The sequence below is a fragment of the Erinaceus europaeus genome, chromosome 17, assembly GCF_950295315.1.
Source record: "Erinaceus europaeus chromosome 17, mEriEur2.1, whole genome shotgun sequence".
NCBI classification, from domain to species: Eukaryota; Metazoa; Chordata; class Mammalia; order Eulipotyphla; family Erinaceidae; genus Erinaceus; species Erinaceus europaeus.
Genome location: NC_080178.1, coordinates 47,751,055 through 48,039,412, shown reverse-complemented (window position 1 = coordinate 48,039,412; position 288,358 = coordinate 47,751,055). Strand labels below are relative to the sequence as shown.

Genomic DNA, 288,358 nt, shown 5'->3' with positions numbered 1-288,358 from the left:
TTCTGTTTCATGCCCCCACGCCAAACAAAAAATAGGGAGCAACAAGGCACTAGGGGGCTTGTCTGGTAGAGTGCACATGTTACGTGGCCAGAGGACCCTGGTTTGAATCCCAGGCCACTGTGTGTGAGCACCTGCAGGGGAGACACTTCCTGTGCAGAGGAGCAGTGCTGTGGAGGTGTCTCCCCTTCACTAGCTCTCTATCCCTTTCAGTATCTCACCCTTTCAACTCATTGCTGGGGTTCAGTGCCTGCACAGCTCCACAGCTCACAGAAGCTTTTTATTTTCTTTCCTCTAGATAAAGGGTGAGTGACAGAGAGATAGAGAGGAGAGACACAGAGAGAAGAGAAACCACAGTGCTGGTCCACTACTTGTGAAGTCCCTCCCCATCCACATTTGCCCACATGTTGTGGCTGAGGTTCAAACCCAGGACCTCTTGCATAGTAGCATATACTCTCACTGACTTCTCCACTCAGATACGGAATCCACTGCCTCATCCAGTTTGAGGACTTGGCCAGTGCCAATGCTTTCCGTCTGCTAAACAAGACTGAGAAAAGTACTGCATGTTCAGTGATGACATCCAAGGTAGGTTCTGCCTTGGGACTGAGTATCTGGGACTGGGTCCCTCACACAGGACCACCTGCTGCCAGCGTGCCACTGTGGCTCCACTGCCTAATGACTCAGGCTTCCCTGTGACCTGGGAGAGAGTGCTGGGGCTTTGCTAAACCACTGCTCCTTGGAGACCATAGCTGCATCCAGGGAGATGAATATTACATGACTGCATATATCTGTGACTGTACAAGGACGCAGGGTCGAGCCTCTGGACACCATATGGGAGCACCTACAAGAGGGAAGCTTCATGCAATGGAGCAGTGCCATGGTGTCTCTCCTCTTTCTATCTCTCTCACTCTTAATCTATCTCTGTCTCTTGACGTCTATCATACCATATATATATATATATATATATATATATATATATATATATATAATTTAGGCATTGAGCCCTATGAAGAACACTGGTGACCAAAAAAAGGAATGAAACATGTAAAGGGCATTCTAAATAATGCAACCAGCTAGTACAAGCTGGTAGTGAGCTACAGTTTCAGCCTCTCTCCACAGAAGAAGCTAACAAAGACCTGGGGCAGATACAGTAAATGTTTAAAGCACTTAATATATAGGGGTCCTATGGTGGCATGGCTAGTAGATCATACAGGTTATCATGCTCAAGGACCCAAGTTCAAGCCCCCAGTCCTCACCTGCAGCAGGAAGCTTCATGAGTACTGAAGCAGTATGGCAGATGTCCCTCCTCTCTCTCTCTCTCAACCATATGTCTGTCATGTCTGCATTTACAGGGAATGACGAACTATGAGTAGTGTGTCCCCTTTCTGGTGGCCTTGAAGACCCCAGGGGTTGGGAGGGGCTTCTAGTAGACACTGATAAGCACGACCTGGATTGGAAGTGCCAAGGAGGATCCAGAGAGGGGTCCTCAACAGTGGGGACTAGAAAGATGTCCCTAGGGCCTGTGACTGCAGATAGAGGACACTCCACAGGGACAGGACTCTCTGGGGAGCATCCATGCTCACTGCCAGTCCAGTGTCTGGGCATGCTGCACCAGATGTTCCTGCCTTTCTCTCTGGTCCCGGCAGAGCTGCCAGCATGCTGAGTCAGAACAGGCCAAGTAAAGCAGTCCGGGGGTTGAGGTTGGGAAGTAGGGGTGGGGGCCTGTGTCCTTCATCCTTGGGTAGACTCACTGCAGAATTTGGGAGGAAATACGTAGCTCTGACTCTGGGGACTACTGCTGGTCTGTCTGGGACCAGGAATGTCCCAGAAGACACCAAAAAGGGGGTGGTGATAGGAGAGTCCTTGCTGGAGTCCAGTAACTCTGCACTAGGCTGGGGAGAGGGAAGCCCACCTGGTCTTCCCTGGTTTCTCCCTGGTCCCTGTATCTATAGGGGTAGATGGGGGAGGGCACATCAGGTCCCATCACCTTTATGCCTCCCAGTGGCCACTTGTGGCTTCCATTAAGTGACCCAACTCAGCCTCACTGTGACACGGGGCTGACAATGGGCCCACAGGGACAGCTGGCCAGTCACTATGGCTAGCTTCCAACAAGCCCACCTTCTACAATAAATGGTTCAACTGGAGGCCACATTGGCTCCCTATTCAGCCCTCATTCCCTAGTTGATCTGAAGGGTTTGTCAGGTGACCAAGAATCTGGGGATTAGCATCCTGAAAGGACATTGCAGTGGTTTTGCAAAAGGGTTTTCACTCCTGAGCCTCTGAAGTACAGGTACAATCCCAGCAGAACCATAAGTTTGAACTGAGCAGTGCTTTGTTTAAAAAATAAATGGATAAATAATGAAATCCCTCTTGAATATACATATTTGAAATACACACATACAGATATATGAAGTATTGGGGCCTGGGTGGTGGTGCACCTGGTTAAGGGCTTTATTATCATGCGCAAGGACCCAAGTTCAAGTCCTCAATCTGTCGCTACCTGCAAGGGGAAAGCTTCGTAGGTGGTGAAGCAGTGCTGGAGGTTCTCTCTACCTCCCCCCTCTCAGTTTCTCTCTGCTCTATCAGATAAAATAAATAATGTAAATAAATAAATAAATGTTAGCAAGAAAGATAAACTACATATATATGAAATACATATACATATTTGAAAGAAACATGGTTAAGGTGGGAGGCTTTGAAGGAGACAGGCACAACAGCTCATTCAGATAGTGCACTCCTTTCTCCTGTGCACAACTCAGGTTTGAGCCCAGCCCCCACACACTGGAGGTGCTATGGTCTCTCTCTCTCTCTCTCTCTCTCTCTCTCTCTCTCTCTCTCTCTTTGTCACCAGGGTTATCACTGGGGTTCAGTGTCTGCCTGACTCCACTACTCCCAATGACCATTTTTTTCCTTGAGATGGAGAATGAAAGACTTCAAGGGAAGGAGAGATACCACAGTACTGTTCCACCACTTGAGAAGCCCCCACCCCTCTGCAGAAGCTCCCTTAGGGTGGCTGGGGGACTTGAACCCAGGACCTTATATATGGTAATGTGTACACTCTACAGGGTGAGCCGACTTCTGATCCCCCCTTTCTAAGTCCTTAATATGTCACCCAAGAGCCACCCCCAACCCCCATGAAAGTCAATGTTGGAGAAAAAAACAAACCTTCTGTTGTAGAGCTCAAGACTTGTTGTTCAGCCTTTGAGGTTCTGGGCTGAACTGTGTGTTGTGGGGGGAGTAACTTTTTCCTCCAAAGGCACCCCAGGGAGAACACCCAAAGCCAGCTAGGCAGCCAAGGGGTTGGGGGGCTCAGGAAGCCACATACACTGCTGGATATAGAGAGTACCAATGGTCAAAGGTCAAGGTGCTGCTCAGAAGTCTAGGAAAATTATATTTGGTGACCTGGGGGAGCAAATTGCCTGTCAGTAGAGCAGAGAGCACCTTGGCAGTGGATACTGTCAGGGTTATTCAGATTCCAGCCACCAGAGAGAACATTCCACTCCCAGCACCAAGGCCCTGCCTTGGGGCTGTTCTGATGATGGTCTTTGAGCCATCTGCTGGTCAGAGCACAATCCCTCCTCCAAGAGGCAGAAGGCTGTGCTGAAATAGGTTCCCAGGCTGAGGAAACCCTGGAATTCTTCTAGGGAAGATTTACAGGCGCTCAAAAAATCATCAAGTTGGCAGAAACACATCTTTAGACTCCAAGAGATCAACATTAAAGAGGGCTCTGGGGAAATACCTATCCAAAAAAGGGGACCAGAGACTTCTTTGCTGGATTTCGAGGGCCTATTGTCATTCGGGGAAAGATATCTCTCTTTTGTGTCATAAGATCTGTGAGTTCAGATTTGTGACTCCCTGACTTGGCTTTGGAAGTTTCTTTGAGTTGAGTATGATTTCATCAGCCCAAGAGACCTACTCCTACTAGGTCCCCAGACAATCTAAATGCTCTGCAAACCAAGCTGTAAATTCATGTTCGAATCTTTTCTCCCCTGTCTGCAGTAGTGTAAGGCCCTGGTGATCCACTGGGATAAAAATGTAGGCCAAAGACTGTGCTTGAGTCCCCACACAGCAAATCAATATAAAGGGCTGGTGTGTGTGTTTGGGGGGCGGGGTTTATTGGGAGAAAGAAAATCAGCATCCCCTGATCCTGATTTCCTACCTCTCCCTAAAGAGCCCCTCTTCTCTTCTGGTTCCCATTCACTGGTTTTAATATCCACAAGATTATCATTATTTGATCTGGTCCATTACTATGTTTGCTTCTGAGTGGGAGGGCTACACAGCAGCTTCTGTCTTTACATAACAGACTGTTAATTAGGTCTTCCTCAGTCTCTCTAGGAGCCAGCTGGACACACGGGGCACCCCCCACCCCCACCAAGTAGCTGAGCTCACTCTGCTCTGTCACAGGCACAGCCTCCATGGCAGTGGCTGGGATACTTGCGGCTCTGTGGGTCACCAGAAGCCGGCTCTCTAGCCATGTGTTCGTCTTCCAAGGAAGCGGGGAGGAGTCGGGGTTGTAGGTGCTGCCAGGAAATGGAGAAGCCTAGAGGCAGCCTGGCACGATGCCTCATCTGGACACTGCGCTCCTTTGACATGTGCACGGGCACTGCATTGGAGGAACATCCAGACCTATGGGCTTTTAGCACCCTCTCTCATTTGAGGATCCTTGCGTCTCCCAGGTGTGGAGGGAGGAGGGCTGGCTGCTGCCTCCCTGGGTCTGAGCCTGTCCTGTATGGCACCCCCAGGCTGCCCTGGGCATCACTCACCTCCTGGTCATGGCCCTGGAGCAGGAAGGCATCCCTGCGGCTGAGGCCACCAAAAAGATCTGGATGGTGGACTCCAGGGGACTCATTGTCAAGGTGGGTTGGCCTGGGGGCAAGACATGGGGTATCTTACAGTAGCTGGAGATGGGGTGCTCACCTGTGAGGAGGCAAGTCTGGCAGGCAGGAGAGAGAGGAGGAGGATGAGGGCAGGGCCTGCTCTTTATTTGGATTGATGGATTGATTGATTTTGCCACCAGGGTTACCACTGGGGCTCGGTGCCTACACTGCTTCATTAGTCCTGGCTGCCTTTTTTATGTAGAGAGGAAGAGATAGAGAGAAATAGAAAGGGGAAAAGGAGAGAGAAAGATAATTACCCTGCAGCACAGAGTGACCCCACTCAGATGTCACTTAGAGCCTGAACTCAAGTCCCAGATTCCACTAGCTTAGAAAACTGGGGAGAGGGACCCACAAGACTGTTCAAAGGTCAGAGATGAAAATGTAAAAACTGGGGCTAGGAGGTGGCACACCTGGTAGAGCACAAAGGTTCCCATTTGTGAGAACCTGAGTTCAAGGTTTCAAGTGCCTGGTCCTGACCTTCAAAGGAAAAGTTTCCCAAATTATAGAACAGGCTGAAGATGTCTCTCCTTACTCCCTTTCTGTCACTCTCTGTCTCCATGAAAGAAAGGGAGAAAAAAGAAAAGAAAAGGAGGAGGGAGGAGGAAGGTAAGAAAGGAACAAGGAAATAGTGACCACCAAGAGTAGTGGAGTTATGTAAGCACTGAGCCTGGGCAATAACACTACTGGCAATAATAATAATACTAAAGTATAAGTACCATGGACACCTGCATCTGAGAGCCATATATTTCAGTGGGCAGGGTGTATGCCTTGCCATGCACTTGAATCACATTCAAACCCTAGCACCACATGGGAGGGTGTCATTACTGGGAGAAGCTCTGATGCTGTGATGGCTACCCTTGTGTGTGTGTGTGTGTGTGTCTCTCTCTCTCTCTCTCTCTCTCTCTCTCTCTCTCTATTTCTCTCTCTCAGAAAGAAGTACAGAGTGCTCTCTGTGGCTCAAATGCAGCAACTCTCCCCAGGTTCCTCACAGCTACACCCTTTCTTTCTGTCTTTGCAGGGGAGGAGCCATCTGAGCCCTGAAAAAGAGACTTTTGCCCAGGACCATGCTGAGATGGGCTCCTTGGAGGAGGTGGTGCAGCAAGTGAAGCCCACAACCATCATAGGTAGGAGGGTCGGCCAGGCTCGGAGGTATTGAGACTCCATGCTGGCAAAGCTCTTTGCTCAGCCCACGTTTTTTGTTGAGCAGCTACTGGGTAAAAGTCTTGGGACTATGGGGACAGCAGGGGCCCTCCTGGCAGAGTGCACACGTGACCAGACTTAAAGGCCTGAGTTCAAGTCCCATGTCACCAAAGGGAGCAGCAGCAGGAGGGGAGATTCCCAAAGTTGGAGTTATTCTGCAATGTCCCCCTTATCTCTGTGTTTCTCTTTGGAGGAAATAGGGGAAAGGGGCCACTGGTGGAGGTGTGCAGACACAGAGTCCCAACAAGAACCCTGATGGCAAAAAATAGAATAAAATAAAATAAAATATTGTAGTATTGTAGGATTGGACTGAGAAGAGAGAGTTTGTGTCAATCACCTGATTATGCTTAGTGAAATAAGTAAGATAAAAGATATCTATCAGATGCTTTCCCTCAGGGACATGACCTCCTTCCATGAGCGCTCCATAATTTTCGCACTGAGCAACCCCACCAGCAGGGCCGAGTGCACAGCTGAGCAGTGCTACTGCAACATCCAGGTCAGAAGGCCCTTACCAGGCGGGCAGATGAGCCCTCCAGGGGAAGATGACCTGGGGCCTGGGAGCCTGGAGGAGGCATGGACATGACCCAAGAGCTGTGGGGCTGGCAGGCAAGTGGGTGGGTATCCAAGTGGACAGGTGAATGGTCAGGCAGGTGGGCAGCTGGAGGGCAGGTAGGTGGGCAGGCTGAAATAGGCAGGCTCTGGGACCTAGAGCCTGCATAATCACTTCCAGTTCCATCCATGTTGCCCCAAAGATCACAATGTCAAGTTTTTTTGGACGCAGAGTAGTATTCCATGGAATATATATCCTGGTACTTACTCAGCTTATCATTACATTTAGGCTGCTTCCACTCTTAGAAGACTCTGATGTGCTTCATGGATTCTTTCTGGACAACTCTGGGCATTCATAAGAACAGCTATATTTGACTAAATATTTATTTTGATGAGGGGAGAGAGAGAGAGGGAGAGAGAGACTGCTGAGCTCTGGCACATGCAAGGCATACCCTCGGGCTTGGGGGACCTGTACTCAACTGCTGGTGTCCCCCTGTTGTAGTGAGTGAAGCTGAGTGTTTCTGAGAGTTTAGTCAGTGCCAACCTCCCCCCACCCCCCACCAAGCCAAGGCTCAGACTTTGGCTTTGTTCTGGAAATGGCCAAACTCAACTTCTTTCTCTCTTCCCATTCCCTACTCCCCTCCCCAAGAGCACCCCACCCCACCCCCCCAGCAAAATGTCCAGGAGGTGTCAGAGCAGCACCTGTCACAGGGGAGACAGTACCCGCCCCTCAGCTCCATCAGAGATGTGTCTCTGAGAATCGCCATCAAGATGAGGACATCTGCCCTGTGACACTGGCAGGGAGGCAAGTGGCCTTCTCTGTGGCTTGCGGAGAGGAGGGGAGAATGGTGCAGAGGAAGCTGGAACTGTGCTACCTGGGCTGTCCCCTCCTTGCTTCCTGTCAGCCATGCTCTCACCCAGTGCTCCCACATATGTTTGTGCACACACAGGTATGGAAAGACATAGCTGCACATGTGTGTACATGTGCATCTTATGCATGCACATATGTGTTAATGTACATGTGTATACACAGAAGACTGTATGGAACCAGAAATGGAACCTGAGAGCCCAGGCCATAAGCGTAAATCAGAGTGGCCAGGTGGTAGCTCACCTCGTAGAGAGCACAGGTTACCTAGGTTCAAGCCACGATCCCCATCTGCAAGGGCATCTTCATAAGCAGTGGAGCAGTGCTGCAGGTGGCTCCAATTCTGTCTCTCCCTCTAATTCTGTCTCTCACTTCTATCTATCACTATCTCTGTCTCATTAAAAAATAATAACCACAGGGCAGAGTGGATCCATGCAGGCACTGAACCCCAGAAATGCCCCTGGTGGAAAAAACAAATGTGGAGCAGTGAAGTTATCTTTGATGATTCCAGGAATGCTGAGGACATTATTATATTGTTATTTATATTAATATACATATACATATATACCTTACATCTTTTTGTTGATTAAACCAATTTTTTACTGTTATGTTGGCTGGATAGTGGTTTACAGGACAGTTGTTGACACACGGGTGCAATCTCTCACCTGCAGAACACTCTCAATCTTAACTTAGGTCCTTCTGTTCCATCATGCAACAGAAATCCTCCCTTCAAGCTCCCCCACGGCCCTTTTCCCACAACCTTCCCCAGAGTCCTTTGCTGTTTTTGTGCAATACATGAAACTCAGTTCAATTTTACTTGTTTTCCCTTGCTGTCCTTGACTGTTAAGATCTGCCTGTGAGTGAGATCGTCCAGTATTCATCCTTCTCTTTGGGGCTGATCTTATTTCACATGATTCTTTCAAGTTCCATCCACAATGAGGAAAAGGAGATGACCTTGTCATTTTTCACAGCTGATCAGTGTTCCACCAGTGCTCCACTTTCTTAGCGACTCATCTGTCATTGGGCATCTGGTTGCTTCGAAACTTGGGTTGATACAAATAGTGCTTCTATGAATATACCTGAAGTATTTATTTCCCCAATCATTTTTAATATTTGCAATATTTGTTGGATAGAATCAGAAATTGAAAGGGAAGAGGGAGATAGAGACAGAGAGATGCCTGCAGTACTGCTCAATCACTTGTGCAGCGTCCCTCCTGCAGATGGGGACTGGGAGCCTGAGCCCTTGTCACTGGGCATTGTATCAAATGTGCTCAATCAGATGTGTGATTACCTGGCCCCAATTATTATTTGTGTTTTTTCATTTCCTAGAATTGAGGAGCTTCATAGTATATAGTCCTCCTAACTGTCCCTGCTCCCCTAGCTGGTGCCCTCCTTAGGGGCACACTAACGGCCGTTCATCCCCCACCCTGACCATCTCACAGGTCCTCACATATGCCTACAAGCACAACCTGGCCACTTACTGCCCGGAACCCTTGGACAAGGAGGTGTTTGTTTTCTCCCTGGTCTACACTCCTGACTACGACTCCTTCTCACTGGACAGCTACACCTGGCCTAGGGAAGCCATGAGTGTGCAGATGGTCTGATGCCATTTCTGCAGGGCTGGGGGCAGGGACAAGGGAGGGACACCCACAATACAGATGACCTCTGATGGCTGTCCTTGTCACTGTCTATCCCTAAACTCTCTGCTCAAGAGCAGATGCCCAGGGACATCTTGTCCCACAGGCCCTAAGTGCCCATCTTTTTAGAACCTCCCTCAACATCTGGCTTAAGGATTTCTCCAGACTTTCTGTTGCCAGCTCTGAACCTAAGCTTGTGAGAAATCTAAAAGCCCCACCTGGAGCTCAGCCCTGACAGTGCCCATAGCTGCTGGTGGGGACAGAAGTGTGCCATGTGGGGAGTCACTTGGACGGGAGGAGAGTGGTTCAGGACATGCAGCTGAGAAGTGAGAGAGCAGAGTGGTGGAGCAGTAACTAAAATACACGAGTCACAAGCATGAGATCCTGACTTCAATCCTTGACATCGAGTGTGCCAGTGATGATACTGCATGACACAGGAAGCAGACACTCAGGAAACCCCTGCTGCCTGCTCTGCCTAGAGCCACACTGCCATCTTTCAGCCACAACAGGCCCCTTTCGTGCAGGTCTTAGTCTCTCCATATCTCCCAGTGTGCTGACACTCAGTGTAGTGTCCCCAAAGCATAGCTCTGTCCCATGACTCCTGGATTCGGGCTAAAGATTCATGGGGGTTGGGGGTTGTTCCAGAACATTCATTCCTTCAGAAAAGTCCAGGCTTAGGGAGGCATGATCAGATTCACAAGCAACTTTTCTGGAGGAGAGAGGCAGAAAATAGCTCTTCATACTAAGGCCCTGGGTTCGAGCCCCTGTACCACATGAGAGTACCATGAATGGTAAAAGGGGTGGGGAGCTTCATGGTCAGGGGACCGGTGCTAGGGTAACTTTAGTCTCTCTCCCCCTCTGGACACAGTGGAACATTTAAAGCCAGGAGGCCTCTGAGCAATGGAATTACACAAGCACAGGGCCTTGGGTTCCTTACCATTAGCTACAGAAAGTTGTTACATGCAGGGACCCAGGAGGGAGCTGTGATAAAGCCTTGATGCAGGAGGCCCTGAGTTGGAGACCTACCATTACATGGGAGCACCCTGGATAAAGGCCAGTGGAAGGCTGGCAGAAAAGCTTCCCTGAACAGACCCTGCTTGGCCCTACACTCAACCCTGCTAGAGCCCAACCCCCACCACACTGGAGGAAGCTGCCCTACTGGGGTCTTTCCTGCTCTCCCTCTGTCTGAAAGAATTCCCTGGAGGGCTGAAGCCTTGGATTGGGCTCCATGGATGGTGGGACAGTAGTTTGATCTTGTCTTCTCTCTAAAACATACAGACTTACAGGTTGTCCGAGGAAGGTAGCTCAGTCACAATGAGCAGGCATGAGGCCCCTGGATTCCACCTCGAACAAGGCACCACATTAGACAAAGAACTATGGACTGGAAAAATAGCTCACTAAAACAGTGTGCTGCTTTGTCATGTGCATGACCCTGGTTCAAACCTGGCACCCACAGAATTGAGGGAAATTCAGTGCTGCTTCTGTCTCTCAAAAAGTCAGCCCATAGTGGTTAAGTCTTGATGAGAAAAAAAAAAAAAAGATTAAGAGCAAGCAGGCACATAGAAATGCTTTATTATTTTAACATAAATTCCAAGAGGAGGTTGTGCTTTTTTAGAAAAGGACGGGGGTGACACACAAGGAGGGTACATGCACAAGCAGGAATACACCCCAGGCGAGGTGAGGCTGGGTGCCTCTTCCCCAGCTTCTTTGGCAGATGCTCTGGGGAGCATGGACTGGGTGCCAAGGGCATGAGAATAAAGACAGCACTGCATAGCTAGGGGGTAAAGCTGGGGTCCCCCTCCCCAGCTGCCCTGGAATTGAGTGATATGGGGTCAAGGGTGAGCCTAGAGGACAGGAGGCTGCACTGGTGGACAAGAAGGGTTGGCTTGGACTGAAGGGAACTGGTGGAGTGGGGGGAAGGAGGTTGGTGGAGTGAGGTGGAATGGAGAAGGTTGGAGTGGGAGGAGAGAGGTGGTTGGGAAGGGAGTGGGTTTGGGGAGTGGTAGACTGGGGGAGAGTGAGGGGAATGGGGGGTGAAGTGGGGAGGGGTGGGTTGGGGGAGGGGTAAAGTGGGGGAGAGGGAATGGAATGGGAGAGGTTTGGAGTGGAGAGGGAGGGGTAATGGGGAGGGGGTAGGTTCAGGGAGGAGTAGAGTGGGAGGTGTGGGATTTGAGGGGGGGAGGGGTGGGATGGGGATGGGCTGGAATAGAGGAATGGGGAGGGTTGGGCAAGGGGTTTAGACTAGGAGATAGGGAAGTTTAGTGGGAGGGATGAGAGTGGTCTGGTGCAGGCTGGAGGTTGAGGTCAGATGCATAGTCCAGAGTTAGGCTGGGAGCACTCTCACCAGCTGTCCTGAAATCAGGGCTGTGAGGGAAAGGGATGTGGGGGCGGGCGGGTGTGAGGGCAGCGCACCACAGCTCAGGTGAGGCTGGGTGCCTTCACCCCTGCCACCTTGGCAGCAGGTGCTGTGAGGTTGAAGCTAGATTGATGTTGGTGGTGTGGGTGGAGGACAGCACTACACCCTAGGTTGAGGCTACATAACTCCTCCCCACAGCTGTCACATTATGCTCTGGGGTGCAGGTGGACTAGGGGGAGGCTGGGGGTGATCAGGCACACATGGATTCACAAAAGGTGGGAGGACAGACACAATCTCCTCCGCAAGCTCCCAGATCGCATCCTGCTGGAGTCCCAAGACAACTGAGAGGCGAGGATCGGACTCTGGCATCACAGGAGCATGCGATACCCTGGCAAGTGTTTGTTATAAGGCCAGAAGTGGGTCTTGCCCTTGTTGGACGGGTCTCGCTGACACTGTCTGCAGTGTTTGTAGTCATTACACTGATCCAAAATAAATAGTTTGTCTGGGGCCCTGCAGGGGAGGAAGCACAAGTAATAGTGAGAGGCCTTCCTCAAAGCTGTGAAAAGGAGACAAGGACAGTGACCCCCCCCCAACTACCTGTTCCCCTTGCCCCCAGCCTGCCCTTCTCCTCTCACTCACTGCCACAAATGACGGCCCTACATGGGAGAGGGGGAGGAAACACCTTCCACTAAAATCAAAGCATCTTCTCTAGAACAGATTGTATCCCAGTGGGAAAGCTAGCATGGCAGTTGTGCAAAAGACTTGCATGTCTGAGGCTCTGAGGTCCCAGGTTCAATCCTCTGTATCATCATTAGCCAGAGTGAAGGAGGAGTAGAGAGAGGAAGAAGAGTAGGAGGAGAGGAAGGAGGAGGAGGAGTTATCCATGGGTCACCTAGGATAACAAGTCGCTAATTGGTCATTTAGAATACTTGGGGCTAGGGAGATAACATAGTGGTCTGCAAGTGACTTTCACTTCCTTTTAAGTTTCAGTTTAATTCCCAGCTCCACTATAAGCCTGACCAAAGGTCCAGGAAAAAAAAGTTTGGCATATTGAGGCTTTGCTAATATCTGAAGGGATAGGCTCCATCTGATTCTGCAGGTTTTTCACATTCTCAGTCAGGCACATGTTAACTTTCCCCATTGGCAGATGAAAATAAGACAAAAGATCATCAGACTTTCCCAGGCTAGCTGTCAACCTCCATGGCCCTAGGCTCTGCTCCTGGGTGGTGAGTAGAGAGAGACAGGGCTGAGGAGAGGGGACAGGCACCCTCTGGGAGGATGGTCTTGTTTCCTGTTTCCTGCTGGGTGTCCCACTTAGTATAGCACCCATTACCCATGACTCCATTCCTAACTGACTGCCCATTTACCCATGATTCTTCAGCTCTGCTCTTAACACTCCATAAGCCTGGGTTGGAAAATAACTCACTGCTTGAAACTTGTTATTTCCAAAGAGAAATGCCCCACACTCTGTTCCCCACCGTCCACAAAAGGAAAACAAAGGTCCCTTGAGTAGAGGCAGAGGAAAACACAGTTGGTAGACATTTAGCAGGCAGCACAGCTGTCCCCACACTAAACCCAGACTTCTGTCCTCCATGGAGTTCCCTTGGCAATCCCCACTCATTTGCATGAAGCTCTATAGACCCACAGATCAGAGGGGAGGAAATGGGGAGAGAAGGCAACTTGCAACCCCAGAAGGCAATTACTTGTCAAAGGCCTTGGCATCTTCATCTCGCTGATGCTTCAGCACAACATCTTTATCCCATTCTTTTCTCAGGTGTTGATTGATGGTGTTCCTTCGATCCTCTTCTGCACATCTTTCTGTTAAATGCCTGGAGGGAAGGCAAGAGTCTGACTCCATCCACTGCCACCATCTCCCGCCTAGTCCTCTCTCCTTTGGATTCAGTGGGAAATCTGGTTTTGCTCTCACTCTTTGGAATAAGAGGTAAAGGTGGAGTCCAGATGGTGGGGCACCTAGCTGAAGGCACACATTGTAGTGTGCAAGGACCCACGTTCAAGCCTCAGGTCCCCAACTTCAGGAGGAAAGTGCAACAGGTTTCTCTCTACTTTTCTACCAATCTCAACTCAAAATAAATAAATTTTTTTTCAACAAAAAAAAAAAAAAAGAAAAAGAGTCAATAACATGAGCAGATAGAGTGAACCCTAGTTAAGGGGTCCAGAACCGCTTGCTTTCAGCCAAAACCTTGTTTCTGTCAATGAATCCCCACTCAAAAGCTGTTTGTTTCCTTTAACTCATCTAAAAACATATCTCTTGGATCTACCCTATGATCCTGCAATTCCTCTCCATGGGATATATCCTAAGGAACCCAACATACACATCCAAAAAGATCTGTATACACATATGTTCATAGCAGCACAATTTGTAATAGCTACCAGCAACCCAGGTGTCCAACAGATGAGTGGCTGAGCAAGTTGTGGTCTATATACACTATGGAATACTACTCAGTGATAAAAATGGTGACTTCACCATTTTCAGCCCATCTTGGATGGAGTGTGAAGAAATTAGGTTAAATGAAATAAGTCAGAAACAGGATGAGTATGGGATGATCTCACTCCTAGGCAGAAGTTGAAAAACAAGATCAGAAGAGAAAACACAAGTAGAACCAGAACTGCAGTTGCTGTATTGCACCAAAGTAAAAGACTCTGTGGTGCAGTGGGGGGAGAGTCCATGTCCAAAAATGATTACAGAGCATCTAGTGCAGTTTGTATTGTTATGTGGAAAACTGAGAAATGTTATGCATGTACAAACTATTGTATTTACTGTTGAATGTAAAACATTAATCCCTGGATATATACTCATCCCATAAGGTGGCTTGTGACATGCAACAGCCTCAGAAGTTGACAGGGGCGTAGAGATGAGAAGCAGGCTGGGGCGAGCTAGGGTCATTCATGACTCTCCACCTGTCCACACATGTTTCTACTAAGGTCGGTGTCAAGGGGTGGGGGAGGAGAGGGAGAGAAAGGAGGAGAGGATTATGGTGGGGAAGGAAGGGCCAGGCCCCTTACTTTTCTTGGTTTTTCTGGAGCATTTCTTTTTCTTGCTGCAGATTTTTTATGTGGCTGAGGATAAGCTGTCTTTTGTGGCCTGCAGCGGCTTCCACCTGCTGCTTCATGTATTCAATATTTCTCTGCCGCTTCTCGGCCTCCAGGGTCTTCTCATTCTGCCCAAAGTTGGTGAAGGTGCCCATGGGCTCATAGATGGGCAGTCTGGAAGGCCTGTGTTTCAGCTGGAACAGAGAGAGCCAGTGTGAAGTCTGCAGCATTGGGGTATACTGACAGACCCACTGTTTATAGGAAGGAGCCAGGGCACCCAAACTCACATGAGGAAACCTGCTAGGTGGGTGGGGGCCCAGTATTCTACCCTCCACACACCTATGTTCAGAGTGCTAGGAAGCAGTGTACAGTTCTCAAAATAGCAACCCGTCCACTTACCTGGTATTCCAGTGCTTTCTTATACATTTCTCTCTGCTCAAATTGATGTTTCTTCAGTTCAGCTTTTTGTTCATCAATCCTGATAATTGGAAGAGGAGGAGGTGAGACCACAGTTTATTCTAATGGAGACCAACATCATCAAAACACACCCAACAAGTTACAGTGGGAATAAGTTCCAAGGAATTAACAGCTGGCACTTCCTTCTGGAAGCCTCCATTACACCTGATTGAGACGGGCCTTGGAGCCTGGTGGTGTCTTATCTGGGAGAGCACACATGCTGCCATGTGTAAAGACCTGAGCTCAAGGTCCTCACCTGGAAAGAAGATGCTTCACAAACAGTGAAACAGTGCTGCAGGTGTCTCTCCTGTTCTCTCTCTCTCTCTCTCTCTCTCTCTCTCTCTCTCTCTCTCAGTCTATCAAAGAAAGGACTGTCAGGTTTATGGCCATACCACCCTGAACACACCCGATGTCATCTGATCTCAGAATCTAAGCAGGGTCAGACCTGGTTAGTACTTGGATGGGAGAAAGGACTGTCAAAAATAGTGAAGTGTCAGGGCACCAGGCCCCAAATAACCATAGTGGCAAATAAGGAAGGAATGGAGGGAAGGAGGGAGGAAGGGGGAGAGAGAGAGAGAGAGAGAGAGAGAGAGAGAGAGAGAGAGAGTTTAGCTTTATGGAGGCAGGAATTACCTCCATTTGGGGGAGTATTTCCCACAGCAGTTTCCTTCACTTCTCTCCTAACCTCCTCCCTGACTCAAATGTTCAGCCTCAAGCCATGTGCAACAAAACACTCTCTTTCCTCAGAAGTGGGAAATGAGAGAAATGTTCATCCCTGTCTGAGCTACAGAAGAATGGCAGGTATGAGTATGTTGAATGCTTTCCATGATGGCCTGAACCCTGCTTCCAGTCTGGGCCCCCACACTCCTGACCTTGGCTCCAGGGCCCCCAAGAGACTGATGATAAACCTACACTGGGAAGGGTCCCTGCCTCAGACTGGCCCCTTCTTCCTCTACTAACACCACTGACCACAAAGCCAAAGGCCATGGTGCTGACTGACAACTGTGCCTGGCCACTAAGGCTGTCCTGACACTAAGCATGGTGGCGATGACGGGCTGCATGGGGATCCTGGTTGGCTGCCTGAGATGTGCTGAAGCACTAGCTGTGCTGCCCAACCCTTCCCCACCGGAGTCTCCCTGCAAGTCCACCAAAACTCACTTTTGTTTGAGTTGCAGCCGTTCTAGCTGCTCCAAGACTTCCTGGCTTTCTTTTTTTTTCTTGGCCAGTTTACTATTGGCATCTATTTGTTTAAGAAGGTTCTTAGTATACTCATTTTTCTTTTCAGTGACAATAGCAGCACTTTCTGGTCGGTTCTCAAAGATGTATGGATTCTAGGATGAAAGAGGAGCAGTTCATTTCTTTGAGCTGAGCAAGAAAGCAACTGATGGTCTAGGAAAATAGCTGGCTTATACAGTGACTGCTTTGTCGTTGGTAAGACCTGGGTTTCAGCCCTGCGCTACCACACTGAAGGAGCCTCAGTGCTGTGGTTGCTTTCTACATCTATCTAAAAGAAAGAAAAGTCATTTTTCAAAGTGCTGATGAAGCAGCTACATGTTGAACTCACCTGCTCCAAGGTGACTCTGAGCAGAACTGACCAGAGGTCACAGGTCTTTTTTTTCTTCCCCATGGTATGTGTATGTATGTATGTATATGTGTGTGATGTGAATATGTGTGTGTGTGTGTATGTGTGTGTGTGTGTGTGTGTGTATGTGAACAATCTAACCCCAGGGCCAAAGGTGTGCAATCATAGGTTCTTCTACTAAGCTCTACCCTAGGCCCAAAGCCCTGCATGGTGAACAAAGGCAATACAGTGGACTATCTATCATGTCCAAGAGTTCTCAGGTTAACTAGATAATGGTGTGAAAAAAGGATGATTTAGGTAGATAAAAAAAGAAGCCAAAGTGACTAAAAACATGAAAATGGTGGTGAAGCATATTCACTACCATCTGTAATGAGGTTTCTCGAAACTTCTGCACCTAAAGCTCACCTGAGGGTCTTACACCTGTGGAGACCTCAGTTCTGGGGGTGTGGGGAGGGGCCCAAGATTCTATGGATTCTATGAGCTCCCACTCAGAAAGTAAGTGTCACTCTTGTAAAGCCCACTGGAATACCTTTAATCTGCCCTCCAGAGGGTGGGTTCAAACATTCCCAGACAGGGTTATATGCAAGTGAGAGGCAGAAACAATTCTTACAGAAAAGTGGCATTTCTGATTCCTCTGTGATTTTATAGCATCTGCGACACCAAGGTTATATGCAGCATTCTTCATGCATTCTTCTTTTTCTGATTTTAGTCTCAACTTTGCAAGGAAAAAGAAAATAAATAAATAAAACCAACAGACACTGAAAATGTCATTCTGTTTCTGTGGCTACTAACCTTTCTCTCTACAAAGACTGTGTTTCAAATGAGTCCAAACTGATTGGGCTTTTCTATGTTTGTTTTGCTCCCTGACAAAATGTTTCCCAGTCAAGACCTTTCTTTTTCAAACCCAAGGCCTGATGGGTCAAGCAAGCCAAGCAGAATGGCAGCTGAAAATGGTGGCTATCTATGTTCTTCCCTGCACTCATGCAGCAGAGAAGAGTAAAGGCATTAATCCTCCAAACCCCTCCCCAGGGCATTTATATAAGCTGTGAAGAGATCAAAAATTAGCTTCAGCTCCTAAACATAGTGCACCAAACAAGACTTTAGTCTGTTCCTGGAAACCTGGCCATGACCCAAACTTTATTCTCACATGAAATGCCTGATTTGGCACACTGCCAGGGAGACATGCGCAGGACATCTGCAGTGGCCTTGTCTTGTCTGCTGCCCCTACTGCACCACCTCTCAATCAATGCATAACACTACCTGGTCTTTGAATGCAGTGTCCTTGTTGTTCATTATCTGGTATTGATGTAGAAATTGCTCGTCCTGTTCTTCTTTGTTCTCGACTTTAGAATACAGTGCACTGTTGGCCTTAGTGCGCTGCATACACACGTAACAAAGTTCCTACAATGACACCAAGGGTCTGTTCCTATCTTTTGCTTTCTTATCTTCACACTTCTTCCTGTGCCTCCCCCATGACTGGATTTCTCCAGTCTCAGGAGTGTGTTTGATAAAAGGACATTTAACAGCGATTGGCATGATGGGTTTGATAGGCTGAGTCCTCGGGTTGCAGGAGTGGCCACAATCCCACTTGATGTGCAGGGTCTATGTTCACTCAGAACCCTTGTTCTCCCAGCCCTGTTTGTGTTCAGTGGCACCCACCCCCATCATTTGCTTGTCTGAGGAGACTGGTACCTGTCCTGCTCTCTCATGATCCCTACAAGTTGTAGTCTCAGAGGTCTTAGGTTCTGTTTTGGTGTTCTTTGATGGACTGGGTGGATGTGGCACACTATAAGAAAACAACAACAGGGAGTCGGGCAGTAGCACAGCGGGTTAAGTGCACATGGCGCAAACAAAAGGAGCGGCCTAATAATCCCAGTTTGAGTTCCTGGCTCCCCACTTGCAGGGTAGTCGCTTCACAAGAAGTGAAGCAGAACTGCAAGTATCTATCTTTCTCTCCCCTCTCTCTGTCTTCCCCTTCTCTCTCCATCTCTCTATGACCTATCCAACAATAAAGACAACAATAACTACAACAATAAAACAACAATGTCAGAAAAAAGGAATAAATAAATAAATAATTAAAAAACAACAACACAATTTCACATCTAGAGTGAAATTAGAGGCAAATATAGCCAATGGAAGACAGCTGAGTGGTTCTCTTCTGAGCTCTGCATTGTATAGGTTAGTGACCTATGTGTCTGATAACCCTGGATTTCAATCTCAGCATGCTTGTTTACACTTGACTTTTGAGCATTACTGACTGCACTTTCTCAGGCATGGGAGGTACAGTGAACACGCACACACACACACACACACACACACACACACACACACACACACACACACACCTTCTGCCTGTGGAATTAACATTCTAAAGCAAAGTTAAACAAGGTAAGTGAGGTCTCCAGTGTGTTTGGCACTGCTGACGACCATGCACACCTAGCTTCCCTCTGATAGACTGTGAGCCCTGGACATCCCTGCAGTCCTCACCATGGAGCACAAATGCAGGGACACCATGTGAAGGCATGGATGGAAACATCTAATATCCCTGAATCAAGATAAGACTCAAACTACACTTAGTACAGTGTAATCCCCACACTCCACAAAAGACCAGCATGTTACCTTTTGGTCCCTGTTTTTGTAAAGACAGTCTTATTAGGCTCCACTGAGATAGGCAATATTATGGGAACAATATTTCCAGTTGCTGGAATGGGTTTTTGACCTGGAGGTCTAGGTAGAAAGTTGTCTGCGGAATAAGAGATAGAGTTAAGTTTCCTTTCAGTCGTTTCCTTTGAGGCTTTAATGGTCATAGATACAATGAAGAGAGAAAATTACAATAGGAACATATAACACATTCTTACTCTACACCAACTGTGCTAAGTGCTTAATATAATGCATAATGGGCCAGGGAGATCGCATAGTGGTTATGCCAAAGACTTTTTTGTGTCTGATGCTCTGAAATCACAGGTTCAATCCCTGGTAGAGAGACACAGAGACAGATACAGAGAGAGAGAGAGAAAGGAAGAAAATGAAAGGAAAAGATTGCATAAATAACAACTTAAGATAACAAATAGTATCTCTTTATGAAAGGAACAGTCCTCAAAACATTGTCTGGCAACTTCTAGCTATCTCTAGTAACTTAGAAAAAATAAATAAAACCTTTGTTATTTCTACATATGTTTCAACCAAAGTCACATCAGCTACAGACATGAGAATCCTACTATTTTCTATTAAGCCATATAAGACAGTTGTAAAACTCATACTCAGAATATATATATGGAACATGTTACATGCAGCTCACTTGATGTATTTCTGTTACCTACCTAGGCCACTCCACTCCCCCGGTAGCCATATGAACTTGAGTCTTTTAAGTAGTAGAGAGACAGCAAAGAGTCTTAGTTGAGAATCTCATGGATTTTAGTTAAGGTGTGATAGAAAATTCTAGAAGAGCTCTTCTTTTTTTGTTTTTATTGTTGTAGTTGTTGTTGATCCCATTGTTGTTGGACAGGACAGAGAGAAATGGAGAGAGGAGGGGAAGACCAAGAAGGGGAGAGAAAGATAGACACCTGCAGTCCAGTTTCACCGTTTGTGAAGCAATTCCCCTGCAGGTGGGGAGCCGGGGGCTCGAACCGGGATCCTTACACTAGTCCTTGTGCTTAGCCACCTGCGCTTAACCCGCTGTGCTACCGCCTGACTCCCTAGAAGAGCTGTTTCTTAGAAGAGCATATTTCTTGGGAGTCGGGCAATAGCGCAGCCGGTTAAATGCAGATTGCACAAAACACAAGGACGGGTATAAGTATCCTGGTTCAAGCCCCTGGCTCCCCACTTGCAGAGGAGTCCCTTCACAAGCAGTGAAGTAGGTTTGCAGGTGTCTGCCTTTCTCTCCCCCTCTCTGTCTTCCCCTCCTTTCTCCATTTCTCTGTCCTATCCAAGAAGGACATCAATGACAATAACAACTACAACAACAATAAAAAACAGGCAACAAAAGGGAAAATAAATAATTATAAAATTAAAAAAAAAAAGAAAATTCTAGAAGACCAGTTTCTTAGAAGAACACATTTCTTATAACTCTAATGGTACTGATTTTCGGCACAGGAGTTGCTCAGCAACAATGCCCTGCTGCTTAGCAGAAAAGAGAAGACAGCTAAAATCTTTGGCTTACCTTGCACATCATCTTTGTCTGACTTCATTCTTAACACGGATTTCCTCAGTTTAGGTTGTTCAATTTTTTCCAGTGTTTCATTATTTCCTTTTAATTCAAATTCAATTCTAGGAATGGACCAAAATGTTTGCCTGCTCACTGGATCTGAATAAGATACTAGGAGAATTCTCAGTTCTGAGCAGCACCCCAGCCAGCATGATAATACTGAAATAAACCTACTTCTCTTCCATGAGTGAGTGCCTGGACTTTGTTATGCAGAAGTCACAGACTGAAGACTCTTTTCTTTTTTAGCCTGAGTCTGACTGTGACCTGCCTCTTCTAAACTGAGGTCTCAAAAGTACTCCGGGGGGGGGGGGGGTGGAGGAGGGGATGCCTCTGGGTTTTGGTTTCAGTTTGAATGTGTCTTTTCTAGTTCTGTCACCAGATTCAGTACAGGGCTGTCAGAGTGGTATGTGGTTGGCAGAGAGTTTGGGAGGCCAGAGTTGATAGGTCCATGGAACCTATGGGGCAAGGCACTCACCTGGGGAAGGAAAGAACACAGTTTGGATTTCTCTTCGAAGTTTTGATGTTTGCTATAGTTGAATTGACATTTTGAGTTTTCTGGAAAATAGGGAGAGAGGAGATTTATACCTGGTCTACATTCCAGGACATAGATGACTCAAAGGCTCCCTGGAAGCAATGCTACTGGAAGGCTGGCTTGTTGGGTGCTCAGTGACTAAAGCCTCAAGCTTACCGTCCATTTAATAACGATCTCCCTACTCTTCTCCCAGATCCAGCTTTCTAGTCCCTTTTCCAACTATTACACCATTTCCCCAGACAATAACCTGTGTCCACCTGCATATTACCTGTTAGGTTCAGGCAAAAATGAACCCCTTGGATAAACCTAAAATAGACCTGCTTTTTCCAAAATAGAGACCCCAAATCTTCATCTGCAATATCCTTGCCTTTAGGTTCATGATTAGTCAAGAATATGTTCAGCTTTCTATATTAACTCTTTTTCAGCCACCAGGTTCCAGATGATACCATGATGCCAACCGACTTCCCTGGACAGACGACTCTACCTGGAGCCACACCTATCTCAGATCTCTGCCCCACTAGGGAAAGAGAGAGACAGGCTGGGAATATGGATTGACCAGCCAATGCCAATGTTCAGTGGGGAAGCAATTACAGAAGCCAGACCTTCCACACTCTGTACCTCATAATGATCCTGAGTCCATACTCTCAGAGGGATAAAGAATAGGGAAGTTCGTTCCCTATTTCCTATTATACTTACTGCCAAGATATCCTTATCAAAGCAAGGACTGCAAAAGCTCAATAAGGGCAAGAGACTAGCATACTTTAACAATGACTCTTTGTCACTATCAGGCCACCCCAGCATGCTTCACTTCAGACTGTGTCCAGAGACTTCAGGTGTGGGACAACAACCCTTCAGCTTCATCACTCAGGTAAGACCTTTCCTTTCATAGTATTCTCTAATTCCATTCCAGGTGGTCCACTCCCCAACAAAGTCCCCAATCCTAGATATAGACCAGATCCCCTGAGATAAAGCACATGTTCACATGTGTCCATAAACCAGGGAAAAATATACACCTGAAAGCAGAAGTACACAAGAGTCTGCAGTGAGTACCCCCCCAACACCTCATCTGCACTATTCCAGCCTTTAAGTCCATGATTGTTCAACAATTTGTTCGGCTTTGTATGTTAACTCTCTTTTTAGTTACCAGGTTCCAGATGCCAGAATGATGCCGACCAGACTTCCCTGGACTGAAGTCTCCACCAATGTGACCTGAATCCCACTTCCCCAGAGACCAACCCTACTAGGGAAAGAGAGAGGCAGACTGGGAGTATGGATCGACCAGTCAGCACCCATGGTCAGCAGGGAAGCAATTACAGAAGCCAGACCTTCCACCTTCTGCAACCCACAATGACCCTGGGTCCATACTCCCAGAGGGATAGAGAATAGGAAAGCTATCAGGGGAGGAGATGGGTTATGGAGATCGGGTGGTGGGAATTGTGCGCAGTTGTACCTCTATTATCCTACAGTTCTGTTAATGTCTCCTTTCATAAATAAAAAAATAAAGCTAGAAAAATGAATATAACTAAAATATGCCCATTAGATATCCACAGAATGGAGACCAACCCCAACTCTTCATCTGTACCACTCAAGCCTTTAGGTTCATAATCAGTCAACAACATGTTTGTCTTTATATGTTAACTCTCTTTTCAGCCACCAGGATGCAGATGCTAGCATGATGCCACCAGACTTCCCTGGACAGATAACCCCACCAATGTGTCCTGGAGCTCTGATCCCTCAGAATCCCACAGCCAAAATCATAGTCAATGGTGAAAAACTGTAAGCATTTCCACACATATCAGGTATTAGACAGGGCTGCCTACTATCACCATTACTATTCAACATAGTGTTGGAAGTTTTTGCCCTAGCATTCAAGCAGGAGCAAGGAATTAAAGGCATACAGATTGGAAGAGAAGACATCAAACTCTCCCTATTTGCAGATGACATGATAGTATACATAGATAAGCCTAGGAAATCCAGCAAGAAGCTTTAGGAAATCATCAAGCAATACAGTAAGGTGTCAGGCTGCAAAATTAACATTCAAATTCAGTGGCATTCTTCTATGCAAACACTACGTTAGAAGAAGAAAAATTGAGAAATCAGTTCTTTTTACTACAACAACAACAAACAATAAAATGTCTAGGAATAAACCTAACCAAAGAAGTGAAAGGCTTGTATACTAAAAAGTATGAGTCACTAATCAAGGAAATTGAAAAAAGGCACAAAGAAGTGGAAAGATAATTCCATGTTTATGGGTTGGAAGAATTATCATTATTAAAGTGAATATACTACCCAAGGCCATATACAAATTTAATGCTATCCCCATCAAGAATTCAAACACATTTTGTAGGAGAATAGAACAAATTCTACAAATGTTTATCTGGAACCAGAAAAGACCTAGAATTGTCAACAATAATCTTAAGATAGAACAGAACTGGAGGGATCATACTCCCTGATCTCAAATTCTTTTATGGTGCCATTGTAATCAAACATGCTTGGTAATGGAACATGAATAGACACACTACCCAGTGGAATAGAACCAAGAACCCAGAAGAAAGCCCCTACACATTGGACATCTAATTTTTGACAAAGGTGCCCAGACTATTAAAGGGGAAAGCAGAGTCTCTTCAACAAATGGTGTTGGAAAAATGGGTTGAAACATGCAGAGGAATGAATGTGAATCACAAAACACAAAAGTAAATTCTAAATGGATCAGGGACTTAGATGTTAGAGCAGAACCTATCAGATACTCAGAGGAAAATATTGGCAGAACTCTTTTCCATATAAATATTAAAGACATCTTTGTAACTGGAAATGAATCCAGTTACAAAGTAGACTAAGGCAAATATACACCTATCGGACTTCATCAAATTAAAAAGCTTCTGCACAGCAAAAGAAACCAATACCCAAACCAAGAGATCCCTCACAGAATGGGAGAAGATCGTCACATGCCATGCATCAAACAAGAGGCTAATAACCAAAATATATAAAGAGCTTACCAGCCTCAACCACAAGAAAACAAATGACGCCATCCAAAAATGGGGAGAAGACATAGACAGAATATTCACCACAGAAGAGATCCAAAAGACCAAGAAACAAATTAAAAAATGCTCCAAGTTTTTGACTGTCAGAGAAATGCAAATAAAGACAACCGTTAGATACCACTTCGCTCCTATGAAAATGTCATACATCAGAAAAGGTAGCAGCAACAAATGCTACAAGGTTGTGGGGTCAAAAGAACCCCCCTGCGCTGCTGTTCCTTGGTGCAACCTCTATGGAGAACAGTCTGGAGAACTTCCAGAAGGCTAGAAATGGACCTACCCTATGATCCTGCAATTCCTCTCCTGGAGATATATCCTAAGGAACCCAACATGCCCATCCAAAAAAGATGTGTGTATACCTATGTTCTTGGCAGCACAATTTGTAATAGCCAAAACCTGGAAGCAACAAAGGTGTCCAATAACAGTTGAGTGGCTGAGCAAGTTGTGGTCTATAAACACAATGGAGTACTACTCAGGTTTTAAAAATGGTGATTTTACCGTTTTCAGCCCATATTGGATGGATCTTGAAGAAACCATGTTAAGTGAAATAAGTCAAAAACAGAAGGATGAATATGGATGATCCCACTCTCAGGCAGAAGCTTAAAAACAAGATCAGAAAACACAAGTAGAAATTGAACTGGAGTTGGTATATTGCATTGGATCAACCTTCTCATGGTGCATCCCGTGAGTACCCATTTATTGGGGAAACTGACGATCCTTCCTAGCCGACTGAATCCACATTGGATCCCAGTCACTTTCAAAGCCAGCAACAAGCAGACATCAGGCTCAACCTGACGCTGTTGACTGGCTACGGAAGAAGGGCAAACGCTAGAAGAAGAATGTAAAAGATTCCGTGGTGCAGTGGTGGTTGAGTACAGGTCCAAAAAGGATGACAGAGAACCAGGTGGGGATTTTATTGTTATGTGGAAAACTGAGAAATGTTATGCATATACAAACTATTGTATTTACTGTTGAATGTAAAACATTAATTCCCCAAGAAAAATAATCAAAAAGAAATTATGTGTGTGAGATACTTTTATCTATTTTTATATTTATTTATTCTCTTTTTTATTGCCCCTGTTGTTTTATTGTTGTAGTTATTGTAGTTATTGAAGTCTTTGTTTTTGGGTAGGACAGAGAAAAATGGAGAGAGGAGGGGAAGATGGAGAGGGGGAGAGAATCATAGACACCTGCAGACCTGCTTCACTGCTTGTGAATCGACTCTCCTACAGGTGGGGAGCCAGGGGCTGAAACCAGGATCCTTATGCCAGTTCTTGTGCTTTGGGTCAACTGTACTCAGCCTGCTGCACAACTTCCCAACTCCCAATAAGATACTTTTAAACCATATTTTTCCCCTGGCCTTGGCTCAGACCTTCAGATTGTTTTGTCCTTCTGACTATTTTATCTGAGTAAGACACTTAGAATCAAGCATTTCTTTGCCCATGGGGCACTTGTCATCTAAGACAGACCAACAACTGAAGGATGACACCTCTGTAGACAACAGAGAACTGTAAGAAAGAGAAACAATTAGAAGGTCAATATTACCTTTGCAATATCTTTCTCCAGATTGCCACTTGTATTCACTGCAGACAAGAAGTCCTGAAAAAATTTCATTTTTACTTTGTCATTTTCAATTGTAAGGATACCGATTCCTTGGAAAGTAAATTCAACTTTCTTTCGTGTGCAGATTGATCGTGATAAGAGCTGCAGAGTTTCTTTAATGCATCCTTCGACTGTGTCCCTGCTATAATGCCCCGCTATGGCAACCATGATAAAATTCAGTGGTACAACGGGGATATCCCCTGGAAGAGAAAAGGACAGTTGTGTGCGGGAAAGACAGTGAGCAGATGGCAGATACTCAGAAGTAACTGTCTCTCTTTTAATGGGAAGGCTTAGCCAGTAAAGGGACTTACCAGGTGTGTGGATTTTAGTTTGTCGTAGTCCGTGTAGCTGCAATAGCTTCTCTGACATGATAAAGATCGGTATCTGGATAGAGCTAAACCTGTTCCCAGCATCTAGTTTTTGCCACATAAAAGTAAATGTCCCAAAAGCAGGTATGTAGATCCCATAGAAATGCAGCAAAAAGGTGGGAAGAAAAGATGCTGACTTCTCTGAAGGGATAATAAAGAAGAATCCTGAGAGAATTTTAGACTCAAAGTTTTCACATGATTTTTGCATAAAATATAACCAATTAGAAGGCTATGATATATTTTTTCTTTTTAAAAAAATTATTGGGGAATTAATGTTTCACATTCAACAGTAAATATAATAGTTTGTACATGCATAACATTTCCCATTTTTCCATATAATAATACAACCCCCATTAAGTCCTCTGTCATCCTTCTTGGATCTGTATTCTCCCCATCCACCCACTCTAGAGTCTTTTACTTTTGTGCAATGCACCCATTCCAGTTCAGGTTCTACTTGTGTTTTCCTTTCTAATCTTGATTTTTAACTTCTTCCTGAGAGTGCAATCAACCCACATTCATCCTTCTGTTTCTGACTTACTTCACTTAACATGAATTTTTCAAGGTCCATCCAAGATCAGCTGAAAAAGGTGAAGTCACCATTTTTATAGCTAAGTAGTATTATATATACATATATATATACATATATATATATATATATATATATATATATATATATATATATATATATGCCACAGCTTGCTCAGCCACTAATCTATTGTTGGACACCTGGGTTGCTTCCAGGTTTTGGCTATTACAAATTGTTCTGCCAAGAACATATGTGTACACAGATATTTTAGATGGGTATGTTGGGTTCCTTAGAATATATCCCCAGGAGAGGAATTGCAAGATCATAGAGTAGGTCCATTTCTAGCTCAAAGGCTATAATATTAAGAGAAGCTATAGGGATGCCATAGTTGCATATATATATATATATATATATATGGAGAGAGAGAGAGACAGAGACAGAGAGAGGTGAGAGAGCATGATACCAGAGCACCACACCAGCACAGTCAGTGCCAGGCTTCACACTCAAGATCTCAGGCATGTGTGCAGGGTCTGTGCTCTACTGCCTTGTCACCTTCCTAAGTCCTACCTTTTGCAGCCTCAGCTGTCGTAGAATAAAGTCACAAACATAGCTCCATATCATAGAGACTTCTGAAATTCAAAGAAAACAAAAACATAATTTTATTTATGTAAGTGCCCCTGTCACTATCCAAATTCAAATGGAAAACACTCTGTCAAATAGCAAGTCATTCTCAGCTAGGAACAGACAGAAAATAAGGTCCTTCCTGAAAGTCTGTTTCCCTGATTGTTTAACTTTACCCCTGCTAAGCTCTGTAAATATGTAAGAAATAGCACATCATGATGTGTGCTCGAAGAAAGTCTTTCTGGAATAAAGCAAACTCTCACTCAATTCATTGGAATATTTCCTCCACCCCCAAACCACTACCCGAGACAGAGATACCATAGTCTTTCACTTCCAGTATGTGGAGGTTATACACAGTCTTTCTGATGTCCGAGGAAGGAAGCACAGGTTGTTCAAGGAGAACTAGTAATTGCTCTTATGGACATTGGAGACAAACTTGGTGGTGGAAACCTACCCCAAAACATATGCTATGATAAGCCAAGTACTAAAGGTAAGTAAGTCAAATACTAAGATTTTTGCCCTATCCTCTAAAACATGGTCTAAATCATAGCTAATCAATGTATTAAAACTAATCAGGGCATGTGAGGGCAATCTGGCTGTGACATCTGTCACCCCATTGATTGTCAGGTTGATTTGGCTGATCTGGCTGGCTAGGCGGGTGTCACCTTCCTCCCTCACCACTCCATGTGTGATCCTCCCAATGTCCTGCACTCGGTCGAGGAGGATGGCCTTCCCTAAGTAGAAGTGACTGGTCTTTGGTTGAGGGCATAAGAGTAGCTGTGCTCCCCTGCTAGAACCTCCAAACAAGCTCTGAATCTGATCATTTATTTCCTCTATCCTGTCATATTTTCATCACCAAAGAATTCTCCTCCTGGAAGCTAAGCACAAAAGAGATCCTCCAACCTAGTCCAACTTATACCCACCAAGTTAAAATTTTCATCATGATCAAATATACATAGGAATAAAACAGAATCTCACTATTTGGATCTAAGGGAGCCCTTTCCAAGTTAGTGCGTCAAAATCACTGTCTTTCACATAGATTTGTGGCAGGCAGCTCAGATTTCAGGAAACACATCTATTCAAAAAGAAAATGACCTAGTTGGGACCCAGAGAAACAGTATTTCTTGCAATCAAATGCGAGTAGAAAGGCTTGTGAGAGCTAAATTGGAAATGTAAGAGTCATGTTTCTTCATCTGGATACTATACAAATCCACTGTGTGGTTTTGCTTTTAAGAATCTAGTAGATGTTCTAATAAGAGCAACATTAAATTCCTTTGACCTGATATTTCCCCTTTGACCTGATATTTCCTACTTCTCATTGAAGACAGAGAACACATGCACAGTATTCACTCTCAGAAGTTTTTCTTTTTCTTTTTTTTTCCTCCAGGGCTGTTGGAGCTTAGTACCTACACTATGAACCCATTGCCCCTGGACACCTTTTTTTTTTTCTTTTCTTGGATAGGACAGAGAGAAACTGAGAGGAGAAAATACTGCAGAGAGGAGAAAGGTAGGCACCTGCAGACCTGCTTCACCACTTGTGAATAGACTCCCCTGCTCATGGGGAACCAAGGGGTTGAAATGGTATGATTGTGCAGCTCCTTGCAGTTTGCACTATGTGCACATAAGCCGGTGAGCTACCGCTTGCCCCCCTCTAGAATAGTTTCAGGCCTCTGCAATTCAGTTGGTATAGATTTAGAAACCTTACAGACTTGATTTCGAACTAGTTTTTCTGATGACCCAATATGTCAGTGTGTCAGAGAATTGGAATATGACTTTTATATTTAAAAATACTTCTCTACCCTTCAACCAATGAGGCTTTTGCAGCAGTCACTGACACTGTTACCTTGCCAACAAGCTCACTGAGCCTGCATCCACTGTGCCCTGGAGATGAGGGCTTGTGGCATCAAAGGCTGGCTTTGTGGCATCATTCTCTCTTGGGATTCCCTATGTCTCTCTGCCATTTCTTTTCAGTTCCCTCAGCAGGTTCACTTGCTCAGTTTTGACATCAGTGCTGGAGCTTGTTGAGGTCTAGCCCCACATTCTCTTTTTTCCCTCCATGCCCTCTGCTTACATCATGCCCAGGACCTTGCCAACCATCACTATGCAGATCTCTGCCAAAGGCAAATTCAGAAGCCTAGGTTCCCTCCTGTCAACCCCCTACCACCAACATACACACAATCACCTTTTGACTTCCTACCTGAATATCCCACAATCGATATGCTTCGATTGGAGAAATAAATAGCACAATGGTTATACAAAAAGACTCAAGCCTGAAGCTCTGAGGTGCAAGGGTCAATTCCCAGCACAACCATAAGCCTGCAAAGGTCAGTGCTCTGGGAAAAACCACACACAACTCACTCAAAACTAGAATCGGGCTTCCATTAAATCTTGTTTTCGATTCAGGTTTTTGCTCTCGACGAATAGCATCATCACTTGATTCACTTGCATAGACCCGAGCTCAAAAGCTGCTTGGAAAGTTCCTCTCTGCTTTATCCTGTCGTGTACTCCATCAACGTAACCAATAGATTTTCATGTCCCACTGGACTTTGAGTCTGTCCACGTTCTACACTTCATTCTACCAATTCATGCCAAGTTGCCATCCTTTCTCTCTTAGATAACTCTGAAAGGAAACAATTGTTCCACGTTAGGTCATCCATTGTTGCCTAAGTGGCGCACATGCTTCACTAGTGCGTGACCTTTTCATTTTCCTGATTAAAGTTTAAAACACGAGGAGGGGTGGGGAGGGGGAACCCTATGAGGAAAAGAATAAGTAGAGAGAAAGAGACAGAACCAGAGAACCATTCTGGCACATAGGATGCCATGGAATTATTCTCAAGACCTCAAGCTTGAAAATCCAACAAATTGAGTTAGCAAAATGCTTCCTTGGACAATGAAGTACTTTGCATGTGTGCTATCCAGGTCCAAGCCCAGCCTCCAACTCCTTAAATGAAATTTTGTTCTTGTGAGCTTTTGCACTCTCTATGCAAAAGTATAACAAATACACGAGAGTCCAACATCTTATCCACTGTGCCACCACCTGAGCTGTCACTTAGATCACTCTTAAAGGCACTCCCGACCTCCACTTAATTCTCCACACTACCACCTGAGCCAGTGTTTCCCAGCACAGATCTTGGGGGTTCATTCCTCTTCTACCCCCTCATTAGGATTATCTTCAATGCCAACCTATGTGATGTGACTGACAGTGCCCCAAATAACATGACTTTTCCCTCTCATTAAACAGACACTTTGGCTGCGTGTCATGCACCCAGTTAAGTGCACATAGTTTTTTGTGCAAGGACCTGTGCAAGGACCTGAGTTTGAGTCCTGGCTCTCCACCAGCAGTGCGGATGTTTTACAAACAATGAAACAGGACTACAGGTGACTATCTTTCTCTCTCCCTACTCTCTAAATTCTGCTGTCTTAAAAGGAAAATATGGCTGCCAAGAGTGCTGACTTTGTATTACCAACACGACACCCCAACTATAACCTTGGTGGGAAAAAAATCACATACTTCCATGCCCAGTCAGACAGCAGCCATAGTGTTGTCATTCACCTCCTTTCACACACTGTCCACCCACCCTCAGTCAAGTGTGTTTGTTCTCCTTGTTCCCTCTACCAAAGAAAATCCTCCCCTCCTGCTCCACTGATCCTGATTCTCACTTCACATCTCCCCCTTCTCTAGTCAACATTGAAACATACCCCACCCTCGCCCTCTGTAAAAGTCTTCCTTGTAGTTCAGATCCTGGAACATGATGGCAGAGTACCTAGTGGGGGTTGTATTGTTATGTGGAAAAATTGAGAAATGTTATTCATCTACAAACTATTGTATTTACTGTTAACTGGAAAACATTAATCCCCCAATAAGGAAATTTTAAAAAATAGCATTCCTAGTAACCATACAAATTACAACTCACACTCACTGTACATGTGTGTTTATATCTGTGCTTACTGGGTTTTGTGTATCTCCCCCTACTAGGTTATAAATTAAAAAAAAAAAGTTTGACTTTGATCAGTTCCCCAGTACCCAGCACACAGCCATACACTTGGAGGTGCTGGGAAATGTCCACCTTTATGACCTGGGACCTGGCATCCAGGCTGACCTTTGTCACATACTGGTCTCCCCAACAGTGCCCACGTTTTTTTTTTTTTTCACAGTTTACAAATGTCATTTTTTTCTTTATTGGGGAATTAGTGTTTTACATTCAACAGTAAATACAATCGTTTTTACATGCATAACATTGCCCAGCTTCCCATATAACAATACAAGCCTTTATGACCTGGGGACTGGCAGTCAGGGTGGCCTTTGTGACATAATCATCTCCCAGGCAACCTGTCCTCTAGCCAAATGGCTTGGTGGAAGGAATACTAGCAGAAATCAGAAAGAAATCAAGAAAAAAAATGAGAAATTTGCCCAGGCATAGATTTCTTAAGACACATAACATCGGGAGTCGGACTGTAGCGCAGTGGCTTAAAGGGGTGAAGCAGGTCAGCTGCAGCTATCTATCTTTCTCCTCTCTCAATTTCTCTGTGTCCTATCCAACAACTATGACATTAATAGCAACAACAATAACAATAAAACAAGAACAACAAAAGGAAATAAGTAAATAAATATTTTTAAAATAATTTTTAAAAAGAAGACCCATAAAACCATTACCTGTTATGTTTCATTTCAGAATTTGTTTGGGGGAAAAAAAATAACCGATGTTTAGTAAGAAATGTTTTAACTATAATTTAATGGAAATATGAAAACTGGGAAAGTAATTAAATGTCCAACAGAGGAAGATGACTTCCAGTGAACCAAAACACCATAGCTCTCCTGTTCCTGACAGCAGAATAAAGTTCTTATAAAAATATGGAAGTCGAATAGATGCCAAGGAAGGGAAAGAAGAGATGCCTCTTCCTGGTTTATCTCACATCATTTAGTGAGAGTCTGGGCAAGAGCCCAGTGACTTAATGGTAATGGTGGTGCCATTCATGAGGCACCTGTTTTGCCAAGAGCTCAGCACCCCCTTGGGGTTCACTTTCAAACAAGCCTAGAAAGTCTTCTAGGAGATGCTGCTCTGGTCCTCTCCCAAACATTAAGCAGCTCTTTTTACGTTCACCCCCACTTACTTTCCAACAGAGGGGGAAAACAGAGAGAAAGTGCAAGAGAAACTGAAGAGATACCTGCAGCACTGCTCCACTGCTCCTAAAAATCTCCACCCTCTGAAGGTGGGAACTGGGGCCTTGAACCTGGGCCCTCCTCACCCCAGTTTCTTAACAAAACACAAGCCCAGGATTCAGGGATGCCACCGGCCGTCTTTTCCTGGCCAGGAAGCTTGGAGGTGGCTGTGGTGAGTGGCATTTATTGGGCACAGACTTGTTGCCAGTATACAGATCATATCAGATTTTGGGGCACCCCAGGCTGTCAGAGTGTGGGTTCCCCCTACCCGCCCCCCAGCCCCACCAGCCTGCCCACGGAGAGGGACACAGAGGGGTGGGTGGTGTCCTTACCATCCCGGCTCAGCCGAGCTAGGGTGTGCAGCTTGTTCTTATTCATGTGCTGTCGCCAGATGGTCAACTCTTCTGCAGTGGCACCCATGGCGGCAGAAGGGCCGAGGCCTGTCTTGTCCGCAGGGCGCATGGTTTCCACCCTCCCCACGGAGGTGGGCGGTGGGGCTCGCCCACCAAGGCAGGCACTGGGGTTGTCTGACTTCTGGCTGTGCCTCCAAATTACACTAAAACTGAATGGGCAATTTGATTTTTTTTTTTTTAATATAGGGCAAAGGCTCTTCCTAGACTCCCCTCCACACCCTCTGGGCTCAGTATTTAGGGCAAGAGTGCCAGAAGGGCAGTGCTACAATGGAGCTGGGTTCCTGCCCTCCTACACTCTCAGGATTCAGAGAGAAAATGTGGGCAACCTGCCGAAGGGGCGTGGCCAGGCAAGCAAGCAACAAAGAACAAAGGCTCAGAGGTCATCACCTGGGCCCCCAGCCCCCACCCCGTTGCTAGAATGCTGCTGTCAGATCTGCTCCACAGGTTGTCATTCTGGCTTTCTCTGTTGAAGGTTTTTCCCCCTTTCATACTTTTTTATTTCATTTTAATTTTTATGTTTTCACTTATTGGGGGATTAATGTTTTACATTCCATAGTAAATACAATAGCTTGTACATGCATAACATTTCTCAGTTACATTTCTCAGTTTTACACATTACAATACAACCCCCACTAGGTCCTCTGTCATCCTTTTCCAGGACCTGTACTCTACCACTCACCCACCCCATAATCTTTTACTTTGGTGCAATACACAAACTCCAGTTTAGGTTGACTTTTTTTTTAATGTTCTGTTCTTAACCTAAAAAATGAGTTTATAGCTGGGATGAACCTTTTTCAGTATTATCATCATCAGTGATCTGATAGTGGCTGACAAGATGATAAGATTACAAGGGTATAGTTGCACATTACACCCACCACCAGAGTTATGTGACACCCTACCCCCACCACAAAATAACCATAGTTCTCACAAAGTTTTTTTTGTTTTGTTTTGTTTCTGGTGTTATTGCTGGGGCTTGGTGCCTCCACCAGTCCTAGAGGTTTTTGTGCCCCCCCCCTTTTTGTTGCCCTTGTTGTTTTATCATCCTTGTGGTTATTATTGTTGTTATTGACATCGTTGTTGCTGGATAGGAAAGAGAGAAATGGAGAGAGGAGGGGAAGACAGAGAGGAACAGAGAAAGGTAGACACCTGCAGACCTGCTTCACCACTTGTCAAGCAGCCCCCTGTAGGTGAATACCCTGGGGTTAAAACCAGGATGCTTACACTGGTCCTTGTGCTTCAGGTCATGTGTGCTGCCACCTGACCCACCTCACAAAGTCTTAGAGACAATTTGGCTCCTCTTACCACCCACCCCCTTCACCTGTCTTCTCCTTTCTTCATTCTCCTTCATTATTTATCATTTCTCCTCCTCTTTTCCCCCTCCCTTCCATCCCTTACCCCCTCCTTTCCTAAGTTTGTGTTTCAACCCTCTATATTCCACACATGAGCAAAACCAAATGGTAGCTGCCTTTCACTCCCTTATTTCACTCAGCATCATCACCTCCAATGGTCTTTTTTTAAATTACAAAGCAGTATTTGTCTCATCGCACTTGACACTTCTTTATCCAGTTGCCCCTCCATTCCCTTACCTGCCCCACCATCCTGCACTGTTGTTTTTCACACTCTTCACTGCTAGCTATGACTTCTCACACCTTAAACACAGTCATGTATACCTTGTTGTTGGTATGCATGAGACCCCTTATGTTTCATTTGGTTTAAATCCCCCCTGCTTAACACTATTCTATTTACATAACCACTTCATTCTATTTACATAACCACTGTTAACAAGTACCACCCTCCCTCCAGGGCATTTGTGGTTCAGTGATAGGATTCTCGCCTGCTCCACCCCCTCCTTGTCACACTCTGATTTTCGCCAGTCACTTTTCTCTCCACCCTCTCTATGTCACATCCTGTTTCCACACTACTTGGCAAGTATATATAAAGACAGCATTGTGAGTTGTACTGTACTGTACTTTGAGTTTAACTTAGCTCGTCTTAGTGCTGCGTCCTGCATGAATAAAGAGATACTGCCTACAGCTCAACCATGAGTCCCTGGTCGTCTGTTACCCGCCCATGAAGCCAGCCTGGCGAAAACAACATAACCCGTCGAAAACAACACCTTGCCGAAGGCAAGAACTAGAACTTCATCAGTAATAGAAACAGCTGCTCCGGGGAGCTGGGCAGTAGTGCAGCAGTTTAAATGCACATGGCACAAAACCCAAGGGCCAGAGTAAGGATCCTGATTCAAGCCTTAGCTCCCCACCTGCTGGAGGTAATTTCCTAAGTGTTGAAGCAGGTCTCCAGGTGTCTATCTTTCTCTCCCACTCTCTGTATTCCCCTCCTCCCTCCATTTCTCTCTATCCTATGCAACAACATCAACAACAACAGCTATGCCAACAAAAACAACTACAACAAGCACAACAATAAGGGAAACAAAATGGGGAAAATAGCCTCCCGTGGATTTGTAATGCAGGCAGTAACTCTGGAGGAAAAAAAAAAGAAAGAAACAACTGTTCCATCCTGCTCCCCAGTCTGTCCCAACAGAGACTAGAGACTAGTTGGGCTCTACTCGGGGTGCAGAACACACAGGCTTCAGTCCACAGCAAAGCTAGGGCACCCAGGCTATTTCCCTGCCAACAATCTGCTCTGCAAAAAACAGGAGAAAAGTTCAGTGGGAACAATGCCAAACTTATATGCCAGGTGGTACAAAGTTAACTATGAAGTTTGTTCCCTGGCATAAGTATACTGTGCAAGCCTGTATAAGTCTTTGAGGAAAGATACACTAAAGTGTTGGCTGTGATTGTTTGGGAACCATGTGACATCGTATGTGAAGGGGGAGGAAGAGTTCAGGGAATTATTTTGCTTATTTTTCTCTCTTATTTATGTTAGCGAGCATAAATCAAACCACCATCCACTGTAAGGAAGCAAAGATGTTTATTGACGAATTGCAATCCGGGCCGAGATGGTGACTGGTGTTAGTCTACCAAGCTCGACCCCGAACAGGGCTCAAACCATACAATTTATAGGAATTCAGACTACACTCAGGGAGGGGGAGCACATCACCTTATCAACCTACATCCAATAACAGGCTATAGCAAACACAAGATCCAATCATTTCAAACTTAGCAAAAGCATGATCCATTCAAAGCAAAGCGCGGGCTATTTTCAAATATAGTAAGATCACACAACCAATAGAATTCAACCAGGCAGGGTTGCCACATCCTCCTGCCATCGGCTATGACCACCCATCCGGTAGACAGCACACCACAAAGTCTGTGCAAAGGTCCTGATAAGGCTTGTCCCCATGCAGGGTCCTTCGAACAACTTACAAGACAATGGGTGGCCTTCACTGATTAGGTCCTGATAAGGCTTGTCCCCAGGCAGGGTCCTTCGAACAACTTACAAGACAATGGGTGGCCTTCACTGATTAGGTCCTGCTTATTCAAGGGGGAAGGGGCAAGGGATTTTCCACCTCATACTACAAGCAACTCATACTAAAAGCACTTAACAAACAACTGCATAAAAAGGGAATTTCAAGGCTACTGCCTTTTACAATTTACTGATCACCAAGAGTATGGGTTACTTTTCAAGTAGTCCAAGAGTTGGTCAAGGTAAGAAACACACAGAGTAAAGTGCAGGGAGAGTATAGGGATTTAAGCAAACAGACAGAAATGAACTGGGTCAGAGTTTTCTAAGCTGCCTCAATGCACATATGCTTTTCTGCAAGCTCTGACTTGCATTGCAAAACCCACATGACAGTCACTTTTTCATTCAGATCCCTCAGCAGCCACACAACCCAAAGACTCACACTCTGAATAAGGACAGTCTGGGGATGTATCTGAAAGAGAAGACATTTACAATGCCCTCACTTTTGTAATATTCAAAACCTGCCAGAAAGTTAACCCATGTCTACTGAGCATATATTAGCTTTTACCAGGCACTTGGCTGGTTGCTAAGATACAAGAGGCAAGATGGTGAGGCAGAGACAAAACCCTCCATGCAAGAGGTAGACAATTCATTTATTCCCCACTTGACACATATTTATTGAAGAAAAAATAATATAGTGAAGGAAAAAACGGGAGCACTTAATATCTCAAGGAGTGGTGGGTAAAGCAGGGGAGCACAGGGCCTGCAAACATGAGGTCCTGAGGTCAATTACTCAGAACAGTGATCTTTCTCTCTCATTAATAAATAAATCTTTAAAAAAAAGTTGAGGAATGTGGGAGAAAGGCATTGGCACATACAGTAGAATGCACACATTAATATGCACAAGAACCCAAGTTCAAGCCCCAGTCCTTACCTGCAGGAGAATGTAAAACTTTTTAAAAAAAAACTCTTGGGTGGGGCAAATAGCATAATTGTTATGCAAACAGACTCTCAAGAGAGAGGCTCCAAAGTCCCAGGTTCATTCTCCACACCACCATAAACCAGAGCTGAGCAGTGCTCTGGTGAAATATATATATATAAATTCTCTTCAATATTAGCTATTTTAACTTAAATTTCTTGTCATTCTTTCCTGTTAAAATATTTCCAGGATCAATAAATATATTTTCTGTAGCATGTATTTATTAATGAACATCAAATAATATAACTTTATGAACTTCTGCATTATATTAATCCTTGCATATTAAATCAGTGTATATAGTACACAGAAAATACATTTAATTATCATATATGGCATAGAACTTGCTTTCAAACCACTCATTAGGAAGTAACTCTTATAACTACCCTTTAGTTTGGTTTTCTTCATGGTCTGGTCTTCTTCTTCTTCTAGAGTTTGCCCTTCTTTCGAAGCCAGTCAACAGCGTCAGGTTGCGCCTGATGTAAAGTTTCGAGACCTCCTTTGAATATGGAGAGGTGGCAGTTGTTGACTATGTGGGTCATAGTCTGTCTGGAGCCGCAGGGGCAGTTTGGGTCTCTGGCTCCCCAGCGATGGAACATAGCAGCGCACCGGCCATGGCCTGTTCAATAGCAATTAAGGAGGGCCCAATCATAACGTGCTAGGTCAAAGCCGGGTTGACGCTTGCAGGGGTCTGTGATGAGGTGTTTGGTCTTTACCTCAACTGACTGCCAACTCTGTTTCCAAGAGTCTGGAACAGAGAAGTTCAGTGTAGGTGGAGGGGACCAGATTGGGTGACCAGACTTCAAGCTTTGGACAGAGTGGGTGAAGATATTCACGTATATTGGCAGGTCTGGTCCAGTGAAGACGTGGGAAATGAACTTAGATGATGGCACATCCCGACGAATATCTGTTGGGGCAATGTTGCTAAGAACTGGCAGCCATGGAACTGGGGTGGAACGGATGGTTCCAGAAATTAACCTCATGGAGGAATATAATTTGGAATCAACCAAGTGGACATGGGGGCTACAGAAGCATACTGGGGCACAGTATTCTGCAGTGGAATTGCATAATGCCAGAGATGATGATCGTAGTGTGAAAGCGCTCGTGCCCCATGAGGAGCTGGCCAGTCTTGCAATGATGTTATTCCTCGCGCCCACCTTTGCTGCAGTTTTTATGAGATGTTCGTGAAATGACAGAGTGCGATCGAGAGTAATGCCAAGATAGACTGGCTGGGCTTCATGACGGATTCTCGTATCGGCAAGCTGCACATTAAGCTCATGCGAGGCCGAGGCATGGTGTAGATGGAAAACAGATGATACCGTTTTTGCAGTGCTAGGATTAGTCGCCATTTTTTACAGTAATCAGATATCAGAGACATGTCTTTCATGAGTGTTTCCTCCAGGATGTCAAACTTGGATTCCTGAGTTGCACAGCAGATGTCATCGGCGTAGATGAACTTCCTTGAAGAAGTTTCTGGGAGGTCATTGATGTAAATATTAAATAGCGTAGGAGCCAGAACAGAGCCCTGGGGGAGGCCACTTGAGACAAGTCTCCATCTGCTAGACTTGTCACCCAGATGCACCCGGAATCTTCTGTTTTGGAGAAGAAACGATATAGTGTTGGCCACCCATGGAGGCAGGCATCTTGAGATCTTGACTAGGAGACCACGGTGCCAGACCGTGTCATAGGCTGCTGTGAGATCAACAAAGACAGCCCCCGTCTTTAACTTCTTCTAGAATCCAATTTCAATGTAAGTTGAGAGGGCCAGGGCTTGTTGGCAGGTAGATCTTCTGGGCGGAAACCAGCTTGGGCGGGTGATAGGAATTTCTCTGTAAGAGGAGAAATACGTGACAGAAGCAGCCTCTCAAGGAGTTTGTAACACACGGAGAGGAGAGAAATTGGTCTATAGCTGGCAGTCAGTGTTGGGTCTTTCTTTGGTTTCAAAACTGCTATTATCTTGGTACGACACCAAATTTTGGGCATAGATTCGGATTCCAAGATGTGGGACAGGAATGTAGTGAGCCACTTCTTTGCCGCGGGGCCCAAGTTAAGAATGAGTTCTGGGGTTATGTTATCATAGCCAGCAGCTGTTCCCGGTTTAACCCTCTTCAAAGCATCTTCCAGTTCAGACAGTGTAAAGGGAGAGAGTTTTGGACATAGACAAGACAACCGGAAGTGGGATGACCACTCATGGGAAATTTCTCTTTTCCAGACTGGGTCGATCTTAGCACGTCCAACTTGAGTTAGGTGACTGGCCACTGAGTTTGGAGATACGGGAGGATGGGAGACTGGAGGGGGTTGGCTACCGGCACCCAGTCTGTGAAGAAGCTTCCAGGCCTTCCATGAGTTGTTGCCAGCGGGCTTGGCGTGCTGCATCCAGGGAGGCAATGAGATGGTCAGCCACATCTGGGTCACCCGACTCATCATACTGCTTTAGTAGTTGCTCGCATTCAGCATCAAGACAAGGTGTATAGTTAGCACGTCTCCCACGAGGAATAGCTTGGGAAGCTGCTTTGAAGATGGCTTGGTGGAAGCGCCTGTAGGAATCTTCAGAGGGGATAGAGTTAATTGGAATTGCAGGAATAGATTTGTTGGTAAGATCACTGAACAGACGCCAGTTTGCTTTCCGAAAGTTCCATCTTAGTTTCTCCGAGCACAGTGGGAGCTGGAGACCAATGTGGATGATAGCTGGATAGTGATGACTGTGAAGGAAGATGTTGAGAACGAACGTGTCTCGTAGAGGGAAAGGCTTGGCCGTTGACTGTGCTAATCCAGCACAGGTCGGGTGACGCATCTTTATTCCATCTAGCACTGTGTAAAGAGTCTTTATTCCATCTAGCACTGGCTGTTTGGGATCGTATAATAGGGAGAGGTCATTTACTGAAGACCAGTCGGCTAAGATAGAGCCGTCAGCACGAGTGGAGGAATATCCCCAGTCTTGGTGATGACTATTAAAGTCTCCAACGTAAATGGCTGGGTGATTCGGGCTAGGCAGGACCTCATTATCCCATGAGGCACTGGGAGGCTTATATACATTGACGAGCTGAATAGTTCCAATAGTAATGGAGTCATAGAAGGTCGAAGAGGCCTTATGGTAAATGTCCGCAAGACACGATTTGGCGTAGATGGCTCGGCCGTGTTTACGATGGAGATTATAGCATATTAAATCAAATCCACTGATGGTGAATCAAGCAGCTTCATCATCTGCTATATGTGTTTCTTGTAGGCAAATAACATCTGCCTGATGCTGTATCACCAATTGACCAATAAGAACGCGTTCGGCAAAGGACAGCCCCTCAACATTAAGTTGGAGGACTCGAAGAGCAGGACCAACAGCTTGAAAGTTGTCAAGAGCTACTTGTTGCTGGCTTTGAAAGTGACTGGGATCCATGTGGATTCAGTCGGCTAGGAAGGATCGTCAGTTTCCCCAATGAATGGGTACTCACGGGATGCACCATGGGAAGGTCGATCCAATGCATCCCATCTGGTCTTCTAGTAAAGATCTATTCTAAGCATAATGCTTATGCAAAGAGACTCTCATGCCTGATGCTTTGAAGTCCCAGGTTCAGTCCCCCATACCACCATAAACTAGAGCTGAGCAGGGCTCGGTTAAATGAATATGTGAAGAAAACAACAACAACAAAAAAAAAAGCAAAAAGATCTCTTCTAAATTTGTTTCAACTGCATTTGTTTCAGCTGATCAGGTGATAAGAATATATATGTTGAGAAACATCTTTGGTGCATTGGTATTCCTTTCTCACTCTCTCAAGTCATTGAATATTTTAAATAGATAACATCTTAGAGATGAGTTATCAAGACTAAATCAATGGTAGTATATTTATAGGACTTCAGAATGAGACATACCTTTCAAAACCCAGAAATTTCTTGCTTTGTTTTACCTAGTAAATAAAGTACAACATTGTCAATAAAAACAGTATGTTCTGAATCACTTTGTAAAACAATAACAGTAAGAACAAAAACGCCACCACCAACAAGCAATGGATTTAAGCAACCTGTATTTTGAGTTTCCAAAAATGTTATGACTTTCTATATTAAAATACAATGATATATATTCTTTATTCTAAACTACTAACTCTATTAGGGATGAAATCTCTTCTGTCTTCATTAAGAGTAAATGCAAATTATAAGAACATGATTTACATTTAATGACAGCAGAAATTGAGAGGGGAGACTGAGTTAGAAAGGAGAGACAGAGAGACAACTGCTGCCATGCTTCGCCACTCGTGAAGCATTCCCCCTGCAGGGGGGAACAGGGGCTTGAACCCAGGTCCTTTTGCACTATACTGTGTGTTGTTATCTAGGTGCACCACCTAGCCCTAAGATTCACACTTGTTGCTTAATTGGTAGGACACTAGTCACCAATCAAGAGGAGATAAGTGGCTATGTGTATGTGCTCAAATAAAATCCCGTGTGTGTGTGTGTGTGTGTGTGTGTGCGTTTTTTTTAAATAGAGGCATAGAGAGAGAGAGAGACAAATAGACAGACACACCACAGCACCAAATCTTAATTCAAATCATTGAGGGCCAGGCTTGAATATGGGTGCACACTTGGCAAAGCAGCACATTACCCATTAGCTATTTTTGAAAAATCAATAACTAAATAAAAATGACTTGTTTTATTGGGTAGAGCTAGAGAGGTTTACAGACAGAGACACCCACAGCCCTGCATCACCACCCATGGAAGTTTTCCTCCTGCAGTTGGGAACTGGAGGCCATGGCTCGATTCCCCACAACATACAGCAGAAGGCCAGCTCCTTTGGGCTGGCGTCGGGGGGCTCCTGCAGGATGGTGTCAGGGGGCTCCTGCAGGTGGTCATCGGGGGCTCCTGTGGGCCGGCCTTTGGGGGCTCCTGCGGGCTGGCGTCAGGGGGCTCCTGCAGGCGGGCGTGGGGGGCTCCTGTGGGCTGGGGTCAGCCTCATGCGGGCTGCGGGGCTGCGGGCGTGGTGTGGGGGGGGGCTGGGATGCATGCAGATCTCAAAGCACGAGGGTGGGCGGGCCAGCTGTGCAGAAGGCATGGGCCGAGGTGCCCAGGGGTGGCTGCCAAGATAGGCCGCCATGGCCGTGCCCCATGGCCCTGTCATATCTGCTGTCCTGCCCCATGGCCCTGCCATGTCTGCTGCCCTGCTCTCAGTGGCTGAGCAGCATGGAGGGAGCCGTCACCCAGTGCCCCACAACATGCAGGGGAAGGCTAGCACCTTTGGGCTGGCGTCGGGGGGCTCCTGCAGGATGGCGTCATGGGGCTCCTGCAGGTGGTCATCGGGGGCTCCTGTGGGCCGGTCTTGGGGGGCTCCTGCGGGCTGGCGTCGGGGGGCTCCTGCAGGCGGGTGGGGGGGGCTCCTGTGGGTTGGCGTCAGCCTCCTGCGGGCTGTGGGGCTGCGGGCGTGGTATGTGGGGTTGTCTGGGTGCGGCCAGCTGGCTGGCTGGCTGCTCCACCAAGTGGAAATGGCAGCTCCACGCCTCGCCCCCCGCCTGCTGGCTTCTCCCGACTCTGCTGGCTGTTCTGAGTGCGCCTGAGGAAGTGGAAACCACAGAGTGGTCCAGAGATAAATGTTCCAGAAACAGCAAAACAGCCTTGTGAAGAAAGGGCAGAGGCGTTTGGAGATCTCTTGACAAGCAGAAGAGAAGGCCATAGTACATAGGTAGTCAAAATCTTCACTTATCTGGGAGTTGCGCAGGTCTGGTCCCATGGTGTAGGCGCCATATGTTGTTTTCGACAGGCTGGCTTCAGCAGGCTGGGCTAGCTTCACGGGCGGGTAACAGAGACGACCAGAGACACACGGCTGGGCCTGGAAGCTGTATTTCTTTATTTAAGATCAGCGATTTATAAACTAAACCAAACTAATCACCAAACAGAACTCTCCTGCCTCCTTCTCATGCGGTGGCGCCAATTACCACTCAACTCTGGAACTCTGTTGGGGTTTCTTCCTAGGGCGGGGACAAGCGGCCCCACCAAAACTAGCAAGACTAAACCACAATCAACTAGAGATGGGGGGAGGGGGACCGAAGCAATACCAACACTGGAGTGCTTGAATTCTTGTACATTTTAATGCACATACTTGGGCAGGTGCATCACCACTTGGACCCTCAACTTTACTACTTCACCACCCACCTTCCTACTTTTAAAAAAACAATTACTGGGGTAGGGATGGGTGGTAGCACAGCGGGTTAGGCACACATGGTGTGAAGCACAAGGACCAGCATTAAGGATCCCAGTTCAAGTCCCTGGTTCCCCACCTGAAGGATGGGGTTGTTTCACATGTGGTGAAGCAGGTATGCAGGTGTCTCTCTCTCCCTTTCTTCCCCTCATCTCTGATTTCTCTTATCCTATCCAACAATAATAACAGCAATAACAATAAGGGCAACAAAATGGGAAAATTGGAAAAATGGCTCCCAGGAGCAGTGGATTCACAGTGCAGGCACCGAGCCTCAGTGATAACCATGGAGGCAAAAAAAAAAAAAAAAACTTACTTATTAACATGAGAGAGAAGGGGAAATAATCAGAAGGTCACTCTGGCACAAGTGATGCTGGACACTGAACCCAGAATCTCATGCTTTGGAGTCGAGTATTCTAGCCATTGCCCAACTTCAGGGCCATAAAAATTTATTTTCAGAAAAGGAAGAAAGAGACAGAACTAGAGTTCTGGCACTTTAAAGTTAGGAATCAAACTTCTTTATTTTTTACTTTATATTTTATTTGTTATTGATTGTATAAAGACAGAGAATATAGAGAGGGAAGGGAGGGGGGAGAGAGAGAAAGAAGAGAGACCTGAGATACTGCTTTACTACCCCTCAAGCTTCCCTGCTGCATGTGTGGACGGGGGGCTTGAACTGGAGTCCTAGCACATGGTAACATGCATACTGAACCAGGTGCTCCACCGCCCAGCCCCCCAGGAAGCAGACTTCTTAAGTCCAGAGTTAGAGCACAGTGCCACATTGTGAGCTGTGAAGCCCCCTTAAATGATTCTTGTTCGGCTCTCCTGAGACTTGAATTGATACACATATTCAGTGTATCAGCTGCAAGCTAAGTGAAGGAGCTTCTGAAAGGTGGGAAGATGGTGTGCCAGGAAGATGTGAAGGGAAATTACATCTAGCTGAGATGACCCACCGGAATGCTAAGTCAGTCACTTCAGACTTCATTTAAAAGGTGTAGTGATTCCTGATAGTCCTGGGATAAGAGGATGGCCTTAACACTCACAGACAATTTCTTCAATTGTTTAGCATAGCACTAAAATAGACTTTGCATTTCATGGCATGGCACAAATATATGACAGGGACAGCCAGAGGAATTTCTGAGATAAAGTGGCATGAAACACCTGAAAGATTAAGTATTCTTTTTTTTTCATTCTTTTTTTTTATTTCAGAAAGGATTAATTAACAAAACCATAGGATAGGAGGGGTACAACTCCACACAATTCCCACCACCCAATCTCCATATCCCTCTCCCTCCTCTGATAGCTTTCCCATTGTCTATCCCTCTGGGAGCATGGACCATTGTGTGTTGCAGAAGGTAGAAAATCTGGCTTCTGTAATTGCTTCCCCATTGAACATGGGCGTTGACTGGTTGGTTCATACTCCCAGTCTGCCTCTCTCTTTCCCTAGTATGGTGTGACTCCGGGGAAGCTGAGCTCCGGGACACATTGGTGGGGTCTTCAATCCAGGGAAGCCTGGTCAACATCCTGATGGCATCTGGAACCTGGTGACTGAAAAGAGAGTTAACAAATGAAGCCAAACAAATTGTTGAGCAATCATGGACCCAAAGCTTGGATTAGTGGAGAGGAAGTGTTAGGGAGGTACTCACTGCAAACTCTAATGTACTTCTGCTTTCAGTTATATATTTTGCAGTAGTTTATGTATATGTGTGAACATATGGTCTCCCTCACAGAAACTGGTGCAATATTATTTGATATGGATTGGGAGAGGCATACGGGAAAGTGGGCCCTATCCAAGGGTTCCAGGACTGGGGGAAGTAGGGGCTCTATAGTGGAGATGTGAGGTTCCTGCTGTCTCAGGGTTCACAAAGACTATCGATAGTTAATGTTATCATCACATTATTTGGTAATTGGGTTAACTTTGAAAAGTCCTTTTGTTATGGTTTGCTGTAGAGTACCCAGTATCTTGTATATAGCTGTGCTATTAGATGCTTCTGATCTACTTGGTCTCGGCTTTTGAGAGAGTTCGCATATCAAATACACAGCCTATGTATTAAAAGGATTCAGGTTGTGTTTTGAAAAACTTTGAGACATACAATTGATTTCCCCCTCTCATATTAATTAACTAGTGATTTATATGTCTACATTTTGCTAGGAGTGTACATAAACACCATTCCCACCACCAAAAGACTGTGACCCATCCCTCCCACCCACTGGCCTGGGAAGCTGCATGTCTACCCCTCAGCACAAGGTTTTTACTTTGGTGCCCTACTTACAATTTGATCAGGTCCTGCTTTTAGTTTCCCTTTCAGATCTTCTTACTCAACTTCTGTTGATGAATGGGATCATCCCATACTCATCTTTATCTTTCTGACTTAGCTCACTTAACATAATTCCTTCTAGCTCTGTCCAAGATGGGTCAGAGAAGGTGGGTTCATTGTTCTTGATAGCTGCATAGTATTCCATTGTGTATATATACCACAGCTTTCTCAGCCACTCATCTGGTGTTGGGCACCTGGGTTGCTTCCAGGTTTTAGCTATTATGAATTGTGCTGCTATGAGCATAGGAGTACACACCTCTTTTTGGTTGGGTGTTATGGAGTCCTTGGGGTATAACCCCAGCAGAGGAATTACTGGATCATATGGAAGATCCATGTCTAGCCTTCTGAGAGTTTTCCAGACTGCTCTCCACAGAGGCTGTACCAATATACATTCCCACCAGCAATGTAAAAGGGTTTCTCTGTCCCCACAACCTCTCCAGCATTTGTTGCTGCTGTCCTTTTTGATGTATGCCATTCTTACAGGAGTGAGGTGGTATCTTAGTGTTTTCTTAATTTGCATTTCTCTGACAATCAATGACCTAGAGCAGTTTTTCATATGTTTGTTAGCCTTTTGGATCTCCTCTGTAGTGAATGTTTTGTTCATATCATCTACCCATTTTTGGATGGGGTCATTTGATTTTTTGGTGCTAAGTTTGCTGAGCTCTTTGTATATTTTGGTGATTAGTTTCTTGTCTGATGTATGGCATGTGAAGATCTTCTCCAATTCTGTGAGGGGTCTCTTTGTTTGTGTGATAGTTTCTTTGGATGTGCAGAAGCTTTTCAATTTGATGTAGTCCCATTGGTTTGTTTCTGCTTTAGTCTTCCTTGCAATTGGGTTTGATTCATCAAAGATGTCCTTGAGGTGTAGGTGGGAAACTGTTTTACCAATGTTTTCCTCTAAGTATTTGATTGTTTCTGGTCTGACATCTAGGTCTTTGATCCATTTGGAGTTGATTTTTGTTTCTGGTGAGATAAAGTGGTTCAATTTCATTCTTCTGCATGTTACAACCCAGTTTTCCCAGCACCATTAACTGAAGAGAGCCTCCTTTTTCCATTTAATCCTTTGGGCCCTCTTATCAAAGATTAGATGTCCATAGGTGTGGGGATTTATTTCTGGGCTTTCAATTCTGTTCCACTGGTTTGTGTGCCTATTTTTGTTCCAGTACCATGCTTTTTTGATGATGATGGCTTTATAATATAATTTAAGGTTTGGGAGTGTGATGCCTCCATTTCTGTTTATTTTCCTCAAGATGGTTTTGGAAATTCTAGGTGTTTTTAGGTTCCAGATAAATGAGTGTAGTGTTTGTTCTATTCTCTTCAAGATGCCTTTGTGGAAATTTGATGGGTATTGCAAGGATTAAGTATTCTAAGTATTGCTATGGTGACAACTGATTGTGGCTTTTTGTTTTTCCTTTTTGTCATCAGGGTTAGCACCAAGGCTCAGTGCCTGCAAGTCTCCACCATTTGCAGAGTCCATTCTTTTTATTATTATTATTTTAATTTTTTCTTTATTTATTTTATAGAGACAGTCAGAAATCACAAGCGAAGGGGGAAATAGAGAAGAAATGAGAAAAAAATACCTGCAGCACTATTTCACTACTTGCAAAGCTTTCTCTGTGCAGATGGGGACAAAGGGCTCCAACCTGGGTCCTTGTAGGTTGTAACATGTGCACTCAACCAGGTGAATCACCCCCTGGCCCCAGAGACCTATATTTTGTTTCTTTGGTTAGATAAAGTCTGGGGGTGGGGGGAGAAACAGAAAAGGGAAGACACTACAGCACTGTCCACCACTGATGAAGCTTCCCTGGGTCCTCTAGATGCTCCCATGTGGGACCTAGGACTTGAATGTGAGTCCTCCTGCATGGTAATGTGTGCACTCAGAGGAACCCACCTGCCAGCCCCTTATTAGCTTTTGGTGGATAAAACACAAGGATGTGATTCAAGTAAAGAAGGGTCAGTTATATAATGTGACCAATGAGGGTGCTGTGAGATGAAGATTTGGTTAGGGTTTGGGCTCTGGAGCTGTGGCATCCATAGACACTAATTAGTGTTTGAAAATTTAGATGTCATCAGCCTTACAGGGTAGTTAGGCCATGGGTTGTGAAAACCTGAGGCAGCTACAAACCTGGCATGCTAAGATGCTGTACTTCTTGTGGGGAGGCCTCTTCTTGGGCACAGACTCCCGGCTTACCTGCCCTGCTGTACACCAGATGCTGGGGCCTAGGAGAATGTTCGGTGGCAGCAGGAGTGAGCCTACAGGACTAACTCAGTGTCCGGTGCTAGTGCAGTGACAAGAGATGACCCAGGGACTTGTGTCTGATAACAATCCATTTATTGAACAGCACATCAGGGATTATAAGGGGTCATAGGAGGAAGTAAGTTATCCATTCCATATATGGTTTGGGAGAACAGGGGCAAAGAGAGGTAATGGGTTGGGAAAAGAGCAGAGCATTTCTATCAAATGTTGAGCAAGGGGTTTAATTGATCAAAGGAACGAGGAAAGTAAGGTTATCAATAACTAACATACAGAAAGGGTCTGAAGGGCAGAGAGAAGATAGATCATGTAAAATTAAAGGGACTGGAAGGGGTGGATGAGTAAGGAAAATGCTCCTAGTTATTGTTTGACGGAGCCGAACAATAATATATGGGTCATATGTGATCAAGGAAGATGAACTTCCATTTACTTCTGAGTAAGTAAACCATCTGGTTTGGGAACAAGGAAATTGACTGCATTCAGAGTCTTTGTGAGGCAGAGAGACTGACAGAGGGGACATTTCCTGGTGGTTGTTTTCCTCCATGCTCAATCTCAGGTAGAGAGAGACTAATAGGAAGGTCGTGCCATGCAGGCCCCCGTTTTTCAATGGGAGGTCCCACACCATGCTCAGCCATATCCTTACAATTTGCCTACACTAAGATATATACATTTACTCCTACACTGGATCATCAGGTAATTTCATTTTTATTAAAGGATCCTCCAGTCTTCCAAAGGAACTGCAGAGTTTACATTCCCACAAGCAATATAATAAAGTCCCGTTGTCTCCACAACTTTACCCACATTTGTCATCTCCTGTTTTGTTGATGTAGGTCATTCTCCAGGTTTAATGTGGAATCTCGGTGTAGATTTTAGTTTGTGTGTGATCAATACTGGGTCACAAGAAATTATAGGACATAGTTCTACACCACACCTACCACCAAAGTTCTGTGTTTCAATCTCAACTCTGCTCACACAGTATGGGTTTTTACCTTTTCTTTTCTTTTCTTTTCTTTTCTTTTCTTTTCTTTTCTTTTCTTTTCTTTTCTTTTCTCTTATTCATGAGTATCAGTTCTCTGGATTCCACAGGAGTGAAACTATCTGGTAGTTTTCTTTCATCTCTTTATTTATTGCTGAATTATAAGGTAATGGAATTTCAGTGGTAAGGTAAGTGGAATCTCAGTGTAGTTTCAATTTGCACTTCTCTAATGTTAAGTATTTCTTCAGGTGTCTGTGCGCCATGTGAACCTCTTCTTTCAACAACTGTTCAGTTATTTGGCCACATTTTTGTGTTTGTTTTTTTCCTCCAGAGTTATTGCTGTGGCTCAGTGCCTGCACCATGAATCCACTGATCCTGTAGGTTATTTTTTCCCCTTTTGTTGCCCTTGTTGTTTTATCATTGTTGGGGTTATTGTTGTTGTTATTGATGTTTTTGTTGTTGGATAGAACAAGGAGAAATGGCTAAAGGAGGGGAATCCAGAGATGGGGAGGGAAAGATAGACACCTGCATACCTGCATCACCTCCTGTGAAGCGACTCCCCTGCAGGTGAGGAGCTAGGGGCTCGAACTGGGATCTGTGAGCCCTGCCAAGTGCGCTTAACCCACTGTGCCATCGCCCGGTCCCCTTGGCCACAATTAAAAAAAAAGTCTTATTAGAGATTTAATCACGATTAACAAAACTACCAAATAATAGGGCAACAACACCATACTTGCCACCACCAGAGTTCCAAATCCCATACCCTCTGTTTGAAGATTGCCTATTCTTTATCCCTCTGGGAGTATGGACCAAAATTCTTTACAAGCTACAAAAAAGGGAAGGTCTGGCTTCTGCAATTGCTTCTCCTCTGAAAATGGTCATAAGCAGGTCGATCTATAACCCCAGGCTGTTCCTATCTTTACCTAATGGGGTAAGGCTCTGGGGAGGTGAGGTTCCAGGACACATTAGTGATTCTGTCTGCCCATGGAAATCAGGATGGCATCATGGTAGCATCTGCAACGTGGGGGGGAAAGGCAGTAAGATATAAAACGGGACAAATTGTTTAATGAACAGGGACGTAAAAGTAAGAAGAGAACAGATAGCAGTCCGGGAGATGAAGCAGAGATAAAACTTTGCACACTCAAGCATGGGATCCCGAGTTCTATCCCCAGCAGCACATGTGCCAGAATGATGTCTGGTTCTTTCTCTCTCTTCCTTTCTCATAAATAAATAAAATCCTTTCAAAAAAAAAAAAAACAATAGAACTGATAAAACTAGGTGTCCTCATATGGAAAGAAACTAGGAAAGTCTATTTTAGGTTGTATCCAAGGGTTGGGACATATTTTTATTGCTGTTTTGTTCCCCTTGTAATTTGTACCAGTTCCCTATAGATATTTAGTATCAGTCACTTCTACAAGTAGGAAGTGCAAATATCTTCTCCTAGTTACTGTGTCACCTGGTTGTCCTTGGATAGCTTTTTCTTTTTCTTTTCTTTTTTTTTTTTTTTTTTTTACAATGGGAGGTACATACTTCAGGGGGAGATGTCATAATCAGTGGCTGTGGTAGTCATCCAGGTAAGAGTTGAGATGAACCAGAATAAGGCAATAGCAGTGATGGTACAGAAGAGACTGAGGTATTTTGAGGCATAATCTAAACAGACTAGCCCCTGTCACAGGTGAGGAGGAATTAGGAGACAACTTGGAGGCATTTCTATTTTAGAGAATGGTGATAGTTGGTGGTAAAAAAAGACTGACCAATTTATTTTGGAGGAAAGGTGTAGGGGGGTTCAATGCTTAACTTAATAGAGACAAAAAGCCTAGTTGGCTGAGATTTTGAACTGGCCACCCTAATGATATGTAAGGATCTGTCTGTCTTGTCTTTATTTTTTTAATTTATTTCTTTATTGGGGAATTAATGTTTTACATTCAACAGTAAATACAATAGTTTGTACATGCCCAGTTTCCCATTTAACAATACAACCCACACTATATCATTTATCATCCTTCATGGACCTATATTCTCCCCACCTACCCACTCCAGAGTCTTTTACTTTGGTGCGTTATACCAATTAGATTTCAGGTTCTACTTGTGTTTTCATTTCTGATCTTGTTTTTCAACTACTGCCTGAGAGTGAGATCATCCCATATTCATCCTTCTGTTTCTGACTTATTTCACATAAGATGAATTTTTCAAGGTCCATCCAAGATCGGCTGAAAATGGTGAAGTCACCATTTTTTTTACATCTGAGAAGTATTCCATTGTGTATATAGATCACAACTTACTCAGCCACTCATCTGTTGTTGGACACCTGGGTTGCTTCCAGGTTTTGGCTATTACAATTGTGCTGCCAAGAACATATGTGTACACAGATCTTTTTGGATGGATGTGTTGGGTTCCTTAGGATATACCCCAGGAGAGGAATTGCAGGGTCATAGGGTAGGTCCATTTTTAGCCTTCTGAGAGTTCCCATAGAGGTTGGACCAATTGACATTCTCACCAGCAGTGTAGGATGGTTCCTTTGACCCCACACCCTCTCCAGCATTTGCTGCTGTTACCTTTTCTGATGTATGTCATTCTCACAGGAGGGAAGTGGTATCTTGTTGTTATCTTTATTTGCATTTCTCTGACAATCAGAGACTTGGAGCATTTTTTCATGTGCTTCTTGGCCTTTTGTATCTCTTCTGTGGTGAATATTCTGTCCAAGTTCTCCCCCCATTTTTGGATGGGTTTATTTGTTGTCTTGTTGTTGAGTTGGGCAAGCTCTTTATATATGTTGGTTATTAAGCTCTTATCTGATGTATGTTGTGTAAAGATCTTCCCCATTCTGTGAGGGGTCTCTTGGTTTGTGTAGTGGTTTCTTTTGCTATGAAGAAGCTTTTTAATTTGATGTAGTTCCATAGGTTTATAATTGCCTTAGTCTTCTTTGTAATTGGATTCCTTTCATTGAAACTGCCTTTAAAATTTCTGCGGAAAAGAGCTCTGCCAATATTTTCCTCTAAGTATCTGATAGTTTGTGGTCTAACATCCAAGTCCTTGATCTACTTGGAATTTACTTTTGTATTTGGTGAAATACAGTGATTCAGTTTCATTCTTCTCCATGTTTCAAACCATTGTCTCCAACATCATTTGTTGAAGAGACTCTGCTTTCCGCATTTAATAGTCTGGGCACCTTTGTCAAAGATTAGATATCCTAGGTGTGGGGCCTCATTTATGGGCTCTCAATTCTATTAAACTGTTCAGTGTGTCTATTCATGTTCCAGTACCAACCAGTTTTTATGACAATGGCCCTAAAATACAGTTTGAAATCTGGGAGTGTGATGCCTCCAGTTCTGTTCTTTTTTCTCAAGATTGTTTTGGCAATTCTATATCTTTTCTGGTCCCAGATAAACATTTGTAGCATTTGTTCTGTTCTCCTAAAAAATGTGCTTAGGATCTTGATGGGATAGCATTAAATTTGTAGATGGCTCTGGATAATATATTCATTTTGATAATGTTAATTTTTCCAACCCATGAACATGGAATATCATTCCACTTCTTTGTGTCTTTTTCAATTTCCTTAAGTAGTGGCTCATAATTTTCAGTATGCAAGTCTTTCACTTCTTTGGTTAGATTTACTCCTAGATATTTTATTGTTTTTGTTGCTATAGTAAAAGGAATTGATTTCTGGATTTCAATTTCTTCGAACTTAGTGTTTGCATAGAGGAATGCCACAGAATTTTGAATGTTAATTTTATAGCCTGACACCGTTTCTGTATTGCCTTATGATTTCCAAGCGCTTCTCGCTGGATTCCTTGGGTTTTTCTATGTATACTATCACGTCATCTGCAAATAAAGAAAGTTTGACTTCTTCTACTACAATCTGTATGCCTTTAATTCCTTGCTCCTGCCTGATTGCTATAGCAAAAACTTCCAACACTATGTGGAATAGTAATGGTGATAGTGGGCATCCTTGTCTAGTACCTGATCTGAGTGGTAATGCTTCCCTTCCAGTTTTTCACCACTGAGTAAGATGTTGGCTGTAGGTTTGCTATATATAGACTCCACATATATCTTTTTGATATACAGCTGTATCCGGTTGGCTAGAATTTTGTTCAATATTTTCACATCTATGTTCATCAGAGATATTGGTCTGTAGTTTTCGTTTTTGTTGTTTCCCTGTCTGATTTTGGTATCAGAGTGATGTTGGTTTCATAGAAGCTGACAGGGAGTATTCCAGTGTCTTCAATCTTCTGGAAGACTTTTACAAGTAGAGGTATTAGCTCTTCTCTGAAGGTTTTGTAGAATTCATTTGTAAAACCATCTGGTCCAGGACTTTTATTTTTGGGAAGATTTTGATAACTGTTTCAATTTCATTAGCTGTGATGGGCCTGTTCATGTTATCCACTTTCTCTTTACTTATTTTTGGAAGTTGGTAGGTATCTAGGAAATCGTCCATTTCCTCCAGGTTCTCTATCTTGGTGGCATTTAGTTGTTCATAGAAACCTCACCTGATATGCTGAATTTCTGCAGTGTTTGTTGTGGTATCTCCTCTTTCATTTACTATCTGATTTCTTTGGGTCTTCTCCCTTTTTTGTTTTGTGAGTCTGGCTAAAGGTTTGTCGATTTTGTTTACTGTTTCAAAGAACCAACATTTACTTTCGCTGATCTTTTGTAAGGTTTTCTTATTCTCAATGTTATTTATTTCTGCCCTGACTTTAGTGATTTCTGTCCATCTGGTTTCTTTTGGGTTCCTTTACTGTTCTTCTTCTAGGTCATTAAGATGTGCAATCAGGCTGTTTATTTGTGCTTTTTCTTGTTTCCTAATGTGTGCTTGTATAGCTATGAACTTCCCTCTTAGTACTGCTTTAGCTGTGTCCCAAATATTTGGATAGCTTGTGTCTTCATTTTCATTGAAGTCTTGAAACATTTTGATTTCTTCCTTTATTTCCTCTTTGACCCAGAAGTTGTTAAGAAGTATACTGTTGAGCTTCCATATTTTGGGAATGTTACTAGTCTTTTGATGATTGTTAAGTATTAGTTTAATTCCACTGTGGTCTGAGAAGATGTTTGGGATGATTGCAATGCTCTTGAATTGGCAGATGGTGTCTTTGTGGTCTTGAGAATGACCCAATGGATTTGAGTAAAATGTGTATTCCAGTTTCTTGGGATGAATGACTCTGAAAATGTCCAATAGTTCTAGTTTATCTATCTCTTCATTTAGCTTCCTTATGTCTTTATTGATCTTCTGCCTGGATGATCTTTCAAGTTGAGAGACTGGGGTGTTGAAGTCCTCTACTATGGTTGTGTTGCTGTTTTAATATTGCTGTAGCTCTTTCAGGTTTATGTATTTAGATGGCTTCTCATTGGGTGCATAGATGTTAATAATTGTTAAGTCCTCTTGATTGACTGATCCTCTAAGCATTAAGTAGTGTCCATTCCTATCTTTTTTAATCTTATCTATTTTAAAGTCTATCGTGTCAGATATGAGAATAGCTCTTCCTGCCCTTTTTGTGGGCCATTGGCTTATATGATAGTTTTCCATCCTTTCGCTTTAAGTCTGTATTTGTCTTGTTGAGTTAGGTGGGTTTCCTGTAGACAGCATACTGTTGGGTTGTGTTTTCTGATCCATCTTCCTACTCTGTGTCTTTTAATAGGTGAATTCAGGCCATTGACATTTATTGATATCAAAGATTGAAGATATTTTAACGCCATTGTTGTAGAGTTTTAGAGTGTTTTGATATATGTCCTATTTGTGGTCGTCTGATTGTTTAAAGGAGACCTTTCAGAACTTCTTTCAGGGCAGACTTGTTGATAGTTGATTCCTTCAACTGTTGCATGTCTGAGAAGGTTTTGATGCCTCCATCTAGTCTGAATGACAGTGTATCAGGATATAGTATTCTTGGTTGAAAGCCTTTCTCATTGAGCACTCGATAGATATCTTACCATTCTCTTCTGGCCTGTAGTGTTTGTATGGAGAAGACTGCTGCTAATCTTATGGGTTTTCCTTTGTAGGTGTCTCTTTGTTTTTCTCTTGCAGCCTTCATGATCCTTTCTTTATCCTTATTCCTTTCCATTCTAAGTATGATATGTCTTGGTGTGTTTGGGTGTGGGTTAATTCTGTTTGGGACCCTCTGGGCTTCTTGAATATTTATGTCTTTGATGTTGTCTAGACTAGAGAAGTTTTCAGCTATTATGGCTTGGAAAACACTTTCTTCCTCTCCTTCTTTCTTCCTCTGGTATGCCAATAATGCATATATTCTTTATTTTGAAGTCATCCCATAGGACTCTGTTGTTGTTTTCAGAATCTATTAATCTCTTTTTGAGATCTCTTACTTCTTTTTTTAGTTATCTCTAATTCATCATCAATATTGCTAATTCTGTCTTCAGCCTCATTGATTCTATTCTCTCTGCCCTCTACTGTTTTCTGGAGTTCATCTATTTTGTTGCCCTGTTCTGACACTGTTTTAGCTTGTTAAGCTAGTTGTGCTCTTAGCTCAGTGATTTCAGCTTTCAGCTCTCTAATAACATGAGTTAATTAGTAATTTCTTCCATAGTCTCATTTGTTGTTCCTGTATTTCTGATTACAATTTTTTTCAAATTCTTTACTCACTCCTGTTATTATTTCCTTAGCTAATGTTAGGAGGTTGAATGCATTATGTTATGCTTCACCCTTTGGTGGGCTTTTAGCTGGACTCTTGTCCTAGTTCAATTCTCCAATATTTCTTCTTGTTATTTTAACCATTTTATATATTATTTTATGAGTTCCCATTATCAGTACTTTTCAAATTACTGATCACTATTTCCTGGATTGACTTGTGTCTAAGTAAGTCAATTAAAGGGTTCACAGTGGTGGAAGTTAACAGTTGTTTCAACAGTATTTTAATGCCTGAGTTGGGTCTCAGAGATTTAAAAGCCTCTTTTTTTTCTTCCTTGTAGGCTATGGGAGTGTGAGTGCCTTTAAACTAACATTAGGCTTCAGCTTAATCACTGACTCCTGACCAATAGATAAAGCAGGGTGTGGCAGAGATTATCCAGTGGTTATGAAAAGAGACTTTCACAGCCCCTCAGCTATGCCACCGAGGTATGGGTCTTCTACTGAGTTTCCTGGTTAGATCTCTCTCCCCTGGTGTCCCTCCCTGTCGCTGCTCCAGATTCTGAGGGCAGTAGCAATGGAGACTCAGAGTTTCACTTGGTGAGTCTCTGGGGAGTCGTCTCCTCCCTTGTTGGTGGAGCAGACTAGAGGTGGTGTCTCAACTGAAAAACTGCTGGACTGTTAGCAGTCACTTAATATCTCCTTATGCTCCTCTCTCCTCTCTGTCACCAGCCACACGTGTTTGTACTCACCAGTGAGTAAGTGGGTTATTCTAGTATCCTGTGGTTATTCTAGTATCCTGTGGTTATTCTAGTCCTGTCTTGTTTCAGTCCCGGGTGGTCTCCTTTGGTATTCCTAGTTGATCCGGTAGAGGAGAGATGAGGAGAGGAGAGGAGAGGGGAGGAGAGAAGAGGAGAAGAGAGGAGAGGAGAGAAAGTGATTTGCTGCTGCTTATAGCTCTGCCTCCCCTTGGATAGCTTTTTCAATGTGTAGAAGACTTTTAGCTTGATGCAGTACAGTTTATTTACTCGTTTTCATTCATGTCCATAGAGCTGAGTCTCCAAATACATCTTGATCTGAAGATCCTACAAAATGTTACCAATAAAGGTGACTGTGACAGAACCTTCAGCTCACAACTCTGGCTACTTGCCTTTGTTTATAGAATACATTCTTGACATTAAAGAAAAAAATATTCAGTTGGAGAAGAAAGAACTTGAGAGTAGATAGAGATGCAGAGAGAAAGAGACATCTGCAGCACTGCTTCACCTTTTGTGATACTTTCCCCCTGCAGGTAGGAGCAGAAGGCAAGCACTTAGGGCTTGAAGTGAGTCTTTGTGTATTGTCATTTCTGCCCCACCAACTGCGCCACTGCATGGTCCCCATTCTTGACATCTGTAGATCAACACATCTCTCTTTTCTTTTCCTTTTTCTGGTTTCTTCTTTTTCATAATGGCATATATAGCCTACTGGGAACAATAATGACTATGAAAAAAAGGAAAAATCTTGAAAATGTTGGCACCTATATGGGAGGCTTGCAGGGGGTTTGTTTAAAAGATACACTATATATTTATGATTTTCATTCAAAGTTTATATTAGGGTTGATTGGTAGTGAAGTAGGTTGAGCATACATATTTCTAGGACCTTTTTTCTTTTCCTTTAATTTTTATTAATGGATAGAGAGAGACACCTGCAGTCCTGCTTCACCACTCATGAAGCTTTGCTCCTACAGGTGGGGACACACAGGGTTTGAACCTGGGTCCTTGTATACGGTGATGTGTGTGTTTAACCATGCGAGCCACTACCTGGCCCCTTGTACCTTTTTTCTTTTTTTGTATCCATCAGGGGTATCGCTGGAGATCAGTGCTATGAATCCATCATGCTCGATGGCTATTTTGTCTTTTTTTCTTTTCTTTCTATTTTCCCTGTTTTATTTGATATGAAAGAGTAAAATTGAGAGAGAGTGGGAAGATTCAGAGAGAGAGAGAAAGAGGCACAGGGACCTGGTTCAAGTCCCTGGTACTCAACTGCAGGAGGAGCTTCACAAGTTGTGGCACAGTGCTGCAGGTATCTCTCTTCCTCTCTCCTTCTCTATCTCTCCCTCTCCTCTCAATTTCTCTCTGGCCATTTTTCAGGGAGGCCTTATCAAGACTGGCATAGAATGAGTATCTACTGGTCTGTTGTCCTTTTCTTTTCCATTAGAGGATGTTCACTAGGTAGAAACCACAGGCTTGCATTAACTGGAGCAAGGGAGCACCAGTCCAAAGACAGTCTGCACTAGATGTACCCGTGAAGGGTTTTCAGATCTAGTCTCTGGATTCCAGTCCAGAGGTCTGGGATTTGGCAGCTCTGTTATCATTTTCAAGACTACTGCATGCTAAATATGCAGTGCATGCTAAATATGCAGTGAACAAGGGTGTACGAAGACAGCTTCAGGGGCCTAGACATGAGTGTCTATTTGGAAGTAGTTCTATTTCTCCTTTTGTGAGCAACATATAGTCTGTTTCCACAGGGGCTTCTCCACTTTATCTACCCACAAACAGTACACCCAGGGCTCTGATTTCTTCTCCTCCCTGTCAGAACTCGTTTCTGTTTGAATAATATCCACCCTAGCAGGTATCGAGGTTTTGGCTTGCATTTCTCTGGTGAGTACTCAACTTTTCCCACAATCCTGTCGTAGATCTTCTTTGGAGGAATATCTGGTCAGTGGTTTTGCCTATTTATAAACTTGAGTTGTTTGGTGTTTGATGCTTTGAGTTCCAGGAGTTCCTTTAAGTTATCATTTTGAATATTAAACCCACATTAGATATTTGATTTGCACAGATTTTATCCTATTACATGCGTAGCCTCTGAAGGAGTCATAGATTCTAACTCAACTTAAAAATTTAAGAAGAGTAAACATTTCCTTCCTTTCTCTGCTACTCATTTGCCACCTTTCACTTTTTTAATTTCCATTTAACCAGAGTACTGCTCAGCTCCGGCTTGTAGTAGTGTAAGGTACTGAAGCTGGATGAGAGTCTCTGCATAACTATCAAGCTATCTCTCCATCACTCAATTACCATATCTGTAAATCATAAGTCTTTTTTTTTAACCAGAGCACTGCTCAGCTCTGGCTTGTGGTAGTGTGAGAGTTGAACCTGGAACTCTGGATCCTCAGGCATGAGAGTCTCTCTGCATAACCATTATGCTATTTACCCCACCCTATACCTCATATTGTAAAATACTTTAATTATCATTATTGAATAGAGACTAAAAGAAGTGGAGAGGGAAGAGGGAGAGAAGAGGAGACACCTGCAGAACAACTTCACCACTTGTGAAATTTACCACTGCAGGTGGGGAGCAGGGGCTTGAATATAGGTCCTTGTACATTGTAACATGTGGACTCAACCAGGTGCATCACAGCCAAGACCCTGTAGTTATAATTCTAACTAATTAATTACCTTGTTAGTAGTCATAACTTGTTATTAGTCAAAATGTTCTGTGTCAGTTCTGGGATGTGGTGTAATGGATAAAGTGTTGGACTCTCAAGCATTAGGCCTTGAGAGTGATCCCTGGCAGCACATGCACCAGAGTGACAGCTGGTTCTCTCTCCTTCCTATCCCTCTCACCAAAAAAAAAAAAAAAAAAAAAAGTTTTGTACCATATACTTAAATTGCCGATGTACTGCATACCATAATCACAGTTGTACTTGTCTGGCTGAGAGTTTAGCTTTCTCCTGAAATAAGATGATGGAGAAAAGTTTTTGTAAGGTTAGGTAATTGGGGAATGTTCATAATATCACTTCTTTTAAAAATATCATGACCACAGAATGTGAGCTCAGATCTACAGGGACGCTGAGGTCACACAGGATCCTAATCCAAATATGGGCCCCACATCAGGTCAAATTAATGGGGTTTACAGACAACAATATTTATACTGTTTCTCATATTTGGGAGTACTTTCCTCCCTGATCCAGCTTTCTGGTTCTTTTTACAGCCAGGACAACATCTCCCCACACAGTAACATGGGCCCACCTGCATGTCAGATGTCAGGCTCAGAAAAACAATAAATAAGTAAGTAAATAAATAAATAAAAATAAAAAAACAGGAATATAGTCACAGACCTTTTGGATATAACTAAAATAGGGCTATAATCTACAAAACTAAGACCCTCATATCTTCATCTTCACTATTCCAGACTAGGTTCATGATTAGTCAACAATTTATTTGGCTTATATGTTAGCTCTTCTTTCAGCCACAAGGTTCCAGATGCTACCATGGTGCCAACTTGACTTCCCTGGACAGATGACCCCACCAATACACTCTGGAGCCCTGCTTCACAAGAATCCCGCCCCACTAGGGAAAAAGAAAGACGGTATGGGAGTATAGACTGACCTGTCAATGCCCATGTTTGGGGGGGAAGCAATTACAGAAGCCAGACCTTCAACCTTCTGCATGACATAATGATGCAGCAGCCAGATTCCCAGAGGGATAAAGAATAGGGGAGCCACAGCAGATATCTTTCTCTCCTCCTCTCCTCTCCTCTCTCCTCCTCTCCTCTCTTCTCCTCTCCCGGATCAACTAAGAATATCAAAGGAGACAACCTGGGACCGAAACAAGACAGGACTAGAATGACTACAGAAACCCATAAAAATCACTGGGGAGTACAAACACTTGTGGCTGGTTACAGAGAGGAGCCTAGGGAGAGACTAAGTCGCTGGTAACAGTCTGACAGTTTATCAGTTGAGACACCACCTAGAGACTGTCCCACCAACAAGGGGACAGCTGAAGGGAGAAGACTTCCCAGAGACTCACCAAGTGCAACTCTGAGTCTTCATTGCTACTGCCCTCAGAATCTGGAGCAGTGGCAGGGAGGGACACCAGGGAACAGAGATCTAACCAGGAAACTCAGGAGAAGAGCTATACCTCGGTGGCATAGATGTCCGGTGGTGAAAGTCTTTTTGCATAATCATTGGAGTATCTCTGCCACACCCTGCTTTATCTCTTGGTCAAGAGTCAATGAATAAGCTAAGAAGCCTACTTATAGTTTAAAAGCCCTCAGGCTCCCATAGTCTACAGGGAAGAAAAAGAAATAGAGGCTTTTAAATCACTGAGCTCCAACTGAGAGATTAAAAACTACTGAAACAACTGTTAACTTCCACCACTGTGAACCCTTTAATTGACTTACTTAGACACAAGTCAATCCAGGAAATAGTGATCAACAATTTGAAAAGTATTGAGAGAGGGAACTCATAACATAATATATAAAATGGTTAAACCAACAAGAAGAAATAATGGAGAAACAAACCAGGAAAATGGTCCAGCTAAAAACCCCCAAAGGGTGAAGTACAAAATAATGAGTTCAACACCCAAAGATTAGCTAAGGAAATATTCACAGGAGTGAGTAAAGAGTTTGAAAGAATTGTAATCAGAAATACAGGAACAACAAATGAGACTATGGAATAAAACACTAATTATGTCAAGGTTATTAGAGAACTGAAAGTTGAAGTAGCTGAGCTAAGAACACAACTAGCTGAACAAGCTCAAACAGTATCAGAACAGGGCAACAAAATAGATGAACTCCAGAAAACAGAGAATAGAATCAATGAGGCTGAAGACAGAATTAGAAAGATCAAGGACGAATTAGAGACAATTAAAAAAGAAGTAAGAGATCTCAAAAAGAGATTAACAGATGCTGAAATAAACAGAGACCTATGGGATGACGTCAAAAGAAACAATATACACATTATTGGCTAACCAGAAGAAGAAAGAGAGGGAGAGGAAGAAAGCATTTTTCAGGCCATAATAGCAGAAAACTTCCCTAGTCTAGACAACATCAAAAACATAAAGATTCAAGAAGCCCAGAGGGTCCCAAACAGAATTAACCCAGACCTAAAGACACCAAGAGACACCTTATTTAGAATGGAAAGAAATAAGGATAAAGAAAAGATCCTGAAGGCTGCAAGTGAAAAACAAAATGTCACCTACAGAGGAAAACCCATAAGATTAGCAGCAGACTACTCCACACAAACACTACAGGCCAGAAGAGAATGGCAAGATATCTATCAAGTACTCAATGAAAAAGGCTTTCAACCAAGAATACTATATCCTGCTACAGTGTCATTCAGACTAGATGGAGGCACCAAAAACTTCTCAGAAAAGGAACAGTTGAAGGAATCAACTATCAACAAGCCTGCCCTGAAAGAAGTTATGAAAGGTCTTCTAGAAACAGTCAGACCACCATAAATAGGTCATATATCAGAACACTCTAAAACTCTATAAGAATGGCATTAAAATATCATCAAACTTTGAGAAATGTCAATGGCCTGAATTCACCTATTAAAGAACACAGAATAGGAAGATGGATCAGAAAACACAACCCAGCAATATGCTGTCTACAGGAAAACCACCTAACTCAACAAGACACAGACTCAACGTGAAAGGATGGAAAACTATCATACAAGCCAATGGCCCACAAAAAAGGGCAGGAAGAGCTATTCTCATATCTGACATGATAGACTTCAAAATAGATATGATTAAAAAAGATAGGAATGGACACTACTTAATGCTCAGAGGATCAGTCAATCAAGAGGACTTAACAATTATTAACATCTATGCACCCAATGAGAAGCCATCTAAGTACATCAAACATCTACTGAAAGAGCTACAGCAATATATGAACAGCAACACATTCATAGTAGGGGACTTCAACACCCCACTCTCTCAACTTGACAGATCATCCAGGCAGAAAATCAATAAAGACATATGGAAGCTAAATGAAGAGATAGATAAACTAGAACTATTGGACATTGTCAGAGTCATTCAACCCAAGAAACTAGAATACAAATTTTACTCAAATCCACATGGGTCATTCTCAAGGATAGACCATATGTTAGAACACAAAGCAGCATCAGAAATTTCAAGAGCATTGAAGTCATCCCCAGAAATATCTCAGAGCGAAGTGGAATTAAACTAACACCTAACAATCAACAAAAGATTAGTAATAGTCCCAAAATGTGGAAGGTAAAAGTACACTTCTTAACAACTTTAGGGTCAAAGAGGTAATAAATCAAAGAGGAAGAAATCAAAGAGGAAGAAATCAAAATGTTTCAAGACTTCAATGAAAATGAAGACACAAGCTATCCAAATATCTGGGACACAACTAAGGCAGTACTGAGAGGGAAGTTCATAGCTATACAAGCATTAGGAAACAAGAAAAAGCATAAATAAACATCCTGATTGTACATCTTAAAGATCTAAAAGAAGAAGAACAAAGGAACCCTAAAGCAACTTGAAGGACAGAAGTCACTAAAATTAGGCAGAAATAAATAACACTGAGAATGAGAAAACCATACAAAAGATCAATGAAAATCAATAAAAGTAAATGGTGGTTCTTCGAAAGAGTAAAGAAAATCGACAAACCTTTAGCCAGACTCACAAAACAAAAAAGGGAGAAGACCCAAATAAATTGGATAGTAAATGAAAGGGGATATATCACAGCAGACACCACAGAAATTCAACATATCAGGCTAGGCTTTTATGAACAACTATATGCCAATAAGCTAGAGAACCTAGAAGAAATGGATGATTTCCTAGATATCTACCAACTTCCAAAACTAAGTAAAGAGGAAGTGGATAACATGAACAGGCCCATCACAGCTAATGAAATTGAAACAGTTATCAAAAATCTTCCCAAAAATAAAAGTCCTGGACCAGATCGTTTTACAAATGAATTCTATAAAACCTTCAGGGAAAAACTAATACCTCTACTTTTAAAAGTCTTCCAGGAGATTGAAGAAACTGGAATTCTCCCTGCCAGCTTCTGTGAAGACAACATCACACAATAACAAAAGCAGACAGGAACACACACAAAAAAGAAAACCTCAGATCAATATCTCTGATGAAAGTAGATGCTAAAATATTGAACAAAATTCTAGCCAACCGGATACAGTAGTACATCAAAAAGATTGTTCATCATGACCAAGTGGGGTTTATCCCAGGCATGCAAGGTTGGTTTAATATACATAAGTTAAACAATGTGATCCAGTAGATCAACAAAAGCAAGACCAAAAACCACATGATCATATCAATAGATGCAGTGAAAGCCTTTGACAAAATACAACATCCCTTTATGATCAAAACACTACAAAAATGGGAATAGATGGAAAATTCTTCAAGATACTATACAGCCAACATGATACTCGGTGGTGAAAAACTGGAAGCATTTCCACTCAGATCAAGTACTCGACAGGGCTGCTGACTATCACCATTATATTTCAACATAGGGTTGGAAGTTCTTGCCATAGCAATCAGGCAGGATCAAGGAATTGAAGGGAGACAGATTGGAAGAGAAGAAGTCTAACTCTCCCTATTTGCAGATGACATGACAATATAAGCAAAAAACCTAAGTAATCTAGCAATAAGCTTTAGGAAATAATCAGGCAATGCACTAAGGCTTAGGGTACAATATTAAAATTCAGTGGCATTTCTCTATGCAAACACTAAGTTAGAAGAAGATGAAATCCAGAAATCAATTCCTATTACTATAGCAATAACAACAACAAAACAATAAAAGACCTAGGAATAAACCAAACCAAAGAAGTGAAAGACTTGTATAATGGAAATTATGGGTCATTACTCAAGGAAATAGTAAAAGACACAAAGAAATGGAAAATTATTCCATTTTCATTGGTTGAAAGAATTAACATCATCAAAATGAATATACTACCCCCAGAGCCATAGAAAAATGTAATGCTATCCCCATCAAGATCTCAACCACATTTTTTAAGAGAATAGAACAAATGCTACAAATGCTTATTTGGAACCAGAAAATATTTAGAATTGTCAAAACAGACGTGAGAATACAGGTCCATGAAGGATGATAGAGGACCTAGTGGGGATTGTATTGTTATATGGGAAACTGGAGAATGTTATGCATGTGAAAACTATTGTATTTACTGTTTAATGTAAAACGTTAATTCCACAATAAAGAATTAAAAACAAAAAAGAAAGAACAGATCTGTAGGCATCACACTCCTAGATCTCAATTTTTATTATAGAGCCATTGTCATAAAAACTGCTTGGTACTGGAACATGAATAGACACACAGACCAGTGGAATAGTATACTGAGAGTCCATAAGTAAGGCCCCACATCATGGACATCTAATATTTGACAAAGGTGCCCAGACTACTAAGTGGGGAAAAAATGAGTCCTTTCAATAAATGGAGTTGAAATAATGGGTTGAAACATGCAGAAGAATGAAACTGAACCTCTATATTTCACTAAATACAAAAGGAAATTCCAAGTGGACCAAGGACTTAGATTTTAGACAAGAAACTAGCACAACTTAGAGGAAAATATTGGCAGAACTCTTTTCTGCATAAATTTAAAGACATCTTCAATGAAACTAATCCAATTACAAAGAAGACTAAGCCAAGTAAAAACCTATCAGACTTCATCAGATTAAAAAGCTTCTGCACAGAAAAAGGAACCAATAGCCAAAGAAAGACAGCCCTCTTTACATGTCAAACATCAGAGAAGAGTTTAATAACCAAAATATATAAAGAGCTTGCCAAACTCAATCACAAGAAAACATATAACCCCATTCAAAAATGGGGAGAGAACAGGGACAGAATATTCACCACAGAATAGGTCCAAAAGGCCAAGAAACACATTAGAAAGTGCTCCAAGTCTTTGATTGTCAGAGAAATTCAAATGAATACAACAATGAGATACCACTTATCTCCTATAAGAATGTCATACATCAGCAAAGATAGCAGCAATAAATGCTACAGAGGTTGTGGGGTCAAAGGAACCCTCCTCCACTTTTTGTGGGAAAGTGAATGGTCCAATCTCTGTGGAGAACAGTCTGCAGAACTATCAGAAGGCTAGAAATGGACCTACCCTATGATCCTGCAATTCCTCTCCTGGGAATATATCCAAAGGAACCCAACGCACCCATCCAAAAAAGATCTGTGTACACATATGTTCTTGGCAGCACAATTTTTAATAGCCAAAACCTGGAAGCAATCCAGGTGTCCAACAACAGATGAGTGGCTGAGTAAATTGTGGCCTATATACAAAATAGAATACTACTCAGCTATTAAAAATGGTGACTTCACCATTTTCAGCCCATTTTGGATGGACCTTGAAGAAATCGTGTTCAGTGAAATAAGTCAGAAACAGAAGGGATGAATAGGGTATGATTCTACTCTCAGGCCGAATTTGAAAAACAAGATCAGAAGATAACACACAAGCAGAAACTGGAATGGAGTTGGTGTATTGCACCAAAGTAAAAGACTCTGGGGAGGTTGAAGAGTACAGGCTCAAAGAGTATGACAGAGGACCTAGTGGGGGTTGTATTGTTATATGGAAAAGTGGGAAATGTTATGCATGTACAAACTATTGTATTTACTGTTGTATGTAAAACATTAATTCCCCAATAAATAAATTAAAAAAATATTTAGAACAGAAACATTACATGTGACCATGCTTGAAAATTGGGGTTTAAGCCCTTAGTCACCAACTGTAGGGGGGAGCTTCACAAGTGGTGGATTAGTGTTGGAGGGTGTCTTTCCTCCTTCTCTATTTGTCTCATCTTTTATCAAAAAATGAAAATATGGTGGGTAGGAGTGATGGTTTTGCTGTGGAGGCAGCAAGCACCAGCAATAACCTTAATGGGAAGAGAGGGAAAGAAGAAGAAGGAGAAGTAAAGGAAAGAAAAAGGAAAAAAAGGTGTTTCAGGTTTCAAAAACACAATTACAAATCAGAGTATATTATTTTAAGGCCTTCCATTCTAATGCTCCATGACTTACTCCATTACTCTACTTGGTGAGCATATGCTCAGTTGTGTTTTGTGTAGTGTCAAGCACACTGTCCCATCTTCATAAATCACTGCACACTGCATGAAAAGAATGATCAATTATGCACAGTCAGTAAGTAAATTTTCTTTCTTTTTTTTGCCACCATGGTTATTTACTTTTTTAAAAATTTCTTTATTGGGGACATACATTCATTTATACTGATTCAGTATCCACACTTGAGGATAAGAAGTCTGATTAGCAACAGAATTTGATAACACAAAAGCATTACATTGTATGGGGTATTTATTTTGGAAATCACAATTTCTCTGCCAGACAAAATCACCTACAGTTCTAGGCCCTTTGGGGTCCAGAGACTATAAATGTTTTATAGGAGAAAGAAAATTACAAATTCTGTCTGAAAATGCATGGTTCTTCAATATGGGCCCTGCTACTTCACTATTTCATCTTTCCCCACCCAAAAGCTCATTGCATTTGTAATTTGAGGAAATTCATTTCACTGGACAACTGGTTAGTCATCTTAAGATTATTATGAATACTTACAATTTCATTTAAAGTTTCAGCAAAGAAAAAAGATTAAGAGACTTGTAGTCATCTCTGAAAGTAGTGGTCATCTCACTGCTATAATCAGGAAGGACGTAGGCAGATAGTGAGGTGACTGCCAGTACCATACCCAAGAATGAAAGCAAAGAGGCAAAGAAGTAAGAGAGAGAACTGATGTTTGCAGAGGACAGTCAACAGTGTGCATAGGAAATTGCTTGTTAAGAAGTATATGATTAGAAGCAATGAATTTTGATGGTGTAAAGAAATGTCACATCAGAGGATCTGGAGAAACACCTCATATGTTACACCTGTTGGTGTTTGAGACCACTAAAGTAGTAAAGCTGATGTCATGTGCATAGTGGAGATGAAGCTGCAAGCCTAAGAATATATGGTGAACATCCAGAAAAGGGTAATGTCAGTGAAAGCTCCCTGGTCGTGGAAATGAGGATGATGAATATAATGTGGTAGATAAACTGAACTCAAGAGTTTGTGAAGACAGCTCTACTATTTGTATTCTGAACATAATCTGCTGAGACACTGAAATGTCACTCAGAAACAATAGGATGCTCTGGATCTCCCCACCCCACCACTACCTTGCATTAAGAAATCAATTAAATATTTTTATATATCATTTCAACCTTTTATTTATTTATTATTGAATGAAGAGAAGTTGAAAGGGGAGGTGGGGCTCAAAAGGGAAAGGGGGGTCGTGCAGTAGTGCAGTGGGTTAAGTGCACATGGCACAAAGCACATAAAGATTATGGTACACAGCCCTCAACCCCCACCTGCAGGGTAGTTGCTTCTTAAGTGGTGAAGCAGGTATGCAGGTGTATATCTTTCTCTCCCCTTTTCTGTCTTCCCCTCCTTGCTGGGCTATCTTCACCAGAGAAAGAGACGAGGAACTTGTGGCAGTGTGGTAATACAATACTTTATTGATGTGGACACCTCAGAATCAGGAGTGAGCACAGTGGGTTTGGGCCACATGGAGCTAGCAAAAGCCACCTCCTACTATGCATGTCAGCCCTTCTCCAGGTCAGATCGTGGAAGAGAAGGAGAGTGAAACCAGAAGAGTAGCGGGCTTTATAGGGTAAGAAACAGAGTGGGAAGCCTGAAATGGAAATTGCCAGGAAAGGGGGTGGAGAGAATAAAACGCATGCTGGGAATATGGAAGCATCCTTAGCAACTGCTGCAATGGTTTTAACTGAATTAGCAATACCCTGAGGGTATAACTTGGTGGGGATCTTTCAGACAAAACAATGATTATGTAAATAGACCATAGTTTCAGCAATGGAGGATGGAGTATTGCAGGGAGGACTGGCTTTAGGCCTGACACTGCCTCTCTCGATTTATCTCTGTCTTATCCAACAACAATGACAACAATAATAACAACAACATTAAACAATAAGGGAAACAAAAGGGAAAATAAATATGTTTTAAAAAGCTTGGACATTAGCTGTGTAAAGAACAAAAATAGGATTATACTGCAACTTTAAATATTTATATCTCCTGTAAATTTACAGGTATGAGCTCAAACTTTCAAGAACAGAAAAAATATAACTCTAGGTCTTAAAAACATTTCAGGACAGGCAGAAATAACTTACATTCATAGTATGCTTACTTGGCCATGCACTTGGCCCCAGTTTGAGCCTGGCCCCCATAGTACTTCAGTGCTATAATGGCTTTCCCTAATGAGGAGAAATACTTCTGAGATGGTACTCATGGGTTTAAGTTTATACTGATATTATGCCAGCGGATCCTAACCACAGGCCTGATAACAAACTAAAGGGGGTAGCTAAGTTCATTAGATCACTAGTCATTAGATCATTAGATCATTCAGTTGATCACCTGAAATCCAAGAGGCTGATGGTTCAATTCCTGGTACTACTTTATGTCACAGATGGAGAATGCTCTGGTATATCATAACAAATAAAATAGATAAATGAAACTTTTAAAGATTGTTGAAAAATTTAATTTGATAGCACAAAGAAATCAAGAAAGGGGAAGGCATAATGGTTATGCAAAAAGACTTTCATTCCTGAGGTACCAAAATCTGAGGTTCAATTCACTGCACCACAAGCTTGAATTGAATACTGCTCGGGAGGGGGGGTGGTTCAAGGGGGAACTTCCTAGTGTGGGTGGAAACCATGGGTGTGAACCTGGTTCTGCTCATAATAATGTGTACACTTGACAGAACAGTAAAATCTTGGGGGGAAGGTTGAAAGGAAGGGGATCATGTAGATGTATAAGATTCCTATATTAAACCCAAAATACCAGGTGCCTGCATGACACCCTAGACTCAATTCCTGGCATCATACATGACAAATCTCTGCTCTGCTCTTATGTATTCTTTATCATGAGAAAATACAGGAAGTATTTTAATTTCTTACCACAACTTTTATGGTCCGGGTTCTCTACAACTTTCAGATAACACAGCTCCCAGAGAATTATTATGTTTTTCTTTAGAGAGTGGGAGATGGAGGTGAGGAGTAAATAGCATAATGGTTATGCAATGAAACTCTCATTCCTGATGCTTCCAGTTCCCAGGTTCATTCCCCCACACCACCATAAACAAGAGCTGAGCAGTTTTCTGTTAAAGAGAGACAGACAGAGATAGATAGATAGATAGATAGATAGATAGATAGATAGATAGATAGACAGACAGATAGGTAGATAGATAGATAAGAGGATGGGTTAGGGAGGAGAAGGGAAGTGACACATAGCAATTCTTGACCCTTGTGAAGTCTCCCCAAACAGATGTTCCCATGTGCTGGTGAGGGTCTTAAACACTGATCATCAAGCATGGTAATGTACACTGCTGTCTACGAGGTAAGGTATCTACCAGTCCCACAAAAATAAACAAATTAATTAAATTAGATAGTTTTTAAGGAAAAGTCATGGACCAGAAGGTGGCACAGTGCCAAAAGTGTTGGGTTCAAGACCATCAGGTTATGTGCCAGAATGATGCTCTAGTTCTCTCTTCTAAACTACCCATGTGTAAATAACTACATCTTAAAAAATAAAGAAAAGAAAAAGGTGGTGTACATTGTCATTGAGAACGACCAACAGCAGTCTTGATGACAAAAAAAGAAAGAAAAAAAAAAGGAAGTCACAGGGTCAAAGAGTCAATGGAAAAACACATGCCAACCATATGTGAGGCCCTGCATATAAACAAAGAAAAATAGAACAGAAAAAAAATTTTTTTTCAGGCCCAGTTAGTGGCACACCTACTTAGGCACACACACTATAGTGAGAAAGGACTCAGGTTCAAGGCCCTGGTCCCTACCTGCAAAAGGAGAGCTTTACAAGTAATAAAGCAGGGCTGCAGGTGACTCCCTGCCTCTACCCAATAAAAAATATTTTTAAACATTGTTTCTTCTTTATTTAAAAGAGGTATTTATTTATTTATGATAGGAGGGAAAAGAGAGAGAGAGCGGGAGTTGGTCGGTAGTGCCGCAGGTTAAGCACGTGGTGCAAAGCCCAAGGACTGACAAGAGGATCCATGTTTGAGCTCCTGTCTCTCCACCTGCAGGGGAGTTGCTTCACATGAGGCTCTGAAGTCCCAGGTTCAAGCCCTCACACCACCATAAGCCAGAGCTGAGCAGCGCTCTGGTGTAAAAATAAAAAAATAAAAGATAAAAAATGGGAAAATAGCTTCATTTGAATAATAGTTCTTAGTCTGATTATGAATTGAAATTACCCCCCATTCTTGGATGGAAAAAACTCAGAAGAGCCACCTATAGCCACTCCTGTACCATTTAAATTAGCCAAGCACAAACAAAGATTGAAAATATAATCCAATGTGACCCCAGATGAAAAATTTAAGATTGGCAAAAGTTATTTATTTATTTATTTATTTATTTTTTATTTAAGAAAGGATTAATTAACAAAACCAGTATTTGATTGTTTCTGGTCTGATATCTAGGTCTTTGATCCATTTGGAGTTGATTTTTGTTTCTGGTGAGATAAAGTGGTTCAATTTCATTCTTCTGCATGTTACAAACCAGTTTTCCCAGCACCATTTACTGAAGATAGCCTCCTTTTTCCATTTAATCCTTTGGGCCCCCTTGTCAAAGATTAGATGTCCATAGGTGTGGGGATTTATTTCTGGGCTTTCAATTCTGTTCCACTGGTTTGTGTGCCTATTTTTGTTCCAGTACCATGCTGTTTTGATGATGATGGCTTTATAATATAGTTTAAGGTCTGGGAGTGTGATGCCTCCATTTCTGTTTTTTTTCCCTCAAGATGGTCTTGGCAATTCTAGATGTTTTCAGGTTCCAGATAAATTATTGTAGTGTTCTATTCTCTTAAAAAAGCTTGGTGGAACTTTGATGGGTATTGAATTAAATTTGTATATGGCTCTGGGGAGAATATTCATTTTGATGATATTTATTCTTCCAATCCATGAGCATGGGATATTTTTCCATTTCTTGGTATCAGTTTCTATTTCCATGAGTAGCGACTCATAGTTTTCAGCCTACAAGTCTTTCACTTCTTTGGTCAACTTTATTCCTAGGTATTTGATTGATTTTGCTGAAACAGTAAGTGGGAGTGATTTTGGGATGTCTTATTCTTCAGATTTAGTGTTTGCATAAAGAAATGCCACTGATTTTTGTACATTGATTTTGCAGCCTGATACCTTGATATATTGCCTAATAACTTCCAGTAATTTTCTGCTGGATTCTTTAGGTTTTTCTATGTATACTATCATATCATCTGCAAATAGTGAGAGCTTGACTTCTTCCCTTCCAGTCTGTATTTATTTGATTTCTTTCTCTTGCCTGATTGCTATGGCAAGAACTTCCAATACTATGTTGAAGAGTAACGGTGACAGTGGACAGCCCTCTCTAGTCCCCGATCTGAGGGGGGATGCTTTCAGCTTCTGTCCATGGAGTATGATGTTGGCTGTTGGTTTGCTATATATAGACTCCACTATCTTGAGGAATTTCCCATCTATTCCCATTTTTGTAGAGTTTTGAGCATGAATGGGTGTTGGATTTTGTCAAAGGCTCTCTCTGCATCTATTGAGATAATCATGTGGTTTCTGGCTTTGCTTTTATTGATGTGGTGAATGACATTGATTGACTTATGGATGTTGAACCAGCCTTGCATTCCTGGGATGAATCCCACTTGGTGATGTTGAACAATCTTTTTGATATGTTGTTGTATCCGGTTGACCAAGATCTTGTTTAATATTTTGGCATCTGTGTTCATCACAGATATTGGTCTGTAGTTTTCCTTTTTTGTTCTGTCTCTATCAGCTTTTGGTATCATGGTGATGTTGGCTTCATAGAAGGTGGAAGGCAGTATTCCTGTTTCTTCAGTCTTATGGAAAAGCTTAAGAAGTATGGATACTAACTGTTTCCTGAAAGTTTTGTAGAATTCATTTGTGAAGCCATCTGGTCCAGGACTTTTGTTGTTGGGAAGCTTCTTAATAACGGTTTCAATTTCTTGTCTGTGATTGGTGTATTTAGATTTTGTAGTTCTTCTTGGTTCAGTTTTTGAAGGGCATATGCTTCTAGGAATTGTTCCATTTCTTCCAGATACTCTAGTTTGGTGGTGTATAGTTCTTTATAGAAGTTTCACAGGATTCTCTGGATTTCTCTGGTGTCAGTTGTGATATATCCTCCATCGTTTACAATTCTATTAATTTGAGTCTTCTCAAATTATCTTTTATGTTTGGTGAGTCTGGCTATGGGTTTGTCAATTTTGTTCGAGAGTAACGCCAAGATAGACTGGCTGGGCTTCATGCCGGATTCTCATATCGCCAAGCTGCACATTAAGCTCACGCGAGGCCGAGGCATGGTGTAGATGGAAAACAGATGATACCGTTTTTGCAGTGCTAGGGATTAGTCGACCGGACTTGCCAATATACGCAGATATCTTCGCCCACCCTGTCCAATGCTTGACGTCTTGTCACCCAATCTGGTCCCCTATGCCTACACTGAACTTCTCTGTTCCAGTCTCTTGGAAACAGAGTTGGCAGTCAGCTGAGGTAAAGACCAAACACCTCATCACAGACCCCTGCAAGCGTCAACCCGGCTTTGACCTAGCACGATATGATTGGGCCCTCCTTAATCGCTATCGAACAGGCCATGGCTGGTGCGCCGCTATGTTCCATCGCTGGGGAGCCAGAGACGACCCGAACTGCCCCTGCGGCTACAGACAATGACCCACATAGTCAACAACTGTCACCTCTCCAGATTCAAAGGAGGTCTCGAAACTTTACATCAGGCTCAACCTGACGCTGTTGACTGGATACAGAAGAAGGGCAAACGCTAGAAGAAGAAAAGCTGTATGAACAAAGTCAAATGAGAAATTTTACAGATATTATTCCACTAGCTTTAAATTCAGCACAATAAGTTTTCTTTCACCGAGATGCATTGCAAGGGTGAGTGGGAGGAGGGATGAGAGGAGAGACGGAGGGAGTAAAAGTGCACTACAACTGAACCAGAAACCTACTTTATGCACTCATTGCAATGGTGTAGGGAAATTGTGAGGATGCGGTTGAGCTTGGTGTGGGACCTCCCATTGAAAGATGGGTGCCTGGATGGCACGGCCATCCTGTTAGCCTCTCTCTCTCCACTAGAAACTGAGCAAGGAGGGAAACAACCAACAGGATCTGCCCCCCTGTCAGTATCCCTGCTTCACAAAGATCCTGCAGCCCCTGACACACAGCCCACTTCCTCGTTTCCAAACCAGATGGTTAGCTTACTCAGGGGTTACTAGAAGTTCATCTCTTTGATCGTATATGACCCATACATCATTGTTCTGCTCTCTGTCAAACAGTAACTTCAGGCCCTCTCCCAACCCACTCCGTTCCTTTGATCATACCTGATCCATCTTCTCTCTACCCTCAGGACTCCTCTCTGTCTTCTGGTCATTGATAACCCCATTTCCTCTTTCCTCCAACCAATTAAACCCTTTCTCAATAGTCATTAAACAAACCTTGAACTTTTCTCAATCTCTAACATTTCCCTCATTCCTTAGATCACTCACTAGAGAAGTCCTGACCCCCTGCAGACCCCTTGCCTTCCTACCATATATGGAATATACATGTTACTTCCTCCTACGATCCCTTAAAAATCCTGCTTTCCTGTTAAATAAACGGATCATTCCTAAACATGGTCTCCAGGTCATTTTATGTCATGTCACTAGCAATGGACACTGAGAATCCCATAAGGCCCTACTCAGGCTGCCTCGATTCACATTTTCCTATGCACCTGCTCCTGGTGCACAACAGGGTGGACACGCCAGGGAATCTGTGCCCAAGAGAGGCCTCTCCTCAAAAGCCCGGAATTATGGGACAATAATTCTAATTATGCCTCTAGATCCAGCCACAGCCAGCAGAGGATGGCTGATTGCTATCATATGTCCCACCCTTCTCTCTCTCTCTCTCTGTCTCTCTCAATTTCACATATATTACTTTTTATTTATTTAGTAATGAACAAGTACAAATTGAGATGGGATTAGAGACACACCTGTAGCTCTGCTCCACCACTCATGAAGCTTCCCACTTTAGGCAGGGACCAGGGACTTGAACTCTTTGCACACTGTAATGTGTATACTTGACTCTTTGCACACTGTAATGTGTATACTCAAACAAGTGTGCCTGGCTCCCTGAGGCCTTCTACATGTAGTTACAAGTCACTTCATTCCATAATGACTAAGGAAGACTAAATGGACATCCTTGTCTTTTCTTATTTTGCAAACAGATATGGAAGAAATATCTTATCAAGCATTATGTGGTATGTCTAACCTTTTTTAAAGAATATTTTACCCCCTTTAAAATATCAGTGCAGTAGTGTATGCAAATGAGCACACAAAGACCCAGGTGCAAGCCCCATCTCGAAGGTGTGAGGTGGAAGCTTCCCTAGAAGTGAACCAGTGGTGCACTTGTGAGTCAATGTGTGTCTCACTCTGTCTCCCCCTTCTCTCAATTTCCATATCTATACAGTAAGTTTAGAAATACAAAATACAATCTATCCATTCAACCCTATTCTGTAGTATTTTGTTTCCTAAATGAATTTTCTTTCTCTTAAGCCTTTGGAATTAAATATTTTTAAAGCAGTCAGTTGTCATGCATGAAGCCAGCCCTCCTGCTCCATCCTGCATTGCTGATAGTACGGCCTATTTACATAATGATTGTTTTGCCTAAAAGATCCCCACCCATCCCATTGATGTATCTTATATTACCTCGAGACCCGCCCTGCATGCAGGGTAACATCAATCCCAAAAATGTAGTTGAGATCTTGATGGGGATAGCATTAAATTTGTGTATGGCTCTGGGTAGTATATTCATTTTAATGACGCTGATTCTTCCAACCCATGAACATGAGATATCTTTCCACATCTTTGTGTCTTTTTCAATATCCTTGAGTAGTGACTCCTAATTTTCAGTATACAAGTCTTTTACTTCTTTGGTTAAGTGTATTCCTAGATATTTTTTGTTTTTATTGCTATAGTAAAAGGAGTTGACTTCTGGATTTCAACTTCTTCTAACTTAGTGTTTGCATAGAGGAATGCCACTGACTTTTGAATGTTAATTTGGTAGCCTGACACCTTACTGTATTGCCTGATGACTTCTGAAAGCTTCTTGTTGGATTCCTTAGGTGTTTCTTTTTTTTAATATTTATTTATTCCCCTCTGTTGTCCTTGTTTTATTGTTGTAGTTATTATAGTTGTTGTTATTGATGATGTTGTTGTAGGATAGGACAGATAGAAATGGAGAGAGGAGAGGAGAGGAAGACAAAAGGGGGGAGAAAGATAGACATCTGCAGACCTGCTTCACCACCTGTGAAGAGTCTCCCCTGCAAGTGTGGAGCCACGGGCTTGAATCGGGATCTGTATGCTGGTCCTTGTGCTTTGTGCCACGTGAGCTTAGTCCACTGAACTACTTCCCAGCTCCCTGATTAGGTTTTTGTATTTATACTCTCATGTCTTCTGCAAATAGGGAGAGTTTGACTGCTTCTCTTCCAATATGCATGCCTTTAATTCCTTGTTCATGCCTGATTGCCATGACAAGAAATTCCAACACTATGCTGAATAGTACTGGTGATAGTGGGCAGCTTCCATTGCACTTGATGATGACAGGACTTGGGGCCTGGTGGTGTCTCATCTAGAAGAGTACACATTCTGCCATTTGCAAAGACCTGAGTTCAAGGTCCACACCCGCAATGGAGATGATTGACAAATATTAGAACAGTTTTGTAGGTGTCTCTCCTGCTCTCTGTTTCCCTCTAGCTCTCACATTCTATCAAAGAAAGGACTGCCAGAAATAGTGGAGAATCAGGACACCAGGTTCCACATAATATAGTAGTAAATATGGAAGGAATGAAGGGAGGGAGGGAAAGAGGGAGCACGGGAGGAAGAGAGACAGAGACTAGCTTCATAGAGGAAGGAACTACCTCCATTTGGGGGAGTCTTTCCCACAGAAATTTCTTTCATTGCTCTCCTAACCTGCTCCCTGACACAAATGCTCAGTGTCAGGCCAAGAGCAATTAAACATTTTCTTTCCTCGGGAAATGGAAATGAGAGATATGTTCATCCCAGGCTGAGCTGCAGGAGAATGACTGGTATGAGTATAGGGAAGGCTTTCCGTGATAGTCTGCCCTATGCTTCCAGTTTGAGACCACACATTCCTGACCCTGGGTCCTGGGCTCCCAACAGACTGATGATAAACCTACACTGGGAGGGGTTCCTGCTTCAGACTGGCCCCTTCTTCCTCTACTAACACCACTGATCACAAAGCCAAAGCACATGGTGCTGATTGACAACTGGCCACTAAGGCTGTCCTGACGCTAAGCATGGTGGTGATGAAGGGCTGCATGGAGACCCCAGTTGGCTAGCTGAGATGTGCTGCCCAACCTCTCCCCACTAGAGTGTCCCTGCAAGTCCACCAAAACTTACTCTTGTTTGAGTTGTAGCAGTTCTACTTGCTCCAAGACTTCCTGGCTTTGTTGCTCTTTCTTAGCCAGTTGACGATTGGCATCTATTTGTTTTAGCAGACTCTGAGAATAGTCCTCTTGTTTTTGCAGAGATGACAGCAGCATTGGTGATAGGTCTTCAAAGATGTATGAATTCTAGGATGAAAGAGGGGCCGTTCCTTTCTTTGAGCTGAGCAAGGAAACAATTGATGGGCTAGTAAAATAGCTGGCTTAAACAGTCATTGGTGAGACTTGGGTTTCAGGCCTGCCCCCTCCACACTGAAGGAAACCTCAGTGCTCTGGTTGCCATCGCTATCTATCTAAAAGAAAAAATAATAATGTTTAAATGTGTCAATGAAGCAGCTACATGTTAAGCTCACCTGATCAAATGTGACTCTGAGAAAAACTGACCGGAGGTCATAGTTCTTTTATTCTTCCCTATGATGTGTGTGTGTGTGTCTGTGTGTGTGTGTGTGTGTGTTTGAGATCAAACACCAGGGCCACAGGTGTGCATCCACAAAGTCTTCCACTAAGCTCTACCACTGGCCCAATGCCCTGCATGTTGAACTAAGGCAATACTCTGGACTATCTATTATGTACAGAATTGTCAGTTTAACTAGATAATAGTTTGAAAATAGGATGATTTAGGCAAATAAAAAAGGAACCATAGTGACTAAAAACATGAAAATGATGGTCAGACATGTTCACTACCATCTGAAATGAGGTTTCTTGAACCTTCTGCACCTACAGCTCACCTGAGGGTCTTACTCAGGAAAAGACCTCAGTTCTGGGGGTGTTGGGAGGGGCCCAATATTCTATGGAATGAGCTCCCACCCAGAGAGAAAGTGTCACTCTTGTAAAGCCCACTGGCATCTCTTCAATCTGTCCTCCAGAGGGTGGGTTCAAACATTCCCAGACAGGGTTATATGCAAGAGAGAGGCAGAAACAACTCTTACAGAAAAAGTGTCATTTCTGGTTCCTGTGTGCTTTCATAGCTTCTACGACTCCAAGGTTATTAGCTGTATTCTTTGTGAACTGTTTTTTTTTTTTTTTCTGATTGTAGTCCAACTTTACGGGGAAAAATTTTTTTAAAAATTAATAAATAAATAAAACACATGCTGGAAATGTATTTCTTTTTCTGGACTACTAATCTTTCTCTCTGCAAAGGCTACGTTTCACAGGAGTTCAAATTATGGGCTTTTATATGTGTGTGTGTGTGTGTGTGTGTGTGTGTGTGTGTGTGTGTGTGTGTGTGTGTGTTTTCCTAGCTGAGAGAAGGTTTTTAAGTCAAGGCCTTTCTTTTTCAAGCCTAAGGACTGGCTCAAGCAAGCAAGCAGAATGGCACCTGATAATGTGTGGCTGTCTATGTTCTTCCCTGCACTCATGCAACAGAGTAGAGCACACCCTCCATTCATCCTCCAAAACCCTCGCCAAAGCATTTATATAAGCTGTGAAGAGATCCGAAAGTAGCATCAGCTCCAAAATGTAGTGTACCAAACAAGACTTTAGTCTGCTCAGGGAAACCTGGTTCTTGAACACAGTGTCCTTGTCTTTCGTTATCAGCTATCTCCATAGAATCTGCTTGGTCTCTGGATCCTTTTTTTATGTTTCCTCCCGGCAGTACAGCAGGCTGTTGGCCTTGACACGATGCATGCACCCATAGCACAGCTCCTACAATGACACCAAGGGTCTGCTTGTACCTTTTTCTTTCTTACCTTCAGAATTCTTCCTGTGCTCTCCCAAGACTGGATTTCTCCAGAACTGTGTTTGATAAAAAGATGTATGAACAATGATCAGCACAATGTGTTTGATAGGCTGAGACCTCTGGTTGCAGGAGTGGCCACAATTCTGCTTGAAGTGCAGGGTCTACATGAACTCAGAACCCTTACTCTCCCAGCCCTATTTGTGTTCAGTGGCAGACACCCCATCATTTGCTTGTCTGGGGAGACCAGTACCTGCCCTGCTTTCTCATGATCCCTGCAAGATGTAGTCTCAGAGGTCTTAGGTTCTGTTTTGGTGTTCTTTGATGGACTATGGATGCGGTATTCTATAAGAAAACAACAACCACACAATTTCACATCTAGAGTAACTATCATCTTAGAGGCAAATATAGCCAATGGAAGATGTCTCAGTGGTTCTTTTCAGGGATCTGCATTGCAGAAGTTAGGGATCTATGTGTCTGATAAGCCTGGACTTCAATCTCAGCATGCTTGCTTACAACTTTACTTTTGAACATTACGGACAGCACAGTCTCAGGCATAGAAAATGCGGTCAGCACACACACACACACACACACACACACACACACACACACACACACACACACACACTGCCTGTGGAATTAACATTCTAAAGCAAAGTTACTAAACAAGGTAAGTGAAATCTCTAGTGTATTTGGAAACACTGATGACCATACAGTCCTACCTTCTTCCTGAGAGACTGTGAGCCCTGGACATCCCTGCTGTCCTCACTACGGAGCACAAATGGTGGGACACTCTGTGAAGGCATGAATGGAAATATCTAATATTTCTGAATCAAGATACAACTCAAATTACATTTAGTAAAGTGTGCACTTCCACCCCCCCCCCAAAAAAAAAACAGCTTGTTACCTTTTGGTTCTTGTTTTTGTAAAGACAGACTTATTAAGTTCCAAGGTGATAAGCAATGTTACAGGTGCAATATTTCCGGAGGCTGGAATGGGTTTTTAACCTGGAGGTTTAGGTAGAAAGTTGACTGCAGAATTAAGAGAGAGAGGGAGAGAGCTGGTTTCCTTTCAAACTTTTCATTTTAGGCTTTAGAGGTCATATAGATACACTGAAGAGAGAATAATACAATAGGAACCTATAATACATTCTTACTCTACACCAACAGTGCTAAGTGCTTAATATAATGCATAATGGGCAAGGGATATAGGAAAGTTTTTATGCAAAATTATTTTTTGTGTCTGACGCTTTGAGGTGACAGGTTCAGTTCCTGGCAGAGGGGGGGAGAGATAGAGAGGGAGAGAGAGAATTAGGGGGGATAGGAGAGAATGAAAGAAGATTGCATAAATAGCAACTTAAGATAACAAAGAAAATCTCTAAATCGAAGGACCAGTCCTCGGAAGGTTGTCTGACAACTTCTAGGTATCTCGAGCACCTAAAAACAAACAAACAAACAAACAAAAAACTTTGGATTTCTCCATATGCTTCAAGCAAAGTCATGAGCCACCGACATGAGGACCCTACTAATTTCTATTAAGCCACATAGCTCAGTTTAGAACTACAACTCAGGATATATATAATGGAACACAGTACATTCAGCTCACTTGATGCATTTCTTTCACCTACCTAGGCCATCCTTACCCAGCAGACATATTCAATTGCTTCCTATTGCTTTTTCACCAAGCTTCTTTATGGGGAGTGACAATTTTGAAGGTAGAACAGAAATATATCAAACTCTGCCAACCGTTTTTTCAGAAGAGATCAGAATTGATGGCCAATATGCCAAAGTTTGGGGTAGCATTTGTCAACCACCCACAAGTGTCTACACTGCTTGGGGAAGAGGATGAAGAAGCGCTGCATTACCTGACAATAATTGAAGTGACAGAATTTGAAGATAGTGAATCAGGTAACAGAATAGACTTTTATTTTGTTTAAAACCCTTACTTTGAAAATAAAGTTCTCCCCAAAGAATTTCATCTGAATGAGAGTGGTGATCCTTCTTTTTGAAGGATCCACTGAAATCAAATGGAAATCTGGAAAGGATTTGATCAAATGTTCAATTCAAACACAAAATAAAACCAACAGGAAGAGACAGCATGAGGAACCAGAGACCTTCTTCACCTGGTTTATTGACCATTCTGGTGCAGATGCAGGTGAGTTAAGAGAGGTCATTAAAGATGATATCTGGCCAAATCCACTACAATACTACTTGATTCCTGATATGGATGATGAATAAGGTGAGGGGGAAGATGATGATGATGATGATGATGATGATGATGATGAAGGAGAAGAGGAAGAAGGATTAGAAGATATGAAGAAGTGGGGGCCTGGTGGTGGTGCACATGGTTGAGCTCACGTGTTACAATGTGCAAGGACCTGGGTTCAAGCCCCCAATCCCCACCTGCAGGGGGTAGAGCTTCACAAGTGGTGAAGTAGTACTGCTGGTGTCCCTCTGTCTCTCACCCTCTCTATCCTTCCCTTCCCTCGTGATTTCTGACAGTCTCTATCCAATCAATAAATAGATAATATTTTTTTTTAAAAAGAAGATATGAAGGAGATGAGGATGAAGGAGAAGAAGATGGTGATTAGGGGGAGGAAAGAGAGGAAGATAAAGGATATGACTAATGAAACACTGATGAATTTCAGCATTTTAAAATTTTCTCCTGTCCCTGGGAGCAAGTTGTATTGTTTATTTTTTTCCATTTTTTCCCTCCCTTGTACACAGTCACCCTGTCTTTGAGGTCTTCTCTCTCCTTTATACGATAGTTATCAACTTATTGGGGGGGGATACTTTGATAAGAATAGTTGAAAAGAATCTCTATCCTTTTCTGTTCCAAACTAATATATTTTTTCATTTAAAACATTTTTAAGAAAACCTGTATCTTTCTGCAGTTAGCAGAAAGACAGACAGCTTTGTGTTGTTGTTGTTTTTCATTATTTTTATTTATAAAAGGAAACACTGATAAAACCATAGGATAACAGGGGTAAAACACCCTCATCCTTTTTCAACAAAAACTTTTGGAATCAATATCACCAAGCTCTGTGGGAACAAAAAACAACTTTCTGCTCCTTCAGCTCTGCTAGAAGCTGGGCGCTTCTGTGTAGTAGTGCATAGAATTCTCGCTTTTTTCCTCCTTTCTCTCAGATCTTGAATCTGAGGGGATCATATGGCAAAGCAGGCACCTTCCCAGTTTTTGTTTGTTTGCTTGTTTTTGTTTTTGCCTCCAGGGTTATAGCTGGGGCCCAGTGCTGGCACTACAAATTGACTGCTCCTGGTGGCCATCTTTTGTCCATTGTTGCTGCTGTTATTCTTGTTACGACTGCTGTTAGACAGGACAGAGAAAAATTGAGAGGAGGGGAAGTTGGAGTGGAGGAGAGAAAAACAGACATCTGCAGACCTGGTTCACGGCTTGCAAAATGACTCCTCCCTCCCCCGCAGGGAACTGAACTGGGATCATTGTGCACATCCTTGTGCTTCACACTATGTGTGCTTAACCCGGTGTACTAGCTAGTTTTGAATCCTCATTCCCAGACTATTCCAGTCTGACTACTCCAGTCTATTTTCAGTCTGAAAATGTAATTCAGGAGCTAGGTGGTGACACACCAGTACAGTGCATATGACACTGCAGAAGGACCTGGGTTCAAGCCTCTGGTCCCTAGCTGCTGCAGGGAGGGAAGCATCATGAGTGATGATGCAGTGCTGCTGATGCTACTGCTGCATATGTTAGTGCTGCAGATGTTCCTTCCCTTTCTTCTCTAATTCTCCCTTCCCTCTCAATTTCTGTCTCTATCCAACAAATGAATAAAGAAATGAAATAGTAAAGAAGTGAGTGCAGATGTAAAAATAAAAATGCAATTTCATCAAACTTTGAGCTGTGGGAGTATCATAGCCAATGAGCTTTATCAGAGTTGAACTACCGTTAACTGGAGAAGAAAACCATCATAAAATTCCTTTTAAGAATCCCAATTGCCAGGAGCCATTTCTCTGCTTGATAGATGATAAGCTTTGAGATAATGGAACCCCTCAAGACAAGTGTTAATTCCCCCCTGGGCAGGCCATTTCTCCTCAGGTAAACCATTTATCAGTAATCAAGTGAGTCAACACAAGTGAGTCAACACACAGTTTGGTTTCCGCCATTTGTTGCAAGGAACATTCCGCTTTGAAGTTTGCTCCCCCTCCCCCCTCCTCCAGCATTCCCTCTCCTTCCCCAAAGCCTTATAATGCCTGGGAACACAATAAAATTTTGCAGCTTGATCAGAAACCTGTCCTGCTGTCATTCTTTCGTGTCTCGTGTCCCTTTCATTCCAGGTCTTTTTGGGTTCCTAGCCCCTGCTCACCACCCTGCTGGTTGGGGCACCAAATGTTACAAATAATCTTCTCAGTCACACTGAAAGTCACAGTAGATTATTTCGGAACCTGATACCAACTGCATTTCTATCAACAGAGCTTCTTGACCCATGACAACTAACACGATCAGGGCAGGTTAAGAAATGTACACATTGGGAGTCCGGGGATAGCGCAGCAGGTTAAGCGTACATGGCGTAAAGCACAAGGACCGGTATAAGGATCCTGGTTCAAGCCCCTGGCTCCCCACCTGCAGGGGAGTCGCTTCACAAGCAGTGAAGCAGGTCTGCAGGTGTCTATCTTCTCTCCCTCTCTCTGTCTCCCACTCCTCTCTCCATTTCTCTCTGTTCTATACAAACGATAACATCAATAACAACAACAATAATAACTACAACAATAAAAACAACAAGGGCAACAAAAAGGGAAAATGAATAAATATTTTTAAAACTCTTAAAAAAAGAGAAATGTACACATCAAGGGTGGGTTGGTGGCACAGTTGGATTACACATGACTATGCACAAGGACCCAGGTTCAAGATCTCAGCCCCCAACTGCAGGGGGTGGAGGGGGGGAAGCTTCAGGAGTAGTAAGGCAGTGATGCAGGTGTCTTTCTTCCCCCCTCAGAATTTCTCTATGTCCTATATAAGAAAACTAAAATAAAACAAAATAAAAAAAAAGAAAGCAGACACTGTATTACTGAGTCTCCTTGCATAAAAGTTCCTAAAATACTGGTATCTTCCCTTATGTATAAATGGTTCAACAGATGCTGACAGTATACCAGACATTATACCAGAGGCTATGAATACACATGCTCACATATAACATATACCTATGATTTCATATCAATACTTTAAAAGAAGCATTATTCTTGGAGGATGTTAAACGGAAATGAACTCAATTTCTGTACTTTTTCTGAAAACCTAAATTATTTATTTATTAGTAAGACACAGGTTATGGAGGAGGAGAGGGAGGCAGAGTGAGAACCAGAGCATCACTCTGGCATGAGATGCCAAAGCTTGAACTCAAAACTTCTTGCATGAGAGTCCAACATCACCTCTCAGGTACACAATCACCTTTAAAAAAAAAATGACATACAGGGCAGGGGTAGATAGTCTAATGGTTATGCAAAGAGACTCATGCTAGAGGCTCTGAAGTCCCAGGTGATCTAAAATAAGTATTTAAGATATCACCGAATGAATGAAATCTTTAAATAAAGAACAGATTTATAAGTATCCAAGGAGTCTCTAAAACAGCTGACTCAAGTACAGAGTTTTGTCATGTTCAAGAGCCAGGTTCCAGGCCCGGCCCAGCGCACTGGAGGAAGCCGCGCTGCTGTGGTCCTTAACACCATTCAACAAAGAGTCTGCAACACTGAACAGCAGCAAGAAAGCAGAGCTCTGGGACATTTCCAGGCGGCTTCCAAGGTGGCGAGCCAGGCTGCCTCCAGAGTATTCCTGACCATTTCAGGGGGTGACCTCGCCCCTGTCACACAATCTAGCCAAGTGGGCATCCTCTCTGGGGACCTTACAAGGAGTCCTGCTACCGACCAACACAGGGCGACTGGGGAGAACCTGCTTGCCCTGGACTCCTCCAGGCTACACCCGGCCGGGTAGGTCTACACTGTCCGAGCACAGGGGTCGTTAAAAAAACAGGGTCCTCAAACCAGATGAGAACTCCCGACTGCCGGCGGGTGACAGGACCTCCGGCAGAGGTCTACACTGCCAGCCACACAGCTTGACCTGGGTGGGAACTGGAGCTCCTGGAGAGGGTGGTGAGCAAAGAAAGGCCCAGCCAGGATGCGCCTGCAGAGGCCAGGTTTGGGGCCAGACATCACTGCTCCCCGCCCAGCCTGGCCTCAACACCACCCCCACCCCGCCCTTCCTCACCAGTCTCCCAGCCACTAAGCAGTGAACATGGCGGAGACCCTGCGCCAGCTGGCGGGTGGCCAAAACCTTTGATGAGTCACGGATATGCCAGGCCATGTGGGGAGGAATTCTGTCCAGCAGATGCAGGAGGCTCAAGGGCCCATACTACAGGGCCACCCAGTGCATGACCTCTGTCCTCCCTCACAACTAGCGACCCACCCTGGGGACCAGTACTTCCGGGCAATGTGCCAAGCTCTGCCACTACAAGTGAGTGACAATCATCTATAGTGTGATTTTCTTTGGGCGGTGGGAGGGTGCATTCAATTTTGTAAACCGCTACTAATCACAATTTTCAAAAAGGAAAAATTAATGTGCATTATGGTGTATTATCATGATCGTTGTTATATAAATAAGGGCCATAAACCTAAAAAAAAAAAAAAAACTTGTCAAAAAAAAAATCAGTCTTTGTGTTTTGTGATCACCTGACTTTTCTTTCCAGATCTTGAGAGAGAGAATCAGACATCTCTTTCTCTCTTAGGTACATGTGCTATAAAGGATGAAACTCACAGGACTTCATCCTTGGGATTCCAACACCCTGTCCACTGTACCACCTCCCAGATGGCATTTTACTTTCTACCTGCTTTACAGGCCTTCTGTATTGCCTCTGCTTTAGATACACTCATTTCATCTGCTGTCTCCGGATATTCTGGGATTTTATGGTCTTTTACCTTCTGATTTCATTTTTGTTTCTTAAACATAAATATATGAAAAATCATGTTGCCTTTGGGATAAAACAGCGATTGTCAGCTCTATGATATCCTCAACCAATTATTCTTAACCAATTTACAGGTGAAATAATTCACTTTAGGCATACTTGACATCATTGTTAGCCTTCTGCATTTGTTTCTACTTCTAAGTTCATTCCTTCTTTAATATTCCCACTAAAAGTCCTATGGCAATATTTTACATATTACTAAATATTTTGTATTCAACTGTAGTCAGGAAATAGCTCATGAAATAGATGAGCTTATTGAATGTGAGGTCCTGCGTTCAAACCAGGTATGAAACAGGAGTACCAGAGATCACATGGAGAGTGGGAGGAGTGGCAGGAGAGCTCCATGAATGGTGGCATGGTGCTAGGTGTCTCTCTAGATAAATGGAAAGAAAAAAATGTGCTTGGGTACACTCACAGTCCAGAGTTTATTCCTCAGGGAACACTAATAAAATTATATATATATATTAGAATTTGCAGGCCATCAAAATAACTCACTTTAATAGTGTGGTGTGGGTGGGGGGAGATAGCATAATGGTTATGCAAAGGTCATAATGGTTATGCCTCAGGCTCCAAAGACCCAGGTTCAGTCACCCACACTACCAAAAGCCAGAGCTGATCAGTTCTCTGGTTAAAATAAATAAATAAATAAATAAATAAATAAATAAAATAGATTAATACTGGGATGCTCTGACATGCCTAGAACCTAGGTTCAAGCCCAGCTCCCTCTGCATTGGAGGAAAGCATTGGTGATGAGTCTATTTGAAAGTCAGGTCAGAGTAGTGCAGCCATGCTGACAAAATTTTAAAACTAAAATTTTTAATAAAATTAAAAATGTATTTACGGTTTAGTGTAGGCTACATTCCAGTTGCTTTACATGTGTTAACTGACTGTATGGATACAATAACCCTATGAAGCTTATTATTCCATACATAAGGAAACTGGAACAAATTCTAAGATACTTATCCAAGGTTAGCACATGGTGGCAGCAAAATCTTATGTGTTTTTTTGTTTTGTTTTGTTTTGTTTAGAAGTAAATGATCCAAACTTTATTTGGACTGGCAGAACCACAATTTATGTCCTATCAGGAAAAAGAACTACAAAAATAAAGATCATCACAAAAAGGTAAGTCATATATTTATTACTTTCAACCATTCTTTTCATCACAATGAAGCAACACAATTTTACAAAAATAAAATTTTATTAAAAGCAGTAGAATCTGAGCAAGAGACAGTATAAAGAATGTGAACAGTGTAAACATCACTACATTCAGCTCACCTTGGTTGAATGCTGATAGACAACAATGGCTCTAAGTGCCCTTAATAGCCAGATATATTAGTTCTCCTGTACACAGAAAACACACGCTAATTCGCTAATTTTGATTAGGAAAAGGTATTTTATCGAAGTCGGTCCCATCATCAAATGCTGCCATTGTCACAAATAGCTATGAGCATGCCACTGTCTCTGCTAAGCTGGTTTGACAAATAGCAACCCCACATTTATGATGAGACAATGTTGTACATCTAGGGAGAAAACATGACAACAGGTTATACTATTCATGCAGAATGCTGTCGTGTTTCATTCATTTACATCTAACTCACTTAAAACTGTGAATGAGACAGTGAACAATGTTCCACCTCATGTAGAAGGCATTCAAAACAAAACAGACTTCACACAAAGACTTCTGTCCAAAATGAGCATATTTTAAATTTAAGATGTACTGTGTAACTTACATAGAAAACTAATATTCCTTCACTATACTCCTGAAAAGCAATAAAATAAAAAAAACAAAAAAGTAGGGCTGGGGAGACACCATAGTGGTTGTGTGAAAGATTTTCATGCCTGAGGCTGCAGGCCCCAGTGTTCAAACCATAGCACCACCATAAGCCAGAGCTGCGCAGTGCTTTGGTAAAAACTAAATAGGTGCATCAAAATAACTCTGGAATGATATAAGAATCTCTAAAGTGATAAAACATTTTAGAGAAAAGGATAGAAAATATGAATTTCTAAATACTTTCTTAGCTTTGTGAGGATCTTCAGCTTCTAAATCCCAAACATAGAGTTTGCCAACCCAATTGCCCAGTGCAAGCATCTGTATAAACCTATTTTTAAAACCATCTAATTATCAAAGTAAGGCCACTGAGTAGTCAAATTGTCCTAAGAAACCTTTCTACCTTTAGAAAAGTCACCTCTTGAAAATGAGTGTATTATCATTCTATTGCGTTTTTTACTTCTGATTTGTAAATGGGTGCAAGAAACATTGTAAATGGACTATGAAATCTCATCTGAAATTACCCTTTCCAGTAATTTGTTATGCCATGGCCAATTCTGATAAGAAATTACATGCTATTTGGTGGCAGAGAAACACAGCTTTTATTACAGTAATATTGCAACTGTCCCTTTGTTATTGCTATTAATCTCTTACTGTGCTTAATTTATAAACCAAACTTCACCATAGGTGTGTATGCATCTTAGGAAAAAGCAGGATATACACAGGTGCTACCTGAACTTTGAAAATTAAGGTATTATGCAAATCATTTGACAATGACTTTACAACTTGCACCAGCCAGTAGTTTCTTCTGTTGTAACAGTATAGCCAAAGCTATAGAAAACTCTTTCAATACTTTCATCCTAATATCAAATGTCCTAAGAATTTCAGATAGCTGCTATTTTTGTCTTTACCTTATGTACTGATTTTTTTCAAATTTTTCTGGTAATGTTACACAGATGGATTAATAATCTAGCCTCCAATATTAAAACTTAGTAACAGGGGGAAGAGCCAACATGGTGACTGGAATGTAGCAGCACCTGTGGGCGCTGACATCAACTGCTAGAAAGCCTTGAAATCCTGGCCTTCAGCGGGACAAGCAAGGAGGCATCCTAAAGGTAGACCATGGAGGTGATTATAATTCAATTTGGGTAAAAAATAAGAAAGTATATTTCTTGATTAACTCTCTTAGACGCCTCTCCCCATAACCAGACCCCAGGGGTAGGGAGCTGCTGCTAGAAGGCTCCCCGTGGAGCTCTTTCTTTACCAAGATTCCTGGCCCTCAGGGGTGCCATTAACCCTGCTTCCAAATTTCTAGGCTATTTCTTTTGTTCCTCTGATTAAGGGACTTAGACAAATTCAAATGATAATTAGCTGATCAAGCAAGCCTCACCCAGCCTGCTTGAAAGTTTTAATTTTCATATTTGTTTTGTATTGTGTTTTCTTTCTCAATCAGGTGTCTAGACTAAATGTACATAGGCTAACAGGGAGCTATCCAAGCTGAAGACACATTGCTTGGGCTTTTTATTCTGTTTTATTTTACAAATACTATTATATATACATGCATATCCCTTCCTCTCCTCAGGTGACCAAAATTAACTCTTAGTATACTTTCCATTGCTAGATGACAAGAATTACCACCCACTGTGAGAGAAACTTGTCTCACTTTTCATACCTCCTCTTAACACTATCACCCTTCTCCCACATTCAAGCCAATTAAAAAATATATATACACAACTCTCCTTTCACTACTTTTTTTCTTTTTCCTACTTTTCTTTTCTCTCTTTTTTTTCCACTGTCTTCCTTTCTCCCTTGCTCCTCCCTCTACCTTGTGAATTCACTGATACTTCTTTGTGAACACTTTCAGGGAAGAAGACTGACTCAGAGCGGACTCTCTTTGTGTGTGTCTCTGCTCTACTTCCCCTTCCCCTCTTGCTACTCCTAGAATCTATAGTGGACAGTAGATTTGCATAACTGTCTATTCCTGCTATCCCTTTTTTCCTTTCTCTTTCTTTTTCATTTAGATTTGGTTGCTATTTTTTTCTTGAACTGGAGACATTGTAGGACTAACTGGTATTGGTTATACTGCTTCAGTCATTGCTTTAGTTTCTACTGTAATTTCTGAGGGTGGTGATTGCATTTGTCATAAAGGTATTTAGTATAGTGTGGCTTGTACATAAAACAAAGCAACTGAGGAGCAATAGAACATAAAAATAAAAAACACATTAAAATGGGTAGATCAAGAGCAAATAGAACTGCTAATACAATAAATGAAGACAAGAGCCAAGAAGAAACTACAAATCAGACAGAAGTAACAATAGATAAAAAAAAGCATGCAAGCAATAATAAATTTAGTAATCACAGAAATGAAAACAGCTTTGGATGAAAGGAATAGCACTTTAGGGAAACAAGAGATGAGACCCTCAAGGAAAATACTAACTACCTTGAGGCAATTAGAGAACTGAAAGCTGAAATAGCTATAATGAAGAAAGCAGCCGAGGGAAGGGAAAGCAGACTAGCAGAAGCAGAAAACAGAATTAGTCAGACAGAGGATGAGTTAGAGAAAAATAATAAATAGTTGAAAGAGCTCAAAAAGAGATTGAGAGACACTGAAAACAGCAACAGAGACATATGGGATGATCTCAAAAGAAGTATCATTTGCATAGTTTGCCTGCCAGAGGAAGAAAGAGAGGAAGGGGAAGCAAGCATTCTAGAAGAAATTATAGAAGAAAACTTCGCAGACCTGAACAACAGAAAGGACATTAAGATCCAAGAGGCTCAAAGAGTCCCAAACAGAATCAACCCAGACCTGAATACACCAAGACACATTATAGTCACAATGAAAAGAAGTAAGGATAAAGAAAGGATCCTACAGGCTGTAAGAGAAAAACAAAAAATCACATGCAGGGGAAAACCTATAAGACGATCAGCAGACTTCTCTACCCAAACTCTAAAGGCCAGAAGAGAATGGCAAGATATCTATCGAGCCCTGAATGAAAAAGGGTTTCAACCAAGGATAATATATCCAGCTAGACTTTCATTCAAACTAGATGGAGTCATCAAAACCTTCTCAACAAACAACAGTTAAAGGATGCAACTATCACCAAACTGGCCCTGAAAGAGGTTCTAAAAACCTCTTACAAACAAGAACATCACTATAATACTTGCAACATATCATATAAAAACTTGTTGAACAATGGGACTACAACACATTAAATCCATAATATCAGTAAATGTCAATGGCTTAAACTCACTCATCAAAAGGCACAGAGTGGGATGATGGGTCAGAAAACATAACCCAACCATATGCTGCTTGCAAGAATCCAACTTGACCCAACAAGACAAACACAGACTTAAAGTAAAAGGATGGAAAACTATCCTACAGGCTAATGGAATACAAAAAAAAAAGGCAGGAACAGCCATTCTCATCTCAGACACAATAGGTTTTAAATTAAATAAAGTAATAAAAGATAGGCAAGGTGATTACATAATGATTAAAGGACCAATCAGCCAAGAAGGTATAACAATTACTAACATTTATGCACCCAATGAAGGACCATCTATATAATCAAACACCTTCTCAAAGAACTTCAAAAACACAACAATAGTAATACAATAATAGTGGGAGACTTTAACACCCCATTCTCACACTTAGACAGATCAACAAATCACAGAATCAACAAAGAAAAAAGAGAATTAAATGAAGAGATTGACAGACTAGAACTCTTGGACATTTTCAGAGCTCTTAACCCCAAAAACTTGGAATACACATTCTCTTCAAATACACACAACACATATTCAAGGATAAAAATTGCTCACTTGGATGGCGAGCTGCTGTGCCCCCACCACAATGAAGTAGCTTCAGTTCTTTGGTCTTGTGCACACACACTCCTCCCCCCTTTATTTATTTGATAGGACAGAGAAATTGAGAGGAAGAGGACAGGTTAGGGTAAAGAGAGACATGGATCACTACTTCATAGCTTGTAAAGCTTCCCCCTGCAGGTGGGGACTGGGGATTGTACCCTGCACATGGTAAAAAAAAACTAGCAATAATATATATATATATATATATATATATATATATATATATATATACCAGAGTACTGATTATCTCTGGCTTATGGTGGCACAGGGACTGAACCTGGGACTTCAGAGCCTCAGACATAATCATGCTATCTAACCTCTACCAAAATAATAAAATATAAAAATCTCTTTCATGATAGGCTGAAAGTATGAATCTCCACCCCTGTGAAACAATTACAGAAGCCAGACCTTCCACCTTCTACACCCCATAATGATCCTGGGTCCATATTACCAGAGAGATAAAGAATAGGGAAGTCTTCAAGGAAGGGGATGCAATACAGAGTTCTGGTGGTGGTAACTGTGTGGAATTGTACCCCTTTTATCCTATGGTCTTGCCAATTTTTCCATTCTATAAATGATAAAAAATACTTTAAAACTTAGAAAGCAAAAGGCTTACAATTCTACAGATATGAAAAAGAATATGAGAGGAACAAAAACCTCTCATGAAAATCCAGAGAAATATGAAAGAAATGATGTTTAGTCACTAATACTAGCTTTGCTAGGACAATTTTAAAAAACTAGCCTGAGAGATGACACAGTGGCTAAAGCCTTGGGACCTCAGGCAAGAGGTGCTGAGTTCAATCCTGGTATGCATATGACTGTGATAATCGGGTTATCTCTCTCATTAATAAACAAATAAATATTCTTAAAATTTTTATTTAGGGTGGAGGCAGACAGCATAATGGCTATGCAAAGAGACTCTCATGTCTGAGGTTCCAATGTCCTGCACCACCGTAAACCAGAGCTGAACAGTGCTCTGGTAAAAATAGAAAATAGAATCAATAAAAGTTATAGTGGAAAGAGACAGAAATTAAGAGGAAAGGGGAGATAAACACACCTGCAGCACTGTTTCCGCACTCATGAAGCTTTTCCCCCTGTAGGAGGGGGTTGGCGAATTGAATCAGGGTCCTTATACAGTACGCTCTACCAGGTATGCCACAGCCCAGCACCAGGAAGGAGAATCTCTTGGCCTAATCATATATATTTTTAAATTTAAATTTACTTAATCAATAACTGATACTCCAAGACCAAAGCACTGCTCAGCTCTAGCTATGGGTGATGCTGGGGTTTCTATCTGGGTCCTTAAAGAGTCAGGGATGAATGCCTTTTGTATAATCATTTTGCTGTCTCCTCAGCCCGTAACTTTATACAAAAAAACAGCCAAGCCAACTACATAAACTTCAAAAACATCACAATTCAGTATTTATGCACACACCTGCATCTACCAGCTCACATCCAGGAAGACTTACTCTTTTGCTTCATACTGTTGTGAACACTAATGGATCCCCACCTTTACTGCGCCAGTTAAACTGAACCTCAAACAGTGGCTGTCTGTGACCTTCCTATAAAATAAAAATGAGGAAAAAATATGAGTATTTTAGAAATCAAAAACAGGGTAAGCCACTTGACCATTTCTCCATACAACATTCTTCCAAAATACAAGCCAGTATTTTATATACCATCACTCTCTGATACATAAAGAGACTTAACAGTCCAGTTAAGACATTTTAAATAAATTTATTTTATTTTATTTATTTAATATTGAATAGAGATAGAGAAAAATTGAGAGGGGAGATGAGAGAGAGACAGAGACACCTGTCTCCCCTTGCTGGTGGGGGGGACGAGGGGCTTGAACCCAGGTCCGTGCACACGGTAGCGTGTGTGCTCAGCCAGGTGCCCCACCACCTGCTCCCCCCCCCCCCGTTATGACATTTTCAAATACTGGCTGCATGGTAACATTTTATTACAAACACTTAACTCAGAGGCTTGGTGACAAGTACTTATCTAGAAAACTGCTTGAAACTTGCTTTCTATTTTCTTAAACCATCATAAGATTTTGAATCAAAATCAGTACTTTTAATGACTCTTCCTCTGTGTGCTTTCACACTCACAAGACATAAGCTCCCCCTACACCTCAGTCAGCTTCTCAGCCCTTCTGCTAAAGAATGTGGTCTTCAGGACATCAGTGGGCTTTGGGAGCTCTCCCTCCAGAGCCCTGTAGCAGCCCTATCACACCACATCAGGTATGGGAGTAGCTCCAATCTTAATTCTGGTAGCGTTTTCCAGTGTCTGCACTCTGCACATGGTCCAGGGTGGACAACTGAGCAAAAGTTCTGACTCCTCTTTACATAGCAATGCTTCTTACCAACTTCCCCAAAGTAACCTTGGTGTAATGGAGGTCTCCTATGCAAACCTAGAGGTCAAACCACTAAGGAAGTGCCCTGACATTGGCCTCTTGTGGACACTATTTTTAGTACATATCAATGTAATGCATGTCCCTGCCCTGTTGACTATGCCAGGAGGGCCATAGCAAGAGAATAAGGTCAGCATGGATACTCCAAGGACCCAAGCACACTAAGACAAAAGATGGTACCCAAGAATGACTCTAGTTTCAATAACCCACAGCTCCAAGATGGAAAAGGAACAGATGTAGAGGAAAACAACTAAAATCACCAGTCATCCCTCCCTCTTATCGATAAAATCTACTGAGGAAGAAGTTTTCACCTCCCCCCAGGGTTATTGCTGGCACTGTGTCAGCACTACTAATCACACAGTGTCAGCACTACTAATCCACCTCTTCCAGTGGCCTTTTTTTGTTTTCATTTTTTACCCCAGTTTGACAAGACAGAGAGAAATTGAGAGGGGAAGGGGAGATAGAGAAGGGAAGGGAGAAATATGTGCTTCACTGCTTGTGAAGTGTGCTCCTGAGGTGGGGAATGTGGACTCAAACCTGGGTCCTCGCACTTGTACTTGGAGATAATGGGCACTAAATCAGGTGTGCCACCACCAGTCTCCCCCGAGGACGTAATTACTTATGTAACCAAGTCTGTCTTCCCCAAATACTCAACAATCAAAAATGTATTACATTTATATGCTCTCCTTACACACATACTGTCACCCCCCCCCAACTTCTTTTTACTTCTGCTCAGCTCTGGCTTACAATGGTGTGGAGAGTGAACTTGAGATCTTTGGAGTCTCAGACATGACAGTCTCTTTTGCATAATCATTACGCTATCTCCCCATCCCACATTTATACCCTTTCTTTGAAAGCAATCACAAGCAAAGAACAAAACATATATGTGGGAGTTGGGCAGTAGCGCAGCGGGTTAAGCGCAGGTGGCGCTAAGCACAAGGAGCAGTGGAAGGATCCAGGTTCGAGCCCCTGGCTCCCCACCTGCACGGGACTCACTTCACAGGTGGTGAAGCAGGTCTGCAGGTGTCTATCTTTCTCTCCCCCTCTGGGTCCTCCCCTCCTCTCTCCATTTCTCTCTGTCCTATCCAACAACGACGGCATCAATAATAACTACAACAACAAAATAACAAAGGCAACAAAATGAATAAATAAAAAAATAAATATTTTAAAAAACATATGTATGAACTGCACAAAAATATCTTTCAATTCATACAGACTTAAGGTTAACTAGTCAACTATTTTCAGAAACAAGTGCTACTTATATATTTTTAAGATTTTATCAAAAGAGTAACATTTCCCACAATAGTTTCCTTGAATAAAAACAGAAAAAATAGTCTTATGTGCCAAGTATTACCCATTTAAAACAAAGTAAAAAATTAAGCAATACAAAATTACTATTCATCTCAACTACAAAACAGAAAACTTGAGAATAATCTAAATTGGAATTACTCTAACCTCGACAGTTTCTCAAAGATACTTTCCACTGCAAAGTAACTGTAATGCTTAGTGTTCAGCACATACCTTGAGACTATTCACACACTTGAAGGAGTATTTACACTTCTTTGACTTCCATTTCCTTTCCCCCAGCTTTACCTTCCAGGTGCATTCATGGTAATGGTATGTGTATCGGGGCATTCTGAACTTGTATCACCTTCTACACGGACAGCATCATACTGCAAGGAATAAGTTTAGGGGGAAAAATCCACCAAGTGTGAGCACACTTTTTTAGTAGCAAATTACTTTTACTGGGTAGCTTGATATAAAAAAAAAGCATTTTCCAAATAAAAAGCATATCAGCTGGTGTCAGCAGGTGGTTCACCTGTGGAGTATACAGGCTATCATGTCTAAGACCCTGGGTCTGAGTCCCAGGCCACCATAGAGGACAGTTTGTGTGGTGGGGGTGGGGCTTCTGGAGTAGTGGAGATGTGCTGTGGGGTCTATCCTGTCTCTCTATCTCTCTTATCACTCACCTATCATCTAGAGAAAAGAAAAAAGTGGCAGGGTTGTTGGCATTCAGGTGGGGTGACACTAACAGGAAAGCTAATCCAACTGGTTCCCTCCCCCCCTTCTCTCTCTCTCTCAAGGGATAACACAAAGCAGGGACACCGGAGATAACTGATGTGTTCTCAAATATCCTTTATTATCAGGTGGGCATGAGTTTAAATAGAAAACCAAACTAAGGACATTATTCAAATATGTCAGAAATTACAGGTTTCTTAAAGGTCAGCTTGCCCCTATGGTATGGGGCTGGTATCACAGGAATTGATGAGATACAAGACACTTATTCACCATGACGCAAACAACTTAATTATCCAAAGGTATTTGGAAGAAACATAGGGGTTAAACCAGTAGAGAGAGACAGAGAGAAGATGGATATCAAAGGCCATATAGTTGAGAATTCCTCTTGTCTGGGGTCTGAGGTGTATGATGGAGTGTATGATAAGGTGTGTTCTCCTCTGTGATCAGAAGGTGAGGTGAACTTTGAGTAAATGAATCTTAAGGTAGGCAGCCATGTGGCCTGCGGTTAATGGAGAGGGGTAGGGAGGTTTCTGTGGGCTTGAGAGTCAAAAAGGAAGAGCTAAGTATAAGAGATGTGGTTTCTCCCCATTGCTCACCTCAGCAAGGGAGACTTACAAGTGGGTGTCTTTCCCAGACCTTAATCCAGGGATGGGGGAGCTCTCCCTAAGCTCTATCAAGCTTACACATAGCCCCACACAGGGTGGGGACAGCAGGTGGCTTACCAGGGTGCCAGCACAAGTCACCACATGGTAACATCTTGGGTGGCTGGGGGAAGTTTGACAAGTGGTGGAGTGGTGTTACAGTCTATCTCATTCTCTGTTCCTTATCCTTTATCACAAGAAGAAAAAAAGAAGAATCTGGACACTACAAACAGTAGAGTCCTCTAAGCATTAAAGTCCCAAGTGAATTCTAGAATTGGTGCCTTAACATATCAGCAAAAAATACAAAGAAAGCACCCCCAATGAGAATGATGGGAATGATACTACCTTTATGTGGCCTCATGTGTGCCAGTCACTTTAATATTCTGGCTTATTTCACCTAACTGATCTTTTGCTGGGTAGGGTTGCAGGTTTCAAACTCACTTGCACTTAACCCACTGTAATACTACCAACTCCCTATCTGTGGGAATTCTAACCTACTACCTGTATCCAGTACCAGGTTCTAATCACTGATAAAATGCAAGGACCGGCTTAAGGATCCCAGTTCACGCCCCCGGCTCCCCACCCAAAGGGGAGTCACTTTACAGGTGGTGAAGCAGGTTGGCAGGTGTCTTTCTCTCCCCCTCTGTCTTCCCTTCCTTCCTCCATTTCTCTCTCTGCCCTATCCACCAACAACGATAACAATGACAACTGCAACAATAGAACAAGGGCAATAAAAGGGAACAAATAAATAGTTTACAAAATGTAAACTCCCAATACTGAGTAAGATTGGGAACACAAGCAGGAAAGGGAAAATGATGTAAAATGCAGTCTCCAGAAAGTTCAAGGATAAATCCCACAGACAAGCCCCCACTATCTTGAATACTTTGAAAGTCAAGGCCTACCTTGCAAAGGCTGTGTCTGTGCCAGTGTATTTCAGTGATGAAGACTCTAGGGACTAGATGTGTAAGATGCAACCTTTACTCCTAACATTGGTCCAACAAAAACAAACACCACACACCCTGAGAAACTTACACCAGCCTCCTGTAACAAACCAGTTTAAGCTATGATCTTGAGGTCTGTCAGGCAGCCCCCCCTGCTCCATCCTCCATTGCTGACACCATGGCCTATTTACATAATCACTGTTTTGCCTGATCTATCTTCTTTGTACCTTGAGATCTGCCCTGCCTTCAGGGTATTAATTAATCCCACCCACGGGTTAAAACCTTCACAACATTTGCTAAAAGAGTCTCTAACATTCGCCTGCTCTTTCCTTTTCTCCATGCCCTTTCCTAGTCATTTCATTTCCTGACTTGCCACTTCCGGTTTGTGTTGTCTCTGATCAATAAAACCCATTGCTTTCCATCTCTGCCAGGAGTTCCTGGTCTCTCTTCCTCTCCTGGTCTCTCTTCTGTTAGCTAAGCAGCAGCCCAGGTTGGCTCCGGTCCAGTTCTCTCCAACCCAGAGAGCAGGTGCCCAGGAAGAAACACCTGTATCCTTAGCCTAGCAGTGGTCTATCAGAAGAGGCTTCAGAATTTAGAAGAGCAACTTTGAACACATCGTCACTTAAGACAGTTTGAGGAGCTCACTGTATAGAAACTTCACCATGAAACTGGGCTTAGTGGTAACATTCATTTCTTTCTTTTCCTTTTTATCAGAGTATGGCTCAGCACCAGCTGCTGGTGTTGCTGGGGGCTGAATTTAGAACTTTGGAGCCTCAGGCAGAAATGTGATTGTGCAGAATCATTATGCAGGTCTCCCTTGCCCTAGTAATGCCAACTTGTTATTATTATTCCATGTCTCATGACTCGCCTCAACACAGTCAGTCACTGGGCCTAGATGAGTCATCAAGGTCCATGGCAGAGCTTTAAAAATTTAGTAATAGTCATCATAATCATAATCATAACAGTAATAGATTCGACTTTGGAGGTTGGGGAGGAGGCACAGCAGGCAGGGCCCAGGCTTTGCAAACACAAGGTCGCAGGTTCCATCCCCCACTCCACGCATGCCAGGTTCCTGCTCCAGTCTCATTTAGAAAATTATCATTGTTATTTTTTTAATGTGACCACGGGTGGTGAAGGAAGGGGAAAGGAAGAAAGAGAAAGGGTGATAAATGTCTGTAAAAACTCACAAAGCCAGGAGTCCTTGCTCTGACTCCCCCGCTGCCAGTGGGATGGGAGCAGAGCACACCCAGAGCCCTGCACTCCCAGACCACACTGCACTCACATTCTTGTCCCAGGACAGGTTCAGGTTGCTGTTCCAGTTGCTGCTCAGCTTCTGCTTCTTGGAGGCAGGCATGTAGCTTCCCACCACTACCACCACTGCCACACCTCCCTCAGACATGTTCCCCTGCCGTCACCAGTGTGGCAAAGGGCTCCCAGCCTCCATGGGCGGGCGGGCTGGCGACCTCCACACTGCTGACAAAGACACGTGCCCGCCCGCACGTGTCTGGCCAGTCAACGACTGAGAGTGATCGCTGGGCTCTGAAGGCAGCGCCTTGCCTCTCCTCTCCTCACAGGACCCCTGCCCACCAGTGCTTGGACAGCAGAGGTGGGCTCTGAGGGTCTCCCCTCAACCCCAGCTCCTACGCAAACGGTGCAGGAACACTGCCCACACCTACGTGCCCAGCCGCCTGGAAGACGCTGGAGTCTGGGCCGTGGACCAGCCCACTCAGCCTTGGTGGCCCACTACACGGCTCGGCTCTGTAATCTCCGATGCAGTAGTTAAAGCCTTCACATTATGCACAGGGATGTTCACAGCCCAACTTTTAAAAACTCAGATGGGAATTGAAATGCTAGAGGAAGCCAGACTGGCCTCCCCCATCCTGTCAGTGAAAGAGTCCCTGGCAGGTGCGCAGGCGCCAGTTGAGTTCTCCAGTGGTCCAGTGGGCGCTGATCCAGGCCACGCCCCGTCGGGCCACGCCCCCTCAGGCCAGGTGGATGTGGCCTGGGATGGGTTTCTAGGCCCCACCCCATGTTCTGCTCAGGGCCGCCCAATTCAGCCCTGATGCATATTTATGAGACTGAGTGATGGGTGTCCTCCAGGCAGTGCTCCTGCTGGGTCAAGTGGATGAAGTCATTCTAGAAGTAGGAATATAAGTCTAAACTCTCAAGTGCTCTATTTTTTATTAATTTTTAAAAAGTTAGCCAGAGCACTTTTCAGCTCTGGCTTAAGGTGGTGCTGAAGGTTGAGCCAGTGACATTCAAGCCTCAGGCATGACAGATATTATTATTATTATTAACCGCCATGATGTCGCCCTGGCATATTAACAGTAGTTAAAGCATCCTGGAGCTTGATTCAGGACTGTTGGAGCAAGTACTGAGGCTCCTAGGAGAGAAAGATTCTGTTCTAATTATAGTAAGGTCAGAGATTAGGGGTCATGAGGCAGTTGGGGGACTGGGGAGTCAGGACAAACTGCCCACAGTGTGTGGCTTTGGTACAGTGATGATTTTAGCAGAAGGCACTTGGATCAGGCTATCTCAGGACTCCCAGGACTCCACATATCTGACTAAAGACAGATCCTCCAGTGGCACGGGAGGTAGTGAAGTTCATAAATCAATGACCTGGCAAGCCTGAGGTCTTTTCTGAGCAATGTTCTTGTTCTCTCTCTCATCATTAATATTTTTTTCTTTTAAAAGCATTGGGCATGAGTAGATAGCATAGTGGCTATGCAAAGAGACTGTCATGTCTGAGGCTCCAAAGTAACAGGTTCAATTTCCCGCAAGACCCGAGCACTGCTCTGGTGTTTCTCTCTGTATATTACTATCTCAGCATTGCTCTCAAAAATAAAATAAAATAAAATACTTTAAAAAATTAATTTCTTTAAAAATTTTATTTATATCACTGACTTAATAATGATTGACAATGATTTAATAATGATTGTGGGTTTAAGAGGGTTATAATTCCACACAATTCTGAAGGCTTTTTTAAAATTTATATAATTTTACTTTATAAAATGGAAATATTGACAAGAACATAGGATAAGAAGGGGATAATCCCACACAATTCCCACCACCAGAAATCTGTATCCCACCCTCTGCCCTGATAGCTTTCCTATTCTTTACCCCTCTGGGAGTATGGACCCAGGGTCATTATGGGGTGCAGAAGGTAGGTCTGGCTTCTGTAATTGCTTCCCCGCAGAACATGGGCATTGGCAGGTTGATCCATACTCCCAGCGTGTCTCTTTCTTTCCCTAGCAGGGGAAGGGCCTGGGGAGGCAGGGCTCCATGACACCTGATGGTGTCATCTGCTCAGAGAGGTCAGGTTGGCATCATGGTATCATCTGGAACTTGGTGGCTGAAGAAGAGTTAAGATACAAAGTAGATCAAATATTTGACTAATCATGAGCCTTAAGGCAAAAATATTACAGATGAAAATTTGGGGTCTCTGTTTTAGAAAAAGCAGGTAGGCCTATTTTAGGTATATTCCAAGGGTCCCATGACCATTAGTTTTTGCCTGAGTCTGACATCTGAGATGCAGGTGGACCCAACTTCTTCTCTGGGGAGATGGTGTCATAGTTGTAAAAAGGACTGGAAATCTGGATCAGGGAAGAGAGTAGCTTCCAAATATGGGAAAAGTATATAAATATTTTTAACTACAAACCCCACCGGTTTGATCTGGAGCCCATATTCAGCACAGAAGTCTGTTGTAACGTCTGTATCCCTGTAGGTCTGAGTTCACATTCTGTGGTCACTACTAGGAACACTCTGGGCTGCATTACTTTCAGAACCCATCTTCCTCTGGTGATAGGTAGAGTAAGTTATCCAACCTTCATTTGGAGAATGGAATAATAGTCCTACCATTGTTGATCCAGCTTGATTGCAAGGTCCTCAACATAATTGTTCCACAAAGGGGTCTATTATGTTGTTCCTGATGGAGATTACCAGTGACAGTGGTGAGAGAGATCACTTAGAGGTCTAGGCCCATCATGTCTCTGTGGGAATCCCAGGACTCCCTGACTAGAGTCCCAGGTGATGGGATGTCCTGGTAGTGACTAAAGAGTTATCATTAAAGTATGCCCATCTCATGCCCTTATTCAGCTTTTGTAGTCCTTATTTTGGCAAAGTGAGCTTTGGAGTGATGGAGGGAAGAGGGCATCTAGGTCTAAGTAGAAACTATTTGATTAGGTACTTTATGGTGTCTTTTTAGATCTTTCTGCTTTGCTGCATTTTTGACTCACTGCAAACTATTGTGCACTTTTGCTTAAAGGTATTTATTTCCTCTTACTTTATAGATGCATGTGTTCATGGGCCCTGGTCTATATATAGGTCTTGAGACTTTGTTAAGAAGTGCACCACCCTAAATGGAATTAAGGAGTCCTATGAGCTAGGAAAGGTCTCAGCAGGGTAATGAAGCTGAAGAGTTGACATTCTGTTGAGCAGTAAACTAGCTCCCCCCTGCTTAAAGCCTCTGTCTCTAATCCTGCTTAACTAAGCACCGCCCTGCCAGTTTAACACTGCAGTCTATTTACATAACACTGTTAACTAAGCACCACCCTGCCTCCAGGGCATTGGTTTAATCCTCACTGGTTCCTGCTTTTTCCTTCTCCCCACCCCCTATCCTAGGTACATCCTCTTCCGACCTGACAGTTCCACCTCAGGATATATAAGGACAGGATTGTGATTAGAGATAACTTAGATTGCACTGCATTCCACATGAATAAAGACTGAACTGCGTACCACTTAGCCATGAGTCCCTGGTCGTCTCTCTCTTCCACCTGTGAAGCTAGCTCGGTAACATTCAACACCTGACATCTCTGAACACAGTCCAACGTGAAACATGCTGAGGTGGTACTCCTTGCATTGATTAGGTTAGATCCGCAGATGCAGTATCAGTTGGTATGACTTGAGAGAAGCATGCCAGAAAGTGAGCCCCACCCTTAAGATTTAAGAACTGGAGAAAATACTGGCTTTATGGGAGTCGGGCTGTAGTGCAGTGGGCTAAGCGCAGGTGGCGCAAAGCACAAGGACCGGCATAAGGATCCCGGTTCTAACCCCGGCTCCCCACCTGCAGGGGAGTTGCTTCACAGGCGGTGAAGCAGGTCTTCAGGTGTCTATCTTTCTCTCCTCCTCTCTGTCTTCCCCTCCTTCTCTCCATTTCTCTCTGTCCTATCCAACAACGACAACAACAATAATAACTACAACAATAAAACAACAAGGGCAACAAAAGGGAATAAATAAATAAAATAAATTTTAAAAAAAGAAAGAAAATACTGGATTTATAGGGAAAGGGGAAGGTTCCTGCTGTCTCAGAGTTTAAGATGGCAATCTCGGGAACCAGGCAGTAGCACAGCGGGTTAAGTGCAGGTGGTGCAAAGCTCAAGGACCAGCATAAGGATCCCGGTTCAAGCCCCCGGCTCCTCAATTGCAGGGGAGTCGCTTCACAGGCACTGAAGCAGATCTGCAGGAGTCTATCTTTCTTCTCCTCTCTGCCTCCCCCTCCTCCCTCCATTTCTCTCTGTCATATCCAACAACAATGACATCGATAATAACTACAACAATGAAACAGCAAGGACAACAAAAGGAAATAAATAAATACATAAATTTTAAAAAAAGAAGACAATCTCTTGCTATAAACAAATTATTTGGCAATTGGGTTAACTTTGAAAATCCCATTGTTAAGATATCATATCATAGAAAACCTCACCAAAATTTATGTCCTTTAAATTATGTCCTTTAATGTTATTTATATATAGTCCTATCTTAGAAAATAATGCCACCAGTTGCATCTGTACTCCCTGGTCTAAGCTTTTAGGAGATTTAATATTTAAAAGAATAAGTCACTATTAGAAATGTGTTAGCAAATGAGCCCATTCAAAAATGGGCAGAGTTGATGAACAGAATACTCACTACAGAAGAGATCCAAAAGGTCAGCAAACGTATGAAAAAATTGTTCCAGGTCACTGATTGTCAGAGAAATGCAAATAAAGACAACACTGAGATACCACCTCACCCCTGTAAGAGTGGCATGCATCAAAAAGAACAGCAGCAAAAATGCTAGAGAGATTGTGCAGACAAAGGAGACCTCCTATAGTGCTGTTGGGAATGTAAACTAGTCTGCCCACTGTGGAGAGCAGCCTGAGGAGCCCACACAAGGATAGAGGTGGACCTTCCATATGACCCAGTAATTCCTCTCCTAGGGATATACCCCAAGGACTCCGTAACACCCAACCAAAATATACGTGTACATCTATGTTCAGCAGCACAATTTGTAATAGCTAAAACCTGGAAGCAACCCAGGTGCCCAGCAACAGAGGAGTGGCTGAGAAAGTTGTGAGATTATATATATATATATATATATATTTATATATATATATATATACATACAATGAAATAAGATGTAGCTATTAAGAATAATTATTATGAGAAATAGATGATCACAGAGTGCATTGTTGTTTTCTTTGGGCTGGCTTCACGGGTGGGAGACATAGATGACCAGAAACTCATGGCTGAGCTGAGAACGCAGTTTAATCTTTATTCATGAGCAGGCAAACAGTCCAACAACCTAATCACAACACAATGGGCTCCCCCATCTCTCTCCTCCTGGCCACCACATCAGGAACCAAGGAAGTACTTACAATTGGGGGCAGGGAGAAGGAAGAAGCCCAGAACTAGCAAGGACTAAACCAAAATCTCCCGGAGGCAGGGGGAGCAAGACCAAACCAATGTAACAGAATGACCATGTAAATAGACCACAATGTCAAGCAATGTAACAGAATAGACCCCAGAAGCAGAACTAGAAGCATACCAACAGTGCATACTCCCCTGATTTACCCCATGTGGATACTTTAGTCTATGTGCCTGGTGAAGAAGTGCCTTTCCTCTCTGATATGGAGACATAGCCTCAGACTGCATTTCCTTTGTACTTGCTCTCCTGGCAATTAAAACAGTTGCTGTAGTTGTTACCCCTCCCTCCCTCCCCTCCACATTGCTAAGCTAATGGGCCCCAGACAGCAGTGCTAAAGGAAAACTGATGACTAGGGAGTAAATTGAGCTGTCTCTAGACTGATGCATGCCAGGCACTAGTTCTTCCCTTTCTTTACCCACACCACAGATAAGGAAGGTGTATAGCGATTACCGGAAAGATTGCCTTTGTCTGTTTCTGCCTACTTTGTAATAGTGAAACAAACCTGCTCTCTCCACTCCACTGTGGAGTAGGACCTCAATAAAACTGTGTGCTTTTCAAAGGTACAGAGAGAAATTCCCAGAGTGACCTGGAGTCTCTTATACACCGATGTAATAAAGTCCTCTAATGCACCAAATACTGGCTCAAGTCTTGTGCTTTGGGAATCATTTCTGTAACATAATGAACCCACCTTCTCTGAGCCATCTTGGAGGAAGATAGAAGGAATTTTTGCAGGAGTCGGATGGTGGCACAGTGGGTTAAGCGCAATTTGTGCAAAGCGTTAAGGGCCAGCATAAGGATCTCGGTTCCACCCCTGGCTCTCCACCTGCAGGGGAGTCACTTTACAAGTTGTGAGGCAGGTGTCTGTCTTTCTCTCCCCCTCTCTGTCTTCCCCTCTGCTCTCCATTTCTTTATGTCCTATCCAACAACAATGACATTAATAACCACAACAATGTTAAACAACAAGGGCAACAAAATGGAAAATAAATATAAAAAATAAGGTATTTTTTTCCTGAGCCTGACATCTAATATACAGGTGGACCCAGGCTATCTGGGGGATTTTGTTTCATAGTTGGAAGAAAGATTAGAAAGCTGGATCAGGGAAAAGAGTAGGGAGAAAATTTTTTATTGGATGGTAAGCTCAAGGCTTTTGTCACTGAGCTCCCAAGAAAGCCTTCCACTAGTGTTGCTTCCATGGAGCCTGTGAGTTATCCAGGTCCTGGACTATAGACCAGGCGTTACTCTCATCTCTTTTTAGTCTCCAGAATCCTCACACTGTCGATTCAAGTATACAAACACAGAAGCTTCAAAGAAACATCCAAACAGTGTTCCTTCCTTCCCTAGGTGAGTGCAATGCCCCACAGGTTCCACGAGGCTATCAACACTGGCCTCCAAAGTTCTCTGCCAAGTACATACCACTCTGACACCACTGTACTGGATCTGGTGACAGAGCTGGAAAAAGCACGTTCAAACTGAAACCAAAACCCAAAGTCATCCTCACCCATCCTGCGTTAGAGTACCTTTTCAGACATCAATTTAGAAAAGGCAGGCCACAGTCAGACTCAGGATAAAAAGAGAACAATTCTAAGTCTGTAACTTCACATAACCAAGTCCAGACTCTCACTCCCAGGAGACAGACTTATTTCAGAATTGTCAGGCTGGCTGCGGTGCTGCTCAGAACTGAGAATTCTCCTAGTGTTCTATTCAGGTCCAGTGAACAGACAAACATTTTGACCCATTCCTAGAATTGAATTCAAGTTAAAAACCAGAAATGTATCATTGGATACTATTACTAAAAATATCAAACCAGGCAAAGACGATCTTCAAGGTAGACCAAAGATTTTAGGTATCATCTCCTAAAACCAGTGGGGAATGTGACAGGCTCCCCACTTCCTTAACATAACTGACTCCATCTTGACTTAACCTGAACCTGTTCAACCACTTTGCTAACAAAAGTAGCTATTAGTGTTTTGAAATTATTAATTGTTGATTGCTTTCATAACAGGTTATCCTGACTGCAGCAACAGACCAACCTAACAACCGCATGTTGGGCTTCTGTAACCTAGCTTGCTTCCTGCACCTGCCCCTAAAATGGCTGTGCTACACTGAGCTCCAGACAGCATTCTGAGCAGTACTTTTAGCTGTTGAGTGTAGTCACCATCTGGCTTAATAACGGCTCTCAAATTTCTGGGAGTCAGGCAGTAGTGCCATGGGTTAAGCGCACATGGTGCAAAGTACAAGGACTGGGGGAAGAATCCCAGTTCGCACACCCAGCTCCACGCCTGCAGGGGAGTCATTCCACAGGCAGTGAAGCAGGTCTGTAGGTGTCTGTCTTTCTCTCCCTGTCTCTGTCTTCCCCTCTTATCTCCATTTCTCTCTGTCCCACCAAGCAATGACAACATCAATAACAGCAATAATAATAGCTACAACGGTAAAAAAACAAACAAACAAGGGCAACAAAAGGGAATAAACAAATAAATATTTTAAAATAAAGACTCAAATTTCACTCAACTGGCCTCGAGTGGTCTCAGATGTTTACCCCACAACAACCTTGCATATCTCTAACCTTACATTTGGTGGCCAGAGGAGTCTTGGAGAATAGTCTCTTAAGAGCACAAGACTTCAAGGACAAGTTCCAGCTCACTATAGACACCATCACAGTTTCCCTGGCTTCACTGCAACACCAGATCACCTCACATGCCCAGGTGGCTCTTCAAAACCTCCCTGCACTAGAACTTCTGATGGCAGATTGTTTTCTTACAAGGAGAGTGCTGCTACTGTGTTAATGAATCAGTCCTAGTCAAGCAGAATCTCTCAACACTAACTAAGTTGAGCAAAGACCTGCAATCCTGCTATCTCTCTGCCACCTCCCACAGGGGATGGCTGTGAGAACAAGGACTGTGAGTTGATGTAGACACTACACATCAAGCAGAATTGTGGCCACCCCTGCAAACCAAGGGGCTTAGCCTATCAAAACCATCATGCCAATGGTTGCTCATATGTCCTTTTAGCAAACACACTCTTTGAGAAATAAACTCTTGGGAGCACACAAAGTAGTGTAAAGGTAAGAAAGCAAAAGGTAGGAATAGATCCATCATGTCATTATAGGAGCTATGGTATCTGTGCATGCAGCGTGCCAAGGTCTACAGTGTGGTATATTACAGTGTGAAAAAACAAACAAATAAAAAAAAGATTAGAGGCTGAGCAGACTGTATGGAGCTATTAAATGCTTAAGGAGAAGGAAGCAGTTTTCAAGGACCAGGTAGTGCAATGCTTTGACTGAGAGGGGGTGCAGTGGGGGCAGCAGACAAGACAAGGCCACTGCAGATGTCCCGCGCATGTCTGCCTGGCAGTGTGCCAAATCAGGCATTTCATGTGAGAATGAAGTTTAGGTCACAGCCAGGTTTCCAGGAACAGACTAAAGGCATGTTTGGTGCACTACGTTTTGGAGCTGATGCTACTTTCTGATCTCCTCACAGCTTATATAAATGCATTGGGGAGGGGTTTGGAGGATGAATGGAGGGTTTACTCTTCTCTGTTGCATGAGTGCAGGGCAGAATATAGACAGCCACACATTTTCAGGTGCCATTTCAGGTGGTCAGTTGTGTTAGTAGAGGAAGAAGGGGCCAGTATAATGCAGGGACCCTTCCCAGTGTAGGTTTATGATCAGTCTGTTGGGGGTCCAGGACCAGGGTCAGGAGTGTGGGGGCCCAGACTGGAAGTAGGGTCCAGGCCATCATGGAAAGGCTTCCCCATGTTCATACCTGCCATTCTCCTGGGATGAACATTCCTCTCATTTCCCAGTCCTGAGGAAAGAGTGTTTGGTTACATTTGGACTGAGGATGAGCATTTGGGTCAGGGAGGATGTTAGGAGAGCAGTGAAGGAAACTTATCTGGGAAAGACTCCCCCAAATGGAGATAGTTTCTGCCTCCATAAAGCTAGTCTCTTCCTCCCATCCCTTCCTTATTTGTCACTATGGTTATCTGGGGCTTGGTGCCTCTGATGCTCCACCATTTCTGACAGTCATTTTTTTTTATATATATAGAATGTGTGTATGTGTGTGTCTGTCTGTGTGTGTATGTGTGTGTGTGTGTATGTGTGTGTGTGTGTGTGTGTGTGTGTGAGAGAGAGAGAGAGAGAGAGAGAGAGAGAGAGAGAGAGAGAAAGAGAGAAAGAGAGAGCAGGAGAGATACCTGCAGCACTGTTCCACTGTTTGTGAAGTGTCTCATTTGCAGGTTCAGAACTTGATCTCAGGCCTTTGCACATGGCAGCATGTGTGCTCTCCTAGATGAGACACCACCTGGCCCCAAGTTCTGTCTCCATCAAGTGCAATGGAAGCTTCCAGAAGGAAGTACCAGCTTTTATTTCCTAGGCACTTATTCTCACTATTACTTGGTAGACATGTTATGATGATTTTGGTCGACATTAGAATAAACTGTGCCTTTACCTCCTCTTCTTCCAGTTATCAGGATTGTAGATTAAAAAGCTCAACTCTGAAAGGACAAATGTGATGAAAAAGAGGTATATAAAAAAATCCCTAGAAGCCCAGGAAAGTGATGGTTGCTTTTTTGAGAACTACAAACTGCTACCTAGCATTGTGAATGTTGGTGTGTGGATGATAGAATACTGTGCCCCCACCCATCTACCTGGTTTCCTCATGTGAGTTTGGGGTGCCCTGGCTCCTTCCTCTAACAGTAGGCCTGTCATTGTACCCCAAAGCTTCAGCCTTCACTCTGGCCCTCTCTGTTCTGGCTGAAACACCGACTTTACAGACTGCCCATTTATGAGCCCATGAGCACTTCACCATTGTTGGGAAAAATGAGAAAGATGCAGTGAAGCATAGACTGTATGGAAGAAGAGATGGAATCCACTGAAGGAGACAAAAGAAAAATGATCCCAAGCCACATTGAAAGTCAGCAACAAGACAAACACATGCTACAGAAAAACCAAGAATAGTAAGGGGCTTGGGCCTTCCTTCCCCACCATAACCCTCTCCTCCTTTCTCTGCCTCTCCTCCCCCCTCCCTCTAGACACCTTACTAGAAACATGGGTGGACACATGGAGAGTCCATGACTGGCCCTAGCTCATCCCACCCTAGTTCTCATCTGACTCTCCCCAGTCACCCTCTGAGGCTGTCGCTTGTCACATGCCACCCTATGAGATGACGTTTTAGATAAGTTAATGAAAACGAGCATCTTTGAGTGGAGATTCATTGACAGAAAGAGGGTTTTGGCTAAAAGACCTGGACTCCTCAGTTGTCAGAGAACTAGGGTTCCATGGTTCTGCTCATGTCATTGACTCTTTTTCTTTCTTTCTTTATTTCTTTCTTTCTTTCTTTCTTCCTTCCTTCCTTCCTTCCTTCCTTCCTTCCTTTCTTTCTCTCTTTATTTCTTTTTTTGTCGAAAAATCTTATTTATTTTGGATAGAGATAGGGAGAGAGGCAGAGAGATACCTGTTGCACTTCATCCCTGAAGCTGGGGACCTGAGGCTTGAGCCTGGGTCTTGCACACTGTAATGTGTGCTTTCAACTAGGTGCACCACCACCTGGCATCTGCCTTTACCTCTTATTTCAAAGAGTGAGAGCAAAACCAGATTTCCCACTGAATCCAAAGGACAGAGGACTTGGGGGGAGGTGGTTTCAGTGGATGGAGTCATACTCTTGCCTTCCCTCCCAGAATTTAGCAGAAAGAACAGGAATGAACAAAGAAAATCAATTTAAGCCTACAGAAAGAATGGAATAAAGATGTGCTGAAGCAGCAGTGAGATGAAGATGCCAAAGATTTTGACAAGTAATTGCCTTCTGCGGTTCCAAGTTGTCTCCTTTCCCCATTTCCTCCACTCTGATCTGGGGATCTGTAGGGCTTCATGCAAATGAGTGGGGATTGCCAAGGGAACTCTATAGAGGATAGAGATCTGGGTTTAGTGTGGGGACACTTGTGTTGCCTGTTATATATTTACCAACGGTGTTGCAGTCTGCCTCTACTCGAGGAAGCTTTGTTTTCCTTTTGTGGAGGGTGGGGAAGTCTGGGTGGATCAGATGACAGGGTATTTCTCTTTGGAAATAACAAGTTTGAAGCAGGGAGAGTGGCTTTCCATCCCAGGCTTATGGAGTGGTCATATAAGAATGGAGCTGGAGAGTTATGGATAAGTGGGAGAGTCAATTAAGAACAGAGATGAGGAATCATGGGTAAGTGGGAGAGTCAGTAAAGAACAGAGTTGGAGAATCCTGGGTAAATGGGTGGTCAGTTAGGGATGGGGCTGAGTAGTCATGGGTAATGGGTGCTGGACAAAGTGAGACATCCAGCAAGGAACCAGCCCAGACCATCCTCTCAGAGGGCACCTGTCCCCTCTCCTCAGCCCTCTGTCTCTACTCACCACCCACGAGCAAAGCCTCCAGCCCCAGGCCATGGAGGTTAACAGCTAGCCTGGGAAAGGTGAAAGGCTGATGATCATTTGTCTTATGTTCATTTGTCAATGGGGAAAGTTAACAAGTGCCTGACTTAAAATGTGAGAACTTGCCAAAACAGATGGAGCCTATCCCTTCAGATGCTATCAAAGCCTCAATATACCAAACTTTTTTTTTTTTTTTTTTTGCCCAGAGCTCAGCTCAGGCTTATAATGGATCTGGGAATCAAACTGGAACATAAAGGAAATGAAAGTCATTTGCAGAACCACTGCGCTATCTCCTGAGGCCACAAATATTCTAAACGGCCAATTAACAACTTGTAATCCTGGGTAACCCATGGATAACTCCTCCTTCTGGTACAGAGGATTGAACCTGGGACTTCAGAGTCTCAGACATGCAAGTCTTTTGCAGAACCACTGTGCTATCTTTCCCACTGGGATACAATCTCTTCTAAAGGAGATGTGCTGATTTTGGTGGAAGGCATTTCCTCTCCATCTTTCATGTAGGGCCAATCATTTGTGGCAGTGAGTGATAGGAGAAGAACAGGCCGGGGGAAGGGGAGTAGGTACTGGGGGCGGGGGTCACTGTCCTTGTCTCCTTTTCACAGTTTTGAGGAAGCTATGCAGAGTATCTGTCAACCAGCTTCTCCTACACTCTTACATTCCTCTGCAGGTTGGGCCCTCACAGACCTATTCCTACCTTTAACCCCTACCACATGTCGCCCCCATTTAGCAGGAAGCAGCCAGAATGACTTTGGCACCCTATATAACCAAAAAGGTAAGAATGATACAACTGGGACGGCCTGACCTTTGAAGGCGCTTGTGGCTAAAAACACTCAATCATAAGAATGTGGAACCCAGCAATACCAGCTCCTCCCTGGAATGCCTGCTGGAGGCTAGCAGTTTCCTAAACCACAGACCCACCACACTTAATGTCATGGAAAATGCCCACTGAACTCTCACCTAAGTTCCTTGTTCTCCTCACCTATAAGAATCTCCCTCCCTGACCCTGGCTGCGACTCCATGCCCACCCCACCCCACCCTGCCTGCCTAGACTGGAGAACCTTGCCCCAGGAGCACACAAATAAAGCCCTTGTTGATGATATTCACGGCCTGAATTTTTCTATCAGGTTCCTTTTGCCACCCACCAGACCATTCAATCAGTAGACAGCAGACAGGCACTGGTCTCCCCAGACAAGCAAATGATGGGGTGGCTTCACTGAACACACACAGGGCTGTGAGAACAAGGATTCTGAGTTGATGTAGACACTGCACATCAAGCTGAATTGGGGCCACTCCTGCAACCCAAGGAGCTCAGCCTACCAAAATCATCGAGCCTGGCATACCCTCCTACCTATGATGGTTGTGGGCTTCACCTGCTGCACCACCTCCTCCAAGGAGCCCTTCTCAGCATGATCCTGGGCAAAAGTCTCTTTCTCAGGGCTCAGATGACTCCTCCCCTGCAGGAGAGGAAGAAGGCATGTGGCTGTGGGGAACCCGGGCAAAATTGCTGCATTTGAGCCACAGAGTGTACTCTTCGTACTTCTTTCCGAGACACACACACACACACACACACACACATACACACACACACACACACACACACACACACACACACACACACACAGAAGGAGAGCCACCACAGCACCAGAGCTTCTCCCAGTACAGTGACACCCTCCCATGTGATGCTAGGGTTTGAATGTGATTCAAGTGCATGCCCACTGAAATATATGCCTCTCAGATGCAGGTGTCCATAGTTCTTAAACTTTAATTTTATTATTATCATTATTGCCAGCAGTGTCATTGTCCAGGATCAGTGGTTACACAACTCCACTGCTCATGGTGGCCACTTTGTTTCCTTCCTCCCTCCTCCTTTTCATCTCTTTTCTTTTTTTAAAAAAATATTTATTTATTTTCCTTTGTGTTGCCCTTGTTATTTTTTTATTGTTGTAGTAGTTATTATTATTGTTGTTGATGTTGTCATTGTTGGATAGGACACAGAGAAATGGAGAGAGGAAGGGTAGACAGAATGGGGGAGAGAAAGACAAACACCTGCAGACATGCTTCACCACCTGTGAAGCAACTCCTCTGCAGGTGGTGAGCCAGGGGCTCGAAGCATTCTCTTCTTTTTTCTCCCTTCTTTTATAGAGACAGAGACTGAGAGAAACGGAGTAAGGAGGGACATGTTCAGCCTGTTCTACTATTTGGGAAACTTTTCCTTTGCAGGTCAGGACCAGGCACTTGAACCCAGGTTCTCACAAATGGGAACGTGTGTGTTCTACCAGGTGTGTCAACTCTTAGCCCAGGTTTTTACATTTTCAGCTCTGACCTTTGAACTGTCTCTCCTGTCCCTCTCCCCAGTTTTCTATGCTAGTGGAATCTGGGACCTGAATTCAGGCTCTGAGTGACATCTGAGGGGAATCACTCTGTGCTGCAGATGTCTCCCCTTCTCTCTACTTCCCTCTCTTTTTTCCCTATGTATTCCTCTCTATCTCTCCCTTTCTCTGCAATAAAAATGGCATTCAGGAATAGTGAAGCAGTATGGTAACCCTGGTGGCAAAATCAATCAATCCATCAATGCAAGTAAAGAGCAGGCCCTGCCCTCCTCGACCTCCTCTCTCTCCTGCCTGCCAGGCTTGCCTCCTCACAGGTGAACACCCCATCTCCAGCTGCTGTAAGACACCCCATGTCTTGCCCCCAGACCAACACATCTTGACAATGAGTCCCCTGGAGTCCACTATCCAGATCTTCTTGGTGGCCTCAGCTGCAGGGACGCCTTCCTTCTCCAGGGCCATAACCAGGAGGTGAGTGATGCCCAGGGCAGCATGGGGGTGCCACACAGGACAGGCTCAGACCCAGGGAGGCAGCAGCCAGCCCTCCTCCCTCTACACCTGGGGCATGCAGGGATCCTCAAGTGAGAGAGGGTGCAAAAAGCCCATAGGTCTGGAGGTTCCTCCAATACAGTGGTCGTGCACATGGCAAAGGAGTGCAGTGTCCAGATGAGGCATCGTGCCAGGCTGCCTCTAGGCTTCTCCATTTCCTGGCAGTACCTACTTCCCCGGCTCCTTGGAAGATGAACACATGGCTAGAGAGCTGGCTTCTGGTGACCCACAGAGTCACAAGGATCCCAGCCACCACCATGGAATCCTTCTTGGACCTGTATTCTTCCCAGCCATCCACCACAGAGTCTTTTACTTTGATGCAATATGCAATTCCATTTCAGGTTCTACTTCTTTTTTTTTTCTGATCTTGTTTTTCAACTTCTGCCTGAGAGTGAGATCATCCCATATTCACCCTTATGTTTCTGACTTATTTCACTCAACATGATTTTTTCAAGGTCCATCCAAGATCGGCTGAAAATGGTGAAGTCACCATTTTTTAGAGCTGAGTAGTATTCCATTGTGTATAGACCACAACTTGCTCAGCCACTCATCAGTTGTTGGATATCTGGGTTGCTTCCAGGTTTTGGCTATTAAGAATTGTGCTGCTAAGAACATATGTACACACAGATCTTTTTGGATGGATGTGTTGTGTTCCTTAGGATATATCTCAGGAGAGGAATTGCAAGATCATAGGGTAGGTCCATTTCTAGCCTTCTGAGAGTTCTCCAGACTATTCTCCACAGAGGATGGACCAATTGACATTCCCACCAGCAGTGTAAGAGGGTTCCTTTGACCCACGACCTCTCCAACATTTTCTGCTCTTACCTTTTCTAATGTATGACATTCTCATAGGAGTGAAGTGGTGTCTCATTGTCTTTATTTGCATTTCTCTGACAATCAGAGACTTGGAGGATTTTTTCATGTGTTTCTCGGCCTTTTCAATCTCTTCTGTGGTGAATATTCTGTCCAAGTCCTCCCCCCATTTTTGGATGGGGTTATTTGTTGTCTTGTTTTTGAGTCTGACAAGCTCTTTATATATGTTGGTTATTAAACTCTTATCTGATGTACGTCATGTAAGGATCTTCTCCCATTCTGTGAGGGGTCTCTTGGTTTGGGTAGTTGTTTCTTTTGCTGTGAAGAAGCTTTTTAATTTGATGTAGTCCCATAGGTTTATACTTGCCTTAGTCTTCTTTGTAATTGGATTTGTTTTATTGGTGATGTCTTTAAATTTTATGCGGAAAAGAATTCTGCTAATATTTTCTTCTAAGTATCTGATAGTTTGTGGTTTAACATCCAAGTCCTTGATCCACTTGGAATTTACTTTTATATTTGGTGAAATACAGTGTTTCAGTTTCATTCTTCTGCCTATTTCAACCCATTGTTTCTAACACCATTTGTTGAAGAGACTCTGCTTTTCCCATTTAATAGTCTGATCCCCTTTGTTGAAGATTAGATGTCCATAGGTGTGGGGTCTCACTTCTGGGCTCTCAGTTCTATTCCATTGGTCATGGTGTCTATTCATGTTCCCATATCAAACAGTTTTGATGACAATGGCCCTGTAATACAATTTGAGATCTGGGAGTGTGATGCCTCCAGTTCTGTTCTTTATTCTCAAGATTGTTTTGACAATTCTAGGTCTTTTCAAGCGTTGGACAGGGTGGGCGAAGATATCCGCGTATATTAACAGGTCCAGTTGAGCGTAGATGTGGGAAATGAACTTAGATGATGCCGCATCCTGATGAATATCTGGCGGGACGATGTTGCTAAGAACTGGCAGCCATGGAACCGGGGTGGAACGGATGGTTCCAGAAATTATCCTCATGGAGGAATATAATTTGGAATCGACCAAGTGGACATGGGGGCTACAGAACCATACTGGGGCACAGTATTCTGCAGTGGAATAGCATAATGCCAGAGATGATGATCGTAGTGTGGAAGCGCTCGCGCCCCATGAGGAGCTGGCCAGTCTTGCAATGATGTTATTCCTTGCGCCCACCTTTGCTGCAGTTTTTATGAAATGTTTGTGAAATGACAGAGTGCGATTGAGAGTAACGCCAAGATAGACTGGCTGGGCTTCATGCCGGATTCTTGTACCGCCAAGCTGCACATTAAGCTTACATGAGGCCGAGGCATGGTGTAGATGGAAAACAGATGATACCGTTTTTGCAGTGCTAGGGATTAGTCGCCATTTTTTACAGTAATCACATATCAGAGACATGTCTTTCGTGAGTGTTTCCTCAAGGATGTCGAACTTGGATGCCTGAGTTGCACAGCAGATGTCATCGGCGTAGATGAACTTCCTTGAAGAAGTTTCTGGGAGGTCATTGATGTAAATATTAAATAGCGTAGGAGCCAGAACAGAGCCCTGGGTGAGGCCACTTGAGACACGTCTCCATCTGCTAGACTTGTCACCCAGATGCACCCGGAATCTTCTGTTTTGGAGAAGAAACGATATAGTGTTGGCCACCCATGGAGGCAGGCATCTTGAGATCTTGACTAGGAGACCACGGTGCCAGACCATGTCATAGGCTGCTGTGAGATCAACAAAGCCAGCACCCGTCTTTAAATTCTTCTGGAATCCATTTTCAATGTAAGTTGAGAGGGCCAGGGCTTGTTCGCAGGTAGATCTTCCTGGGTGTCTCAACTGATAAACTGTAGGACTGTTACCAGCCACTTAGACTCTCCCTAGGCTCCTCTCTATCACAATCCATGTGTATTTGCACTCACCGGTGATTTGGTGGGTTCCTGTAGTCGTTCTAGTCCTGTCTTGTTTAGGTCCCAGGTGGTCTCCTTTGGTATCTCTAGTTGATTCTCAGAGGAAAGGAGAGGAGAGGAGAAAAACAGATCTGCTGCAGCTGTTAGCCCCGCTTCTGGAAGTCAAAAAATAGAAGATAGATCTCTGTTAACACAGAGAGAAGCTGAAACAGGATTCTTGACATTTTGGTGCTTTATTCCTCCATGGAATGTGCAAACATTATCTAGTACTTTAGTGGCTTTGGTCCTGAGGGGCTTTTCTGGCAGGAGAAAACGAAGTCAGCTATCATGTGATAACATTAAAAAGTGCCAAGAAAACTCAGAATGAGCTGGTTACAAAGGGGTTTCTTTTTCTATTGGAATGTTTATGCCTCCAAAAATTATGACTTTTAGAACACAGCTCTTTTGTAACATGAGTTTCTGATTTATCCAAAGTAAGCTTCCCTTAAACACAAGAGCCTGTAATTGGTATGCTTCTGACCGAGTGGCACACTCAAACAGGCAAATTGTTTGCAAGTATAAATGACACAGTATGAGAGAAATACCCTACTGGCTTGGTTTTTCCAAAGAGGGCCTGGTTTACTTTTGTCCCCTCAGTCATCCTTGTTTGTGCTTTGTGCCTCAGTTTTTTTTTTTTTTTTTTTGGGGGGGGAGATGAGACAGGTGTGCAGAGATGCTCTCAAGAAACACTGAGGCAGCAGCTTTGGAGCCAAGGTCAAACTGATTTCCTCCACACTGTGTCCCATTGCACACTGTCATTAAAGGGACAGTTGTCCATGCAGACATCTGTGAACCATCTTGAAGTAATTTGTAAGTGGAGGGAGGGATCTTCCCCCTTTAATTTATTCAGACACTCAGGTGGATGGAGCTCACAGACATCCAGTGCCAAGAACTAGAGTTTTGAGGAGAACACAGTGAAGTACTTACTCAGTGAGGACAGAAGGTTATTACATGTCCCTGTCACAGGAAGCCAAAACACAAACATGGATGACTAAGGGGACAAAAACAAACTAGTCAAGAGAAACACTTGCAGTACTACTTTACTACTTGTGAAGCTTGGGACCACCGTGGGCTTGAGCCCTCTATCCTTGCACCTGTTAATGCATGTGCTCAGTTGGTGCACTACTGCCTGGCCCCAGGAAAAGTGCTCTCAAGTCAGGATGAAGTGGACCATGACCTTCATTCCCCCTTGACCTTTTACCAGGTGGGAGAGGTCAACAGGCTTCAGACTGCATTTTGCACTCAGTCCTCTCAGCTTGCCCGGGATCTCTGTGACTCGGAAGGTGTTGCTGTAAAGTGAGGCACTATCAAGCATGAGTCCCAAATTCCATCCCTGGTATGGCAGATCCCAGAGTGATGCTTTGGGTCTCTCTCTCAACTCCATAAACAAACAAACAAATGAGCCTTAAAAAGAAATAGGGTAGTCTTTAAGGAAACCTCTGAGGACATTCTAGTAAGAGAATGTGAAGGAATCCTATTTATTGCAGTGGTCTCACACAGGGAAGGGATCTAACACTGGAGCTGGGTTGACCAGTTGGTTGGTGCTGAGTTTCTTTGCTGACCAGGAAGCCTGTACATTCATTGAAGCCATTCTACAACGAGGCTTCACTCATGCCCTAGTCCAGAGCCTTTGGGAACACTTGTGCCCTTTGCAGCCTCTTTTAAGAAGCTTCTCTTTTGGGACAGAGCTTTAGCCAGCTGGTGTGTGTGTGGGGGGGGGGGCACCTGTTTAAGAGCATTTCACAGGTCAGTGGGAGAGCAAGGCCAAGTGTCTGCATGCACGCCTTTCCTTGGGTTAGGAAATTCTCCCCACCCCCTTCTTTTTATCCCTATGGCCAGGATGGCCAGGACCAGGGAAAGAAAAGGTGAAAGGCAGATAAAAAGGAAACTCAAAAAAAAAAAAAAAGAAAAGAAAAGAAAAAAGGTAACTCAGGTCCATTTGTTTCCATTGCCAGGAAGCTCTGCCTTTAGCTGAAGGTTCTCAAGCTCAGGGCAATCTGTTGGAGTTGTGAAACTTCATCTGCCTCTGGTTCCAGTGGGAAATAAGACATGAGGTCTGCCAGCCCCCTGACACTCCAGTCCCTGTGCCCACACTCACAGGAGCATGTTGGGTGTTCCCTGCTTCCCAAATACAAGCTGCTCCTTCAGTATGCCAAAAAATTCCTACTCACGTGCATCTGAGACTTTATTTATTGCCGCCGACCACCCAACTGGGGGCTCAGCAGGCCGATCCAGGGAGAATGAGACTTATAGGTGGGAGGTGGATTCGGCGCGACAGACAACACTGAGACACATGAGTTTCAATGCTGCTGCAATCTTTTACTGATATAGAGATTCTTTTTATAATAGCATAACAAAGAAGCATAAATCAAAAGCTGGCCAAGTCAGTTGGCCACAAAGTACGCAGGGTACATTTTTTATAAGTAACACAGACAGGAGGAACTGAAGGCATACAACTACCATCAAAACGAAAGCACAGCCATACTGTTCTTTCATGGGTTATTAACCACATCCCTTTGGTTTCAGACAAAAGTCAATTTATCAGTAAGAACTAAATGCTTTCACTGCTCTCATTTATCCAAAGGGCTATTCTTTCTCCTTCCAAGCACTGGACCTAAATACCCAGAATAGGGGAGGCACTAGTGGGAACACGGCGCCTTGCTCTGATCCTTATGCCAAGCTCACTTTCCTGTAATCTACCTAAGACAATATGCAGGTGCATTTCAGGGTTGCTATGTAACATGTTTCCTGGGAAAGCTAAAGGACCATTGTCTGTATGATTGAATGTAATATTTCTGAGAATAGTGCTCAGTCCTTGCTCAACCTGGATAGCCAAGTCATTGGGGCTTGAAGTGCTGGGATTTACTGTTGTAAGGGGCTTTTCATCCAGTGGGGTCCCATCTGGAATGTCCAGACTAGACTTGGGGGGTTGCACTGTAAGCATCTCCAGAGTCTCCTGGACATTCCCTGGGTGGCCTGCATAAAGCATGATAAACAACAACAGTAAGCTTTCAGAAGCGAAACCAAGTCCACCTAGCCATCCAAGGCCTTTCCGCCAACCGGGAGACCCAGGGATCCGTCCACACAAATATCCAGGCTTCTGTCCACCACCTATCTTGGGTACGGTCTTCCGTACAGGAGCTTGTAAGGCCCCTGTCCGGTTCCCTAACTAGGTCACCCGCACTGTTTTGTCACACCGCGGTCGTGGCCTGCCTATCTGGCCAGAGAGGTGTGGCAGTTCCCGGTTTTTTGTTTTTAAGACGGAATTCCTCTAGGTCCCTCCGGGTGGTTTTGATGGCCAATAGGAGAGCTCTGAAAAGACAAGGAAACACCATGAAAACCACTATGATTATTATTAGGGCAACAGCTGCCACTATTGCATAATGCCACCAAGTGAAAGGATTGAGAGCAGAGACATTCTCATAGAGCTTGCACCTCCTGAAAATCATGAGTTAAATCATTATCTTTCCAGATTCCTAGTAAATGTGCTTTTGTCTTATTCCAATTTTCTGTATCATTATATTTAGCTGGGGTGACACAAATGTACTTAAAGGAGACGTGACACTTTGTTGCCATTCTAGCTTTTATGTTAGCTACATCCTGCCCCAGGGCTATAACCACTTCCTCAAGAGCGTTGAGTTTTGCTTCTAACTTTTTAAATGTTCCTATGCATGTAGACATTTAATATGGTATGAGTTGCTTGAAATGGGGCAGACTGAGAAGAAAGAGCGTTTCGCCATCAAAATGCCAAAGGGATACCCAACACATGCCCTAGCTCCTATTGGCTCAGGGTGTGTAGCTTTTGGTTTGGTCCATAAAATCATATCTGCTGCAGCAGCCAATCTGAACAGATCCATTTGCATTAAGGAGGAACCGTCGGTGTTCTTAGTTATCCAAACAGGTTCCACAAAGCCTGCTGTAAAAAATCTATGAATAACTTTGTCTTTGGAGTTATAATTATTAAACTTTTCACTATTATTTTTTAAAATAACCAGCTTGATTATAATTAGGAGATGAGACCGAAAAGTCCCATACTGTAGTGTTAGTTCCTGTAACCACATAGGGGATTCCCTTTTTCTGGAATCCACACGAGAGCCAATTAGGGGTCTGATCATCATATATCCACTGAGAGTCTTGATTTTTATATTTATGCAGACAGTCAGTGATGGGTAATGTCTCTGTGGTACTCGCAGTCTCATTTTCTGTATACCATCCCAAAGTTTAATCTGTAATTCCCAAACCAACCTTTTTTCAGGTGTTGGTTTTTCCACAGACTCCGGGGCGTCAGTCACAAAGGTCCTATATGCCACTGGTAAGCAACCAGAGATTGAGAAGCCTAAGAGGCTGAAGCATATAGGGGCGGAGTCTGCTCTGCCCTCGTAAGTTAATGTGGAAGACTTTATTGGGCCCACAGAGAATATTGGAGTTCCCCCTAGAATATCAGACACATTAGTCATAACCTTTATATGCTCTCTTTCCTGCCACGTAACGGGATGAATTAATGGAGGTTTTGGAACATATGCCCAATATGAATCACCTTGTGTTGGAACTGCTGAAAGTAAAAGCATGCAAGCAAGGAAAATATTAGCCATAGAAGGGGGTTTCCCCTCCTCATGCACTGCCTGCGTGGCCACTTGGATCAACCGCTGTATCTGGCTCATGGTTGGGAGCGATCCCGCCATCGGCTGCGGCGTCAGTGTGCACTTCAGCAGTTTCCTCCGTAGCTGCTTCATCTTCTTTCGGTTTCGGTTGGGGCGTCGCGACGTGCCTGATGAGTCGATCTGGGATCCAGATGGGAGATTCTCCATCCTGTGGAAAGACACAAGCATACCCTCGCCCTGAAGTTATAAGAGGGTCTGGCCCTTTCCACAGTCCTGTAAGTTGATCTTTCCATTTTACCAAGGGTTTGGGATTATCCTGGGAAGGATTCCAATGTCTCTCCATTCTTGACTGGCCTGTGTCATTGAGATTCAAATGGTTAAGAGTAAACAAGGCATGAGACAAAACATGGTGGGGGGTTAAATAAGGGCTGGCTTCTCGTAATTTCTTTATCTGTGCTTTCACATCCTGATGAGTTCTTTCAATTATAGCCTGTCCCTGAGGATTATATGGTATCCCTGTCACATGTCGAATTTTCCAGGTATTGCAGAATTTGGCAAACGGTTTGGAAATGTAGGCCGGACCATTATCTGTTTTCACCCTCAGGGGCTGTCCAAGGACGGCCATGGCCGCAACCATGTGTTGAATAACATCCTTTACAGCTTCTCCAGTCCTAGCGGTGGCTAGCACAGCATGTGAGAAGGTATCAACACATATGTGCACATAGCACAGCCTCCCAAATTCTGGGACATGAGTAACATCCATTTGCCATAAGTGATTTGGCTTTAGCCCTCTGGGATTTACTCCCATTTTATGTACTTGCCTAGCGGGCGGACAAGCCCCACAGGTCCGCACAATGTGCCTGGCTTGTTCTCTAGTAATTTTAAATTGATATCTTAAGGCATTAGCATTTTGATGATGTAAAGCATGACTGTCCTCAGCCTCTTGTATAGTGAGGCAAAGGTTGGCCCTTGTGAAGTGGTCAGCCATGGCATTGCCAAAAGCCAAGGCCCCTGGCAAATTTGTATGCCCTCTAATGTGCCCTATAAAAAACTTATGCTTTCTTTGCAGGATTAAATCCTGGATTACTTTTAACTGCTCTTTGATAGTTGACTTACCCGTGATGAGGGCAGTTTCAATAGTGGGAAAGAGGCTCACTATATATTTAGAATCGGTGTAAAGGTTAAATGTCTGGGGGAAGTGTCGAAAGGCTAGCGTGACAGCCACCAGTTCCGTCTGCTGAGCAGATGTCTTTCCTGTGTGGGATATTATAGGGGGTTCCCCTTCAGTCCAGACAACCGCTACTCCATTACTAGAACCATCAGTAAAAATAGTTTGTGCTTCTGTAAGCGGTTCTATGGAACACTGCTGGGGAAAAATCAATGCTGTTTCTTTTACAAATTCTATTATAGGGTGCTTGGGCAGATGATACTTAATCTGTCCTGTATATCCCATCAAGGCCAAACCCCAATCATCACTTTCTTGTAACAATTGTTCAAATTGTAACCTAGAGTAAGGAATTACTATTTCTTGCATATCTCTTCCAAATATTTCTTTTGATCTTGTCCTTCCCTTGACTATCAATTGGGCTACCAGGCTCGGATATGAGATGAGACCTTTTGATGGAGAGTGGGGCAGATGGACCCATTCTAGCAGAGCATCTTGCCACAGGCATCCTGTGGGTGTATAAGCAGTTTTCATTATGAGCAATGCCCAAGGTATGGCGTAATTCACTTGATGCAGTCTAGCCTGTTCTAGCCTTTCCTCCACCAATTGTAGTGCAGCTGTGGCCTCAGGGGTCAGCTGTCTTTTTTACTTAGGATGTGAATCCCCATGTAATATATCAAATAGGGGGCTTAATTCTCCGGTTGTGATTTTCAAATATGGTCTAACCCAATTAATGTTTCCCAGCAATTTCTGGAAGTCATTTAAAGTATTTAATTTGTCCCTACGAATGTGGGCATGCTGAGACGTTAAATATCCTTCATGTATCTTGTGTCCCAAATACTGAATTGGTCTATTTTCTTGTATCTTGTCTGGGGCTAGACTTAGCCCAAACTTTTCTAGAGACACAGTCATTTCTCTTAATATTTGTCTAGCCTGATTAATGTCTTCATGCCCAATCAAAATATCGTCCATAAAGTGTATGATATATGCCTCTGGATATCCATGCCTAAGGGGGGACACAGCCATATCTACAAATTTCTGGCACAACGTAGGACTGTTTTTCATGCCTTGAGGCAACACCTGCCATTCATATCTTTTACAAGGCTCTTTATGATTAACTGAGGGAACAGAGAATGCAAACCTTTTACAATCTATGGGATTTAATTTGATAGTAAAGAAACAATCTTGCAAGTCTATAACTATAATATGATAATTTCTAGGAATAGCCACAGGAGAAGGAAGCCCCGGCTGCAGGGCTCCCATGTCTTCCATAGTGGCATTAACTGCTCTTAAGTCTTGCAGCAATCTCCATTTGCCTGATTTCTTTTTAATTACAAAAACCGGTGTATTCCAAGGACTATTGCTTTCTTTCAAATGTCCCTTATCCACTTGTTCTTTCACAATTTGTTGTATGGCTTCTATTTTTTCCATGGTGAGGGGCCATTGATTTTGCCATACAGGTTCAGATGACTTCCATGGAATGCTATCTGCATATAAATTATCAATGGCCCCTATGAAAAATATTGGTCCTCTACATTGTCAGTGGTCAGGGCGAGATTTAAGTCCTGCATAATGTCTCGCCCCCACAAAGAAAAAGGCAATGAGGGAATTACATAGGGCTGTATATGCCCTGTCTTTTTTCCATGTCTCCAGGGAATGATCCCAGAGCTTTTGGCCACATTAGCTGCCATCCCTAGACCCATTAAGGTTGAATCTGTTCTGATGACTGGCCATGCCTGAGGCCAGTCTTTTCCTGCTATACAGGTTTTATCTGCTCCTGTATCCAACAACCCTTTTATAGGTTTTCCCTGAATGTGTATTTCAAGAAACGGCCTTGCTGCAGTAATTTCCTGAGTCCATGCCACAACGTCAGAGGAGCCAAACTGCTCCTCTCTGGACTGCATCAAAATTGGATTGGGCAAATTTACATAGGGGAGCAATATGATCTGTGCAATCCTTTGTCCTTTTCTGATGATTACAGCCTCTCTCAGGGCTCTACACAAAATTTTTATATCATCCCGGGTATCTGCGTCTATCACTCCTGGTATGACTTCTACACCTTTGTCCTTTCCAGAGCTTCTGCCTAAAATCAACCCAAACAGCCCTGATGGTAAGGAGCCCTTAACCCAAGTCTCTATTACCACTATTCCATCCAGGGGTGACAACACATAGTCCTTCTGTGCTGCGAGATCAAGCCCTGCACTACCCGGGGTGGCTCGAGGAAGGTCATGAATAGTTTTAGAGGGGGGCTCAATCTGTGTCCCTGTGTCTGGACATTCTGTCCCTTTTGGATCCTCTCTTGGCGTGGGGCTGAGAGGCAGCCCCTCAATTAGTTTTTTGTCTCTGTTTCCTTTAAAGTGGTCCCATCTTTGTGGAACTTTGACCTGCATTCATTTTTCCAATGTCTCCCTTTATTACATCGGGGACATATTCCTGGTGCCACACCCTTACTGGCCGACTCTCTGTTCTGGCCTTTATTGGGACATGCTGCTCTTTTATGACCAGGCTTACCGCAACCAAAGCAGTTCAGGTCTTTGTCTGACCGCCCACCCCCATAAGTAGTCTTGATAAATTTGGTAATGGGGGTACGATGCATTGCAGCTGCATATGCCATTCCCTGTACCACCGCAGGTGAGGCATCAGCACAGGCTCGTATGTAATCCTGTAGGGACCCTGTCCTACGTATGGGACGAATTAGGTCCCGACACAGCTGATTGGCATTTTCCCAAGCCAATTGCTTTAATAATATGGCTGTCCCTTCACTTTGGGGCATCATCCTATTTATGGCTTCTTCTAACCTAGCAATGAAACTCTGATAAGGTTCCTCAAGTGACTGCTGGATACCTGCTAAGGCAGTACCTGTTGTTCCCGCAGGTGGAATGGCTCTCCATGCCAAAACAGCATTTGTAGTGATTTCCTTCAATACCTGTTTTGGTATTTTTACTTGTGCCTGCTGTTTTATGAAGTCTCCTGTACCCAACATCATGTCCATTGTGGGAGATTTACCTCTCCTGCCTGATATGCTCTTTTTTACTGAGTCTTTACATCTTTCCTCATAATCAGTGCGCCACAAAACATAATCTCCTGGGCTAAGCACCGATCTGGCTGTTTGATGCCAATCACTTGGGGTTAGCCATTGGCTAGCCACCAAATCTACCAGTTGCAATGTAAACGGCGCAGACGGCCCTGAGGCTTTGACGGCCGCTTGCAACTCCTTTAAGGTTTTCAATGCCAATGGTTCCCATTCAGCTTCCCCTCCGTCCTCATTAAAATCAGGGGCAGCAACAGGGAAACTGAAAGTAAGATCACCTGTCCTGCGAGCCTCCTGAACAGCAGCCTGAAACCCGACAGGAGGAAGTAGCTTCCTTCGTGGTTTAGGTACGGGTGGCTGTTTACTTTTTCTGGGTAATGGGACCATCGCCACCACCTCATGATCTCTCTCATCAGGATAATGCTGGTCATTATATTCCTGTTCTTCCTCAGCTAGATCATCCCAATCATCAAACACCTCAGTGTAAAGTGGCGCGGTGGGGTGCTTGCCCTTTTCTTCCTTTCCCAGAACCGTCCCGTACCTGTTTTCACCTTCTGAGTCAATTAGTGGCTGACCCTCTTCGAGGGACATTACTTCCTCTGCAAGGAGTTCCAAGTCTGACTTTTCTGTCAATGCGTCCCTGATTTGTAACCATATAGGAAACATCTGTTTGGGCACAGGAGTATCCTCATGCACAGTGGCATACCTTTTTAAGTCTTTCCCAAGTCTTTTCCAATCTGGGAGAGTCAATGTTCCCTCCTGTGGAAACCAGGGGGCCGCCTTCATCATATATTCATAAAATTCTGCGGCAGTGTCTTCTGACACTCGGAGCCCACGCTCTAACAGCATGTGCCGCAATACTGAGAGGAACATACGTTTTCCCTTTGATCCTGACAATCCCATACTGTTAATGATTACCTGCCCTTAACCAAATACTTCTGGCGGGTCTGCAGCACCCTCCGGCAGGAACCGATCCCCTCCTGACAATATACTCACCTGTCTTCAAATCCCTGTTCGAGGCGCCAGGTGTCGCCGACCACCCAACTGGGGGCTCAGCAGGCCGATCCAGGGAGAATGAGACTTATAGGTGGGAGGTGGATTCGGCGCGACAGACAACACTGAGACACATGAGTTTCAATGCTGCTGCAATCTTTTACTGATATAGAGATTCTTTTTATAATAGCATAACAAAGAAGCATAAATCAAAAGCTGGCCAAGTCAGTTGGCCACAAAGTACGCAGGGTACATTTTTTATAAGTAACACAGACAGGAGGAACTGAAGGCATACAACTACCATCAAAACGAAAGCACAGCCATACTGTTCTTTCATGGGTTATTAACCACATCCCTTTGGTTTCAGACAAAAGTCAATTTATCAGTAAGAACTAAATGCTTTCACTGCTCTCATTTATCCAAAGGGCTATTCTTTCTCCTTCCAAGCACTGGACCTAAATACCCAGAATAGGGGAGGCACTAGTGGGAACACGGCGCCTTGCTCTGATCCTTATGCCAAGCTCACTTTCCTGTAATCTACCTAAGACAATATGCAGGTGCATTTCAGGGTTGCTATGTAACATGTTTCCTGGGAAAGCTAAAGGACCATTGTCTGTATGATTGAATGTAATATTTCTGAGAATAGTGCTCAGTCCTTGCTCAACCTGGATAGCCAAGTCATTGGGGCTTGAAGTGCTGGGATTTACTGTTGTAAGGGGCTTTTCATCCAGTGGGGTCCCATCTGGAATGTCCAGAGTAGACTTGGGGGGTTGCACTGTAAGCGTCTCCAGAGTCTCCTGGACATTCCCTGGGTGGCCTGCATAAAGCATGATAAACAACAACAGTAAGCTTTCAGAAGCGAAACCAAGTCCACCTAGCCATCCAAGGCCTTTCCGCCAACCGGGAGACCCAGGGATCCGTCCACACAAATATCCAGGCTTCTGTCCACCACCTATCTTGGGTACGGTCTTCCGTACAGGAGCTTGTAAGGCCCCTGTCCGGTTCCCTAACTAGGTCACCCGCACTGTTTTGTCACACCGCGGTCGTGGCCTGCCTATCTGGCCAGACAGGTGTGGCAATTTATATATATATATATATATATATATATATATATATATATATGTATATGTATCATATTTAACAGAAGCTATATATATCTTAACCCCTGATGATAATTGTTTATTTTGCCCTTTATCCGTTTCACCCTAACAAAACTTTCTATTCTTTTTTAAAAAAATTATTTATTCCCTTTTGTTGCCCTTGTTTCATTGTTGTAGTTATTACTATTGTTGTTATTGATGTCATTGTTGTTAGATAGGACAGAGAGAAATGGAGAGAGGAGGGGAAGACAAAGAGGGTGAAAGACAGACACCTGCAACCTGCTTCACCACCTGTGAAGGGATTCCCCTGCAGGTGGGGAGCTGGGGGCTCGAACCGGGATCCTTATGCCAGTCCTTGTGCTTTGCGCCAAGTGCACTTAACCCGCTGCTCTACCGCCCAACTCCCAAAACCTTCTATTCTTTAAACCTGTTGAGAGCAAGAGCTCCCCATTTTGAGAGTTTCTCCATCTTAGGGACTTGTTTCTTTTCAAGTAAAAGTTGAGAAACAAACTAACCTCTCTCCCAGGAATGACCAAGGCCATCTGGGTAGCTATAGATAACTAGCCTGCAATAGTGATGATGCAAAATAATGTTTATGTGACAGTTTAAATTCGAATGTTCCCGCTCATTTCGCTTCTGTTTACCTGCTTTGCTGAGATAAACTCGTGCCATAGAAAGAGATTGGAATGTGCTGTTTAGGTAAAGATCTAGGAGGAATTGTGCTTTGCCTTGTTCAAGGCAAAGATTAGAATGTAACGTGCACCTGTTTTCCCTTGGGACATCCTGCTTGTGCAACCACCATCCCTCGAGAGTGTAAATAGGGGGTCTTAGAGTTGCCTGAGGGATCTGTCCCAGCTAGACCCTCAGTGCTGAGTTCCCCTGTGTGTGTGTCTTGTGTGTCTGTGTGAATAAATACTTTAACTTTGTCAATTGCCTGTGTCAGCCTCAGTTTGTGATAGGGCTCTGTCAGTAGCAACTTAGCACTGTTCTCAGCTCCCACAGTGAATCCTTAAGCACCCAAGTCCTAAGTTCCTTTTTAAGTCTCAAGTTACAACACAGATCCAATCCCCTTTTAAAGTTAAATTTCAACAAATGGCGCCTCAACGTGTTGAATATATATTTTTTAATTTATCCCACCTCTATTTTAGTTGACTTTCATTTCGCCCTACCCACTTTGTTCACATTACAAATCCATTGTTCCTGGCGGCCAATTAAATCAAAAAAATCTGAGGAGTCAGGTGGTAGCGCAGAGGGTTAAGCGCAGGTGGCACAAAACGCAAGGACCAGTGGAAGGATACTGGTTTGAGCCCCTGGCTCCCCACCTGCAGGAGTGTCACTTCACAGGCAGTGAAGCAGTTCTGCAGGTGTCTCTCTTTCTCTCCCCCTCTCTGTCTTCCTCTCCTCTCTCCATTTCTCTCTGTCCTAGCCAACAACAATGACATCAATAATAACTACAACAATTAAGGGCAACAAAGAGAATAAATAAATATTAAAAAATTAAAAAAATTAAATAAAACATTTTTTTTTTTCATTTCAGAAGGACAAAGAGAAACTGAGAGGGGATGGAGAGATAGAGGGGAAAAAAAGATAAGACACCTGTAGACTTGTTTCCTGACGGTTGGGAGTGTGGCTCGAACCCAGGTTCTTGCCTTTGGTGGTATGTGTGCTTAACTGGTGCACCACAGCCCTGCACCCTTCTGCTTCTTTTTCTTGTTAATGAATAATTATTTCTTTAAAGGAAAGAGTGATAATGCCTGCTGTAAGGATTTAGTGAAGCGATGCTTATAAAGGCGCACTGTAATTTCTTTCTTTCTTTTTTTTTTTTTTTTGTAATTGTATTTATTTATCTTCCCTTTTGTTGCCCTTGTCTCTTTTTTAATTGTTGTTGTAGTTATTGTTGTTGTAGTTGATGTCGTCGTTGTTGGATAGGAGAGAAATGGAGAGAGGAGGGGGAAGACAGAGAGGAGGAGAGAAAGACAGACACCTGCTGATCTGCTTCACCACCTGTAAAGTGACTCCCCTGCAGGTGGGGAGCCTGGGGCTCAAACAGTGGTCCTCATGCCTGTCCTTGCGCTTAGCGCCACCTGCGCTTAACCCGCTGCGCTACAGCCGGGCTCCCGCACTGTAATTTCTTAAACACTACACAGAGGCAATAACTCAACTGTCAATCAATTCTGATTCCAGAATTTGGGAGCCCAAATTTTCTCAATGGGGGTGTGTTTTCAGGGACCATAACCTACAGTAAGTAGGCGCGAAGCCTTCTGGGACTTGTAGTTTTCATTTATTTTCACGCACTTATAGTGGCGGAGCTTGGCGCAGGCCCGGAAATACTTGTTCCAGGGGCAGATAGCTAGTTGTGAGGGGGGTCAGAGGTCCGCCTGGCCGGCATCCCCGCGACTCGAGGACGGTTTCGGCCGCCCATCAGCTGGCGTAGGGTCGCCGCCATGTTCGCTGCTTAGTGGCTGGGAGACTGGTGAGGATGGCTGGGGTGTGAGCCCAGCTGGGCGGCGGGGAGCAGGTGATGCCGGCCTGGAGCCTGGCCACTGCAGGCACATCTTAGGCTATTGCTCGCTGCCCTCTCCCGGAGCTCCAGTTCCCACCCTGGGCGAGCTGCGTGGCTGGCAGTGTAGACTTCTGCCCGAGCTCCTGTCACCTGGTGGGCAGTCAGTTCTCATGTGGTCTGAGGACCCTGTTTTTTTTTAGGTCTACCCTGCAGTGTAGACCTAAGGGGCCTGGTGTAGCCTGGAGGACTCCTGGGCAATCGGGCCTGAGGTTCTCCCCAGTCGCCCCGTGTTGGTCGGTAGCAGCAGGCCTCCTTGTAAGTTCCCCAGAGAGGATGCCCACTGGGCTAGATTGTGTGACAGGGGCAAGGTCACCCCCTGAAATGGTCAGGAATACTCTGGAGTCATCCTGGCTCGCCACCTTCGAAGCCGCCTGGAAATGTCCCAGAGCTCTGCTTTCTTGCTGCTGTTCAGTGTTGCAGACTCTTTGTTGAATGGTGTTAAGGACCACAGCAGTGCGCCTTCCTCCAGTGCGCTGGGCCAGGCCTCGAACCTGGCTCGTGAGCATGGCAAAGCTCTGTACTATCCGAGTCAGCTGTTTCAGAGCCTCCTTGGATACTTATAAATCTGTTTTTTATTTAAAGATGTCCTTCACTCAGTGATCTCTTAAATACTTATTTTAGATCACTAAGCTTTATGCTTTTCTGGTATATTTGTTAATGACATGGAATATTAGATTAGCTATTATTAGATTATTAGTGGTATAATGATTGTAATTGATTATACTTAGAAGTAGTGCTTACAGCTGTACTATAAAGGTAATAGAAACCTACCAGACTTTTCAACTAAGAGGAGTTAAGAATAGTGATAAAAATAATAATAAGTGAACTGGGGACTGGTTGGTGGTGCACCTGGTTAAGTGCACATAGCACCAAGCTCAAGGACCAGGGAATACTCTCGCACCCCGTGGAGACATTCTGCGAGTGGTGAAGCAGGTCTACAGGTGTCAGGCTTTTCTCTCTTTTTTATATATATATTTATTTTATTTATTTATTCTCTTTTGTTGCCCTTGTTGTTGTTTTTTTATTGTTGTAGTCGTTGTTGGATAGGACAGAGAGAAATGGAGAGAGGAGGGGAAGACAGAGAGGAGGAGAGAAAGATAGACACCTACAGACCTGCTTCACCGCCTGTGAAGCGACTCCCCTGCAGGTGGGGAGCCGGGGCTCGAACCAGGATCCTTACGCCAGTTCTTGTGCTTTGCGCCACCTGCGCTTAACCCACTGCGCTACAGCCCGACTCCCACTTTTCTCTTTTCTATCTCTCCCCTCCCTCTCAATTTTCTCAGTCTTATCCAACAAAATAGAAAAAAAGGAAAAACTGCCCCCTGGAAGTGTTGTATTCACAGTGCTGGCACCAAACCCCAGTAGTAACCTTGGTGGGAAATAAACTAAGGGAGAATTTCGTATGTTCCAGGTGCAAAGAGCTGCACAGCAAGTAGGAGAAGATAAATTTGTTTTCGATTTGCCTGATTATGAAAATATCAACCACGTGTTTTTTTTTTTTGTTTGTTTGTTTGTTTTTTGCTGGGAACTGTCCCGTGGATCAGTCTACTTTTCCTACCAGGATTTCAAATGGGGTGACAGTCTGACAGCTCCTGGGATTTGTCACGAATGGGAAGCCAAGTGCCATCTTCAAAATTTCAGGTCTTCAATCAGGACAGAATGGAACACTGAAACAGTCTCCTAATTGGTGAACTGTTTTCTTAGGAAAAGACTTCCTTTGCTCCTCATATTAACACCTTCTGCCCCTGGGGAAAACCACTCAAAATGTTCTCTTTGTAAAGGGATTTTCCTGATTAATGGATGTATACTGAATAGGAGAGGGCAGTGAAATAGCTCACTAGGATAATGCACTGCATTGCCTTATGCATGACCCAGGTTTGAGCCCAGCCCCCAATCCTTTGAAGGAAACTCCAGTGCTCTGGTCTCCTTCACTTTCTTTGCCTTTTTACCTCTTTGTCTGTGTCAGTGTTTAAAAAAAGAAGTTGAGCACCTGAGAGGTGGTGTTGTGGAACAAGAGTTGGACTCTCAAGCAAGAAGTTTTGGTTTAAGCCCTGGCATCTCATGCCAGGGTGATGCTCTGGTTCTCTCACGGTCTTCCTCTCCTCCATAACCTCTGTCTTACTAATAAATAAATAATTTAGCTTTTGAGAAAAAGTACAGAAATTGAGTTGATTTCCATTTAACATTCTCCAAGAATGATGCTTCTTTTAAAGTATTGATATTATGAAATTGTGAGTATATGTTAGAAGTGGGTATATGTATATATAGCCTCTGGTATACCATCAGGATCTGTTGGACTATTTATATTTTTTTTCCTTTTTTTTTTTAGGGAAGATACCAGTATTTTAGGAATTTATATGCAAGGAGACTCCGTAATACAGTGTCTGGTTTCTTTTTCTTGATTGTAGTTTTCTCATATTTGATAGGACAGTGAGAACATGCGAGGGGGTGGGAAAAAGACATCTGTATCACTGCCTTACTACTCCTGAGCTGCCGCCCCCCCCCCCCAAGTGGGGACTGAGAGCTTGAACCTCGGTCCTTGTGCATGGAAATGTGTAATCTAAGTGCGCCACCACCCAGCCCCTGATGTGTACATTTCTTAACTCTGCTCAGAACATGTTAGTTGTCATGTTTCAAGAAGCTTTGTTGATAGAATTGCAGTTGCTAGTGGGTCCTGAATTAATCTACTGTGAATTCAGTTTGAGATTATTTTTTAATTATTTTTTAATTTTATTTATTCCCTTTTGTTGCCCTTGTCGTTTTATTGTTGTCATTATTATTGTTGTTGTCGTCATTGTTGGATAGGACAGAGAGAAATGGAGAGAGGAGGGGAAGACATTGAGGAGGATAGAAAGATAGACACCTGCAGACCTGCTTCACCGCTTGTGGAGTGACTCCCCTGCAGGTGGGGAGCCGGGGCTCGAACCGGGATCCTTATGCTGGTCCTTGTGCTTTGTGCCACCTGTGCTTAACCCGCAGCGCTACAGCCCGACTCCCTGAGATTATTTTTAACACTTGGATTTTGAAAAGGAGTTTTGTGATGAATTTTTTTTCAGTTAACAGTAGTTAAGCTCATAAAGCTCATTGGCTATGATACTCCCACAGCTCAACATTTGATGAAATTAAATTTTTATTTCTACATCTACATTCTAACCCTTTTTACTATTTCATTTATTTGTTTGTTGGATAGAGACAGAAATTGAGAGAGAAGGGAGAGACGGAGGAGAGGGGGGGGACATCGGTAGCATTGCTTCATCACTTGTGCAGCTTCCCTCCCTGTAGCTGAGGACTGAACCCAAATCCTTGTGTACTGTCATATGTACTCTACTGTTGTGCCACCACCCAGCTCCTGAATTACATTTTCAGACTGATGCTTGAATAGCCTGGGAATGATGATTAAAAACTAGGATGGGGCTGGGGGATCCTGGTGTTCCTGTAGCAGGTTGAGTTCACATGGTGCAAAGTGCAGGGACTGGATTAAGGATCTCAGTTTGAGCCCGGGCTCCCCACCTGCTGGTGGGTGGTTTCACAAGTAGTGAAGCAGGTAGGCAGATATTTATCTTTCTCTCCCCCTCTCTGTCTTCCCTCCCTCTCTGGATTTCTTTCTATCTTAAAAATAACTTGGTTAGGGAGCTAGGTGATAGTATACTGGGTTAAGCGTATGTAGTGTGAAGTACAATGACTCATGCAGTGATCCCAGTTCGAGTCTCCTGCAGGTGGAGTCACTTTGCAAGCTGGGAAGTAGATCTGCAGGTGTCTTTCTCTCCTCCTCTCTACCTTTCCTCAAATTTTTCTGTTCTATTCAACAGCAGTAGTAACAACAATAACAGCAGCAGCAGTGGACAAAAGATGGCCACCAGGAGCGTTCAGTTTGTAGGTTGTGTCAGTACCATCCCCAGAGATAACCCTGGAAGAAAAAAGAAAGAAACAAACAAAAAACTGGGATAGGTGGGCCTTGGAAGGTGCCTGCTTTGACATAGGATTCAGTCAGATTCCAGATCTGTCACATAGCACTGAGGGAAGCTTCAGTGAGTGCTGCTGTGGTATGTGGCTCACTTGCTCTCTTTCTCTTTCTCACACACTCCCCACCCTTGCACCCCCCACCCCCACTTTGCCTTTCCCTTTCTGTCTGGGAAAAAGATAAACAGAAAGTTATCACAGACCTGTGAAAATCCCGGAAAAAAAACAAAACAAAAAACTAGCATGGGACTAATCTTGAGAATGTAAAATGAAAGGTTCACTATTTCAAAACAGGAAGGAACTTTCTTCCCTTCATTTCTACCTCCAACAAAAATCTGTCTTTTTAAATTATTTTTTGCATATATTTCTCTCGTAGGTATGATTTGGTAGCTACAGAATTTGGGATGTTTAAATGAATCTTTTCCTATTTTGTCTTTAGGTCGTGTCTTCTTCCTAACGTGCATGAGACATTTAACTGAAAACTCAGTACAAATAATGAACTACTGGAAGTTTATAAAGAGTTTTATAGAGATTCTTTGCTTTTGTAAGTACATATGAATTCATATAAGCACATATCAGGAAGTCTTAACAAGGTTAAACATTTTTTTTGTTTTATTTTTGAAACTGCCAGGTAGTGCTATTAGTTACTAGTAGTGTGGTATAAGTACTGTATGTCTGTTTGCTATAACTTGATTTTTAAACTGTCTACACTGTGAAAGCTTAGGGAAATATTTGGAATTTATATTTAAGTTACAGAAGAAAAAATGATCTGAATTTGTGGTTAAGACTGTGTTGTTTATCTTTTTTAAAAATATTTATTTAATTTATTTATTACCTTTTGTTGCCCTTGTTGTTTTATTGTTGTGGTTATTATTGTTGTTGTAGTTGTCGGATAGGACAGAGAGAAATGGAGAGAGGTGGGGAAGAAAGAGAGGGGGAGAGAAAGATAGACACCTGCAGACCTGCTTGACAGCCTGTGAAGCAACTCCCTTGCAGGTGGGGAGCCGGGGGCTCGAACCGGGATCCTTGCGCTGGACTGTGTTGTTTATCTTATTCCTCAAGAATATCTATTCTTTCTTCACATGTATGCTTCAAAGTGATGACTGTTTTTGGGATAGTCATATCACAGATAAGCAGCATTCAAAGAAAACAAACGGTGCACTGGTTGAAACAGATCTATGAAAGGTAACGTTTCTAAAGTGTTCAGTGGGCTTGGATGGGATAAAAGTGGGAGAATGCCAACTGCGTTTGGTAGTAGTTAGAATCATCAACTAGTAACATCTGCACCTTCAAGTGCAGAGGGAGCTTTTAGGATGGCATGATAGGGTTATTTTTGGAAAGTCTTGAAGATCAAGTAGATTCGATGGCATACAGGATTGCACACTCCAACATGAGGTCCTGAGTTTAATCCCTGGCATCACATGTGGTAGAGTGATGCTCTGGTTCTTTCTCATTGATAAATATTTAAGTAAATAAATGTTGAGTTGAGTTGAGTTGAGTTGTGTTATAGCCACACTAGGGGGGGTTTCTGTTTTTTTTCCCTTCTAGTGGGCACATATTTGAGCAAGACTATATTCACATTGGTGTTTGAGGAAAACTTGTCTGGGATGACTTGAAGAATCTTGGTTAGGTTAGAGTCAAAGGGTAATAGATGCTGACCGTGCAATGTGCCATTGCAAACTTTTCCTGTGTACTAGCTATGTTATATTTTAAAATCAACCTTTTGATGTGGTGCTATTGATATCTTCTGTTTCAAGAGACTGAGTTACAAGAAGTTTAGTATGTTGTTTAGGCAACCCACTGATTTGTGGGCAGTAAACAGTCATACTTTGAAGAGCAGCACCATGCCTCATTCAACAAGTTCCAACTGCTGGAAATTTGGGGGTGGCCTCATATTTCCTTAGCGTTTTACCAGCAATGCTGCAACAAGTATTCTTGCATGTGTCTTTGCACATATTTTGTAGCACTGTTTTTCTGTAGAAGGAACTAGAAGTGAAACTGAATCCCTGGATTAAAATGCCCCTTAAACAAATGGTATAGGAGGCCTGGAGAAAGGGTACTGAGTGGCTGTGGATAATGGATCACTCTTGTTATGCAGTGTGAGAGGGGGAGAGAAAAAAAGACACCTGCAGACTTCCTTCACTGCCTGTGAAAGGACTCCCCTGCAGGTGGGGAGCTGGGGGCTGAAACCTGGATCCTTAGGTTGGTCCTTAAGCTTTGGGCCACCTGCGCTTAAACCAGATGTGCTGCTGCCCAACTCCTCGTGCAGAAGCTTTTTAATATGATGTAGTCCCATAGGTTTATTCTTGCCTTAGTTTTCTTTGCAATTGGATTTATTTCATTGAGGATGTCTTTAAACATTATGTGGAAAGATGTTCTGCCAATATTTTCCTCTAAGTATCTGAAAGTTTCTGGTCGAACATCCAAGTCCTTGATCCACTGGAATTTACTTTTGTGTTTGGTGAAATATAGTGGTTCAGTTTCATTCTTCTGCATGTTTCAACCCAGTTTTTCCAACACCATTTGTTGAAGAGACTGTCTTTTCCCCATTTAATAGTCTGGGCTCCTTTGTCAAAGATTAGATGTCCATAGGTATGGAGGCTCGCTTCTGGGCTCTCAATTCTAATCCACTGGTCAGTGTGTCTATTCATTTTCCAGTATCAAGCAGTTTTGATGACAATGGCCCTATAATACAGTTTGAAATCTGTGAGTGTGATGCCTCCGGTTCTGTTCTTTTTCTCAAGATTGTTTTGGCAATTCTAGGTCTTCTCTGGTTCCAGATAAACATTTGTCGCCTTTGTTCTATTCTCCTAAAAAATGTGGTTGGGATCTTGATGGAGATATCATTAAATTTGTAGATGGCTCTGGGTAGTATATTCATTTTGATGATGTTAATTCTTCCAACCCATGAACATGGAATATCTTTCCACTTCTTTGTGTCTTTTTCAATTTCCTTGAGTAGTGACTCATAATTTTCAGTGTACAAGTCTTTCACTTCTTTGGTTAGGTTTACTCCTAGATATTTTATTGTTTTTGTTGCTATAGTAAAAGGAATTGATTTCTGGATTTCAATTTCTTCTAGTTTAGTGTTAGCATACAGGAATGCCACTGCCTTTTGAATGTTAATTTTATAGCCTGATACCTTACTGTATGTCCTGATGATTTCCAAAAGCTTCTTGCTGGATTCCTTAGGTTTGAGTTCTTTTTTTTTTGAAGGTTTTGTAGAATTCATTTGTTAAACCATCTTGCCCTGGTCTTTTATTCTTGGGAAGGTTATAATAACTGTTTCAATTTTGTTAGTTGTGATGGGCCTGCTCATATTATTTAGTTCCTCTTTATTTAATTTTGTATGTTTGTAGGTATCTAAGAAGTTGTCCATTTAGTCCATGTTCTCTAACTTGGTGGCATATAGTTGTTCATAGAAACCTCACATGATATGTTGAATTTCTGCTGTCTTTTTTTGATATCTCCTCTTCAATTTACAATCTGATTTATTTTGGTCTTCTCCCTTTTTTTTTTTCAATTTTGTTAGTCTGGCTAAAGGTTTGTGGATTTTGTTTACTCTTTTGAAGAACCTATGTTTACTTTCATTGATCTTTTTTTATAGTTTTCTTATTTTCAGTGTTATTTATTTCTGTCCTAACTTTAGTGATTTCTGTCCTTCTGGTTGTTTTAGGTTTCCTGTATTCATCTTTTTCTAGGTCTTTAAGGTGTGAAGTCAGGCTGTTTCTTTGTGCTTTTTCTTGTTTCCTAATGTGTGCTTATATGGCTGTCAGCTTCCTTCTCAGTACTTCCTTAGCTGTATCCCAAATGTTTTGATAGCTTGTGTCTTCATTTTCATTGAGTCTAGAAATATTTTGATTTCTTCCTTTATTTCCTCTTTGTCCCAGTAGCTGTTAAGTAGTGTACTCTTGAGCTTCCACATTTTGGGACCATTAGTAATTTTTTTCTTGATTGTTAAGTGTTTCATACCACTGTGGTTTGAGAAGATGCTTGGAATGATTTCAATGCTCTTGAATTTGCTGATGCTGTCTTTGTGGCCTAAAATGTGGACTGTCCTTGAGAATGACCCATGTGGACTTGAGTAGAATGTGTATTAGTTTCTTGTGGTGAAAGACTCTGAATATGTCCAATGGTTCTAGATTATTTATCTCTTCATTTAGCACCTTCATTTCTTTTACTTATTTATTTATCTATTTATTTAGTTGTTTTTTATTGATGTAGTTATTATTGTTATTGATGTCATCATTGTTAGATAGTATAGAGAGAAATAGAGATATTGGGGAAGACAGAGAGAGAGACAGAAAGACACCAGCAGACCTGCTTCACCACCTGTGAAGTGACTCCACTTCGGGTGGGGAGTCGGGGGCTTAAACTGGGACCCTTATGCTGGTCTTTGCACTTTGCACTACTTGCACTTAATCTGCTGCACAACCGCCCGTCTCCCTATCTCCTTCATTTCCTTAGTGATTTTCTGCCTGTATGATCTGTCATGTTGAGAGAGTGGGGTGTTGGATACCCCAATATTACTGTGTTGTTGTCTGTATATTACTGTACCTCTTTCAGTACATGTTTGATGTATTTAGATGACTTCTCAATAAGTGCATGTTAATAATGTTAAATCCTCTTGATTGATTGATCCTCTGTGAGTTAGGTAGTGTCCATCCATATCTTTTTAACTTTTATTCATTTTAAAATCTATCGTGTCAGATACGATAATAGCTGTTCCTGCCCTTTTTTGTGTGCCATTGGCTTGTATGACAGTTTTCCATTCTTTCACTTTGTATGTGTTTGTCTTGTGGAATTAGGTGGGTTTCGTATAGACAACATATAGTTGGGTTCTGTTTTCTGATCCATCTTCGTACTCAATGCCTTTTAATATGTGAATTTAGGCAATTGACATTTATTGATATCATAGGCTGAAAATATTTTAACATCATTATTGTAGATTCTTAGAGTGATCTGATAGATGGCATGTTTATGGTGGTCTGTTTATAGGAGGCCTTTCAGAACTTATTTCAGGGCAGGTTTGGTGATAGTTGGTTCTTTCAACTATTGCTTATCTGAGAAGGTTTTTATGCTTCCATCTAATCTGAATGGCAGTCTATCAGGATACAGTAGTCTTGGTTGAAAGCCTTTGTCATTAAGCACTCGATAAATATCTTGTTATTCTCTTTTGGCCTGCAGTGTTTGTGTGGAGAAGTCTGCTGCTAATCTTATGGGTTTTCCTCTGTAGGTGACTCTTTGTTTTTTCTCTTGCAGCCTTAAGGATATTTCTTTATCCTTTTTCCTTTCCATTCTAAATATCATGTGTCTTGTTGTCTTTAAGTCTGGGTTAATTCTGTTTGGGACCCTCTGGGCTTCTTAAACTTTTATGTGTGTAGAGTAGGGAAGTTCTCAGCTACTATTTACTGAAGAATGATTTCTTCCCTTCCTCCTCTTCCTCTGGTAAGCCAATAATACATATATTATTATTATTTTAATTTTTTAATTTTTAATTTATAAAAAGGAAACATTGACAAAACCATAGGATAAGAGGGACCAACTTCACACAATTCCCACCACCAGAACTCTGTATGACATCCACTCCCCTCCCCTGATAGCTTTCCTATTCTTTAACCTTCTGGGATTATGGATGCAAGGTCAATATGGACTACAGAAGGTTGAAGGTCTGGCTTCTGTAATTGCTTTTCCACTGAACATGGGCATTGACAGGTCCATCCATACTCCCAGCCTGTCTCTTTCCTTAGTGAGGAAGGACTCTGGGGGAAGCAGAGCTCCAGGACACATTGTTGGGGTTGTCTGTCCAGGGAATTCTGGTTAGCATCATGCTAGCATCTGGAACCTGGTAGTTGAAAAGAGAGTTAACATACAAAGCCAAACAAATTGTTAACCTATCATGAACCTAAGGGCTGAAATAGTGCAGATGAAGAGTTGGGGGCAGGGTCCTCCATTTTGTAGATAGCTAGTAGGCATATTTTAGTTAAATTTGAAAGGGCTTGTGGCTATGCTAGTTTGATGGGCCTAGACCTCTAATAAATACTTCTCTCCATTTTTATGGGTCATTTCTGATAGCAACAACTCAATAGACCTCTTTGTGGGCCCCCATAGGACCTTGCCCTCAACTTGGATCAACAGTGATAGAGAGTGCAGGGGAGATAGCATACTGGTTATACAAACAGACTCTCATGCTTGAGGCTCCAAAGTCCCAGGTTCAATCCCCCTGAGCACCACCATAAACCAGAGCTGAGCAGTGCTCTGGTATTTCTCTTTATCTCTCTCTCTCTCTCTCTCTCTCTCTCTCTCTTCTCTCTTCCTCTCTTTCTCTCTCTTACTCTGTGTATTCATCTCTATCAAAAATAAAATAAATAAAATATATTTTAAAAAATGGTAGAAAGTATTCTTTCCTCCAAAGGGAGGATGGACAACATGCTCTATGCTACATCTGAGGAAGATGGATTGATATTGGAGCAACATGGAATGTTCCTACTCAGGACCACAGAATGTGATCTCAGATTTAGAGGGATACAGAGGTCACATAGGCTCCTAAACTCAATATGGGCCCCAGATCACATGAAATCGATGGTGTTTATAGTCAGCAATATTTATACACCTTTCCCATATTTGGGAGCTAGTCTCTTTCCTGATCCAGATTTCTGGTCCTTTTTACAGCCATGACATCATCTCCCTAGAAAATAACTTGGGTCCACTGGCATATCAGATTTCAGGCTCAGGGACAAAAAGGAAAAAAAAAAACGCGTATATTATTTCGTTTGAAGTCATCCCATAGGTCTCTGTTGTTTATGTCAGTATCTCTTAATGTCATTTTGAGATCTCTAATTTCATTTTTAGTTGTCTCTAAGTCATCCTCCAACTTGCTCATTCTGTCTTCAGCCTCATTTATTTTATTCTCTCTCCCCTCTACTGTTTTCTGGAGTTCATCTATTTTTTAAATATATTTTTTTATTTCTTTCTTGGGGAATTAATGTTTTACATTCAACAGTAAATATAATAGTGTGTACATGCATAACATTCCCCAGTTTCCCATATAACAATACAGCCCCCACTAGGTCCTCTGTCATCCTTCTTGGACCTGTATTCTCCCCACCCACCCACCCCAGCGTCTTTTACTTTGGTGTGAGAGTTCATCTATTTTGTTATCCTGTTCTGATACTGTTTTGGCTTCTCCAGCCTGTTGTGTTCTTAGCTCAGCTATTTCAGCTTTCATCTCTCTAATAACCTTGAGATAATTAGTGTTTTCTTCCAGTGTCTCATTTGTTGTTTCTGCATATCTGGTGAGAATTCTTTCAAACTCTTTACACACTCCTGTCACTATTTCCTTAACTAGTGTTTGGATGTTGACCTCATTATTTTGTGCCTCACCCTTTGGGGCCCTTTTAGTTGGACTGTGGTCCTGGTTAATTTTCCCAATATTTATTCTTGTTGGTTTAACCATTCTATACAGTATATTATGAGGTCTCTCTCTCAGCACTTTTCAAATTACTGCAGGGGAGTCGCTTTACAGGTGGTGAAGCAGGTCTGTAGGTGTCTGTCTTTCTCTCCCCCTCTCTGTCTTCCCCACCTCTCTCCATTTCTAAGTGTCCTATCTAACAATAACACCAGCAATAACAACAATAACTACAACAACAATGAAAAAACAACAAGGGCAACAAAAAAGGAACATAAATAAATAAATAAACAAATAAAATATTTAAAAAAAGAGCGAGAAAGAGGCAGAGTGATGGGTGTGGGTAGATAACATAATGGTTATGCAAACAAACTGTCATGCCTGAGTCTCCAAAATCACAGGTTCAATCCCCCGCACCACCATAAGGCAAAGTTGATTAGTGCTCTGGTAAAAAGAGAGAGAGAGAGAGAGAGAGTGAGAGAGAGTGAGAGAGAGAGGCAGGCAAAGTGAAGAGACCACAGCACCAAAGCTTCCTTTAATGCTATGGGGACTCAGCTTCAGGCTGGGTTATGCACATCGCAAAGCAACACACTTTCCAAGTGAGATATTTCACTGGCACTGGCTCTCTCTCTCTATCTCTCTATCTCTCTCTATCTCCCTCTTCCTCTCTCCCTCTTCCTCTCTCTCTCTCACTCTCTCCCCCATATATATATATATATATATATATATAATATAGTCCAGGAGAAGTGAAATAATATACAAGACAATGTCATCTTTAAGATTTGCTTTTAATGAGCAGAATCAGAAATGTATAGATTTTCATATTTTGTTCAGTAGCAAAAATTACCAGATGGAAGCATTTCAGTTGTTGGATAGATCAGACATTGAATACAAAGAGGCAAGACGCTTGAGTTTGGTGGCTAGTCTGAGGTTGGGTGAGAATATTGTCTGAATGAATGGTGTCAGAGTAGAGAAAAGGGCTAGATATTCAGATAAGGGCAGGGAGTAGCTCCCATTATTATGGAAAAAATATGTGCCTAAAATTAACTATTTACCTCCATCCATCTTTTCCAGGGCATATATATATATATATATATATATATATATATATATATATATATATATATATATTTATGTTTAGCACAGAGCCTGAGTAACCTCTAAGTCCCTGTTGGTCTTAGCTTATACCTCATGGTCACATCTGAGGACCATTGCAGGCTGTACTCATTCCAGGATCAATCTTTTTCAAGTGGAAGGGCAGGATACCCTCAGCTTCCCTTCAGAGTCTGGGGCTATCTCTACCATCATTGCTTTATGGTAGAGCTAAGGTCCTGGAAGGCCCCCAAGAGGCTGTTCCTTATGGAAGTGACCAGCAGTAGTGGAGATAGGGACCTTATAGTGTTCAAGGCCCAGTATATGTGTATGGGAATCCAAGGATTCCCTAAGTAGGGCCCCTGATGATCAGATGGTACGATATTGACCAAACAGGCCATTACTAAGTGGGCCAGTCTCTTGCCCTTAACCAACTTTTGTAGTCCTTTCTTTATCTGATGATCTTACATTTTCTCTCAGTTGTTCAGGCATTGAGTATCATTTGTTGAGTTCAACCAGAGTTAGGTTTTGGGGATGTGTCTTCTTAGGACCTTTCTGTTAGGCTGCCCTGCTAATTTGGTCTCAATCCAATCAATTAAAGTTTAAAAAATATTTTATTCAATTTTATTGAGAGTTAGAATGAAAGAAATCACAGTACTGAAGCATCCTTTCTGGTTGCATCTATGTCACCTGTCCCTGCAAAATGTTTATGGGTGCATGTATTCATCATTGCTACCTGAGACTGCAGTGTCATTGGTTCAGACTGCAAACCAAGTACAAAAGCTCAGGAGAAAAGACTGGGAAGAAGGATTTTGAAATTCTCAATACATACCATGTATATAAAGAATTAACTGTAAATCTCAAAATATTCTAAAAAGTAGACTATGTGAAGTATATTCTCTCAGTGTTGATAGAAATGACAGATCTGGAAAGTTAACATGTAAAATTAAAATAATTTTAAGGGGACTAGGTGGTGATGCACCAGGTTGAGCACACGTGTTACAATGCACAAGGGCCCAGGTTCAAGCCCCTGGTCACTACCTGAGGGGGAAAGCTTCATGAGTGGTGAAGCAGCGCTGCAGGTGTCTTCTCTGTCTCCTTCCTTCTCAATTTCTCTGTCTCTATCCAATAGTAATAAATACATAATTTAGAATAATTTTAAAAGCATTGAAAAATCTCAGACCAGTTATGTATAGTGAATGTGTTTTTTAGAGCATTTAAACACATTTATGGTTTTTCTCATTTGCTTGAAAATTTAAGAAGGGTTTTGATATTTGCAGTAAATATTCGAGTTATTAGGATCACTTTTCTAAAAACTAGGTTTTTTTTTGTCTCAGTGTCTTATTTAATAAGTTAGTTAATTTTTTGGTCAAGCTTCCTTGTTTGTTTAGCAGCTAGAACACAGACTTGCATATTTAAGGCCCTGGGTTCAACCTTCAGCTCTGTAATTCTGCAGTGATGCTTTGGTCTCTCCAAACTAAATTCAAAACCAAAGTAAAACATCTAAAAGTTTTACAGTTATAGAAAGTTCAGGTAATTGGATAAAAGATTGTAACTTCATTGTATGTTTTTCTTAAGAGGTATAATCTGTAGAAGTGGCCATTTATAGATCTTTCTTTGGTGAAATTTTCAGGAAATGTTAAAACCTGCCAGGGGCCAGCCCCAGCAGGTCTCAGGGATCCCAAAGGAGGGGTGTTGGCCAAGAATGAGAGATGAGTGAGTTGATGCTGAATCAAGCTCAGGCAGACATCTCTGTCATGCTCAAGCAGAACTTTATTTTTATAGTCTCATAAGGCATAGATCATTAATACAGAAATCACCAAGGTATAGATTATTAAAACAAAAATCACCAAGTAAGCACAGCACAGGTAGGGAACATCTGCTTTGTGGAATATTCACATTCCAGGGGCACTTTTCTCCCTAGAGATCACATCACAGTTTCTAGGTCTTTTGTTATTTCCTGTACCTATGTGCTAGTCAGATGTCCTTTTGATTAAGATTAATATTCTCCCTATTATGTATGTTTATGCCATCCTCTTGCCCCTAGGCATCGGAAGCTGTGGTTCATAGAAAATTCAAGCTTGTTATGTTTCTAGGGGCCTTAAACAAATTGAACAGCCCATTTTTCATATATTCTGTTCCATTGTTTTATCAAGGAGTTTTGTTTTGTTCCTTACTGAGAATGCAGCAAGGTGATACTTAATTTTACCCCATAAAATTAAGCTTGCTTTTTTGTATGCTCATTATGTGACCTAGATTCTCATGTACTATTCCTGTATAAGGAAGTGGGAGCATGGTGGGTGGTAGCTTAAAAGGCCCATTGTATGTATCTAGGCAAGTACCTTAACTTTCCATTTATTAATTAGGCTATGTAAGGTGACCCCTCCACTGTGGGAACCACCAATCTTTCTCTATGTTTTAGGGGGACTACTAAAGGAAGTGGTGTAGATAAATGGGGAAACAATTCTTCCTCTTGGAGTCTCCTGAAAAATTCTGCATTACTGATATTCCTTGTTCCATTATGATCAGTCTTACAGGGTGCAATGCAAGTTTTGTCATTACTTTTGTTATTGATCAGGCTCTGAGCCTGGCCATAGGTAAATATTATTAAGACCACACAGAGCTTAATCCAAGACCTATACATGGCAAAAGGCAAGATGGTTTCAGTTTATCCTGGAGATTCCAGCAAGCTGAACTTCCTGCAAAGCTGGTAGTGTGTCAAGCAGGTCGCATGACAGTGCCTGTGCCATCTCCCCCTTTTTTATTTTGTAAATGAAACTTTCATGTTTCATTGAAATGGCTTTGATGCTGTGCCTTAGCACTCACTGAGCTCTTATGGTTGTTTTTGCTTTAATTTTAACTATGATTAATTATCCCTAAGCAAGCTTCCTGGAGTAGCTATTGTTTCTAAAAGGTGAGTTTTTATGAAGCAAATTAACAGTCTACCCCTATTCTATAAGCTTCTCAAGGCTGTGGGAAGAACCCACTGCTCTCTATATTTCCCTCTAAACTTTTCTGCTAGGGGTGTAGGTACTGGGATGATAAAGGGGCGGGGGAGCTAGGAATTGCCTTACAGACAGCTTATCTGATAATTGGCCCATTGCTGTTTTGGACCTCTTTAGTCTGGGGGTCTTTAAGGGGTTGTTTTTTGTTAAACAGCATTCTCCTTAGGAACTTGCTGTTTTCTCAGTTGTCAGTTGGAAATTAACCAATAAATCTTATAAAATAGCCAATAATACCCAATATTAATATCATGATTAGTGGAACAAAAAGGCAGAGTGCTTTTGGTTCATTCCAGGGCCACTCACCTTGCAGAGGCCCCCCACCATGCTTGGATCTTGTCAGATAGCTGGTGTGACTTCGCCTTCCCTAAAAACTGGTCCTTAAAGTCTTTAAAACCATTCTTCCCTCAGAGTTAACATTGAAAATCTTTTATCTGATACTTGCTCTCATTCATTGATTTCTCTCTTTTTATTCTGTCAACTTCCAGCTATACTAATTTAATACAATTTAGAAAAAGCTACTTTTTATGGTGGGGGAAATGTTATGTGATGATTTGTATTTTTATTTAGCAATATGGTAAAAACTCATTCTTTACAGTTAAAAAAGCAAACTTTCAAATAATAACACACACACATATATATATGTATGTGTATATATATATATATACACATACATATATATACATATATATATATTTAAGCTAGAACACTGCTCAGCTATGGTTATGGTGGTGTAGAGGATTAATTCTGGGCAAATAAAAATTATTCTGGGCAAATAAAAATTATAAAAATACATTTATTGGGAGTCAGGCGGTAGCGCAGTGCGTTAAGCACACGTGGTGCAAAACGCAAGGACCGGCTTAAGGATCCCAGTTCGAGCCCCAGCTCCCCACGTGCAGGGGAGTCACTTTATAGGTGGTGAAGCAGGTCTATAGGTGTCTATCTTTCTCTCCCCTTCTCTGTCTGAACTACTCTGCAAGGACTACTGAGCATCATTCTGGTACATGTGAAACTAGGGATCAAGATTTCGGACCTTATGCTTTCAAGCCCAGTATTTCATTCCCGACCCCACCTAACAAGCCACTTAATTTATTAATTAACATGAAACTGAGAGAACAGGGCATTGCTCCGGCAATCCAGGCATTGAACTCAAGACCTCATGCTTAAGACTCCAACACTGTTAGCCATCTCCCAGTCTGCTTCAGAACTGATTTTTAAAGGGTTGAATTTATTCCATAGGTGGTAGACCATTATATTCACATGACAGAAGCCACAGTGCCACTCCAGTAGGTGTGTGTGGCACTGGGAATTGAATCAGGAGCCTCCTGCATGCAAGTCCTGCACTCTACCAATGGAGCTATTTCCCTGACTGCTTATATCAAAACTTGCTTTCTTTAACTGCATTTACACTGGAAGTTCTTACTTATTTATGAATTAATTTATATGGACCCCAGTTAGGCTTGAAATATGTGTATATGTTCTTTTTTTTTTTTTCCAGGAGAAGGGAGCCAGCATCCTTTTGGAGCCATGAATATGGTGTGGACTCCATCTGTTGCTCAGATTGGAATTTCAGTGGAATTACTGGATAGCGTGGCTCAGCAAACTCCTGTAGGCAATGCTGCTGTGTCCTCAGTTGACTCCTTCACTCGGGTAATGTCATCTTATTTCCTTACTCCTTTAAAAAACAATATATACTTTAAAAATAAGCCTGGTGGGGAGTCGGGTAGTGAGTTAAGCACACGTGGCACAAAGTGCAAAGACTTGCATAAGGATACCTGTTCGAGCCCCCGGCTTCCCACCTGCAGGGGAGTCACTTCACAGGTAGTTAACCAGGTCTGCATGTGTCTATCTTTCTCTCCCCTTCTCTGTCTTCCCATCCTCTCTCCATTTCTCTCTGTGCTATGTAACAATAATAATAACTACATCAACAATGAAAAATAAGGACAACAAAAGGGAAAATAAATAAATATAAAAAATTTATATAGTAAAAAATAGCCTGGTACTGGAAAGTTAAAAAAATGAAGGTGGATATATGACATTAATTACTGACTTTATGAATGCTTTTAGTTTATTTGTATATGCTTAAGTATCTTAGTATTTGTAAATGTTTTGATGAGTTTTTTTTAACATTTATTTGTATGTGTGCTAGAACAAGAGAACTCTGTTTATAGTGATTTTTATGACATTTAGGCTTAACTATTATACTTTACATATATGTTCTAAATTTTAAAAATTATTTTATTTATTTTATTTTTGAGAGAGTTGCAGAGAGAGAAAGACACAGAGAAACACCAGAGCAAGACACAGCTCTGGCTTATTGTGATGCGGGGGATTGAACCTGGGACTTTGGAGCCTCTTTGCATAAACATTATCCTACTTACTTTTTTTTTTCTCTTCATTTTACTTACTGATGAGAGCATATGGATGAGAGAGAGAGAGAAAACAAGAAAATCTTTGGTGTATATAGTGCCAGTGCTCAATCTCAGACCCTCTGTGCACACAGGTCTGATGCTATCACGTTCATCCTCACTACTTCCATTTTTTTTTAAGATAAATATTGGGCTATAAGTAGCTTAGCAATCTACACAACAGACTTTCATGTAAAAGGCCCCAGAGGTCCAGAGCTGAGCAGTTCTCTGTTTTTTTTTTTTTTTTTTTTTTTTTAAACCAGAGCACTACTCAGTTCTGGCTTATGGTGGTGCGGGGGATTGAACCTGGGACTTTGGAGCCTCAGGCATGAGAGTCTCTTTGCATAACCATTATGCTATTTACCCTCTGCCCTGCTTTCTTTTTTAAATATAATTTATTTAATTGTTTTCCCTTTTGTTGCCCTTGCGTTTTATTGTTGTAGTACTTATTATTGTTGTTATTGATGTCATCATTGTTAGACAGGGCAGAGAGAAATGGAGAGAGGAGGGGGAGACAGAGAGGGGGAGAGAAAGGTAGACACCTGCAGACCTGCTTCATTCACTGCCTGTGAAATGACTCCCCTGCAGGGTGGGGAGCCGGGGGCTCGAACTGGGATCCTTATGCTGGGTCTTGCACTTTGCGCCATGTGTGTTTAAGCACTGCGCTACCAACCGACTCCAAGCAGTTCTCTTCTTAAAAAGAGAAAAGCAAAATTACACATATGGTCCACTGCCCTTCCGTTTCCCTCCTTATATCTGCTCTGTGTCTTTTTTTTTAATGATAAGAAATTTATTTATTTATTTATTTATTTATTTATTTATTTATTTATTGTGCCTTCAGGGTTATCACTGGGACATGGTTCCTGCACTACAAATCCACTGCTCTTGGAGGTCATTTTTCCCATTTATGTTGCCCTTGTTGTTGTTATTGTTGGATAAGATAGAGACATCGAGAAGGGAGGGGAAGACAGAGAGGGAGAGAAAGGTAGATACCTGCAGACCTACTTCACCACTTGTGAAGCGACACCCAAAACGCCACCACCACCACCACCACCACCCTCCCCCCTTGCAGGTGGGTACCCTGGAACTCGAACTGGGATCCTTATGTAGTCCTTGTTCTTTGCCCCATGTGCGATTAACCTGCTGTGCTACCACCCTACTCCCTTGATAAGACCTTTTTATCTGTGTTCCAGTGGATAGTGGCATTACTTCTAGATCTGGAATCTGTACCATAAATCAGTACATTTATCTATGTGTGTGAGTTTCTTTGTATTTGAAATGCCTGGAAGCATTTGTCCTGTGAATACTGACATCCTAGTGCCTTCTGGTATGTCGATTACATGGAGCAGTCTGCAGCCTAGAGGAGGGCTCACACCAAGCTGGCACCTTGATCTTGAACTTGCAGTCTCCAGAATTGTGAGAAATCTTGTGTTACCATCTACCCAGTCTGAGGTCATTTGTGATAGCAGTTGAATGGGAAAAGATACACTGACACTTATTTTTTTATTAATAAATGTCATATATATATGTTAACCCAGGCAAGCTAAATTCTGGTAATATGCCAAGTTATCTTCTGTTAAGTTCAGTTATTAATGGAGAGCTCAGCTAGCGTTTAGGCAGTTTAGATTTGGAGAATACTGAAGAAACTAAATTTCTCCTGTTATCTCTTCTGAAAGGTGAAGGAAACCCAAAGAGCTCATGCAGAAAGGCATCTTAGCAGTTTTATTGTGACTGGATTTGGGAAAGGCAAATTCAATGAGCTGTCATAGAAGACAAGGTATGAATGAATACGAGTAAACAGTATGTGTAAGGCAAGAAATAGTCTCCATTTTCTGGATCCAATACACTAGAAAACATAATACAGTTTGCAGCTGATGTCCCAGTACCCCCCAGAGTACTTTTTTCCAAATCTGTCTTTAAAAATATAAATTTATCTTTATTTTACTTGTTAAAAGAGAGAACCAGAGCCTCACTCCAGCATGTACACTACCATGTACTGACTGAACTTGGAGCCTCATGCTTGTGTCCAACAATTTCGCCACTGTGTCAGCTCCTGGATCACCTTTATTTTTATTTATTTTTTGACCAGAACTTTATTTAGCACTGGTTTAAAGTGGTGCCAGAGATTCATTGGGACCCCAGAGCCTCAGACATAAGAGTCTTTTGCAATGAGGATCCTGGTTAGGGCCCCTGGATTCCCACCTGCAGGGGAGTCGCTTCACAGCCGGTGAAGCAGGTCTGCAGGTGTCTGTCTTTCTCTCCCCCTCTCTGTCTTCCCCTTCTCTCTCCATTTCTCTCTGTCCTATCCAACAACAACAACATCAATAATAACTACAACAATAAAACAAAGAGGGCAACAAAAGGGAATAAATAAATATTAAAAATGCAAAAAAATATCTTTTGCATAACCACTATGCAATCTCCTAACCCAAATTTCCCTTTCCAGTGTTTTTTATGCAACCAAAAACACACAGTACAGTCTTTTCTGAGTCCCTTCCTTCATTTAGCATGTTTCCCGATTTACTCATTTTTAACATGTATAATACATATTTTTTGCTAAAAAATATTTTTTCCATTTCATGATTATGCCACATTTCCCTCAGAAGAACTGGGGCCTCATTTATATGTAATTTCATTGTTCTTAGATTGATTTTTCATTCAGCTAGAAAGGGGGAGAGACAGACAATTCCAGAGCTGCCCCTGTTTCCATGTCACCTTGTACTTGGTGCCAGTGCTTGAGTCCCACCCACACAATTAGACAAGGCATGTCCCCTAGATCGTGAGCTGTCTCTCTAGATGGATAGACTGCATTTTAGCCATACTTTTGGGTTGATTGCATCTTTGGCTGTTATGAGTAATGTTGCTGTGTATATTCATATACAAGGTTTATTTTATTTTTTTGTTTTTGTTTTGTCCTCTCTGGGGCCTCACTTTTCTGTAAAGAAAGGGACAGATACCACAGCAACAAAACATTCCTCAGTGTGATAGTGCCCCCATGTGGTGTAGCAGTAGCTCAAACCTGGGTGGTGCACCTGGCAAAGCAGACACCCTCCCAGGTAAAGTATCTCACTGTCCCCTGTATACATGTTTTTTTAATGGGCATGTGCTGTCATTTCTCTGGCATATATTTTCAAGAATAGAATTATAGGTTCTCTATGCCTAACTTTAAAAATATTTTTGTTAGTGATTTAATATTGATTTACAAAATTATAAGATAACAGGAGCACAGGCACTCAAGGCAGGGGTAAGAACTCTGGGGAAACTCAGTGGAGAGCCATGCTGGCAACAGAAACTCTTCTTCCTTCTAGTGAAGTCAACACTCTTCCTGGGATCTGGTGCCTCCCAAAGAATGACCCACACCCTCTAGCTGACTGATACAAATATGGGATATAAAGTATGTGATGACTGTGTTAAGAAGATAATAAAGGACAGACGGGGTGGGTGGTAGGATAGGTAACATATGGTTATGCAGAGAGATTCTGATGCCTGAGACTCCAAAGTCTTAGGTTCAGTCCCTTGCACCACCATAAACTAGAGCTGATCAGTGCTCTGGTAAGAAAGAAAAAAAATGACAGTGTGATAATAAAATAAAAATTTAAGTCTTCCATCTCTACTTCTCATCAGCAAGGCAGTCACTTTGCAACTAAGTGGGTTACTGTCAGTGAGAGACACATAATAGGGATAAAGTATTGTTTCCCAGGACTGCTAATACAGTTTATACAAAAGTGCTTGTAACTATACAGCATAGCACAAATTATGTGTTATTACAATTATAACGAGTACCTATGATGTCATTTCAGTTGTCCTGATGATAAAAATGATCTTTTATGCTTCTTTTTACTGGGTGGTTAGATGTATAGATGAATTGATAGAAAGATTAGACATACAGAAAGTTATATTCATAGTTAGGGAGACAACATAGTGGCTTTGCAAAAGATTTTCATGCTTGATGATCTGAAGTCCCAGGTTTAGTCCTGAGCACCACCATAAGCCAGAGCTGAGCAGCACTCTAATCTTTCTGTATCTCTATTTTTCTCTCCCATTAAAATAAAATAAAATATTAAAAAAGAGGTCCTATTTATGAACATTCCCTGTTACATAACAAATTACAAAAACTTTTCTTCATCATCTTTGTTCAGGTGAAAGCAAAACTATCAGCCATGCAAGTTAGACTGTGACTGTGGTATGCAGTATATCAGCAATTTCAGAATATGGTACAAAACTTTTTAAAAATTTTTTATGAGAGGGATAGGGGAGAGAGAAAGAACCAGACATCACTGGTACATGTGCTACCGGGGATCGAACTCAAGACCTAACGCTTGAGAGTCCAACACTTTACCTAGTAGGCTAAATCCCATACCACTGGTACAGAACATTTTAACAAGTATCAAGTTATGACTAATTACAAGATAAATTATTAGTTAGAACTATAATTTACAGAGGATGGGCTGTGTTGCATCTGGTTGTGCACATGTTACAATGTGTAAGGACCTGGATTCAAGTCCATGGTCCCCACCTGCAGGGGGAAAGGTTTACAAGTGCTGAAGCTGTGTTGCAGGTTTTTCTCTCTCCCTCTCTATTTCCTTCTTCCATGTCCACTTCTCTTAGTCTCTATTCAATAATAAAAAATATTTTACAAAATGAATTAGAGGGTGGGAGTAAATAGCAAAATGGTTATGCAAAGAGACTCTCATGCCTGATGCTCCAGAGTCCCAGGTTCAGTCCTGCACACCACCATAATCCAGAACTGAGTACTGCTCTGGTAAAAAAAAAAAAAAAAAAAAAAGAATTGTAATTTACAGATATAGAAATTGAGAGATGGAGAGATAGCATAATAGTTATGCAGAGACTCTCTTCCATGAGGTTTTAAAATTCCAGTTTCAGTTCCCCATACACAAGCCAGAACTGTGTTAAATAAAATTAAAAAAAAAAAAAAACTTGAAAGGCAGACATGACAAATGAGCAGCAGAGAAAGGAAGAAAAAGTTTACTCTTCTTAGATTTTAAGTTGAGTTAGAATCTGTGACTCCTCCAGACGCAACCTATGTAATAGGATAACATCTGTGCAAATCATATATCTAAATGCAGGTTTATATTCAAAATGATAACTTAAAGGAACTCATGGAACTCAAAGAGTCTGACACCAAATAACTCAAGTTTGTAAATAGGCAAAACCACTGACCAGATATTCCTCCAAAGAAGATCTACAACAGGATTGTGGGAAAAGTTGAGTACTCACCAGAGAAATGCAAGCCAAAACCTCAGTACCTGCTAGAGTAGATATTATTCAAACAGAAATGAGTGCTGAGAGGAGAAGAAATCAGAGGCCCTGGGTGTACTGTTGATGGGTAGGTAAAGTGGAGCAGTCCCTGTGGAAAACAGACTAGATGTTGCTCACAAAAGGAAAAGTAGAACTACTTCCAAATAAACTCATGTCTAGGCCCTTGAAGATGTCCTTGTACACCCTTGTTCACTGCATAGTTAGCATGAACTTGTCTTGAAAATGATAAAATGTAAGTAACCCCATGCTAACAGAGCTGCCAAGTCCCAGACCCCTAGACTGGAACCCAGAGGCCAGATCACAAAACCCTTCACTGGTGTGTCTAGTGCAGACTGTCTTTGGACTGGTGCTCCACTGCTCCAGTTAATGCAAGCCGGTGGTTTCTACCTAGTGCACATTCTCTAATAGAAATGCAAATGACGACAGCCCTGTAGATGCAAATTCATTTTTTCTTCTTTATTGGGGGGAATCAATGCTCTACAGTCAAAAGCAAACACAACAGTTTGTACATGCATAACACCTCCCACTCCTCCACACAACACTACATCCCCCAGAAGGCCCTCTATCATCCTGGGCTGAAAATGATTACGTCACCATTTTTACTCTCCTTATTTACCTTTCTCACTTCTTTATTTATTTTCTGCCTGGATAATCTTTCAAGTGAATAGAGTGGTATGTTTAAGTTCCCTATTATGACTGTGTTACTTGCTGTTAATATATTGCTGTAGCTCTTGCAGTAGATATTTGATATATTTAAATAGCCTCTCCTTGGTTGCATAAATGTTGATCATCATTAAGTCCTCTTGATTGATCCTCTGAGCACTAAGTAATGTCCATCCCTATCTTTTTAAATTTTATTTATTTTAAGGTCTATTGTGTCAGATATACACATAGCTGTTCCTGTCCTTTTTTGTGTGGTCCATTGCCTTATACGATAGTTTTCCATCCTTTCACTTTGAGTCTGTGTTTGTCTTGCTGAGATAGGTGGAATTCCTACAGACAACATAGGACTTTTTTTTTTCTTTCTGATCCATGTTTCTACTTTGCCCCTTTTAATACGTGAATTCATGCCATTGACATTTATTTATTTATTTACTATTGGATAGAGACAGAAATGGAGAGGGAAGGGGGAGATAGAGAGGGAGAGAGACACCTGAAGCCCTGCTTTACCACTTGTGAATCTTCCCCCTGCAGGTGGGGACCAGGCACTTGAACCCAGGTTCTTGTGCACTGTAACGTGAGTGCTTAAATAGGTGTGGCACTGCCTGGTTCCCTCATTGATGTTTATTGTTATCATAGATTGAAGATATTTTATCATCATTATTGTAGATATTTAGAGTGTTCTGTTATATGGCATATTTAAGGTGATCTGACTGTTTATACAACTTTCAGAATTTCTTTCAGAGCAGGTTTGGTGATAGTTGATTCTTTCAACTGCTGCTTGTCTTAGAAGGTTGTTATGCCTCCATCTATTCTGAATGAGAGTCTAACAGTAATCTTGGATGAAAGCCTTTCTGATTGAGCACTAGATAGATATCTTGCCATTCTCTTCTTGCCTTTAGTGTTTGTGTGGAGAAATTTGCTGCCGATCTTATGGGTTTTCCTCTGTAAGTGACTCTTTGTTTTTCTCCTGCAGCCTTTGGGATCCTTTCCTGTTGAGTTATGTTGGTTTCCTGTAGATATCATATTGTTGGGTTGTGTTTTTGGAACCATCTTCCTTCTCTGTGCCTTTTAATAGGTGAATTCTGACCATTGACATCTATTGATATCATAGATTGAATATATTTTAACATCATTATAGATTTTTAGTGTGTTCTGATATATGACATAATTATGGTGTTCTGACTGTTTATAGGAGACCTTTCAGAACTTCTTTCAGGGAAGGCTTGGTGATAGTTGATTCTTTCAACTGTTGCTTGTCTGAGAAGGTTTTGATGCCTCCATCTAGTCTGAATGACAGTCTAGCAGGATACAGTAGTCTTGGCTGAAAGCCTTTCTCATTGAGCACTAGATAGATATCTTGCTATTCTCTTCTGGCCTGTAGTGTTTGTGTGGAGATGTCTGCTGCTAATCTTATGGGTTTTCCTCTGTAGGTGACTCTTTGTTTTTCTCTTGCTGCCTTCAGGATCCTTTCTTTATCCTTATCCCTTTCCATTCTAAATATGAAGTGTCTAGGTGTCTTTAAGTCTGGGTTAATTCTGTTTGGGAAGCTCTGGGCTTCTTGAACCTTTATGTCTTTGATGTTATTTAGACTAGAGAAGTTCTCTCTCTTTTTTTTTTCCTCCAGGGTTATTGCTGGGACTTGGTCCCTGCACTACAAATCCATTGCTCCTGGATGTTTTTATTCCCCCTTTTTTCCCCTTGTGTAAGGATCCCGGTTTGAGCTGCCGGCTCCCCACCTGCAGGGTATTCACTTCACAGACAGTGAAGCAGGTCTGCAGGTGTCTATCTCTCCCCCTCTGTCTTTCCCTCTTCTCTCCATTTCTCTCTGTCTTTTCTAACAACAATGACATCAATAACAACAATAATAACTACAGCAATTTTAAAAAAGGCAACAAAGGGAATACATATTTAAAAAATTTTTAAAAAGCTTTAAATCAAAACCATAAACATACGGGGCATCATTTATTTTTTTAAGTTGTTTTTTAATATGTATTCCCTTTTGTGGCCCTTGTTTTTTTCATTGTTATGGTTATTAATATCATCTTTGTTTGGATAGAACAGAATGAAATGGAGAGATGAGGGGAAGACAGAGGGAGAGAGAAACATAGACACCTGTAGACCTGCTTCATGGCTTGTGAAGCGACTCCCCTGAAGGTGGGGAGCTGGGGGCTTGAACCTGGCTCCTTACATAGGTCCTTGTGCTTTGTGCTGCATGTGCTTAATCTGCTGCGCTACCTCCATACTCCCACAGGGCATCTTTCGAACAAAATCCCCTGCAATCCTTCCATATAGGTGCCAACATTTACAAGCTTTTTCTTTCTTTTTTTTATTTTCCCTTTTGTTGCACTTGTTTTATTGTTGTTGTAGTTATTATTGTTGTTGTTATTAATGTCGTCATTAGGACAGAGAGAAATAGAGAGAGGAGCAGAAGACAGAGAGGGAGAGAGAAAGATATAGACCCCTATAGACCTGCTTCATTGCTTGTGAAGCGACTCCCCTGCAGATGGGGAGCCAGGGTCTTGAACCGGGATCCTTACTCCTACCCTTGCGCTTTGCACCACTTGCACTTAATTACTGCGGCGCTATCACCGAAATCCCGGTTTTTTCTTTTTTAATGGTCATTACTGTTCACAGTAGACAATAAGAAGAAGAGATTAAGAAAAAGCCATTAAGAAAAAAGCCATTAAGAAAAATAATAAAGAAAAAAAGGGAAAAGAATAGAGAGATGTGTTGCTCTATAGATGTCAAGGATGGGGACCAGGCAGTGGTGCATTTGGCAGAGTACAATAGTTAAAATACACAAGGACCCATTTCAAGCCCTTGGTCCACACACACACATATCTGTCTGCAGGGGGAAAGCTTCAGAAAAGGTGAAGCATTGTTGCAAGTGGCTCTTTCTCTCTTCATCTCTGTCTTCTCTCTCAATTTCTTTCTGCCCCTACTCAATAAATAAATAATAAAAAAATTAAAAGATGTCAAGAACATGTTCTATAAACAAAGACAAGTAGCCAGAGTTGCGAATTGTGGGTTCTGTCATAGTCACCTACATTGGTAACATTCACATCAAGATGTATTGGTGGAGACTCAACCCTATGGGGCATGTGGATGATTTATAAAAGGAAAAGATAATAACAGTAAAAAGAATCTCCAGACTGCTTCCCACAGGAGTTGTACCAATTTTCATTCCCCCCAGCTGTATAGAAGGCTTTCCCTCTCCCCATCCCCTTGCCAGCAGTTGGTGTTTCTGTCCTTTCTGATGTCTAACATTCTCACAGCTGGCATCTCTTTGTTGTTCTTTCTTGCATTTCTCTGATAATCAGTGACTGGACATTTATTCATGTGTCTATTGGCCCTGGAGATCTCCACCTATCACAAGGATATAAGAAATGGTACTCAGATGTCAATAACTGTCCTATAAACCATTATTTCTCCCAGGAAAATTGCTTGGGGCGGGGGATGGTCTGCAGAGCTGGCTCAGAGGCAGAGCACATGCATGAGCCCCTGAGTTTGATTCCTTCACATCTTATTTCTGAAAAATACATCAGAAACTTCTGCCTTCAAACAGTGAAATGTCTCATCTCAATGCTGGAGGCATGCATCCTGGGATGAAGGTATTGGCAGGGTCATGTGCTTTCTAAAAAATATGCCAGGGGTTGGGGGAGGTGGAGTCCTGTCTTGCCTCTGTAGCTTCTGAACTTCACAAGCAAGCCTATTCCCTCCTTAGTCTGTGGATTCTGCTGCATTCACCCAGTCTCCCACCACCACCACATGCCAGTCTCTCCCTGTGTGTCCCTCTCTTCCCCTCTTCTCTGGAGACAAACAACAGACTAGATGACAGGTCCTCTTACCTTGAATGTGTCAGGAAAAAAACCCTGTTTCCAAGTAATTTCACTGGGATTAGGGTTTCCAAATGCCTATTAGCTGGATCCAGTCCCCCAGGGAGTTAGCAGGAAATACCTGGCTATGGTATCACTCTCTAGCAAAAGTAACCCTCCTCCACCCTCATTTATGGACTGCTAGGTCATGCCCCTGGTCCCATGTCATCCTCATTTTGAGGTGACTCTGATCATATGTCCAGAGGCTCTATTCACTGAAAAAACGAAAAACAAAAAAGTAAGATGTAGACCTGTACACTTGTGTGTATGTGAGTGTCCTGGATCCAACAAGCTCACAAGTGCCCTGTGGAGGTTGATGGTAGGGTAGGCTCTGGGGTGGCACCGGTGAGAAGACAGGTATTTTCTGGTCCCACAGAATAGACAGTCTGGTGGGAGGAGGTTTGCACTCAAGATGTGGCTTCCTAAATAACAACCTCTAGCCAGACCTGAGGACAGAGCCTGGTTATATGCATGCCTGGGCTCTGGAGTCCTCTGGTGACTGTGGCTGTGTCTCTCCTAGTGGGCTATTCATCACCATTCATGACAAGGGCCACATTGCCACCATACTCAACTCATGGCCTGAGGATGACATTAAGGTAGGGATCTTCTCTTCTGTGCTGTTGCTCTGTGCTGGACTGGGTCCTCTCAGCCTGGACCAGAAAGAAAGCCACCACAGCACCAAAGGGAAGAGTCAGCACACCTGTCAGGCCTGACTCACCCACCTGTCAGCTACGCACAGGAAGGCCTGACAGAGGGAGAGTGAGTCAGAACAAGGCCTCCAGGTGTCGCGGGGGCTGAGGATTTGAACCCAGATCCTGGTGCAGGGTAGCCTTGGTTTCTCTGAAGGATGATGGCAGATGGGTTTCCTCCACTGAGCCTGCAGCAACCACCAACCCTTAAAGGGGAGTCGAGGGGACAGGGGCCCACATTGGCTCAGGCAGGTTGGCATCCAGAGGAGGACCACTGCAGGAGCACTCCCCCTGTCTTGCTTGCTGTGGTGGTGACAGATGGGGAACACATCCTTGGCCTGGGGGACCTGGGCTGCTACGGCATGGGCATCCGAGTGTGCAAGCTGGTGCTTTACACGGCATGCAGGGTCATCATCCCATGCCAGTGCCTGCCTATGATGCTGAATGTAGACCACCTGCTGCCAGCGTGCCACTAGGGCTCCAGTGCCTCATGGCTGAGGCTTCGCTGTGACCTGGGAGAGAGTGCTGGGGCTTTGCTAAGCCACTGCACCCTGGTCTAGACCTTGGAGACTATGGCCGCATCCAGGGAGATGAGTACTACATGACTGCATGTATCTGTGACTGTACAAGGACGCAGGGTCGAGCCTCTGTGTTGTTTTCGACGGGTTATGTTGTTTTCGCCGGCCTGGCTTCACGGGCGGGTAACAGACGACCAGGGACTCATAGTTGAGCTGTAGGCAGTATCTCTTTATTCATGCAGGACACAGCACAATCTAAGACGAGCTAAGTTAAACTCAAAGTACAGTACTCTAAAACTCACAATGCTGTCTTTATATATACTTGCCAAGTAGGGTGGAAACAGGGTGTGACATAGAGAGGGTGGAGAGAAAAATGACTGGTGAAAATCAGGGTGTGATAAAGAAGGGATCAGGGTGTGACAAGGAGGGGGGTGGAGCAAAAACATATCATGAAACAGTGGGGATTGAACCAATGCCCTGGAGGGAGGTGTTTGTTAACATCGGTTATGTAAATAGAATGAAGTGGTTATGTAAATAGAATAGTGTTAAGCAGGGGGGATTTAAACCAAATGAAACAGAAGGGGTCTCATGCATACCAACACCTCTGGACACCACATGGGAGCACCTACAAGAGGGAAGCTTCCTGAGCAATGGAGCAGTGCCATGGTGTGTCTCCTCTTTCTATCTCTCTCACTCTTAATCTCTCTCTGTCTCTTAACATCTATCATATATATATATCATGTAGGCATTGAGCCCTATCAAGAACACTGGTGGCAAAAAAAAATGGAATGAAACATGTAAAGGGCATTCTAAATAATGCAGCCAGCTAGTACAAGAGCACCTTTGTGAGCCACAGTTTCAGCCTCTGTCCACAGAGAAAGCTAACAAAGACCTGGGGCAGATACAGTAAATGTTTAAAGCACTAATATATGGGGTCATATGGTGGCATGGCCAGTAGATCATACAGGTGATCATGCTCAAGGACCCATGTTCAAGCCCACAGTCCTCCTGCAACAGGAAGCAGGAAGCTGCATGAGCAGTGAAGCCATATGACAGATTCCTCTCCTCTCTGTCTCGAAAGACCAGATATCCTTGGTATCTACACTTGCAGGGAATGATGAAGTGTGAGCAATGGGTTCCCTTTCTGGTGGCCATGAAGACCTACAGGATGTGGGAGGAGCTTCTAGCAGACACTGACAAGGATGTCCTGGGGGGGAAGTACCCAGGAGGGTCCAGAGTAGAGCCCTCAACTATGGGGACTGGATAGCTGTCCCCAGGGCCAACATGGGCCTGTGACTGCAGGCAGGGGACACTACAGGGACAGGAGTCTCTGGGGAGCAGCTCTGCTCACTACCAACCCAGTGGCTGGACATGCTGCACCTGCTGCCCCCTGCCTTTCCCTCTTGCCCTGTCAGGGCTGCCACCATGCTGAGACAGAGCAGGCCAAGTAAAGCAGTTCTGGTGTTGGGGTTGGGAGGTGGAGGTGGGGGCCTGGGTCCTTCATCCTTGGGCTGACTCTCTACAGAACTTTAGAGGAAATGCATGGCTCTGATTCAGGGGATTACTGCTGTTCTGTTTGGGACCTGGAACGTCCCAGCGACCACCAAAAAGGGGGTTGTAACAGGAGAGTCCTTGCTGGAGGCCAGCAACTCCCCACCAGGCTGGGTAGAGGGAAGCCCATCAGGTCCTCCCTGGTTTTGCCCTGGTGGTACCTGCCAGGGAATCCATGGGGGGAGGGTGGGGGGTGCACACCAGGTCCGATCACCTTTATGCCTCCCACTGTCCACTTGTGGCTTTCATTAAGTGGCCCAAACTCTGCCTCACTGTGACACAGGGCTGACAGTGAACCCACAGTGACAGCTGGCCAGTCATGATGGCAGGCCTCCAACAAGCCCACCTTTCTATAATAAATAATTCAACTGGAGGCTGGCCCACTAATCAGCCCTCCTGACCCATTTGGTCTGAAGGTTTTGTCAGGTGACCAAGAATCTGGGGGTTAGCAACTTGAGGAGACATTGCAGTGGTTCTACAAAAAGGCTTTTACTCCTGAGGCTCTGAGGTACGGGTACAGTCCCCAGCACAACCAAAACTCAGAACTGAACAGTGCTTTGTTTAAAAAAATAAATGGGTAAATAATGCAATCCCTCTAGAATATACATATATGAAATGCACACACACACACACACACTCATATATATATATATGTATATATATATGTATATATGTATGGGTGGTGATGCACCTGGTTAAGTGTGTGTATTATCATGCACAAGGACCCAAGTTCAAGCCCCCGGTCTGTGCTATATGCAAGAGGAAAGCTTCATAAGTGATGAAGCAGTGCTGTAGGTTCTATCTCCTCCTGTCTCTCAGTTTCTCTCTGCTCTATCAGATAAGATAAAGTAAATAAATAAATGTTAGAAAGAAATGTAAACTACATGGTCCGGGAGGTCATGCAGTGTTAAAGCTTTGGACTCTCAAGCATGAGGTCCTGAGTTTGATCCCAGTCAGCACATGTGCCAGAGTGATGTTTGGTCCTTTCTCTCTCCTTCTTTCTCATAAATAAATACAATCTTTTAAAAAATATAAACTGCATATATGAAATATATATACATATTCAAAAGAAACAGGGTTAGGGTGGGGGCTTTGAGGGAGACAGGCAAAATAGCTCATTCAGATAGTGCTCTCCTTTCTCCTGTGCACAACCCAGGTTTGAGCACAGCCCCCCACCATACTGGAGGAGCTATGGTCTCTTTAACTCCCATTCTCTCTCTCTCTCTCTTTCTTTCTCTGTCAGAAGTACACAGAGTACTCTCTGTGACTCAGCTGCAGCAACACTGCCTAGGTTTCCCACAGCCACATGCCTTCCTTCTCTCTTGCAGGGGAGGAGCCATCTGAGCCCTGAGAAAGAGACTTTTGCCCAGGATAATGCTGAGATGGGCTCCTTGGAGGAGGTGGTGTGGTGGGAGAAGCCCACAACCATCATAGGTAGGAGTGTCGGCCAGGCTTGATGGGTTTGATAGGCTGAGCCCCTCGGGTTGCAGGAGTGGCCCCAATTCAGCTTGATATGCAGTGTCTACATCAACTCAGAATCCTTGTTCTCACAGCCCTGTGTGTGTTCAGTGGAAGCCACCCCATCATTTGCTTGTCTGTGGAGACCATTGCCTGCCTGCTATCTCATGATTGTGTGGTCTGGTGGGTGGTGGCGAAATGGACCTGACAGAAAAAGTCGGGCCATGAATATTATCAACAAGGGCTTTATTTGTGTGCTCCTGAGGCAAGGTTCTCAGGTCCAACTGTGCCGGGGGTGGGGGTGGGCATGAAGTCGCAGCCAGGGTCAAGGAGGGAGATTCTTATAGGTGAGGAGAAAAAGAAACTTAGGTGAGAGTTCAGTGGGTATTTTCCATGATGTTAAGTGTGGTGAGTCTGTGATTTAGGAAACTGCTAGCCTCCAGCAGGCATTCCAGGGATGGGCTAGTATTGCTGGGTAACACATTCTTATGACTGAGTGTTTTTAGCCACAAGCGCCTTCAATGGTCAGGCACTCCCAGATTTATCATTCTGACCTTTTTGGTCATATAGGGTGCCAAGGTCATTCTGGCTGCTTCCTGCTAAACAGGGGCAATATGGGGGTGGGGTTAAAGGTAATAATAGGTCTTCCGGGGCCCAACATGCAGAAGAATGTAAGAGTGTAGGAGAAGCTGGTTGACAGATACTCAGCATAGCTCTTGAATGTAGGTCATAATGGACCTAATAAGGCAGGGAGCAAAAAGAAAAAGCAAAGAAATTAGGATTAGAATGGTATCTCCACAGAATCTTTTCATCCTCTAGATCCTTCTTTTGTTTTTCCTCTCTGTGGTGTGGGGGGTGGCGGGGGAGGACAGATAGGGAATCCAAAGTTAGACTGAGTGCTTCCTCCCCAGCTGTCCTGGTATCAGGGCTGTGAGGTTGAGGGTGGACTGGGGATGGGGACTGCAGGGAGAGAGGGTGGCCTAGTTGGAGGGGGTTTGATGGGGTGGTGTGGGGTGGACTGGTGGATGTAGGGGTTTAGGCGAGCACACCACAACCAGTCTTAGGCTGGATGTCTTGTCCCCAGCTGGCCTGAGTGTGGACTGGGAAGGTGGAAGGATGGTGATTGGGGTGGGGGATGTTGAATGGGATAGAGTGCTTTGGGGTACTAAATGGTGTAGAGGCAGTTCAATTAATCCCCGTAGGGGGTGGTATTTGGGGTTGTTTAATGGGGTGCCTCCTCTTCAGTTGGGTGCCTCCTCCCTCAAGCCCCCCAGTCCACTCTCAACCCTCTAGCCCCTAATACCAGGACAATTGGGGAGGAGGCACAGGCAATAGTGAGAGGCCTTCCTCAAAACTATGAAAAGGAGACAAGGACAGTGACAACCCCCCCCCCCCCAGTACCTGTTCCCCTTGCCCCCAGCCTGCCCTTCTCCTCTCACTCACTGTCACAAATGATGGGCCCTACATGGGAGAGGGGGAGAAAATGCCTTCCACTAAAATCAAAACATCTTCTCTAGAAGAGATTATATCCTAGTGGGAAATATAGCATGACGGTTCTGCAAAAGACTTGCATGTCTGAGGCTCTGAGATCCCAAGTTCAGTCCTCTGTATCATCATCAGCCAGAGTGAAGGAGGAGTAGAGAGAGGAAGAAGAGTAGAAGAGCAAGGAGGAACATGAGGAGTTATCCATGGGTTACCCACAATAACAATTTATTAACTAGTCATTTAGAATACTTGGGGGCTGGGGATATAGCATAGAGGTTTTGCAAATGATTTTTGTTTCCTTATATGTTCCATTTTGATCCCCAACTCTACTATAAGCCTGAGGTGAGCACTGGGCAGAAAAATAAAGTTTGGCATATTGAGGCTTTGATAGCATCTGAAGGGATAGGCTCCATCTGTTTTGTCAAGTTTTTCACATTCTCAGTCAAGCACATGTTAACTTTCCCCATTGACAAATGAACATAAGACAAAAGATCATCAGCCTTTCCCAGGCTAGCTGTCAGCCTTCATGGCCTGGGGCTAGAGGCTCTGCTCCTGGGTGGTGAGTAGAGAGAGAGGGCTGAGGAGAGGGGACAGGCACCCTCTGGGTGGATGGTCTGGGCCTGTTCCCTGCTGGGTGTCTCAGTTTGTATAGCACCCATTACCCGTGACTCCATTCCTAACTGACTGCCCATTTACCCATGATTCTTCAGCTCCCCTCTTAACTGAACACTCAGTAAGCCTGGGGTGGAAAGTCACTCTCTCTGCTTCAAACTTATTATTTCCAAAGAGAAATGCCCACACCCTATTCCTCACCCTCCACAATAGGAAAACAAAGCTTCCTAGAGTAGAGGCAGACCAAAACACAGTTGGTAGACATTTAGCAGGCAGCACAGCTATCCCACACTAAACCCAGACTTCTGTCCTCTATAGAGTTCCCTTGACAATCCCCACTCGTTTGCATGAAGCTCTATAGATCCCCAGATCAGAGTGGAGGAAATGGGGAGAGGAGGCAACTTGCAACCCCAGAAGGCAATTACTTGTCAAAGGCCTTGGCATCTTCATCTCGCTGATGCTTCAGCACAACATCTTTATCCCATTCTTTTGTCAGGCGTTGATTGATGGTGTTCCTTCGATCCTCTTCTGCACATCTTTCTGCTAAATGCCTGGAGGGAAGGCAAGAGTCTGACTCCATCCACTGCCAACATCTCCCCCCAAGTCCTCTCTCCTTTGGATTCAGTGGGAAATCTAGTTTTGCTCTCACTATTTTGAATAAGAGGTAAAGTTGGAGGCCAAGTGGTGGTGCACCTAGTTGAAGGCACACATTACAGTGTGCAAGGACCCAGGTTCAAGCCTCCGGTCCTCAGTTTCAGGAGGGAAGTGAAGCAGGTTTCTCTCTGCCTCTCTCCCTATCTCTATCCAAAATAAATGAAAATTTTCACCAAAACAAAAAAAGGAAAAGAAAAAGTCAATGCCATGAGCCCACACAGTGAACCCTACTTCTCAGATAATTGAAGGGACCAGGACTGCTTACTTTCAGCCAAAACCCTCTTCTGGTCAATGAATTCCCACACAAAGCTGCTCGTTTCCATTAACTGATCTAAAACCTCATCTCATGAGGGGGTGAGTGACAAGGGACAGCCTAAGAGGGTGACTGGGGAGAGTGAGATGAGAAGCAGGGTGGGGTGAGCTAGGGCCAGTCATGAACTCTCCATGTGTCCACCCATGTTTCTAGTAAGGTGTCAAGTGGGAGCGGGCAGGAAAGGGAGGTGAAGGAGGAGAGGTTTATGGTGGGGAAGGAGAGCCCAGGCCCCTTACTGTTCTTGGTTTTTCTGTAGCATGTGTTGGTCTTATTGCTGACTTCTAATGTGGCTCCGGCTAATTTTTCTTTTGTCTCCTGCACTGGCTTCCATTTGTTCTTTCATACAGTCTATGCTTCACTGCTGCTTTCTTGTTCTTCCCAAAGATGGTGAAGTGCCCATGGGCTCATAGATGGACTATCTGTAAAGTCTGTGTTTCAGCTGGAACAGAGAGAGCCAGAGTGAAGGCTACAGCTTTGGGGTACACTGACAGAGGTCGTCTTTCTTTTTTTTCTTCCCTATGGTGTGTGTGTGTATATGTGTGTGTGTATGTGTGCGTGTGTGTGTGTGCAATCAAAGCCCAGGGTCACAGGTGTACAATCCCAGAATCTCCCACTAAGCTCTACCCCTGGCCAAAACCCTACATGGTGAACAAAGGCAATACAGTGGGCTAACTATATGTCCAGAGAGTTGTCGGGTTAACTAGATAATTGTTTGAAAAGAGGACTATTTAGGCAGAGAAAAAAAAGAAGCCATAGTGACTAAAAACATGAAAGTGTTGGTCAAGCATGTTCACTACCACCTGAAATGAGGCTTCTTGAACTTTCTGAACCTATAGCTCACCTGAGGTTCTTCCTCATGTGGAGACCTCAGTTCTGGGTCTATGGAGAGCGGCCACCCAGAGAGGAAATGTCACTCTTGCAAAGCCCACTGGCATCCCTACAATCTGCCCTCCAGAGAATAGGTTCAAATAGTCCCAAATAGGGTTATATGCAACAGAGAGGCAGAAACAACTCTTACATAAAAGTGGCATTCTGGTTCTTGTGTGCTTTCATAACTTCTGCAACGCTGAATTTACAGACTGCATTCTTTTTTATAAAAATATGTTATTTATTTATTTATTTATTTATTTATTTATTTTTGTCAATGACAAAGAGAGAAAGGAACAGAAATCACTCTGGTACATGTGCTGCCAGGGATTGAACTCAGGACCTTATGGTTGAGAATCAGTGCTTTGTCCACTATGCCACCTCCTGGACCACTAGTCTGCTCTCTTCATGAACCTCTCTTTTTCAGCATTTAGTCTCAACTTTGCAAGGAAAAAGACAATAAATAAAAAACATGCTGGAAATGTAATTCTGTTTGTGTGGGCTACTAATATTCTTATCTTTCTCTCTACAAAGACTATGTTTTATGGGAGTCCAAACTGATTGGGCTTTTCTGTGTTTTGAATTTTTTCTGCTAGCTGAGGAGAAGTTTTTCAGTCAAGGTCTTTCTTCTTCAAATTCAAGGCCTTGCCCAAGCAAGCCAAGCAGAATGGCACATGAAAATCTGTGGCTGTCTATGTTCTTCCCTGCACTCATACAACATAGTAGAGTAAACCCTCCATTCATCCTCCAAACTCCTCCCCAATGCATTTATATAAGCTGTGAGGAGATCAGAAAGTAGCATCAGCTCCTAAACGTAATGCACCAAACATGCCTTTAGTCTGTTCCTAGAAACCTGTCCATGACCCAGTCTTCATTCTCACATGAAATTTGGCACCAGTCAGGCAGAAATTCGAGGGACATCTACAGTGGCCTTGTCTGCTGCACCCACTGCACCGCCTCTCAATCAAAGCATTGCACTACCTGGTTCTGGTATTTGAACACTAATTCTTTCTCCTTAAGCGTTTGATAGCTCCATAGAATCTTGTCCTCTAATACTTTTTTTTTTTCCCACACTGTAGTATACCACACTGCTGGCCTTGGCACACTGCATGCACAGATCACATTGCTCCTAGAATGACACCATGGGTCTGTTCCTACCTTTTGCTTTCTTACCTTCATACTTCTTCCTGTGGCCCCCAAGACTGGATTTCTCAAGAATGTGTTTGATCAAAGGATGTATGAACAGCCATCAGCAGGATGGGTTTGATAGGCTGAGCCCCTTGTTTTGCGGAAGTGGATACAATTCTTCTTGTTGTGTAGTGTCCACATCAACTCAGAAACCTGTTCTCACAGCTGTCCCCTGGGAAAGGTGTCAGAGAGATAGCAGGATCGAGGGTCTTTTCTCAGCTTAGTGAGTGCCCAGAGTTTCTGTTTGACTAGGCCAGATTCATTGCACAGTAACAGCACTCTCCGTGTAATAAAACACAGGTTCCCCCTCTCTCTGCCTTCAGAAGGTCTAGTGCTTCCAGTTTTAAGTGCCACCTGGGCATGTGAGCTTCTCTGGTGCTGGAGGGAAGCCAGTCAAGCTGTGGTGGAGTTGATGGCTAGGTAGAGCTTGTCTTTTAAGTCTTGGGTTGTTACAAGATTGTTATCTAAGGCTCCTCTAGCTACTATATGTAAGGCCAGAGATATGTAAGGTTGTCGTGAGGTACACGTCAGAGACCACCCGAGGCCAGTTCAGTGACATTTGAGAGCCTTTTTGTTTTTGTAATATTTATTTAGTTAATTAATGTATTCCCTTTTGTTGCCTTTGTTGTTTTTTTATTGTTGTAGCTATTATTATTGCTATTATTGATGTCGTCATTGCTGGGTAGGACAGAGAGAAATAGAGAGAGGAGGGGGAGAGGGGTAAGAAAGACACCTGCAGACCTGCTTCACTGCCTGTGAAGTGACTTCCCTGCATTTGGGGACCTGGGTGTTAGAACCGGGACTCTTCCACTGGTCCATGAGCTTTGTGCTATGTGCACTTAACCTGTGGTGCTACCACCCAACTCCCAGAAATTTGGGAGTCTTTATTAAGCCACTGGTGACTACACTGAACAGCTAAAAGTACTGCTCATAGTGCTGTCTGGAGCTCAGTGTAGCACAGCCATTTATAGGGGCAGGTGCAAAAGCAAGCTAGGTTACAGAAGCCCAACATGTGGTGGTTAGGGTGGTCTGTTGCTGCAGTCAGGACAACCCGTTACAGAAAAAATTAACAATGGACAATTAATAATTTCAGAACACTAGTATCTACTTTTTTCTTGGCAAGTAAAGTGGTTGAATAGGTTGAGGTTAAGTCAAGATGGAGTCAGTTATGTTAAGGAAGTGGGAAGTGTGACCCTGTCACATTTCCCACTGGTTTTAGGAGATGATACCTAAAATCTTTGGCCTACCTTGAAGATTGTCTTTGTCTATTTGACTTTTGGCGTGATATTTTCAGTAATTCTATACAATCTGGTTTTTAACTTGAATTCAGTTCTAGAAGTGGGTCAAAATGTTTGTCTGCTCACTGGACCTGAATAGGGCACAAGAATTCTCAGTTCAGAGCAACACCCCAGCCAGCCTGATAATTCTGAAGTAAGCCTGCTTGTCTTCTGGGAGTGAGTGTCTGGACTTGGGTTTGCAGAAGTCACAGACTACTGTCCAGTGTTTCATTGATGCTTTTTAACTTGAATTCAATTCTAGGAATGGGCCAAAATATTGTTCACTGGATCTGAATAGGACATTAGGAGAATTCTCATTTCTGAGCAGCACCCCAGCCAGCCTGATAATTCTGAATTAAGCCTGTATCCCAGGATTGAGTGTCTGGATTTGGTTATGCAAAAGTCACAGACTTACTCTCCTTCTTGTTTTAGGCTAAATCTGACTGCTACTGGTCTCTTCTAAACTGAGGTCTGAAATGGTACTCTTCTGCAGGGTGGGTGGGGATGACTTTGGGTTTTGGTTTCAGTTTGAACATCCTTTTTCTAGTTCTGTCACCAGATCCAGTACAGTGGTGTCAAAGTGTACTTGGCAGAGAACTTTGGAGGCCAGTGTTGTTAGACACTGATGGAACCTCTGGGGTATTGCACTCATCTAGAGAAGGAAGGAACACTGTTTGGATGACTCTTTGAAGCTTCTGTGTTTGCTATACCTGAACCCACAGTTTGAGGTTTTGGGAGACTAAGGAGAGAGGAGAGTTATACCTGGTTTATAGACCAGGACCTGGATAACTCATAGGCTCCCTGGAAGCAATGCTAGTGGAAGACTTCCTTGGTGGGTGTTCAGTGACTAAAGCCTTGAACTTACCATCCAATAAAAATTTTTCTCCCTACTCTTTTCCTTGATCTAGCTTTCTAGTCTTTTTTTTTCCAACGATGACACAAAATCCCCAGAGAGCCTGCATATTAGATGTCAGGCTCAGGAAAAAATTCCTTCTATCTCCTTCCAAGATGGGTCAGAGAAGGTGGACTCATTATGTTACATAAATGATCCCCATAGCACAAGACTTGATCCAGTATTTGGTTCATTAGAGGACTTTATGACACGGGTGTTTAAGAGACTCCATGTCACTCTGGGAAGTTCTCTCTGCACCTTTGAAAAGCACACAGTTTTACTGAGGTCCCCCTCAGCAGGAGGGTGGCGAGAGCAGGTTTTTTTCATTATTAAAAAGTAGGCAGAAATAGACAAAGGCAATCTTTCTGGTTATTGCTATACATCTTCCTTATCTGTGGTGTGCGTAAAGAAAGGGGAGAACTAGTGCCTGGCATGCATCAGTCTAGAGACAGCTCAATTTACTTCCTAGTCATCAGTTAACCTTTAGCACTGCTGTCTGGGGCCCATTAGCTTAGCAATGTGGAGGGAAGGGAGGGGTAGCAACTATAGCCACTGTTTTAATTGCCAGGAGAGCAAGCACAAAGGAAATACAGTGTGAGGCTATGTCTCCATATCAAAGAGGTAAGGCACTTCTTCACCAGGCACATAAATTAAAATATCCACATGGGGTAAATCAGGAGAGTATGCACTCTGTGTTCTTCTATCTCCCATAATTATGGGAATAATAATTTTAGATTAATAGCTATGTTTTATTCCTTTATATATATATATATGTACATATATATGTATGTATATATCAAATTGTGCTGCTGAACATAGGTGTGCATGCATATGCCCTTGAGGTTTAGGTGGGAAAGTGTTTCACCGATGTTTTCCTCTAAGTATTTGATAGTTTCTAGTCTGACATCCAGGTCTTTGATCCATTTGGAGTGGATTTTTGTTTCTAGTGAGATAAGGTGGTTCAATTTCTTCTTCTGCATGTTACAACCCAGTTTTCACAGCATCATTTATTGAAGAGAGTCTCCTTCCATTCAATACTTTGGGCCCCCTTATCAAAGATTAGATGTCCATAGGTGTGGGGAGTTATGTATATTTTTAATATTCAAGGTATTTTATTCAGTTTTTTGTCCAGGCTTTGGAAATCTGTTGTTGGGCACCTGGGTTCCTTCCATGTTTTAGCTATTATGAATTGTGCTGCTATGAACTTAGATGTACACCCATCTTTTTGGTTGGGCATTATGGAATCCTTGGGGTATATCTCCAGGAGAGGAATTACTGGGCCATATGGAAGGTCTTTGTCTATCCTTGTGAGAGTTCTCCAGACTGCTCTCCAGAGAGGCTGGACCAATTTACATTCCCACCAGCAGTGTAGAAGGGTTCCTCTGTCCCCACAGCCACCCCAACATTTGTTGCTGCTGTCCTTTTTGATGTATGCCATTCTCACAGGAGTGAGGTGGTGTCTTCATGTTGTTTTTAATTGCATTTCTCTGACAATCAGCGACCTGGAACATTTTTTCATATGTTTGTTAGCCTTCTGCATCTCCTCTGAGGTGAATGTTTTATTCATATGCTCTGCCCATTTTTGAATGGGGTCATTTGCTTTTTTGGTACTAAGTTTGCTGAGTTCTTTGTCTATTTTGGTGATTAGTCTCTTGTCTGATGTTTGGCACATGAAGATCTTCTCCCATTCTGTGAGGGATCTCTTTGTTTGTGTGATAGTTTCTTTGGCTGTGCAGATGATTTTCAATTTGATGTAGTCCCATTGGTTTGTTTCTGCTTTAGTCTTCCTTGCAATTGGATTTGTTTCATCAAAGATGTCCTTGAGGTTTAGGTGGGAAAGTGTTTCACCAATGTTTTCCTCTAAGTATTTGATAGTTTCCTGTCTGACATCCAGGTCTTTGATCCATTTGTAGTTGAATTTTATTTCTTGTGAAATAAGGTGTTTCAATTTCATTCTTCTGCATGTTATAACCCAGTTTTCCCAGCACCACTTATTGAAGGGAGCCTCCTTCTTCCATTTAATACTTTAGGCCCCCTTATCAAAGATTAGATAACCATAGGTGTGGGGGTTCAGATCTTGGTTTTCAATTCTGTTCCACTGCTCTGTGTGCCTATTTTTCTTCCAGTACCAGGCTCCTTTGATGATGATGGCCTTATAATATATTTTGATCTGGGAGTGTTATGCCTCCATTTCTATTTCATTTCCTCAAGATGGTTTTGGCAATTCTAGGTGTTTTCAGGTTCCAGATAAATGAATGTATTTTTGTTCTATTTTCTTAAAGAAGCTTGGTGGAACTTTAATGGGTTTCGCATTAAGTTTGTGTATGGCTCTGGGGATAATATTCATTTTGATTATATTAATTCTTCCAATCCATGAGCATGGGATGTCTTTCCATTTCTTGGTATCAGTTTCTATTTCCTTAAAGAGTGACTCATAGTTTTCAGTATACAAGTCTTTCACTTCTTTGGTCAGCTTTACTCCTAGGTATTTTATTAATTTTGTTTCAACAGTGAATGGGAGTGATTTCTGGATGTCTTCTTCTTCTTCAGGTTTAGTGTTTGCATAGAGAAATACCACAGTTTTTTGTACACTGATTTTATAACCTGACACCTTGCTATATTGCCTAATAACTTCCAGTAGTTTTCTGCTGGGTTCTTTAGGTTTTTCTATGCATACTATCATATCGTCTGCAAATAGTGAGAGCTTGACTTCTTCCCTTCCTATCTGTGTTCCTTTAATTTCTTTCTCTTGCCTGATTGCTATGGCAAGAACTTCCAATACTATGTTGAAGAGTAATGGTGACAGTGCACAGGCGTGTCTAGTCCCTGATATGAGGGGAAATACTTTCACCTTCTTTCCATTGAGTATGATGTTGGCTGTAGGTTTGCTATATATGGATTCCACTATCTTGAGGAATTTCCCATCTATTCCCATTTTTTGTAGAGTTTTGAGCATGAATGGGTGTTGGATTTTGTCAAAGGCTTTCTCTGCATCTATTGAGATAATCATGTGGTTTCTGGCTTTGCTTTTATTGATGTGGTGAATGAGATTGATAGACTTACTGATGTTGAACCAGCCTTGCATTCCTGGGATGAATCCCACTTGTTCATGATGAACAATTTTTTTGATGTGCTGCTGTATCCGGTTGGCCAAGATCTTGTTTAATATTTTGGCATCTATGTTCATCAGAGATATTGGTCTGTAGTTTGCTTTTTTTGTTGTTTCCCTATCTGCTTTTAGGATCTGGGTGATGTTGGCTTCTTAGAAGGTGGAAGGGAGTATTCCTGTTTCTTCAATCTTATGGAAATATTAAAAACTATGGGTACTAACTGTTTCCTGAAAGTTTTGTAGAATTCGTTTGTGAAGCCATCTTGTGCAGGACTTTTGTGGTTGGGGAGATTCTTAATAATGGTTTCAATTTCTTTGTCTGTGATTAATGCATTTAGCTTTTGTAGTTCTTCTTGATTCAGTTATGGGAGGGCATATGTTTCTAGGAATGCTTCCATTTCTTCCAGATCTCTAGCTTGGTGGCGTATAGTTCTTCATAGATGTTTCACATGATTTTCTGGATTTCTGTGGTGGCAGTTGTGATATCTCCTTTATAGTTTACAATTCTATTAATTTGCGTCTTCTCTGTTTTTTTTTTTTTTTTGAAGAGTCTGGCTAGGGGGTTGTCAATTTTGTTTAATTTTTCAAAGAACCGATATTTGACTTCATTGATCTTTTGTATGGGTCTCTTATATTCGATGTTTATTTCTGCTCTAATTTTAGTGATTTCTGTACTTCTGGTTGCTTTAGGGTTCCTTTGTTACTCTTCCTCTAAGTCTTGAGGTGTGCAGTAAGGTCATTCATTTGAGCTTTTTACTGTTGTTTAATATGTGATTTTTATGGCTGTAAGTTTCCCTCTCAATACTGCTTTGGCTGTGTCCCAAATATTTTGATAGGTTGTGTCTTCATTTTCATTTGTTTCCAGGAACATTTGAATTTCCTGCTTGACTGACTCTCTGACCCAGTGGTTCTTAAGGAGTATGTTGTTTAGTTTCCAAGTTCTTTGACTTTTAATAGTTTTCTGTTTGTTGTTATATGTTAGTTTTACTCCACTGTGGTGTGAGAAGATACTTTGGATGATTTCAATGCTCTTGAATTTATTGATGCTATCTTTGCGGCCTAACTTGTGGTCTATCCTTGAGTATGTGCTATATGGATTTGAAAAGAATATGTATTCCAGTTTTTTGGAGTGAAGGACTCTGAAAATGTTCAAGAGGTCTAGTATGTCAATCTCTTCATTTAATTATCTTCTATCTTCGTTGATTCTCTGCTTTGTTGATCTACGTTTGAGAGTCGGATATCAAAGTCTCCCACTATTATTGTATTACTATTGATGTATTTTTGAACTTTTTTCAGTAGGTGCTTGATGTATTTAGATGTTCCCTCATTGGGTACATAGATGTTCACAATTGTTAAGTCTTCTTGGCTGATTGATCCTTTAATAATTATGTAATGTCCTTGTCTATCTTTTATTACTTTATTTAATTTAAAATCTATTGTTCCTGAGATGAGAATTGTTGTTCCTGCCTTTTTTTGTGGTCACTTACCCTGTATGATAGTTTTCCATCCTTTCACTTTAAGTCTGTGTTTATCTTGTAGTGTCAGATGGGATTCTTGCAAGCAGCATATGATTGGGTTGTGTTTTCTGATCCATCTCCCCACTCTGTGCCTTTTGATGGGTGAGTATAAGCCATTGACATTTATTGATATTATGTATTTGATGTATTGTAGTGCCATTGTTCAACAATTTTTGTTTGCTCTGATATATTGCAAGCATTATAGTGATGTTCTTGTTTACAAGAGGTCTTTTAGAACCTCTTTCAGGGCCGGTTTGGTAATGGTTGCCTCCTTTAGCTGTTGTTTGTCTGAGAAGGTTTTGATGACTCCATCTAGTTTGAATGAAAGTCTAGCAGGATACATTATCCTTGGTTAAAACCCTTTTTCATTCAGGGCTCCATAGATATCTTGCCATTCTCTTCTGGCTTTTAGAGTCTGAGTGGAGAAGACTGCTGATAGTCTTATGGGTTTTCCCCTGTATGTGACTTTTTGTTTCTCTCTTGCAGCCTTTAGGATTTATTCTTTATCCTTACTTCTTCTCATTGTGACTATGATTTGTCTTGATGTCTTCCGGTCTGGGTTGATTCTTTTTGGAACTCTCTGGGCCTCTTGAATCTTGATGTTCTTTCTGTGGTTCAGGTCTGAGAAGTTTTCTTCTATAATTTTCTCTAGAATTTTTCCTTCCCCTTCCTGTCTTTCTTCCTCTGTCAGGCTGTTATACAAATGTTATTTCTTTTATGATCATCCCATATGTCTCTGTTGTTGTTTTCAGTGTCTCTCAATCTCTTTTAGAGCTCTTTCACATCTTTATTAGTTCTCTCTAACTCATGCTGTGTCTGAGTAATTCTGTTCTCTGTTTCTGTTAGTCTGCTTTCCCTTCCATCAACTTCTTTCTTTAGTTCAGCTATTTCAGCTTTCAGTTCTCTACTACTACTACTAGCGTTTGCCCTTCTTCCGTAGCCAGATAACAGCATCAGGTTGAGCCTGATGTAAAGTTTCGAGACCTCCTTTGAATCTGGAGAGGTGGCAGTCGTTGACTATGTGGGTCATAGTTTGTCTGTAGACGCAGGGGCAGTTCGGGTCGTCTCTGGGTCCCCAGCGATGGAACATAGCGGCGCACCGGCCATGGCCTGTTCGATAGCGATTGAGGAGAGCCCAGTCATAACGTGCTAGGTCAAAGCTGGGTTGACGCTAGCAGGGGTCTGTGATGAGGTGTTTGTTCTTTAAGTCAGCTGACTGCCAGCTCTGTTTCCAAGAGACTGGAACACAGAAGTTCAGTGTAGGCATTGGGGACCAGATTGGGTGACGAGACGTCAAGCGTTGGACAGGGTGGGCAAAGATATCCGCATATATTGGCAGGTCCGGTCGAGCGTAGGTGTGGAAATGAACTTAGATAATGCCGCATCCCGATGAATATCTGGCGGGGCGATGTTGCTAAGAACTGGCAGCCATGGAAATGGGGTGGAATGGATGGTTCCAGAAATTATCCTCATGGAGGAATATAATTTGGAATCGACCAAGTGGACATGGGGGCTACGGAACCATACTGGGGCACAGTATTCTGCAGTGGAATAGCATAATGCCAGAGGTGATGATCGTAGTGTGGAAGCGCTCACGCCCCATGAGGAGCTGGCCAGACTTGCAATGATATTATTCCTCGCGCCCACCTTTGCTGTGGTTTTTATGAGATGTTTGTGAAATGACAGAGTGCGATCGAGAGTAACGCCAAGATAGACTGGCTGGGCTTCATGCCGGATTCTTGTATCGCCAAGCTGCACATTAAGCTCACGCGAGGCCGAGGCATGGTGTAGATGAAAAACAGATGATACCGTTTTTGCAGTGCTAGGGATTAGTCGCCATTTTTTACAGTAATCACATATCAGAGACATGTCTTTCGTGAGTGTTTCCTCGAGGATGTCGAACTTGGATGCCTGAGTTGCACAGCAGATGTCATCGGCGTAAATGAACTTCCTTGAAGAAGTTTCTGGGAGGTCATTGATGTAAATATTAAATAGCATAGGAGCCAGAACAGAGCCCTGGGGGAGACCACTTGAGACAAGTCTCCAGTTCTCTAATTGCCTCAAGATAATCTGTTTCATTGGGAGTCTCAACTGTTGTTTCCCTAATACTGCCATTCCTTTCCTCTAATGTTGTTTTCATTTCTGTGATTAATAAGTTTGTTATTGCTTACATACTTTTCTTATCTATGGTTACTTCTTGGTGATTTGTAGTTTCTTCTGGGCTCTTGTCTTCATTCTTTGGAGTATCAGTTTTATTTGTTTTTGATATACTCATTTTTTTGATTTATGTGTTTCTTATTTTTATGTTCTGTTGTTCCTCAATTGTTTTGTTTTGAGTACAAGCAACACTGTACTAAATACATGACAAATGCAATCACCAACCTCAGGAATTATAATAGCAACTGAAGCAAGGATTGAAATAATTTGTTCACTACCAGTTAGCCAAACAATGTCTCCAGTCTGTGAAAAAATGGCAAACAAGTCCAAGTGTAGAAGACAGAGAAAGGAAAGAAGGAATAGCAATAATAGATAATTATGCAAATCCACTATTCACTGTATATTCTAAGAGTAGCAAGAGGAGAAAGGGAAGTAGAGCAGAGATACACACATACAGAGTCCACTCTGAGTCAGATTTCTTCCCCAAAATAATTCACAAATGAATATCAGTGAATTCAGAAAGACAAAGAAGAAAGAAGAAGAAATGGAAGACAAGATAAAAAAAGAGAAACAAGAGAGAGAAATGAAAAACAGCTGTAATAAAAAAGCATTGAAAGGAACATTTTTAATTGGTTAATTAATTTTTAGTTTAATTTTATTTTTTAATTAGCTAGGAGGAGGGAGAAGAGGAGTGTCTGTAGAGTAGGTAGGAGTAGTGAAACAAGTTTGTCTCGTAGTGGATAATATGCCCAGTCCCCTAGTAATGAAAGATACCCTAAGAGTTAATTCTGGTCAGCCTAAAGGAAGCAGGGAAAGAGATACACCTTTATATAATATTCATAATAAAATACAGTATGGTAAAAATCCTGTCCCATATTGCCTCAAGCCTCCTGAGCAGAGGCAGCTAATTATTCAGAAAGTAAAAAACAAAAAAATCCTCAGGACTAGACAAGCATAGCAGGAATAGACAGTTATGCAAATCTATTATACACTGTATACTCTAGCGTGGCTAGAGGAGAAAGGGAAGTAGAGCAGAGATACATGCAGAGAGGTCCACCCTGTTTCAGATTTCTTCCCCAAAATAATTCCCAAACGTGTATCAGTGAATTCACTAAGTTGAAGGAGGAAGGAAGAAAGGATGACAAGAATGAGAAAAAGAAGAAAAGAGAGAGAGAGAAATAAAAGATAAGAAAAAGAACAGTAATATAAGAACAGTTAAAGGAGAGTCATGTATTTATTCATTTATTATTATTTAATTAGTTATATGGCGGGGGAGGGAGAAAATGGGTAGGGGTGGTAAGAAGAGTCAAACAAGTTATTTTAGCAGTGAATAAGTCACCTAGTCCCCTAGCAATGGAAAATACACTAAGAGTTAATTCTGGTCAACCTGAAGGAGAGGGGGAAAGGGATATGTGTTTATCTTGTATTGATCATAAAATAGAACAGATTAAAAAACCCTCTCCTGTCTTCAGCTTGTATGGCTCCAGATTGCCTCAGGCCCCCTGAGCAGAGGCAGCTGATTGGCTACTTAGAAAGAAAAAAGGCCGAAGGTTTCAGAAGGAATAAAACTAGAATGAATTACATCCCCTTGTGGTACAGGAATCTTGGTAAAGAAAGAAGCTCAGCAGGGGAGCCTGCTAGGAGCAGATCTGTGGCCCCCAGGAACTGGTTATGGGGGAGGGGGGACGGGGTGCTCTTCGGGAATAATAATAAAAAAAAACAATTTTCCCTTTCTTTTTACTCTATTTTCTAACCCAAATTGAGTTATAGGCACCTCCTTGGTGTCAAAGCTAGGGCCTCTTATTGACTGTCCTACTAAAGGCAAAAAATCCTACTGTTTCCAGTAGATGAAGTCAGAGCTCAAGCCACTGGCAGCTTCTGGAATCTCCCACTGTTTCAGTTTCATTAGCTGTGTTGGGCCTGTTCATATTATCTAGTTCCTCTTTATTTAACTATGGAAGTTCCTACATATCTAGGAAATTATCCATTTCTTCAATGTTCTCTAGCTTGGTGGCATATAGTTGTTCATAGAAGCCTCATTTCCATTAACAGCAGGAATAATCTTAAACAATATTATTATTATTATTATTATATTATTATCATAGGTATATATTATTTGAAAAGTTACCTCTGTTTGGGGCATCCCAGTCTTGCCTTATAAGTTTCCTGGGTCTGGGGTAGTCTAAATCTACCCTTGAAACTTCCCTTGGTCTGGAGTAGTCTAAATTTTCCCTTAAATGACCATCTGTGTTCTGACTGTCTCTCTGTTCTGACCTTCTGTGTGAATAAATATTTTTCCCTGGAGATAAGTCTAATAGCCTTTCTTCTTAACCCATTCTTGGATGGGTCTAACTAGATCATACGCCAAGTTTTTTTAATGAAATCTTCTGGGAGTTGGTCGGTAGCACAGTGGGTTAAGCTCACATGGCACAAAGCACAAGGACCGGCCTATGGATCCCAGTTTGAGCCCCAGCTCCCCACTTGCAGGGGAGTAACTTCACAGGCACTGAAGCAGGTCTTCAGGTGTCTATCTTTCTCTCCGCTTCTCTGTCTTCCCCTCCTCTCTTCATTTCTCTGTGTCGTATCCAACAACGATGACAAGACAAATAACTACAACAATAAAACAAGAGCAACAAAAGGGAATAAATAAATAAATAAATAAATAAATATGAAAAAAGAAGTCTTCTGCTGTAAAGTAAACATACACCATGCTGACTCTCTTATGGTTAACCTTTGCATATATGAATGTTCACTGAATTTTAGGTAATGAAAGTTTACTTACTTCTACCCATATACCCTAACATTAGCTATTTAACTGAACAACTTCTACATTCATCATGTATGCCTATAAGTGGAAGCAAGGGTATGTGAGTGAGGGTACGCAATAGGGCCTCTTTATATTTAGATGGAGATCACAGTCTGTCACTCATGCTACATGCCACACATGATTCTGGTTTTTGGTCTAAGTACAGCTAATAGAGAAACTGTAATGGTGACAAATAGCTCTTTTTCTGAAAGCCTCCCAGTAGGTACAGCAGCTTTTGCTCTTAGGCCATTTTTAGTCTTGTTACACTCACTGCTATAATTGTTGTCACAATGTACTTCCCCCAGAGATCTCCTTTTATTGTTCCCAGGTATTATTTGTGCATATCCAATATAACCAATAGGTCTTTAAATTATCAATGTAAGAAAAAATAGCTTCAGTTTAGTCTTAGGACTCCACGCTTTGTGGTTAACTCTAGTATGCTGGGGCTGTGTCATACAGCAGGCCTGACTTTGCCTCCATCATTGTCCTCAGGTAATACTTGTGTATTTTCAATATTGCCAATAAGTGTTTAAATTATCAATGTAAGCAAAAACGTTTCAATTTAGTCTTAGGACTCCCTGCTTTGTGGTTAGCCCTAGCCTGCTGGCGCTGTGCCATACAGCAGGCCTGACATTGCATCTGTCACTCTCCTCTTTTGATTTCTCTCTGACCTATCCAAAACAACAACAGCAATGGCAACAATAACAACAAGAAAAAGGGCAACAAAATGGGAAAAGAATGGCTCTAGGAGCAGTGCATTCCTAGTGCAGGTACAGAGCCCCAGAGATAACCCTGGAGGCAAAAAAAATGATTAGAGACAGAGAACTTGAGAGGGGATTAGGACAATAGATAGGGAAAGAGTCAGAGAGACACCTGCAGCACTGTTTAACCACTTGTGAAGTGTTTCCCATGCAGGTTAGGCCAGTGGCTTATACCCTGGTCCATGTGCATTGTAGCTTGTGCACTCCACAAGGCTTTTCATGACCTAAACTCATCTTCAACCCTAACTCTACATTTATATCTCTAAAAGAGAGGCAGAGTGAAAGAGACCACAGCACCAGATCTTCATTTAGTGCTATGGGGACTGGGCTCCAAGCTGGGTTCTGCACATGGCAAAGCAACACACTTTCCAAGTGAGATATTTCATTTCATTGGTGCCCCCCTATATAGTATATGAAAAAGCTACTCCATTAGCATTAAAATAATATGAAAGACAATGCCATCTTTATAGATTTGCTTTTCGCTTTTAATGAGCAGAATCAGAAATGTATAAATTTTCATTTTTGTTCAGTAGCAACAATTAACAACAGATGGAAGCATTTCAGTTGTTGGTTAGATCAGAAATTGAATACAAAGAGCAACGAGCATTCCAGACTGATAATGAAGATCATATAAGCAAAACACTTGTGAAAACTCAGATGATCTTTCTTTTTTTATCTATAAACTTACCAGAATGTTTTCATTAGTGATTTAATATTGGTTTACAAAATTAGAAGGTAACTGGGGTACACCTTTCCCATCAGCATAACTCTGTATCCCTACTCCCTCTACTAGAAACTGTGATATTTCTCCAAAAACACAGATAGAGGTTGACTGTTCTTTCTATAATTCTCTATATTTATATATATTTGTGCCCCCCCCCTTTATGCTCCTGCCTTCTCTTCCTTTCCAAGGCACACCTACTACTTCTGAATGGTTTTATTTTCCCTTGCCCAGTGGGTCCTGGTGGAATTGGAATTCAGAGTCCTCTGTTCATCTTTCCCTCTGGGAGGCAGACAATCTCTTAAATAATTTTCTGTCAAACTGTAAAATTGAATAGTACATATCTGAAGGGTAAAGAGAAGAATATTTTATGATAAAACCTTGCATCTGTGATAAGGGATGTTTGTTGGTATTCCTCTATCTCTCATGGCCATGTTCCAAAGTTGAGGGGACTCAGTGTGTAAATGGAAATTTGGAACATATGTTCTCAAAGAGCATTGGAAGGATATGTATAGAGGTATATTGCTCATTCTAAGCTATGCTTTTAACTCTAAAGCTGATGGTGTTAGAGGCCAGGTGGTTGTGTATCTGTTAGAGCATATGTGTGACCATGCAAGAGAACCCAGGTTCAAGAACCGAATTCTCTACTTCAAGGGGGAAGCTTCACTAGTGGTGGAGCAGTGCTGCAGTCTTAGTCTTTCTCTCTATCTCTGTCTCTCACCCCCTATCAAATAAATAGAAGGGAGAAGTGGCCACTGGCAATAGTGCAGGCATGGAGTTCTAGTGATAACACTGATGGCAAAAAAAAAATTCTGACAATTTTGTAAATTTTGGATCACTGATGGAACTGCAGGTGTTTTTCTCCCTTCTTCTCCCCCTTTCTCCTTTGATTCTTTTTTAATTTTTAATTATAAAAAGGAAACATTGGCAGAAACCATGGGATAAGAGGAGTACAGATGCACACAGTTCCCACCAACAGAACTCTGTGTCCCATCCGTTCCCCTGATAGCTTCCCTATTCTTTATCCCATAATGACCCAGCGTCATTATTTGGTACAGAAGGTTGAAGGTCTGGCTTCTTTAATTGCTTCCCCACTGAACATGGGCATTGACAGGTCAGTCCATACTCCCAACTGGTCTTTCTCTTTCCCTAGTGGGGTGGGGTTCTGGGGAAAGGAGGGCTCCAGTGTGTATTGGTGGGGTCATCTGTCCAGGGAAGTCCGGTTGGCATGGTGGTAGCATCTGGAACCTGGTGGCTGAAAGAAGTGCTAACATATAAAGCCAAATAAATTGTTAAATAATCATGAACCTAAAGGCTGGAATAGTACAGATGAAGATTTGAGGGTGTTAGTTTTGTAGATAGTAGCTCTATTTTAGTTATATTTCAAAGGGTCTATGACTATACTCCTGGTTTTTTATTTTATTTATTTATTTATTTGTTTTTTGTTTTTCTGAGCCTGACATCTGACATGCAGGTAGGCCCATGTTATTTTCTGGGGAGATGTTGTCATGGCTATAAAAAGGACCAGAAAGCTGGATGAGGGATGAACGTACTCCCAAATATGAGGAACTTTATAAATATTATTGACTGTAAACCCCATCGATTTGATCTGACGTGGGTCCCATATTCTGATTAGGACCCTATGTGATCTCAGCGTCCCTGTAGATGTAAGCTCACATTCTGTGTCATGAGTAGGAACGTTCCAAGCTACCCCAGTTTCAGGAACCATCTTCCTCATGTGGAGCATGGAGTATGATGTCTAGTCTCCCTTCAGAGGATGGAACATTCTCTGCTGTTGCTGATCCACACTGAAAAAACGGTTGTCTAGAATGATCTCATGGATTTGTGCAGACACTGAGCACCTTGGTGACATTGAAGTAAAAAATAAAAAGTACGACACAGTCTGAAGTGAAGCATGTTGGGGTGGCAATCGTTGCATTGATTAGATTGTGATCGGCAGATGCACTATTATTTGATATGGATTGGGAGAGGCATATGGGAAAGTGGGCCCTATCAAAGGGTTCCAGGACTGGGGGAAGTAGATGCTCATAGTGGAGATGTGAGGTTCCTGCTGTCTTAGGGTTCAAAAAGACAATGGATAGTTAATGTTATCATCACATTATTTGGTAATTGGATTAACTTTGAAAAGTCCTTTTGTAAGGGTTTGCTGTACAGTACCCAGTATCTTGTATACAGCTGTGCTATTGGTTGCTTCTGATCTACTTGGTCTAGGCTTTTGAGAGAGTCTGCATATCAAATACACAGCCTATATATTAAAGAGATTCAGTCTGTGTTTTAAAAAACTTCAAGACATACAATTAATTTCCCCCTCTCATATTAACTAGTGATTTATATGACTACATTTTACTAGGAGTGTACCTAAACACCATTCCCACCACCAAAAGATTGTGCCCCATCCCTCCCACCCACTGCCACTCCCCACTGTCCCAGGAAGCTGCATGTCTACCCCTCAGCACAGGGTTTTTACTTTGGTGCCCTACTTACAATTTGTTCAGGTCCTGCTTTTAGTTTTCCTTTCAGATCTTCTTACTCAACTTCTGTTGATGAATGGGATCATCCCATACTCATCTTTATCTTTCTGACTTAGCTCACTTAACATAATTCCTTCTCGCTCTGTCCAAGATGGGTCAGAGAAGGTGGGTTCATTGTTCTTGATAGTTGCATAGTATTCCATTGTGTATATATATAACACAGCTTTCTCAGCCACTCATCTGTTGTTGGGCACCTGGGTTGCTTCCAGGTTTTAGCTATTATGAATTGTGCTGCTATGAACATAGGAATACACACCTTTTTTTGGTTGGGTGTTATGGTGTCTTTGGGGTATAACCCCAGGAGAGGAATTACTGGATCAAATGATAGGTCCATGTCTAGCCTTGTGAGTGTTTTCCAGACTACTCTCCACAGAGGTTGGACCAATTTACATTACCACCAGCAATGTAAAAGGGTTCCTCTGTCCCCACAACCTCTCCAGCATTTGTTGCTGCTGTCCTTTTTGATATATGCCATTCTTACAGGCGTGAGGTGGTATCTCAGTGTTGTCTTAATTTGCATTTCTCTGACAATCAATGACCTAGAGCAGTTTTTCATATGCTTGTTAACCTTTTGGATCTCCTCTGAGGTGAATGTTTTGTTCATATGCTCTGCCCATTTTTGGATGGGGTCATTTGCTTTTTTGGTGCTAAGTTTGCTGAGCTCTTTATATATTTGGTGATTAGTTTCTTGTCTGATATATGGCATGTGAAGATTTTCTCCCATTCTGTGAAGAGCTGAAAGGGAAACTAAAAGCAGGATCTGACTAAATTGAAAGTAGGGCACCAAAGTAAAAACCCTGTGGTGAGGGGTAGCCATGCAGCTTCCTGGGCCGGTGGGGGGTGGGGGTGGGTGGGTGGGTGGGATGGGACACAGTCTTTTGGTGGTGGGAATGGTGTCTATGTACACTCCTAGTAAAGTATAGTCACATAAATCACTAGTTAATTAATGAGAGGGGAAAATAATTGTATGTCTCAAAGTTTTAAAAACACAGAGTCTTTTTAAGACAGGCTGTGTATTTGATATGCGGACTCTCTCAAAAGCCTCGACCAAGTGGTTCAGAGGCAACCAGTTGCACAGCTATTTACAAGATACTGGATACTATACAGCAAACCCTAACAAAAGGACTTTTCAAAGTTAACCCAATTACAAAATAATGTGAAGGTAACCTTAATTATCCATTGTCTTTTGAACCCTAAGACAACAGAAACCTCACATCTCCACTATACAGCCTATATTTCTCCCAGTCCTGGAACCTTAGGATAGGGCCCACTTTCCCGCATGCCTCTCCCAATCCATATCAAATAATAATGCATCAACCGATCGCAACCTAATCAAGGCAACAATTGCCACTTCAACATGCTTCAGCTCAGACTGTGTCAGAGACTTCACGTGTGGAATGACAACCCTTCATCTTCATTACTCAGGTGAGAACATTCCTTTCATAGCTTTCTCTAATTCCATCCCAGGTGGATCTCTTTCTGACAAAGTCCCCAAACCTAGATATACACAAGGTTCTGTGAGAGAGAGCATATGTTGACACGTATCCATAAACAAGTGGAAATATATACCTGAAAGCAGAAGTACACTGGAGTTTGCAGTGACTACCCCCCCCCAACACTTCCTCTCCACTATTCCCACCTTTGGGTCCATGATTGCTCAACAATTTGTTTGACTTTGTATGTTAACTCTCTTCAGCCACCAGGTTCCAGATGCCATCAGGATGCCGGCCAGGCTTCCCTGGACTGAAGACCCCACCAATGTGTCCTGGAGCTCAGCTTCCCCAGAGACCCACCCTACTAGGGAAAGAGAGAGGCAGATTGGGAGTATGCACCGACCAGTGAATGTCCATGCTCAGCGGGGAAGCAATTACAGAAGCCAGACCTTCCACCTTCTGCAACCCACAATGACCCTGGGTCCATGCTCCCAGAGGGATAGAGAATGGGAAAGCTATTAGGGGAGGGGATGGGCTATGGAGATTGGGTGGTGGGAATTGTGTGGAGTTGCACCCCTCCTACCCTATGGTTTTGTTAATTTAACCTTTCTTACATAAAAAATAAATTTAAAAAAAGGATTGTTTCCCAGGACTGCTAATATGATTTATACATAAGTGCTTATAACTATACAGCACATGTTGTGTAATATTATAATTATAACAAGTACCTATGATGTCATTGCAGTTTTCCTAATAATCAAAATTATGATATGCTAATTTTACTGGGTGGTTAGATGTATAGATGAATTACTAGGAAGATTAGACATGGAAAATCATATTCACAGCTGGGGGGACAGCATAGTGGATCTGCAAAAGACTTTATTATTTATTTTTATTTTTTAACTTATATTTATACAAAGAAAACACTGACAAAAAACATACTAAGAGGGATACAACTTTGCACAGTTCTCACCACCAGAACTCCATATCCCATCCCCTCCCTTGAAAGCTTTCCTATTCTTTATCCCTCCGGGAGTATGGACCCAAGGTCATTATGTGGTACAGAAGGTTGAAGGTCTGGCTTCTGTAATTGCTTCCCTACCGAACATGGGCATTGATAGGTCAATCCATACTCCCAATTGGTCTTTCTCTTTCCCTAGTGGGATGGGGTTCTGGGGAAGCAGGGCTCCAGTGTGTATTGGTGGGGTCGTCTGTCCAGGAAGTCCGGTTGGCATAGTGGTAGCATCTGGAACCTGGTGGCTGAAAGAAGAGCTAACATATAAAGCCAAACAAATTGTTGACTAGTCCTGAACCCAAAGGCTGAAATAGTGCAGATGAAGAGTTGGGGTGTTTCCATTTTGTATATAGTTAGTAGGTCTATTTTAGTTATATTCGAAATTGTCCATGAGTGTACTCATGCGTTTTTTGTTTTTTTTTTCCTGAGCCTGACATCTGATATGCAGGTACGCCCAAGTTATTGTCTTGGGAGATGTTGTCATGGCTGGAAAAAAGAACCAGAAAGACGAACTGAGAACATTCTCTACCATTGTTGTTCCATGTTGAAGGCAAGGTCTTATGGGGGCCTGAAAAGGGGTCTATTGTGTTGTTCCTGATAAAGATAACCGGTAACAATGGAGAGAGGGATTTATTTGAGGTCTAGGCCCATCATGTCTGTTTGGGAATATGAGGACTCCCAGACTAGGACCCAACTGATTGGGTGGCCTGATGACTAAAGAGTCATTATTAATGTATGCCAGTCTCTTGCCCTTATTCGGTGCAAAAGACATTCATTTTTGTTTTCTCTGTTGTCTTTTTTTTTTTTTTTTTGCATCCAGGTTTATTGTTGGGGCTCAATTCCTGCACTATGAATCCACTGCTCCTGGAGGCCATTTTTTCCCTTTTGTTGCCCTTGTTGTTTATCATTCTTTGTTGTTACTATTATTGTTGTTGTCATTGTTGGGTAGGACAGAGAGTACTGGAGAGAGGAGGGGAAGACAGAAAGGGTCAGAGAAAGGTAGACACCTGCAGACCTGCCTCGCCACCTTTGAAGCAACTCCCCTGCAGGTGGAGAGCCTGGGGCTCGAACAGGGTTCCTTACCTGGGTCCTTGCACTTTGTGCCACATGCACTTAACCCGCTGCACTACTGCCCGGCCCCCAGACTTTCATTTTTGAGGGTCTGAAGTCCCAGGTTTGGTCATGAGCACGACCATAAGCCAGAGCTGAGCAGTACTCTAATCTTTCTGTGTCTGTATTTTTCTCTCTTTATTAAGAAATTATTTATTTGTTCCCTGTTGCCCTTGTTTTTTTTGTGTTGTTGTTGTTGTTGTAGTTATTCTTCTTTTCGTCGTTGTTGGATAGGACAGAGAGAAATGGAGAGAGGAGGGGAATACAGAGAGGGGAAAAGAAAGATAGACACCTGCAGACCTGCTTCAGTGTCTGTGAAGTGACTCCCCTGCAGGTGGGGAGCCTGGAGCTCAAACTGGGATGCTTATGCTGCTCCTTGCACATTGTGCCACATGCGCTTAACCCCCTGCGCTCCTGTATTTTTCTCTCTTATTAAAATAAAATATTTTTAAAAGAAGTGATATTATGAACATTCCCCATTACCTAACATTACAAAACCTTTTCTTCATCATCTTAGTTCAGGAGAAAGCTAAACTCTCAGCCATGCAAGTACAGCTGTGACTATGGTATGCAATATATCGGCAACTTAAGTATATGGTACAAAACTTTTTTTTTTTTTTTTTTTTTTTTTTGTGAGAGGGATAGGAGGGAGAGAGAGAGAACCAGCTATCACTTTGGTACATGTGCTGTCAGGGACCAAACTCAAGGCCTAATGCTTGAGAGTCCACCACTTTATCCATTATGCCACGTCCCAGAACTGGCACAGAACATTTTGACTAATAACAAGTTATGACTACTCACAAGGTAAATAATTAGTTAGAATTATAATTACAGGGGCTTGGCTGTGGTGCACCTGGTTGAGTCCACATGTTACAGTGTGCAAGGACATATATTCAAGCCCCTGCTTTCCACCTGAAGGGATAAAGTTCACAAGTGGTGAAGCTGTTCTGCAGGTGTCTCCTCTTCTCTCCCTCTTCCCTCTCCACTTCTCTTAGTCTCTATTCAATAATGATAAATAAAGTATAAATAAAGTTTTTTACAAGTATTTTAAACTATTGAGAATATAGTAAGGGCCAGTATGCTGTAGCCTTGGGTGATGGACACTTGATTTGTTCAATAGTTATTGATCCTTGTGAAAGTTGTGAAGAGATCAGAGCACTGCCTAGTTCTGGCATATGGTGGTCTTGGAGTGAAGCTGAACCTCAGGGGTTTCAATCACACAAGCTTGGTGTGCCTCTAGCAGGGCTACCTCCCTGGCCCTGGCTTCTGTTTGGGTAAGTAAATTTCATAGGTACACAAGCAGTGTCTGGCTGTCACTGCAGAGCTGAGTAGTGAAGCAAAGAGCCAAATAATAAATATTGAGTGGAAGGCATTGCTTTTGTTTGATCACATGCTATACTTTTTTTTTTCTTTCTGTCTCCAAGGTCATTGCTGGGACTTAATTCCTGCATTACAAATCCAAATCCATTGCTCTTGGTGGCCATCTTTGTTCCATTGTTGTTGCTGTTGTTATTGTTGTTGTTTTGGATAGGACAGAAAAATTGAGAGGGGGAGAGGAAGACACCTGCAGACCTGCTTTGCTGCTTGTGAAGCAACCCTCCCTGCAGGTGGGAGCCTGGGGCTTGAATCGGGATTCTTGAGCCGGTGCACTTTGCACTATGTACACTTAACCCTGTGTGCCATCACCTCTCCTCACCCCCGTGTAGTTTTTTGATGAAAAGGCTTGTTAAATCTAATGGTATAAAGAGAAATGAGAACTTCTGTGTCAGAAACTTTTATCAGTTCTTGAGAACCCCCGTGTGTTGAATTGTAACCCTTTTATTTTTTGAAAACAGTGACTTCTTAACTGACACTTATTAGGTTGATGAAAATGTTTACACTTGTGGGTGGACATATGATTGCAATACCAGCCATCTTCTGCTGGCTGTGGCTGGATCTAGAGGCATAGTTAGGATTATTAATCCCATAACAATGCAGTGCATAAAGGTAGGTTTCTGGTTCAGTTGTAGTGCAGTAGTACTCCCTCCCTTTCTCCTTCCCTGCTTGTCCCCCTTACCCTCTCAGTGCACCCCTGAGTACTACCTCAGAAGTATTTCTCCTCATTCGGGATAGCTATCATAGCACTGAAGCTTCCTTCAGTACTATGAGGGTCAGGCTCAAACTGGGGCCAAGTGCATGGCCACGTGAGCATACTATGAAAGTAAGTTATGTTTGCCTGTCCTAAAATATTTTTAAGACCTATAGGTATATTTTTTCTGCTCATGAAAGTTTGAGCTCATACCTTTAAATTTACATGAGATATAAATATTTAAAGTTACAGTATAATCTCATTTTTGTTCTTTACACAGCTGATGTCCAAGTTTTTAAAAATATATATATTTATTTATTTTTCCCTGTTATTTCCATTGTTGTTTATTGTTGTTATTATTGCTATGGGCGCGAGGAATCACATCATTGCAAGACTGGCCAGCTCCTCATGGGGCGCGAGTGCTTCCACACTACGATCATCATCTCTGGCATTATGCTATTCCACTGCAGAATACTGTGCCCCAGTATGGTTCCGTAGCCCCCATGTCCACTTGGTCGATTCCAAATTATATTCCTCCATGAGGATAATTTCTGAAACCATCAGTTCCACCCCGGTTCCATGGCTGCCAGTCCTTAGCAACATCGCCCCGCCAGATATTCGTCGGGATGCGGCATCATCGAAGTTCATTTCCCATGTCTACGCTCGACCGGACCTGCCAATCTACGCGGATATCTTCGCCCACCCTGTCCAACGCTTGACGTCTTCTCACCCAATCTGGTCCCCTACGCCTACACTGAACTTGTCTGTTCCAGTCTCTTGGAAACAGAGCTGGCAGTCAGCTGAGGTAAAGAACAAACACCTCATCACAGACCCCTGCAAGCATCAACCCGGCTTTGACCTAGCACGTTATGATTGGGCCCTCCTCTGTTCGCTATCAAACAGGCCATGGCCAGTGCGCCGCTATGTTCCATCGCTGGGGGGCCAGAGATGACCCGAACTGCCCCTGCGGGTACAGACAATGAACCACATAGTCAACGACTGTCACCTCTCCAGATTCAAAGGAGGTCTCAAAACTTTACATCAGGCTCAACCTGACACTGTTGACTGGCTACGGAAGAAGGGCAAACGCTAGAAGAAGAATAAGATTATTGCTGTTGTCATTGTTGTTGGATAGGATAGAGAGAAATCAAGAGAGGAGGAGAAGACAGAAAGGGGGAGAGAAAGATAAACACCTACAGACCTGCCTCACCACTTGTGAAGCAACTCCGCTTCAGGTGGGGAGCCATGTGCTCCATAGGAGATCCTTATGCTGGTCCTTGTACTCTGCTAGACATGTACTTAATCCGCTGCACTACCGAGTGACTCCCAAAGTCCAAAATTTTCAAGTTACTATATAAAAGTCAGTATCTAAATGTAAGTGATTTTGACCTTTTTTTTTTTTTTTGTCTGTGCTAGACAGACACTCACTCTGGTGGCAATATTTGGTGGTGTGGAAGGGCGCAGAGATGAAGTTCTCAGTGCTGTAAGTTGAGAGCTGCAGGGCAATGACCTTCAGGTGTATGTAGCTGGGCATGACCCTTGTGGGCCTCTTCCCTTAGAAGGAAGAATATGATTTGTCTCATGAAATCTGTCAGCTTCACTGACTTATGACATAGAGGTTTTTAATCTTACAGTTGAAGACCTGATGGAAGTTCCTTGGTGTTTGAGCCATATTCATTTTTTTTTTTTTTTACTAGAGAACTGCTCAGCTCTGCCTTATGGTGGTACCAGGATTGAACCTGGGTTTTTAGAGCCTCAGGCATGAGAGTATCTTTGCATAACCATTATGCTGTTTACCCCAACCCTTGATCCATATTCTTTTTAAAATTTCTTTATTAGATTAATATTTTACATATCACAGAAAATACAATAGTTTGTACCTGCATAACATTTCCCAGTTTTCCACATATCAATACAACCCCCAGTAGGTCCTCTGTCATCCTTTTCCAGGACCTGCACTCTCCCTCCACCCCCAATCCAGAGTCTTTTAATTTGCTGTAATACACCAACTCCAGGTTCTACTTGTGTCTTCTCTTCTGATCTTGTTTTTCAACTTCTGCCTGAAATCCCATATTCATCCTTCTGTTTCTGACTTATTTCACTTAACATGATTTCTTCAAGCTCCATCCAAGATAGGCTGAAAATGGTGAAATCACTGTTTTTAATAGCTCAGTAGTATTCCATTGTGTATATAGACCACAACTTGCTCATTCACTCATCTGTTGTTGGACACCTGAGTTGCTTCCAGGTTTTGGCTACTACAAATTGTGCTGCTATGTAGATAGGTATACACAAATCTTTTTGGAAGGGTGTGTTGGGTTCCTTAGGATATATCCCCAGGAGAGGAATTGCAGGATCATAGGGCAGGCCCATTTCTAGCCTTCTGAGAGTTCTCCAGAATGCTCTCCCCAGAGGTTGGACCAATTTATGTTCCCAACTGCAGTGCAGGAAGGTTCCTTTGACCCCACAACCTCTGCAGGATTGGTTGCTGCTACCTTTTCTGATGTATGACATTCTCACAGGAGTGAAGTGGTATCTGATGTTTGTCTTTATTTCCATTTCTCTGACAATCAAAGACTTGGAGGATTTTTTCACGTTTCGTGGCCTTTGGGGTCTCTTCTGTGGAGAATTTTCCGCCCATGTCTTCTCCCCGTTTTTGGATGGGGTCATTTATTTTCTTGTTGTTGAGTTTGGCAAGCTCTTTATATATTTTGATTATTAAACTATTGTTATAGTGATTCAATTTCATTCTTCTGCATGTTTTACCCCATTTTTTCCAACACCATTTGTTGAAGAGACTCTGCTTTCTCCATTTAATAGTCTGGGCCCCTTTTGTCACAGATTAGATGTCCATATGTGGGGGCTTACTTCTGAGATCTCACTTCTACTCCACTGGTCAGTGTGTCTATTCATATTCCAGTACCAAGCAGTTTTGATGACCTGACCCCATTATACAATTTTTAGATCTGAGAGTGTGATGCCTCCAGTTCTGTTCTTTCTGCTCAAGATTGTTTTGGCAATTCTGGGTGTTTTCTGGTTTCAGATAAACATTTGTAGCATTGTTTCTATTTTTCTAAAAAATGTGGTTGGGATCTTGATGGATATATCATTAAATTAGTAGATGGCTCTGGGTAGGTTATTCATGTCAATGATATTAGTTCTTCCTTGATAGTCCTTTAAAATGATATTTATTGGGTTTTCAGAAAAGTTATGATACATGTTTCATAGAAAAATACTCCATTATTTTTGCTACAACCAAAGACATAATATAGGTTTGTGTGTTTAGGTACTGCACCTGGTGTGTGAATGATTCCACCCTTCTGAACTGCTTTTTAAAAGTTATTATTAATCGTTAGTTACAAGATTATGAGATATACACTTTATAGTTCGATACCATCTCCACCCTTCCTCCTCCCAAAGATAATCACTGTAGTTTTCATAATTCTTAACAGTTTCCTTGCTTCTGTTTTGTTTGGATTCCCCCACCACCACTTTGGCAAATTCATGTAAATCAGATCTCTAAATTCCACAGCACAGATCTGTAGACACTGCAGCACCAGAGCTACTTTTTCCATAGTACCCACCATATATTGCTGGGATTCAGACTGGGGCATTGCGCTACGTGATGAACTCTCTCTTGATCCCACATAACATAATTTTAAATACTGAGTGTGTCCTACCTATCTACTGTAGCACTGCTCAACTATGGCTTATGGTAGTGCCTGGGGCATTAGAGACTCAGGCATTAAATTTTATGCAGAACCGTTTTACAGTCTCCCGTTCCCCTGGGTTAATTCCTCTTCACTGAAATAGGTACACTTCTTTATACTTGGGTGTTGTGAGTCATTTGATGTCACAGTACCTCCCAGAATGGGTGGCTTCAAGTTTGTTGGCAAGTGGCCTGACAGAGGTAGTCATGAGCAGAACTTCCCCCCCTTCAACTTAACTTCTTTCTTCTGCCGTTTCTCCTGGTATGGGGTTTTTCTCTCTCTCTCTCTTCCCTCCTTGGAGCTTCATGTGGCCCAAGCATAATTCCAAAATGGATATAATGTACCCACTCCACATTTACAATCGCTCAGTGAAGTGAGCACTTGCTTTTATTACTACCAAATAATTGTTGTTTATAGCCTCTTGTAGTTTGTGTATTCCTTATGTAAATAAACAAACAAATGTGGCTATTTCATTCTTCCTTATTTAGTTTTATTTTTTAATTTTTATTTATAAAAAGGAAACACTGACAAAAACCATACAATAAGAGGGGTGCAACTTTGCACAGTTCCCACCACTTGAACTCTGTATGCCATCCCCTCCCTTGATAGCTTCCTATTATTTATCCCTCTGGGAGTATGGGCCCAGCGTCATGGGGTGCAGAAGGTGAATGGTCTGGCTTCTATAATTGCTTCCTTGCTGAAGATGGGCATTGGAAGGTGGATCCATACTCCCATGCTGTCTCTCTCCTTCCCTAGTGTGGCGGGGTTCTGGGGAAGTGGGGCTTCAGGACACATTGATGGGGTCATCTGTCCAGGAGGTCTCATTGACTAATCATGAACCTAAAGGTTGTAATAGTGCAGATGAAATGTTGGGGGGGGTCTCCGTTTTGTAGATAGCTAGTAGGCCTATTTTAGTTATATTCCAAAGGGCCCATGACTATACTAGTTTTTTATTTTTATTTTTTTGATCCTGACATCTGATATGAAGGTGGATCTAAATTAATGTCTGGGGAGATGATGTCATGGCTTGAAAAAGACCAGAAAGCTGAAAATCAGGGAAGAGAATAGCTACCAAATATGGGAAAGGTTATAAATAATGTTGACAGTAAACCTCATCAATTTGATGTGATCCTGGTCCCATATTCAGCTTAGGAGCCTATGTGACCTCTGCATCTCTTTAGATCTGACCTCACATTCTGTGGTCATGAGTAGGAACATTCCAAGCTACCCCAGTTTCAGGACCCATCTTCCTCAGGCGTAGCATAGAGTATGTTGTCCAGCCTCCCTTCAGAACATTCTCTACCATTGTTGATCCACATTGAGGACAAGGTCCTATGGGGGCCCAAAGAGGGGTCTATTGTGTTGTTCCTCATAGAGATGACCATTAACATTGGAGAGAGGGTTATATTTGAGATCTAGGCCCATCATGTCTGTTTGGGAATCTCAGGACTCCCTGACTAGGGCATCAGCTGACGGGATGGCCTGATAGTGACTAAAGAGTCATTATTAGAGTATAATAGTCTCTAGCCTTTTTTAAATATTTATTTATTTATTTATTTTCCCTATTGTTGCCCTAGTTTTTCATTGTTGTTGTAGTTATTATTGTCGTCATCATTGCTGGATAGGACCGAGAGAAATGGAAAGAGGAGTGGAAGACAGAGAGGGGGAGAGAAAGATAGACACCTGCAGACCTGCTTCACTGCCTGTGAAGCAACTCCCCTGGAGCCAGGGGCTCTCTAACCAGAATCCTTATGGCAGTCCTTGCGCTGTGTCTTGCCTTTATTCAGTTTTTGGAGTCCTTACTTTGATAAGGTTAGCTTTGGAGTGACTGAGAGAAGTATAATAGGAAGTAGGTGAGGAGGGTATCTAACTCTAAGTAGACACTATTTCATTAGGAACTTTATGGTGTCTCTTTAGGTCTTTATACTTGCTTGCTGCATATACTGACTCACTACAGACTATTGTGCCCTTTTGCTTTCAGGCATATAGTCTGCCCTAATTTATGGATACATGTGAATATAGGCTCTGTCTCGCTCTGGCTTATGGTGATGTTGAGAACTGAACCTGGGACCTTTGGTGCCTCAGGCCAGAAAGACTTTTTGCACAACTATTATGCCATCTCCCCAACCCAATACCTCTGTCTTTTACTGTAGTAACCTCTACAGCCTTTCCATACTTAGAAAAAAGCTGTTCTTAATAGGTGAGTCATGGGTGACTAGGTAAAGGGGTGAGTTGGATGCGTACACTGTACTTGAGTTCAGTTCTCTACTCTCTGTTCTTCAGAAGTTCATGAGTGTTCATCTCAATTGAATCTCAGTTCGGGAGTTGGACAGTAACACAGTGGGTTAAGCACACATGGCACAAAGTGCAAGGACTGGTGTAAAGATCCCAGTTTGAGCCCCCCCCCGCTCCCCACCTGCAGGGGGGGTGCTTCACAAGTGATGAAGTGGGCCTGCAGGTGTCTATCTTTCTCTTCCTCTCTCTGTGTTCCCCTCCTCTCTCTCTTTCTCTCTGTCCTATCTAACAACAACAACATCAATAACAACAATAAGAAGAACTACAACACTAAAAGAAGGGCAACAAAAGGGAATAAATAAATAAATAAATAAATAAATAAATATTTTAAAAAAGAATCTCAGTTTGTTTGCCTCACTTCAGGCAACTTCCATGGCATGAACTTAGTAGTGGAAATCAGGTGCCAGAGCACAGAAGATATCTACAACAGCAGGACTTCTTCGTGGAGCCCTATTAGTTTCTTCAGCCGGAGGAACAGAGCTGCAGGTGTCTCTCCACCTCTCTATTTCCTCCTCCCCTCTCAATGTCTGTCTATCCAATAATACTAACTAATTGCCGGATTAGCTTTGGAGGCAGGAGACAGAGACGACCAGGGACTCATGGCTCAGCTGAGAACGCAGTTCAGTCTTTATTCAAGAGTGGGGATGCAGTTCAAAAAACTAATCTCTTCTAATCACAACACGATTCTGTCCTGCATCTCTCTTCTCTGGCGGAAGAGTCAGGAACAAAGGAAGTACATAGGATAGGGGACGTGGAGAAGGGAAGAGGGGGAACCAGGGAGGACTAAACTTAATGTCCTAGAGGCAGGGGAAGTGAGGGCCAAACCAATATCCAGGAGGCAGGGGGGTGCCCAGCTAACAGTGGACACAAACAGAACTCATCACAAGCAACACAAAGCGAAACCAATGTGATGATAAAAACAGAAGGCTTCACAAGCAGAATCTAGAAGCATACCAACAAATAATAATATTTAAATTTTTTTAAATGAGAGATAGACACCTACAGACCTACTTCACCACTTGTGAAGTATTCTCCTGTGGGGGTTGGGGTGGGCACTCAGACCTTAGGAGGGAGTCCTTGTACTTTTTACTAGTATGCTTAACTGGGTGTGCCAATGTCTGTCTTTCTCCCTCTCTATCTCTTCCTCCCTTCAATTTCTATCTGCTATGTCAAATAAGTTAAAAGAAAAACAGGGAGGGAAGAAGGAAGGAATGTGAAAAAATAGCCTCCAGGAGTGGTGGCTTTGCCATGTAGATACCTAGCCCCAGTGATAACCCTGGTGGCAGTAAACAAAAAATAAGAAGTGCAGATTTCTGCCTCCCTTAAGTTTTATCAAAACATTCAAGGACATAACTAGGCAACTGGAGCATACAGATGGACTCTGTAAAATAAACAGATTAATTGAAAAGGGTTTATCATATTCCATGGTGGCAAGGCAGTTTATCCAAAGCATTCATTAACTGTGCACATAAAGCACTCACAGAGGGATTTTTTTTTGCTTTTAAATCTAATACATCTATAGAACAGTATATTAGATAATTTAGTGTGAATTTTAGAAAAAATGTAAAAATGAAAGCAAACTAGTGTTTTTTTTTTATTTAAGAAAGGATTAATCAACAAAACCATATGGTAAGAGGGGTACAACTCCACACAATTCCCACCACACAATCTCCATATCCCATCCCCTTCCCTGACAGCTTTCCCATTCCCTATCCCTCTGGGAGCATAGACCCAGGATCATTGTGGGTTGCAGAAGGTAGAAGGTCTGGGTTCTCTAATTGCTTCCCCGCTGTACATGGGCGTTGACTGTTCAGTCCACACTCCCAGTCTGCCTCTATCTTTCCCTAGTAGGGTGGGTCTCTGGGGAACCGGAGCTCCGGGACACATTGGTGGGGTCTTCAATCCAGGGAAGCCTGGCCAGCATCCTGATAGCATCTGGAACCTGGTGACTGAAAAGAGAGTTAACATATGAAGCCAAACAAATTGTTGAGCAATCATGGACCCAAAGGTTGGAATAGTGGAGAGGAAGTGTTAGGGTGTTACTCACTGCAAACTCTAGTGTGCTTCTGCTTTCAGCTAAAACTAGTGTGTTTTAACAAGAGTTATTTTAAAAATATTTATTGTAGAGAGAAGAGAGCACCAGAGTATGGTCACTCTGGCACACGCTGTTGCTGGAGGTCAACCTTGGGGACACTGTGCTTCTGAGCCCAGATTTTTATCTATTGTGCCACCTCCCAGGTTACAACAAATTACACTGGAAAAATATTTGATTTTGGGGCCATGCAGTGGTGCACTTTGGTTAAGTGCTCACATTACAGTGCTCAAGGCACCAGGTTCAGAGCCCCTCGTCCCAACCTGCAGGAGGAAAGTTTCACGAGTTATGACACAGGCTGCAGGTGTCTCTGTTTCATTCCCTCTTTTTTTTTTCTTTTTTTGCCCCCAAGATTATTGCTGGGGCTCAGTGCCCATACTATAAATCCACTAGTCCTGGAGGCTATTTTTCCCCTTTGTTGCCCTTGTTGTTTATCATTGTCATTTTTATTATTATTGTTGCTGTCATTTTTGTTGGATTGGACAGAGAGAAATCAAGAAAGGAGGGGAAGACAGAGAAGGGGAGAAAAAGATGGACACCTGCAGATCTGCTTCACCGATTGTGAAGCAACTCCCCTGCAGATGGGTGTCGGGGGCTGCAAACCAGGATTATTATGTGCTTTGCACCATGTGCACTTAACTCACTGCACTACTACGAACACCCCTCTTTCCCTCTTTATCCCCACCTTCCCTTTCAATTTCTCTGTCTGAATACAATAATATATAAATAAAAGGTTGAAAAGGATTTATAAAATTATTTAATTGATTTCTTAATACAAGGTAATGGTGTGGTGGGGAGATCCAGAGCATCCTATTGTTTCTGAGTGACGTTTCAGTGTCTCAGCAGATTATGTTCAGAATACAAATAGTAGAGCTGTCTTCACAGCTAAACTCTTGAGTTCAGTTTAGCTACTACATTGCCATCATCATCATCATCATCATCATCATCATCATCATCATCATCATCATCATTCCATGACCAAGAGCTTTCACTGACTTTACCCTGTTCTGGAAGTTCACCATATACTCTTAGGGTTGCAGCTTCCTCTCCACTGTGCATATGGCATCAGCTTTGTTACTCCAGTGGTCTGGAACACCAACCAGTGTAACATGTGAGGTGTTTCTCCAGATCCTCTGATATAACATCTCTTTATACCATCAAAATGCATTGCTTCTAATCATACACTTCTTAACAAGTAATTTCCTACGCACACTCTTGACTGTCCTCTGCAATCATCAGTTCTCTCTCTTACTTCTTTGTCTCTTTGTTTTTATTCTTGTGCATGGGATTGGCAGTCACCTCACAGTCTGCCTACATCCTTCCAGATTATGGCAGTGAAACGGCCACTGCTTTCAGAGATGACTACAAGTCTCTTCATCTTTTTTTCTTTTCTGAGACTTTAAATAAAATTTAAGTATTCATAATAATCTTAAGATGACTAACCAGTTGCCCAGATGAAGTGAATTTCCTGGAGTTACAAATGCAATGAGCTTTTGGGTGGGAAAAGATGAAATTATTGAAGTAGCTGGGCCCATATTGAAGAACCATGCATTCTCAGACAGAATTTCTAATTTTCTTTTCCTATAAACCACTTGAAGTCTCTGAACACCAAAGGGCCTAGAACTGAAGGTGATTTTGTCTGGCAGAGACAAAATTATGATTTCCAAAGTAAATACCCCATACAATGTATTGCTTTTTTGTTATCAAATTCTGTTGCTATTCAGACTTCTTATCCTCAAGTGTGGATACTGAATCAGCTTAAATGAATATATGTCACTGTCTCTTGGTAGATGGGTTACCCTGTTTCATGAACTGTCAGTTCTAAAATGACAAAGGGAAAACCAACTTTTTTTTCTTGTTTATAAAATGACAACGGGAAAATCAATTTTTTTTCTTGTTGTAGTTATTTTTGTTGTTATTGATGTTGTCATTGTTACATAGGACAGAGAGAAATGGATAGAGGTGGGGAAGACATACAGGGAGAGAAAGACAGACATCTGCAGACCTGCTTCACTGACTGTGAAGCCACTCCCCTGCAGGTGGGGAACCTGGGGCTTGAATCTGGATCCTAACAGGGTCCATGTGCTTAGTGCCACATGTGTTTAACCCTCTGCGCTACTGCCCGACTCCTGCTACTTTGTTTTTATATTTAATAATGAGTTTTGCAAACATTTCTTTATTTTTATTGTTGTTGTTATTGATGCCGTTGTTGTTTGATAGGACAGAGAGAAATGGAGAGAGGAGGAGAAGTCAGAGAGGGGAAGAGAAAGATAAACACCTGCAGATCTGCTTCACCGCTTGTGAAACGACTGCCCTGCTGGTCGGGAGCCAGGGGCTCAAACCAGGATCCTAACACTGGACCTTGAGCTTTGCACCAGTGCGCTTAAGCCACTGCACTACCACCCGACCCCTGTAACATTTCTTTTTTCTCCTTTTTATTTATTTATTTATTCCCTTTTGTTGCCCTTGTTGTTTTTTTTGTTGTAGTTATTATTGTTGTTGTCGTCGTTGTTGGATAGGACAGAGAGAAATGGAGAGAGGAGGGGAAGACAGAGAGGAGGAGAGAAAGATAGACACCTGCAGACCTGCTTCACAGCCTGTAAAGCGACTCCCCTGCAGGTGGGGAGCCGGGGTTCGAACCAGGATCCTTATGCTGGTCCTTGTGCTTTGTGCCACCTGCGCTTAACCCGCTGCGCTACAGCCTGACTCCCTCTCCTTTGTTTTTTTAAGTCTTGTGAAATGCCATTGTGGCCTGGTAACCTGACAAGATGGAAGATGATATAGATAACATTAAACCCAATGAATCTAAATAAATTAAATAATAATTAAATACAGTGTGACTATCCTTGCGTGATTTGTTTACAGTCGGTATGACATTTAGTACATGAGGTTTTATGGATTTCTGAAAAAAGGTAGCAAAATTTACATATGAAATTACAAAATTATGATTATTGTTTTCTCTTCTGCATATCTTTTGTTGTTTCATGTAAGAACTTACTCAGTGCTTTGCGTGTTTCTCTTTTTTTTTTCCACCTTAGATGCTATTCTACCTTTGTGACTTCACTCACCATCTGTACTGCTATTATGAATGAATTGATAGCTGCCAGTGGTGGCAGTTTGGTGTATATTTTCCATAACATCTGTTACTAAGATTTAATATTGGAGGCTAGGGTATTAATCCATCTGTGTACCATTACCAGAAAAACTTGAAAGAATCAGTATATAAGGCAAAGACAAAAATAGCAGCCATCTGAAATTCTTAAAACATTTGATATTAGGATGAAAGTATTGAAAGAGTTTTCTATAGCTTTGGCTATACTGTTAAAGCAGAAGAAACAATTAGCTGGTGCAAGTTGTAAAGTTATTGCCAAATGATTTGCATAATACCTTAATTTACAAAGTTCAAGTAGCATCTGTGTATATCCTGCTTTTTCCTAAGATGCATACACACTGATGGTGAAGTTTGTTTTATAAATTAAGCACAATAAGAGATTAATAATATCAATAACAAAGGGATAGTTGCAATATTATTGTAATAAAAGCTGTGTTTCTTTGCCACCAAATAGCATGTAATTTCTTATCAGAATTGGCCATGGGGTAACAAATTACTGGAAAGGAAAAGTTCAGATGAGATTTCAAGTCCATTTACAATGGTTCTCCACCCATTTACAAATCAGAAGTAAAAAACGCAATAGAATGATAATATACTCATTTTCAAGAGGTGACTTTTCTAAAGTTAGAAAGGTGTCTTTGGACAACTTGACTACTCAGTGGCCTTATTTTGATAATTTGATGTTTTTTAAAATAGGTTTAAACAGATGCTTGCATTGGGCAATTGGGTTGGCAGACTCTATGTTTGGGATTTAGAAGCTGAAGATCCTCACAAAGCTAAGTAAGTATTTAGAAATTCATAATTTATACCCTTTTCTCTAAAATGTTTTATCACTTTAGAGATTCTTATATCATTCCAGAGTTATTTTGATGCACCTATATAGTTTTTACCAAAGCACTGCTCAGCTCTGGCTTATGGTGGTGCTATGGTTTGAACACTGGGGCCTGGAGCCTCAGGCCTGAAAATCTTTCAGATAACCACTATGCTGTCTCCCCAGCCCTACTTTTTTGTTTTTTTAATCGCTTTTCAGGAGTATAGTGAAGGAAACTTAGTTCTCTATGTAAGTTACACAGTACATCTTAAATTTAAAATATGCTCATTTTGCACAGAAGTCTTTGTGTGAAGTCTGTTTTGTTTTGAATGCCTTCTACATGAGGTGGAACATTGTTCACTGTCTCATTCACAGTTTTAAGTGAGTTAGATGTAAATGAATGAAACACGACAGCATTCTGCATGAATAGTATAACCTGTTGTCATGTTTTCTCCCTGGATGTACAACATTGTCTCATCATAAATGTGGTGGTGTTATCTGTCAAACCAGCTTTAGCAGAGACAGCTACATTCTCATAGCCATTTTTTGTGTCAATGGCAGTATTTGCCGATGGGACCAACTTCGACAAAATACCTTTTCCTAATCAAAATTAGGGTGTGTTTTCTGAGTACAGGAGAACTAATGTATCTTGCTATTAAGGGCACTTAGAGCCATTAAAGTTGTCTGTCAGCATTCAATCAAGGTGAGCTGAATGTAGTGATGTTTACACAGTTCACATTCTTTGTACTGTCTCCTGCTCAGACTCTACTGCTTTTACTAAAATTTTATTTTTGTAAAATTGTGTTGCTTCATTGTGATGAAAAGAACGGTTGAAAGTAATAAATGTATGCCTTACCTTTTTGTAATGATCTTTATTTTTGTAGTTCTTTTTCCTGGAAAAGAAATGCAATGTAGTAAAGTATAAGCTCCATATAGGACATAAATTGTGCTTCTGCCAGGCAAAATAAAGGTTGGATTATTTACTTCTAAACAAAACAAAACAAAAATGAGATTCTGCTGCCGCCATGTGTTGACCTTAGAAAAGTATCTTAGAATTTGTTCCAGTTTCCTTATGTATGGAACAGGGATAATCAGCTTCATAGGGTTATTGTATCAATCCAGTCAGTTAACACATGTAAAGTACCTGGAATGCAGCCTACACTAAACCGTAAATACATTTTTAAGTTTATTAAAAATTTTAGTTTTAAAATATTGTCAGCATGGCTGCACTACTCTGACCTGGCTTTCAAATAGACTCATCACCAAAGTTTCCTCCAATGCAGAGGGAGCTGGGCTTGAACCTAGGTTGCAGGCATGTCAGAGCATCCCAGTATTAATCTATTTTATTTATTTACTTATTTATTTTAACCAGAGAACTGATCAGCTCTGACTTTTGGTAGTATGGGTGATTGAACCTGGGACTTTGGAGCCTGAGGCATCACCATTATGATCTTTGCATAACCATTATGCTATCTCCCCCCACCCACACCACACTATTAAAGTGAGATATTTTAATGGCCTGCAAATTATATATATATGTATATATAATTTTTATTAGTGTTCCCTGAGGAGTAAACTCTGGCTGTGAGCATACTGAGCAAATTCCCAAGCCTATTTTTTCTTTCCATTTATCTAGAGAGACACCTAGCACCATGCCACCATTCATGGAGCTCTCCCCCCACTCCTCCCATTCTCTTATGCTCTCTGGTACTCCTGTTTCATACCTGGTTTGAACCAAGGTATGAAACCCAGGTATTGAAGCCAGGTTTGAAAGGTCAAGTGATTACAAAATACAAAGACTGATTTTTTGACAAGTTTGTTTTAGGTTTATGGCTCTTATTTATATAACAACAACCATGATAATACATCCTCTTGCACATTTATTTTTTCCTTCTTGAAAATTGTGATTAGTAGTGGTTTACAAAATTGAATGCACCCTCCCACCTCCCAAAGAAAATCACTATAGGTGACTGTCACTCACCTATAGTGGCAGAGCTTGGCACATGCCCTGGAAGTACTGGTCCTCAGGGCGGGTCGCTAGTTGTGAGGGAGATCAGAGGTCATACGCTGGGTGGCATAACCTTTTTAAAAAAGGCCGTTGTGCACCTGAGAGGTGATGTTGGACTCTCATGCAAGAAGTTTTGAGTTCAAACCTTGGCATCTCATGCCAGAGTGATGCTCTGGTTCTCTCTCTGTCTCCGTCTCCTCCTCCATAACCTCTGTCTTACTAATAAATAAATAATTTTGGTTTTCAGAAAAAGTACAGAAATGGAGTTCATTTCCATTTAACATCCTCCAAGAATAATGCTTCTTTTAAAGTAATGATATGAAATCATGAGTATATGTTATGTGTGAGCATGTGTATTCATAGCCTCTGGTATACTGTCAGGATCTGTTGAACAACTTATACATTTTTTTCATTTATTTTTTTAAGGGAAGATACCAGTATTTTAGGAACTTTTATGCAAGGAGACTCAGTAATACAGTGTCTGCTTTTTTTTTCTTTCTTTTGCTTTATTTTAGTTTTCTTATATTTTATAGGACAGAGAGAAATTCTGAGGGGGGAAGAAAGACACCTGCTAATATTACTGCCTTACTACTCCTGAAGCTTCCCCCCTCCTCCACCCCCTGCAGTTGGGGGCTGAGATCTTGAACCTGGGTCCTTGTGCATGGTCATGTGTAATCCAAGTGTGCCAACACCCTGCTGTTGATGTGTACATTTTTTTAAAGATTTTTAAAAACATTTATTCATTTTCCCTTTTTGTTGCCCTTGTTGTTTTTATTGTTGTAGTTATTATTGTTGTTGTTATTGGTGTCATCATTTGGATAGAACAGAGAGAAATGGAGAGAGGAGTGGGAGACAGAGAGAGGGAGAGAAGTTAGACACCTGCAGACCTGCTTCACTGCTTGTGAAGCGACTCCCCTGCAGGTGGGGAGCCGGGGGCTTGAACCTGGATCCTTATACCAGTCCTTGTGCTGTGCGCCATGTACACTTAACCCGCTGCACTACCCCTGACTCCCAATGTGTACATTTCTTAACCTGCACTGAAAGTGTTACTTGTCATGGGCCAAGAAGCTCTGTTGATAGATATGCAGTTGGTAGCAGGTTCTGAATCTATTGTGACTTTCAGTTTGACTGAGAAGATTATTTGTAACACTTGGATTCAGAAAAGGAATTTTATGATGATTTTCTTTTCCAGTTAACAGTAGTTAAACTCTGGTAAAGCTCATTGTCTATGATACTCCCACAGCTCAAAGTTTGATGAAATTGCATTTTTATTTTTACATCTGCACTCACTTCTTTACTATTTCATATCTTTATTTGTTGGATAGAGACAGAAATTGAGAGGGAAGGGGGAGTTAGAGAAGAGAGGAAAGGAACATCTTCAGCACTAACATCTGCAGCAGTAGCATCAGCAGCACTGCTTCATCACTCATGATGCTTCCCTCCCTGCAGCAGCTAGGGATCAGAGGCTTGAACCCAGGTCCTTCTGCACTGTCATATGCACTTGACTGGTGTGTCACCACCTAGTTCCTGAATTACATTTTCAGACTGAAAATAGACTGGAATAGTCAGACTGGAATAGTCTGGGAATGATGATTCAAAACTAGGATGAGGGCCAGGCGCTAGACACCGAGTTAAGCGCACATAGTCTGAAGCACAAGGACCTGCACAATGATCCCAGTTCAGTTCCCTGCAAGGGGGGGGGGTCATTTTGCAAGCCATGAACCAGGTCTGCAGATGTCTGTTTTTCTCTCCTCCTCTCTAACTTCCCCTCCTCTCAATCTTTCTCTGTCCTGTCTAACAGCAGTCATAACAAGATTTACAGCAGCAACAATGGACAAAAGATGGCCACCAGGAGCAGTCAATTTGTAGTGTCAGCACTGAGCCCCAGCTATAACCCTGGAGGCAAAAATAAAAACAAGCAAACAAAAACTGGGAAGGTGTCTGCTTTGCTATATGATCCTCTCAGATTCAAGATCTGAGAGAAAGGAGGAAAACAGCTAGAATTCTATGCACTACTACACAGGGGCCTAACAGCCCCCAGACTCTAGCAGAGCTGAGGGAGCAGAAAGTTGTTCTTTGTTCCCACAGAGCATGGTGGTATTGATTCCAAAAGTTTTTGTTGAAAAAGGATAGGGGAGTAGTACCACTGTTGTCCTATGGTTTTATCAGTGTTTGCTTTTATAAAAAAAAAAAATTCAAAAAAAAAAAAAAACCACAAAGCTGTCTGTCTTTCTGCTAACTGCAGAAAGATACAGGTTTTCTTAAAAATATTTTAAATGGAAAAAATGTTACTTTGGAAGAGAAAAGGATAATCTATTCAACTTATTCTTCTCAAGGTACCCCCCCAAATAAGCTGATAACCATTGTACAAAGGAGAGAGGAGACCTCAAAGACAGGGTGACTGCACACAGAGGGAGGGAAAATGGGGGAAAAAAGACTGCAACTTGCTCCTAGGGACAGGAGAAAATTAAAAAAGGCTGGAATTCATCAGTGTTTCATTAGTCATATCCTTCATCTTCCTCTCTTTCCTCTCCCTCATTATCATCTTCTCCTTCATCCTCGTCTCCTTCTTCATCTTCTTTTTTTAAAAAAAATATTATCTATTTATTGATTGGATAGAGACAGTCAGAAATCAAGAGGGAAGGGAGGGATAGAGAGGGTGAGAGACAGAGAGACAACTGCAGTACTACTTCACCACTTGAGAAGCTTTCCCCCCTGCAGGTGGGGACTGGGGGCTTGAACCCATGTCCTTGCACATTGTAACATGTGAGCTCAACCATGTGCATCACCACCAGGCCCCCACTTCTTCATATCTTCTAATCCTTCTTCCTCTTCATCATCATCATCTTCCCCCTTACCTTATTCATCATCCATATCAGGATCCAAGTAGTACTGTAGTGTATTTGGCCAGATACCATCTTTAATGACCTCTCCTAACTCACCTGCGACTGCACCAAAATGGTCAGTAAACCAGGTGAAGAAGCTCTCTAGTTCCTCATGCTGTCTCTTTCTGTTGGTTTGATTTTGTGTTTGACTTGAACATTTGATCAAATCCTTTCCAGATTTCCATTTGATGTCAGTGGATCCTTCAAAAAGAAGGATCACCACTCTCATTCAGATAAAATTCTTTGGAGAGAACTTTATTTTCAAAGTAAAGGTTTTCAACAAAATAAAAGTCTATTCTGTTACCTGATTTACTATCTTCAAATTCTGTCACTTCAACTATTGTCAAGTAATGCAGTGCCTCTTCATCCTCTTCTCCAAGCAGTGTAGACACTTGTGGGTGGTTGACAAATGTTAATCCTAAATTTGGGATATTGACCATTAATTCCGATCTCTTCTGAAAAAATGGCTGGCAGAGTTTGTTATATTTCTGTTATACCTTCAAAATCGTCACTCCCCAGAAAGCAGCTTGATAAAAAAGCAACAGGAAGCAATGGAATATATCCATGAAGTACAGAATGAAATAGACTTAATGAACAAGTCAGCTAGGAGGTTTCTAGAATTTTCTATCTCACCTTAACTCTAATCCTTGAGATTCTCAACTAAGACTCTTTGCTGACTCTCTACTACTTAAAAGCGTCAAAGTTCAGGTGTCTGCTGGGTAAGGAGGATGGCCTAGGTAGGTAAAAGTAATGCATCAAGTGAGCTGAATGTACCATGTTCCATTATATATATATCCTGAGTTGTAGTTTTAAACTGAGCTATGCGGCTTAATAGAAAATAGTAGGGTCCTCAAGTCTGTGGCTCATGTGACTTTGTTTAAAGTATATGGAGAAATCCAATTTTTTTTTTTTTTAAGTGCTAGAGATACCTAGAAGTTGTCAGACAACCTTTTGAGGACTGGTCCTTCGATTTAGAGATTTTCTTTGTTATCTTAAGTTGCTATTTGTGCAATCTTCTTTCATTCTCTCCTATCCCCCCTATTTCTCTCTCTCTCTCCCTCTCTCGCTATCTTTCCCCCTCTATGCCAAAGACTAAACCTGACACCTCAAAGCATCAGACACAAAAAAGAATTTTGCCTAACCACTTATGCTATTTCTCTGGTCCATTTTGCATTATATTAAGCACTTAGCACTGTTGGTGTAGAGTAAGAATGTGTTATACGTTCCTATCTTATTTTTCTCTCTTCAGTATATCTATATGGCCTCTAAAGCCTCAAAGGAAACGATTGAAAGTAAACCAACTCTCTCTCTTAATTCTGCAGTCAACTTTCTACCTAGACCTCCAGGTTAAAAACCCATCCCAGCCTCTGGAAATATTGCACCCGTAGCATTACTTATCACATTGGAGCTTAATAAGTCTGTCTTTACAAAAACAAGAACCAAAAAGTAACATGCTGGTCTTTGGGGGCGGCGCACACTTTACTAAATGTACTTTGAGTTGTATCTTGATTCAGGAATATTAGATATTTCCATTCATGCCTTCACATAGTGTCCCAGCGTTTGTGCTCCGTAGTGAGGACAGCAGTGATATCCAGGGCTCACAGTCTCTCAGCAGGGAGCTAGGGCTGCATGGTTATCAGCAGTTCCAAATACACTAGAAATTTCACTTACATTGTTTAGTAACTTTGCTTTAAATGTTAATTTCACAGGCAGTGTGTGTGTGTGTGTGTGTGTGTGTGTGTGTGTGTGTGTACTGACTGCATTTTCTATGCCTGAGACAGTGCTGTCCATAATGCTCAAAAGTCAAGTTGTAAGCAAGCATGCTGGGATTGAAGTCCAGGCTTATCAGACACATAGATCCCTAACCTCTGCAATGCAGATTGCAGAAAAGAACCACTGAGACAACTTCCATTGGCTGTATTTGCCTCTAAGATGATCATTACTCTAGATGTGTAATTGTGTAGTTATTTTCTTATAGCATACTACATCCATATAGTTCATCAAAGAACACCAAAACAGAACTTCAGACCTCTGAGACTACAACTTGTAGGGATCATGAGAAAGCAGGACAGGAACTGGTCTCCCCAGACAAGCAAATGATGGGGTGTCTGCTACTCAACACAAATAGGGCTGGGAGAACAAGGGTTCTGAGTTGATGTAGACCCTGCACTTCAATCAGAATTGTGACCACTCCTGCAACCGGAAATCTCAGCCTATCAAACACACTGTGCTGATCGTTGTTCATACATCTTTTTATCAAACACAGTCCTGGAGTAATCCAGTCTTGGGAGAGCACAGGAAGAATTCTGAAGGTAAGAAAAACCCTTGGTGTCATTGTAGGAGCTGTGCTATGGGTGCATGCATCGTGCCAAGGCCAACAGCCTGCTGTACTGCTGAAACATAAAAAAAGGATCCAGAGACCAAGAGATTCTATGGAGATACCAGATAATGAAGACAAGGGCGCTGTGTTCAAGAACCAGGTAGTGTTATGCTTTGATTGAGAGGTGGTGCAGTGGGGGCAGCAGACAAGACAAGGTCACTGCAGATATCCTGTGCATGTCTGCCTGGCAATGTGCCAAATCATGCATTTCATGTAAGAATGAAGTTTGAGTCATGACCTTGTTTCCAGGAACATACTAAATGCATGTTTGGTGCACTACATTTTGGAGCTGATGCTACTTTCTGATCTCCTCACAGATTATATAAATGCACTGGGGAGGGGTTTGGAGCATGAAGGAGGGTTTACTCTACTCTGTTGCATGAGTGCAGGGAAGAACATAGACAGTCACACATTTTCAGGTGCCGTTCTGCTTGGCTTGCTTGAGCCAGACCTTAGGTTTGAAAAAGAAAGGCCTTGACTGAAAAAACTCTTCTCAGCTAGGAAAAAAACAACAACAGAAAAGCCCATAATTTGCACTCCTATGAAACATAGCCTTTGTAGAGAGAAATATTAGTAGTCCACAAAAAGAACTACATTTCTAGCATGTGTTTTATTTACTTATTAATTTTTTATTTATATTATTTTTCCCTGTAATGTTGGCCTACAATCAGAAAAAAAAAAACAGTTCATGAAGAATGCAGCTAATAACCTTGGAGTCACAGATGCTATGAAGGCACATAGGAACCAGAAATGCCACTTTTTCTGTAAGAGTTGTTTCTGCCTCACTCTTGCATATAACCCTGTCTGGGAATGTTTGAACCCACCCACTGGAGGGCAGATTGAAGGGATGTCAGTGGGCTTTACAAGAGTGATACTTCCTCTCTGGGTGGGAGCTCATTCCATAGAATCTTGGGCCCCTTCCCACACCCCCAGAACTGAGGTCTCCACCTGACTAAGACCCTCAGGTGAGCTATAGGTGCAGAAGGTTCAAGAAACCTCTTTTCAGATGGTAGTGAACATGTCTGACCATCATTTTCATGTTTTTCGTCACTATGGCTTCTTTTTTTATTTGCCTAAATCATCCTATTTTCAAACCATTATCTAGTTAAACTGACAATTCTGGACATAATAGATAGTCCAGAGTATTGCCTTTGTTCAACATGCAGGACTTTGGGCCAGGGGTAGAGCTTAGTGGAAGACTCTGTGGTTGCATGCCTGTGGCCCTGGGGTTTGATTACACACACCACACACACACACACACACACACACACACCATAGGGATGAAAAAAAAAGAACTGTTGCTTCTGGTAAGTTTTGCTCAGAGTCTCATTTGAGCACGTGAGTTCAACATGTGGCTGCTTCATTCGCACATTTAAACATTATTATTTTTTCTTTTAGATAGATAGAGAATGCAACCAGAGCATTGAGGCTTCCTTCAGTGTGGAGGGGCCGGGCCTGAAACCCAATTCTCCAATGACAAAGCAGCCACTGTATAAGCCAGATATTTTACTAGCCCATCAGTTGTTTTCTTGCTCAGCTCAAAGAAATGAACTGCCCCTCTTTCATCTTGGAATTCATACATCTTTGAAGACCAATCACTCTGTCATCTCTGCAAAAACAAGAGGACTATTCTGAGTTTGCTAAAACAAAGAGATGCCAATTGTGAACTGGCCAAGAAAAAGCAACAAAACCAGGAAGTCTTGGAGCAACTAGAACTGCTGCAACTCAAACAAGAGTGAGTTTTGGCGGATATGCAGGGAGACAACAGTGGGGAAGGTTCAGGCAGCACAGCTAGTGCTTCAGCACATCTCAGTCAGCCAACTGGGGTCTCCACGCAGCCCTTCATCGCCACCATGCTTAGCGTCAGGACAGCCTTGGTGGCCAGGAACAGTTGTCAATCAGCATCATGTCCTTTAGCTTTGTGATCAGTGGTGTTAGTAGAGGAAGAAGGGGCCAGTCTGAAGCAGGAACCCCTCCCAGTGTAGTTTTATCAACAGTCTGTTGGGAGCCCAGGACCCAGGGTCAGGAGTGTGGGGTCCCAAACTGGAAGCAGGGGCCAGGCCATCACGGAAAGCCTTCCCTATACTCATACCTGCCATTCTTCTGCAGCTCACCCTGGCATGAATATATCTCTCATTTTCATTTCCTGAGGAAAGAGAGTATTTAGTTGCTCTTGGCCTGAGGCTGAGCATTTGGGTCAGGGAGCAGGTTAGGAGAACAGTGAAAGAAACTGCTGTGGGGAAGACTCCCCCAAATGGAGGTAGTTCCTTCCTCCATAAAGCTAGTCTCTCTCTCTCTGTCTTCCTCCCTTGCTCCCTCTTTCCTTCCCTCCCTTCATTCCTTCCATATTTACTACTATATTATGTGGGGCTTGGTGTCCTGATGCTCCACTATTTCGGGCAGTCCTTTCTTTGATAGAATGTATGAACTAGAGGGAAACAGAGAGCAGGAGAGGCACCTGCAAAACTGTTCTACTACTTGTCAAATATCTCCATTGCGCATGAGGACCTTGAACACAGGTCTTTGCAAATGGCAGATAGTGTACTCTTCTAGATGAGACACCACCAGGTCCCAAGTCCTGTCATCATCAAGTGCAATGGAATCTGCCCACTATCACCAGTGCTATTCAACATAGTGTTGGAAGTTCTTGTCATGGCAATCAGGCAGGAACAAAGAATTAAAGGCATACATATTTGTTGTATGCTTCTCATTGGTTTTGGTCTCCCCTACCCTGCCTCTGGAAGATTGTGGTTTAGCCCCTGCTAGTTTCTCACCTCCCCTTCTCACTGCCCCCAACCCTACATATTTCCTGAGTTCCTGCCTCAGCCTCCAGAGGAGAAGAATGCAGGACAGGTCTGTGTGATGATTAGTTTAAGAGTCTCTCTCTGCCACTGGAGGAGAAAGACAAGGGAGCACATGTTTGCCCGCTCGTGAAAAAAGATTAAACTGCGTTCTTAGCTCAGCCGTGTGTCTCTGGTCGTCTCTGTTACCCACCCGTGAAGCTAGCCCGGTTAAAACAACACATATTGGAAGAGAAGCAGTCAAACTCTCCCTATTTGCATAGGACATGAGAGTCTACATAGAAAAATCTAACCAGGGAGATGGGCACTAGTGAAGCGGGTTAAGCTCACATGGCGCAAAGCACAAGGACTGGCATACAGATCCTGTTTCAAGCCTGTGGCTCTACACCTGCAGGGGAGACTCTTGACAGGTGGTGAAGCAGGTCTGAAGGTGTCTATCTTTCTTCCCCCCTTTTGTCTTCCTTTCATCTCTCCATTTCTCTCTGTCCTATCCAACAACAATGTCATCAATAACAACAACAATAATAACTACAACAATAAAACAACAAGGGCTACAAAGGGGAATAAATAAATATTAACAAAAATATTTAAAAAAAAGTAAAACCTAGGGAATCCAAAAAGAAGCTTTCAGAAGTCATCAGGCAATACAGTAAGGTGTCAGGCTACCAAATTAACATTCAAATGTCAGTGGCATTCCTCTTCGCAAACACTAAGTTAGAAGAAGTTGAAATCCAGAAGTCAACTCCTTTTACTATAGCAAAAACAAAAAATATCTAGGAATACACTTAACCAAAGAAGTAAAAGACTTGTATACTGAAAATTATGAGTCACTACTCAAGGATAATGAAAAAGACACAAAGATTTGGAAAGATATCTCATGTTCATGGGTTGGAAGAATTAGCATCATCAAAATGAATATACTACCGAGAGCCATATACAAATTTAATGCTCTCCCCATCAAGATCTCAACCACACTTTTGGGATTGATGTTACCCTGCATGCAGGGCAGGTTTGGAGGTAAAAGAAGATACATCAGTGGGATGGGTGGGGATATTTTAGGCAAAACAATCATTATGTAAATAGGCCATACTGTCAGCAATGCAGGATGGAGCAGGAGGGCTGGCTTAATGCCTGACAATGGGCTGCTTTAAAAATATTTAATTCAAAAGACTTAAGAGAAAAAAATTCATCTAGGAAAAAAAACTACAGAATATTGTTGAATGGGTAGATAGTATTTTGTATTTATAAACTTACTGGATAGATATGGAAATTGAGAGAAGGGGGAGACAGAGTGAGACACACATTGACTCACACATGCACCACTGGCTCACTGCTAGGGAAGCTTCCACCTCACAGGTAGAGATGGGGCTTGAACCTGGGTCTTGTCTGCTCATTTGCATACACTACTGCACTGAGATTTTAAAGGGGGTAAAAATATTCTTAAAAAAAGGTTAGACATACCACGTAATGCTTGATAAGATATTTCTTCCATATCTGTTTGCAAAATAAGAAAAGACAAGGATGTCCATTTAGTCTTCCTTAGTCATTATGGAATGAAGTGACTTGTAACTACATGTAGAAGGCCTCAGGGAGCCAGGCACACTTGTTTGAGTACACACATTACAGTGTGCAAGGAGCCAGGTTCAAGTCCCTGGTCCCTGCCTACAGTGGGAAGCTTCATGAGTGGTGGAGCAGAGCTGCAGGTGTCTCTCTATTCCCCTCTCAATTTGTACCTGTTCATTAGTAAATAAATAAATAGTAATATATGTAAAATTTAGAGAGACAGAGAGAGAGAGAGAGAGAGAGAAGGATGGTACATATGATAGCAATACCAGCCTTCCTCTGCTGGCTGTGGCTGGATCTAGAGACATAATTAGTATGATTATACCATAATGCCAGGATTTTGTGGGGAGGCCTCTCTCAGGCACAGATTTCCTGGCATGTCCACCCTGTTGCGCACCAGGAGTGGGTGCTTAGGAAAATGTGAATCGAGGCAGCCGGGGTAGGGCCTTACGGGATTCTCAGTGTCCGTTGCTAGTGACATGACATAAAATGACCCAGAGACTGTGTTTAGGAATGATCCGTTTATTGAACAGCAAAGCAGGGGTTTAAGGGATCATAGGAGGAAGTAACATGTATATTCCATATATGGTAGGAAGTCAAGCGGCCTGGAGGGGGTCAGGACTTCTCTAGTGAGTGATCTAAGGAACGAGGGAATTGTTAGAGGTTGAGAAAAGGTCAGGGTTTGATTAGTGACTATTGAGCAAGGGTTTATTTGGTTGGAGGAATGAGGAAATGGGTTATCAATAACCAGAAGACAGAGACGGGTCCTGAGGGCAGAGAGAAGATGGATCAGGTATGATCAAAGGAACGGAGTGGGTTGGGAGAGGGCCTGAAGTTACTGTTTGACAGAGAGCAGAACAATGATGTATGGGTCATATACGATCAAAGAGATGAACTTCCAGTAACCCCAGAGCTAACCATCTGGTTTGGAAATGAGCAAGTGGGCTGTGTGTCAGGGGCTACAGGGTCTTTGTGAAGCAGGGATACTGATGGGGGGGACAGATCCTGTTGGTTGTTTCCCTCCTTGCTTGGTCTCTAGTGGAGAGAGAGAGGCTAACAGGATGGTCGTGCCATCCAGGCACCCATCTTTCAATGGGAGGTCCCACACCAAGCTCAACCACAATCTCACAATTTCCCTACACCATAACAATGCAGTGCATAAAGTAGGTTTCTGGTTCTGTTGTAGTGCACTTTCATTCCCTCCCTCTCTTCTCTCCCCCTTCCTCCCCCTCACCCCTGTAATGCATCTCTGTGAAAGAAAACTTCTTGTGCTGAATTTAAAGCTAGTGGAATAATGTCTGTAAAATTTCTCATTTGACTTTGTTTAAACAGCTTATTTCTACCTTCAGAAAGGTCCTTAGTAAAAATTTTCACTTTTGAGTAATAAAAATTAAAGTGGAAATGCAAAGATTTTTATTTGTGAAGCACTTTCCCTCCTATCTTGCCTTATTTTTAAAAAGATTTTATTTATTTATTTATTTATTTATTTATTTATGAGAAGGATACAAGAGAGAGAGAAATAACCAGACGTCACTCTAGTACATGTGCTGCCAGGGATTGAAATCGGGACCTCATGCTTGAGAGTCAAGTGCCTTAGCCACTGTGCCACCTCCTGGACCACTCTTGCCTTATTCTGAAAGCGTAAATCACTAGTAACAGAAGAGTGATTCCATATTACAAGATACTCACATGAACTACACTGCCTTAAATCTTTGCTAAGAATATTTTAATTTTTTAAATTTTTATTTTTTTAAGAAAGGATAAATTAACAAAGCCATAGGGTAGGAGGGGTACAACTCCACACAATTCCCACCACCCAATATCCATATCCCACCCCTTCCCCTGATAGCTTTCCCATTCTCTATCCCTCTGGGAGCATGGACCCAGGGTCATTGTGGGTTGCAGAAGTTGGAAGGTCTGGCTTCTTTAATTGCTTCCCAGCTGAACATGGGCGTTCACTGGTCCCAGTCTGCCTCTCTCTTTCCCTATTAGGGTGGGTTTCTGGGGAACCGGAGCTCCAGGACACATTGGTGGGGTCTTCAATCCAGGGAAGCCTGGCTGGCATCCTGCTGGGATCTGGAACCTGGTGTCTGAAAAGAGTGTTAATGTACAAAGCCAAACAAATTGTTGAGCTATCATGGACACAAAGGTTGGAATAGTGGAGAGGAAGTGTTAGGGGGGTACTCACTGTAAACTCTAGTGCACTTCTGCTTTCAGGTATATATTTTACACTAGTTTATGGATACATTTGAACATATGTTCTCTCTCACAGATACTGGTGTCTATCTAGGTTTTGGGACTTGCTAAGAACTTTTGCCAATCCAAAGGTTTCATCCTGGGGCACATTGGAGTCTCTTTTCAATCTTTGTTTGTGCCTTGGCTAATCTAACCCGAACTGGAGTGGCTATAGGTGAGTCTTGTGAGTTTTTTTCCATCTAAGAATAAGGGTAACTTCAAGTCATAATCAAGATTAAGAAGTATTGTTCAAAGTGAAACTATTTTCCCAATTTCTTTCTTTTATTTTTTTATTTTTACACCAGAGCACTGCTCAGCTCTGGCTTATGGTAGTGTGAGGGCTTGAACCTGGGATTTCAGAGCCTCAGGCATGAGAGTCTCTTCATGTAACCATTATGCTATCTACCTCACCCTTATTTCCCCATTCTCTAAAGACTAAGGGAAAACTTATTGATGTCTAAATGTGAAACTGGAAATGTTTAATTTATTCTAGTACTATGTTGGTCATGGAAATGCTATTAATGAGCTGAAATTCCACCCAAGGGATCCAAATCTTCTCCTGTCAGTAAGTAAAGGTAAGAAAAGTAAAAGTACGTGTAGTCCTATTTATTTGGGTATGGTTTATTTATTTATTTTCTTTTTTTTATGAGAGCAAGAAGACTAGAGGACTGTAGCTTCTGTCCACAATTAAAAATTTTCTGTTGATTATAGGGGTGGTGTAGTGGGTAATGTGTTGGAGTCTTAAGTCTGAGGTTCTTCCTTCAATCCTAGTATTACCTGTGCCAGAGTGATGCTCTCTGGTTCTTCCTCTCTCTCTCTTTTATTTTAAATATTTTAATATTTATTTATTCCCTTTTGTTGTCCTTGTCTTATGTTGTAGTTATTGTTGTTATTGCTGCTGCTGTGGTTGGATAGGACAGAGATTAATGGAGAGAGATGGGGAAGACAGAGAGGGGGAGAGAAATATAGACATAGACACCTGCAGACTTGCTTCACCTCTTGTGAAGCAACTCCCCTGCAGGTGGAGAGATGGGAGGTCAAACAGGGATCCTTTTGTCAGTCCTTGGGCTTTGCACCACTTGCTTAACCTGCTGTACTACTGACCAACTCCCGCTCTCTCTCTTTCTTTTCCCTCCTATCATAAATAAATAAGTACCTTTTTAAAATAAAGAAGAAACAAAGATTTAAAATATTTTTTTATTGTGTAGAGGCAGGGAGACACCTGAAGCCCTGCTTCATTACTTGTAAAGCAAACAGACAAACACCTCATCACAGACCCCTGAAAGCGTCAACCCGGCTTTTTTTTTTTTTTTTATGATTGGGCCCTCCTCAATCGCTATGGAACAGGCCATGGCCGGTGCGCCGCTATGTTCCATCGCTGGGGAGCCAGAGACGACCCGAACTACCCCTGTGGCTACAGACAGACTATGAACCACATAGTCAATGACTGCCACCTCTCCATATTCAAAGGTCTCGAAACTTTACATCAGGCTCAACCTGACGTTGTTGACTGGCTACGGAAGAAGGGCAAATGCTAGAAGAAGAACTTGTAAAGCTCTCCCTTTGCAGGTAGGGACCAGGGCCTTGAACCTGAGTCCTTTCTCACTATAGTGTGTGTGCCTAAGCAGCTGTGTCACTACCTGGCCTGAATTTTTTTTTTTTTTCTGTTCTATTTTTCCTTGTTTATATGCAGGGCCTCACATATGGTCGGCATGTGTTTTTCCATTGACTCTTTGACCCTGTGATTTCCTTTTTTTTTCTTTCTTTCTTTTTTGTCATCAAGATTGCTGCTGGTGGTTATCAGTGACAATGTACCCCACCTTTTTCTTTTCTTTCTTTTTTTAAGATGTAGTTATTTACACATGGGTAGTTGAGAAGAGAGAGCTAGAGCATCATTCTTGCACATAACCTGATGCTCTTGAACTTTTGCACTTTTGGCACTGTGCCACCTTCTGGGCCATGGCTTTTCCTTAAAATCTATTTAATTTAATTAATTTTTTATTTTTTGTGGGGCTGGGAGACACCTTACCTTGTAGACAGCAGTGCACATTACCATGCTTGAGGATCAGAATTTAAGCCCCTGACCAGCACATGGGAACATCTGTTTGGGGGAGACTTCACAAGGGTCAAGAAATGCTGTGGTGTCTCTTCCCCTCTCCTCCCTAACCCATCCTCTTCTCTCTCTCTCTCTCTCTCTATCTATCTCTATCTGTCCATCTCTCTTTACCAGAAAACTGCTCAGCTCTTGTTTATGGTGGTGTGGGGGAATGAACCTGGGACTTGGAAGCATCAGGCATAAGGGATTCATTGCATAACCATAATGCTGTTTGCCCCTCACTCCCCATCTCCCAGTCTCTAAAGAATAATATAATAATTCTCTGGGAGCTTTGTTATCTGAACATTGTGGAGAGACAGGACCATAAAAGTGATGGCAAGGAATTAAAATACTTCCTGTATTTTCTCATGAGAAAGAATACATAAGAGCAGAGCAGAGATTTGTCATGTATGATGCCAGGAATTGAGTCTAGGGTGTCATGCAGGCACCTGGTATTTTGGGTTTAATATAGGAATCTTATACATCTACATGATCCCCTTCCTTTCAACCTTCTCCCCAAGATTTTACTGTTCTGTCAAGTGTACACATTATTATGAGCAGATCCAGGTTCACACCCATAGCTTCCACCCACACTAGGGAAGTTCCCCCTGCACCTCCCCCCTGAGCAGTATTCAGCTCTGGCTTGTGGTGCTGGGAATTAAACCTGAGATTCTGGTACCTCAGGAATGAACGTCTTTTTGCATAACCATTATGCCTTCTCCTCTCTTGATTTCTTTGTGCTGTCAAATTAAAATTTTCAACAATATTTAAAAGTTTCACTTATCTATTTAAATTGTTATGATATACCAGAGCATTGTCCAGCTGTGACCTAAAGAAATCCCAGGAATTGAACCATCAGCCTCTGGGATTTCAGATGTATGGACTAGTGATCTAATGAACTGAGCTACTCCCTTTACTTTGTTATCATGCCTGTGGTTAGTATCTGGTGGCAAATATCAGTATAAACTTAAACCCATGAGTACCACCTCAGAAGATTTCTCCTCATTAGGGAAAGCCATTATAGCACTGAAGCTTCCTTCAGTACTATGGGGGCCAGGCTCAAACTGGGGACAAGTGCATGGCCAAGTAAGCATACTATGAAAGTAAGTTATTTCTGCCTGTCCTAAAATGTTTTTAGGACCTAGAGGTATATTTTTTTCTGTTCTTGAAAATTTGAGCTCATACCTGTAAATTTACATGAGTTATAAATATTTAAAGTTGCAGTACAATCCTATTTTTGTTCTTTATACAGCTGATGTCCAAGCTTTTTAAAACATATTTATTTTCCCTTTTGTTTCCCTTATTGTTTATTGTTATTATTATTATTGTTGTCATTGTTGTTGGATAGAACAGAGATCAATCAAGAGAGGAGGTGTCAGGCCTTAAAGCCAGTCCTCCTTGCTCTGCTCCCTGCTCCCTTGTTGACACTATGTTCTATTTACATAATCATTGTGTTGCCTGAAAGATCCCCACCAATTTATACCCGCAGGGTATTGCTAATTCAGTTAAAACCATTGCAGCAGTTGCTAAGGATGTTTCCATCTTCCCAGCATACTTTTTACTCTCCCCACCTCCTTTCCTAGCAATTTCCATTTCAGGCTTGCCACTTCTGTTTTGTACCCTATAAAGCTTGCTGCGCTTCTGGTTTCACTCTCTTTCTCTTCCAAGTTCTGACCAGGAGATGGGCTGGAGTGCATAGCGGGAGGTGGCTATTTTGCTAGATCCATGTGGCCTAAACTCACTGTGCTCACTCCTGATTCTGGGATAACCGGATCAATAAGGAATTGTATGACCACACTGCCACGAGTTCCTCGTCTCTTTCTTTGGTGAAGCTAGCCCAGCAAGGAGGGGAAGGCAGAAAAGTGGAGAGAAAGATATACACCTGCATACCTGCTTCACCACTTATGAAGCGACTCCCCTGCAGGTGGTGGTTGGGGGCTGTGTACCATCATCTTTATGTGCTTTGCACCATGTGCACTTAACCCACTGCACTACTGCACGACCCCCTCTTTCCCTTTTTAGCCCCACCTCCCCTTTCAATTTCTCTGCATTCAATAATAAATAAATATAAGGTTGAAAAAGATTTATAAAATTATTTAATTGATTTCTTAATACAAGGTAGTGGTGGGGTGGAGAAATCCAGAGCATCCTATTGTTTCTGAGTGACATTTCAGTGTCTCAGCACTGATTAAGGTCAGAATACAAATAGTAGAGCTGTCTTCACAAACTCTTGAGTTCAGTTTAGCTACCACGTTGTCTTCATCATCATCATTTCCACGACCATGGAGCTTTCACTGCCTTTACCCTGTTCTGGAAGTTCACCATATACTCTTAGGCTTGCGCCTCATCTCCACTATGCACATGACATCAGCTTTGTTACCCCAGTGGTCTCAAACACCAGCCAGTGTGACATGTGAGGTGTTTCTCCAGATCCTCTGATGTGACATTTCTTTACACCATCAAAACGCATTGCTTCTAATCATACATTTCCTATGCACACTGCTGACTGTCCTCTGCAAACATCAGTTCTCACTCTTACTTCTTTGCCTCTTTGCTTTTATTCTTGTGCATGGTACTGGCAGTTAACTCACTCTCTGCCTACATCCTTACTGATTATGGCAGTGAAACAGCCACTACTTTCAGAGATGACTACAAGTCTCTTCATATTTTTTCTTTGCTGAGACTTTAAATAAAGTTGTAAGTATTCATAATAATCTTAAGATGACTAAACAGTTGCCCAGTGAAGTGAATTTCCTGGAGTTACAAATGCAATGAGCTTTTGGGTGGGGAAAGATGAAATAGTGAAGTAGCAGGGCGCATATTGAAGAACCATGCATTCTCAGACACAATTTGTAATTTTCTTTCTCCTATAAACCAACTGAAGTCTTTGGACACCAAGGGGCCTAGAACTGAAGGTGATTTTGTCTGACAGAGGAAAAATTGTGATTTCCAAAATAAATACCCCATTCAATGTAATCAAATTTTGTGTTATCAAATTCTGTTGCTAATCAGCCTACTTATCCTCAAGTGTGGATACTGAAAAATTTCTTTATTGGGGACATACAATCAGCATAAATGAATGTATGTCCCCAATAAAGAATTTTTTTAAAAAGTAAATAACCATGAAGGCAAAAAAAAAATAAAGAAAAGTTACTTACTGACTGTGCATAATTGATCATTCTTTTCATGCAATGTTTAGTGATTTGTAAAGATGGTACAGTGTGCTTGACACTACACAAAACACAAACCGAGCATATGCTCACCAAGTAGAGTAATGGAGTAAGTCATGGAGCATTACAATGGAAGGCCTTAAAATGATTCACTCCCATTTGTAATCGTGTTTATGAAACCTAAAACACCTTTTTTTTTTTTCTTTTTCTTTTCTTTTACTTCTCCTCCTCCTCCTCCTTCTTCTCTTCTTCTTTCCTTCTTCCCATTAAGCTTATTGCTGGTGCTTGCTGCTTCCACAGAAAATCTATCACTCCTACCCACCATATTTTCCTTTTTTGATAAAAGATGAGACAAATAGAGAAGGAGGAGAGACACCTGCAACACTAATCCACCACTTGTGAATCTCCCCCCTACAGTTGGGGGCTAACGGCTTGAACCCCAATCTTCAAGCATGTAGTCTTTCTGTTCTAAATTTTTTTTACTTTCTTTATTGGGGAATTAATGTTTTACATTTGACAGTAAATACAATAGTTTGTACATGCATAACATTTCCCAGTTTTCCATATAACAGTAGAACCCCACGAGGTCCTCTGTCATACTTTTTGAGCCTGTTCTCTACAACCGCCCACCCCACCCCCCCGGGAGTCTTTTACTTTGGTGCAATACACCAACTCCAGTCTACAACTTGCTCATTCACTCATCTGTTCTTGGACAACTGGGTTGCTTCCATGTTTTGGCTATTAAAAATTGTGCTGCCAATAACATGTCTACACAGATCTTTTTGGGTGGGTGTGTTGGGTTCCTTAGGATACATCCCCAGGAGTGGAATTTCAGGATCATAGGATAGGTTCATTTCTAGCCTTCTGAGAGTTCTGCATACTGTTCTCCACAGAGGTTGGACCATTCACATTCCCACCAGAAGTGCAGGAGGGTTCCTTTGACCCCACAACCTCTGTAGCATTTGTTGCTGCTACCTTTTCTCATGTATGACATTCTTATAGGAGAGAAGTGGTATCTCTTTGTTGTATTCATTTGCATTTCTCTGACAATCAAAGACTTGGAGCACTTTTTAATGTGTTTCTTGGCCTTTCGGACCTCTTCTGTGGTGAATATTCTGTCCCTGTTCACTCCCCATTTTTGAATGGGGTTATATGTTTTCTTGTGATTGAGTTTGGCAAGCTCTTTATATATTTTGGTTATTAAACTCTTCTCTGATGTTTGTCATGTAAAGAGGGCTGTCTTTCTTTGGCTATTGGTTCCTTCTTCTTCTAGCATTTGCCCTACTTCCGTAGCCAGTTAAATGGCTTTGAAAGTGACTGGGATCCATGTGGATTCAGTCGGCTAGGAAGGATCGTCAGTTTCCCCAATGAATGGGTACTCACGGGGTGCACTATGGGAAGGTCGATCCAATGCACCCCATTGATTCCTTTTGCTGTGCAGAAGCTTTTAAATCTGATGAAGTCTGATAGGTTTTTACTTGCCTTAGTCTTCTTTTTAATTGGATTAGTTTCATTGAAGATGTCTTTAAAATTTATGCAGAAAAGAGTTCTGCCAATAGTTTCCTCTAAGTTGTGCTAGTTACTTGTCTAACATCCAAGTCCAAGTCCTTGATCCACATGGAATTTACTTTTGTATTTGGTGAAATATAGCATTTCAGTTTCATTCTTCTGCATGTTTCAACCCATTTTTTCCAACTCCATTTATTGAAAAGACTCATTTTTTCCCCACTTAGTAGTCTGGGCACCTTTGTCAAAGGTTAGATGTCCAGGATGTGGGGTCTTACTTCTTAGTATACTTAGTATACTATTCCACTGGTCTGTGTGTCTATTCATGCTCCATTACCAAGCAGTTTTTATGACAATGGCTGTATAATACAATTTAGATCTAGGAGTGTGATGCCTCCAGTTCTGTTCTTTCTTTTTTGTTTCTATTTCTTTATTGGGGAATTAATGTTTTACATTCAACAGTAAATACAATAGTTTGCACGTGCATAACATTCGCCAGTTTCCCATATAACAATACAATCCCCACTAGGCCCTCTATCATCCTTCATGGACTTGTATTCTCATGACTGTTTTGACAATTCTAGATATTTCCTGCTTCCAAATAAGCATTTGTAGCATTTGTTCTATTCTCTTAAAAAATGTGGTTGAGATCTTGATGGGGATAGAATTATTTTTTCTATGGCTCTGGGGGTAGTATATTCATTTTGATGATGCTAATTCTTCCAACCAATGAACATGGAATGTCTTTACACTTCTTTGTGTTTTTTCTATTTCCTTGAGTAATGACCCATAATTTCCATTATACAAGTCTTTCACTTCTTTGGTTTGGTTTTTTCCTAGATGTTTTCTTGTTCTTTTTTGTTGTTGTTGTTGCTATAATAAAATGAATTGACTTATGGATTTCCTCTTCTTCTAATTTAGCGTTTGCATAGAGGAATGCCACTGACTTTTGTATGTTAATGTTGTACCCTGAAGCCTTAGTGCATTGCCTGATTATTTCCTAAAGCTTATTGCTAGATTCCTTAGGTTTTGTTTATATTGTCATGCCATCTGCAAATAGGGAGACTTAGACTTCTTCTCTTCCAACCTGTCTCCCTTGAATTCCTTGATCTTGCCTGATTGCTATGTCAAGAACTTCCAACCCTATGTTGAATAATAATGGTGATAGTGGGCAGCCTTGTCTAGTACCTGATCTGAGGGGAAATGCTTCCAGTTTTTCACCATTGAGTATTATGTTGGCTGTAGGTTTGCTATATATAGACTATAGTATCTTGAGGAACTTCCCATCTATTCCCATTTTTGTACTGTTTTGATCATAAAGGGATATTGTATTTTTGTCAAAGGCTTTCTCTGCATCTATTGATAGGACCATGTGGTTTTTGATATTGCTTTTGTTGATGTGTTGGCTCACATTGATTGACTTATGTATATTAAACCAACCTTGCATGCCTGGGATAAACCCCACTTGGTCATGATGAACAATATTTTTAATATACTGCTGTATAAGGTTGGCTAGAATTTTGTTCAATATTTTAGCATCTATGTTCATAAGAGATATTGGTCTGTGGTGACTTTTTTGGATGTGTCCCTGTCTGCTTTTCGTATCAGAGTTATGTTGCCTTCATAGAAGCTGGCATGGAGTATTCTAGTGTCTTCAATCTTCTGGAATACGTTTAAAAGTAGAGGTATTAGTTCTTCATTGAAGGTTTTGTAGAATTCATTTGCAAAACCATCTGGCCCAGGACTTTAATTTTTGGGAAGACTTTTGATAACTGTTTCAATTTCATTAGCTGTGATAGACCTGTTCATGTTATCCACTTCCTTTTTACTTAGTTTTGGAAGTTGGTAGGTATCTAGGAAATCATCCATTTCTTCTAGGTTCTCTAGCTTGGTAGCATATAGTTGTTCATAGAAGCCTTTCCTGATATGTTGAATTTCTGCTGTGTCTCTTTTTTAGTGTCCAATTTATTTTGTCTTCTCCTTTTTTTGTTCTGTAAGTCTGGCTAAAGGACTGTCAATTTTGTTCACTCTTTCGAAGAACTGACATTTACTTTCATTGATTTTCATTGATCTTTTGTATGGTTTTCTTATTCGCAGTGTTATTTATTTCTGCCTAACTTTAGTGACTTCTGTCCTTCTGGTTGCTTTAGGGTTCCTTTGTTCTTCTTCTTCTAGGTCTTTAAGATGTTCAGTCAGGCTGTTTATTTGTGCTTTGTCTTGTTTCCTAATGTGTGCTTGTATAGCTATGAACTTCCCTCTAAGTACTGCCTTAGCTGTGTCTCAAATAATTGGATAGCTTTTGTCTTCATTTTCATTGAAGACTCGAAGCAGTTTGATTTCTTCCTTTATTTCCTCTTTGACACAGAAGTTGTTAAGAAGTGTACTTTTGACCTTCCAAATTTTGGGACTGTTACTAATCTTTAGTTGATTGGTAAGTGTTAATTTAATTCCACTGGGGTCTGAGAAGATTCTGGGGATGGTTTCAATGCTTTTGAATTGGCTTATGCTTTCTTTGTGGCATAACATATGGTCTATCCTTGAGAATGACCCATGTAGATTTGAGTAAAATGTGTATTCCAGTTTCTTGGGATCAATGACTCTGAAAATGTCCAATAGTTCTAGTTTATCTATCTCTTCATTTAGCTTCCTTATGTCTTTATTGATTTTATACCTGGATAATCTGTAGTTGAGACAGTGTGGTATTGACGTCCCCTACTATGACTGTGTTGCTGTTCATATATTGCTATAGCTCTTTCAGTAGATGTTTGATGTATTTAGATAGCTTCTTATTGGGTGCATAGATGTTAATAATTGTTTAGTCCTCTTGATTGACTGATTGACTGATCCTCTGAGCATTAAGTAGTGTCCATTCCTATCTTTTTTAATCTTATCTATTTTGAAGTATATCGTGTCAGATATGAGAATAGCTGTTCCTGCCCTTTTTTGTGGGTCAATGGCTTGTATGTTAGTTTTCCATCGTTTCACGTTGAGTCTGTGTCTTGTTGAGTTAGGAGGGTTTCCTGTCAACAGCATATTGTTGGGTTGTGTTTTCTGATCCATCTTCATACCCTGTGTCTTTTAATAGCTGAATTCAGTCCATTGAACTTTATTGGCATTTCTCAAAGATTGATGATATTCTAATGCCATTCTTGTAGAGTTTTAGAGTGTTCTGATAAATGACCTATTTATGGTGGTCTGAATGTTTCTAGAACTTCTTTCAGGGCAGGCTTGTTGATAGTTGATTCCTTCAACTGTTGCTTGTCTGAGAACGTTTTGATGCCTCCATCTAGTCTGAATGACAGTCTAGCAGGATATAGTATTCTTGGTTGAAAGCCTTTCTCATTGAGCACTCAATAGATATCTTGCCATTCTCTTCTGGCTTGTAGTGTTTCTGTGGAGAACTCTGCTGCTAATCTTATGGGTTTTCCTCTGTAGGTGATTCTTTGTTTTTCTCTTGCAGCCTTCGGGATCCTTTCTTTATCCTTCTTCCTTTCCATTCTAAATAAGATGTCTCTTGGTGTCTTTAAGTCTGGGTTAATTCTGTTTGGGATCCTCTGGGCTTCTTGAATCTTTATGTCTTTGATGTTGTCTAGACTAGAGAAGTTTTCTGCTATTATGGCCTGAGAAATGCTTTCTTCCTCTCCCTCTCTTTCTTCTTCTGGTTAGCCAATAATGTGTACTTTGTTTCTTTTGAAGTCATCCCATAGGACTCTGTTGTTGCTTTCAGCATCTCTTAATCTCTTTTTGAGTGCTCTTTTTTTTTTTTTTTTGGAGTTGTCTCTAATTCATCCTCGATCTTGCTAATTCTGTCTTCAGCCACATTTGTTCTATTCACTCTGCCCTCTACTTTTTTCTGGAGTTCATCTATTTTGTTACCCTTTTCTGATACTGTTTTAGCTTGTTCAGCTAGTTGTGTTCTTAGCTCAGCTACTTCAGCTTTTGGCTCTCTGATAACCTTGAGATAGTTAGTGTTTTCTTCCAGAGTCTCATTTGTTGTTCCTGTATTTCAGATTAAAATTGTTTCAAACTCTTTACTCACTGCTGTGATTATTTCCTTGGCTAATGTTTGGATGTTGAACTCATTATTTTGTACTTCACACTTTGGGTAGCTTTTAACTGGACTCCTGTCCTGGTTTGTTTCTCCATTATTTCTTCTTGTTGGTTTAACGATTTTATATATTATGTTATGAGTTCCCTCTCTCAATACTTTTCAAATTACTGATCACTATTTCCTGGATTGACTTGTGTCTATGTAAGGTAATTAAAGGATTCACAGTGGTGAAAGTTAACTGTTGTTTCAATAGTTTTTAATCCCTGAGTTGGAGCTCAGTGGTTTAAAAGACTATTTATTTTTCTTCCCTGTTGCCTATGGGAGCCTGAGGGCTTTTAAACTACAAATAAGCTTCTTAGCTTATTCACTGACTCCTGACCAAGAGATAAAGCAGGGTGTGGCAGAGATACTCCAGTGATTATGCAAAGAGACTTTCACAGCCTGACAGCTTTGCCATGGAGGTATAGGTTTCCCGGTTAGATATCTGGTGTCCCTCCCTGCCCCTGCTCCAGATTCTGAGTGCAGTAGCAATGAAGACTCAGAGATGCACTTGGTGAGTCTCCGGGAAGTCCTCTCCTACCTTCAGCTCTCCCTTTGTTGGTGGAAAAGACTGGAGGTGGTGTTTCAACTGATCAACTGAGCGACTGTTACCAGCCACTTAGTCTTTCCCTAGGCACCTCTCTGCCACCAGCCACACGTGTTTGTACTCCCCAGTCATTTTGTGGGTTCCTATAGTCATTCTTGTCCTGTCTGGTTTCTGTCCCATGTGGTCCCCTTTGATATTCCTAGTTGATCTGGGAGAGGAGAGGAGAGGAGAGGAGAGGAGAGGAGAGGAGAGGAGAGAAATAGATCTGCTGCTGCTCCCCTATTATTTATCCCTCTGGGAATCTGGACCCTGCATCATTATGTGGTGCAAAAGTTTGAAGGTCTGGCTTCTGTAATTGCTTCCCCCCAAACATGGGAATTGACAGGTCAGTCCATACTCCTCGCCCGTCTTTCTCTTTCCATAGTGGGATGGGGTTTTGGGGAAGCAGGACTCCAGTGTGTATTGGTGGGTCATCTGTCCAGGGAAGTGCGGTTGGCATTGTGGTAGCATTTGGGACCTGGTGACTGAAAGAAGAGCTAACATATAAAGCCAAATAAATTGTTGACTAATCATGAACCTAATGGCTGGAATAGTGCAGATGAAGATTCGAGGGTCTTAGTTTTGTAGATAGTAGCCCTATTTTAGTTATATTCCAAAGGGTCTATGACTATACTCCTGTTTTTTTATTTTCATTTATTTATTTATTTATTTATTGTTTTTCTGAGCCTGAAGTCTGACATGCAGGTGGGCCCAAGATATTGTCTGGGGAGATGTTGTCATGGCTATAAAAAGGAGCAGAAAGCTGGATGTGGGAGTAAAGTACTCCCAAATATGGGAAACTGAATAAATATTGTTGACTGTAAACCCCATCGATTTGATCTGATATGGGGCCTATATTTGAATTAGGATCCTGTGTGACCTCTTCATCCCTGTAGATCTGAGCTCACATTCTGTGGTCATGAGTAGGAACGTTCCAAGTTACCCCAGTTTCAGGACCCGACTTCCTCATGTGGAGCATAGAGTATGTTGTCTAGTCTCCCTTCAGAGGATGGAAGATTCTCTGCCACTGTTGATCCGCATTGAAAAAATTGGTTGTCTAGAAAGCTCTCATGGATTTGTGCAGGCACTGAGCACCAGTGATACCTTAGTGACAATGAAGTAAGAATAAAAAGTACATGAAATACCAGCCAAAACTTTTTTCTTCACAATTTTAAATGCCCTTTATTTTTCTTTTCTTATATAATGTTTTATTTATTTTTATTCTTTATTTTCACTTTCATTGCCCTTGTTTTTACATTGTTGTAGTGAGTGATTTTGTTGTGGATGTCATCATTGTTCAGTAGGACAGAGAGAAATGGAGAGGAGGGAAAGCAGAGAGGGGGAGAAAAAGGTAGGCACCTGCAGATCTGCTTCACTGCCTGTGAAGAGACTACTCCCCTGCAGGTGGGGAGCAGGGAGCTCTAACCAGGATCCTTACTTGGTTCTTCTGTTCGCTTAACCTGCTGCACTACCATCATACTCCCCATGATGACCTTTTTCATGCAGATCCACAGAGGAAGAGAGAGGTTTGGGAGTCAAGAACTCTCCTCAGGGAGGCACACAGGAAGCCGGGTTTCACCAGGAGCACAGGCACTCAAGGCAGGGGTGAGAACTCTGGGGAAACATAATGGAGAGCCATGCTGGCAACAGAAACTCTTCTTCCATCTAGTGAAGTTAACACTCTTTCTGGGGTCTGGTGCCTTCCAAAGAATGACACATAATCTCTAGCTGACAGATATAAATATGGGTTATAAACTATGTGACAAATGTGTTAAAGAGATAATAAAGGGGGAGAGGTAGGATAGATAATATAATGGTTATGCAGAGAGACTCTGATGCCTGAGCCTCCAAAGTCCCAGGTACCAGAAAAAAGGAAAAGAAAAGAGAGATGTGTTGATCTACAAATGTGAAGAATGGGGACCAGGCAGTGGCACAGTTGGTAGGGCAGACATGACAATACACAAACACTCAGTTCAAGCCTAGGTCCTTGCCTTCTGCCCCCACCTGCAGGGGGAATGCATCACAAAAGGTGAAGCAGTGCTGCAGATGTCTCTTTCTCTCTGCATCTCTATCTTCTATCTCAATTTCTTTCTACCCCAACTCAATATATTTTTTTTCTTTAATGTCAAGAATGTGTTCTATAAAAGCAAGTATCCAGAGTTGTGCGCTGTGGGCTCTGTCACAGTCACCTTCATTGGTAACATTTTGTAGGATCTTCACTTCAAAATGTATTTGGAGACTCAACTCTATGGACATGAATGAAAATGAGTAAATTAATTGTACTGCGTCAAGCTAAAAAGCTTCTACACATTGAAAAAGGTATCCAAAGATAACCAGGTGACACAGTAACTAGGAGAAGATATTTGCACTTCCTACTTGTAGCAGTGACTGATCCTAAATATCTATAGGGAACTGGTACAAATTACAAGGGGAAAAAAAGCAATAAAAATATGACCCAAGCCTTGAATACTACCTAAAATAGACTTTCCTAGTTTCTTTCCATATGAGGACCCCTGGTTTTATCTGTTCTATCATTTTTTAAAAGGATTTTATTTATTTATGAATAAGATAGGAGGAGAGAGAAAGAACCAGACATCATTCTGGCACATGTGCTGCTAGGGATAGAACTTGGGATCCCATGCTTGCGAGTGCAAAGCTTTATCTCTGCCTCACCTCCCGGACTGCTATCTGTTCTCTTCTTACTTTCATGTTCCTGTTCATTAAACAATTTGTCATGCTTTATATCTTAATGCCTTTCACCCACCACGTTGAAGATTATACAATGATGCCATTCTGATTTCCATGGGCAGACAGAATCACTAATGTGTCCTGGAACCTCACCTCTGCAGAACCTTGCCCCATTAGGTAAAGATAGGAACAGCCTGGGGTTATAGATTGCCTGTAAAGAATTTTGGTCCATACTCCCAGAGGGATAAAGAATAGGGAATCTTCCAACATAGGGAATGGGATGTGGCACTCTGGTGGTGGCAAGTGTGGTGTTGTCCTTCTATTATTCTGTAGTCTTGTTAATCATGATGAAATCACTAAGAAGACTTTTAAAAAAATTGTGGCCAAGGGGGGTGAGCAATGGCACAGTGGGTTAAGCGCACATGGCACGGATCACAGATCGCAGTTTGAGCCCGCAGCTCCCCATCTGCAGGGGAGTCGCTTCACAGGAGGTAATTCAGGTCTGCAGGTGTCTATCTTTCCCTCCCCTTCTCTGTCTTCCCCTCCTTTACCCATTTCTCCTTGTTCTATCCAACAACAACAACATCAATAACAACAACAATAACCCCAACAATGATAAAACAACAAGGGCAACAAAAGGGGAAAAAATAACCTATAGGAGCAGTGGATTCATGGTGCAGGCACTGAGCCACAGCAATAACTCTGGAGGAAAAAAAACAAACATAAAAATGTGGCCAAATAACTGAACAGTTGTTGAAAGAAGAGGTTCACATGGCCCACAGAAACCTGAAGAAATACATAACATTAGAGAATTGCATATTGAAACTACACTGTGATTCCACTTACCTTACCACTGAGATTCCATTACCTGATGATTCAACAATTAGTAAAGAGATAAAAGACAATTAACAGATAGTTAGAATCCTGTGGAATCTAGAGAACTGATACTCATGAATAAGAGAAAAAAAAAAGGAAAAAAAAAACCCATACTGTGTGAGTACAGTTGTGATTGGGTCACAGAACTTTGGTGGTTGGTGTGGTGTAGAACTATGTCCTCTAATTTCCTGTGACCCAGTATTGATCACACACAAACTAAAGTCACACACTGAGATTCCACATTAAACGTGGAGAATGACCTACATCAACAAAACAAGAGATGACAAATGTTGGGTAAAGTAGTGGAGACAAAGGGACTTTATTATACTGCTTATAGGAATGTAAACTCTTCCTTTGGAAGACTGAAGGATCCTTTAATAAAAGTGAAATTACCTGATGATCCAGTGTAGGATTAAATGTATATATCTTAGTGTAGGGAAATTGTGAGGATACGGCTGAGCATGGTGTGGGACCTCCTATTGAAAAATGGGGGTCTAGATGGCATGACCTTCCTATTAGTCTCTCTCTACCTGAGATTGAGCATGGAGGAAAATGACCACCAGGAAATGTCCCTTCTGTCACTCTCCCTGCCTCACAAAGACTCTGAACGCAGCCCATTTCCTTGTTCCCAAACCAGATGGTTTACTTACTCAGAGGTAAATGGGAGTTCATCTTTCTTGATCACATATGACCCATATATTATTGTTTGGCTCCGTCAAACAATAACTAGGAGCATTTTCCTTACACCTCCACCCCCTCCGGTCCCTTTAATTTTACATGATCTATCTTCTCTCTGCCCTTAAGACCCTTTCTGTCTGCCAGTTATTGATAACCTTACTTTCCTCATTCCATTGATCAACTAAACCCCTTGCTCAACATTTGCTAGGAATGCTCTGATCTGTTCCCAACCCATTACCTCTCTTTGCCCCTGTTCTCCCAAACCATATCTGGAATGGATAATTTACTTCCTCCTATGACCCTTTATAATTCTGGATGTGCTGTTCAATCAATGGATTGTTATCAGACACAAGTCCCCGGGTCATCTCTCGTAATGGCACTAGCACCGGATGCTGAGTTAGTCCTGTAGGCTCACTCCTTTCTTCTTTTAGCGTTTGCCCTTCTTCCGTAGCCAGTCAACAGCGTCAGGTTGAGCCTGATGTAAAGTTTCGAGACCTCCTTTGAATCTGGAGAGGTGGCAATCGTTGACTATGTGGTTCATAGTCTGTCTGTAGCCGCAGGGGCAGTTCGGGTCATCTCTGGTCCCCCAGCGATGGAACATAGCGGCGCACTGGCCATGGCCTGTTCGATAGCGAACAGAGGAGGGCCCAATCATAATGTGCTAGGTCAAAGCCGGGTTGACGCTTGCAGGGGTCTGTGATGAGGTGTTTGTTCTTTACCTCAGCTGACTGCCAGCTCTGTTTCCAAGAGACTGGAACAGACAAGTTCAGTGTAGGCGTAGGGGACCAGATTGGGTGAGAAGACGTCAAGCGTTGGACAGGGTGGGCGAAGATATCCGCGTAGATTGGCAGGTCCGGTAGAGCGTAGACATGGGAAATGAACTTCGATGATGCCGCATCCCGACGAATATCTGGCGGGGCGATGTTGCTAAGGACTGGCAGCCATGGAACCAGGGTGGAACTGATGGTTCCAGAAATTATCCTCATGGAGGAATATAATTTGGAATTGACCAAGTGGACATGGGGGCTACGGAACCATACTGGGGCACAGTATTCTGCAGTGGAATAGCATAATGCCAGAGATGATGATCGTAGTGTGGAAGCACTCGCGCCCCATGAGGAGCTGGCCAGTCTTGCAATGATGTGATTCCTCGCGCCCATAGCAATAATAACAACAATAAACAACAATGGAAATAACAGGGAAAAATAAATAAATATATATATTTTAAAAAACTTGGACATCAGCTGTGTAAAGAACAAAAATGAGATTATACTGTAACTTTAAATATTTATATCTCATGTAAATTTAAAGGTATGAGCTCAAACTTTCATGAGCAGAAAAAGTATACCTGTAGGTCTTAAAAATATTTTAGGACAGGCAAACATAACTTACTTTCATAGTATGCTCACGTGGCCATGCACTTGGCCCCAGTTTGAGCCTGACCCTCATAGTACTGAAGGAAGCTTCAGTGCTATGATAGCTATCCCGAATGAGGAGAAATACTTCTGAGGTAGTACTCAGGGGTGCACTGAGAGGGTAAGGGGGACAAGCAGGGAAGGAGAGAGGGAGGGAGTACTACTGCACTACAACTGAACCAGAAACCTACCTTTATGCACTGCATTGTTTTGAGATTAATAATCCTAACTATGCCTCTAGATCCAGCCACAGCCAGCAGAAGATGGCTGGTATTGCAATCATATGTCCACCCACAAGTGTAAACATTTTCATCAACCTAATAAGTGTCAGTTAAGAAGTCACTGTTTTCAAAAAATAAAAGGGTTACAATTCAACACACGGGGGTTCTCAAGAACTGATAAAAGTTTCTGACACAGAAGTTCTCATTTCTCTTTATACCATTAGATTTAACAAGCCTTTTCATCAAAAAACTACACGGGGGTGAGGAGAGGTGATGGCACACAGGGTTAAGTGTACATAGTGCAAAGTGCACCGGCTCAAGAATCCCGATTCAAGCCCCAGGCTCCCACCTGCAGGGAGGGTTGCTTCACAAGCAGCAAAGCAGGTCTGCAGGTGTCTTCCTCTCCCCCTCTCAATTTTTCTGTCCTATCCAAAACAACAACAATAACAACAGCAACAACAATGGAACAAAGATGGCCACCAAGAGCAATGGATTTGGATTTGTAATGCAGGAATTAAGTCCCAGCAATGACCTTGGAGACAGAAAGAAAAAAAAAAGTATAGCATGTGATCAAACAAAAGCAATGCCTTCCACTCAATATTTATTATTTGGCTCTTTGCTTCACTACTCAGCTCTGCAGTGACAGCCAGACACTGCTTGTGTACCTATGAAATTTACTTACCCAAACAGAAGCCAGGGCCAGGGAGGTAGCCCTGCTAGAGGCACACCAAGCTTGTGTGATTGAAACCCCTGAGGTTCAGCTTCACTCCAAGACCACCATATGCCAGAACTAGGCAGTGCTCTGATCTCTTCACAACTTTCACAAGGATCAATAACTATTGAACAAATCAAGTGTCCATCACCCAAGGCTACAGCATACTGGCCCTTACTATATTCTCAATAGTTTAAAATACTTGTAAAAAACTTTATTTATACTTTATTTATCATTATTGAATAGAGACTAAGAGAAGTGGAGAGGGAAGAGGGAGAGAAGAGGAGACACCTGCAGAACAGCTTCACCACTTGTGAACTTTATCCCTTCAGGTGGAAAGCAGGGGCTTGAATATATGTCCTTGCACACTGTAACATGTGGACTCAACCAGGTGCACCACAGCCAAGCCCCTGTAATTATAATTCTAACTAATTATTTACCTTGTGAGTAGTCATAACTTGTTATTAGTCAAAATGTTCTGTGCCAGTTCTGGGACGTGGCATAATGGATAAAGTGGTGGACTCTCAAGCATTAGGCCTCAGTTCGTCTTTCTGGTTCTTTTTTCCAGCCATGACAACATCTCCCAAGACAATAACTTGGGCGTACCTGCATATCAGATGTCAGGCTCAGGAAAAAAAAAACAAAAAACGCATGAGTACACTCATGGACAATTTCGAATATAACTAAAATAGACCTACTAACTATATACAAAATGGAAACACCCCAACTCTTCATCTGCACTATTTCAGCCTTTGGGTTCAGGACTAGTCAACAATTTGTTTGGCTTTATATGTTAGCTCTTCTTTCAGCCACCAGGTTCCAGATGCTACCACTATGCCAACCGGACTTCCTGGACAGACGACCCCACCAATACACACTGGAGCCCTGCTTCCCCAGAACCCCATCCCACTAGGGAAAGAGAAAGACCAATTGGGAGTATGGATTGACCTATCAATGCCCATGTTCGGTAGGGAAGCAATTACAGAAGCCAGACCTTCAACCTTCTGTACCACATAATGACCTTGGGTCCATACTCCCGGAGGGATAAAGAATAGGAAAGCTTTCAAGGGAGGGGATGGGATATGGAGTTCTGGTGGTGAGAACTGTGCAAAGTTGTATCCCTCTTAGTATGTTTTTTGTCAGTGTTTTCTTTGTATAAATATAAGTTAAAAAATAAAAATAAATAATAAAGTCTTTTGCAGATCCACTATGCTGTCCCCCCAGCTGTGAATATGATTTTCCATGTCTAATCTTCCTAGTAATTCATCTATACATCTAACCACCCAGTAAAATTAGCATATCATAATTTTGATTATTAGGAAAACTGCAATGACATCATAGGTACTTGTTATAATTATAATATTACACAACATGTGCTGTATAGTTATAAGCACTTATGTATAAATCATATTAGCAGTCCTGGGAAACAATCCTTTTTTTAAATTTATTTTTTATGTAAGAAAGGTTAAATTAACAAAACCATAGGGTAGGAGGGGTGCAACTCCACACAATTCCCACCACCCAATCTCCATAGCCCATCCCCTCCCCTAATAGCTTTCCCATTCTCTATCCCTCTGGGAGCATGGACCCAGGGTCATTGTGGGTTGCAGAAGGTGGAAGGTCTGGCTTCTGTAATTGCTTCCCCGCTGAGCATGGACATTCACTGGTCGGTGCATACTCCCAATCTGCCTCTCTCTTTCCCTAGTAGGGTGGGTCTCTGGGGAAGCTGAGCTCCAGGACACATTGGTGGGGTCTTCAGTCCAGGGAAGCCTGGCCGGCATCCTGATGGCATCTGGAACCTGGTGGCTGAAGAGAGTTAACATACAAAGTCAAACAAATTGTTGAGCAATCATGGACCCAAAGGTGGGAATAGTGGAGAGGAAGTGTTGGGGGGGGGTAGTCACTGCAAACTCCAGTGTACTTCTGCTTTCAGGTATATATTTCCACTTGTTTATGGATACGTGTCAACATATGCTCTCTCTCACAGAACCTTGTGTATATCTAGGTTTGGGGACTTTGTCAGAAAGAGATCCACCTGGGATGGAATTAGAGAAAGCTATGAAAGGAATGTTCTCACCTGAGTAATGAAGATGAAGGGTTGTCATTCCACACGTGAAGTCTCTGACACAGTCTGAGCTGAAGCATGTTGAAGTGGCAATTGTTGCCTTGATTAGGTTGCGATCGGTTGATGCATTATTATTTGATATGGATTGGGAGAGGCATGCGGGAAAGTGGGCCCTATCCTAAGGTTCCAGGACTGGGAGAAATATAGGCTGTATAGTGGAGATGTGAGGTTTCTGTTGTCTTAGGGTTCAAAAGACAATGGATAATTAAGGTTACCTTCACATTATTTTGTAATTGGGTTAACTTTGAAAAGTCCTTTTGTTAGGGTTTGCTGTATAGTATCCAGTATCTTGTAAATAGCTGTGCAACTGGTTGCCTCTGAACCACTTGGTCGAGGCTTTTGAGAGAGTCCGCATATCAAATACACAGCCTGTCTTAAAAAGACTCTGTGTTTTTAAAACTTTGAGACATACAATTATTTTCCCCTCTCATTAATTAACTAGTGATTTATGTGACTATACTTTACTAGGAGTGTACATAGACACCATTCCCACCACCAAAAGACTGTGTCCCATCCCACCCACCCACCCACCCCCACCCCCCACCGGCCCAGGAAGCTGCATGGCTACCCCTCACCACAGGGTTTTTACTTTGGTGCCCTACTTTCAATTTAGTCAGATCCTGCTTTTAGTTTCCCTTTCAGCTCTTCACAGAATGGGAGAAAATCTTCACATGCCATATATCAGACAAGAAACTAATCACCAAATATATAAAGAGCTCAGCAAACTTAGCACCAAAAAAGCAAATGACCCCATCCAAAAATGGGCAGAGCATATGAACAAAACATTCACCTCAGAGGAGATCCAAAAGGTTAACAAGCATATGAAAAACTGCTCTAGGTCATTGATTGTCAGAGAAATGCAAATTAAGACAACACTGAGATACCACCTCACGCCTGTAAGAATGGCATATATCAAAAAGGACAGCAGCAACAAATGCTGGAGAGGTTGTGGGGACAGAGGAACCCTTTTACATTGCTGGTGGTAATGTAAATTGGTCCAACCTCTGTGGAGAGTAGTCTGGAAAACACTCACAAGGCTAGACATGGACCTATCATTTGATCCAGTAATTCCTCTCCTGGGGTTATACCCCAAAGACACCATAACACCCAACCAAAAAAAGGTGTGTATTCCTATGTTCATAGCAGCACAATTCATAATAGCTAAAACCTGGAAGCAACCCAGGTGCCCAACAACAGATGAGTGGCTGAGAAAGCTGTGTTATATATATACACAATGGAATACTATGCAACTATCAAGAACAATGAACCCACCTTCTCTGACCCATCTTGGACAGAGCGAGAAGGAATTATGTTAAGTGAGCTAAGTCAGAAAGATAAAGATGAGTATGGGATGATCCCATTCATCAACAGAAGTTGAGTAAGAAGATCTGAAAGGAAAACTAAAAGCAGGACCTGACCAAATTGTAAGTAGGGCACCAAAGTAAAAACCCTGTGCTGAGGGGTAGACATGCAGCTTCCTGGGACAGTGGGGAGTGGCAGTGGGTGGGAGGGATGGGGCACAATCTTTTGGTGGTGGGAATGGTGTTTAGGTACACTCCTAGTAAAATGTAGTCATATAAATCACTAGTTAATATGAGAGGGGGAAATTAATTGTATGTCTTGAAGTTTTTTAAAACACAGACTGAATCTCTTTAATATATAGGCTGTGTATTTGATATGCAGACTCTCTCAAAAGCCTAGACCAAGTAGATCAGAAGCAACCAATAGCACAGCTGTATACAAGATACTGGGTACTGTACAGCAAACCCTTACAAAAGGACTTTTCAAAGTTAATCCAATTACCAAATAATGTGATGATAACATTAACTATCCATTGTCTTTTTGAACCCTAAGACAGCAGGAACCTCACATCTCCACTATGAGCATCTACTTCCCCCAGTCCTGGAACCCTTTGATAGGGCCCACTTTCCCATATGCCTCTCCCAATCCATATCAAATAATAGTGCATCTGCCGATCACAATCTAATCAATGCAACGATTGCCACCCCAACATGCTTCACTTCAGACTGTGTCGTACTTTTTATTTTTTACTTCAATGTCACCAAGGTGCTCAGTGTCTGCACAAATCCATGAGATCATTCTAGACAACCGTTTTTTCAGTGTGGATCAGCAACAGCAGAGAATGTTCCATCCTCTGAAGGGAGACTAGACATCATACTCCATGCTCCACATGAGGAAGATGGTTCCTGAAACTGGGGTAGCTTGGAACGTTCCTACTCATGACACAGAATGTGAGCTTACATCTACAGGGACGCTGAGATCACATAGGGTCCTAATCAGAATATGGGACCCACGTCAGATCAAATCGATGGGGTTTACAGTCAATAATATTTATAAAGTTCCTCATATTTGGGAGTACGTTCATCCCTCATCCAGCTTTCTGGTCCTTTTTATAGCCATGACAACATCTCCCCAGAAAATAACATGGGCCTACCTGCATGTCAGATGTCAGGCTCAGAAAAACAAAAAACAAATAAATAAATAAATAAAATAAAAAACCAGGAGTATAGTCATAGACCCTTTGAAATATAACTAAAATAGAGCTACTATCTACAAAACTAACACCCTCAAATCTTCATCTGTACTATTCCAGCCTTTAGGTTCATGATTATTTAACAATTTATTTGGCTTTATATGTTAGCACTTCTTTCAGCCACCAGGTTCCAGATGCTACCACCATGCCAACCGGACTTCCCTGGACAGATGACCCCACCAATACACACTGGAGCCCTCCTTTCCCCAGAACCCCACCCCACTAGGGAAAGAGAAAGACCAGTTGGGAGTATGGACTGACCTGTCAATGCCCATGTTCAGTGGGGAAGCAATTAAAGAAGCCAGACCTTCAACCTTCTGTACCAAATAATGACGCTGGGTCATTATGGGATAAAGAATAGGGAAGCTATCAGGGGAACGGATGGGACACAGAGTTCTGTTGGTGGGAACTGTGTGCATCTGTACTCCTCTTATCCCATGGTTTCTGCCAATGTTTCCTTTTTATAATTAAAAATTAAAAAAGAATCAAAGGAGAAAGGGGGAGAAGAAGGGAGAAAAACACCTGCAGTTCCATCAGTGATCCAAAATTTACAAAATTGTCAGAATTTTTTTTTTGCCATCAGTGTTATCACTAGAACTCCATGCCTGCACTATTGCCAGTGGCCACTTCTCCCTTCTATTTATTTGATAGGGGGTGAGAGACAGAGATAGAGAGAAAGACTAAGACTGCAGCACTGCTCCACCACTAGTGAAGCTTCCCCCTTGAAGTAGAGAATTCGGTTCTTGAACCTGGGTTCTCTTGCATGGTCACACATATGCTCTAACAGATACACAACCACCTGGCCTCTAACACCATCAGCTTTAGAGTTAAAAGCATAGCTTAGAATGAGCAATATACCTCTATACATATCCTTCCAATGCTCTTTGAGAACATATGTTCCAAATTTCCATTTACACACTGAGTCCCCTCAACTTTGGAACATGGCCATGAGAGATAGAGGAATACCAACAAACATCCCTTATCACAGATGCAAGGTTTTATCATAAAATATTCTTCTCTTTACCCTTCAGATATGTACTATTCAATTTTACAGTTTGACAGAAAATTATTTAAGAGATTGTCTGCCTCCCAGAGGGAAAGATGAACAGAGGACTCTGAATTCCAATTCCACCAGGACCCACTGGGCAAGGGAAAATAAAACCATTCAGAAGTAGTAGGTGTGCCTTGGAAAGGAAGAGAAGGCAGGAGCATAAAGGGGGGGGGGCACAAATATATATAAATATAGAGAATTATAGAAAGAACAGTCAACCTCTATCTGTGTTTTTGGAGAAATATCACAGTTTCTAGTAGAGGGAGTAGGGATACAGAGTTATGCTGATGGGAAAGGTGTACCCCAGTTACCTTCTAATTTTGTAAACCAATATTAAATCACTAATGAAAACATTCTGGTAAGTTTATAGATAAAAAAAGAAAGATCATCTGAGTTTTCACAAGTGTTTTGCTTATATGATCTTCATTATCAGTCTGGAATGCTCGTTGCTCTTTGTATTCAATTTCTGATCTAACCAACAACTGAAATGCTTCCATCTGTTGTTAATTGTTGCTACTGAACAAAAATGAAAATTTATACATTTCTGATTCTGCTCATTAAAAGCGAAAAGCAAATCTATAAAGATGGCATTGTCTTTCATATTATTTTAATGCTAATGGAGTAGCTTTTTCATATACTATATAGGGGGGCACCAATGAAATGAAATATCTCACTTGGAAAGTGTGTTGCTTTGCCATGTGCAGAACCCAGCTTGGAGCCCAGTCCCCATAGCACTAAATGAAGATCTGGTGCTGTGGTCTCTTTCACTCTGCCTCTCTTTTAGAGATATAAATGTAGAGTTAGGGTTGAAGATGAGTTTAGGTCATGAAAAGCCTTGTGGAGTGCACAAGCTACAATGCACATGGACCAGGGTATAAGCCACTGGCCTAACCTGCATGGGAAACACTTCACAAGTGGTTAAACAGTGCTGCAGGTGTCTCTCTGACTCTTTCCCTATCTATTGTCCTAATCCCCTCTCAAGTTCTCTGTCTCTAATCATTTTTTTTGCCTCCAGGGTTATCTCTGGGGCTCTGTACCTGCACTAGGAATGCACTGCTCCTAGAGCCATTCTTTTCCCATTTTGTTGCCCTTTTTCTTGTTGTTATTGTTGCCATTGCTGTTGTTGTTTTGGATAGGTCAGAGAGAAATCAAAAGAGGAGAGTGACAGATGCAATGTCAGGCCTGCTGTATGGCACAGCGCCAGCAGGCTAGGGCTAACCACAAAGCAGGGAGTCCTAAGACTAAATTGAAACGTTTTTGCTTACATTGATAATTTAAACACTTATTGGCAATATTGAAAATACACAAGTATTACCTGAGGACAATGATGGAGGCAAAGTCAGGCCTGCTGTATGACACAGCCCCAGCATACTAGAGTTAACCACAAAGCGTGGAGTCCTAAGACTAAACTGAAGCTATTTTTTCTTACATTGATAATTTAAAGACCTATTGGTTATATTGGATATGCACAAATAATACCTGGGAACAATAAAAGGAGATCTCTGGGGGAAGTACATTGTGACAACAATTATAGCAGTGAGTGTAACAAGACTAAAAATGGCCTAAGAGCAAAAGCTGCTGTACCTACTGGGAGGCTTTCAGAAAAAGAGCTATTTGTCACCATTACAGTTTCTCTATTAGCTGTACTTAGACCAAAAACCAGAATCATGTGTGGCATGTAGCATGAGTGACAGACTGTGATCTCCATCTAAATATAAAGAGGCCCTATTGCGTACCCTCACTCACATACCCTTGCTTCCACTTATAGGCATACATGATGAATGTAGAAGTTGTTCAGTTAAATAGCTAATGTTAGGGTATATGGGTAGAAGTAAGTAAACTTTCATTACCTAAAATTCAGTGAACATTCATATATGCAAAGGTTAACCATAAGAGAGTCAGCATGGTGTATGTTTACTTTACAGCAGAAGACTTCTTTTTTCATATTTATTTATTTATTTATTTATTCCCTTTTGTTGCTCTTGTTTTATTGTTGTAGTTATTTGTCTTGTCATCGTTGTTGGATACGACACAGAGAAATGAAGAGAGGAGGGGAAGACAGAGAAGCGGAGAGAAAGATAGACACCTGAAGACCTGCTTCAGTGCCTGTGAAGTTACTCCCCTGCAAGTGGGGAGCTGGGGCTCAAACTGGGATCCATAGGCCGGTCCTTGTGCTTTGTGCCATGTGAGCTTAACCCACTGTGCTACCGACCAACTCCCAGAAGATTTCATTAAAAAAACTTGGCGTATGATCTAGTTAGACCCATCCAAGAATGGGTTAAGAAGAAAGGCTATTAGACTTATCTCCAGGGAAAAATATTTATTCACACAGAAGGTCAGAACAGAGAGACAGTCAGAACACAGATGGTCATTTAAGGGAAAATTTAGACTACTCCAGACCAAGGGAAGTTTCAAGGGTAGATTTAGACTACCCCAGACCCAGGAAACTTATAAGGCAAGACTGGGATGCCCCAAACAGAGGTAACTTTTCAAATAATATATACCTATGATAATAATATAATAATAATAATAATAATAATAATATTGTTTAAGATTATTCCTGCTGTTAATGGAAATGAGGCTTCTATGAACAACTATATGCCACCAAGCTAGAGAACACTGAAGAAATGGATAATTTCCTAGATATGTAGGAACTTCCATAGTTAAATAAAGAGGAACTAGATAATATGAACAGGCCCAACACAGCTAATGAAACTGAAACAGTGGGAGATTCCAGAAGCTGCCAGTGGCTTGAGCTCTGACTTCATCTACTGGAAACAGTAGGATTTTTTGCCTTTAGTAGGACAGTCAATAAGAGGCCCTAGCTTTGACACCAAGGAGGTGCCTATAACTCAATTTGGGTTAGAAAATAGAGTAAAAAGAAAGGGAAAATTGTTTTTTTTTATTATTATTCCCGAAGAGCACCCCGTCCCCCCTCCCCCATAACCAGTTCCTGGGGGCCACAGATCTGCTCCTAGCAGGCTCCCCTGCTGAGCTTCTTTCTTTACCAAGATTCCTGTACCACAAGGGGATGTAATTCATTCTAGTTTTATTCCTTCTGAAACCTTCGGCCTTTTTTCTTTCTAAGTAGCCAATCAGCTGCCTCTGCTCAGGGGGCCTGAGGCAATCTGGAGCCATACAAGCTGAAGACAGGAGAGGGTTTTTTAATCTGTTCTATTTTATGATCAATACAAGATAAACACATATCCCTTTTCCCCTCTCCTTCAGGTTGACCAGAATTAACTCTTAGTGTATTTTCCATTGCTAGGGGACTAGGTGACTTATTCACTGCTAAAATAACTTGTTTGACTCTTCTTACCACCCCTACCCATTTTCTCCCTCCCCCGCCATATAACTAATTAAATAATAATAAATGAATAAATACATGACTCTCCTTTAACTGTTCTTATATTACTGTTCTTTTTCTTATCTTTTATTTCTCTCTCTCTCTTTTCTTCTTTTTCTCATTCTTGTCATCCTTTCTTCCTTCCTCCTTCAACTTAGTGAATTCACTGTTACACGTTTGGGAATTATTTTGGGGAAGAAATCTGAAACAGGGTGGACCTCTCTGCATGTATCTCTGCTCTACTTCCCTTTCTCCTCTAGCCACGCTAGAGTATACAGTGTATAATAGATTTGCATAACTGTCTATTCCTGCTATGCTTGTCTAGTCCTGAGGATTTTTTTGTTTTTTACTTTCTGAATAATTAGCTGCCTCTGCTCAGGAGGCTTGAGGCAATATGGGACAGGATTTTTACCATACTGTATTTTATTATGAATATTATATAAAGGTGTATCTCTTTCCCTGCTTCCTTTAGGCTGACCAGAATTAACTCTTAGGGTATCTTTCATTACTAGGGGACTGGGCATATTATCCACTACGAGACAAACTTGTTTCACTACTCCTACCTACTCTACAGACACTCCTCTTCTCCCTCCTCCTAGCTAATTAAAAAATAAAATTAAACTAAAAATTAATTAACCAATTAAAAATGTTCCTTTCAATGCTCTTTTATTACAGCTGTTTTTCATTTCTCTCTCTTGTTTCTCTTTTTTTATCTTGTCTTCCATTTCTTCTTCTTTCTTCTTTGTCTTTCTGAATTCACTGATATTCATTTGTGAATTATTTTGGGGAAGAAATCTGACTCAGAGTGGACTCTGTATGTGTGTATCTCTGCTCTACTTCCCTTTCTCCTCTTGCTACCCTTAGAATATACAGTGAATAGTGGATTTGCATAATTATCTATTATTGCTATTCCTTCTTTCCTTTCTCTGTCTTCTACACTTGGACTTGTTTGCCATTTTTTCACAGACTGGAGACATTGTTTGGCTAACTGGTAGTGAACAAATTATTTCAATCCTTGCTTCAGTTGCTATTATAATTCCTGAGGTTGGTGATTGCATTTGTCATGTATTTAGTACAGTGTTGCTTGTACTCAAAACAAAACAATTGAGGAACAACAGAACATAAAAATAAGAAACACATAAATCAAAAAAATGAGTATATCAAAAACAAATAAAACTGATACTCCAAAGAATGAAGACAAGAGCCCAGAAGAAACTACAAATCACCAAGAAGTAACCATAGATAAGAAAAGTATGTAAGCAATAACAAACTTATTAATCACAGAAATGAAAACAACATTAGAGGAAAGGAATGGCAGTATTAGGGAAACAACAGTTGAGACTCCCAATGAAACAGATTATCTTGAGGCAATTAGAGAACTGGAGACTTGTCTCAAGTGGTCTCCCCCAGGGCTCTGTTCTGGCTCCTACGCTATTTAATATTTACATCAATGACCTCCCAGAAACTTCTTCAAGGAAGTTCATTTACGCCGATGACATCTGCTGTGCAAATCAGGCATCCAAGTTCGACATCCTCGAGGAAACACTCACGAAAGACATGTCTCTGATATGTGATTACTGTAAAAAATGGCGACTAATCCCTAGCACTGCAAAAACGGTATCATCTGTTTTTCATCTACACCATGCCTCGGCCTCGCGTGAGCTTAATGTGCAGCTTGGCGATACAAGAATCCGGCATGAAGCCCAGCCAGTCTATCTTGGCGTTACTCTCGATCGCACTCTGTCATTTCACAAACATCTCATAAAAACCACAGCAAAGGTGGGCGCGAGGAATAATATCATTGCAAGTCTGGCCAGCTCCTCATGGGGCGTGAGCGCTTCCACACTACGATCATCACCTCTGGCATTATGCTATTCCACTGCAGAATACTGTGCCCCAGTATGGTTCCGTAGCCCCCATGTCCACTTGGTCGATTCCAAATTATATTCCTCCATGAGGATAATTTCTGGAACCATCCATTCCACCCCATTTCCATGGCTGCCAGTTCTTAGCAACATCGCCCCGCCAGATATTCATCGGGATGCGGCATTATCTAAGTTCATTTCCACGCCTACGCTCGACCGGACCTGCCAATATATGCGGATATCTTTGCCCACCCTGTCCAACGCTTGACGTCTCGTCACCCAATCTGGTCCCCAATGCCTACACTGAACTTCTGTGTTCCAGTCTCTTGGAAACAGAGCTGGCAGTCAGCTGACTTAAAGAACAAACACCTCATCACAGACCCCTGCTAGCGTCAACCCAGCTTTGACCTAGCACGTTATGACTGGGCTCTCCTCAATCGCTATCGAACAGGCCATGGCCGGTGCGCTGCTATGTTCCATCGCTGGGGACCCAGAGACGACCCGAACTGCCCCTGCGTCTACAGACAAACTATGACCCACATAGTCAACGACTGCCACCTCTCCAGATTCAAAGGAGGTCTCGAAACTTTACATCAGGCTCAACCTGATGCTGTTATCTGGCTACGGAAGAAGGGCAAACACTAGTAGTAGTAGTAGAGAACTGAAAGCTGAAATAGCTGAACTAAAGAAAGAAGTTGATGGAAGGGAAAGCAGACTAACAGAAACAGAGAACAGAATTACTCAGACACAGCATGAGTTAGAGAGAACTAATAAAGATGTGAAAGAGCTCTAAAAGAGATTGAGAGACACTGAAAACAACAACAGAGACATATGGGATGATCATAAAAGAAATAACATTTGTATAACAGCCTGACAGAGGAAGAAAGACAGGAAGGGGAAGGAAAAATTCTAGAGAAAATTATAGAAGAAAACTTCTCAGACCTGAACCACAGAAAGAACATCAAGATTCAAGAGGCCCAGAGAGTTCCAAAAAGAATCAACCCAGACCGGAAGACATCAAGACAAATCATAGTCACAATGAGAAGAAGTAAGGATAAAGAATAAATCCTAAAGGCTGCAAGAGAGAAACAAAAAGTCACATACAGGGGAAAACCCATAAGACTATCAGCAGTCTTCTCCACTCAGACTCTAAAAGCCAGAAGAGAATGGCAAGATATCTATGGAGCCCTGAATGAAAAAGGGTTTTAACCAAGGATAATGTATCCTGCTAGACTTTCATTCAAACTAGATGGAGTCATCAAAACCTTCTCAGACAAACAACAGCTAAAGGAGGCAACCATTACCAAACCGGCCCTGAAAGAGGTTCTAAAAGACCTCTTGTAAACAAGAACATCACTATAATGCTTGCAATATATCAGAGCAAACAAAAATTGTTGAACAATGGCACTACAATACATCAAATACATAATATCAATAAATGTCAATGGCTTATACTCACCCATCAAAAGGCACAGAGTGGGGAGATGGATCAGAAAACACAACCCAATCATATGCTGCTTGCAAGAATCCCATCTGACACTACAAGATAAACACAGACTTAAAGTGAAAGGATGGAAAACTATCATACAGGGTAAGTGACCACAAAAAAAGGCAGGAACAACAATTCTCATCTCAGGAACAATAGATTTTAAATTAAATAAAGTAATAAAAGATAGACAAGGACATTACATAATTATTAAAGGATCAATCAGCCAAGAAGACTTAACAATTGTGAACATCTATGTACCCAATGAGGGAACATCTAAATACATCAAGCACCTACTGAAAAAAGTTCAAAAATACATCAATAGTAATACAATAATAGTGGGAGACTTTGATATCCGACTCTCAAACGTAGATCAACAAAGCAGAGAATCAACGAAGATAGAAGATAATTAAATGAAGAGATTGACATACTAGACCTCTTGAACATTTTCAGAGTCCTTCACTCCAAAAAACTGGAATACATATTCTTTTCAAATCCATATAGCACATACTCAAGGATAGACCACAAGTTAGGCCGCAAAGATAGCATCAATAAATTCAAGAGCATTGAAATCATCCAAAGTATCTTCTCACACCACAGTGGAGTAAAACTAACATATAACAACAAACAGAAAACTATTAAAAGTCAAAGAACTTGGAAACTAAACAACATACTCCTTAAGAACCACTGGGTCAGAGAGTCAGTCAAGCAGGAAATTCAAATGTTCCTGGAAACAAATGAAAATGAAGACACAACCTATCAAAATATTTGGGACACAGCCAAAGCAGTATTGAGAGGGAAACTTACAGCCATAAAAATCACATATTAAACAACAGTAAAAAGCTCAAATGAATGACCTTACTGCACACCTCAAGACTTAGAGGAAGAGTAACAAAGGAACCCTAAAGCAACCAGAAGTACAGAAATCACTAAAATTAGAGCAGAAATAAACATCGAATATAAGAGACCCATACAAAAGATCAATGAAGTCAAATATCGGTTCTTTGAAAAATTAAACAAAATTGACAACCCCCTAGCCAGACTCTTCAAAAAAAAAAAAAAAACAGAGAAGACGCAAATTAATAGAATTGTAAACTATAAAGGAGATATCACAACTGCCACCACAGAAATCCAGAAAATCATGTGAAACATCTATGAAGAACTATACGCCACCAAGCTAGAGATCTGGAAGAAATGGAAGCATTCCTAGAAACATATGCCCTCCCATAACTGAATCAAGAAGAACTACAAAAGCTAAATGCATTAATCACAGACAAAGAAATTGAAACCATTATTAAGAATCTCCCCAACCACAAAAGTCCTGCACAAGATGGCTTCACAAACGAATTCTACAAAACTTTCAGGAAACAGTTAGTACCCATAGTTTTTAATATTTCCATAAGATTGAAGAAACAGGAATACTCCCTTCCACCTTCTAAGAAGCCAACATCACCCAGATCCTAAAAGCAGATAGGGAAACAACAAAAAAAGCAAACTACAGACCAATATCTCTGATGAACATAGATGCCAAAATATTAAACAAGATCTTGGCCAACCGGATACAGCAGCACATCAAAAAAATTGTTCATCATGAACAAGTGGGATTCATCCCAGGAATGCAAGGCTGGTTCAACATCAGTAAGTCTATCAATCTCATTCACCACATCAATAAAAGCAAAGCCAGAAACCACATGATTATCTCAATAGATGCAGAGAAAGCCTTTGACAAAATCCAACACCCATTCATGCTCAAAACTCTACAAAAAATGGGAATAGATGGGAAATTCCTCAAGATAGTGGAATCCATATATAGCAAACCTACAGCCAACATCATACTCAATGGAAAGAAGGTGAAAGTATTTCCCCTCATATCAGGGACTAGACACGCCTGTGCACTGTCACCATTACTCTTCAACATAGTATTGGAAGTTCTTGCCATAGCAATCAGGCAAGAGAAAGAAATTAAAGGAACACAGATAGGAAGGGAAGAAGTCAAGCTCTCACTATTTGCAGACGATATGATAGTATGCATAGAAAAACCTAAAGAACCCAGCAGAAAACTACTGGAAGTTATTAGGCAATATAGCAAGGTGTCAGGTTATAAAATCAGTGTACAAAAAACTGTGGTATTTCTCTATGCAAACACTAAACCTGAAGAAGAAGAAGACATCCAGAAATCACTCCCATTCACTGTTGAAACAAAATTAATAAAATACCTAGGAGTAAAGCTGACCAAAGAAGTGAAAGACTTGTATACTGAAAACTATGAGTCACTCTTTAAGGAAATAGAAACTGATACCAAGAAATGGAAAGACATCCCATGCTCATGGATTGGAAGAATTAATATAATCAAAATGAATATTATCCCCAGAGCCATACACAAACTTAATGCGAAACCCATTAAAGTTCCACCAAGCTTCTTTAAGAAAATAGAACAAAAATACATTCATTTATCTGGAACCTGAAAACACCTAGAATTGCCAAAACCATCTTGAGGAAATGAAATAGAAATGGAGGCATAACACTCCCAGATCAAAATATATTATAAGGCCATCATCATCAAAGGAGCCTGGTACTGGAAGAAAAATAGGCACACAGAGCAGTGGAACAGAATTGAAAACCAAGATCTGAACCCCCACACCTATGGTTATCTAATCTTTGATAAGGGGGCCTAAAGTATTAAATGGAAGAAGGAGGCTCCCTTCAATAAGTGGTGCTGGGAAAACTGGGTTATAACATGCAGAAGAATGAAATTGAAACACCTTATTTCACAAGAAATAAAATTCAACTACAAATGGATCAAAGACCTGGATGTCAGACAGGAAACTATCAAATACTTAGAGGAAAACATTGGTGAAACACTTTCCCACCTAAACCTCAAGGACATCTTTGATGAAACAAATCCAATTGCAAGGAAGACTAAAGCAGAAACAAACCAATGGGACTACATCAAATTGAAAATCATCTGCACAGCCAAAGAAACTATCACACAAACAAAGAGATCCCTCACAGAATGGGAGAAGATCTTCATGTGCCAAACATCAGACAAGAGACTAATCACCAAAATAGACAAAGAACTCAGCAAACTTAGTACCAAAAAAGCAAATGACCCCATTCAAAAATGGGCAGAGCATATGAATAAAACATTCACCTCAGAGGAGATGCAGAAGGCTAACAAACATATGAAAAAATGTTCCAGGTCGCTGATTGTCAGAGAAATGCAATTAAAAACAACATGAAGACACCACCTCACTCCTGTGAGAATGGCATACATCAAAAAGGACAGCAGCAACAAATGTTGGGGTGGCTGTGGGGACAGAGGAACCCTTCTACACTGCTGGTGGGAATGTAAATTGGTCCAGCCTCTCTGGAGAGCAGTCTGGAGAACTCTCACAAGGATAGACAAAGACCTTCCATATGGCCCAGTAATTCCTCTCCTGGAGATATACCCCAAGGATTCCATAATGCCCAACCAAAAAGATGGGTGTACATCTAAGTTCATAGCAGCACAATTCATAATAGCTAAAACATGGAAGGAACCCAGGTGCCCAACAACAGATTTCCAAAGCCTGGACAAAAAACTGAATAAAATACCTTGAATATTAAAAATATACATAACTCCCCACACCTATGGACATCTAATCTTTGATAAGGGGGCCCAAAGTATTGAATGGAAGGAGACTCTCTTCAATAAATGATGCTGTGAAAACTGGGTTGTAACATGCAGAAGAAGAAATTGAACCACCTTATCTCACTAGAAACAAAAATCCACTCCAAATGGATCAAAGACCTGGATGTCAGACTAGAAACTATCAAATACTTAGAGGAAAACATCGGTGAAACACTTTCCCACCTAAACCTCAAGGGCATATGCATGCACACCTATGTTCAGCAGCACAATTTGATATATACATACATATATATGTACATATATATATATATATATATAAAGGAATAAAACATAGCTATTAATCTAAAATTATTATTCCCATAATTATGGGAGATAGAAGAACACAGAGTGCATACTCTCCTGATTTACCCCATGTGGATATTTTAATTTATGTGCCTGGTGAAGAAGTGCCTTACCTCTTTGATATGGAGACATAGCCTCACACTGTATTTCCTTTGTGCTTGCTCTCCTGGCAATTAAAACAGTGGCTATAGTTGCTACCCCTCCCTTCCCTCCACATTGCTAAGCTAATGGGCCCCAGACAGCAGTGCTAAAGGTTAACTGATGACTAGGAAGTAAATTGAGCTGTCTCTAGACTGATGCATGCCAGGCACTAGTTCTCCCCTTTCTTTACGCACACCACAGATAAGGAAGATGTATAGCAATAACCAGAAAGATTGCCTTTGTCTATTTCTGCCTACTTTTTAATAATGAAAAAAACCTGCTCTCGCCACCCTCCTGCTGAGGGGGACCTCAGTAAAACTGTGTGCTTTTCAAAGGTGCAGAGAGAACTTCCCAGAGTGACATGGAGTCTCTTAAACACCCGTGTCATAAAGTCCTCTAATGAACCAAATACTGGATCAAGTCTTGTGCTATGGGGATCATTTATGTAACATAATGAGTCCACCTTCTCTGACCCATCTTGGAAGGAGATAGAAGGAATTTTTTCCTGAGCCTGACATCTAATATGCAGGCTCTCTGGGGATTTTGTGTCATCGTTGGAAAAAAAAAGACTAGAAAGCTAGATCAAGGAAAAGAGTAGGGAGAAAAATTTTTATTGGATGGTAAGTTCAAGGCTTTAGTCACTGAGCACCCACCAAGGAAGTCTTCCACTAGCATTGCTTCCAGGGAGCCTATGAGTTATCCAGGTCCTGGTCTATAAACCAGGTATAACTCTCCTCTCTCCTTAGTCTCCCAAAACCTCAAACTGTGGGTTCAGGTATAGCAAACACAGAAGCTTCAAAGAGTCATCCAAACAGTGTTCCTTCCTTCTCTAGATGAGTGCAATACCCCAGAGGTTCCATCAGTGTCTAACAACACTGGCCTCCAAAGTTCTCTGCCAAGTACACTTTGACACCACTGTACTGGATCTGGTGACAGAACTAGAAAAAGGATGTTCAAACTGAAACCAAAACCCAAAGTCATCCCCACCCACCCTGCAGAAGAGTACCATTTCAGACCTCAGTTTAGAAGAGACCAGTAGCAGTCAGATTTAGCCTAAAACAAGAAGGAGAGTAAGTCTGTGACTTTTGCATAACCAAATCCAGACACTCAATCCTGGGATACAGGCTTAATTCAGAATTATCAGGCTGGCTGGGGTGCTGCTCAGAAATGAGAATTCTCCTAATGTCCTATTCAGATCCAGTGAACAATATTTTGGCCCATTCCTAGAATTGAATTCAAGTTAAAAAGCATCAATGAAACACTGGACAGTAGTCTGTGACTTCTGCAAACCCAAGTCCAGATACTCACTCCCAGAAGACAAGCAGGCTTACTTCAGAATTATCAGGCTGGCTGGGGTGTTGCTCTGAACTGAGAATTCTTGTGCCCTATTCAGGTCCAGTGAGCAGACAAACATTTTGACCCACTTCTAGAACTGAATTCAAGTTAAAAACCAGATTGTATAGAATTACTGAAAATATCACGCCAAAAGTCAAATAGACAAAGACAATCTTCAAGGTAGGCCAAAGATTTTAGGTATCATCTCCTAAAACCAGTGGGAAATGTGACAGGGTCACACTTCCCACTTCCTTAACATAACTGACTCCATCTTGACTTAACCTCAACCTATTCAACCACTTTACTTGCCAAGAAAAAAGTAGATACTAGTGTTCTGAAATTATTAATTGTCCATTGTTAATTTTTTCTGTAACGGGTTGTCCTGACTGCAGCAACAGACCACCCTAACCACCACATGTTGGGCTTCTGTAACCTAGCTTGCTTTTGCACCTGCCCCTATAAATGGCTGTGCTACACTGAGCTCCAGACAGCACTATGAGCAGTACTTTTAGCTGTTCAGTGTAGTCACCAGTGGCTTAATAAAGACTCCCAAATTTCTGGGAGTTGGGTGGTAGCACCACAGGTTAAGTGCACATAGCACAAAGCTCATGGACCAGTGGAAGAGTCCCGGTTCTAACACCCAGGTCCCCAAATGCAGGGAAGTCACTTCACAGGCAGTGAAGCAGGTCTGCAGGTGTCTTTCTTACCCCTCTCCCCCTCCTCTCTCTATTTCTCTCTGTCCTACCCAGCAATGACGACATCAATAATAGCAATAATAATAGCTACAACAATAAAAAAACAACAAAGGCAACAAAAGGGAATACATTAATTAACTAAATAAATATTACAAAAACAAAAAGGCTCTCAAATGTCACTGAACTGGCCTCGGGTGGTCTCTGACGTGTACCTCACGACAACCTTACATATCTCTGGCCTTACATATAGTAGCTAGAGGAGCCTTAGATAACAATCTTGTAACAACCCAAGACTTAAAAGACAAGCTCTACCTAGCCATCAACTCCACCACAGCTTGACTGGCTTCCCTCCAGCACCAGAGAAGCTCACATGCCCAGGTGGCACTTAAAACTGGAAGCACTAGACCTTCTGAAGGCAGAGAGAGGGGGAACCTGTGTTTTATTACACGGAGAGTGCTGTTACTGTGCAATGAATCTGGCCTAGTCAAACAGAAACTCTGGGCACTCACTAAGCTGAGAAAAGACCCTCGATCCTGCTATCTCTCTGACACCTTTCCCAGGGGACAGCTGTGAGAACAGGTTTCTGAGTTGATGTGGACACTACACAACAAGAAGAATTGTAACCACTTCCGCAAAACAAGGGGCTCAGCCTATCAAACCCATCCTGCTGATGGCTGTTCATACATCCTTTGATCAAACACATTCTTGAGAAATCCAGTCTTGGGGGCCACAGGAAGAAGTATGAAGGTAAGAAAGCAAAAGGTAGGAACAGACCCATGGTGTCATTCTAGGAGCAATGTGATCTGTGCATGCAGTGTGCCAAGGCCAGCAGTGTGGTATACTACAGTGTGGGAAAAAAAAAAGTATTAGAGGACAAGATTCTATGGAGCTATCAAACGCTTAAGGAGAAAGAATTAGTGTTCAAATACCAGAACCAGGTAGTGCAATGCTTTGATTGAGAGGCGGTGCAGTGGGTGCAGCAGACAAGGCCACTGTAGATGTCCCTCGAATTTCTGCCTGACTGGTGCCAAATTTCATGTGAGAATGAAGACTGGGTCATGGACAGGTTTCTAGGAACAGACTAAAGGCATGTTTGGTGCATTACGTTTAGGAGCTGATGCTACTTTCTGATCTCCTCACAGCTTATATAAATGCATTGGGGAGGAGTTTGGAGGATGAATGGAGGGTTTACTCTACTATGTTGTATGAGTGCAGGGAAGAACATAGACAGCCACAGATTTTCATGTGCCATTCTGCTTGGCTTGCTTGGGCAAGGCCTTGAATTTGAAGAAGAAAGACCTTGACTGAAAAACTTCTCCTCAGCTAGCAGAAAAAATTCAAAACACAGAAAAGCCCAATCAGTTTGGACTCCCATAAAACATAGTCTTTGTAGAGAGAAAGATAAGAATATTAGTAGCCCACACAAACAGAATTACATTTCCAGCATGTTTTTTATTTATTGTCTTTTTCCTTGCAAAGTTGAGACTAAATGCTGAAAAAGAGAGGTTCATGAAGAGAGCAGACTAGTGGTCCAGGAGGTGGCATAGTGGACAAAGCACTGATTCTCAACCATAAGGTCCTGAGTTCAATCCCTGGCAGCACATGTACCAGAGTGATTTCTGTTCCTTTCTCTCTTTGTCATTGACAAAAATAAATAAATAAATAAATAAATAAATAACATATTTTTATAAAAAAGAATGCAGTCTGTAAATTCAGCGTTGCAGAAGTTATGAAAGCACACAAGAACCAGAATGCCACTTTTATGTAAGAGTTGTTTCTGCCTCTCTGTTGCATATAACCCTATTTGGGACTATTTGAACCTATTCTCTGGAGGGCAGATTGTAGGGATGCCAGTGGGCTTTGCAAGAGTGACATTTCCTCTCTGGGTGGCCGCTCTCCATAGACCCAGAACTGAGGTCTCCACATGAGGAAGAACCTCAGGTGAGCTATAGGTTCAGAAAGTTCAAGAAGCCTCATTTCAGGTGGTAGTGAACATGCTTGACCAACACTTTCATGTTTTTAGTCACTATGGCTTCTTTTTTTTCTCTGCCTAAATAGTCCTCTTTTCAAACAATTATCTAGTTAACCCGACAACTCTCTGGACATATAGTTAGCCCACTGTATTGCCTTTGTTCACCATGTAGGGTTTTGGCCAGGGGTAGAGCTTAGTGGGAGATTCTGGGATTGTACACCTGTGACCCTGGGCTTTGATTGCACACACACACACGCACACATACACACACACATATACACACACACACCATAGGGAAGAAAAAAAAGAAAGACGACCTCTGTCAGTGTACCCCAAAGCTGTAGCCTTCACTCTGGCTCTCTCTGTTCCAGCTGAAACACAGACTTTACAGACAGTCCATCTATGAGCCCATGGGCACTTCACCATCTTTGGGAAGAACAAGAAAGCAGCAGTGAAGCATAGACTGTATGAAAGAACAAATGGAAGCCAGTGCAGGAGACAAAAGAAAAATTAGCCGGAGCCACATTAGAAGTCAGCAATAAGACCAACACATGCTACAGAAAAACCAAGAACAGTAAGGGGCCTGGGCTCTCCTTCCCCACCATAAACCTCTCCTCCTTCACCTCCCTTTCCTGCCCGCTCCCACTTGACACCTTACTAGAAACATGGGTGGACACATGGAGAGTTCATGACTGGCCCTAGCTCACCCCACCCTGCTTCTCATCTCACTCTCCCCAGTCACCCTCTTAGGCTGTCCCTTGTCACTCACCCCCTCATGAGATGAGGTTTTAGATCAGTTAATGGAAACGAGCAGCTTTGTGTGGGAATTCATTGACCAGAAGAGGGTTTTGGCTGAAAGTAAGCAGTCCTGGTCCCTTCAATTATCTGAGAAGTAGGGTTCACTGTGTGGGCTCATGGCATTGACTTTTTCTTTTCCTTTTTTTGTTTTGGTGAAAATTTTCATTTATTTTGGATAGAGATAGGGAGAGAGGCAGAGAGAAACCTGCTTCACTTCCCTCCTGAAACTGAGGACCGGAGGCTTGAACCTGGGTCCTTGCACACTGTAATGTGTGCCTTCAACTAGGTGCACCACCACTTGGCCTCCAACTTTACCTCTTATTCAAAATAGTGAGAGCAAAACTAGATTTCCCACTGAATCCAAAGGAGAGAGGACTTGGGGGGAGATGTTGGCAGTGGATGGAGTCAGACTCTTGCCTTCCCTCCAGGCATTTAGCAGAAAGATGTGCAGAAGAGGATCGAAGGAACACCATCAATCAACGCCTGACAAAAGAATGGGATAAAGATGTTGTGCTGAAGCATCAGCGAGATGAAGATGCCAAGGCCTTTGACAAGTAATTGCCTTCTGGGGTTGCAAGTTGCCTCCTCTCCCCATTTCCTCCACTCTGATCTGGGGATCTATAGAGCTTCATGCAAACGAGTGGGGATTGTCAAGGGAACTCTATAGAGGACAGAAGTCTGGGTTTAGTGTGGGATAGCTGTGCTGCCTGCTAAATGTCTACCAACTGTGTTTTGGTCTGCCTCTACTCTAGGAAGCTTTGTTTTCCTATTGTGGAGGGTGAGGAATAGGGTGTGGGCATTTCTCTTTGGAAATAATAAGTTTGAAGCAGAGAGAGTGACTTTCCACCCCAGGCTTACTGAGTGTTCAGTTAAGAGGGGAGCTGAAGAATCATGGGTAAATGGGCAGTCAGTTAGGAATGGAGTCACGGGTAATGGGTGCTATACAAACTGAGACACCCAGCAGGGAACAGGCCCAGACCATCCACCCAGAGGGTGCCTGTCCCCTCTCCTCAGCCCTCTCTCTCTACTCACCACCCAGGAGCAGAGCCTCTAGCCCCAGGCCATGAAGGCTGACAGCTAGCCTGGGAAAGGCTGATGATCTTTTGTCTTATGTTCATTTGTCAATGGGGAAAGTTAACATGTGCTTGACTGAGAATGTGAAAAACTTGACAAAACAGATGGAGCCTATCCCTTCAGATGCTATCAAAGCCTCAATATGCCAAACTTTATTTTTCTGCCCAGTGCTCACCTCAGGCTTATAGTAGAGTTGGGGATCAAAATGGAACATATAAGGAAACAAAAATCATTTGCAAAACCTCTATGCTATATCCCCAGCCCCCAAGTATTCTAAATGACTAGTTAATAAATTGTTATTGTGGGTAACCCATGGATAACTCCTCATGTTCCTCCTTGCTCTTCTACTCTTCTTCCTCTCTCTACTCCTCCTTCACTCTGGCTGATGATGATACAGAGGACTGAACTTGGGATCTCAGAGCCTCAGACATGCAAGTCTTTTGCAGAACCGTCATGCTATATTTCCCACTAGGATATAATCTCTTCTAGAGAAGATGTTTTGATTTTAGTGGAAGGCATTTTCTCCCCCTCTCCCATGTAGGGCCCATCATTTGTGACAGTGAGTGAGAGGAGAAGGGCAGGCTGGGGGCAAGGGGAACAGGTACTGGGGGGGGGGGGTTGTCACTGTCCTTGTCTCCTTTTCATAGTTTTGAGGAAGGCCTCTCACTATTGCCTGTGCCTCCTCCCCAATTGTCCTGGTATTAGGGGCTAGAGGGTTGAGAGTGGACTGGGGGGCTTGAGGGAGGAGGCACCCAACTGAAGAGGAGGCACCCCATTAAACAACCCCAAATACCACCCCCTACGGGGATTAATTGAACTGCCTCTACCCCATTTAGTACCCCAAAGCACTCTATCCCATTCAACATCCCCCACCCCAATCACCATCCTTCCACCTTCCCAGTCCACACTCAGGCCAGCTGGGGACAAGACATCCAGCCTAAGACTGGTTGTGGTGTGCTCGCCTAAACCCCTACATCCACCAGTCCACCCCACACCACCCCATCAAACCCCCTCCAACTAGGCCACCCTCTCTCCCTGCAGTCCCCATCCCCAGTCCACCCTCAACCTCACAGCCCTGATACCAGGACAGCTGGGGAGGAAGCACTCAGTCTAACTTTGGATTCCCTATCTGTCCTCCCCCGCCACCCCCCACACCACAGAGAGGAAAAACAAAAGAAGGATCTAGAGGATGAAAAGATTCTGTGGAGATACCATTCTAATCCTAATTTCTTTGCTTTTTCTTTTTGCTCCCTGCCTTATTAGGTCCATTATGACCTACATTCAAGAGCTATGCTGAGTATCTGTCAACCAGCTTCTCCTACACTCTTACATTCTTCTGCATGTTGGGCCCCGGAAGACCTATTATTACCTTTAACCCCACCCCCATATTGCCCCTGTTTAGCAGGAAGCAGCCAGAATGACCTTGGCACCCTATATGACCAAAAAGGTCAGAATGATAAATCTGGGAGTGCCTGACCATTGAAGGCGCTTGTGGCTAAAAACACTCAGTCATAAGAATGTGTTACCCAGCAATACTAGCCCATCCCTGGAATGCCTGCTGGAGGCTAGCAGTTTCCTAAATCACAGACTCACCACACTTAACATCATGGAAAATACCCACTGAACTCTCACCTAAGTTTCTTTTTCTCCTCACCTATAAGAATCTCCCTCCTTGACCCTGGCTGCGACTTCATGCCCACCCCCACCCCCGGCACAGTTGGACCTGAGAACCTTGCCTCAGGAGCACACAAATAAAGCCCTTGTTGATAATATTCATGGCCCGACTTTTTCTGTCAGGTCCATTTCGCCACCACCCACCAGACCACACAATCATGAGATAGCAGGCAGGCAATGGTCTCCACAGACAAGCAAATGATGGGGTGGCTTCCACTGAACACACACAGGGCTGTGAGAACAAGGATTCTGAGTTGATGTAGACACTGCATATCAAGCTGAATTGGGGCCACTCCTGCAACCCGAGGGGCTCAGCCTATCAAACCCATCAAGCCTGGCCGACACTCCTACCTATGATGGTTGTGGGCTTCTCCCACCACACCACCTCCTCCAAGGAGCCCATCTCAGCATTATCCTGGGCAAAAGTCTCTTTCTCAGGGCTCAGATGGCTCCTCCCCTGCAAGAGAGAAGGAAGGCATGTGGCTGTGGGAAACCTAGGCAGTGTTGCTGCAGCTGAGTCACAGAGAGTACTCTGTGTACTTCTGACAGAGAAAGAAAGAGAGAGAGAGAGAGAATGGGAGTTAAAGAGACCATAGCTCCTCCAGTATGGTGGGGGGCTGTGCTCAAACCTGGGTTGTGCACAGGAGAAAGGAGAGCACTATCTGAATGAGCTATTTTGCCTGTCTCCCTCAAAGCCCCCACCCTAACCCTGTTTCTTTTGAATATGTATATATATTTCATATATGCAGTTTATATTTTTTAAAAGATTGTATTTATTTATGAGAAAGAAGGAGAGAGAAAGGACCAAACATCACTCTGGCACATGTGCTGACTGGGATCAAACTCGGGACCTCATGCTTGAGAGTCCAAAGCTTTAACACTGCATGACCTCCCGGACCATGTAGTTTACATTTCTTTCTAACATTTATTTATTTACTTTATCTTATCTGATAGAGCAGAGAGAAAGTGAGAGACAGGAGGAGATAGAACCTACAGCACTGCTTCATCACTTATGAAGCTTTCCTCTTGCATATAGCACAGACCGGGGGCTTGAACTTGGGTCCTTGTGCATGATAATACACACACTTAACCAGGTGCATCACCACCCATACATATATACATATATATATACATATATATATATATATGAGTGTGTGTGTGTGTGTGTATTTCATATATGTATATTCTAGAGGGATTGCATTATTTACCCATTTATTTTTTTAAACAAAGCACTGTTCAGTTCTGAGTTTTGGTTGTGCTGGGGACTGTACCTGTACCTCAGAGCCTCAGGAGTAAAAGCCTTTTTGTAGAACCACTGCAATGTCTCCTCAAGTTGCTAATCCCCAGATTCTTGGTCACCTGACAAAACCTTCAGACCAAATGGGTCAGGAGGGCTGATTAGTGGGCCAGCCTCCAGTTGAATTATTTATTATAGAAAGGTGGGCTTGTTGGAGGCCTGCCATCATGACTGGCCAGCTGTCACTGTGGGGTCCCTGTCAGCCCTGTGTCACAGTGAGGCAGAGTTTGGGCCACTTAATGGAAGCCACAAGTGGACAGTGGGAGGCATAAAGGTGATGGGACCTGGTGTGCACCCCCCACCCTCCCCCCATGGATTCCCTGGCAGGTACCACCAGGGCAAAACCAGGGAGGACCTGATGGGCTTCCCTCTACCCAGCCTGGTGGGGAGTTGCTGGCCTCCAGCAAGGACTCTCCTGTTACAACCCCCTTTTTGGTGGTCGCTGGGACGTTCCAGGTCCCAAACAGAACAGCAGTAATCCCCTGAATCAGAGCCATGCATTTCCTCTAAAGTTCTGTAGAGAGTCAGCCCAAGGATGAAGGACCCAGGCCCCCACCTCCACCTCCCAACCCCAACACCAGGACTGCTTTACTTGGCCTGCTCTGTCTCAGCATGGTGGCAGCCCTGACAGGGCAAGAGGGAAAGGCAGGGGGCAGCAGGTGCAACATGCCCAGCCACTGGGTTGGTAGTGAGCAGAGCTGCTCCCCAGAGACTCCTGTCCCTGTAGTGTCCCCTGCCTGCAGTCACAGGCCCATGTTGGCCCTGGGGACAGCTATCCAGTCCCCATAGTTGAGGGCTCTACTCTGGACCCTCCTGGGTACTTCCCCCCCAGGACATCCTTGTCAGTGTCTGCTAGAAGCTCCTCCCACATCCTGTAGGTCTTCATGGCCACCAGAAAGGGAACCCATTGCTCACACTTCATCATTCCCTGCAAGTGTAGATACCAAGGATATCTGGTCTTTCGAGACAGAGAGGAGAGGAATCTGTCATATGGCTTCACTGCTCATGCAGCTTCCTGCTTCCTGTTGCAGGAGGACTGTGGGCTTGAACATGGGTCCTTGAGCATGATCACCTGTATGATCTACTGGCCATGCCACCATATGACCCCATATATTAGTGCTTTAAACATTTACTGTATCTGCCCCAGGTCTTTGTTAGCTTTCTCTGTGGACAGAGGCTGAAACTGTGGCTCACAAAGGTGCTCTTGTACTAGCTGGCTGCATTAATTAGAATGCCCTTTACATGTTTCATTCCATTTTTTTTTTGCCACCAGTGTTCTTGATAGGGCACAATGCCTACATGATATATATATATATATATATATATATATATATATATATATATATATATATATATATATATATATATATCTATATATGATAGATGTTAAGAGACAGAGAGAGATTAAGAGTGAGAGAGATAGAAAGAGGAGACACACCATGGCACTGCTCCATTGCTCAGGAAGCTTCCCTCTTGTAGGTGCTCCCATGTGGTGTCCAGAGGCTCGACCCTGCGTCCTTGTACAGTCACAGATACATGCAGTCATGTAGTACTCATCTCCCTGGATGTGGCCATAGTCTCCAAGGTATAGACCAGGGTGCAGTGGCTTAGCAAAGCCCCAGCACTCTCTCCCAGGTCACAGCGAAGCCTCAGCCATGAGGCACTGGAGCCCTAGTGGCACGCTGGCAGCAGGTGGTCTACATTCAGCATCATAGGCAGGCACTGGCATGGGATGATGACCCTGCATGCCGTGTAAAGCACCAGCTTGCCCACTCGGATGCCCATGCCGTAGCAGCCCAGGTCCCCCAGGCCAAGGATGTGTTCCCCATCTGTCACCACCACAGCAAGCAAGACAGGGGGAGTGCTCCTGCAGTGGTCCTCCTCTGGATGCCAACCTGCCTGAGCCAATGTGGGCCCCTGTCCCCTCGACTCCCCTTTAAGGGTTGGTGGTTGCTGCAGGCTCAGTGGAGGAAACCCATCTGCCATCATCCTTCAGAGAAACCAAGGCTACCCTGCACCAGGATCTGGGTTCAAATCCTCAGCCCCTGCGACACCTGGAGGCCTTGTTCTGACTCACTCTCCCTCTGTCAGGCCTTCCTGTGTGTAGCTGACAGGTGGGTGAGTCAGGCCTGACAGGTGTGCTGACTCTTCCCTTTGGTGCTCTGGTGGCTTTCTTTCTGGTCCAGGCTGAGAGGACCCAGTCCAGCACAGAGCAACAGCACAGAAGAGAAGATCCCTACCTTAATGTCATCCTCAGGCCATGAGTTGAGTATGGTGGCAATGTGGCCCTTGTCATGAATGGTGATGAATAGCCCACTAGGAGAGACACAGCCACAGTCACCAGAGGACTCCAGAGCCCAGGCATGCACATAACCAGGCTCTGTCCTCAGGTCTGGCTAGAGGTTGTTATTTAGGAAGCCACATCTTGAGTGCAAACCTCCTCCCACTAGACTGTCTATTCTGTGGGACCAGAAAATACCTGTCTTCTCACCGGTGCCACCCCAGAGCCTACCCTACCATCACCCTCCACAGGGCACTTGTGAGCTTGTTGGATCCAGGACACTCACATACACACAAGTGTACAGGTCTACATCTTACTTTTTTGTTTTTCGTTTTTTCAGTGAATAGAGCCTCTGGACATATCATCAGAGTCACCTCAAAATGAGGATGACATGGGACCAGGGGCATGACCTAGCAGTCCATAAATGAGGGTGGAGGAGGGTTACTTTTGCTAGAGAGTGATACCATAGCCAGGTATTTCCTGCTAACTCCCTGGGGGACTGGATCTAGCTAATAGGCATTTGGAAACCCTAATCCCAGTGAAATTACTTGGAAACTGGGTTTTTTTTCCTGACACATTCAAGGTAAGAGGACCTGTCATCTAGTCTGTTGTTTGTCTCCAGAGAAGAGGGGAAGAGAGGGACACACAGGGAGAGACTGGCATGTGGTGGTGGTGGGAGACTGGGTGAATGCAGCAGAATCCACAGACTAAGGAGGGAATAGGCTTGCTTGTGAAGTTCAGAAGCTACAGAGGCAAGACAGGACTCCACCCCCCCCCAACCCCTGGCATATTTTTTAGAAAGCACATGACCCTGCCAATACCTTCATCCCAGGATGCATGCCTCCAGCATTGAGATGAGACATTTCACTGTTTGAAGGCAGAAGTTTCTGATGTATTTTTCAGAAATAAGATGCGGAGGAATCAAACTCAGGGGCTCATGCATGTGCTCTGCCTCTGAGCCAGCTCTGCAGACCATCCCCCGCCCCAAGCAATTTTCCTGGGAGAAATAATGGTTTATAGGACAGTTATTGACATCTGAGTACCATTTCTTATATCCTTGTGATAGGTGGAGATCTCCAGGGCCAATAGACACATGAATAAATGTCCAGTCACTGATTATCAGAGAAATGCAAGCAAGAACAACAAAGAGATGCCAGCTGTGAGAATGTTAGACATCAGAAAGGACAGAAACACCAACTGCTGGCAAGGGGATGGGGAGAGGGAAAGCCTTCTATACAGCTGGGGGGAATGAAAATTGGTACAACTCCTGTGGGAAGCAGTCTGGAGATTCTTTTTACTGTTATTATCTTTTCCTTTTATAAATCATCCACATGCCCCATAGGGTTGAGTCTCCACCAATACATCTTGATGTGAATGTTACCAATGTAGGTGACTATGACAGAACCCACAATTCGCAACTCTGGCTACTTGTCTTTGTTTATAGAACATGTTCTTGACATCTTTTAATTTTTTATTATTTATTTATTGAGTAGGGGCAGAAAGAAATTGAGAGAGAAGACAGAGATGAAGAGAGAAAGAGCCACTTGCAACAATGCTTCACCTTTTCTGAAGCTTTCCCCCTGCAGACAGATATGTGTGTGTGTGGACCAAGGGCTTGAAATGGGTCCTTGTGTATTTTAACTATTGTACTCTGCCAAATGCACCACTGCCTGGTCCCCATCCTTGACATCTATAGAGCAACACATCTCTCTATTCTTTTCCCTTTTTTTCTTTATTATTTTTCTTAATGGCTTTTTTCTTAATGGCTTTTTCTTAATCTCTTCTTCTTATTGTCTACTGTGAACAGTAATGACCATTAAAAAAGAAAAAACCGGGATTTCGGTGATAGCGCCGCAGTAATTCAGTGCAAGTGGTGCAAAGTGCAAGGGTAGGAGTAAGGATCCCGGTTCGAGACCCTGGCTCCCCATCTGCAGGGGAGTCGCTTCACAAGCAATGAAGCAGGTCTGTAGGTGTCTATATCTTTCTCTCTCTCTCTCTGTCTTCTGCTCCTCTCTCTATTTCTCTCTGTCCTAATGACGACATTAATAACAACAACAATAATAACTACAACAACAATAAAACAAATGCAACAGAAGGGAAAATAAAAAAAAAGAAAGAAAAAGCTTGTAAATGTTGGCACCTATATGGAAGGATTGCAGGGGATTTTGTTCGAAAGATGCCCTGTGGGAGTATGGAGGTAGCGCAGCAGATTAAGCACATGCAGCACAAAGCACAAGGACCTATGTAAAGAGCCCGGTTCAAGCCCCCAGCTCCCCACCTTCAGGGGAGTCACTTCACAAGCCGTGAAGCAGGTCTACAGGTGTCTATGTTTCTCTCTCCCTCTTCTTCCCCTCATCTCTCCATTTCATTCTGTTCTATCCAAACAAAGATGATATTAATGACCATAACAATGAAAAAAACAAGGGCAACAAAAGGGAATACATATTAAAAAACAACTTAAAAAAATAAATGATGCCCCGTATGTTTATGGTTTTGATTTAAAGCTTTTAAAAAATTTTTTAAATATGTATTCCCTTTGTTGCCTTTTTTTAAATTGCTGTAGTTATTATTGTTGTTATTGATGTCATTGTTGTTAGAAAAGACAGAGAGAAATGGAGAGAAGAGGGAAAGACAGAGGGGGAGAGAAAGACACCTGCAGACCTGCTTCACTGCCTATGAAGTGAATACCCTGCAGGTGGGGAGCCGGCAGCTCAAACCGGGATCCTTACACAAGTGGGAAAAAGGGGGAATAAAAACATCCAGGAGCAATGGATTTGTAGTGCAAGGACCAAGTCCAAGCAATAACCCTGGAGGAAAAAAAAAGAGAGAGAGAACTTCTCTAGTCTAAATAACATCAAAGACATAAAGGTTCAAGAAGCCCAGAGGTTCCCAAACAGAATTAACCCAGACTTAAAGACACCTAGACACTTCATATTTAGAATGGAAAGGGATAAGGATAAAGAAAGGATCCTGAAGGCAGCAAGAGAAAAACAAAGAGTCACCTACAGAGGAAAACCCATAAGATTAACAGCAGACATCTCCACACAAACACTACAGGCCAGAAGAGAATAGCAAGATATCTATCTAGTGCTCAATGAGAAAGGCTTTCAGCCAAGACTACTGTATCCTGCTAGACTGTCATTCAGACTAGATGGAGGCATCAAAACCTTCTCAGACAAGCAACAGTTGAAAGAATCAACTATCACCAAGCCTCCCCTGAAAGAAGTTCTGAAAGGTCTCCTATAAACAGTCAGAACACCATAATTATGTCATATATCAGAACACACTAAAAATCTATGATGTTAAAATATATTCAATCTATGATATCAATAGATGTCAATGGTCAGAATTCACCTATTAAAAGGCACAGAGAAGGAAGATGGTTCCAAAAACACAACCCAACAATATGATATCTACAGGAAACCAACATAACTCAACAAGAAAGGATCCCAAAGGCTGCAGGAGAAAAACAAAGAGTCACTTACAGAGGAAAACCCATAAGATCGGCAGCAAATTTCTCCACACAAACACTAAAGGCCAGAAGAGAATGGCAAGATATCTATCTAGTGCTCAATCAGAAAGGCTTTCATCCAAGATTACTGTTAGACTCTCATTCAGAATAGATGGAGGCATAACAACCTTCTAAGACAAGCAGCAGTTGAAAGAATCAACTATCACCAAACCTGCTCTGAAAGAAATTCTGAAAGTTGTATAAACAGTCAGATCACCTTAAATATGCCATATAACAGAACACTCTAAATATCTACAATAATGATGATAAAATATCTTCAATCTATGATAACAATAAACATCAATGAGGGAACCAGGCAGTGCCACACCTATTTAAGCACTCACGTTACAGTGCACAAGAACCTGGGTTCAAGCGCCTGGTCCCCACCTGCAGGGGGAAGATTCACAAGTGGTAAAGCAGGGCTTCAGGTGTCTCTCTCCCTCTTTATCTCCCCCTTCCCTCTCTATTTCTGTCTCTATCCAATAGTAAATAAATAAATAAATGTCAATGGCATGAATTCACGTATTAAAACGGGCAAAGTAGAAACATGGATCAGAAAGAAAAAAAAAGTCCTATGTTGTCTGTAGGAATCCCACCTATCTCAGCAAGACAAACACAGACTCAAAGTGAAAGGATGGAAAACTATCGTATGAGCCAATGGACCACACAAAAAAGGACAGGAACAGCTATGTGTATACCTGACACAATAGACCTTAAAATAAATAAAATTTAAAAAGATAGGGATGGACATTACTTAGTGCTCAGAGGATCAATCAACATTTATGCAACCAAGGAGACGCTATTTAAATATATCAAATATCTACTGCAAGAGCTACAGCAATATATTAACAGCAAGTAACACAGTCATAATAGGGAACTTAAACATACCACTCTATTCACTTGAAAGATTATCCAGGCAGAAAATCAATAAAGAAATGAGAAAGGTAAATAAGGAGAGTAAAAATGGTGATGTAATCATTTTCAGCCATTCTTGGATGGAGCTTAAAGAAATCATGTTAAGTGAAATAAGTCAGAAACAGAAGGATGTATATGAGATGACCTCATTCACAGGCAGAAGTTGAAAAACTAGATCAGAAGAGAAAGCACTAAGTTGAACCCCAACTGCAGGTGGTATAATGCAGCAAAGTAAGACTCTGGAGTTAATGAGTGGGAGAGGGAGTTCAGGTCTTGGGACAGGATGATAGAGGGCCTACTGGGGGATGTAGTGTTGTGTGGAGGAGTGGGAGGTGTTATGCATGTACAAACTGTTGTGTTTGCTTTTGACTGTAGAGCATTGATTCCCCCCAATAAAGAAGAAAAAATGAATTTGCATCTACAGGGCTGTCATCATTTGCATTTCTATTAGAGAATGTGCACTAGGTAGAAACCACCGGCTTGCATTAACTGGAACAGTGGAGCACCAGTCCAAAGACAGTCTGCACTAGACACACCAGTGAAGGGTTTTGTGATCTGGCCTCTGGGTTCCAGTCTAGGGGTCTGGGACTTGGCAGCTCTGTTAGCATGGGGTTACTTACATTTTATCATTTTCAAGACAAGTTCATGCTAACTATGCAGTGAACAAGGGTGTACAAGGACATCTTCAAGGGCCTAGACATGAGTTTATTTGGAAGTAGTTCTACTTTTCCTTTTGTGAGCAACATCTAGTCTGTTTTCCACAGGGACTGCTCCACTTTACCTACCCATCAACAGTACACCCAGGGCCTCCAATTTCTTCTCCTCTCAGCACTCATTTCTGTTTGAATAATATCTACTCTAGCAGGTACTGAGGTTTTGGCTTGCATTTCTCTGGTGAGTACTCAACTTTTCCCACAATCCTGTTGTAGATCTTCTTTGGAGGAATATCTGGTCAGTGGTTTTGCCTATTTACAAACTTGAGTTATTTGGTGTCAGACTCTTTGAGTTCCATGAGTTCCTTTAAGTTATCATTTTGAATATAAACCTGCATTTAGATATATGATTTGCACAGATGTTATCCTATTACATAGGTTGCGTCTGGAGGAGTCACAGATTCTAACTCAACTTAAAATCTAATAAGAGTAAATTTTTTCTTCCTTTCTCTTCTGCTCATTTGTCATGTCTGCCTTTCAAGTTTTTTTTTTTTTTTTTTTTTTTAAATTTTATTTAACACAGTTCTGGCTTGTGTATGGGGAACTGAAACTGGAATTTTAAAACCTCACGGAAGAGAGTCTCTGCATAACTATTATACTATTATGCTATCTCTCCATCTCTCAATTTCTATATCTGTAAATTACAATTCTTTTTTTTTTTTCTTTTTACCAGAGCAGTACTCAGTTCTGGATTATGGTGGTGTGCAGGACTGAACCTGGGACTCTGGAGCATCAGGCATGAGAGTCTCTTTGCATAACCATTTTGCTATTTACTCCCACCCTCTAATTCATTTTGTAAAATATTTTTTATTATTGAATAGAGACTAACAGAAGTGGACATGGAAGAAGGAAATAGAGAGGGAGAGAGAAAAACCTGCAACACAGCTTCAGCACTTGTAAACCTTTCCCCCTGCAGGTGGGGACCTAGGACTTGAATCCAGGTCCTTACACATTGTAACATGTGCACAACCAGATGCAACACAGCCCATCCTCTGTAAATTATAGTTCTAACTAATAATTTATCTTGTAATTAGTCATAACTTGATACTTGTTAAAATGTTCTGTACCAGTGGTATGGGATTTAGCCTACTAGGTAAAGTGTTGGACTCTCAAGCGTTAGGTCTTGAGTTCGATCCCCGGTAGCACATGTACCAGTGATGTCTGGTTCTTTCTCTCTCCCCTATCCCTCTCATAAAAAATTTAAAAAAAGTTTTGTACCATATTCTGAAATTGCTGATATACTGCATACCACAGTCACAGTCTAACTTGCATGGCTGATAGTTTTGCTTTCACCTGAACAAAGATGATGAAGAAAAGTTTTTGTAATTTGTTATGTAACAGGGAATGTTCATAAATAGGACCTCTTTTTTAATATTTTATTTTATTTTAATGGGAGAGAAAAATAGAGATACAGAAAGATTAGAGTGCTGCTCAGCTCTGGCTTATGGTGGTGCTCAGGACTAAACCTGGGACTTCAGATCATCAAGCATGAAAATCTTTTGCAAAGCCACTATGTTGTCTCCCTAACTATGAATATGACTTTCTGTATGTCTAATCTTTCTATCAATTCATCTATACATCTAACCACCCAGTAAAAAGAAGCATAAAAGATCATTTTTATCATCAGGACAACTGCAATGACATCATAGGTACTCGTTATAATTGTAATAACACATAACATGTGCTATGCTGTATAGTTACAAGCACTTTTGTATAAACTGTATTAGCAGTCCTGGGAAACAATACTTTATCCCTATTATGTGTCTCTCACTGACAGTAACCCACTTAGTTGCAAAGTGACTGCCTTGCTGATGAGAAGTAGAGATGGAAGACTTAAATTTTTATTTTATTATCACACTGTCATTTTTTTTTTCTTTCTTACCAGAGCACTGATCAGCTCTAGTTTATGGTGGTGCAAGGGACTGAACCTGAGACTTTGGAGTCTCAGGCATCAGAATCTCTTTGCATAACCATATGTTACCTATCCTACCACCCACCCCGTCTGTCCTTTATTATCTTCTTAACACAGTCATCACATACTTTATATCCCATATTTGTATCAGTCAGCTAGAGGGTGTGGGTCATTCTTTGGGAGGCACCAGATCCCAGGAAGAGTGTTGACTTCACTAGAAGGAAGAAGAGTTTCTGTTGCCAGCATGGCTCTCCACTGAGTTTCCCCAGAGTTCTTACCCCTGCCTTGAGTGCCTGTGCTCCTGGTGAAACCCAGCTTCCTGTGTGCCTCCCTGAGGAGAACTCTTGACTCCCAAGTCTCTCTCTTCCTCTTTGGTTTTCCATGAAAAAGGTCATCTCACTCTCCTTAGTGTCCTAAGCCCACTCACTCTGTACATGCACACTAATGAAATATCTTGTTGGCTGATGGAAGAAAACTATGTAAAAACTGTGTCTTCACCCCTAGCAATAGTCCTGATGGAGGGGGCTGGAGTGAAGTAATTTCTAGGGAAAGCCTCTGCTCTGGGAGGTGAGGGACACTAGTGATAAAGTGGCACTAGTGTCAAGAGAGATCAAGATGCTCTCTGCACCAGTGTTCCCAGTCCATTTCCTTGTGGGCCATATGTATGTAAACTATTCTATTTTACTGGGCCAAGAGCTATGAAAACGTGTGTGTGAGTGTGTGTGTGTGTGTGTGTGTGTGTGTGTGTGTGTGTGTGTGTGTGTGTGTGTGTGTGAGAGAGAGTGAGGGGGGGGAGACATGGGGGAATAGAGTGGGAAGGAAAAAGAGAGATACCTGCAGCACTCCTCTGAGCTAGTCAAGGCTGGGAGCTTGAACTCAGGTCTTTGTGCCCTACCTGGCATGTCACTACCTGGCCTCCATATAGAATTTATTCCTATAACTCTTACAACAAAATCTGTGATGAAAGGTAGCTGTGCAGGTAGAGTATAGGACTTTGCATTTGTGGTTCAATGGTTTTGTGACCTGGCGTCAAGTATGGGAGAGTAATGCTGTTCTTTCTCTCTTTTTAATAAATAAACCAAAAACCCAACACAAGATACCAATGTCCATGTCCAGTGGAGAAGCAATTACAGAAGCCAGAACTTCCATTTTCTGTACCCCATAAAGAATTTTGGTCCATACTCCCAGAGGGGTAAATGTCAGGGAAAGGTGACTACAGGGCTCTGAACTCCAATTTCATCAGGAACCAGAGAGAGAAGGAAAAGAAAGAGAAAAAGACAAAAAAAAAGGGGGGGGGGGACACACAAGTATTAAGTGTGACTTAGAAAGGAAGAGGAAGCAAGATCATAGGGAAAATGGGGAAATATATATATAGAGAGAGACTGACAGTTGTACAAATAATAGTCAACCTATATTTGTGATCTTGGGAGAACAAATGCAGTATCCTATGGAGGGCATGGGGATAGAAAACACTGGCAGTGGGAAAAGCATGGAATTATACTCCTGTTATCTTATAATTTTGTAAATCAATATTAAATCACTAACAAAAATATTTTTAAAGTTAGGCATAGAGAACCTATAATTCTATTCTTGAAAATATATGCCAGAGAAATGACAGCACATGCCCATTAAAAAAACATGTATACAGGGGACAGTGAGATACTTTACCTGGGAGGGTGTCTGCTTTGCCAGGTGCACCACCCAGGTTTGAGCTACTGCTACACCACATGGGGGCACTATCACACTGAGGAATGTTTTGTTGCTGTGGTATCTGTCCCTTTCTTTACAGAAAAGTGAGGCCCCAGAGAGGACAAAACAAAAACAAAAAAATAAAATAAACCTTGTATATGAATATACACAGCAACATTACTCATAACAGCCAAAGATGCAATCAACCCAAAAGTATGGCTAAAATGCAGTCTATCCATCTAGAGAGACAGCTCACGATCTAGGGGACATGCCTTGTCTAATTGTGTGGGTGGGACTCAAGCACTGGCACCAAGTACAAGGTGACATGGAAACAGGGGCAGCTCTGGAATTGTCTGTCTCTCCCCCTTTCTAGCTGAATGAAAAATCAATCTAAGAACAATGAAATTACATATAAATGAGGCCCCAGTTCTTCTGAGGGAAATGTGGCATAATCATGAAATGGAAAAAATATTTTTTAGCAAAAAATATGTATTATACATGTTAAAAATGAGTAAATCGGGAAACATGCTAAATGAAGGAAGGGACTCAGAAAAGACTGTACTGTGTGTTTTTGGTTGCATAAAAAACACTGGAAAGGGAAATTTGGGTTAGGAGATTGCATAGTGGTTATGCAAAAGATATTTTTTTGCATTTTTAATATTTATTTATTCCCTTTTGTTGCCCTCTTTGTTTTATTGTTGTAGTTATTATTGATGTTGTTGTTGTTGGATAGGACAGAGAGAAATGGAGAGAGAAGGGGAAGACAGAGAGGGGGAGAGAAAGACAGACACCTGCAGACCTGCTTCACCGGCTGTGAAGCGACTCCCCTGCAGGTGGGAATCCAGGGGCCCTAACCAGGATCCTCATTGCAAAAGACTCTTATGTCTGAGGCTCTGGGGTCCCAATGAATCTCTGGCACCACTTTAAACCAGTGCTAAATAAAGTTCTGGTCAAAAAATAAATAAAAATAAAGGTGATCCAGGAGCTGACACAGTGGCGAAATTGTTGGACACAAGCATGAGGCTCCAAGTTCAGTCAGTACATGGTAGTGTACATGCTGGAGTGAGGCTCTGGTTCTCTCTTTTAACAAGTAAAATAAAGATAAATTTATATTTTTAAAGACAGATTTGGAAAAAAGTACTCTGGGGGGTACTGGGACATCAGCTGCAAACTGTATTATGTTTTCTAGTGTATTGGATCCAGAAAATGGAGACTATTTCTTGCCTTACACATACTGTTTACTCGTATTCATTCATACCTTGTCTTCTATGACAGCTCATTGAATTTGCCTTTCCCAAATCCAGTCACAATAAAACTGCTAAGATGCCTTTCTGCATGAGCTCTTTGGGTTTCCTTCACCTTTCAGAAGAGATAACAGGAGAAATTTAGTTTCTTCAGTATTCTCCAAATCTAAACTGCCTAAACGCTAGCTGAGCTCTCCATTAATAACTGAACTTAACAGAAGATAACTTGGCATATTACCAGAATTTAGCTTGCCTGGGTTAACATATATATATGACATTTATTAATAAAAAAATAAGTGTCAGTGTATCTTTTCCCATTCAACTGCTACCACAAATGACCTCAGACTGGGTAGATGGTAACACAAGATTTCTCACAATTCTGGAGACTGCAAGTTCAAGATCAAGGTGCCAGCTTGGTGTGAGCCCTCCTCTAGGCTGCAGACTGCTCCATGTAATCGACATATCAGAAGGCACTAGCATGTCAGTATTCACAGGACAAATGCTTCCAGGCATTTCAAATACAAAGAAACTCACACACATAGATAAATGTACTGATTTATGGTACAGATTCCAGATCTAGAAGTAATGCCACTATCCACTGGAACACAGATAAAAAGGTCTTATCAAGGGAGTAGGGTGGTAGCACAGCAGGTTAATCGCACATGGGGCAAAGCACAAGGACTACATAAGGATCCCGGTTCAAGTTCCAGGGTACCCACCTGCAAGGGGGGAGGGTGGTGGTGGTGGTGGTGGTGGCGTTTTGGGTGTCGCTTCACAAGTGGTGAAGTAGGTCTGCAGGTATCTACCTTTCTCTCCCTCTCTGTCTTCCCCTCCCTTCTCGATGTCTCTATCTTATCCAACAATAACAACAACAAGGGCAACATACATGGGAAAAATGACCTCCAAGAGCAGTGGATTTGTAGTGCAGGAACCATGTCCCAGTGATAACCCTGAAGGCACAATAAATAAATAAATAAATAAATAAATAAATAAATAAATAAATTTCTTATCATTAAAAAAAAGACACAGAGCAGATATAAGGAGGGAAACGGAAGGGCAGTGGACCATATGTGTAATTTTGCTTTTCTCTTTTTAAGAAGAGAACTGCTTGGAGTCGGTTGGTAGCGCAGTGCTTAAACACACATGGCGCAAAGTGCAAGACCCAGCATAAGGATCCCAGTTCGAGCCCCCGGCTCCCCACCCTGCAGGGGAGTCATTTCACAGGCAGTGAATGAAGCAGGTCTGCAGGTGTCTACCTTTCTCTCCCCCTCTCTGTCTCCCCCTCCTCTCTCCATTTCTCTCTGCCCTGTCTAACAATGATGACATCAATAACAACAATAATAAGTACTACAACAATAAAACGCAAGGGCAACAAAAGGGAAAACAATTAAATAAATTATATTTAAAAAAGAAAGCAGGGCAGAGGGTAAATAGCATAATGGTTATGCAAAGAGACTCTCATGCCTGAGGCTCCAAAGTCCCAGGTTCAATCCCCCGCACCACCATAAGCCAGAACTGAGTAGTGCTCTGGTTTAAAAAAAAAAAAAAAAAAAAAAAACAGAGAACTGCTCAGCTCTGGACCTCTGGGGCCTTTTACATGAAAGTCTGTTGTGTAGATTGCTAAGCTACTTATAGCCCAATATTTATCTTAAAAAAAAATGGAAGTAGTGAGGATGAACGTGATAGCATCAGACCTGTGTGCACAGAGGGTCTGAGATTGAGCACTGGCACTATATACACCAAAGATTTTCTTGTTTTCTCTCTCTCTCTCATCCATATGCTCTCATCAGTAAGTAAAATGAAGAGAAAAAAAAAAGTAAGTAGGATAATGTTTATGCAAAGAGGCTCCAAAGTCCCAGGTTCAATCCCCCGCATCACAATAAGCCAGAGCTGTGTCTTGCTCTGGTGTTTCTCTGTGTCTTTCTCTCTCTGCAACTCTCTCAAAAATAAAATAAATAAAATAATTTTTAAAATTTAGAACATATATGTAAAGTATAATAGTTAAGCCTAAATGTCATAAAAATCACTATAAACAGAGTTCTCTTGTTCTAGCACACATACAAATAAATGTTAAAAAAAACTCATCAAAACATTTACAAATACTAAGATACTTAAGCATATACAAATAAACTAAAAGCATTCATAAAGTCAGTAATTAATGTCATATATCCACCTTCATTTTTTTAACTTTCCAGTACCAGGCTATTTTTTACTATATAAATTTTTTATATTTATTTATTTTCCCTTTTGTTGTCCTTATTTTTCATTGTTGATGTAGTTATTATTATTGTTACATAGCACAGAGAGAAATGGAGAGAGGATGGGAAGACAGAGAAGGGGAGAGAAAGATAGACACATGCAGACCTGGTTAACTACCTGTGAAGTGACTCCCCTGCAGGTGGGAAGCCGGGGGCTCGAACAGGTATCCTTATGCAAGTCTTTGCACTTTGTGCCACGTGTGCTTAACTCACTACCCGACTCCCCACCAGGCTTATTTTTAAAGTATATATTGTTTTTTAAAGGAGTAAGGAAATAAGATGACATTACCCGAGTGAAGGAGTCAACTGAGGACACAGCAGCATTGCCTACAGGAGTTTGCTGAGCCACGCTATCCAGTAATTCCACTGAAATTCCAATCTGAGCAACAGATGGAGTCCACACCATATTCATGGCTCCAAAAGGATGCTGGCTCCCTTCTCCTGGAAAAAAAAAAAAAGAACATATACACATATTTCAAGCCTAACTGGGGTCCATATAAATTAATTCATAAATAAGTAAGAACTTCCAGTGTAAATGCAGTTAAAGAAAGCAAGTTTTGATATAAGCAGTCAGGGAAATAGCTCCATTGGTAGAGTGCAGGACTTGCATGCAGGAGGCTCCTGATTCAATTCCCAGTGCCACACACACCTACTGGAGTGGCACTGTGGCTTCTGTCATGTGAATATAATGGTCTACCACCTATGGAATAAATTCAACCCTTTAAAAATCAGTTCTGAAGCAGACTGGGAGATGGCTAACAGTGTTGGAGTCTTAAGCATGAGGTCTTGAGTTCAATGCCTGGATTGCCGGAGCAATGCCCTGTTCTCTCAGTTTCATGTTAATTAATAAATTAAGTGGCTTGTTAGGTGGGGTCGGGAATGAAATACTGGGCTTGAAAGCATAAGGTCCGAAATCTTGATCCCTAGTTTCACATGTACCAGAATGATGCTCAGTAGTCCTTGCAGAGTAGTTCAGACAGAGAAGGGGAGAGAAAGATAGACACCTATAGACCTGCTTCACCACCTATAAAGTGACTCCCCTGCACGTGGGGAGCTGGGGCTCGAACTGGGATCCTTAAGCCGGTCCTTGCGTTTTGCACCACGTGTGCTTAACGCACTGCGCTACCGCCTGACTCCCAATAAATGTATTTTTATAATTTTTATTTGCCCAGAATAATTTTTATTTGCCCAGAATTAATCCTCTACACCACCATAACCATAGCTGAGCAGTGTTCTAGCTTAAATATATATATATGTATATATATGTATGTGTATATATATATATATACACATACATATATATATGTGTGTGTGTTATTATTTGAAAGTTTGCTTTTTTAACTGTAAAGAATGAGTTTTTACCATATTGCTAAATAAAAATACAAATCATCACATAACATTTCCCCCACCATAAAAAGTAGCTTTTTCTAAATTGTATTAAATTAGTATAGCTGGAAGTTGACAGAATAAAAAGAGAGAAATCAATGAATGAGAGCAAGTATCAGATAAAAGATTTTCAATGTTAACTCTGAGGGAAGAATGGTTTTAAAGACTTTAAGGACCAGTTTTTAGGGAAGGCGAAGTCACACCAGCTATCTGACAAGATCCAAGCATGGTGGGGGGCCTCTGCAAGGTGAGTGGCCCTGGAATGAACCAAAAGCACTCTGCCTTTTTGTTCCACTAATCATGATATTAATATTGGGTATTATTGGCTATTTTATAAGATTTATTGGTTAATTTCCAACTGACAACTGAGAAAACAGCAAGTTCCTAAGGAGAATGCTGTTTAACAAAAAACAACCCCTTAAAGACCCCCAGACTAAAGAGGTCCAAAACAGCAATGGGCCAATTATCAGATAAGCTGTCTGTAAGGCAATTCCTAGCTCCCCCGCCCCTTTATCATCCCAGTACCTACACCCCTAGCAGAAAAGTTTAGAGGGAAATATAGAGAGCAGTGGGTTCTTCCCACAGCCTTGAGAAGCTTATAGAATAGGGGTAGACTGTTAATTTGCTTCATAAAAACTCACCTTTTAGAAACAATAGCTACTCCAGGAAGCTTGCTTAGGGATAATTAATCATAGTTAAAATTAAAGCAAAAACAACCATAAGAGCTCAGTGAGTGCTAAGGCACAGCATCAAAGCCATTTCAATGAAACATGAAAGTTTCATTTACAAAATAAAAAAGGGGGAGATGGCACAGGCACTGTCATGCGACCTGCTTGACACACTACCAGCTTTGCAGGAAGTTCAGCTTGCTGGAATCTCCAGGATAAACTGAAACCATCTTGCCTTTTGCCATGTATAGGTCTTGGATTAAGCTCTGTGTGGTCTTAATAATATTTACCTATGGCCAGGCTCAGAGCCTGATCAATAACAAAAGTAATGACAAAACTTGCATTGCACCCTGTAAGACTGATCATAATGGAACAAGGAATATCAGTAATGCAGAATTTTTCAGGAGACTCCAAGAGGAAGAATTGTTTCCCCATTTATCTACACCACTTCCTTTAGTAGTCCCCCTAAAACATAGAGAAAGATTGGTGGTTCCCACAGTGGAGGGGTCACCTTACATAGCCTAATTAATAAATGGAAAGTTAAGGTACTTGCCTAGATACATACAATGGGCCTTTTAAGCTACCACCCACCATGCTCCCACTTCCTTATACAGGAATAGTACATGAGAATCTAGGTCACATAATGAGCATACAAAAAAGCAAGCTTAATTTTATGGGGTAAAATTAAGTATCACCTTGCTGCATTCTCAGTAAGGAACAAAACAAAACTCCTTGATAAAACAATGGAACAGAATATATGAAAAATGGGCTGTTCAATTTGTTTAAGGCCCCTAGAAACATAACAAGCTTGAATTTTCTATGAACCACAGCTTCCGATGCCTAGGGGCAAGAGGATGGCATAAACATACATAATAGGGAGAATATTAATCTTAATCAAAAGGACATCTGACTAGCACATAGGTACAGGAAATAACAAAAGACCTAGAAACTGTGATGTGATCTCTAGGGAGAAAAGTGCCCCTGGAATGTGAATATTCCACAAAGCAGATGTTCCCTACCTGTGCTGTGCTTACTTGGTGATTTTTGTTTTAATAATCTATACCTTGGTGATTTCTGTATTAATGATCTATGCCTTATGAGACTATAAAAATAAAGTTCTGCTTGAGCATGACAGAGATGTCTGCCTGAGCTTGATTCAGCATCAACTCACTCATCTCTCATTCTTGGCCAACACCCCTCCTTTGGGATCCCTGAGACCTGCTGGGGCTGGCCCCTGGCAGGTTTTAACATTTCCTGAAAATTTCACCAAAGAAAGATCTATAAATGGCCACTTCTACAGATTATACCTCTTAAGAAAAACATACAATGAAGTTACAATCTTTTATCCAATTACCTGAACTTTCTATAACTGTAAAACTTTTAGATGTTTTACTTTGGTTTTGAATTTAGTTTGGAGAGACCAAAGCATCACTGCAGAATTACAGAGCTGAAGGTTGAACCCAGGGCCTTAAATATGCAAGTCTGTGTTCTAGCTGCTAAACAAACAAGGAAGCTTGACCAAAAAATTAACTAACTTATTAAATAAGACACTGAGACAAAAAAAAACCTAGTTTTTAGAAAAGTGATCCTAATAACTCGAATATTTACTGCAAATATCAAAACCCTTCTTAAATTTTCAAGCAAATGAGAAAAACCATAAATGTGTTTAAATGCTCTAAAAAACACATTCACTATACATAACTGGTCTGAGATTTTTCAATGCTTTTAAAATTATTCTAAATTATGTATTTATTACTATTGGATAGAGACAGAGAAATTGAGAAGGAAGGAGACAGAGAAGACACCTGCAGCGCTGCTTCACCACTCATGAAGCTTTCCCCCTCAGGTAGTGACCAGGGGCTTGAACCTGGGCCCTTGTGCATTGTAACACGTGTGCTCAACCTGGTGCATCACCACCTAGTCCCCTTAAAATTATTTTAATTTTACATGTTAACTTTCCAGATCTGTCATTTCTATCAACACTGAGAGAATATACTTCACATAGTCTACTTTTTAGAATATTTTGAGATTTACAGTTAATTCTTTATATACATGGTATGTATTGAGAATTTCAAAATCCTTCTTCCCAGTCTTTTCTCCTGAGCTTTTGTACTTGGTTTGCAGTCTGAACCAATGACACTGCAGTCTCAGGTAGCAATGATGAATACATGCACCCATAAACATTTTGCAGGGACAGGTGACATAGATGCAACCAGAAAGGATGCTTCAGTACTGTGATTTCTTTCATTCTAACTCTCAATAAAATTGAATAAAATATTTTTTAAACTTTAATTGATTGGATTGAGACCAAATTAGCAGGGCAGCCTAACAGAAAGGTCCTAAGAAGACACATCCCCAAAACCTAACTCTGGTTGAACTCAACAAATGATACTCAATGCCTGAACAACTGAGAGAAAATGTAAGATCATCAGATAAAGAAAGGACTACAAAAGTTGGTTAAGGGCAAGAGACTGGCCCACTTAGTAATGGCCTGTTTGGTCAATATCGTACCATCTGATCATCAGGGGCCCTACTTAGGGAATCCTTGGATTCCCATACACATATACTGGGCCTTGAACACTATAAGGTCCCTATCTCCACTACTGCTGGTCACTTCCATAAGGAACAGCCTCTTGGGGGCCTTCCAGGACCTTAGCTCTACCATAAAGCAATGATGGTAGAGATAGCCCCAGACTCTGAAGGGAAGCTGAGGGTATCCTGCCCTTCCACTTGAAAAAGATTGATCCTGGAATGAGTACAGCCTGCAATGGTCCTCAGATGTGACCATGAGGTATAAGCTAAGACCAACAGGGACTTAGAGGTTACTCAGGCTCTGTGCTAAACATAAATATATATATATATATATATATATATATATATATATATATATATATATATATATATATGCCCTGGAAAAGATGGATGGAGGTAAATAGTTAATTTTAGGCACATATTTTTTCCATAATAATGGGAGCTACTCCCTGCCCTTATCTGAATATCTAGCCCTTTTCTCTACTCTGACACCATTCATTCAGACAATATTCTCACCCAACCTCAGACTAGCCACCAAACTCAAGCGTCTTGCCTCTTTGTATTCAATGTCTGATCTATCCAACAACTGAAATGCTTCCATCTGGTAATTTTTGCTACTGAACAAAATATGAAAATCTATACATTTCTGATTCTGCTCATTAAAAGCAAATCTTAAAGATGACATTGTCTTGTATATTATTTCACTTCTCCTGGACTATATTATATGGGGGAGAGAGTGAGAGAGAGAGAGGAAGAGGGAGAGAGGAAGAGGGAGATAGAGAGAGATAGAGAGATAGAGAGAGAGAGCCAGTGCCAGTGAAATATCTCACTTGGAAAGTGTGTTGCTTTGCGATGTGCATAACCCAGCCTGAAGCTGAGTCCCCATAGCATTAAAGGAAGCTTTGGTGCTGTGGTCTCTTCACTTTGCCTGCCTCTCTCTCTCACTCTCTCTCACTCTCTCTCTCTCTCTCTCTCTTTTTACCAGAGCACTAATCAACTTTGCCTTATGGTGGTGCGGGGGATTGAACCTGTGATTTTGGAGACTCAGGCATGACAGTTTGTTTGCATAACCATTATGTTATCTACCCACACCCATCACTCTGCCTCTTTCTCGCTCTTTTTTTAAATATTTTATTTGTTTATTTATTTATTTATGTTCCTTTTTTGTTGCCCTTGTTGTTTTTTCATTGTTGTTGTAGTTATTGTTGTTATTGCTGGTGTTATTGTTAGATAGGACACTTAGAAATGGAGAGAGGTGGGGAAGACAGAGAGGGGGAGAGAAAGACAGACACCTACAGACCTGCTTCACCACCTGTAAAGCGACTCCCCTGCAGTAATTTGAAAAGTGCTGAGAGAGAGACCTCATAATATACTGTATAGAATGGTTAAACCAACAAGAATAAATATTGGGAAAATTAACCAGGACCACAGTCCAACTAAAAGGGCCCCAAAGGGTGAGGCACAAAATAATGAGGTCAACATCCAAACACTAGTTAAGGAAATAGTGACAGGAGTGTGTAAAGAGTTTGAAAGAATTCTCACCAGATATGCAGAAACAACAAATGAGACACTGGAAGAAAACACTAATTATCTCAAGGTTATTAGAGAGATGAAAGCTGAAATAGCTGAGCTAAGAACACAACAGGCTGGAGAAGCCAAAACAGTATCAGAACAGGATAACAAAATAGATGAACTCTCACACCAAAGTAAAAGACGCTGGGGTGGGTGGGTGGGGAGAATACAGGTCCAAGAAGGATGACAGAGGACCTAGTGGGGGCTGTATTGTTATATGGGAAACTGGGGAATGTTATGCATGTACACACTATTATATTTACTGTTGAATGTAAAACATTAATTCCCCAAGAAAGAAATAAAAATAAATATATTAAAAAAAATAGATGAACTCCAGAAAACAGTAGAGGGGAGAGAGAATAAAATAAATGAGGCTGAAGACAGAATGAGCAAGTTGGAGGATGACTTAGAGACAACTAAAAATGAAATTAGAGATCTCAAAATGACATTAAGAGATACTGACATAAACAACAGAGACCTATGGGATGACTTCAAACGAAATAATATACGCGTTTTTTTTTTTCCTTTTTGTCCCTGAGCCTGAAATCTGATATGCCAGTGGACCCAAGTTATTTTCTAGGGAGATGATGTCATGGCTGTAAAAAGGACCAGAAATCTGGATCAGGAAAGAGACTAGCTCCCAAATATGGGAAAGGTGTATAAATATTGCTGACTATAAACACCATCGATTTCATGTGATCTGGGGCCCATATTGAGTTTAGGAGCCTATGTGACCTCTGTATCCCTCTAAATCTGAGATCACATTCTGTGGTCCTGAGTAGGAACATTCCATGTTGCTCCAATATCAATCCATCTTCCTCAGATGTAGCATAGAGCATGTTGTCCATCCTCCCTTTGGAGGAAAGAACACTTTCTACCATTTTTTAAAATATATTTTATTTATTTTATTTTTGATAGAGATGAATACACAGAGTAAGAGAGAGAAAGAGAGGAAGAGAGAAAGAGAGAGAGAGAGAGAGAGAGAGAGAGAGAGATAAAGAGAAATACCAGAGCACTGCTCAGCTCTGGTTTATGGTGGTGCTCAGGGGGATTGAACCTGGGACTTTGGAGCCTCAAGCATGAGAGTCTGTTTGTATAACCAGTATGCTATCTCCCCTGCACTCTCTATCATTGTTGATCCAAGTTGAGGGCAAGGTCCTATGGGGGCCCACAAAGAGGTCTATTGAGTTGTTGCTATCAGAAATGACCCATAAAAATGGAGAGAAGTATTTATTAGAGGTCTAGGCCCATCAAACTAGCATAGCCACAAGCCCTTTCAAATTTAACTAAAATATGCCTACTAGCTATCTACAAAATGGAGGACCCTGCCCCCAACTCTTCATCTGCACTATTTCAGCCCTTAGGTTCATGATAGGTTAACAATTTGTTTGGCTTTGTATGTTAACTCTCTTTTCAACTACCAGGTTCCAGATGCTAGCATGATGCTAACCAGAATTCCCTGGACAGACAACCCCAACAATGTGTCCTGGAGCTCTGCTTCCCCCAGAGTCCTTCCTCACTAAGGAAAGAGACAGGCTGGGAGTATGGATGGACCTGTCAATGCCCATGTTCAGTGGAAAAGCAATTACAGAAGCCAGACCTTCAACCTTCTGTAGTCCATATTGACCTTGCATCCATAATCCCAGAAGGTTAAAGAATAGGAAAGCTATCAGGGGAGGGGAGTGGATGTCATACAGAGTTCTGGTGGTGGGAATTGTGTGAAGTTGGTCCCTCTTATCCTATGGTTTTGTCAATGTTTCCTTTTTATAAATTAAAAATTAAAAAATTAAAATAATAATAATATATGTATTATTGGCTTACCAGAGGAAGAGGAGGAAGGGAAGAAATCATTCTTCAGTAAATAGTAGCTGAGAACTTCCCTACTCTACACACATAAAAGTTTAAGAAGCCCAGAGGGTCCCAAACAGAATTAACCCAGACTTAAAGACAACAAGACACATGATATTTAGAATGGAAAGGAAAAAGGATAAAGAAATATCCTTAAGGCTGCAAGAGAAAAAACAAAGAGTCACCTACAGAGGAAAACCCATAAGATTAGCAGCAGACTTCTCCACACAAACACTGCAGGCCAAAAGAGAATAACAAGATATTTATCGAGTGCTTAATGACAAAGGCTTTCAACCAAGACTACTGTATCCTGATAGACTGCCATTCAGATTAGATGGAAGCATAAAAACCTTCTCAGATAAGCAATAGTTGAAAGAACCAACTATCACCAAACCTGCCCTGAAATAAGTTCTGAAAGGCCTCCTATAAACAGACCACCATAAACATGCCATCTATCAGATCACTCTAAGAATCTACAATAATGATGTTAAAATATTTTCAGCCTATGATATCAATAAATGTCAATTGCCTAAATTCACATATTAAAAGGCATTGAGTACGAAGATGGATCAGAAAACAGAACCCAACTATATGTTGTCTATACGAAACCCACCTAATTCCACAAGACAAACACATACAAAGTGAAAGAATGGAAAACTGTCATACAAGCCAATGGCACACAAAAAAGGGCAGGAACAGCTATTATCGTATCTGACACGATAGATTTTAAAATGAATAAAAGTTAAAAAGATATGGATGGACACTACCTAACTCACAGAGGATCAATCAATCAAGAGGATTTAACATTATTAACATTTATGCACTTATTGAGAAGTCATCTAAATACATCAAACATGTACTGAAAGAGGTACAGTAATATACAGACAACAACACAGTAATATTGGGGTATCCAACACCCCACTCTCTCAACATGACAGATCATACAGGCAGAAAATCACTAAGGAAATGAAGGAGATAGGGAGACGGGCGGTTGTGCAGCAGATTAAGTGCAAGTAGTGCAAAGTGCAAAGACCAGCATAAGGGTCCCAGTTTAAGCCCCCGACTCCCCACCCGAAGTGGAGTCACTTCACAGGTGGTGAAGCAGGTCTGCTGGTGTCTTTCTGTCTCTCTCTCTGTCTTCCCCAATATCTCTATTTCTCTCTATACTATCTAACAATGATGACATCAATAACAATAATAACTACATCAATAAAAAACAACTAAATAAATAGATAAATAAATAAGTAAAAGAAATGAAGGTGCTAAATGAAGAGATAAATAATCTAGAACCATTGGACATATTCAGAGTCTTTCACCACAAGAAACTAATACACATTCTACTCAAGTCCACATGGGTCATTCTCAAGGACAGTCCACATTTTAGGCCACAAAGACAGCATCAGCAAATTCAAGAGCATTGAAATCATTCCAAGCATCTTCTCAAACCACAGTGGTATGAAACACTTAACAATCAAGAAAAAAATTACTAATGGTCCCAAAATGTGGAAGCTCAAGAGTACACTACTTAACAGCTACTGGGACAAAGAGGAAATAAAGGAAGAAATCAAAATATTTCTAGACTCAATGAAAATGAAGACACAAGCTATCAAAACATTTGGGATACAGCTAAGGAAGTACTGAGAAGGAAGCTGACAGCCATATAAGCACACATTAGGAAACAAGAAAAAGCACAAAGAAACAGCCTGACTTCACACCTTAAAGACCTAGAAAAAGATGAATACAGGAAACCTAAAACAACCAGAAGGACAGAAATCACTAAAGTTAGGACAGAAATAAATAACACTGAAAATAAGAAAACTATAAAAAAAGATCAATGAAAGTAAACATAGGTTCTTCAAAAGAGTAAACAAAATCCACAAACCTTTAGCCAGACTAACAAAATTGAAAAAAAAAAGGGAGAAGACCAAAATAAATCAGATTGTAAATTGAAGAGGAGATATCAAAAAAAGACAGCAGAAATTCAACATATCATGTGAGGTTTCTATGAACAACTATATGCCACCAACTTAGAGAACATGGACTAAATGGACAACTTCTTAGATACCTACAAACATACAAAATTAAATAAAGAGGAACTAAATAATATGAGCAGGCCCATCACAACTAACAAAATTGAAACAGTTATTATAACCTTCCCAAGAATAAAAGACCAGGGCAAGATGGTTTAACAAATGAATTCTACAAAACCTTCAAAAAAAAAAGAACTCAAACCTAAGGAATCCAGCAAGAAGCTTTTGGAAATCATCAGGACATACAGTAAGGTATCAGGCTATAAAATTAACATTCAAAAGGCAGTGGCATTCCTGTATGCTAACACTAAACTGGAAGAAATTGAAATCCAGAAATCAATTCCTTTTACTATAGCAACAAAAACAATAAAATATCTAGGAGTAAACCTAACCAAAGAAGTGAAAGACTTGTACACTGAAAATTATGAGTCACTACTCAAGGAAATTGAAAAAGACACAAAGAAGTGGAAAGATATTCCATGTTCATGGGTTGGAAGAATTAACATCATCAAAATGAATATACTACCCAGAGCCATCTACAAATTTAATGATATCTCCATCAAGATCCCAACCACATTTTTTAGGAGAATAGAACAAAGGCGACAAATGTTTATCTGGAACCAGAGAAGACCTAGAATTGCCAAAACAATCTTGAGAAAAAGAACAGAACCGGAGGCATCACACTCACAGATTTCAAACTGTATTATAGGGCCATTGTCATCAAAACTGCTTGATACTGGAAAATGAATAGACACACTGACCAGTGGATTAGAATTGAGAGCCCAGAAGCGAGCCTCCATACCTATGGACATCTAATCTTTGACAAAGGAGCCCAGACTATTAAATGGGGAAAAGACAGTCTCTTCAACAAATGGTGTTGGAAAAACTGGGTTGAAACATGCAGAAGAATGAAACTGAACCACTATATTTCACCAAACACAAAAGTAAATTCCAGTGGATCAAGGACTTGGATGTTCGACCAGAAACTTTCAGATACTTAGAGGAAAATATTGGCAGAACATCTTTCCACATAATGTTTAAAGACATCCTCAATGAAATAAATCCAATTGCAAAGAAAACTAAGGCAAGAATAAACCTATGGGACTACATCATATTAAAAAGCTTCTGCACGAGGAGTTGGGCAGCAGCACATCTGGTTTAAGCGCAGGTGGCCCAAAGCTTAAGGACCAACCTAAGGATCCAGGTTTCAGCCCCCAGCTCCCCACCTGCAGGGGAGTCCTTTCACAGGCAGTGAAGGAAGTCTGCAGGTGTCTTTTTTTCTCTCCCCCTCTCACACTGCATAACAAGAGTGATCCATTATCCACAGCCACTCAGTACCCTTTCTCCAGGCCTCCTATACCATTTGTTTAAGGGGCATTTTAATCCAGGGATTCAGTTTCACTTCTAGTTCCTTCTACAGAAAAACAGTGCTACAAAATATGTGCAAAGACACATGCAAGAATACTTGTTGCAGCATTGCTGGTAAAACGCTAAGGAAATATGAGGCCACCCCCAAATTTCCAGCAGTTGGAACTTGTTGAATGAGGCATGGTGCTGCTCTTCAAAGTATGACTGTTTACTGCCCACAAATCAGTGGGTTGCCTAAACAACATACTAAACTTCTTGTAACTCAGTCTCTTGAAACAGAAGATATCAATAGCACCACATCAAAAGGTTGATTTTAAAATATAACATAGCTAGTACACAGGAAAAGTTTGCAATGGCACATTGCACGGTCAGCATCTATTACCCTTTGACTCTAACCTAACCAAGATTCTTCAAGTCATCCCAGACAAGTTTTCCTCAAACACCAATGTGAATATAGTCTTGCTCAAATATGTGCCCACTAGAAGGGAAAAAAAACAGAAACCCCCCCTAGTGTGGCTATAACACAACTCAACTCAACTCAACTCAACATTTATTTACATAAATATTTATCAATGAGAAAGAACCAGAGCATCACTCTACCACATGTGATTCCAGGGATTAAACTCAGGACCTCATGTTGGAGTGTGCAATCCTGTATGCCATCGAATCTACTTGATCTTCAAGACTTTCCAAAAATAACCCTATCATGCCATCCTAAAAGCTCCCTCTCCACTTGAAGGTGCAGATGTTACTAGTTGATGATTCTAACTACTACCAAACGCAGCTGGCATTCTCCCACTTTTATCCCATCCAAGCCCACTGAACACTTTAGAAACGTTACCTTTCATAGATCTGTTTCAACCAGTGCACCGTTTGTTTTCTTTGAATGCTGCTTATCTGTGATATGACTATCCCAAAAACAGTCATCACTTTGAAGCATACATGTGAAGAAAGAATAGATATTCTTGAGGAATAAGATAAACAACACAGTCCAGCGCAAGGATCCCGGTTCGAGCCCCCGGCTCCCCACCTGCAAGGGAGTTGCTTCACAGGCTGTCAAGCAGGTCTGCAGGTGTCTATCTTTCTCTCCCCCTCTCTTTCTTCCCCACCTCTCTCCATTTCTCTCTGTCCTATCCGACAACTACAACAACAATAATAACCACAACAATAAAACAACAAGGGCAACAAAAGGTAATAAATAAATTAAATAAATATTTTTAAAAAAGATAAACAACACAGTCTTAACCACAAATTCAGATCATTTTTTCTTCTGTAACTTAAATATAAATTCCAAATATTTCCCTAAGCTTTCACAGTGTAGACAGTTTAAAAATCAAGTTATAGCAAACAGACATACAGTACTTATACCACACTACTAGTAACTAATAGCACTACCTGGCAGTTTCAAAAATAAAACAAAAAAAATGTTTAACCTTGTTAAGACTTCCTGATATGTGCTTATATGAATTCATATGTACTTACAAAAGCAAAGAATCTCTATAAAACTCTTTATAAACTTCCAGTAGTTCATTATTTGTACTGAGTTTTCAGTTAAATGTCTCATGCACGTTAGGAAGAAGACACGACCTAAAGACAAAATAGGAAAAGATTCATTTAAACATCCCAAATTCTGTAGCTACCAAATCATACCTACGAGAGAAATATATGCAAAAAATAATTTAAAAAGACAGATTTTTGTTGGAGGTAGAAATGAAGGGAAGAAAGTTCCTTCCTGTTTTGAAATAGTGAACCTTTCATTTTACATTCTCAAGATTAGTCCCATGCTAGTTTTTTGTTTTGTTTTTTTCCGGGATTTTCACAGGTCTGTGATAACTTTCTGTTTATCTTTTTCCCAGACAGAAAGGGAAAGGCAAAGTGGGGGTGGGGGGTGGGAGGGTGGGGTGTGTGTGAGAAAGAGAAAGAGAGCAAGTGAGCCACATACCACAGCAGCACTCACTGAAGCTTCCCTCAGTGCTATGTGACAGATCTGGAATCTGACTGAATCCTATGTCAAAGCAGGCACCTTCCAAGGCCCACCTATCCCAGTTTTTTGTTTGTTTCTTTCTTTTTTCTTCCAGGGTTATCTCTGGGGATGGTACTGACACAACCTACAAACTGAACGCTCCTGGTGGCCATCTTTTGTCCACTGCTGCTGCTGTTATTGTTGTTACTACTGCTGTTGAATAGAACAGAAAAATTTGAGGAAAGGTAGAGAGGAGGAGAGAAAGACACCTGCAGATCTACTTCCCAGCTTGCAAAGTGACTCCACCTGCAGGAGACTCGAACTGGGATCACTGCATCAGTCATTGTACTTCACACTACATACGTTTAACCCAGTATACTATCACCTAGCTCCCTAACCAAGTTATTTTTAAGATAGAAAGAAATCCAGAGAGGGAGGGAAGACAGAGAGGGGGAGAGAAAGATAAATATCTGCCTACCTGCTTCACTACTTGTGAAACCACCCACCAGCAGGTGGGGAGCCCGGGCTCAAACTGAGATCCTTAATCCAGTCCCTGCACTTTGCACCATGTGAACTCAACCTGCTACAGGAACACCAGGATCCCCCAGCCCCATCCTAGTTTTTAATCATCATTCCCAGGCTATTCAAGCATCAGTCTGAAAATGTAATTCAGGAGCTGGGTGGTGGCACAACAGTAGAGTACATATGACAGTACACAAGGATTTGGGTTCAGTCCTCAGCTACAGGGAGGGAAGCTGCACAAGTGATGAAGCAATGCTACCGATGTCCCCCCCCTCTCCTCCGTCTCTCCCTTCTCTCTCAATTTCTGTCTCTATCCAACAAACAAATAAATGAAATAGTAAAAAGGGTTAGAATGTAGATGTAGAAATAAAAATTTAATTTCATCAAACGTTGAGCTGTGGGAGTATCATAGCCAATGAGCTTTATGAGCTTAACTACTGTTAACTGAAAAAAAATTCATCACAAAACTCCTTTTCAAAATCCAAGTGTTAAAAATAATCTCAGGGAGTCGGGCTGTAGCGCTGCGGGTTAAGCACAGGTGGCACAAAGCACAAGGACCAGCATAAGGATCCCGGTTCGAGCCCCGGCTCCCCACCTGCAGGGGAGTCACTCCACAAGCGGTGAAGCAGGTCTGCAGGTGTCTATCTTTCTATCCTCCTCAATGTCTTCCCCTCCTCTCTCCATTTCTCTCTGTCCTATCCAACAATGACGACAACAACAATAATAATGACAACAATAAAACGACAAGGGCAACAAAAGGGAATAAATAAAATTAAAAAATAATTAAAAAATAATCTCAAACTGAATTCACAGTAGATTAATTCAGGACCCGCTAGCAACTGCAATTCTATCAACAAAGCTTCTTGAAACATGACAACTAACATGTTCTGAGCAGAGTTAAGAAATGTACACATCAGGGGCTGGGTGGTGGCGCACTTAGATTACACATTTCCATGCACAAGGACCGAGGTTCAAGCTCTCAGTCCCCACTTGGGGGGGGGGGGGCGGCAGCTCAGGAGTAGTAAGACAGTGATACAGATGTCTTTTTCCCACCCCCTCGCAAGTTTTCCCTGTCCTATCAAATATGAGAAAACTACAATCAAGAAAAAGAAACCAGACACTGTATTACGGAGTCTCCTTGCATATAAATTCCTAAAATACTGGTATCTTCCCTAAAAAAAAAAGGAAAAAAAATATAAATAGTCCAACAGATCCTGATGGTATACCAGAGGCTATATATACATATACCCACTTCTAACATATACTCACAATTTCATAATATCAATACTTTAAAAGAAGCATCATTCTTGGAGAATGTTAAATGGAAATCAACTCAATTTCTGTACTTTTTCTCAAAAGCTAAATTATTTATTTATTAGTAAGACAGAGGTTATGGAGGAGAGGAAGACCGTGAGAGAACCAGAGCATCACCCTGGCATGAGATGCCAGGGCTTAAACCAAAACTTCTTGCTTGAGAGTCCAACTCTTGTTCCACAACACCACCTCTCAGGTGCTCAACTTCTTTTTTTAAACACTGACACAGACAAAGAGGTAAAAAGGCAAAGAAAGTGAAGGAGACCAGAGCACTGGAGTTTCCTTCAAAGGATTGGGGGCTGGGCTCAAACCTGGGTCATGCATAAGGCAATGCAGTGCATTATCCTAGTGAGCTATTTCACTGCCCTCTCCTATTCAGTATACATCCATTAATCAGGAAAATCCCTTTACAAAGAGAACATTTTGAGTGGTTTTCCCCAGGGGCAGAAGGTGTTAATATGAGGAGCAAAGGAAGTCTTTTCCTAAGAAAACAGTTCACCAATTAGGAGACTGTTTCAGTGTTCCATTCTGTCCTGATTGAAGACCTGAAATTTTGAAGATGGCACTTGGCTTCCCATTCGTGACAAATCCCAGGAGCTGTCAGACTGTCACCCCATTTGAAATCCTGGTAGGAAAAGTAGACTGATCCACGGGACAGTTCCCAGCAAAAAAAAAAAAAAAAAAAAAAAAAAACACGTGGTTGATATTTTCATAATCAGGCAAATCGAAAACAAATTTATCTTCTCCTACTTGCTGTGCAGCTCTTTGCACCTGGAACATACGGAATTCTCCCTTAGTTTATTTCCCACCAAGGTTACTACTGGGGTTTGGTGCCAGCACTGTGAATACAACACTTCCAGGGGGTAGTTTTTCCTTTTTTTCTATTTTGTTGGATAAGACTGAGAAAACTGAGAGGGAGGGGAGAGATAGAAAAGAGAAAAGTGGGAGTCGGGCTGTAGCGCAGTGGGTTAAGCGCAGGTGGCGCAAAGCACAAGAACTGGCGTAAGGATCCTGGTTCGAGCCCCGGCTCCCCACCTGCAGGGGAGTCGCTTCACAGGCGGTGAAGCAGGTCTGTAGGTGTCTATCTTTCTCTCCTCCTCTCTGTCTTCCCCTCCTCTCTCCATTTCTCTCTGTCCTATCCAACAACGACTACAACAATAAAAAAACAACAACAAGGGCAACAAAAGAGAATAAATAAATAAAATATATATATATATAAAAAAGAGAGAAAAGCCTGACACCTGTAGACCTGCTTCACCACTCGCAGAATGTCTCCACGGGGTGCGAGAGTATTCCCTGGTCCTTGAGCTTGGTGCTATGTGCACTTAACCAGGTGCACCACCAACCAGTCCCCAGTTCACTTATTATTATTTTTATCACTATTCTTAACTCCTCTTAGTTGAAAAGTCTGGTAGGTTTCTATTACCTTTATAGTACAGCTGTAAGC

General features: G+C 42.2%; 2 protein-coding genes, 1 long non-coding RNA gene, 1 other non-coding gene and 2 pseudogenes across 4 annotated transcripts; 2 read left to right on the top strand and 4 right to left on the bottom strand.

Moving 5' to 3' along the window:
- The window catches only part of LOC132533750 (NADP-dependent malic enzyme, mitochondrial-like), a 12,185-nt pseudogene extending 3,093 nt beyond the window's left edge, over positions 1–9,092 (top strand).
- A 5,380-nt stretch (positions 9,093–14,472) lies between these two features.
- On the bottom strand, positions 14,473–15,106 carry LOC132533997 (coiled-coil domain-containing protein 81-like). The gene is made up of 2 exons (XM_060177421.1): positions 14,932–15,106; positions 14,473–14,726 (listed from the first exon to the last, which is right to left on the bottom strand). Exons 1-2 carry the CDS (start codon positions 14,956–14,958, stop codon positions 14,502–14,504), a joined length of 252 nt encoding a protein of 83 aa, XP_060033404.1. The 5' UTR covers positions 14,959–15,106; the 3' UTR covers positions 14,473–14,501.
- A 1,036-nt stretch (positions 15,107–16,142) lies between these two features.
- Positions 16,143–18,028, bottom strand: LOC132533749 (coiled-coil domain-containing protein 81-like). Its single transcript, XM_060175789.1, has 3 exons — positions 17,831–18,028; positions 17,181–17,285; positions 16,143–16,319 (listed from the first exon to the last, which is right to left on the bottom strand). Exons 1-3 carry the CDS (start codon positions 17,951–17,953, stop codon positions 16,143–16,145), a joined length of 405 nt encoding a protein of 134 aa, XP_060031772.1. The 5' UTR covers positions 17,954–18,028.
- A 61,070-nt stretch (positions 18,029–79,098) lies between these two features.
- On the top strand, positions 79,099–81,253 carry LOC132533957 (protein SET-like; annotated as a pseudogene).
- Positions 81,254–92,494: 11,241 nt separating this feature from the next.
- On the bottom strand, positions 92,495–271,211 carry LOC132534013 (uncharacterized). The gene is made up of 3 exons (XR_009545732.1): positions 271,145–271,211; positions 95,176–95,327; positions 92,495–92,803 (listed from the first exon to the last, which is right to left on the bottom strand). It is a non-coding gene; the product is annotated as an uncharacterized LOC132534013 (long non-coding RNA).
- On the bottom strand, positions 93,732–93,857 carry LOC132534195 (small nucleolar RNA SNORA3/SNORA45 family). Its single transcript, XR_009545869.1, has one exon. It is a non-coding gene; the product is annotated as a small nucleolar RNA SNORA3/SNORA45 family (small nucleolar RNA).
- Positions 271,212–288,358: the final 17,147 nt, after the last annotated feature.

Coding starts and splice junctions, on each gene's coding strand:
- LOC132533749 (XM_060175789.1), bottom strand. CDS start 17,953: ATGCAGCGCACTAAGGCCAACAGTGCACTGTATTCTAAAGTCGAGAAC. Junction 17,286..17,830: donor ACACTGCATTCAAAGACCAG/GTAGTGTTATGC, acceptor TTCCTTGCAAAG/TTGAGACTAAAATCAGAAAA. Junction 16,320..17,180: donor ATCAGAAATGCCACTTTTCT/GTAAGAATTGTT, acceptor CTTTCATCCTAG/AATCCATACATCTTTGAGAA.
- LOC132533997 (XM_060177421.1), bottom strand. CDS start 14,958: ATGTATAAGAAAGCACTGGAATACCAG. Junction 14,727..14,931: donor AGAAAGCACTGGAATACCAG/GTAAGTGGACGG, acceptor TCTCTGTTCCAG/CTGAAACACAGGCCTTCCAG.